The sequence below is a fragment of the Molothrus ater genome, chromosome 2 (genome assembly GCF_012460135.2).
Source record: "Molothrus ater isolate BHLD 08-10-18 breed brown headed cowbird chromosome 2, BPBGC_Mater_1.1, whole genome shotgun sequence".
NCBI classification, from domain to species: domain Eukaryota; kingdom Metazoa; phylum Chordata; class Aves; order Passeriformes; family Icteridae; genus Molothrus; species Molothrus ater.
In genome coordinates, this window is record NC_050479.2 from 4,781,365 (window position 1) to 5,069,722 (window position 288,358).

Sequence of the window (288,358 nt, forward strand, 5' to 3'; positions counted from 1 at the left end):
GGGGAGCAAACTGCTGGCTGTAACCAGGGAGACACAACAAACCCCTCCCCAAAATACAGCTCTGACAAGTCCAACACTGCACTCACTCAGCTCCAGGAGGTGCCCAAATCTCCCAGCTCACCATTTTCAGTGATGTAACAGGCCTGGGCCTGGCAGCTGTAATGAGCACCCCGGGTTGTTTACAGGTCACTTCAGCCTGACCCTGCACAGGGGTAAGTGTTACTCAGTCCAAGCTGCAGCCTCCCAGGTCAGGACCCTTAATTGCTGTGATTTTCTTCTGCACCTCACTCACAGCCTTCTGCAGCAGCCCACAGGACCTCAAGTTGGAAAGAAGAAACAAGGGTCCTGTCCCCAGGCTGGCTGTGCCCACAAAGAGGGGCCACACTTGATGGTTTGGACCCTTCAATCTGTAAAACTGCATTATCAGTGATTATGAACCCTGCCCAGAGCAGCTTTGGGCACTGACACATCACTGCTGCTGCCAGACATTCACAGAAGGGGGCACAGGGAGGTCAGGCAGGTAATATTTCCTGAGCAGACCCTCTCTTATTACACAGCAGCTCCTGCAATGCACCCAAAGATGTGCAAACTATCTAATGGACAACAGTACCTGAAGTAAAAGGACAAAGTTTGTGCTCTGTGCTGCCACCAACAAGTGATGCCAGTTACCTCTGGGGGAGCCTCATGGCAGATCCTCAGCTCAACCAAAACCGTTTTGGTTTTAAAATTTCAAATGCAAGGCCAGCTAGTAGCACTGTGCACTTTTAAAAAGAGAAAACACCAAATCCAGCCTGCACATAGCTGAGACTTCTCTTCTCATGAGTCCCCCAAATGCCTGGATGACCTGGCAGAAGCTGAAGCACAGCGTGTGAGGGACCCTCAGATTTTGGGAGCTGTCATTTGCCCCCCAAACTCAGCAGCAGGACACTCCCCAAGGCTGGCAATGTGGTCTGCTGCCTGCTGCAGGTAACATTTCCCACCAGGACCCAGCCAGAGCAGCAAACCCATTTCAGAGGCAAGATCAGGCTGAAAAATGCCTTAAAGAGGGACGTACACGCAGAGAGAGAAACAGAAAAGAGAAATCTTTCCCATTAACCATGTTATGCAGAGAGAGAAACAGAAAAGATAAGAGAAATCTTTTCCATTAACCATGTTGGCTCCTGCTGCTCCCTACAGCAACTTTCTTGTGAAATAATTGCCTTTGCAGACAAGTACCCAGTTTGCTCTTTGGCACGCTGGAAGGGAGCGCCCATGAATAACACAACCAACTCCTTGCCCCCAAGCCACACGCACAGCCAGCATAATTCACCTGAGCTGGAGTCAGGGATGTAAAATACCTGTCTGAGCCCTCCTAGGCAAAGCAAGAGCCCAGCAACAGCCAAGGGCTGACAAGAGCCACTAGACTCAGGCTCTCAGGCTAGCAACAGCCTCAGAGAGCATCGCCAAAAGCACAGATTGGCTGCTGGAAATGGGGCGTTTTCTAAAAAACCTGAATTTTCTGTTACATTAAAATAATGGGGTTTTTTTTCAAAAAAGCTCCATTTCTGCTTGGGCCAGATCCAGTTCATTGAGTGAATTAAGAGAATAACAGGCAAGTGCCCTCTATGTAATAATAGATATAAAAGCCCCCATGCAACAATTACCACCCTTAGCACTTTCCAATCCCCAGAGCATTCAAAACCCAACCAGCCAGAGGCCTGGCACAGCTTTCCAAAGGACCCTGTCACCTTCTGAAAGCAGAAAAGGAAAGGAGAAAAAAAACAGAATTTTCTGTTTCATTAAAATAATGGGGTTTTTTTCAAAAAAGCTCCATTTCTGCTTGGGCCAGATCCAGTTCATTGAGTGAATTAAGAGAATAACAGGCGAGTGCCCTCTGTGTAATTTACCTGTTTAAAGCCCCCATGCAACAATTACCAACCAAAATAATGGTTTTTTAAAAAAACTTCATTTCTGCTTGTACCAGATGCAGTTCATTGAGTGAATTAAGAGAATAACAGGCGAGTGCCCTCTGTGTAATTTGCCTGTTTAAAGCCCCCATGCAGCAATTACCACCCTTAGCACTTTCCCATCCCCAGAGCATTCAAAACCCAACCAGCCAGAGGCCTGGCACAGCTTTCCAAAGGACCCTGTCACCTTCTGAAAGCAGAAAAGGAAAGGACAAAAAAACCAGAATTTTCTGTTTCAGTAAAATAATATGTTTTTTTAAAAAAGCTCCATTTCTGCTTGGACCAGACCCAGTTCATTGAGTGAATTAACCGAATAACAGGCGAGTGCCCTCTGTGTAATTTGCCTTTTTAAAGCCCCCATGCAACAATTACCACCCAAAATAATGGTTTTTTAAAAAAACTTCATTTCTGCTTGTACCAGATACAGTTCATTGAGTGAATTAAGAGAATAACAGGCAAGTGCCCTCTGTGTAATTTGCCTGTTTAAAGCCCCCATGCAGCAATTACCACCCTTAGCACTTTCCCATCCCCAGAGCATTCAAAACCCAGCCAGCCAGAGGCCTGGCACAGCTTTCAGGCACCTTTCCAAAGGACCCTGTCACCTTCTGAAAGCAGAAAGGGAAAGACAAAAGCAGCGAAGGGAGGGAGCCAAAGCAGTCGTTGGGAGCGCGCTTGCATTCACGCTCCTAGCACAAACAGCTGGTTAAAGCAAGATCTCCTCCAGCAGGCAGAGATCAAAGGTCTCTCCCTTCCCTTCCCTTCCCTTCCCTTCCCTTCCCTTCCCTTCCCTTCCCTTCCCCCTGAGGATGCCACCGGCGCTGGGCACGGAGCGAGGCCGTCCCGGGGCCCCAACACCGAGCGCTGCCCCCGGGAGCGCATCCCGAGGATCAAAGGATGCGGCGGGGCTGGGGATGGGAGTGCTCGGGTGTTCTGCGCTCAGGAGTTACCCTGAGCTATCCGAAGGGAAGGAAAAGCAAAGCTCCTGATGGGGTTTCTCAGCCCAGAGCTGTGGGTTTAAGCCTGGTTTTGTTTCGTACCCACGCGGTTGAAGAGCTGGGATTATCTTCTCTAGGAGCCGCGGCTCCGCTCCCCTCTCCCTCCAGTGGGGTATCCGAACTTAATTGTAATAAAGGAAAGAGCAAAAAGGGAAAAGAGGGGGGAGAAGGGGAGGAAAGAGGGGGGGGAAGGGGGGGAAAGGGGGAGAAGAAGGGGTGGGAAAAGAAAATGGACAAAGAAAAATGGGAAAAGGGAGAAAAGAAAAAAAGGGATAAAGGGAAAAAGGGGGAAAGGAAAAGAAAAAAAGAAAAATAAAAAAGGGGGAAAGGGGAAAATATGGACAAAGGGGAAAAAGGGAAAAAGGGGGGGAAGGGAAAAAAGGGGGGGAAGGGAAAAAAGGGGGGGGAAGGGAAAAAAGGGGGGGGAAGGGGAAAAAAGGGGGGGAAAGGGGAAAAAAGGGGGGGAAGGGGAAAAAAGGGGGGGAAAGGGGAAAAAAGGGGGGGAAAGGGGAAAAAAGGGGGGGAAAGGGGAAAAAAGGGGGGGAAAGGGGAAAAAAGGGGGGGAAAGGGGAAAAAAGGGGGGAAAGGGGAAAAAGGGGGAAAGGGAAAAAGAAAAAGAGGGGAAAAAGAAGGGGGAAAGAAAGGGGAAAAAGAAAAAGAGAAAAAAGAAAAGAGAGAAAAAAGAAAAGAGAGAAAAAAGAAAAGAGAGAAAAAAAGAAAAAGGAAAAAAGAAAAGAGAAAAAAGAGAAAAAAGAAAAAAGAAAGAAAACACAGCCAGGACAGCTGAGGTCATGTAAATGATGGGCTGCACACACTTTCTCCTGTAAATATTACCAGGAGACAGGGGCCCACACATCAAGAGCTCCAGCACTGGGTCCAGTGCCAAAAGAGCATCTCTGTCACAAAAGCCAGTACAGATCAGTCACTTTCAAAGCAATTAGCAATATTACATGAATGGGAGACCTCCAAAGAGCTGTCTGCTCCCACTCCACATCAGACAGACAGGGCTGCATTCCTTGGATTCTCCTGCAGACACAAGGGCCTCACTCTTGCCCACTGCCCCAGTGCCCAGCCCTTGTCCCACAAACCCTGCCACAAGAACAGCAGGAATTGCAGCTGTGCCTGCATTTGCATGGATCCAATCTTTGTGCCCTAGAGATAACACTGCTGTAAAACTACAACCTTAGACTCACCAGGCAGTCCTTGCAGTTTTATATTCCCCCACCGCATTTCCCTAATGGAGTCTGAGACAGAGCAGTTAAAAGTTGCTCCAGAGAAACTCAAAAATTGCTCCAGAGAAGCTAAAAACATTGCAGCTGGGGCCATTTGTGTGAGCCACCTCCAGACACAGAGCAGCCAGGCTTCTCCCAGCCCAGGGGAGATCCAGCCCTGCTCTGCAGCCAGGAATTTCAGCTCCCTCTTCACAAACTGCTGGTGGTGCAGCTGGGAGTCCACCACATTATGCCACCCCTGAATATCCTCAGAGTTCCTCTCACCTGCATCATGGCAGAGCTTTGGAGAGCACAGAGTGGCCTCTGCTCTGCAGGGTACATATTTAACAATTTCCACCCTGCTGACTCGCAGAGAAGAATGTGAATATGAGAAGACAAAAAGCACTGCGTGGTCAGTCTGGGCAGAGGATGCTGGGGGGGAGGAGGGTGGGAAAAAGGAAGAAAATCCCTTTTTTCCAGGTTGACAGATCTGTGCAGTTCTGGTAGCAGAGGATTACAGGACAGCCAGCTCTCCCCAGCTCGTTAAGGAGCACAAGGTGACTCTTAGGTTCTCCCTGCACAGAAGATACATTCATTCACCTAAATAAATGCAGCTTCCACTACCAGCAAGGCATTTCTAAAACCTCCTCAACTTCAAAGTCCTGCTCCATTCCCAAATCCAGGATGTGCAGAAGGAGAGATATGTAGGGTTTTGCTTGTCTTTTGGGGTTTTTTTTCTGCCTGATCAAGAATTTTTTTCCACCTCCACACCCTGTAGACACCCCCGTGGCCAACACCTCCAGTCAAGATCCCTCTCCAGGAATGTTACACCTTACAGCCAGCACCTTGATGTTCAGCAGAAGAAATCAACAAAGGATTCTCTCTCCGAGTTTGCCACTGTTTTTCTCCAGACCACAGGGATAAAGAGAAGAAGAGACTTCCACTGCAAGTCCTGGGGGCGAGGCTCCTCCACCCTTCAGGGTCGCAGAATTCTTTTGTTCAGATTTACCTTGAACCCCCCCATACTGAGGGCATCCTGAGTCCCAGGAGAGAAAGGAGATCTCAGGAAAGTGGGAGCAAATAAGGTGTTAGGAATGGAATTTGGCTGGATTGTCTGAGAGGGCTTGGGTTTAAAGGTAAAAAACACTTCTGGCTCTACATTCAGTTTTTCTTCTGCTTGAGGCCACTTGGCTCTGTGATGTGATAATTGCCGAGGGAATTACTCCAAATCTCTCGCTGTCTGCAGAAACACGGTAAGAGAGACTCCACAGGGTATTACCACCACCAAGCCATTACAAACAGGGTTTTAATGTGGTACCAAATAAATACATCAGAAAAAGCCTCTGTGCTTTTCAGTTAATGTTTCTGATACCACTGGCAATTCTTCTAACTCTTCACAGGGTTCCAAGAAACAGCTAGTCAAGTTAATCTCCTGGATTAACAATCTAATTACACGGGCTTGTTGCAACCTGCCAGCTAAAGAGGCTGTGTTTGATTCTGTCTGTGCCCCCCACCCCACCATTTGAATAGCACAGGTTTCTTAGAAAAGTTTTGGGTAAAAAGTCTCAGCATAACCATCTCCTGAAAGGGGTTTGATAGAACAGCCCAAGAATCACACGAATTAAAAAAAAACTTAAAAATCAGTTTACATTTATTTAGCAGAGCCAGCTCTTTCAAAGGCCAGGGACACTCCAATTTCTTATCAATGCTCTCCTCAAGCATCTGAAGCACAGATTCTGCGGTAAAATAAATTAGTGCTTCAAGGACTGGTTTATTAAAAATCAATCAGAAGCTGCAGGACCCCTATGGCCTCAAAGTTCCCAAATTCTCAGGGCGTTTTTTGCTTCCTGAGCTGCATGTTTGTATGGTCTTCCAGTATTTGCACAACTCACAGCCATGGAGGGACAGGTGGCTCTCTGCACGTGGTGCATATTAATATAGAGATCTGATAGCAAATATCAAAATTAATTATTAAATATTAAAATAATAAATAAATATTAAAATTAATTACTAAAGATATTAAAAAGGTGACAGCATCCTTTGTCTCAGAGTGCAAATTAACTTTCAGAGTAAATTTCTAGATGTACACCACAAATGAAAAGTTCTAGCTTATTTTTCAGACATCATTTAATCTTAACTTCAAAATTAATCAGCCATGGCACTATTTTGATCAATAAGCATCAAACCTGAAATCTCCTTTGAGGTTTTAATAGTAGGGGGCTTGCAGATTAGCACAGTACAAAATACACCCTGCAACTTCAAGGTTTTTTCCATTTTATTCACAGACAGCACAGTTACCCTATGCATATAGTAAACTCTCCCTCTCCAAAGGACATTTAATTTCATTTACTGCACTCTACAAGCCATGCCTAGTGCAAAGTCAGCAATTCACATACTGGAAAAAATGCTCAAGGACCCCAGAAATCCTGCAGAAGATGGGTTTGCAAACGTTTTTAGTCTTGGGCCAGCTGATCTGCCTCTCTGCAGGAAAGGCACCAACAGGAAACCTTTTGTGACTGAGCCAACCCACGCCTCAAAAACTGAACTGCAGAATCAGCTTGTGAGCTGGTGGAGATCCCAAAGATCAAGTGGAGCTGGGAAAGCTCCAGGAGCACGACTTGTGCATATTCAGCACCCTGTGCATAGAGGCTGAAGCCACCACTGTCCCTACAACACAGGGATGTTGCTAAAGATGCGCCTGACAGCCTTCCCCTCCTGGAAAGGAGACCTGCACTCCATAGCTCCCGTCCCTGGAGGTGCTCAAGGCCACCTTGGATGGGGTTTGAGCAACCTGGGATAGTGGAAGGTGTCCCTGGCCACGGCAGGGGATGAGCTGTAAGGTTTTTCCCAACCCAGACCCATGTGTGACTCTGCAATCACGCACGGTGCGAGAGCAGCGCAGCCCATCGAGGACCACACCGAGGGGCAGAGGGCAGGGGAGTCCCGCCGTGGGGCACCTGTACCTGCAGTACAACACCCCTGCACGGCCTCATCCCGAGCAGACAGACACACGGACCAGCGCTGCCCCTGCCCTGGAGCCGGACACATTCCCCAGCCCGGCTCCTTTCAGCGCCCGCTCCCCAAAGACACCAAACCCGCGGCTCCAGCGCCCGCAGCGCAACATCCCCGAGCACATCAGCCACAACTCCTGCACCTGTGAACCGAGCCTGCCTCTTACCAAGCCCCTGCATCCCAGACGCATTCCCAATCCTCCTGCCCTTCCCTTCCCTTCCCAGCCCTTCCCGGCGCGGTCGGTGCCTGCTGGGGCCGCAGCGGGTCCGTGCAAGCCGGCACACGCAGAGCCTGGGCAGGGCAGGAATGCTTTCCGCATGGCTCCGAGGGACAGGCGGGACAGCTGGGGCATTTCATGGTTCCCAGGGAACACGCAGGACATTTGGGGTATTCCATGCATCCCAGAGAACACGCAGCACATTTGGGATAGCTCATTTTTCCTAAGGAACATGCAGGACATTTGGGGTATTTTATGATTCCCAGGGAACAGGCAGGATATTTGGGATATTTCATGCATCCCAGAGAACATGCAGGACATTTGGGGTATTTGATTGTTCCAAGGGAACACGCAGGACATTTGGGGTATTTCATGCATCCCAGGGAACACGCAGCACATTTGGGATATCTCATTGTTCCTAAGGAACACGCAGGACATTGGAGTATTTCATGCATCCCAGGGAACACGCAGCACATTTGGGATATCTCATTGTTCCTAAGGAACACGCAGGACATTGGGGTATTTCATGCATCCCAGGGAACCGACAGGACATTTGGGCCCCTAAATTCAGGATATTTGGGATATTTCACGGTTCCCAAGGAACACGCAGGACATTTGGGCCCCTAAATTCAGGATATTTGGGATATTTCACGGTTCCCAAGGAACACGCAGGACATTTGGGCCCCTAAATTCAGGATATTTGGGATGTTTCATGGTTCCTGCTGCTGCTGGTTGTGAGACGGGCAGGGCTGCGCACCGGGAGCGCTCGCTCGCCCCGCGCTCCCCGGCTGCGCATCCGCGGGGTGACCGAGGGCTCGGAACGCCTCTATGGGAAGAATCCCTTGTCCCCCCGCAATGTCCCCGTCCCCTTTTCCCCCCCTTACTTCTCATCCACATGCAGGCTGGGCGAACACTTGATGGCGAGCCACGTCTTCCAGTGGAGATGCCGCACCTTATACACCTGCCCGAACCCCCCCGAGCCGATCTTCTCCCAGCTGCTGAACTCGCTCTCCTCGAAGGTTTTCAGCAGCCCCATGGCCCAGGGGGAGCCGCCGTCCCTCGCCATGGCCGCTCGGTGTGCCCGGACCCGCCCGGCCCCGCGGAGCGCAGCGCCGCCGCTGCCGCCCAGGTGACTCAGGTGTGCACCGGGTGCCGTCACTTCCTGGGACGGGCCCGTGGGTGGGTTTTGCACGGCTCCTTTTGCTGGCCCGGGATAGAGCAGCGGGGCAGGTCCCCGGTTGTAGCTGCCCCGGGGCGATGCTCGCTCCCGGGAGGGGAGCGCCGCGCACGCTGCTGAGCTGGGACAAATAAACTGTGACAAATAAGCTGGGACAAATAAGCTGTTAAATAAAGGAGAGGGAAGCGCCAGCCACCTCATTCCTGCCTTTTCTCCTTCATTCCTGCCTTTTCTCCTTCATTCCTGCCTTTTCTCCTCCCCCTGCCCAGGGAACCGCAGCGGGTCTCTGTCCCTCCATGCCCTGATCCGTGCATCCCAGCCTGGAGTGCGGGACTCCGGCCAGCCTGCCCCAGGCTGCTGCTGTCTGTCTGTCCTGGCATGCTCTGAAGCAACAGTTTTTAGTCTCCGAGAACTCAGACATCTCTGGGTTTTAGTTGCCCCTGGGGTTAGAAGCTTTGATGATGCCAGTGCTAGGATCCCTCTGTGGATCTAATTGCAGGGACCACAGGACTCCCAGAATTGTTTTGTTTGGAAAAAAACTCTGAGATCATCAAGTCCAGCCTCTGGACAATCTCCACCTTGTCAACTAAACACCAGCACCAAGTGCCATATCCAGTTTCTTGAACACCTTCAGGGATGGGGGCTCCCTGGGTAGTCCTCCCAATGCCTGGCCACACTTTCAGTGAAGAAATTCTTCCTGATTCCAACATAAACCTCTCCTGGTGCAGCTTGGCTGTGGCTTCTCGTCCTGTGCCTTGTTCCCTAGGAGCAGAGCCTGACCTTGCCTGGCTGCCCCCTCCTGTCAGGGAGTTGTAGAGAGTGAGAAAGTCCTCCCTGACCTTCATTTTCTCCAGGCTAAACACCCTCAGCTCCCTCAGCCACCCTTCATTGGACTGACTCTCTAAATCCTTCACCATCTCCTTTGCTCTTCCCTGGACACACCTCAATACTTTTCCTGAATTTAGGGGCCCAAAACTGGACCCAGGATTCGAGGTGTGGCCTCAGCAGTGCCCAGCACAGAGGGACAATCTCTGCCCTGGTCCTGCTGGCCACGCTACTGCTGACACAGGCCAGGTGCCATTGGCCACCTGGGCACACCTGGGCACACCTGGGCTCATGTCCAGCTGTGACCAGTGGATATGGGGTCTCACCCTGAGATGCTGCATTTGGAAGGAAGGAGCCTGCACCCTTTGGTGTGTAACAGGATTGGTGAAGAGGCTGTTCTGAAGGCATCACAACCTTCACACCACCTATCACAGGTCTGAAGGTTAATAAAGCTGGTCTTTGTTTGTTACTCTGAGTATCAGACTCGAGGGGATTGTTCCAGGCAGCCAGTGTGTGTCATTTAATCTGGCAGGTTGGGCAATAGATAGAGGACAATGTGTTTTAAAGCCAGGATAATAGCAGTTCTTTGCAAAGCTCTATTTAAAAAAGAGTCTACGGAGACATTTAATTACTTTCAAAAGACACAGGACATGAAGCCTATTCTCAAGGCTTTATTCCACATGGATTTCTTCCTGCTTAATTTACTCTGGATTAAACTAAACAATGGCTTACTCTGAATGAGAACATCTTTGTATAAATAAATCAGGAATAAGAAACAGCTGTGTGCAGAGACAAGCCCATGGGTCACCTCTATGACCCAACAATACACCTCTACCTGGTCTCCTGCTCCTGGATATCATCCTGACCTGCTCCTTGCTGTCATTTGGGATTCAGCTCTCAGTGGGTCAGCCTGGAGAGTGTGCCATGCTCTCAAGGAGCTCTGCTTAAACTGAAGGGATTTGGAGGACCAGGGCCCTGGACATTTCTGGAAGAGTGCACAACCTTGTCCACAGCAGATATTTTTAATTCCTCTAATTGTCATTGTCATTCAAACCCCTGTTTCACTGGGCAGATGGTGAAAGTTAAGCAAGACAAAGCCCACCTTGCACTTAGTTGGCAGTTAAATTTAACCAAAATTTGAATCGTGCACCTTCTGCCTCCACTGTGATTTGAGAATTAATCCAACAAACACCAAGCAAGAACAGAGTCAGAGCATGACAGTACACGGAAAGAGCTCATCTGAGAGAATTTCAGTTACTTAAATGCTTTCAAAAGGGGTAAGCCTAAATAAAATTCACATTTAAGGTGCTTGGAGGATAGGCTTCCCAGGCTCTGAGCTTTTTCTTGATGCAGTGTAGGAAGGCTGGAAAAGGACACCAGAAGACCTTGTCTTCCAGAGGCAGGAAAAGAAGCCAGCAAGGGAATTCCAGAGCAGTCAGGTCACTGAATAAAAATGAATACATAAATAAATAGATTCATTAACTAATTAAAAATTTAAAACATCCTAACAGTTGGCCAGGCTGACAAACAACAGTGAGTACCAGGTTTATTGAGAACAAATCTCATGCAAGCAACCTAATTTATCTTTTCTGTGGCAAGATAACCAGTCTCACATAATTCCCTTTCTCCTGTGAGTGTATGTTAGCAGGGGCACAACGGAGAAGCTCTGTTCTTACTCTGCTTTGTTGTCTTGCAGTATCTCCCAGTCCTTTCTGAGAACAGGATCCAATCCAGTTGGATCCAATCAGCTTGGTCCTTTTAGAACAAAATGCTTCTAAAGGGTTGCTTGGCATGAGTGAACCCAAGCAGCCTGGTGCTTCAACAGGTCACAGGGCACCTTTGTCCTGCATGTTAGAGCTAAAACATTTTCCTTTTCCATTCTGCGCACAGAGAGCAGCTGGCAACTAGGTAATAGCTTTAAAGTCGATATAAAACAGCACTAATTTGCAAAACTATTAAACAAAAATCCATCTATTTGTCCACTCTGCAAATATTTAGCTGTGTTGGTTTTTTTTGTTTTTTTTTTTCCCTACACAGATGGTGCAATAGTGCAGCTGGGTTGAGCCAACCCCAAGCTCTGGAGGAGGCTGCCATCCCTTTCTTGTGCTCCCATCCCCACGGCTGCGTTTCCACTCACATGGTTGAACAGTAACTGGATCAGCTCAGTGATCTCACTGAAAAAAAACTCCCTTGGTTAGTTTGCAGCCAGATCAGAAAGCTGGCCTGACTTACCAGGTGATCCTAAATGTCAACAGCAAGGCAGAGGAGTGGGCTGGGAGGAAACTGCCTCCACAAGGAGGTGATGAAAGGGGCACGGCTGGGCTGGAGGAGATGCTGGAGCTCCTTGCTGGTCTCACTTAAAGCACCCTCACCAACCATGGAGAAGTGTGGAGATGGAAATGAACAGTGGGAAGATGTGGGGGTGCCAGTTGTGGGTTTCTCTGGGTCTGGATTGAAGACACTTGAGATGGTGTTTCATGTTCAGACTCAGGTGTTTATTATTTCTTATCAGTAAAACAGTCTCACTGCTGTGAGTTCTGCAGCTTTTCATTAGAAGGCACAAAATGGCAACAATCTCTTGGTACGAGGACTTTTAAGACTGAACTATCCAATGAAGAACTGACACCTGGATTATTTTCCCCTTTACCCCAATAACTGATCCCAAAGAGCTGCAATGGGGACTTTTCTGCCCAATTACAAAATGCCACCCAAACCCATGGAGAAGAAGGAAGGAGAAGCATGAAGAAGAAACCCAGGACAACACCCTGTGCCCTCCATCTTGCTTCCATCCACAGCCCACTAAAAACCCCAAAACCTCAATTTCTCACCAAGTGATGCACCTACACTGCTCTCTATAATCTATTTCACACTTTTGTGATAGACTTCAAGTCTATCTTGAAGTTTGGGAAACTTTCTCCATGAATGAGGGTCAGAGTCAGTGCTCCCCTGGGGGTCAGGGCACCCCAGAGCAGACAGAGAAATATTCCCAGTGCCCTGGGTTTCCACAGGAAGACAGGGGGAATTCTGAAACCAGCTTTTCAGAATGCTGAGGAGCATTTTTTAAAAAGCAAAGTGTAGATAATCCTGCTGAAGTCAATGGCACACTGGAGCTGGGCTGCTCTGGGCACATGTGTGAGTTTTTGGGAGTTCAGAGCTGAAGGTATTAGAGCTCTGCCTGCTCAGTAGCCCAAGAGTCAGTTCCTTTATAAATTGGTTTGAATGCACTAAAGGAAGCCAGGAATTAAAAGGCAGGTTGAGGACCACACTTGGGCCTTCAGCAGAGTGGTTTTAGTACTCATAATATCTGAACAAATGAGCACAGGTTAATAAAAACCTTGTGATTTCCTTTTAAAGATGAGAGCTCTTCTTTAAGAGGCAGAGAACTGAGGCACATCATCATTTGCTGGAGATCACACAAACTCCTTGCTGTAGACAGCAACAGAACAAACTCTGTATTTGATGTGATCTACTAAGAAAATTACTGGTTTGGGGCAATAGGCAGGCTTTGCACATTGCTTTTAACAGGTCTTATTTCATGGAATTATATGCTAAAAACCATATCAGGGCAACCACTCCTCTCCCAGACACCAAAGTCAAAGCCTGTGCAAAATGATAGCACTGCTTAGTGAACCAGCTTTGAGATTCTTTTTTCCCAGAGACAAATAAAGTGGTTTTTTCTCTACTGCTTTCTTAGAAACTACTGAACTACCTTTGCTAACATTCTTCCTCTGCAAGGATAATAAAAAAGCCCTACATTCAGGAACCTAATTGAGAAGTATTAAACAACCCAGATTTTTACATGCACCTTGTTATCAGTTCTGTTAATGATGGAGGGCCTGTACAATGTGAAAAAACAGTAATTAAAAAAAATATATTAATCATGTTTGCATTAGCAGCAAATGACTAACATGGTTGTTGGTGTGGTATTTGGGAGAAGAATGCCCAGTTTTAAATTTTAATTCTTCAACCTCTGAGAACAGAAAATGCTTTCTGCATGATTTCCTCCAGCTTGGTCTTGCTCTGCTCCTTGGCAGCCACACTCATTATTGGGGTACATTTTTCAGGTACATTTTTCAGGTACATTTTTTGGGATATATTTTTCAGGTACATTTCTTGGGTACATTTTTTGCATGCATTTTTTCGTCTACCTTTTCTGGGCACATTTTTTTTTCTACATTTCTTGGGTACATTTTTCAGGTACATTTTTCAGGGTATATTTTTCAGTTACATTTTTCGGTTACATTTTTTCGGGCACATTTTTCCAAGTATATTTCTCGGGTACATTTTTTGGGTATATTATTTTGGGTACATTTTTTCATCTACATTTTTTGGGTACATTTTCCAGCTACATTTCTCAGGTACATTTTTCAGGTACATTTTTCAGGTACATCTTTCCAGGTACAATTTTCAGGTACATTTCTCAGGTAAATTTTTTGGGTACATTTTTCAGGTACATTTTTTTGGATACATTTTCTGGCTACATTTCTCAGGTACATTATTTGGGTACATTTTTCAGGTCCATTTTTTAGGTAAATTTTTCCAGGTCCATTTTTCAGGTATGTTTTTCCAGGTACATTTTTTTGTCTACATTTTTTGGGTACATTTTTCAGCTACATTTCTCAGGTACATTTTTCAGGGTATATTTTTTGGCTACATTTTTCAGGTGCTTTTTTTTTGTGTACATTTTTTTGGGTACGTTTTTGGCTACATTTTTCAGCTACATTTTTTTGGGTACATTTTTTTGGGTACATTTCTTGGGTACATTTTTTGGGTATATTTTTTCAGGATATATTTTTTGGGTACATTTTTTCAGGTACATCTTTCAGGTACATTTTTCAGGTACGTCTTTCAGGTACATTTTTCCGGGTACATTTTTTGGTCTACATTTTTTGGGTACATTTTTTGGTCTACATTTTTTGGGTACATTTTTCAGGGTATATTTTTTGGGTACATTTTGCAGGTACATTTTTTGGGTACATTTTTTGGGTATATTTTTTGGGTACATTTTTCAGGTACATTATTTGGGTACATTTTTTCATCTACAATTTTTGGGTACATTTTTCAAGTACATTTTTCTGACTACATTTCTCGGGTACATTTCTCGGGTATATTTTTTGAGTACATTTTTTCGGGTACATTTTCCCGATACATTTTTCAGCTTCATTTTTTCAGGTACATTTTCTGGTACATTTCTCAGTTACATTTTTCAGCTACATCTTTTTTCCAGCTGCCGGCCGCACTGCAGGGCACCACCTCCTCAGGCATGGTCAGAAGAGCTCTTTGGCAGCACCTGCTGCCTCCCCAGAGCCCAGGGCTGGAATCCAGGACCAAAATCCAGCAGGATGCCGTGCCAGGGCCCAGGCAGACACCGCGCTGCTTTTCCACCCTTGCACAGCGGAGCCGGCTCCTTCCTTATCTGATGCTCCGGCTCCTCCAGAACCAGCCCCGGTGACTCACGGCCGCCTCCTCCCCCGGCGCACCAGGAGCTGTTTTTCAGGCTGGATCCCACAAATCCCGGCAAATGATGCCTTGTTCCTGGCAGAGCCTCCTCCCTCCTGATGCAGGGGGTGTGGGACAAAGAGATTTGCGTGGCACAAGCCCCGAGCGAGTTCAGATTTCCGTGCGCAGGCACCCCCTGCACTGCGGGACACAGGTGTGTCACCGTGGTGTTTCCTGAAAAATCCCTTTGCTTCCCAAGAGAAGAAATCCCAGGATTTCTTCTCCTGGGAAGTTTCAGCTTCTTCCCTGTTTTGCTGCTTTGGAATGTGATTTGGAGATTGTTTACCCAGCATGTGAATTGTTTTAATTTGTTGATCAATCACCGTCCAGCTGTGTCGGGGCTCTGAGCAGTCACATTTTTATTATTCATTCTTGTTAAGCCTTCTGATGTTCCTTACTCTGTTTCTTTAGTATAGTTTTAGTATAGCGTTTTATAATATAATACTATCTAATAAAATAATAAATCAGCTTTCTGAAGAACATGGAGTGAGATTCTCATCTCTTCTCTCATCCTGGGGACCCCACAAACACCACACCAGTGGGAGCACCCACGCCTCTATGGGACATCAACTTCAGAGTCATTTCCAAAATTAGGCACAGCCAAAATTCCACTTTTTAAACCCAAATGGGTTCACTCACAGTCGTTTCAGTACAAAAAAGATAAAATTTGTTATCAAAATCAGTGGGGGGAAAGGTGTGTCTTTTCACCAAAATGCTTTTGAATGGGTATTTTATTTTGTACATTTGCACCAGCATCTTGGGATGCTAAAAATCTTAACAAAAGATTATTAAGATATTAGCATAAGATTATTAAAAATATTAACATAAAATTTGAAAAAAACCTGAAATAATCTTTACAAAATATTATTAAAATTTTAGCATCTTATTAAAATAGTAACATAAAGTTTGAAAAAACACTGAAATAAAATTAACAACGTATTATTAAAAGTTTAACAAAAGATTATTAAAATTGTAACAAGATTATTAAAAGTATTATCAAAAAATTTGAAGAAATGCTGAAATAATCTTAACAAAATATTATTAAAATTTTAACATCTTATTAAAATATTAACATAAAGTTTGAAAAAACACTGAAATAATATTAACAACATATTATTAAAAGCTTAACAAAAGATTATTAAAATTGTAACATAAGATTATTAAAAATATTATCATAAAATTTGAAGAAATGCTGAAATAATCTTAACAAAGTATTATTAAAATCTTAACAAAAGATTAAAATTGCAGCATAAAAGTATTTAAAATATTAACATAAAAATTTGGAAAAAACGCAGAAATAATCTTAACAAAATACTATTAAAATCTTAACAAAAGATTATTAAAATTGTAACATAAGATTGTTAAAAATATTAACATAAAATTTGGTAAAACCCTGAAATTCATCATTGCTAACAACTGTTGTCTACTAGAAACACGGGTGTTAGCAAAACCTCTATATACAAGCAAATAGAAAAAATTTGTAACATAAATTCTAAAATAGATTACTGACCAAAAAAAAAAAAAAGGATGTAAATTTTATCTTTGCTAACCCCTTGTGTGAATGCAAGCTCTGTAGATAATAATGAAATAAGCCAGGTGCATAAGCAATAACAGAATATAACTCTAGAGTGCCATTAAGCAGCAATTATTTAAAAAATTATTTTCAAAAATAGCTCTTTATTAATAAGTTATCAGCCCATTTGGTCTGACCCCACAGCTGATCTTGCCTTCCAAAATGCATTCAACAGGCTCACAGGAAGAGGTGGGAATTTTGGACTTGCAGGTCGTATTCTTGCTCGTGTTCAGCTCCGCAGCACAAGCACAAATCAAATAACATTGTGCTTTAATTTGCCACGTGAAACCCTGAATAGCCTGGGTGGAAATTAACCTTGGTACCTGCAGAGCAGCAACCTCCCCATCAGGCATGGGGCGTAAAACGTGGGATATTGCACAGGTGAGCTGTTGTAAAAACCTGGAAAAGGCTCCTGTGTGCTCTGGCTGACTAACACTTTCCATTCTGAAGGACTCTCTCTCTGGGAAGGGTTAACACCTCTGGTGTTTGTTGCAGGCCTTTGATATTTAGCAGGGGAAATCCCAGGGGCTACAGAGGGACTGATCCATTGCCCAGGGAAAGGTGAGTCAGTCCTGCCTGGCTGTAAATATTAAAAATGCTGCCTCCCTGATTCATGCAGATTAAAATCAGGCTGACACCCACATGTGTCTGGCCTCCCCCCTCTGCACAGATGGCTCAAGTGCTCTTGAAACATCATTTTACAGCCCAGCATATTTAATGAGAGCAAAACCTGAGCACAGAGACCTCAGCTGCCTGCAAAGCAGGAGTTTTTGGGCATGGGAGGAGATTTTTTTCACCTGCCCCCTTTATTGTGACTATATTTGTGACAGGGCTTATAAATTCCTTTGCCATATTTCCATTGTAACAAGAAAGTCTCTCTAATAACTCCTGAAATATTTTTGAAGTCACCAAATAAAGCTAAGAAACCCACCAAAATTTTTGTATTCTTTTATACATCTCACAAGCTTGTTGCTGTCATATTTTTTTTAAGAAATCCTTTTTGCTCAGGATTTTCTCTTGGCAAGCTGAGAACCTCAGAGAAAAAGGAAAACAATATTATCTCATTTGCTTCTCCTGTGTCTTGCTGCTTTGGAATTTGGTTTGGAGATTGTTTATTTAACATGTGAATTGCTTTAACTTAATGACCAATCACAGTCAGGCTGTGTCAGAGTCTGGAGGAGAGAGTCAGGAGTTTTTCATTAGTATCATTTAACCTTCTGGCTGTATCCTTTCTGTATTATTTAGTATGGTTTAATATAGCATTCTTTAATATATTCTAGTATCATAACATTATAAATTAAACTTCTAAGAACATGGAGTCAGATTCATCATTCCTCCCCACGATGGGAGTCTCAAAAAATACCACACAAGCTCTTAGCTAATTTCTAATAAATAACATAGTGGGCTAATAAAAATGGGACGTTTCACCTACCAACTCAAATTCTTTGTCTCATGCATTGGCTCATCATTTTCCCCACTGCCTGTGTGTTGTTAATAAGTAAATGAACACATATACATGAATATACAGAACTTAAAAGTTTCTTCTCAAAAAGTCTATACATGAACTTCTTGTATGTGCATGGCATTGTGTTGATCTTGCATGTATTCTCTAAGCACATCAGAATAATTTAAGAAGAAAGCTGAGAAAACAAAGTGTTATGTATGACATTTGACAAGGATAAAAGTGAAAACTTTAAAACTTGCTTTGTTTAAGAAAGCAAACCTGTCCCAAAGAGTAAAAAAGTCATATTTTTTCATATAGTAAAAATAATTTTTTACTTTCAATTTTTCATATAGTAAAAATCCAATAAAAGACTGTTTTGCTAGAAGTTTATCTGAATTCCCAAGCCTAGTTCCATTCCATCTCTGCCAAAACTGTTTTGACATGGTCAAGACTCATCACCATCTAGAAATCCTGCCCCAAACCTTGGCTGCATCCAAACTCCAGTGACTTTCATTGTCATCTTTATATCTAAGGGAAAAAAAAATTGAGAAGAATGAAAACATAAACTACAAACATAGCATTTGCAGCAGAAAATAAGAATAACATCGAATTTGATTGCCAAAACTGATAATGTCAGCAATTAAAAGATGAATTAGGTTGTTGTTTACTATGTGGCACTCAAACAAAAGACACCCTCTTGATGGAACACCTGCAAGAGGGCTCCAGTAGGTGGTTTTTATCAAATATGCAGCATGTGAGAGAAAATAGGAGATACAAGTTCATAACAATATTTTATTTGTTGCATTTTCTTGTCCCCAAATGGAGGGAACACCTTGTTTATAGTGCAGAAGCTGCTGATGTATTTCTATACTCTCTTCCATGGGTACAACTTGCAGGGCTAAAAAATTTCTTCTAACAACGTCAGTGACAAGATTTTCATAGTTGTAAAAGCTATAAAAGCAAAAAAAATCCTTTTTATTTCCTTGGTTTAACCATCTTAAGTTTCACTATCATGATGGAAAACCTAATGCAAAGTAGTAAAAGCAGACATTCTGTTTCAAACTCTAAAATGGAAGCAAACATTAAATTAATTATCTGAATCTCAGAATGTTTTGGAAAAAATACTTTATGGTCTGAGCAAGAATCAGCTGGTAACATACCTGAAATGAGAATGGCTGCTGAGTTTATGAGCTTTCTGAAAATGTTGGGTCAGTGAATAACTCCAGGAGAAATGACAGGTATGCAATTTATATTTCAGAAAAAAACTCTTAGAGTCAGGGAAGGCTTGTACATATATATGACAAAAAATTAATCCCCTGTTGAAAAGGGGAAAACCACACTGAATAGCTGAAGAAGTTTTGAAGTTCCTAAATATTTCCAGTTTGTGGTTGTTAGAACTGGTCTGATTAAGGAACCCCAGTGAATGTGGAAATTCTCTGCCCTGGCCATTGCTGCTGCAGATCTCCAGCAGCAGGGTGGGAACAGATCCCACTAAAATAAATTCATTTTACAGCACAGGAGTGATCACAGCTCAGGAAGCTGAAGAAACAGGCAGCAAGCATGCATAAATTACAGCAGCCCAAACTGAATTTTAATGGGTGGCCACACTCACATGATTAAAAGTTTCCCTATTTTCAGGTAGCATATTAGTTCTAAGCATGGAGTACCAATCCAGAAAGGTGATGTTGGATTTTAATCCCTGAAATACTTTGCTGTTGAGATTGGAATTGGCATGGGGGGGGGGGGGTTTCCTTTAAAAAAAAGGGAGGTGGGAGGAGGTTGGCCAGAGTTCCAGACTCTGAGAATGCAACTGCCTGTACCTACAGCAAGCACTCAAAGGAGGAATCAGGAACTTGCATAACACTTGCAAGAGTCCTAGAAATGTGTGCAAATAACTGCTGGATTTGATACAAAAATAAAATATTTCATTAATTCGCACTAAACCAAATGCACATAAATGTGAAACTTTAATCTCATTTAGAGAAATATATTTTATCCTGCTCTTTATTACACTCACCACATGCAGCCTCTTGCAGTGCTGTCTCAAAGCTGGTGAAATCCATGAAATAAAACCACATCCTCCAACATCACAGCTGTAGGCACCTGAATCACTGTGTGTTTCAACATGTTTATGTAGATCAGAGGCACTCTTAAAACTGAAAACAAGGTAAAACAAAGAGCAGATATAATAGTACAGAGGAGTAGCCTTGTGGTTAATGTTTAGGACTGGGAGGTAGAAATTTTTGGCTCTGACAAGGACAAGTGAAAGTGGAATATGTGTAAATTGCTCCTCTGCCTCAGTTTTTCCACCTGTGGAAAGGGGATAGGACAGACTTCCCTTTGATGTGCTCTTAATTTCTTTTTCCATTCCTTCTTTCTTCCCACACATCCACACCATGCCCAAATCCAGGTTATTTTTCCACAACTGTCACCCTTTCTTTATGTTCACGTAGAGAAAATTCTTGTCCATTACAAACCATCCTCTTTGGTTTAGAAATTGCAGTTCTTTCCTTCTATCCACACACAGTGGGAACTGAAAAATACATAATATTGATGCATTTTACCCCATTTCCAGCATCCAAAACCTAGGCCTCTCATCTTCTAAGGAAAAGTTAAAATAATTTGCCAATGCAGCTTGGTTTGTCACATCCCCAGGCCATGAGCCTCAGATTTTCTTACCTGCTGTCACAGAGGTGACAATTGAATTATGGTGCCAAAATCGGATGTGTGCTTTCAGTGAGGAGGCACCTGTGCTCACCATCCCACAAAGGCTGTAGGTAATACAATTAACTAGAAAAGATAATAGAGAGAAAAATGTATTTTCTCTTTGCTATCACAGCTTCACCAGGATTTTGTCTTCTATGTGACCAAAAGAAGAGATAATCACAGTTTAAAATTAGCATATTATAATACACTTGGGAATAAAATATACAGAGAAAGGAGGAGATCAAAATAAAATGCAGGTACAATAAAGAGGGCAGTGAAATAATGTTTTATTTACAGAGTTTCAGGTTACTTCCAAAAAATAGATGGTAAGATCACGTTTCACCCTCTAGGCCCTCACAAAAAGGATGATTATTGTTTTCCCCTTGGCACTTTTGGAGGGTTTTTAAAAGGTGGATATTGTCTGGAGGCCTTCTGAGGGACAAGCACTGTCAAGTCTGCTTTTGGTGTTTGAGGCATCACCACTCTCACCAGGGCAGCAGGAGGGTGTCCATCCTCTGCCTTCCCATTCCACAGAGGGATTTATTTCCACAGCTGTGCCCAGGGCTTGTTCAGCTGCAGGCTGAGATATGGGATTGCTCTGGATTTGGGACAACCTCTGGCAGATGGGCAGGCAGGGCTGGAAGGATTTACCCTGAACAAACTCTGCTTTGTGCTATGAATCAGCAACGTGGTGAACGCCGGAGGGAGAGCCTCTAAAAGAATGCTTGAACTTGGACAAAAGCTGGCTTTTTTAGGAACTTGAAACCTTTCATTGTTTTATAATCAGCCCACTGATTTACAGATGTCCAGAGAAAAACACTCATGTTGTCTCAAAAAAAAAAAAAAAAGTAAATATAATGTATTGTATTTGCAGGGAATGTCCCAACGAAGGCAGGAATGATGAATCTGACTCCATGTTCTCAGAAGGCTAATTTATTATTATTCTATTCTATTCTATTCTATTCTATTATACTAAAGAATACAGAAAATATACTTACGGAATGCTAAAAAGATAAAATATACTTACAGAGTGCTAAAATATACTTACATAAATGCTAATAATGAAAACTTGTGACTCTTTCCAGAGTCCCAACACAGCTTGGCCCCAATTGGCCAATGAGTGAAAACAACTCACAGCAGAATGCAATGAAACAATTCACAGGTTGGATAAACAATCTCCAAACACATTCCAAAGCATCAAAATGCAGGAGAAGCAAATGAGATGAGAATTGTTTTCCTTTTCTCTGAGGCTTCTCAGCTTCCCAGGAGAAAACTCCTGGGTGAAGGGATTTTTTCAGAGAATGTGGATGCCACAATAATGCATTGTAATATTCCAGAATCACTCCCTGCACAGGTATTTTTCCTCATAGTTTGTCTCAGACCAGGAATTTTGTTTTGCTTTTCTCCCTCACATAAATAGCTTCATGTGGAGAACCTGTCTGGATAACTTAATCTGCAAAACTGTGTCAGTGAATTTAGCAGGCTCTTGGAATGGGAGCATCCAAGTTTACTTAGTTGTCTGCCACATAAATATGTCCACGGAGGGAAAGATTTCAGAATGTCTACAACATTTGCATTCCCATCACAGCTTATTTCAGAATAATTTCCTACAGGTAAGCAAGCTCTTTAACAGGGAATTTCAATATTTATCAGCAAGCTGTTATGCAATACACCAGGGCAGGAATATGGGAATGTCATGTCTGCACTGGCACTCTGCACCAACATGCAGACGTGTGTGCTGCCAGAATTGCTAAAGAAAGCTGAATCATGACCCAGGGATGCAGCTGCCTTCAGAATCTGAATGGATTTAGGTTGTGCCTGAGCAGCTGGGACCCTGGGATGCCTCCCAGCTCCCTCAGCCACGTTCACTCACTGGGATGTGACACAGGTTCACATCAGCCTTGCTCCTGCTCCAGCCACCTTGGGATTTTCCCTGCCTGTGCAAGCAGAACACAGCCAGAGCTATCAGGGGACAAGGACAGCCAGGCACATTGTACAGTTCACCAAGTTTTAATCACTGCCAGAGTACCCAGATACAAAGAGTTCAGTTAGTCATGTGCTTTATTTAATATATTAGATCTATCTTGATGTGTTATGCTTTAATTGTTAGGGCATAGGTTGGACTCAATGATCTTAGAGGTCTCTTCCAACCTCATTATTCTGTGATTCTGTAATAAAAAAAAAACAAAACAGTATATTTAAACAGCTTCATTAGTTAATAAAACAGAACAAAAAAAAATCTCAATTTGGATTTATTTCCAATCTCTTTCCAAAAGCACCTTGAGTCTAATCTAATGAAATGCAGAGTGTCTAGGCATCAACGTGTGGAGCTGTAGTCAGTGAAAAAAAATCACGTTTCCTTAAGAATGCAACTGGAAAGCAGAATGTGCCCCGCTGAGCAAGTCTGCACAGAGCTCTGTGTGTGTGTATAGAACCCGAAGGTTGCCAGGTCTGGCTGCATGGCTGGAATATTCCCGTTCCCAAGGCAGACCCACCCTGCTCCCTGCATTTCCTGTGCGTCCCACAGCCAGAGCTCAGCTTTCCTCCTGCTCAGATGCACCAGGATTCTTTCCCAGCAAGTCATCGCTGACTTGTGGGAATCTCTGGGACCCGAGGGAGGTTGTGGTTAGGTCAGGGAAGGACTGGGCTGTGTGTGAGTGAGGCTGAGAATGTGCTGCAGCCCCAGCTGGAGCACACCTTGGGCTCTCACCCAGCCCTGCCTCCTGAAAGCAAATAAACAGAGCTGCAAGAGGAGAATAAACATCTGCACCGGAGCCCCTGCAAAAGAGAAAAGCCCCTTGAACTCTTGGGTTTGAAGGCACAAAGAATGGAATTTCCATGCCTCAGAGGCACAGGCAGTCCTTACTTTTCCAGCATTTGTAACACAGCCTGACCCAGGTTCATATATCAATTTTCTTAGCTGATATAACAATGCTTATAACTCTGTAGTTTATCTGACCTGCAGTTTATCTAACCTTGAGAAAAGTGTGTTTTATTTTAGGAAGCTCTAACTTAGCCATGTTTTCTCATGTTATCTCTAGCAGCCTTTCATTGGCAGAATGTTTCCGACCGTTCTGGCAAGCAAATATTTTTTCTGAATTTAAACCGGAACTATTTAGTGGCAATACAAATAACTTTTTAAAGATTTATTAATTAATAACTTGTTATTAATTAAGCTGCCAGTTTTGTTAATACAGTCATATAGCATTGAGGCAGTTCCAATATTCTTTTTTCACTACAATTTTAGTGTAGGCTAAGTGAAGAGGATTGTTTATCAGTGAGTAAAATCCTAAATAGAATAATATCCTGTTCAAAAACCCAACAAATTTAAAATCTGTGATCTTCTGTTGATGCAATCACTTTCCATCACCAAAACATCCACAAATCCTAAATATATTCCAAGCACTTAAAACCAGAGCAAAGCCACCACCTGTCCCTCCCTTTCCAGCTTGCAGGAAAGCACACAATGTAATACACAGTTGAGGCAGGGAGTGTTCTGGTGAAGAAAATACCAAACACACAAAGGCAAGAGAATTTCTGTGCTTCATGAACACAGCAACCTTCCTGGAGCAAACTCTGCTCTCATGCAATTGATTTCTATGCAAGCAGAAATATTTATTAAATTACACACGCACATTAAATGAAAATCTTAAAAATATAAACAGAAATGAGAGCATAACCCCGTGCTGTTTTCTGAAACTTAATTCTGTACATGATAAAAATACTACAGCTAACCCTACACCTTCCTTTAAATACACCTAAACAACCTGAACCAACCAACCAAAAAATAAAAAGCTGCACATGAGGACTGTGCTTTCTTATGCAGAAGCAGAAGAAGAGATTGCATACTTATGTCTGGCTGTTATATTTTTAGAAATACACAAACTCTTTCTTTAAAAAATAAAAATCATGTTAGCAGTGTTGCAAACACCACAGGACATTTAACCCTGCAAATGCCCATGGCACAGGGTTGTGTCCAGACTGTTCTGGAATATCTCCAGTCTTCATGGTCCCTGGAGCATCAGGATGATGGGACAGGGAATAAATGTCAGCTGTACATCTCCAGAACTCCACTTACTGACTATTTTTTAAAACAATCTTTGCAGTTTCTGTCTTTATTTAAATTCACATAGTGGTTAACCACAAGCAATCAGCAAGCCACCAAATAATCTTTGCATTTCAAAAGCTCTGTCCTCTGATCTCCTGAGCTCAGGAACTCTCTGATACTGAGGACACAATGCAATTTTAACAGCAGAAGTAGAAAGCTCTGACTGTTGACATGTGACAAGGGAAAATCCCAAGTGGTTTTGTGTTTGGGTGTAAATAGAGCTAAAAAACTACGTGCAGGAGAAAACTTCAGACATATGTAAAGGAATGTCCTATCTCTCATGCAAGGAACAGCCACAAGTGTCTCTCATCTGCCTAACAAAGGTGACAGCTATGCAGAGATCTCCCTTTTTAGAAAGGTGAAATCACAGCCTGCACCCAATCAAAGACTTAAGAATCAAGAGGACTAAATGCAAATTCAAGAACAGGAGGCAGGGAAAGAAAATATTCCTGATAAGAACTGAAATGACTCTTTGGATATCTTTAGGTCTCAGAAATGAATACAGAAAATTAATTTACCACAAAGGACTTGCCTAGCTCATGTAACCAAGTGGGTGCACAGTGAGTCCATTTCTGCTCTTCATCAGGAAGATCTCTCAAGAAGAACAAGAATGTAAAACCTTGATCACAGCCCACATCCACTCCAGTGCATGGAATACAGGCAATTTCCTGGCACAGAGTTCTGAGCTACAGATTCATGTACTTAGGAAAGGGTCAGAACCCTCAAATCTTTATTAAAAGACAAGAAATCCTGAAACCTTGCCTGCAATAGATCTTTCACCTCTCTTGTACCTGATGCTCATTGCTTCTCATCTGTTCTAGCACAGACATGGAGATTAAATGGTTTCACTGTTCCTAAACATCTTTGATGGCAAACCATATTCCTTTTCTTCCCCATTCCCATTTTTAGGCTATACAACCAGAGGATTATAATATATCCTAATGGGCTTTATTTTCTAAAGTTATGTGTGATGTGTGACTTTTGCTCCTCTTAAGGACTAGAAATTTTACACTCTTGGGTTGCTGGAGTGAGTTGAGTTCTCCAGACATAAAACCATGCACCTGTCAGCTGATCTCCAGAGTGAACACATTTGTGTTGCCTTGCATCCACTGATGGGATTTTGTCATTAATACCTACCCCAAAAAGCAACTTCAGCCCATAAATTGAAGAGACACCTAGCTTGTGGCTTCACCAAGAGGATTCCAATGGAACGTGAGCTCTGCTGACACATTTTACAAAACAAAGCCAAACGGATTCGTTCAGAGCAAGCAGAGAACAATCTGTTCCAGGGGCAGAGTCCCACAGATTGCCTCATTATCCTTCAGCTTTTCATCTGGAGAGGCTCTGCCCCTGCCCTGGCCAGCTCTGGAGCTGAATGGCATGCACAGCAGATGCAGCCCATAGTTTAGCCCTTACTCAAACAATGCAGGCATCTGCTATGAAAGGCTGTCACTGGAATGTGGCTCCAACACAGCCACAGGCAGGACGTCACCTTTGAAGCCACGACAATAATTTTAACACAAGAGGTAGCTTGCAATATAGAGAATGCATTAAAAATGCTCTTTCTTACCACAGAGCTGAGAAAAACTGGGGCAGCAGGAGGTGGGTGTGTTTCCCTTGATTTGAAAGGGTCAGGTGGACAGAAGGAAGCTCACTATGAAATATTAGCTTGAGGGAGACAGCCCTGATCCTGGCTGGTAGAAATAAGTCAAAAATCTGCTGGAATAACCATTCCAGTTTATGCACTGCCAACCACAAGCAGAATCATGAGAAAACCCAACCCTGTTTAACTCCTGAGCTGAGAACTGCCAAAGGATAACAGGAGATACCCTACTTAAATCGTGGTGCCCATAAAATAGAAATGTTTTTGCAACTATTTCAGATAGGGAAAAAATATCCAAAGATCTGTCACAAGTTCCTATGCACATAGAGCACTAAGTGAATTTTATAAGAAACATTTGTAGGTGAAATACTTTTTGAGATAGTGTGTTTTAATTTCTTAATGAAGTACCTTTCCAGTGACAATAAACAACTTTTTTTTAAATTTGTAACAGTTTCTTCCTCCTTATCAGAGGCATGAAGAGCAACATGTTCATAAAACCACACTGGGCTACTGAAGGTAACATAAACCAAAATAGAAGCATGGAGAAGACAGGATGGTTTTGGCAGAAAATCAACTGACAGGAACATAGAATTAAGTGTTTTTAAAAACCAAACAGACACCAGTAAATATTGCAGTAACATTTAATTAACTCACTCCAACACAGAGACAATTACATCAACTACAAAAATGCAGAAAATTTTGCAGTATCCACAACACAAACCAGGTCCTGCATTCTCACCCACCATCTCTGAGTGGAAAAATCTGTCCAGACCAATTGAGTGAATGCTCCTCATTCTTTGGAGCAGGGCTGTGCCTGCTCCTGCATTTCTGTTGGTTTATTTCTCTGTATATTTTTACCTTGTCCCCTCCCTTCACTTCTCCCTGCTCCTACTCAGGATTTATGAGGGCGGTGCAGGTAATTCCAACAGAAATGGGAGTGATTAAACTGAATTTGGTTTATGTGGGTTTATGTTTGGTCAGGATGCAGCATCCCACAAGTCAAGATTTGTGTGACAAGGGGGGACTAAACCTTAATTATGCAGTCCACAAACACCCCACACCTGAGAGTGGCAGTATATTGCATTTCTGCAGTGTGAAACAGGGTGCCTTTCAGCAGCACACCAAACTCAAATTGCAGCCCTCAGTTCCCAACAATTGGACCCCCAGCCTCTCTGCTGTGCTGGCACAGCTTTGTAAGGCTACACACTGAATTTGGGGCAAGGAACTGCTTTCAACCAAAATCAACTGCTTTCAACCAAAATCAAACACCAGGGACAGGAAGTGGGAAATGGGTGAAGCTCCTTAGGATGCTAACAGCTGATTAAAATGTAAATATCATCCAGGTTGTTTAAAGAAAAACTACATCAATTTAAACATATTTTATATTTTATATATGCTGTTTTATATAGGGATTACCTGGTTTTAGTCATTCTAATCACAGCAGAGTGGATTAAAGGAAGCTGCTGAGCATTCTGTGTGCAGAACAGAGCATTCCCACAAGGAGTTAATGCAGGCAAAGTGCTGCATTTTAAATTCACACTCCAGAGTATTTCACAACAGCTCCCTGAGGCAGACAAGCCCTTATTTCCTCGGAAGGGCTTGAAACAGGATCTGAGAAATCCAAGGTCCTGTGTATATGGAAACATGGAGGCACATAAAGGTGAGTCAACTGAAATATTGAGCCAGACAGATGGAAAACCACTTCACCCTTCATCAGAGCAACCATGTGGGGCTCAAACTCATTTAATTCTGGTTGGCACCAGGAACTTGGAGCGTTTTAGTGGAACTTTCTTAAATATTCTTTATGTGCAAACAGGGGAGGGGAGAAGTGTTTGAGTCAGGAGATTCAGGTGTGGGGACCCCGAAGCTGACCCAGTGAGAGGGGCCACAAGTGCCAGGGGAAGCTGCAAGGGGGATTTCAACAGGGGAATTGGAACTGTGGGAACAAATCTGCAGGTGGATGGGAGAGGGAGGCAGTTTTCCCTGCCCTCAAAGTTCTCCTCTTTCACAGTGTGCCCTACCCCACCTCCTGGGGCTGGTGCCTACTGAGTTGGGAAACGTTCTTCTAATTAATAAAATTCACTGCATAGCTGGAACTTGAAAAAACACGTGGGAAAAAAGAGTTTGCAGAATGCTGTGGGCTCAAGGGTTCCACCAGCCCGAACTGCCCACTAACAAATAGAAAAAATTGGAAAATGAATCCATTAGCTGGGGGTTAAGCCTGTTTTTCCAGCAAAGACTGCTCTTAGTGACAGAGGCAGCAAAGCAAAGTTCTGAGGGCTTTGAACTTTTTCTGAACCTTCCTCATTTTTAAAATAAACAGACCAATCATGGCAGTGTGTGAGTAAAGGCTGATTGGTGTGCATTAAAGGCCATCAGTATCAAAAACAACTCCTGCAAGAAATATGATTCCTGTAAGATATCAGACAAAACAGCAGCAAGGTTTGCTTGTAACAATAGTTTGTGATCAAACTATGCAGGCAATCCAAAAGTTATCATAAATTATCTGTACTATATGCTTAGGCTTATAGCTTTAAAAATATGACAATGGGTGCTACATGTGTGATCCACTTGTAAATTAAATTTTTTATTTAGAGGTTCTCACAGATTGATTTAACAACAGAACTATCTCTATAAATAGAATTTGTATGCCATTCCTTATTTCCTTTAAGGAAAAATTAATAAAAGAGAGGTATCAGAGCATTATGTGAATACAGATATTCTAAATTTAGGGTCAAAAGGATATTTTTAGATATCCTATCTGAACTGTTAAGAGGAAACTGGAAATGATTATAGACCCAATAAGGCAAAGTTTAATAAAGCAAAGCAGGGACTGTAGGCACCATCAGAAAACAGAATTGACTTTGCTCCATCACTGCAGTGTATTTATTCCAATAAATTCTGATAACAAATACTCCACTGTCACACTGATTGTAATTCTAGTATGACACACATGAGAAATAAAATATCTTTGTAAAGCACCACCCTTTGGTCTGACATTGCCTTGCATGGAAATATTTTCATCCTCATTAGTGTTTGTTCTTAACCTCAAAAATGTAGTTTATGTCATTAATATTATCACAAAATTTTATATGAAAAATCATAGATAATAGAAAATGGGATTTAAGGAAGATAAGCTATGAATCTTTGAAAGACATAGAGAGACATAAGGAAAAAATGATCAAAGGTTTCTGAAAAATGAATTTTTTGTATTGATTATTCTTGATTGATTATTTTTGTATTGATTATTTATTACTAATTAGTTCACTGTTTCAAAACCAACATCAGATTTGTCCATGTGAGGTTTGCAAAACTGTTTATCTTCCCAGTTTTTCAGTAACTCAATTCAGTGTTTTCTTTACCATTATTTTTCTCAGTTATATCACTTAAATGAAAGAGCAAAACTCATGAAAAAAAATTGTTGTGCACCAGATAAAAAACTTTCATGCAATATTTTTTTCTTTAAGAACTGTCTTGCTCAAGAGTTACACCAAAGGAGATGGAAAGGAAATTATATGACATTCCCCATTAATGTCATATCAATAGGAAGCTACTTCTGATCAGGAGTGAACACCTCAAGATGCAAAAAAAAAAAATTATATAGGCATCAGTATTTATGTTATTTATTTATTAACATTGTTAATGAAAATATAGCAGCTGCTCTTGTCTTGGTTTGCTTGGTACAGAAACAGCACAGAATGGATAAATGATTTTATTTAACACATGACATTAAAAGTGGTCAAGGTACAAACCATTTTCAGTTGAAACTAAACTTGGCAATGTTTGAACATCAAACTTACATGAAGAGCTTGGTGTAAATGTCTTGAGCAAAGAAAAATTCCCAAACATTTCCAACTAACCAAGGAAACAGATTTTGTTGCCTTTTTCTCAGACCAACAATAAACACTCCAGATCTAGCTACAAATTACGAGTTTATCACTGAACTGAGTGTATTAAAGTTTTTCTGATATGCTTTTAAACCAGAGGAAAAGTTGTGTTTTTGTCGAAAAGATCATTTTAGAGCTGAGAAAGAGAAAGAAAGCTTGGATTCAAGGTCAGAAATGTTACGCAATTATCACGGAGTGGGTCAGGTTGGGAGGGACCTCAGTGGCTCACCTGGTCCCAGCTCCCAGAGCAGAGGATTTTGTGCAGACAGGTCTGGAATAGCCCCACGAGGGAGCTCCGTGCCCTCTCTGGGCGATTGCTCCAGGGCTTTGCATTTTTGTCTTTGCTGCCCTGGTAATCTCCTGTTACAGGGACAGAGGGACGCCTTGTTCAGGGGTCAAACTGAGCAAAAACTCCCCATTGGGAGCCAAGGCCAAAGAATGCTGCAGTCAGGAAAGGAAAATAAAATGCCCCTATCAAGTATTTCACATCACAGTTGTGCCAACAAGTGTAGTGACTTCATTCTCCATGAGTAGCCTTAGCAGAGAAGCTGCTAATTGCTATCTACTGATAATGCACCAAATAAAACTTGCAAATCTCAGTGGCAAACAGATTTCCCACTGTCCCACAAATGCAGCAGCACCTGACTGCTTTGTACTTTGAAGCACAACTTTCTGTACAAAGGCATTTCATAGATTAAACAGGAGAATTTTGTCAAAATCAGTTTTTCTTAGGTATATACCATGACATTCTTCAGCTTAGGTCACAGAGACATTGTTAATGTTGGTCCAATTCTACTTTTTTCACCTTTAATTAAAACTCATTCACCTTTAATTAAAATGTCTACACCTGTAATTACACTTGATTACAGTGTTAAGAATAAAGAGCAGGATACACAAGAGCCAAACCAGCTATATTAAAAAGTCTGGTATATTATTGCTATTATATCCACAGACTCTGCCTGTAATTTTCTGCAGAATGGGATTTTTTTTTGGTTTTTTAAAAATACATTTAATACTATTTAAAAACTGTAAAATACGATAACCATCATGATAACACCAGTGTATTAAGGAAAACACCCTAGAAACAATAAAAGTTCCCCTTTTTCTGTGAAGATTCTTACAAATCCTAATTTAAACTTAAAATCCTTATCCCTGAAAGGGAAGGAAACCCTGCCATTAAAAACAATTTGTTAAAATCTGCACCTGCTGAGGCCCTGATCTTAGGAAAAAAAAAAAAACCTCAGCAGAAGTTCTCATGACATCACCTCTTCACTGTCTTTCCATATTAGTAATAGTTATCAATTAAAAAAAAAATACAGAATAACCAGGAATGAAGGGGAAAAAAAACCAGGTATAAGGACTTGTTGAATGGCTTCATGCAGCAAAGCTCAGGGGCAGGGAAGCTGAAGTCAGTGTTATTTTCCAGGTAAACTGAAGTCAGAATTGCCTCTTAGTCTTGGAATATTCTCCCCCAAAATCTGTGTGGAAGGTGAGGTGGGAATGATCTGCTGTTCCCAGCTCCTTCCCCAGCGTGATTGCAAAATTCCTCCATGCATCTCCCTACAGAGCAGCATTCTTCCCATTCACATGTGGCAGCATCAATCCAGTGTCCTCAAATTTGCTTCCTGGGGCCATGGCCGAAAAGTTTCAGTTATTTTACATTTCTGTGAGTTTCTCTTGTAAAAATAGCAGTCAAGAGTACAGCCTCCTCAATGACATGAACTTTTTTTCTTTATTTTTTTTAAATCACTGGATACCTTATTTTAAGTATCTAAAGCCATATTTTGCAAACCTTGCCAGAAGCCACGAGCTGTAACATTTTCATCACAGCCACATGGTAAGAGTCCTGTGATCACCCTCCCAAATATCTGCTGAGGGTGCACAACCACATCTGCCTCACCTTTCTTATAATTCAACTGCATGGCAGGGCTGTAAAACCTCTTTCCACACAGAAAGGCAAAGCCACCATCACCAGGAGTGCAATTCCAGTCACTGACACCCGAGTGGGATCCCACTGAACAGGGCTGGTTCCATTTTCTTGCTCTTCTCAGGATGCAGCTCTGGAATTGGCACAGCTGCTAAAATGATGAGAAAATTGATAGGAAAAGGAAAAAAAAAAGGGATTTGCAGCTGAAAGAGCTGGTTCTTGGGGGAGTGTTATGGAGAGAAATCAGTTTTCTGCTCAACTGGATGCATGTTAATATAAGGAAGCCACGGGAGTGTAAGCCAATGAGAATTAGTTCCACTGGTTTTTTGGTTTTCTGAACAGATACAACAGCAGACTTGATTAAACAATTCTTCTGGCCCATTCTCCAGGTTTTCCACCTCCCTCCTGTTCCCTGTGTTAGCAAAGATCTGCAGATCAGCTGCTCCGAGAGCCACTCCCTGCCCTGCTTTCTGCCAGCACCCTGGGTGAGATTTTAGGGCTCCAGGAGCAGATCAGCTGAGGGATCTCAGGCAGACTTTGGGAGGAGGATGGCAACAGCAGCTGGGAGGAGCTGCTGCACTTTCTCATCCAGATCTGGAAGACAAACTCTGCCCAGTAGCCTCAAGCATCAGTGGAAAAGCCTGACTGTGTCTTCCCTGGTGCTCGTGCTGATCCCACTGATTAAAACCCGTGGGTGCTGACATCATTCCAGGCTGAAAAAAGCCAGTGGGAAAGTGGGAAAACGTGCAGGAATCTCTGTGCCAGCTCCATGGTGTCAGACAGGCACCATCCACACGACTGGCTGTGTGCTCTTTGTATTTCCAGCTGCTAAAATTACCCCTCTGGAAGTGTTCCTCTATCAGAAGGGGAAATACTGGAGAGCTTCCCAGAGAAAGGATGGTCTGATCTGCTCACAGGCTCCTGGAACCCTAAAATCTAATCCAAGTGGGACTCTCCTCAATCCAAGCTTCTACAACCAACCTTTTCCCTGAAACAGGAACTCCTGGCATCCCTAAAGACAGAGGGAAAGGCAGGAAGAGCAGAGCTTATGCAGGACATTAAATAATCCGTGGTCAAGGAGCTTTATTAAAGTTATTCCAGCCATGGATTTAATACCACTGGAAGAAAATATCTCAAGTTATAATTATTCTAATTGACCAACGCCAGTATCCACAATATCCCAAGGAGCAGAGGCAAAAACCACCAGAGGGAAAACTGTGGGAGAAACTTTGAAATCCTCCTGTCCATAATGGCACAGCCTCCCCTTGTCTGTACATCCCACCTGAACCTCTCACATCGCCTTCCTATTTTTTATATTTTATTTGAACCTCCCACATTGCCTTTTCCTTGCCTTTACATCTCACCTGAATGTCCATATTCCCTTTCCTTGTCTCCCATCCCACCTGAACCTCCCACATCCCCTTCCTGGTCTCTACATCTCACCTGAACATCCACATCCCCTTTGCTGGTTTTTATATTTTATTTGAACCTCCCACATTGCCCTTTCCTTGTCTCCCCATCCCACCTGAACACCCACAACTCTCCCCCCATCCCTCTGCACCCCACCCGCACTCTAATCCTTCTGTTTGTACTTCTGTTAGTTTAGGCTCACCCCCATTTTTTTTCAGTATCTTTCACCCCAAACACAGGCACTTTTAAAGGCAATGGAGAGCTGGAAGGATCCTGGAAGGATTTGCAACCAAGCACAGACCACACACATTGATTTACTGCTTCCAGACTGGTAAGTGTCCTGTGCAACCAGAAATTGTGATTTCTTTCAAGCATTAATTGATAACAGCAAGTTCTTGCTCTGCTTGAATTACTCCTTAAACCACTCTTCACTTTGATAATGCTAGATGTCTAGAAATTAAGTGCTAATGTCTAGAAATTAGGTTGTAACTTAATTTCTTGACACCTTTCCAGGTAGGCAGACTCAGAACCAGTGGCTGTACTGTGAGAAGACAAAGTAAATTAAGCAGGAAATGTGTGTTTTGTATAATTAGAATGACAGCTATCCCCTTTACTACCTACAAATGCTCTCAGGGGTGAGTGCATGGCTTTAAAACAGCAGCAATAAACTGAGCACTCTTTTCCAGGCTCTTTCTGCTGGGAACACCTCATATCTCTATTCAACCCACTTCTTACTTAAATAACCACACAAGTATATCATGCCTGAGGAAAACTTAGTGCATGTTGGGATTTGCATGTATTTCATGGGAAAAAAAGGAGTGAAAAAGGGAGGAGAGTGAATGAGAAATAGGTGCATTTGCCTTCAGGACAGAGTTTCCAATTTTTCTCTTTGGTTATGCAATATAAGATCTTTTTTTTCCTTCTTTTTCTTGGCCTTTAAAAATGGTGCTTTGTCACTGATTCCAGTCTCTTCAGCAAAAATCTGTTTGCATCAGCATGGACTTCACAGGAGGGCAATAAAGCAGCTACTTTTCACTTTTAAAGACACACACAGCCCCAAAAGGAACCCACTCCTCCCAAACACCCCCACCCTGTGCACCCATGTTTGCAGTTCAGCAATCCTGAATTTTACTCCCTAACAAGGGCACAAGTGCCATCTCTATGTTGGTCAGACAAAGGTCTTTATTCCTTTGAAAGCTCTGATGAGGGTCAGGGCATTGGTGTGGAGAGAAGGGAAAAGGAGTGTGAACATGCAATTTATTTAATTTTCTTTATCTACCAGCCAGTGTAACAGACTGAGAGCCTTTCTTTTGTATCTCCCTTGGCAGAGCAAGGAGCTAGGGTTAGTACTTCCCCACCCTTTCCTGTAATGGGCTGATTTGATTTTTTAGAGGTTTTTTTTTAATTGTAAAGCCCCCCTTTCCTTCAGTGTCACCCCCTTGACAGCTCTCCTGTGCCTGACTCACATACAGGCAGCACAGAGGTTTATTCTGAGCATGAGAAAGGAGAATCACCCTTGAGAAAACTCTGCTCACAGCCTCACTTCCACAATTCCCAAAAGCCATGAAACGTGGCCCTTCTTTATTCTCTTATCACTGAGCATCTCCCTGCTTGCTTTCTGCATGTTGCTGCACATAACAGCACACAGAGTGTGTGAGTCCAAAACTTTGGGTTTCATTCATGGCAAATTCACACACTGAGCATCAACACTTTTCCCTGTCCAGGTAACAGAACACAGATTCTGTGTAATAATCAATAATTAGTGAGCAGCCCTGGTAACAGAACACAGATTCTGTGCAATAATCAATAATTAGTGATCAGCCCTGGTAACAGAACACAGATTCTGTGCAATAATCACTGATTAGTGATCAGCCCTGGTAACAGAACACAGATTCTGTGTAATAATCAATAATTAGTGAGCAGCCCTGGTAACAGAACACAGATTCTGTGCAATAATCAATAATTAGTGAGCAGCCCTGGTAACAGAACACAGATTCTGTGCAATAATCAATAATTAGTGAGCAGCCCTGGTAACAGAACACAGATTCTGTGCAATAATCAATAATTAGTGATCAGCCCTGGTAACAGAACACAGATTCTGTGCAATAATCAATAATTAGTGATCAGCCCTGGTAACAGAACACAGATTCTGTGTAATAATCACTGATTAGTGATCAGCCCTGGTAACAGAACACAGATTCTGTGCAATAATCACTAATTAGTGATCAGCCCTGGTAACAGAACACAGATTCTGTGCAATAATCACTAATTAGTGAGCAGCCCTGCAGCCAGCCACAGCCTGCCATCAGTTCAGCACACCAGGCTCAGCTTTCTTCTCTCTCATATTTTTTAGCTGTATTTCCAACGTGCCTCGTGCCCCCCAGGCCCCTCTTTCCCCCCAGTTTTGAATCCCTTTCTTGATGCTGGGAATGTTGGGGCTGTTCATCCTGGGGAGGAGAAATTGTGTGGAGACCTCAGAGCAGCTTCCAGTGCCTGAAGGGGCTGCAGGGAAACCAGAGGGATAATTCATCAGGAACTGGAGTGACAGGAGAAGGGGGAATGGGTACAAACCGAAAGAGAGTAGGTTTAGTTTAGATATTAGGAAGGAATTCTTCCCTGTGAGGGTGGGGAAGCCCTGGCACAGAGAAGCTGTGGCTGCCCCTGGATCCCTGGAAGTGTCCAAGGCCAGGCTGGATGAAGCTTTCAGCAACCTGGGATAGTGGAAGGTGCCCCTGCCCATAGCAGGGGGTAGGACTGGATAATTTTGAAGGTCCATTTCAGCCAAAACCATTCCATGATAACCAGGAACAGGACAAAAAGGCTCAGGCTGTGCCAGGGGAGGCTCAGGTTGGACATCAGGAAGAATTCCTTCCCAGAAAGGGTGGTCAGGAATTGGCAGGGGCTGCCCAGGAGGTTTGGAGTGCCCATCCCTGCAGGTGTGCAAGGAAGGCCTGGAGGTGGCACCCAGAGCTCTGGGCTGGGGACAAGGTGGGCATTGGTCACAGTTTGGACTCTGTGATCTCAGAAATCTTTCCCAGCCTAAAAGGATTCTGATTTTACATTCACTGAACATGAAAGACACGAGTCCTGGAGACTGTGAGGCTCCCCTGAGCTCTGTGCTGGGAGAGGAACTGAAAAGAGCACGTGGCTTGAGGGGAAAGCAGGCAGAGCTCTTGCTGCCATTACCAACACCCTGCACTGAGGGGAAAGCAGGCACAGCTCCTGCTGCCATTACCAACACCCTGCACTGAGGATAAGGCAGGCACAGCTCCTGCTGCCATTACCAACACCCTGCACTGAGGGGAAAGCAGGCACAGCTCCTGTTCTCGTTACCAACACCCTGCACTGAGGATAAGGCAGGCACAGCTCCTGTTCTCATTACCAACACTCATTACCAACACTCCTGCTCCCATTACCAACACCCTGCACTGAGGATAAGGCAGGCACAGCTCCTGCTGCCATTACCAACACTCCTGCTCCCATTACCAACACTCATTACCAACACTCCTGCTCCCTTTACCAACACCCTGCACTGAGGATAAGGCAGGCAGAGCTCTTCCTCTCATTACCAACACCCTGCACTGAGGATAAGGCAGGCAGAGCTCCTGTTCTCATTACCAACACCCTGCACTGAGGATAAGGCAGGCAGAGCTCCTGTTCTCATTACCAACACCCTGCACTGAGGATAAGGCAGGCAGAGCTCCTGTTCTCATTACCAACACCCTGCACTGAGGATAAGGCAGGCAGAGCTCTTCCTCTCATTACCAACACCCTGCACCTCAATCCCCACGCCACAGCTCTGCCAAACGAGCCAGAACTTGTGCTGCCTCCTTCCTTCAGCCTCCATCATCCAGCACAGCTTACCTAAGGCTCAGGTGGGCAGCAGAAGGGTGGGAATCTGCAGAAAATGAGCATCACTTGTTTCTCCTAATTTTAACTCCTCATTCTGCCATTACTATTTTTTTTTTTCCTTTCTTCTTATTTTTTTTTTTTTTCTTAAAAACCTTCTAGAATCAAAACCTACAAGTAAACAGAAAAAACCACAGGAAAGCACTCATGTGACAGCAATGATATCAGGACTGAAAAATTCAACTTTAAATGAAATAAACCTCCAAACCCAGTAGTTTTTCTTGCTTTTCATATCAGCTGCTCTACAGATGTTGCACACAATAATCAACTTTTCAAAAGTGTCAGGCACTGTACCTGCCAACACAGGTCCTGGATAAAGCAGGAATACAAGGGCATTACACCCCAAATGCTGATGGAATTCTTACTCTGGAGGTGACACTGAAATCTCCAGGACACTTTCTGCTCAGATATTGGGAATTTAGCAACAGTGATCTTGGACTCTTTGGATGAGTGATCCAATGTTTCAGGCATCATCAGCTGCTCAGGAGAGCTGGAAAGGGATTTTTATAAAGGTATGTGGTGACAGGACATGAGGGAATGGCTGTAAACTGAAAGAAAGTAGGGTTAGGTTTGGTATTAAGAAGAAATTCTCTGGGAGGGGCACAGGGTGCCCAGAGCAGCTGTGGCTGCCCCTGGATCCCTGGCAGTGCCCAAGGCCAGGTTGGCATTGGGGCTCTGAGCAGCCTGGGACAGTGGGAGGTGTCCCTGCCATGGCAGGGGTGGCATTGGATGGTTTTTAAGGCCCTTTCCAAACAGAGACATTCTGTGATTTAAGATTCTACTGGAGAATCCTGTCTGAAGTGAGATGGCAGCAGTACAGGTGCAGAACAGCCCTGCAGCACCCAGGAGGGAAAATAAAAGCAGAAAAGCTTTCTCCAAGCATCCTAGGGCAAGAAACATCCTTTCCAACCATGGCTGCACTGATTTTTCAGCAGCTTCCTGCCATGAACAGCGCATAATCAATACTCAAGACTATCAAGTCAAGTTGATGAGAAACATGACAGAAATTTTTTTTTCCTTCATCCTGCTGCCACCATGAGACTTTGGGTTTGCTGTAGGGCAAAAGCCCCTATTTGGAAAGAAACCTTGGTAATTTCAGAGATTCAAGTCATTTGGCTGAAAGTTTGTCTCCAAAAGTGCTTTTCAAGCAGGGCTTTGCTGTGCATCATGGTGTAGATGAGCAGATCCTCCTCCAATTTCGTTTCCTTTAACAAATGAGGCCAACCATGAGAGAGCCAAGAATACAAGGGTTAAAGAGTTACAAAAAGTTTCCAATGTAAACATTTGGTTTACACCCAAATCAATAACAAATGTCAAGCCAAAAGGAATCAGGAGGGACATTATTATTACTGTAAACAGCACCAAGGAAATCTCATCACTGGCCAAGATTTCACCAAGGTATTTGTGAATATTTGCATGGGGTACCTAGAGTTTGGATATTACTGTCTCTAGGATGTGTGGTATTTATTCCATTCCTGGTTTTCCAGATGTCAAATTGAGACATCTTTGTGTATGCAGAACAAATCACTGACAGCCTGGCAGGGAATTCAGTTCTTGAAATAAATCCAGCTGTTACCTGGATGTTAACTTCAGGCAATCTCTGGAACAATAAAAGAGTACAGAAATGTGGCTGGTTAGACTGGCAGGAGACTGGCTAGTGGGTTTCTGCAAAAATACTCACTTCTCATAGTTTAAAAAGAAATTAGTTTTCTAAAGCATACTAACACTTGATACAGTCAATTCTCCTGAGATAACTCAGCACAGAAGCCATGAAAGATTCAATCTCTTTTGCTTTCTCTTCTTACCAATAACAAGCTACAGAATAAATATTTCAGAATGCTACCCCATGCTTCTCTAATTTGGGATGTACAAAGTTCCAGGGGATGAGAGTTAATCTTATTGCTTTTGGGGCAAATCTAAGAGATTTGAAGGAAAAAAAATGTTTGATATCTTAATTAAGGAACAGTAAAGAATAACACTGGCAGAGAAAGGGTTCTGTACCTTGATGCTCCTTTACTTCAGAGCCCAGTGTGCCACAGACAGCATTCAATTAAATAATAATCTTAGCAATAAACAATGACAATACACAGAACACCACACAACATCACTCCTTTGGCTCAAAGTAATTCCAGTTTGTGACTGAACAGCTGTTATGCAAAACAAGAAAGCCTTCACATCCTACAGCTGAAAAGGCAGGGAACAAATTGGCAGAGGAAATTTAGATTGCACATCCCTTGTGGAGTGGTTTTATTTCTTGTGCAGTTTGAAAACAGCATCAGTACAACTTTGGTATTCACCTGGAAAAGGCTTAGTTGGGAGAGCAGTCACTGCTTGTCCAAGGGAAGCTCTGTCTGAAAAGGCAGCAATTTCCAACATCTCCAAACAAAACCATTTGAAACAAAAAGCAAACAGAATAATTTCTTCTGGATTTCTTTTTTTCCCATGGTGCAGCACACCCAAGATACAGTTGTTTTCTCATATGGATGTTCATAACAGGAATAATAATAAAATCATGCTGGGAGATGATGAGGCACCACAGCAAGGGCTGTGGAGAAACTCCCTGTCCTGTCTCAAAGGAGTGCTCTGGGAAGATCATATTTAGAGTTTTCTACTGCCTGGCCTAACCAAAGCCTTTCCAGTGGTTTTATTTTCCCCTCCTGAACATTATTTAAGGTAAATTTTACAGGAAAAACAATCAGCCACTGGAACAACCTTCCCAGAGTTGTGTCACTGGACGTTTAAAAGATGCAATTAAGACAGGTTAATGATGATTTTATGATTCTATCACCTCACCTATGCTCTCTTTCCCCAGAAAAAGGCTGGACAAGATCAATCATCTTTTGAGGTGCCTTCCAACCTGGGCTGTTCTATGATTTTGGGGATTCTCAGAGACTGAAGAGGGACATTTCTATGTGAAAACCAGCATGCAAGCACTTCCTGTGGGATCATTCCTTCTAAAATCACCTGGAATCAACCACTGCCAGAAAGGCAAGATCCTATTGCCTGGATGGGGTTACTGAGGCCAGCTAGCATGGGAGGGATGCCAAACCCCATAAGAGTACAGAAAACCAGGGAATTACATTAGAATAGAGATTTTTGTGAAGCCAGAGAGGTCTCTGAAAGTTGATTTCCTCTGAGTGCTACTCTTATCAAGCAGGAAATTATGTGTTAAAATTATGCAAGTTGATTAAATGCAGCACAAATGCCACTGTCAGTAGTATCAACATAGAGAAGACTGACTCTGCTAAGGTAAAAACCTCTTCCTCCCCAATTAAAAGCCTAATCACCATTTACATGTGTCTCAACAAAACTTTGATTGTGTAAAAATTCTATATTACCACAACTCAAGTGTTGTGGTAATAGGAGTTCTATTTCACAGAATCATGTGAGTTCTCCATTTCACAGAATCACAGAATTTGCTTTCCTTCCCTGTTTTTCCCCTTTTCCACCTGACAAAAGATAATGTGCCTTTATCAATTAGGCAAACACAGGGGGGAAAAAGAAGTTTCAAGTACATAAACAATATCATTCATAAATAAAACCTGGCTTTCTCTTGCCCATTGGTTTGGTGTGAAACAGAATTTGTGGGCAGGACAGCTGAGGAGAAACTGAACTAGCTCAAGCCAGTGGTGAAAGAATCCAGGAACTGTACTCAGGATACTGGGAGGCTAAAAAATTACAGGAGCTCACAGTATTTGTGTGAAAAGCGCCTAAGGAAGACAGAAGTGAGCAGGGAATGAAAAACTTCTCTTTCCCACACTGCTAAAAGGTACCTTTCTTTCTAATATGCATCCTTGTCCCATCCAATACTGGTCCCTCCCATGCAGGTATTTTATAGACCTGTTGACATTTTATTAAAAGTAGTTTTGCTCCTCTGATACACAGATTCTATCACCAGAAACCCCTTTGCTATCCCTGTCCTGCAGCTTTACACAAAGCCCAAGCCTCTGGACACAGCCATGGCACCAAGAAAAGCACTGGAGGTTAATTTTAATATTCAGACATTTATACTTTGGGAGAATTTGTTGTAGAGATTGTAAGGCAACCTTTAAGGGTCAAGTAGTCCATGTTAATAGAGACTTTCAAAGCTGAAGTCATTCCTACTCATATTTCTGCTAAAACATAGAAATTTTCATAAATACAATAAGCACAGACAGGATTTTTACAACCACCAATCCATCCTCACTGTCAGACACAGCAGCTGCTTTATCCTCAGGGAAAAAAAAAACCCTTCAGCACAGTTCTGTGGCTCAGTCTGCTGCCCCAAAGGACCTTGTTCTTCAGCCACAGCAGGGTTTACCCTTCAGGATTTCAAGCAACAACATTATATATATATATATATATATATATATATGCATATTATATATATATATATATTTAGTTTATTCCTTTTTGCTACCAGCTCATTTTCCCTGTGGGAATAGCACTATCTTCTTGACATGCAAAAGTCCAGACTGCACATCCATGGATGGAGAATGGAATGAAGGGGTTCTGTCAGCACAGACGTGTTTGACCCAGCCCAGGATTTGCATCCCCAGCAGTCATGCAAACCTTGCCCTTTATACACTGGGGCACACTGACTCCATGTGGCAGGACACAGAATATGCTTCAGACATTCCTTTTTCTTTTCCTTGCACTTCACACAACCTTGTGTGTGGCTGTGAACTTCGAAAATAAATTTTGGGAACAGAAGGAACAGGATCCATACTTTTTTTTTTTTTCTGTGAGAAGGGCGACACGGGGATGAAAGAATTCATGAATTGTGTTGGTAACAGTGTTTTTCACACAAATACTCACCAAGAACACGCAGTAAAATACAAAGGCTATATATATATATATATATATATGTATATATATATAAAAAGAATGCTTTCTCAAATGTTTATTACAGGATGAAATAAGTCTAATTGAAAAAAATTCACATCCTGAAATTGATCAAAGGGGACTGATTGCTCTTCAGGCCTATTAGCTAAAAGCGAGATTGAAAGAGGAGGTTTTAAAAATTACATAAAACTGTATCACATTCTTCTTTCAGTTTGTAATTGGTTTGATTGAAACTTGACTAGAAGACCATAAAAATTTGTTTCAGCATTGGATCAGCTCTCTGGCTCAAGTAGCACTATCACTGTCTGATGGGTACAGGGTTTTTCCCATGACTAAAATGGAAATAATTGGTAATATTTTCTTCCACACCACACTCATGCCCACCCCAAAACCCCAAATTCCACCTACTTTACTGATGTTGTTAGATATAAGACCTAAAGAAGATAAGAAACAAAGACAATTCCTGTTTTGCCCCTTTGTGTCTTCACGTTTCAGTCTCTACCAGCTGACCACAAGGACATTCCACCCACTGTGAACAAGGTCTTCAGATGCCATTTCCAGACTTGGAAAGAAGTGACATGGTATGGCTGAAAGGGTTTCTGTACATCACAAGTGCTGCAAAATTTAGGATTTCCCTGCTTTGGTTAAGGTGTGTGATGATGCACCTGTCAAATCTCAATCTTAGTGCACAACTGCAAGGGGGTGTTAAATTTGTGGTGAGATTTTTTTTTTCCCTTTTCTGTTATTTTTTTAAGACAGTGCAAGGTCTAGAGACAGCATGAGAACCTCAGACTGGGGTGTTGCAGGGTGATCTGCCAATTCCATCTTAAATTTCGTTGTATAAACGATGAAATAAAATTCCCATCTCTGTTTGGTATCCAGCAAACAATCCTAGTAGAAATTTTCCAAAGGTCTGTGTGTTTTTTCTGTGTCTCTGAGTACTGTCCATGCCCAAGTATAAATTAGTAGCTGTACATCTGCTGCTGCTGCTGCTCTGTCTGGACGGGCTGCTGGCCCGGCTGCTGCGGCGCGGCCGGCGCCGGGGGCTGCAGCACATCAGTCTGAGGCACTGACCTCCAGCTCAGGGGGTGCTGTTCTGTCATCTGGGGGTTCCCCAGGGGAGCAATGGAGTTCACCAGGGTGGTCAGGTTTATGAAATGGGCCACAGACTGGGGGTTGGGAGCCTCGGGCTGCGGTGGGAGCTGGATGTCGCTCTGGCGGTTGTGCAGCACGGCCGAGCCGCTGACGGTGTCGAAGGTGACGGTGAGGATGGAGCTGTCCAGCTGCAGCTGCCTCTCTGGGGGACACAGGTGGCCCACGGCCACGGGCTGCAGGTTGGTGAACTGGGTGCCAGCTGCCGTGGTGATGGGGGTCACCGTGATGTTGGTGAGTCCCACCGAGCTGGAGGGGGCTGAGACGTTCGGGTCGCTGAGCGTCACCACCACCTGAGGAGAAACACAAACATCACTGAGGGTCACTGAGGGTCACCACCACCTGAGGAGAAACACAAAGGGCACTGAGGGTCACCACCACCTGAGGAGTAACACAAACATCACTGAGGGTCACCACCACCTGAGGAGAAACACAACAGGCACTGAGGGTCACCACCACCTGAGGAGAAGCACAAAGGTCACCACCACCTGAGGACAAACACAAAGTTGACCTCAGCCTCAGTGACCTGATCACTCAGCAGATTCTGAGTGACCACCAAATACCAGGGAAGTGCTGGTGGGCTCACGTGGTGCCAGCGAGAGAAGCCACACACAGATGGGAAAGTAGGAAATTTGGAATGTACCAACTTCCAAGGGTAGAAGTAAGATGGTGATGGGAGAGAGGGATATGGAACATTCAGAACAAACAGACAAATTAACTTTCATTCTTTTAATCCCAGCTTCAGCCAGCTAGTGATATCTACACTGTGATATCAACAAATTGATCTAACCCCAGAGGAAATAAAACAAACATGAGGAGCTTATTGGTCCAACTTCTTGGGTTTTTAAACCCATCTTTGTGTTACCACAATTTATCCAATCAGCTCCAAATGTTCCAACCACTCTTTTGTGATGTTTTTTTAACCAAAAGAAGGGTTATCCCTCTAAGCAATGCCACCCATCACCCTCCTCCTGCAGCTCACCTGTTGGATGCTCTGGACAGCTGAATTAGTCTCATCTCCAACATTCCCTGTGAATTCACCTTCCTTCTCTGTGTATTCACTAAAGGCAGGGTCCTCAGGCACTTGAGCTTCCTCCTCCTCACTTGACTTTTGTTTTCTTTTCTGGCCACTTTTAGGAGCTTTTATGTGCTGCTTCCCTTCTGGTAGTTCACCCTGTTCCAAGGCTAATTCCGGCTGCAGCAACACATTTCCAAACAGAGCATCAAGTCTTTTTGCTTAGTGAGGTTCCAAGAAAGAGACAATCACCTGAAGCTGGTTTATTGTCAGTTCTCAAGCAAAGAAACAAACTTTAGCAAAATCCTCACTCCAGGGATTGAGACCTCACCCTGTAATTACATTCTGCCTGTTATACAAGCAAGCAGATCAGCAGCTTGTGGCTGCTTGGACATGTTCCACTGGGGCTGACTCTCTAAAAAAGCACATTCCTCACCCATCAGCCCACACCCAGCTGTGTTCTGTACCCAAAAAGTGCTGTCCCACCTCACCCTGCAGCAGGCCTGGAGCTCACCTGAACAATCCCAATTGAAGAGGCATCAATGGTGGTTGTCTCTGGCAGTGGCTCTAAATCATCAATCCTCACTGAAAGAATCTGAACACAGAGAGGTGTCAGCTGCAGCACTGCAAACCACAGTCAAACAGCACAGCATTTCCCTAATAAACCCCATCACCAAGCAATAGTGATGTAGTCTAGCACTTTACATGTAGTACTTAATACAGGGAGTTAAGTGTGGCTTTTTAAAATAACCTTTTGGCATATCACCTTTTCCCTCTTGCTGAAATCCAGCAAAATTTAAACACAGTAGAAGAACATGTCCATTTTCATATTCTAGACAGAACATAACGCTGTGGAACGTGATGAATTCTACAGAAAACAACGTGTTTGGAAAAAAAAAGTATTATGTTATCATTTCAATTTATAAACCTATCAACTGTGTCCTATTTCATTATTTTCAGATGAATCTACACATCTCAGCTCATCAAAGAATAGAGACAAACTGCCCTCTGGATTTCAGATATGTAGCTGCATTTTAAATCCCCAAATCAATAAACAAAGCATTTTGTTGACTTCCTTCACAATCATCATGATAAAACAGCAAAGCAATGCTAATGAAAAATTGGTAGTTAAAAAAATGTTAAAAAGCCTCAAAGGGAACAGACAAGCCTTAATCAAATCTAAACAGGAAATGCTGAGGAGAAACACAATATTTAGAACACAGAAAAAAACCCTGCTGGGGTCAGACAAAACATCCCTCTAATCCACATTCTCTCCAGTCAGCATTCATCTTTAATACTGAGAATAACTTTGCACCATCAACAGATGCTGCCATCACCTCTCTATTCACCACTTCTTTCAGATCACTTCTGAAAACAGAGAACACAATGGGGAAAAAAGAATCCATTATACTCACTAATAGATGGAGACAAAACATGAAAAAACATACATTTAAGCCAGGGTAGAAACAGAAAAGAGATTTAAATAATCAGAAGAACTTCATCTTTAGGGACTGAGAATCAGATAGTGAAATGGCTGATTCAGTTAAGTCCATGTTTCACAGATACTACTTAAAATTGGGCCCAAAAGAACAGGAAAAAGAGAGAGGGAAACACAGCAACTCCTTTCAAGTCACCAAAAGTCATAAACATTCTTTTAAAAGAAAAAAAAAAAAATTAAAAATTCCATAATCCAGCACTCAAACTCACTCACCTCTGGGTGTTTACGCCTCATGTGTCGACTCATGGACGCCCTGGTGGAAACCTTTGTGCCACACAGCTGACAGCTCTGGGCTTCCACCTTGTCATGGGTGAGCTGGATGTGCTTCTGCAGCATGTAATCAGTGACATACTTCTTATCACACACTGAACACGTCCACTGTTTTCCTACTGGTGGCAGAGGGAAGGAAGGAAACCCAATGGATGAACATCAGATTGCCAACGCCTCAAGGAGAGCAATAATTGATGTTTGGTAACAGGATGTGCAACGTTAGTTCCAAGACTGGCCAGTCTAAATCAAAATTAAGGAGCAAAATTAAGGTATTTTTGCTGGATATTGCTTTTTAGAGGGTTTACCTGTATGAATCAACTTGTGAGTCTCCATTGTGTTTCTCTCGCTGAAGGTCTTGCCACAGAGCTCACACATGAAATCTTTGATTCCTGCATGAAAAGCACATTTGGCACCTGTGAAAGCAGTCTAAAGGTATCTGGGACAATCCTGAGTTTTTTATTAGTAACATTAAAAAAATAAAAATCACAGACAACAAAAAAAAAAAGGCTGAAGCCTACCTTCACCAGCTACTTTTAGCTGAACCATTCCACTATATCCAGCAGAAAATAAATATCAGAGAAACTGATGTGGGAAGTAAAACTTTGTTTTGGGAAATCACAACCTGAACACTAATTTAAATCCCCAACACTGCAGAGCTACTCTAGACCAAGAACCTTTCAAAAAAAGCAAAACTTGATACCAATTAATCTGCATTTATTTCTAGAACAAGGGGTCCTAGCTGAGGACAGGACAAAATCTCACTTTTCAAAGAGCAGAACATACATATTTTATTAGTTTTTGTCATACTGTCTGACTGCTCTAGGTAAGAATTCTCCTGGGAAAGATTTAATTGATTCACTGCAACTTTTGTCCATCTCTGGAGCTCTCACCTGTGTGTCTCTTGTAATGTTTCAGCATGTTGACTTTCTGTGCAAATTTTCGGTGACATTCCTTGCACTCATATTCCTTAATCCCCTTGTGCAGCTTCATGTGGTGACGAAGAGCATGTTTTGTCTTCATTCCTGTGAGGCAGAAGGCACAGGACACTTAGTCCATCACTCCCACCTTCAGGGGAGAAATCAGGCTCATGTTGTTAACCAACAGCTCGATTTTATATTTGCTGCAAGTCCACGGTTGCATATTTTTAATTGTTTACGTAGCAATGCATTTCATCATTATTATTTTAATTCCATAAAAAAAAGCTCTGGAAAAAATCTGAGTAATCACTGATAGAGAAACAGCAGGGACAAGCAAAGATAAAACATCCTTAGAGGTGTCAGACTTATTACAGTCTTTCACTAAAATACCAGCTCAGATTTGTTCAAGTTATAACATGAGAAATTAAAGAAGTCAAAGTGACTTTGACTCTTAGGGCTCTTACAGAGAGAAATTACTCTATTTTTTAAGCCTGTAAAAAGCCTACAATGAAAAGATCAACTTGCATTTTCTTTTGTGCTGCAAATCAGGCATTCTTCAACCTGACAGAAACAAATTCTACTAAAATCAGTATTGTGTTATAGCCCATGAAACCAAACTGTACAAAATTAGGGCAGCTCACGTAACAACAATGCTGCTGATTAATACATTTTCTACCTCTCAAAATGCAGGATTTACAGCACTGCCACTACTCTCAGCATGGCAGTTGTTTTAATTCAGATATTCACCTGCTATTCAGTATCACAGTGAATGGAAAACAAGGCAGCAGACATACCTTTGCCACACTCTGCACACAAGTATTCTCGGATATTATCATGGACTCGCATATGTTCTTTTAACATGTCTTTTCTAGCAAATGATTTGCCACATTGCTCACAAGCATGACTTTTTACACCTTGAAAATAAATTTAAAAGACAACATAAAGAAAAAAAAATGTTAATGAGTAATGTGCATCTCCTAAAAACTGATTAAAGTGGTGAATTAGAGGGCAAAAGCACACCTATGCTGACAAGCACACCTTTCATGGATATTGTAGCCCAAAGTAAATTAGAAGACTTTGGAGAGAGAAAAGCTGGCTTTTTGTGTGAGAAAAAACAGATGAAGCCTGAGGTAGGAGAAGACTGCATAGCATGAAATAGTAATGAGCTGTTAAAAATGATTTTGCAATAGCAGGTTTCAGCCTGTGTAATGGTGAGAAGGTGGCATGGATAAGAATTTGGGGAAGAACAGAATACAGAATTAGATGAATCGTGCAAACATATTAACTAGGCATTTGGACTGTGTGTCCAGATCAAATCTCTTCATTAATATTCCCTGCTTTAGAAAACTGGTTTACTCTAAAAGAATAAATATTATATTTGTCTTGTCGTAACATAGAGCGAAAATCCTCTAGCAAATAAAAAAAAAAAAAAAAGGCAGGCACTGGCAACAGAAATTTCTCTTTGGTATTGATAATTATAAAGAAACAACATTTTTACCTGTATGTATAAGCTTATGTCTTTCCAGATTTCCTATACTGTTAAAAATCCTGCCACAGATTTCACATGGATGGATGTATCTGAAACCAAAGAGACCAAAAACTGTGATTCTTCTCTCGAGGCAGAGGTGATTCTCAGGCATCTCTGTCACTAAGTGTATTTCATTTGCTAATACTAATTACTCCAGAAGTTCCTTGAAGCACAAGTTTTTCTAAATGAGCCTTAAGAAACCCCCAAGTTAACTGCAAGCTTGGAGCAGTCTGGCATTGCTATACACTCAAATTTTTTTCAAAACTATTTATTAAAATCACTGATTCACACTTTGCAAAGCCCAAACTGGGGGGCTGCTGACTCAGTGACCCGTGTGAAGCCAATCACCAGCGGCACACATTTCCAGCTCATAATGAACATTTTTACCCAAATTTCACAGTTATTTTAGCACAGCCAAATTCCCTAAGAGCCCCCCAGGAGGCAGAACCATTAGAACTCCAAGCAGGCAGCTCTTCTCAGTGGAACAAGCCTTACTTCTGCACGTTGGGGTCGGGCAGGTTCTCCCTGTGGATGACCATGTGCGCGTGGTACGTGGCCTTCAAGGCGAAGCGCCGGTTGCAGATGCTGCAGCCATAACCCTTCTCCTTGTGCACGTCCATGATGTGCTTCAGGTACTCCTTCCCTCTGCCAAAGGTCAGCTGGGGAATGAACCAATAGTGAATGGAAGGGGGAAAAATGTCCTCGGGCACAGCAAGGAGCGGGTAACATCAAGCAGAAATAAATATCCTGTGCAGCACTAAAATCCTGTATGCCACTGGATGAAAAACCTGTGACAGCAGGGTTTAGGCCTGAAACTCTTTGGACATTACAAGCACGCTGCTACAGGACTTCAGTTGACTCAATTTCTCTGGATGGAGATGGTGTCTCCACTTCTGCACAAGAAGAAGACCTTGAGTTGCTCATGCACTGAGGAACAGCCAGGTTTAACCTGCACCAGCTCACCTTGACTACAGTGAGCAGCTTTGGTCACCACAGCATAGGGGTGATATTAAACTACTGCAGAATGTCCTGAGAGCTACAGAGATGGTAAAGGGTCTGCAGGGGAAGTTTTGTGAGAGCCACTGAGGGCACTTGGTCTGTTCAGCCTGGAGAAGGGGAGGCTGAGGGGAGACCTCACTGCAGTCACAGCTCCTTGTGAGGGGCAGGCACTGATCTCTGCTCTGTGCTGACACTGACAGGACTTGGGGAAATGGCCTGAAGTTGTGTCAGGGCAGGTTTAGGTTGGGTATTAGGAAAAGGTTCTTCCCCTAGAGGATGGTTGGGTACTGAGCAGGCTCCCCAGGTTCTGGTCACTGCAGCGAGACAGAGCTCAGGGAGTGTTTGGACAATGCTCTCAGGCACATGGGGGGATTCCAGGGGCTGCACACAGCCAAGAACTGGACTCAGTGAGCCCTGAGGTCCCTTCCAGCTCAGATTATTCTGTGATTCTGTAAGATTGAAGAGATCACAGATGGAGGAAATGCCTGCTGGGCTCTGGGGGCATGGAGCTTTGGCAGCAGCTCCCTTCCAGAAGGGCTGGAATCTCCAGGCACTGCAGGGCAGTGACTCTGCCTCAGCTCCTGGAGGGGCTGCAGCTACAACAAACAGGTGCTGCACTACTGAGCTCCAGATGTGCACATCCAGATGTGCTCCAGCATGCCAGGGTGATGTGCCATAATGACATGGCCTTTTGCTCCAATTCTGGAACTAGGCAGGGCATTTCTAACAGCACTGCAAAGCTTGGTGAAGGTGTACTTTGACACCAAGTAAACCAGATTTTTTAAGAGCTCAGAAGAGAGATTTCTCCAGGAGTTACTTGTATTTGTTCTCCCTTTGGCTGTTCAGTGTCCCCATCTCCTCACATCAAATCCCATTTCCCACAGCTGTGCCTTTACACAACTGTTTACTACACAAACACCTGCAAAAGCACTAAAAACCCTTCAATTTCCAAAAAGATCTTTCTGATTTGAATGGCCAAACTGCCCTCACTTGCAAGCACACAATTTTATATAGTTTATGTACCCATGAAATGTCAGGCAAGAAAATCAGCACAGTGAAAGCAAGAACATGATGAACTGCTGTGGCACCACAACTTCACATATTTACTGACACAAAATTAAAATCAGTTTGCACTGAAAACCATCTGCCAGATAAGAAAACTGAAATATTATTATCTCCAGGTCTTAAAATGAAGGTAAATTAAGAACTTTCACCACATTAAGTGTGGGCTGTGAAATAAGCTCTGATTTCCAGGGTCAATTCAGTGGCTGAACAACCAAAAATCCCCTGTCCCTGTGTCAGTTTTGCTGTTCTCACTGAGTGGTTTTGCACCCCACCTGCCCCAGCACAGTGTGCTCACCTGGGGAGGGCACAGAGTCCTTAAGGACCCATTATTTCTTTATAAAATGGCAAAAGCCTCACAGTGAGAGGTTTAAAAAATCTTCCTCTCCCAGCTGACAACTGAGTGAATCACATTCCAGCAGCACTTCCAACACCATCCTGTTTGCAATGGAGCAGGGTGAAAATAAACAGTCACTCTGAACACAAGCAGCAGTCTTACTCCTCCAAACTGGGTATCCACAAAAGAACCTTCTGACCTCATAAAAATTAACCAATTTGTGGACTCTATCAATCAGAAATGCTGCCACCATTTAAAGTTGCACATAATTGAAAGGTAGTTTGAGATGTGAGTGCTCCTTTATTGATCCTCCTCCAGTTTTGCTTGTTTTCTTCCTCACAGGAAAAAGTGAATGTGTCTGTCTTTCCTTTTTTTAGTGTTTATCATCCCCCTTGCTGGACACCACCTCAGTTCTTATGGAACTGAGCCTCAGTTCACAGATCAGAGGTAACAGCACTGCAGAAGACAGCAGACCTGAGAACTTGCCTTCTCTCTGAGAGCTTTAATGTTATTTAATATTCTGAATTATTTATAAATTCCTCCACTCCCTCCCCCATCCCAAAACAAGTTAATTTGAAAGTATTTAAAGCTACCTGGCACCTTTTGCAGCTATACTTGTGAGGCTCTAAATCTGCACTTTCATCAGAGTTGTCATCGTTTTCCTCTGATGAGATTCCAATTTTACCAATGAACTCTTCCCTCTGGTGATCATCCATTAGGGCTATGTCCTGTGTAAAGTAAAGGGAAAGAATATTTTGTTTTAATAGATTAAACTTCTTCAAAAAGTAAGGCCTGGTCACCTTTTGCTTCCATGTAGACTGCTTTGCATTAACTGCTGTAATATTATTTATTTTGAATATCCTCCTGCTTCATTCAATACAGAGTTTCTGTATTGAATATGTCCATATAAGGGGTAACTTATTCAAACAACTAATTTTAATTTTTCTGCATATAAAAGGAATTTTAATATAAAGACACTCAGCTGGTACAATATTACATCAATAAAAGCATCTTTATCAGCACCACTGAATGATACAATTCCCTTTTAATTTAATTTCATTCCTTACAATTCAGTGTTGACAAAACAATCTGATTATTAACACAATACCTTAAAATGGACATGAATATGATCTCTCAGCACATCCACCCTGAAAAATTTACGTCCACAGATCTCACAGGTGTATTTCTTGTCTCCATGTGTTAGAAGGTGTTTGTTCATGTTGCTCCTACATGAAAATACCTAAAAGGAAAAAGAGAAGGAAGGATTTTTGGATCATGTCCAGCTGGGCTACAGTTCTTTGATACCTACCCAGTGCTGAGCACAGAACACATTTACTGTCACATTTACTGTCTTTTTTTATTCCTTCTGGCCAGAAACATGCAGGAGCTCCTGTTAGCAGTCTGCCTCAGAACTGCTGGCATGGCAAAATCCAGGGGCAGAGTTCCAAGGAACTGACTGAAACTAGCCATTTGTCAGGGGTGGACTTCCAAAAAAAGGCTACAGCAGAATTATACAGAGTAGAATTTGAAATAGTTAGACAGTGTCTTTTGAATCATCAATGTTCCATCTATCTCTAAAAAGATATAGCCACAAAATCTACCTTGACTGATATGAAACATAACCAAAGCATCAAAATCAGAGGTCTGAAGATCAGCTGAAGAGTTCTTGAGTGTCTTTTGCACCATCAATCATTAAACATTTATAAAATCACAAGTTAACCCACACTCCTTGTGACAACAGTGACTTATGATCATGAGTGTTGAACATTCAAATGCAACCATGCCATGACTACACCATGAATTCAGTTTTATTCCCCATGGAAAAGGATTCCCAATGTTAACTCCAGCTGTTTACAACCAGCCAGAAAAACTTTATTTTAAATAACATAAGCCATGAGATCTCACTGACACACACAGTGGCCATGCGACACTCTCCATTGTGCTGGGTGTCCTAAGGAAAGTTCAAGCCTGAAATGCACTTTTGCTCTCATCCCTGTGCTAACAGCTCCCACCATCCATGGCTACGGTGGGCTTGGATAAATAATGGAGCTACAGGTGTTTGAAGAGGAATATCCTGACTGGACTCCACACCCTACATGGGCAGCTGTTCCAGAGCTCTGCCACCCTCACTGTGAGGAATTTCTTCCCCACGCTGAGGTGGAATTTGTTGTATTTTGCTTTATGGCCGCTGCTCCTCGTGCCATTGCTGAGTGTGATATTCACATTCTCTGAACAGAGAGTGACATAATTCTCTCTCCCAGGATTTTGCCTGAAGAAGCACAGAGAGAAGAAGAGAAAACAATTCTTACCTCTATTCTCTCTGTGTTTCTCTAGGCAAAATCCTGGGAGAGAGAATTATGTCACTCTCTGTTCAGAGAATGTGAATACCACAGTTTAGCACCACCGGAAAGAGTCTGGCACCATGCTCTGACACCCCTTGGAGAGATTTAAATGTATGGATGGATCCCCTCAGTTTTCTCCTCTCTGGACTGAGCTGCAGCACCCTGGAGCCACAATGCAGAGCCTCTCATGGCACACTGGCACAAGCTCCTACCTTCCCACACACGGGGCAGCCCGAGGGCTCCTTCTTGTAGCGAACCATGCTCTCCGTGCTGTGCTCAAAGTCTTCTCTCTTCACACGCCTCACCCCTTAACACAGCAGTCCCCATCAAAAAAAAAAACAAAGCAAGAAATAAACCATGGCTTTCCACTCCAGCCTGCAGGCCTGCTCACAAGGAGACTGGGAAGAAGAGTGAAACCCTCATTGCAGGATTGAATTGCTAACAAAAGGGTGATTTCTGAATTATAATGGGTTTTAAGAATATAGAAGCAGTCTGCCAGAGTGATGTGTTATGGGTTATTGGTTATGAAAGCAACTGCAAAGTGACAGAAAACACTTTTGTCAAAAACATTTTTGTCAACATCAGGAAAGAGGCAGATCTAGTAGGCCTTGGCACTTCAATCTGGATCTGGCCCAGAAATTCACCCTCACTAAGAAAGAGAGGAGAGGAAGTCTCTAAGGAGAGATGAACCATCCAGCATCAGCTGTAATGCTCAGAGAGGATTTCAGACCTCTTTCTCTGCTACTTTCAGGAGGGCAGAGGGCTCCTGCTCTTCTGTGACAGCTGAAAATGAGACACTTCCAGTGTCTTACAGCCCCTTGTCCTCTGGTTCAGGACACAAAATAAACAATCTGGCTGCTTTTTTTTTTTTTTTTAAATCACTTTTGGTTTTATCATCTAAGTCACTAACCACATTTTAATACAAGTTGAGCAATGTACCAACTTTTTCCAGTCTTTGAGTACCTATAATATCCTCAGATGCTTGAGATTTTTAATAGCTAACTCTCATAATCTCATTTTCATATATTCTCAAGTGTTTCAAAGATAACATGCTGACACTGTATTTATGGAGTAGTCACTCTCAGCAAGTTAACTCTCTGCCTTCAGATTTTCAAGTTACCACACAAATTTTAAAAAAGGAAGAATAGGATGCAAATAAAGAAAAAAAAATTAAAATCAGCCAGTCTAAACTGCTGCATAATAAGCCATGCTGCTTTCACATGACTCTTAATAGCTCTGGACCCACTACTGCTATTTTTCATAAATGTAACATTTTGCTGAAACTTGAAATTCTTGATCAGGTAACTGATTAATAAAAAGACAGCCACCATTCAAGAAGATCTAATGCACACTATGATTTCCTTAACCTGCCCACCTCCACTGCTGTTTCAGGAGAAATAATTAGGTTGATCTGCAGGAAATTTACCTTCCAAGTGCCGCCTCTGATGGTCCAGCATGACATCCTTCCTGTAGAACATCTTATTGCAGATCTCACATGCAAACTTCTTATCCCCATGCTTTTTCTTGTGTTTTGAAAGGTTGCTGTTTGTAGAGAAGAATCTGAAACACATCTCACACTGGAATGTCTTGTCATCTGTAAGCAAGAGAAAGCATGCAGCTCTTTAGAGCTGAAAACAGCTTTTGTATGTTTGTGAGACGGGTGGTTCCTCTGTTGGATCTGGGTTTTAAACGTGGAATCCATCACTATGCTCTAAGGGCAATTACCTGTGTGATTCTGGACTGAACACTATTGTGGGGCCATAAAAGTAACCAGGATGGCATTTTTTGAGCATAAGATCACAGCAGAAATAATATGAGTAACCACAAGGGATGGCTATGGGAGAAAAGCACAGGTTGGAGTGATACTAAGAAAAAAACATTTAGAGACTACTGAAAGTATAAAGCTGGAGAAAGCTGAAGAAAACTGCAAACCCAAAAAACTACAAATTACCACTAATACTGGTCCTGTACCCAGTTCCTCTGTTTCAGAGGAGTGAGGTGGAATTTAGTTTTAGGGAAAAAAGTTAAACAGAGATTATCTGTAAACAAAGGAAACACCACTCAGGATATTACACAGGTGAGCAGAAGATACTAAAAAATCCCAATTCCTAAGTGGATGTGTTGCTCTACAGATCACTGGTTACACTCTTCTTATCAAAAACCCAGGATGCTGACAAAAACCTAAATCCCTATTCCCCTTCTGTAGTTTCTCTGCTGAGATGGATTTGGGGACATCTTCCCAGAATGCAGCAGAGATGCCAGAGGAAGAGTTATCCATGCTCACCTGTCCTGCAGTTGTGGAATTCCAATGCACTCTCTATCCGAAAGGCCTTTTCACACGTGGTGCACTTGTATCTGTACTCACTGTCCACCTGAGGATCACAAACAGGAAAAGCAAAGTCACATCTGACAGAGAAATTCTAAACCTCAAACACCTCCTCTGTTTTCTGTCCTTTTCAATTTCTAATCCTTCAAGAGGGCATTTATCTACACAGTGGTGCAAAATTCTGATGCTGTATCATCCTGCCATGCTCCTACATCTGAGCTATAAAAAACCCCAAAAACTATGCTCCTGTGTGGATGTGGAACATCTGGTCCAACACAGACACAGAAGGTTTGAGAAGCAAGATGTGATCTGACTCATCTTCCAGAAGAGGTGGCAGCAATCTGAGAGTTAAGGACCCTGGTACCAAGCAACAATGGAAACTGTCACTAATAAGGTGCCACTACAGGTGGGTTTAATATTTCTATGGCAGCAGCATAAAAAGGCAGAGTTCATACATTAAAGGAATGAAAAGTGGGGAGAAATCAAACAGGACAAGCAAATAAGAATGTAACAACCCTATTTAGCAGCATAACTCAAGTCAGATCTCACCTCTGTATCATGCAGGTCCAGCTAATTCCAGCTTGTTTTGCTGGAATTGATGCCTGAAAGCAATTTTCTATAGAAAAAGGGTTTGCACATGCTCAAAAGCATTTTTCAAATCCATCAATTATTCTAAGATAAGATGTTACCATCCCCTCTCTGTCCTTTCTCACTCCCATGGGATACCTGCCCACATGAGCAGGGCACGCTCACACCTGGAATCTCACTGTGCCTTTGCACAGAAACCCTGCAAGAGCCCCTTCCACTCACTTCATTCCTGCTGTGCTTGTATGAAACGTGCTGCTTCAAGCTCTCCTTCCTGCTGAACAGCTTTGCACATTCCTCACATTTAAACAGTTTGTCACCTGAGGGGGTCAATCAAGATGAAAGGGAAATAGTCAGTGATTGATAATAACCAACTCCAGGCAAGGCAGGGGAAACCAAAGCACAAGCAACTGCAAACACACAGGCTGGTGATGAAAAATTTAGTATTTCAGCAGATCTGACCAGTGGATTTTAACCATTTCCAACAATTTTGGTTTAGTTCCCCCACCCTTTTTCAGTGATGATTTTTCATAGAACCCTTAGAATAGGACACAGACCCCTGAAACTGCAAATCACAGGTGGAAAAACACCTGACACTACAGCTATGTTACCCACATGCCTGTGAAGGTGGGGGTGATATTTATGTATCAATTTAAAGGCAATAAAATCTTTGGAAAAAATATCACATCCTTGCCCTCATTTAAAAGATGTACCTAATTCAAATTTTAAATACTTTCAACTTCAATTCTGCATTATCTATTGCAATAGATAACAAAGATAGATTAGATAGATAGATAGATAGATAGATAGATAGATAGATAGATAGATAGATAGATAGATAGATAGATAGATAGATATCTTCTATATCTCAGAACAGAGATCTTCTCATGCTTTGGTCTAAAAAATTAAGTTTCCTAGAGAGACTTAAAAGAAAGAAAAAAGCAAAACCAGCTCTCTTATAAATACATATCCCAATCCCTAAAACGAGCCCTGCTCGTTTTAACTCAAAGGTGGAATCAAGACATAAAATCAATGAAAATCAAGACATAAAATCAATTCCAGGCAAGGGAAAAGCCAACCCACCATGAGAACGGATGTGCCTGCTGAGGTTGCTGCTGTTCTGGAAGATCTTACTGCAGATGCTGCACTGATAGACCCTCTTGTGCTCCCCCAGCTGCTTTATCAGCTTCCGCCGAATCCCGTGTCTACTGGAGAGAATGAAACTTCTTTTGAGGGACATGGTGTTTTGGTGATGAGCAAACCTACTGGATTAGAGAGAAAGGCAGGGACTGAAAGCTAGCCCAAAGGTTGCAACAGAGCTAGTAAAAACTAGAGGAGTGTTAAAAACTCAGCTCCTGGCAGGAGGGAGGGGGCCTGGATGGAGCTTCCCCAGCTCCAAGGTGCTCCCCTGGCCACCCCCTGGAAGCTGCAGATGTCACTCATTCCAGATTTTCTTCACCCAGCACCATAGAGGCAAAAAGCAGCAGCAGAAATTCTCTTTGCAGGCCCCTCAGAGGAACAGAAAGGGTCTGTTCTGCTCTGAAAACATCAGCACTAGCTCAGCTTAGGAAGCTTGGCAGCCCCCACATCAAAGCTGTATTTGGGCAGAGGGCAGCAGGCTGCCAAGCAGCACTGCGCCATTTCCCAGCACAACCACCTGCTGAAATGACTTTTGATGGCTCTGTGTCTGCTAAGGACTTCAATATATACCATTACTAGCTAATTCATAAAAACTGAGTGCTCTATTATACAAAAAAAAACACCAAAAAACAATTCAAAAGGCCAATTTTACCAAGACAAAAAGACATCAAAGAATCTGAATTAATCATGTGATACTTAAGAGTCTCCCTGAGGTTCTGTTATACTGAAGTTTTCCCCTCCTACTGCTCCAAATCTGGAGTATCACAGCAAAATCAACATGAAGTCATTCATGAGCTAAGATGACAAGCAAGACTGAATAGTAATAAAAATTATTAACATATTCTGAAAGAAAAAATCTCTTCTCCTGTCTTATCACTAACGTTCAATGGGAGTAAATTTCACCTTGCAGCTGCAGGAGGCTTTTGGAAACACAGAATAAAAGCAATAACATGATGAAAAAAGAAATTTTCATTTATGTTATGTTCCAAAATCCTACCAGTGTACAAGTGGCACTCAAAATCACCTCTTGAAGCAGCAGCAGCAGCATCACACAATTTTATGCTGATAAAAAAGAGCATCTGTGCACCCAGAAGTTGAGCAGAACTGTTGCATGCTACATCATCTTAGATACAAGTAAGAGGAAATTGTGCATCCCAGAACACTTACTTTGTCACTGAGCTGATGCTGTTTGTGGTGCTGGGCATCTTTCCTAAAACCAGATCCATGATGCTCTCTTCTGGAGCTGGGGGCAGGGCCACCTCCTCTGGAGGGACCTCAGGGACAGCGTCAGCCACACGTTCCACTGCACACACAACCAAAGAAATAAACACAGCAGTCATGTGGACAGCTGCAAGCAAAACCTCAAACGCAGGATTTGTAATAAGAGATGGCACTGGACAAATCAATTGTCCACAAACACATTCAAAGAATCATAGAACAGTGTGGGTTGGAAGGGATTGTTAAAAATCAAATCCAATCCCCTGCCATGGGCAGGGACATCTCACCTTTTTCTAACTTCTTACCTTTCCAAGCTATTGAAGGGTCAGCTGACCAAGCATCATGAAATTTCCTATTAGAACATCCCTTCAAGGAGGGTAAAGCCCTTTCTAAACTGAACTCAAGGGAGAGAGAGAAAGATTTGTCCTCTTGGGAGGAAGGATGCTTCCTCTCCCGTTCCTTCTTGCAGTTCTCACAGCCTGTGCTTCCCTGGGGCTCTCTACAAACCATCACAGAAGAAGGCAGGTGAATGGCTGCAGGTGCTGCCTTCAAGGCCTTCAGAAATAACTAACAAAACTTGGAAATTGGCAGCTTTAGTGATCTAACTAAAAATCTCCATCTTGCCTCTGCTGCTTTTTAGGCCTTTATGCAAAGGCATCATCACAGATGTATAAGCAGATATATTGCTTTAGCATTTTCTAGATTTCTGTTTTACCTGCAGGATCTTTCTCTTCATCAATGACAAGAGGTGTTTCTACTTTTGCTGTTTTGGCTTTTCTTCCCCTCCTGGCCTTTCTCCTCGAGTCTGTGCTGGCACTGGCTGTATCACTTGCCACTGGCTGATCTGCTGGCACAGCCTCTGCTGCTTTCTCTGCTTTCTCAGCATCATTTTGGCTGCTTGGGGAGGCACCTTTGGCTTGTTCCAGGTGACTCAGCAAGTGCTCTGGGTAGATAAGGAAGAACAGGAGAGTAAGGAGGAAATTATCCTTAAAATACTCAAATGGAACTAGCTGGAGCCCATCTATCAGGTCCATTTCACTTTGCAGTGACTTGCTTCAAATTATTTCAAAAGCAGTCACAATACCTTCACAAATCAAAGCCTACAGTTTATTCAACAGTCCCAAGAACTGAATTTTTAAGGAGATTTATTGATATCACAGTAAAAAGTTTGTGTTTCTAATAATGGGTACATTTTTCCAAACGCCCAAGTTATTTACTGACCTAAGTCCCCTTTTCAAAAAAGATCCAGCAAATGGTCAAAGCTTCTAAATAATTTTAAGCTCTTCTGAAAAACTGCATAAAATAGCTGCAAATGAAATGCAGAAAAAAAAATATGTACTTCATTACCCTTACTAAAGCTGTGCCATAAATACCACAAAGTATAACCTGGCATCACTGACCTTTACACTGCTCATGCAGCTCCCTATCCTTGATTTTCCTGACAGTCACACCATCTTCTAGATCACAGTTTCTTCTAGATTCAACATTACAGCTGTTTGTCCAGAGACAGAACACTGCCATGGTCAAAATATCCTTGTTCTACCTTCCCTACTATTGCTTTCCTTAAAGGAACACAAAATTTAAAACTTTTATCTTACTGCACCATGGGTGGTGCACAGCTTCACAGCCATGGGAGAGCAGAATTCTGCTGATGATTCTCAGTGCTCTCCCATGAATTTCTAGCACTTCCTACCTGTCAGCAGCTGGGGCTCTTGGAAAGCAGATGAACACACTTTACACGTCCACTGGTTGGGCTTTGCTTCTGCTGTTCCACTGCCTTCTGGAGTGTTCACTAAATCACAACAAGAAATACTGAAATACTCTGAAAATGGGGAGGTGATAAACCCCTGTAGCTTTGTTTATCTTGCAGTAACTCCCTGAGCATCACAAGGTACAATTTAAGCAGCAAGAGGCCCCTGGAGGCAGCTGGGACCATTTCAGGATTCTCCAAACATGAAGAGTTGAACTATTGGAAGATAAAAATGATGCCAGGAGAGAGTTATCAGTGCCCTTGTAAAATCCTGAGGGCTCCTTTATCACTTTCTAAAGAATTGTGTTCATAAAAGGCATGGCATAAAGCAATTTTTAGCACCTTTAAAACCAGAGTTACCAGTCTTCTTATGGATTAGCTGAGGACAGAAGCAGGACAAACCTCAGTGAAGGGCATTGCAGAGTAAGAACATTTGGATTAATGGAAGTAAGGGTGAGGACAATGGAAACCCAGGTTTCAGCAGTTTCATTAATTAGATGTGCTATGAAATCACCATACTAATACTTTAATTAACACATCAACTCAAGAAAGGTGAAGAAATTAGGGCAAAAATGAAACTGGAATAAAAAAAAATAAAACAGGAAGAGTAACTCTGTTCACAGTCCTTTGTATTTCAGTCCTTAGATGATATATTTGAATTTGTCAAGAGGATCTGATAAATCTGGATTGATTCAGAGATTTTTTTGGCACACCAAAAGCTGAGTAACACTCCTTCTGCAGAGGAGGAGGATGGCACTGAAGTCAGAGTAAGTGAATGGCAGCACAGGGAATTCAAATTGTGCCTCAGTTTCTGCCACAGATTTCCTAGATGGTCACTACATGCCAGCTCATCTTTCTCTGCCTGAGGACCCCATCTGTAAAGGGACAGTAAAGTTCTTCCTTCTTTTCAGTGTTGGCTCTTGAACCAAAATAAAGGATTCTCTGAGGCAGAGACTGTTTCCTGCTACAGGAGATACATTCAACACTCTGCACTACAGAGGTGTGATCTCATCCATGCTGCAATAAATAAATTAGTAAGAAATCACTTGGCAATACAGCAACAAAAATTCCCTCTTCACAGGCTGCATAAAGAACTTCTTGAGGGCTCTGTCCACGAGGACAAAAGCAGCAAACCAAGATTCTGTGTAAGTTAATTGTGCCTGACTCTGCACCTCCCTGGCTCCTTAGCTGCTCCTTGTACTGGTTTGTCAGGAAGAGTCAGGTCCTTCTTAAGTTCCCGCTTCCTCAGGCTTCCAGGACAGCTGCAGGGCAACCTGGCTGACTTGGAACCACACATCTGACAAGCTGGCAACTGCTTGAGGTATATGACTTGAGGCAAACAAAATCAAAAGAAGAAAATTTTGTTTTGGAAGCACCAAATCAGTGGGAAAACCTCAGAGTTCCCAAAATATAAAAGGCAGCTTTTTGTTTCTACTGAAGTTGGACTTTCAGGCAGTAGGGTGAAGGATGTAGGAGGGGCTGTTCCAATTCTTCATTTTACCTCTGGAAAAATCAATAATGCCAAACTGAAAGACAGCTCCTCAGTCACCTTAGCTGTGACAGAACCCAAGCTGACAAATGGAGCCTCTCTGATCAGCTGCTCTGAACGTGTCTGCAACAACTCCCCTCCTTTCCTGCCAGCTACTTCTAATAAGCAAAGTTTAGGAAAATAACCCCTCAAAGAGCAGACCTAGAATGGTTTTCTTTTGATCTTGTGTACTCTGAGTGTAATTTTTGAGATTTGTGTTAAGTGGGTTCTTAATTTCACTGTTGCACTTTGCAGAGACTGGGTGAGGGGAGCACTGCTTTGTAAAGAATCCTTGGGACAGAGCTCCTATGACACTACCAGATATTTCCTCAGCCATGTGTTCTTTACCAAGTGGATATGTATTGCTTATAAGTTTATTGAAAATTTAGTTTCTGTAATTGAGAACAGTTTGAGCTCTGACAGTGGCATATCCTGTGGTATTGTTGTAATTTGAGGATGACCAATGTTCTTGTCATTTCCAAATATTTGAAATGTTTTCTTCTAGAGCTTGGCCTGATCACTTGAATTACTACACTTTGCACAGGCAGAATGAAGATTTTCTTGAGGATTACCCCCATCCCAACACTAACCACCTCCAAAGTCAGGAGCACTTGTGGTTTTCATGAAAATAATCTGCCTAAAAGTTTATTGCCCCCTCTGCCACTTTTCAACCTGCATATGTTCTTTAAGCACTGTGCCCATGAAAATGAAAAGAAAAAATCAGGCTTTCAAATCCTCTCTAAATTAGTATTTGCCAGAAGTTATATATCCATAATACACATGCAGGAGTGTTACACCTAACAGCTCTACAGAGCTGTATCTGTCCTCTATCTTCCTTAAGAGCACTGTAATTTTGCATACCTGCTGGATCAGGTGCTAATATGCTGGATTTCTTGTTTTTTTTATGGGGTAAGACAGCAGATGAAGGTTTCGAAGAGACCTTATTATTCCCCTCTTTATCAGACTCCATTGTTACCAAGGATGTATCTGTGAAGAAGAAAAAGAGTTCATCTTTACTGCCCAGACCCTTTGACTCTTGCTCTGTGCTAAGGGCAGTAACAACAGTCAAGGTTTTATTCTGCAACAGGCCTGCAAATCACATTCTCATGGAAAATTTTAACCAGGGCATTCTTACAGCTGAATCTCACCCACTGTGCCTTAAATATTCTGGAGTGTACCATGAAGTGCTGAACAGAGTGCAGGGTATACTGTCAACAGTATTTTTAAATACCCATAACCCCAGAAAAAAATGCATGAACAGGTTAAATTAAAGAGGGAAAATATGAAACCTCTCAGTTAATACCAACTGGAAACATCTCAGAGCTCAGAAACATGTCAGCTGCATTGATTCAGCTGTAGCACTTGAGACTCTGCTTAGGATCAAGGGCAGCCATAAAGCTGGTGGCAATGGCTTCTTCCCAAATTTGTCACCCCAAATTATACCCAGCAGAGCAGTAATAACATCCAGGGAGTACTCCCAGCTCAAGAGCAGGAAGAAAACACCCTTGCAATGTCAAAGGATCTTGCCTTTCAGCTGTAGAAATGGAAAAGTAGGAGAAAACAAAGGGGAAAACACTGGAACTTGTGGCAATTCTAATTCAGATTCTAAAATATCTGCTGCCTTTCTTTCCAATGCACAACCACATGGATCTTACTCTAGTGGGTCCCATGTGAGGCTGCTTAAGAGAAATCTAGTTTTTTAGAACTCTGTAACAGTTCTGTGCAAAACCAAACCATTTTCACTGCAACCAAAGAATGGCTTCTTTATCAAATCTGTATACAGATTTCTCTGATAATTGAGCTCCTTTGCTGTTCTACCCAGAAATTATTTGATACAAATGATTTGATACACCAAATCTTTAGTTAAGGACTATTTATCCAGTCTGTCCACTCTGAAGAGGCTGACCCATTAACTAGGCCACCTGTTTTAAAAAAACCTGGCTGTATCAGGGTGAAGAATCTACACTTTCCTCTTGCAGGGCACCCACGTGTGCAGGCTGGCCTGACTCTGCAGGATAAGAACCTACTGGATAAACAGCACTGTCAACTCCAACAGCCAGGGACTATCAGTCCCTGGCAGCACTGGGCCCTTAGGAAGGAAGAAAGGCCCCCACACATACCATTGGCAACACTAGTGACCTGCTTCAGCACTGGCTTTTCCATTTTTTTGGCGTAAAAAGCTGCATACCACACTCTCAGCTCAGTTCCTGGGGGGATGTCCTGGCAGGTGGTGAAGTAAATGTCATTGTCATGCTGGAAGGCTGTGAGGTTTTGGTGCTCATACTCGGTGGCTGGGCGCACCATCATCATCCAGTTGCAATCATCTTCGTTTGTGGTGTCAAAATACACCAGGGGCCCTTCCTTCTGGAACACCTGCCAAGCAAAATGTTCACAGAATAAAAACCACCAGAAGTGATAAGAAGTTAAGGGGAAATAAATGATTTTCCGCTTTTGCAGCGGTTTCTTTTCAATGGGCATCAGGGACGAAGCAAGCCTCAAGTCCTGCATCAGGCATCTTTTATTTATTATTCATCTTTTAATTTTTTTATTCATCTTATATTTATTCACACCTTATCTGTCTCAGAGACAGACAACCAGGAACAAGATGGGAACAAACTGAACAAAATCATCCCAAAAATTCTCGCTATAGCCACCAGCTTCCCAAAAACTTACTGCAGACATGAGTGGAAGGGTATCCAAATAGCCATCAGCCCAAGGAACTCTTCTAAATCATTACTTCTGAGGGCATTAGGTATTAATGGAAACTAAGACTGAATTCCATTCTTAATGTAGCATTTTTCCTACCAAAACTTTTCAAGAGAGGAATAAAACAAATGCAAGACAGAAAAAACCCCACTTATTCTCCATGTTCCATAAACCTAATGCATATGTGGCTCATTAGGCAAATTCAATCAAACTGAAGAGACTCATTAAAAGAACTGAGCTTCTAGTTTGGTTCTTCTGTTCCTTGCCCAGAGAATGTTTGTTTAGCTCATTTCTTACAGGGCACACCTAAAAGATGTTCCAAATAATCTCCCTTCATATCTTTGTTTTCATAGTGTTTGCCAGCATTAATTCCTCAATGGTAAAACTGACTCCTTGCTATTTATTGCTTTACAAATTCTGGGTCTTACCTTCAGGGGAAAAACTGATTCTTTCTCCAGCTTGAGAACTCTCTTGCATTCAAAGGGGCCAAACTGGGTACGTTTCACCAGCTGAGTCAGAGCAAACACTCCCTCAGTCCCATCCTCCAGCTGTCTTATCTCCAAATTAGAAGGCAGAGATGATCTAAAAATTTAAGACAGAATTGAGGAAAAAAAAATAAATCACAGAACTGATTAGGTTGGAAAAGATTTCCAAGATCAGCAAGTTCAACCTTTGGCTGAACACCACCTCACCCAGTAACAGTGATGCACTGCAGGAACCCATGGAATAAAGAAGTCAGCATTAAACTCAAGTGTTTCTGTGCTCCCAGCTTCTCTCTTTTCCCAAACAAGCTTCTGAGAAAACTACATGTAGCAAATCGTGTTACTATGTATAACACACAGAGAACAGCTTCCCAAAAATTCACTAGACTGGCCCCACTGTATTGGTTTTATAAACCAAATGCAATTCTGTTTTTTTAGGTCTGTGCTAATGCATGAGAAGCTAAAATAATCAGACAGGCCACTGACTATCCTGAGGCTGACACTGGCAGAGCTGCTTTACTGCCTAGATAAAGAGAAATACAAAAAGACTGCAATCATAGTGATAAGCAAATGAATTGGAAAAAATACTTTAATTTGAAACATACAAGAAGCAGTGTTAGAGACAGAGAAGTTCAGCAGATGTTTGTCAGCACTTCTTTTCTAACCACAAAGCATCCATTTGATCTCTTCAGTAAGACAGAGGGAACAGCAACCGTGGTTAAGCAAGCAGACTGTTTTTAAAAGATTCATATCCAGTTTGTGGTTAAACTTGCCCTCAACCTCAGATAACTCATTTTCAGTTACTGCTCCCCAGATGTAAAGGCTGCAATTAAATTTCTTCTTTCCTTTTCTTACCTTACCTGATTTCAGCTGAAAACTCTTCAGGAAAATAAATACATTTAGCTGTAAAAAATCAATTTAAAATGCTGCTTTCAAGTCTATGGTCCAGCAGCCCACACTTCCACTAGGGAAAACTTTGCATTTGCATGTCAAAAGGAGATTGAAAACCAGTGCAGGCACCGTATTTGCAAACATTCCCAGTTGGAACATCTGGACATGAAAGTGCAAGTTAAAAACTAGAAAAATGTAGGAAATAGTAGTTTGTCATGGAATGTGTATAATACAGGCTAGAGAATTACTGCACTCCCCATTTTTTGTATATAATAAAAGCACCTCCCTCACCAGCTTCTGTTATTCCAAGGGGTATTTTAAATGACCCTCGAGCACCTGTAGTGTCAGGGCTGTTATCCATTAACAGCTGCTGCAGGGGATCACCCAGGGCAGGTTTCCAGGCCCAGGAAGGCAGTGCCTGGCAGGAGCTGCAAGGAAATTCCTCTTCTGGGAAGGCCAAGAAAAGCAGGGGCAGCTCCTGCACAGGTGCAGCCACTGTACTTGACGGGACACCAGGAGCATCCTGCCCTGGCCAAGGGGTCGTGGCACCCAGGGGGCAGATCCAGCACATCAGAATTTGGTACAAAATGATGCTGGGAATACACAGCACAACCTACACAGCCAGGATGTGCCAGACTTGCTGCCCACGTGCCTGTTTTCTGCCTGTGACTTCCCAAGAAGGAATATGGAAGCCTTGCACACATTATTTAACACACGAAGCCATCTGAACACTTCCCTTTTTGGATCTGTACTACACCTTCACAATAGTTGGTTCTTTTCCTTAGCTTTACATTCTGCATCTTAATATGAATTTTGCTGACAGTGCCTGATTGTCTTTCCCTGTAAAAATCACTACTCAGTGTTGTTTTCTCCCAACTAGATTGAGTCTATTTGTTTCTTTTGGCAAACATGAGTGTTTCTGCTGCGCTGTCACAGATTTGCTGACAGAACTATTACCCCTAATCGTTTGCAAAGACCCACAATAATGAGAACAACTTGTTTTGCTTCTAAGTGGAAGAATGAGAGAGTTCATACACATGAATTAGAAATCCTCACACACTTCTCTGAAATGAATCTGGTGTGTCTAAGGGGGATAAAAGGGGCAGGTACTCAACCATGACAGAAATCATCACCCCATCTGGCACCACTCTGACTTCTTGCCAGAAACCTCAGTAAAGAAACAGAGTCCTGATGAGCAGCAAGTTATTTTTTTGGCTTCTATTCAGTGCAGCACTTAAGTGTGTGCATCAATTTTTCTATTTAATCAAGGCCATGTGCTTTCCATAGATTTCTGTCATCCTCTGGGACTTCAGTTTCCAGCTGTCAGCGTGACATCCACTGAACAGCAAATATGCTTTAAAGGACTAATATGAGCATTGAGTTAGTCAGGATTAACACAAACATTTCTTACCTTGCCCTGCTCAATACAAAGGAGTCTTTGACTGTCACCACTGGGCCCAGCTCAGGACACTCTGAATCATGGTACTGCCCACAGTCCTCACACCCTGCAAGGAACCAGACAGAAAAGGTTGGTGGAAAACACTTTTGTAACACAGTTTCCTCCCTCTTTCAAAAGAAACCTAGCACCAGGTAAAATACATACATAGAGAGGCAGATGTTTATTTATATTGCTTAAAAGAACATAAATAATTGAACACTGAGTGGTTAGCTGGTACCTGTGTAGGTGAGATAACACACACTGTGATCAGCACCATCAGAAGACAATTGTTTAAATTCTCTCACAAAGGCAAATAAATGCCTTTACACCCACAGTAAATATTCTACTTAAAGAAGGCATTATTCTTCAGATAAAGTGCTGCAAAACATAGCAGCTAAAGAAAACCACATCACTGCCTTCCCTAGGAGCTGGGCTGCTCTGAACAGCTTGGGTAGTGTGGTGCTTCCAGTGACAGGAGGCACAAACCCAGAACCAGCAGCAGAACTGGCACAGGGCTCAGCAGGGCACCAGCAGGGCCAGCTCTGCCTGGCCACACACATTTCTCACCCACAGGGCAGGACAGAGACCTCCAAGGTACCTCTTGGTGCCTTTCCAGACAAGTCAGCTGCTGCACAACACACTCTGGCCATCTAATTCACTGTCAGCTTAGCTAAATTAACTTTCAGTTTAAGTGGCTGTAAATTACCCAGAACTGAGTGGTTCCTAAGAAACAATTTTCAGACGAGGATAATTTGAGGCTTTCTAAAATAAGCTAACTTAACAGGATTCCAAATGCTTATACATTGCTTCACTGTGAAAAAAATAGCTGTCAAATTGCCCTGCCTGGTCAGCTGCTGACACAGCTTCAGGAGAGATCATCACACAGGGGTTATATTGCTGTGCTGCCTTTTGCATCTGAGCTCCAAGCTTACAAAGGCAAGTCAGGAAAACCCCAGAAAATGTGTAATGTAAGGGTCATTACACCTTTTTTTGGGAAGACATGACAAAAGCCAAGTCATTCCAAGGTATATCCCCTCTGGCAAAGCTACTTTGTGCTCTCAACTGGAAGATTCTACCCATCCCAGTGAACAAAAGGACTTCTAAAACAAGGGATTTCAAACTGCTTCACATTTCTTCTGGCAACAAAACCAGCTTAGTAGTGAAAAAATGCATGTATTTGACAAACAGCATTTCTGGCTGGTGCAGCCCCCAAGCCTGGTCACTGCCTCCTGTTTGTGCTGCCTTCTGGCGAGCCAAGGAATGAAAGAACCAGCCCTTCACATGATTTTTCAGCAGAAGGAATTTCCCAGCCTGGCTTGCTGTACCAGAGGAAAATGGGCAAGTACTACTCACAGAGCAGCAGCACCAAAGCTCAGCCTACAGCTGTTCACTGTTCCACCATTCCAGGTGTGCCTGTAGCCCAGGCTGCTGAAATCATTACTGAAAAATATTACTGAAATAATATTACTGAATAATACTGCTGAAATATTACTGAAAATATTACTGAAATAATCTAGGCCAAAAGCAGATTTCTCTCCAGAGGAATGACAGAGGAATGTGCAAACCTGACTGCTGAAAAGAAATGGACTGTCATCCATAAAGGGTTGTCATAACCAAGGGGACAGGAAGGAATAGCCTGAGTAACAGCTTCTTCAATAGGCTTTGCTGTCCAAAGAAAAATGCACTTTGTCCTTTTCCTCATCTCCTGACTGCATCAGGCCATTCCTCACTTCTGCAAAGATAAGCCTCTGAAAGGTGCAGACAGCACTGGCCACAACTACAGACAGGGATAAGGCACACATTCCTCTCACTCCCCTGCAGAGGAATGACCAAAGCCAGGGGAATATGACAATGACATTGTGTGGCACAGCTCAATATCCAAGGGATGCCCTACAGCAGCCAAAGCTGTTACACCCACCATATGTGACACTTTCAAGAGATTACAGCCACTGGTGAAACACAAAAACAAGCATGGGAAAATTTAAAAAATACCCCAGGGAGACTATATTCACACATTTAATAAAAAGAAAAATTTCCAAATTGTCTTGTCTATGAAATACATATTCAAGGATGTTTATTATTGGGAGTGCACAGTGTCATATACAGCAACTCACTTTTTCAGAACATAAACAGTCCCCATATTCCATGGCAAAAACTAACTACAGAAAACACAAGAAAAGCCCAGTGACCACAGCCCCCACTGGAAGGGAAAAAATCGTGCTGTGTGACACCTTTTATCTAATTAGGAGTCACATCCTCATTCTTTTTGCTGTCCACCAGAATCCTTTCATGAAGGGGAAGATAAGGTAACCACTACTGGTATCTGCATCTCAGTAAAAAGGCAAACAGTCAACACTAGTTTTGAAGGAAGCTGGTGGAGGGAGAAAATTCAACTTTCTGACAGTTGCCATAAATGCAGCTGTGGAATCATTAGAGGTAAAATGCTGTGGATCCTAAAACCAAGGATGTGCTCCATTCTGCTCTGCCCTGACTGGATCCACAATATCTGGGCCCTCTGTGCTCACACAAGGACTCTACATCCCTTAACTCTTTTCCACTGTGGCACCAGGTCCTGCATGCCCAGGCTGCTGACAAAGGAGAGGATTAATGTGGCACCCAAGCCTGCCAGCCCAGCTGTAGCAAGCATGGGCCACTGCCCAGCCTGGGCACAGCCCTGCTGCAGCCTTTCCTCAGCCAGCAGCACCCCAGGAGCCCAGAATCCAGTCCCAGAGCCCAGCCTGGCACTCAGGGTTACACAGAGGGCCCAGCAAGTAGCACAGGCAGTGAATGCCACGAGTGAAACCTGCCAGGGCAGCTGGTGCATCTCAAACTGGGCTTGTTCTGAAGGAATTATGAGTCTGCTGCCCCTGCTGTGGAGGTGCAGATCCCCAAGGCAGGCCAGAGGTCAGAGTTATCCCCAGCCACCCCTGGCTGCTGGAGCTGGTTGTATAAACAAAGGGCTTACACGAGGGTTAGACCTTCAATCTCACTCACTTCAGCCATGAAAAAGCTGTGCTGCTCACTCACATGCAGAGGTTTCACTGTGGGTTTGCCAACAGCCCCAGAATGTGTGGGCTTAAATTACACAGCCTCCTCTCTATTCACCCATTAGCTGTTTGAGCCTCCTTTACAAAGAGCAATTTTTCTAAATAAAATCTTAAAACTAGTTTAGTCTTTAATTTCAAGCATTCTGAGTAGACAAGTCACACACAGTGAGAATTAGATCCTTTTCCTAATACTTACAAATAAACATAATCTCCTCACTGCCATCTTCAGCCATTATTTTAAACCTGCCAAAATACAAAAGACAAAGTTAGTTCTGAATTGACTTTTACTTTCTGTATCATATAAACATTCCTTTATGAAGTAATGATGCTGACTGACCCAGAGCCCACACAAACACACTGATGTCCCTGCAGGAGTATCAATGGAAAATTAAAGAAATTCAAGTTTTTAAAAAGCCCCAGAGACTGCTGTATCACTACATGTGTTACAGACATCACTACCAAGGAAGCCTCAATGTCTGTGGGTTCTCAGGCATTTCTCTGTGAGGAAATGCTGTCTCCTGCTGTTCCCCATCTCTGACAAACTTCCAGCCACTCCTGCATCTGCTGCTAAAAAGCTCCTGTGGAGCCTCAGAACACTCAGGGCCAGAGGATAATCCAGGTCAGCAGCAACCACTGCAGGAACAAGGCCCAGTGCCACATTTTACTGAACATTGCAACATTTTATTTAGTTTAAAAAAATTATCTCTGAGAGGCAGATTACTTATTTAATAAGCACAGTAATACTAAAAACTGCAGATACACTCACAGACCTCTTCCAGAGGCAAAAGTATATTGTGGTACTGAGCACCAAAAAACCTGGGGAAATAAAACCCTGCCTCTGTTACTGACCTTCTATGAAATGGTAACGAACCAATTTGATTTCACAGTTAAATAAGGTTAATCTATATTCACTTCATTAGTGTCAGTTTGTATTAAAAACTTGCATGAACACTACAGCCCCTCAACAATTAAGCTATGGTTGGCACAAAGTCTGATTATGTATGGCTAAGACCACAACATGAGCACCTAGAAGAGAGTTTTTCCCTTTTCTACCCAAAAAAAATGCTCTCCTCCTCAAATAAGCGATTTTCCCAAAGCATCAAAAAAAAAAGGCAAAGCAACAAAAAGATCATGACCCAAGTCTGAGAGAGGTGAGGCTGCAAAACAGCAAGGGGAGGACAGGAAGGAGTAAGAGCCTGAATCTCTGAGAGGGAGAGGAAACATGACACACCAAACTCACAGAGCCCTGTTTGAAAATAGATAAAGCATTTGCTACTCCAGCACCAAAAGCCAAGCCAGAAATGTGGGAGCACAGGCACTGCTCAGGATCAGGACTCTTGAGGCACTGCCCTCCCCTGCCAGCAGCAGGATCCCTCCCTAACACTCACTGCTCTAAGGGGCAAACACTCCCCATGCATGGCACAAGCTGGGCCTTTCTGGGCTGCAGCTTTTGGGGACTAAGCTCAAATAACAGAACAAACATTTATCCAAGAGCCCAATGCCAAGCAGGAACAGCAACTCAGGAAATTTCCCCAAAAGCTCTTTTCCTGAATAATGCAACAGGTGTTTAGGGGAGTCCAAGCACAACACTGCAAAAACAAGCAGTGTAAGTTGACATCAAAAATGGTTTGCTTTGCTTTTTAACCAACTTTTTTTTGTTTTTTGATGCTTTGCACTATTTCAAGAGGGGTATGCCCAGCTGTTTTTAGATAGTTTGTGTCCTGACAAAACTTTAATCCTAAATATGGGTGAATTAAGGAATAATGGCCTTGATCAATGGTTCACAAGCACAGTGCAGCCACACCACCAAAGGCATTCAGCCTCTGGGACATTGCTGTGTTGCATCCTTGGCAAACAGACAAGTGACATTACAGGAGCCTTCAGATGAGAATAGCAACAAAGGGGTGGAGAAATCATCATCCTTGCTCAAGGTGATGGGGAGGAAGCGTGAAGGGCCCTCACGGGTGCCTCAGGGATCTGCATTAGCGCAGCTCCCTCTCTGCAGCAAGGACTCCTGGTGTTGTGCACTCACAACACTCCCGATCCAGCCTCACCCCGGCTCCCAAACCAACACTGCTGCCTGCTTTACAATTCTGATTTACACCCTCCTCACCCGTGTGCTTTACAGCCCCTCCTCCCCGATCTCAGCTGGACTTCCCATGGGTTTTTGAAACAAAGCACACAACACGATGCCACCAGCTGTAAACAGAGTCACGATGTGCCACTCACATGGTGGCACTGAACACAGGCTGCAGGATTGTTTTTGCCCTCATCTGCTGTTGCTAAGGGCCATGGGGCCTAATTTTGTTTTTTTCTTTTCAAACATTTGTAACAGAAAAATACTCCATGAAGTCACTCATCCCATGCTCCTAATTCTGTTCTTGTCTTGCAAAGCTTCTGGGAGTTGCAGGTATTTTTTACATAAAACAGAGAGTAATCATTAGAAGTCAATAATCAGGAGAAAAGCCACACAGAGGAAACTAGACCAGGTACAAAGCCCAATTCTGATGGCAGTAAAAGAGCAGAAAAACACATTTTTTTGGCTTTTATAATTAGATGAGTGATTTTATGCCTGAGAGCAGATCCACACAGCTATGCACAAAAATTCCAGCTGCAACACAAGCCTTGGAGCATATCTGGAACTTGAGGGAACCCAAATTAAGACACTGAGGAGCTGCAGCATCACAGGTACCTGCTTGCAGCCCAATATGTGCAAAGATACTGTCAGGGAACCACTTGAGCTGTAAAAATTTAAGAATGGATGTAAAATCACACTTTCTCCTTATAAACTGCTGAAGAAAGAAATCAGGCTCAAGTGAAAAGTTGATGTTGCTAATGGATTAAAAAAAGAAAAAAAAGTAGGTCAGAAAAATTAACGGAATGCCTGAAAATCTGTGTTTGAACTTAATGATCAACAAGGTAGAATTAAAATTCTCCTCTCTTCAGTCTGAGAATGGGCTTCTATGAGAGTGAATAACTTGAGAGCACAAGCAGATGGGTGCTGCACATGTGTATGTGGAAGGATGCGCTCAAAAATGCAATTTTCCTCATGATGTAGTAAAACTTGTTCATGCTACTGTTCAAAGGAATTGCAGAACATCTGGTGAACTACAGCGAGGCCTTGTATTTCTTAAAAAAATTAGGGCCATTCTATCAATTATTTCTAGGCCAGTCAGGGGGGCATGGAGTAACACAGCAGCTGGCGGGGTCTGTGCCACCTGCCCTTCCCAGCACTTGCCGCGATGCTGCGAATAAACTACGCAAAGTTTAATGGCCCTGAGCAGAAAACGAGCCTACTGCAGGAAATTTCACGTGTGCGGAGCCCCGCAGCCCGCGGCTCTGCTCCTTTTGTCTTCTCGGGCTCCCACTGCACCCTCTCCCAGGGCAGGGCAGGCATCCCCGCACCTCCCCTCCTCCTCCTCCTCCCCCGCTCCCAGCCGCTTCCCTCTGGATCACGCCCTCGCACCTGGGAGTTCCCACCCCCCTCCATCCATCCCCAACCCCCTGCGGCCAAGCCGAGGCGCTCCCCGCTGCCGGCCCCGCATCCCCGTGGCCGCCACGGCTCCGTGCCCAGCCCGGCCGAGCCCGCGGGGATCGCCCCGCGCCCGCTCCGCGCCCTCCCCTCAGGGACCGCGCCGCCGCCGCCGCCGCCGCCCGGAGCCCGTCGGGGCCCGGGATCCGGGAGCGGCTCCGCCGGGTTTTGCCTCGGACCCGCCTCGCCCCCTTCGCTACCGCCCTCCCGGCCGCTGTAACAAAGAACAGGCGGCCTGGAGGAGGCGGCGGCGGCGGAGGAGGAGGCGGCGGGGCCGCAGCCACCGCCGCCGCCCCGGGAGCGCTCGGAGCGGCCGCCGCGCCCGCCCCGGCCCCGCCGCGCGTCCCGGGGAGCGGCGGGAGGAACCGCGGCGGGGCGGGCGCGGGGGGTCCCGGGCGGGGGTGGCGGGGAGGGCGCGGGGTGCGGCGGGAGGAGCGCGGGGAGCCGGCGTTACCTGCCCCGGGAATGGCCAGACCCGGATCGGATCCGCGCTCCGGGTTCCGATCCGCTCCGGAAACCACGCGCCAGCGGAAGCCGGCGCGCTTGGGCGCGGAGCAGGGCGGGAAGTGTAGTGCGGCGGGGCCGGCCCCGGCCCTGACCCCGGCCGCGTCCCCGGCCATGGCCCTGCCTCAGCGCCCGGGATGTCGCCACCCGCGTCCCCTCCCGGGCGGATCCCACCCCTGAGCACCCGCAGCCCTTGGCGGCGGCTCCCCGGGCCGGGCTGGAGGTGGCGGAGCAGCCGGGTGGCTCTCGCCGGGTTTGCCGTCTCCTCACGGGCAGTGCCGGGTTGCGGGCTGGCAGAAACAGAATCACGGGATCGGTTAGGTTGGAAAAGACCCCCAGGACCACCCAGTGCAAGCTATGACCCAACAGCGCCCTGTCTGTGAAAGATGCGTATTTTATGATTGGCTTTTCGCAAATATTCAAATGAATGTTATATGTGTTGTGTTAGAAAGTAATGCTGTATTAATTTACTTAAGTACTGTGTTAAATGTAGTTTTAGGTTATAAAAAATGTTAAAATAGAAACTATGCTATGTAGGATCCTTTTTTAAAAGAAAGGACTCGCAGCGAGATAGCAGCCACAGGACACCTAAATCTTTCAGAGAAAAAGAATTTATTGCCCTCTTATCAGAAGAAACGAACTTCTTCCCGCCTCGAAGGCGCTGTTAGGATTCAGATGAAGAAGTTGATGATGACCAGAGAGAATCCTGTGTTTGAATGGAATTTATGCATCATGTACGAAGTGTATGAATATGCAGCAGGCTATTGTTTTTAAGGGTTAATCCTTTGTTAACGTGTTTTGGGCTCGTGCTGCCCAGAAAAAGGTACCTGGACGTCTGTAACTCTTTGTCTTCATTGTCTCATCTTGTCCTAATTCAAATTGTCCAAATTATTATTACTCTAATTGTATTACTATTTTTATAACGATGTTATTGCTATTAAACTTTTAAAATGTTAAAAACAAGTGATTGACGTTTTTCACACTGTCCATCGGATCACGGCACTGAGTGCCACATCCAGTGTTTCCTTAAACACATCCAGGCATGGGGACAGCACCACATCCCTGAGCTGTCTGTTCCAATGTTTTATCACATCAATGAAGAAATTCTTCCTGATGTCCGACCTGACTGTCCCCTGGCGCAGCTTAGGCCATTTCCCTGTCCCTTGTTTCCCAGGAACAGAGCCTCATTCCCCCCTGGCTGTTCCCTCCTGTCAGGGAGCTGCAGGGAGCAGCAACATCACAGCCGAGCCTCCTTTTCTGCAGCTTCTGCTCCAGACCCTTCCCCAGCTTTGTTCCCTTTCTCTGGACAAAAGCCACACCAGGTTCTCGGTGGGCCCAAGCTCTGGCCATGCACACGAGTGCCTGTGCCTCCTTTCCAAGCCTCTCTGAGGTTCAGTGCTCCAGGATGACAGGACATAGTCTCAAGTTGCACCAGGGAAGGTTCAGGTTGGGCATTAGGAGGAATTTCTTCACATAAAGCATAATTAAACATTGGCAGGGGCTGCTCAGGGTGGTTTGGAATCCCCATCTCTGGAGGTGTTCAAGGAGTGCCTGGACATGGCACTCAGTGCTCTGGGCTGGGGACAAGGTGGGGATCAGTCAAGGGTTGGATTGATCACCTTGGGGGTCTTTTCCATCCAAAATGGTTCTATGATTCCTAAATCTCCCATTCTGGCACGACCAGGATCTGTCGGTGCCCAGCCCTGCTGTGCCTGCCAGCAGAAATCATTTAGGGGGGTTTAAACCTCAGGTTATTCCACCACTCCAGGCAGTGGCCAGGGCAAGAAGCACACAGGCTTTTTGTATTCAAGCAAGATGCCCCAATATTTTGCTCTGCTGGGAAATGTTACCTGCAGTAGAGTCCCCCCAAAGCCTTATGCAGTGCTCCCTGTCACCATGGTGTGACTGTTCAGCCTTCACTGTCACAACACCACTGGGGATCAAAAGGTGGTGGGAAGCTGGCACCAGCTCTGTTTACTGGAATGTGCTCTTCTCACATCTGGATACATCTTTAACAGCTGGAAACAGGCCAGAGCCTTTCTCAGTTGTTACCTGTAGCCATGATATTTTCTGAAAAATCCTTTCCTTAGGATTTTTTCTCCTGAGAAGCTGAGAGGCCTCAGGAACAAAATGTAACCAATGGTTATCTGCTGCTGTGGAATGCAACAGGTGCATCTGGGATTGGTCTCATGGGGTTGTTTCTAATTAATGGCCAATCACAGTCACACTGCCCAGACTGTCTCAGACACAAGCCTTTGTTATCATTCTTCTTGCTATTCTTAGCTAGCCTTCTGATGAAATCCTTTCTTCTATTCTTTAGTATAATTTTAATGTTATATATATCATAAAATAATAAATCAGCCTTCTGAAACATGGAGTCAACATTCTCGTCTCTTCCCTCATCACGGGACCCCTGCAAACACCATCACAGTTACCCATCCCACCAACCCAAGTAGCAGTTTCAGAAGAGAAGTGTAGAGAGTGTTCTGAGAATGGGTCAGGCTGGAAGGGACCACAGTGGGTCACCAGGTCACCTCTCCCTGCTCCAGCAGGGCCATCCCACAGCACACAACACAGGGTTGTGTCCAGATATTCTGGAGTAACTCCAGCAAGGGAGACTCCACAGCCTCTCTGGACAATCTGTTCAGGGCTTGGTCATGGCACAGGGAAGTTCTGCCTCATGTGCAGGTGGAGCCTTCTATGCATCAGTTTCTGCCCTGTTCCTCTCATCCTGTGGCAGAGCCTGGATCCATCCCCTGGCCATCCCCCTTCAGCTATTTATACACATTAAAGAGGTCCCCTCTCTTCTTTAGACTGAACAGCCCCCTGCTCCCTCAGCCTTTCCTCACAGCAGAGATGCTCCACTCCCTTCTTTTGTCACCCTCTCCTGGTCCCTCTCCAGGAGCTCCTGGCCCTGCTGTGCTGAGGAGCCAGAGCTGGACACAGCAGCCAGAGGTGCCCCCAGGGCTGGGCACAGGGGCAGCATCAGCCCTGACCTGCTGGCAATGCCCATCCCAATGCACCCAAGGCAGCATGGCCATCCTGACTGTCTTGTGGGAAACTGAAACAACGCAGCATTTGAATTTTCAAAATATTGTACTTGGCGAAACAGTGTTCATTTCAGGATGGGGAACCATTTGTTCTTTCAAAACGACACACCAGAAGTTTTGAATGACTACAGGAGTAGTAAGAGAGTTTTTTTAAGGATCTAACTGCATGTACAAATTATTTTCTTTTTCAAGGACTGAAGCTGACTGGTAGTTTTTGTATAGTCTGCTTTTACTTACTTTCCCTGTATATTTCAGTGCACACTCACATGGACTTCTGCCTGGTTTTCTCCAGCATCCAGCACACCAGAGGGGTTTATCTAACTTGCAGTGCATTCACTTTGTCACAATAAGTATAAATTAATTCACTATAGTTATCTGAACATTTACAAGGCATGTGAGTCTGGATCCTGCAGCTCTAAATTTTTTTTTCAGCATTAACCTCAGACTGTGAAATTGCATCTTATGCCAGGGCTCACCTGAGTAGAGAGGTGAAAAATCGAATATCCTTTATATTATTGTTTAAGAATGAACTGGAGGGAAGAGTATGGTGCCATACTTGGAGCTACATCCATTCCTGCTGTCCCTCTGACAGGTCTTGTCACTTTTGCTAATGTACAGGAATGGCATCACAGAAGGTAAAAAAAAAACCTCACCACAGATTAGAGCAGGGAGGAAAAGGATGAAGGTTTGTTAATAGGAGACTATCAGGAAATTTGAGCTAAGCACTTCAATAATATGAAATAAACATGTGGGCACTAACTCCCAGTAAGGGAATGTAACATTTCCTCGTAAAAGAGGGTACAGCCCTCACCTTTGGAAGGGAAAAAGTAACATTAATGTGGCTATTTTCACATGAATGTCTTTTATTTGTTTTGTTGGTTTTTCTGTTGTGGTAGTTTTAATGTTGGGGTTGGGTTTTTTCCCCTCAGCCTGGCAGGGCTTTGTGGCAGCAGTGATTTATAACATAACCTTTTCAGTAAAATCATCACAAGGGAACCCAATTCCCAGGCTGTGCTCATTCTAGTACTGGTGTCTTCCCCATAGGATCCAGGCCCTAAAACTCCCCCCCTTTGCCCCCTAATTTAGGATATTACAACAGAACTGAGAAAAAAATACTGAGTAACCACAATGAGCTCCACAATCCCTTCTGCCATTAGATTCCCTCCCCAATCTGTGTTTCAGGTGATTTCTCAAGCACCAAGGGGCTGCCTGATAGGCTGGGGTTATCAGGAACGAACTCTGCTCCTGAACAAACAGGTAAATGCTGTGTGTTAAGCAACAGGTCAAACTAGTGAAGGAGGGTAGAAAACCATCTGTTACACCTGGGTATGTAGGACAGCACACCACACAGAGACAATTGGCTTTTATTGTATGTACAGCAGGAGTTACTTCCTTAAAAAAATCCTCTTAGGTTTTTGTAGTGATATAATAAATCTGTACATCATAGATTTTATAATTGCACCAACTTGAGTTTATGTATGCACAGAAAGAAAAACACACCACAGAAGAAGTGACTATGACAGTTGATGCTAGGAAAAAAAAAGTTTTACCCCACCTGGAATAATACAGAGCATAATACATCATTGGGAAATACAGAGTTATAATACTGGAAAGACCTCAGATCATCCTTCCCAGCTATTTTCACACCATGCCAGCAGCACCTTGCATAGTAGCAGTTTGGATATCCTGAGTGAAGTGGTATTATTCACCCTTAACTTAAAGTAATCACCCTTGTTATATAATTAATCTGGAGTTGTTTGTCACCAAGGCTGAGGCTTAGCAATGTGCAGAAGCATTTGCTGACTTTAAACACATGAATAAATCCACTTAGGTCCTGTTGAGGTCAGAGCATGAGGTCAGCTGTTCCCACTCACAACAGGAATGTCTTAGCCTGGAGCTATGGCACACTTAATTCTAGAAGCACTTCTCTCAAACCTCAGCTCTCCAAATCAAAGCCTGCAATAAACTCAACTGAAAAATCCAGGCAGCTCTCACCTTGCTCTGTGCAACACCCAGAGCTCCCAGACCTAAAATAGGTGTTAAAACAAGAGCAAGATTCTTATTTAGCTTTCCCATCCACATCTGGCAGCATTTCATGCTTTCAACTTTGCTTTTTCCTATGACGTTTTGCACATCAACAACAGCAGAACTCTGCAAGAAACAGAGTTTCCAAAACAACAAAAAGTTTCCACTTGCAAAACACCTAGAACCAGCAAGGAGATGCAGTACCAGGAAATGCTGTAAAATTCCACTGATCCCCAAAACTGGTGTAATTGCCAGCCAGTTTCATCAAAAAAGCAGCACTGTAAATCCAGTCCTCTCAAGAGCAAGATAGCACAAGGTCTGTATGGCCTAAAGCCCCAACAGAAAGAGCAGGGAAAAGAAAATCTGTCAGAAGTCGTAAGAATAAAGCCCAGTATTTATGCCTGCACAGTGTATGACCTGTCCATAAAGCTGAAGAAGTTTGGCAAAGGTATTTTGCTTTCAAAATGCAATTTTTCCACCCTGGCATTCCTTCTGCCTCGGATTCCCAAGTTTCATATATTGTTAGGAGTGAAATGACTCTAATTTCTTCCTGGGTCAAGTGGGATATAAAATACCAATGACCTAGGGATAAAGCCTTCCCCTCCTCTTTAAAGTGACTTTGAAAGGGATCTCAATCATTTGAACAAAGCTACTTAGCTTATATTCCCATTGGAGATATTAGGTAGTTTTATTGCTTTCATCTACATAGAGTAATTCAATTCTTGTACTATTTGCTCAGTCAAAATTCACACTAAAGCTAAGACAAATGTTGGTGAGGATAGGGCTTGTCTCCATCGAGGCAAATTTAAACACCATAAAGCAAAAACAAACTACAAACACAAATTAAGAAGTTGCAGGTATGGGCAGAAAAATTCTTTAGAAAGGAACTGCAAGCCTTCATCTCTTATTTTCATGAAAGAAATACCCATGCTTTCATTGCTGTACAGAACATCCAGAAACACAAAAGTGTAAGAAAAGGGACAAAAGGAATGAGTATTTCATAGGTTGTTTCCAATCTACTGTTCTGACATCATGAAATTGCAAGACAGTAAACAAGAAGTGTTTGATGTAATAATATCATGTAAAGATTTTATCTACTGTTCAAGTGGGTAGTTATTAAAATTCTTTGTCATTTGAATAATTAGACATTTGAACAATGGACCACATTAAAGAACACAGAAGGTGTTTTGTAAAACAAAAACTACACAGGACACATCATGGTGTTATTTGTGCTAGTTGACAAATCCAGTCATTCTAACCCAAAACTGCAGTGTGGATCCTGCAGGCTGTGAGGATCCAGCTCACACTGACCCAAATACACAAGAAATGTACATCCTTAGATCTCCTGATCTTAAATGACAGCCTAAGGAGGGGATGGGATTCATTATTGTGGGTCTTTGGGGTTGTCACAATTGAGTTGTCCCCTTGTGTTTAGTGCCTTTGTTTGTTTTTACAGCAGGACACAAATTATTTGCAGAGGAGTAAGAAGAGGTGAGAAACACACCCGCCAGATACAGAGATCCAACATCAAACCAAACAATGTTTATTTTCCTGAGGAGTGAAGGCAAATAAAAAACCAGATTCCCTTTTTACACCAAATGCCTTGCTCTCCTTATCTGGAGAGTTCATTTTCTCTTAACACATGTGAGCCCAAACCTTCACACAGTTTGCAGTAAAGAACCTCCTTCATTCCCACCACTGAGACAAGCATTCAAGTGATCATCAAAACCTTAAGATGAACCAAGTTTTTTCATGTGTATGCATTCTCTGGGGTAAATTACAAGAAAATCCTAGTGCTGTATCCTGCAAGTTACTCAGTGTTATTTCACTCTGTCCTACAGTACATGCTAAAGCTTCTGTAAATTAAAATCCCAGCTCAGTAATTTAAGAAAACTTCAAGTAATGTTATGTGCTGCTTCTACATTCCCAATTCCACAGCTCTTTGTTTTTAGGGTATGGATGTGCTACCCATGGAGCTCAGTTTCATTTGGATTTCTTGAATTTAGGGAACTGTTGTGGTTTTATCTTTCAGCAACAAAGATTGAGCATTTAACAATGGCAGGGACTTGACCCCCACCCTGCCCCATAACACAAAGAATTCCTGGTAAAATCAAGAGAAAAAGTGTCTGTTGAGGGAACATGACATCAGGGGTTTTAATGCTCACACCATGAAACACTGTAGAACAAATGAAGAAACAAAATTTCTACTTTGTATTAAATGAGAAATAAACAAAACTGTTCAGGCACATTCAGGCTGGACAAACCTGCATTACTGAACTGGGATTTCCAAGCACAATACAGCTCCAGAAGATCAATTTGTACCCAATTTTTAAAATACAGAACATTAAAATGCCTTCAAGTGTTTTCATAACAAGCAGCATGCTTAAACGTACAACTATGTGACAGTCTGGTCTACTGTTCTACCACAGTGATCTTAGGAGGTTACACATAAACAGTATTTTTAAGCAGTTAAAAGATTTTGACCATTCACTTCTAATATTTTCTTGGTAAAAAAGAACCAAACCTCCTCTACTTTGATATTGATTCACCAAGAGAACCTTGAATCTGTCAGAAATTTGAAATCTGTTTCTATTCTTCTGTAACTTTCTATTTTTGATGAATGCTTTAAGTTGAAAGCCCAAATATCTGCCAAAGTGTTGGACAGCTTAAAGGAGGAAAGGGGCCAGGGGAAAAATCACTGTTGGCAAAGTAGGCACAAGGTCTATCAACCATTCAGGTCAGTAATTTAGTTGGAATGATTGGATGTTTTTCTTGGCTGAAGAGAACAGGCTTGGTCCTTTGTCCTCAGCAGGAATGCAGATGATGGAAAAATACAGGTAAAGCATGAAAGATGGTACCTGTGAAATACTGACATTTTACTCTTCTTCACAGCCAAAATGAGAACTATGCCTTTGCTCCCATCAGTTTTTCATTTTAGATTAAAGGAGCCAGCTGCAATATTTAGCAAGGAAAAAAGGTTAAAAAACTCACCTGGCCATCCACTCAGCACATGACAACACTGGTAGATCTAGCAGCTGAACTAAGGGAATTAATACTTTTTCAAAAGCTTCCTTCACTGTATATTTGAAGTAAGTGTTTGGCAAGTAAGACAAGCTTTCCAATGAAAAGCACTGAAGGGTTAACTATGCTCTACTCACCATTTACTGCTCCTAGCTTTGCATTTGATATGATGGTTTATGTACTTGTCTAACAAGCACTGGGGAGAAGGAATTAGAGCCCCTAAGATGAGTTTTTGCATCAGCAGTACAGCTTCTCACACAGGGAAGAAAAGCTACGTGTAAGATTTTACAAATACTTTGTTTGCGTGTAGCTTCAAGTAGATTTAAACAAAACCACCCAAGTTCTGTGTTTTAAAGCGTAACCTTTTTTTTAAGCAGAACATTAAACAATATGCTAGTATTGATATTTGCATAATTGATTGACTTATGGCTAATGTCAAAGGCATCTCTCCACCTCCACGGGCTGAGCAGTGATTATAGCAGGCTACAGTTATTACAGTAGGGTGTCTGAGTCAGCATTTTCCTTCTGCTTCTGAACACTCATCCCCTTCCAAATTACAGCACTAACTGCATCTGGGCCTCTTTTTTTCCCCCTTTCAGACTAGAAAAATCAGTTGCTACTGTTGCAGGCTGTAGAGAGGGAGCACAGTGGTGTTTTCTCTCTCTGTAGAGGTTCAGTCACATAAACTGGGTGTGAGGTTTCAGTTCAGAGCTCCCCGTTGATGTAAATCAGGTGATCACATTTGGGTCCTTCCTACAGGATCAGTCAGGCTGGAAGTCACAGAGGGTCCCTGGTGCCACCTCCCTGCTCCAGCAGGGCCATCCCAGAGCATAGGGCACAGGGCTGGGTCCAGATGGCTCTGGAATGTCCCCAGGAGGAGCCCCCAGAGCCCCTCTGGGCTCTGCTCAGGGCTGGGCACTGCCCAGGGCAGAAGTTGTGCCTCCTGTGCAGGGGAATTGCTGGGCTCAGGCCCTGCCCGTGGCTCTGGGGCCATTGCTGGGCCTGGAGCAGAGCCTGGGCCTGCTCTGACCTCTGCACACAGGGACAGACACAGGGACAGACACAGGGACACACAGGGACAGACACAGGGACAGACACAGGGACAGACACAGGGACAGACACAGGGCCAGACCCAGGGCCAGGCAGGGCCAGGCAGGGCTGAGGCCCCTCTCTCTCCCTGGGGCTCCTCTCCAGGCTGAGCAGCCCCAGCTCCCTCAGCCTTTCCTGGGCACGGAGCTGCTCCAGGCCCTTGCTCAGCTCCAGGAGCTCCTGGCCCTGCTGTGCTGAGGAGCCAGAGCTGGACACAGCAGCCAGAGGTGCCCCCAGGGCTGGGCACAGGGGCATTACCTGCTGGAAATGCTCTTCCCAGTGCACCCCAGGACATGAGGTGACTTCTTGGTCTCCACCTGCACCATTCTTCATCCTCCCTCCTTTTCCAGAAGAAACCACACACTCCTCCAAAAGCTGGACACATTCAGCACTGGTTGTATTTGGAGGAGCGACTTCATCGTCAGAGAGAAAAAGCATTTTGGAAAAATAAACCAAAAAGACCACAGTGAACATCCTTTTATGCAAGCCATCAGCCATATTTGTATTCTCTAGGACTGCTCTGTAAACAAGTGCTCAAGGGGTGACAGGAATCCCATCGGAGAGGGTTTGGGTTCATAGGTACGGCTCTCCTGAGGCCCCGTTCAGTTTGCTCTTGCTCTTGTTCCTGGAAAGGAGCTTCTTGCTGAGGATTCTGGAGAGTGTCCCCCCCTTCTTGCGGCCCTCCTCTGCCAGGGGCTGCTGCAGGAACACCAGGTCATTGTGGGACTGGCTCATCCCCGGGTCCTTCTGGTGGTGCTGCCGGCGGAAAAACAGCTTGGCGCTTTTCTTCAAAATCCCACCTGTGCAGGGAAAAAGGTGCAGGACACTTTAGACAGAACAGGCTGCTGTCCTCTTGAAACTCAGCTTGAAGTGCAGCACGAGTGAGAAAAGCTGATCCTCTAAATTAAGGCTCCTTCCTTACACTTAGTTCCTAATGCTCCTCTGGAGGCCATGCCAGTGCTCATACACACATGCACAGCACTGGGGTGGGTTGTACCCTGGGCTCTCAAGTGTCACAGAGGCACATCCAATCTTTCCAACCAGTAAAGTAGAAAGGATTTTATAAAATGAATGAAAGAGAGGAAATAATGTTACTCTTTGTTGTTTCAGAGATCAAAGGAGGTGAAGATCAGCCTGTGAGGCACCATGTGAAGCAAATTTTAATTTGAGGTGCAGGACAGCAGTACCTGGCAGTAAACACATGTGCAGTGGTTGTGTACAAGCCAGGCAGCAGGTGTTCCATACAAATTCAGCAGCACCCCCCAGAGTAACACTCACAAAGCATTTGCTGTCTAAAACCCTGTTAGGAATAGCAATGCACTTCAAGCAGATTAAAAATAATATTACATCTGTTTCCAACAGGTTCAGAAGTCTGCCCAAATCCCTCCTGTGGTAAATTAAGTTGCTTTATTTTGCCGTGTTCCTTCCTCTGACCCCCTGTCAAACCCAGCATGCAGCCAAGGCAATTGCAGCTGTTATCTCACCAGGGACTCATGCTGCCAACAGCAGCTATCACTACTCCTCTCTTTGCAAGCTTGGGCTGTTTTTGCAGCCATTCTGCCAAATTCCACCCTCCCCCTCCATGTGTGCCTGGTGTGCAGCTGGCAGGGACACTGCTCCAGGCTACCAGCAACACTCAGCCTGGCTGGGATGTCAGCTCTGTGTTAAAATAGCATCAGTTTTGTATGGAATTGGTAGGGCTGCTGTCCCAGGTGGCAAGAGCTCGTTTGAACAGAGGAGGACCCAGGTGACAAGCCAGCACAGGAGCTTCTGGCAGTCAGAATTGGGGGTGGGGGCAGTCACCTCCCTGGCAGAGTTTCCACACCCTCTCCCTGCACCACTATCAGGTTTCCTGATCCATTCCAGCTTCAGCTATTAATTCCTGTCATGGCGTGGTCCTGATTCTGCTTTTCCTCCCACTGCAAATGGACACAAAAAGCAACACACAGTGCAGCTCTTTCATGGGACACTGCCACAGCTAGAATTAAATGTTTGTCCCCTGAGGACCTGCCAAGGCCTCTGTGTCACTTTGCACACAGTGACAGCTGCAGAACAGGTATTTCATGGCAGCCAGATGCTGCTTTGTGCACACCAAAGCAGTCATAAACGTGTACGTGGGTTTATTACTGTGTACTTTAAGGGCTAGGCACTCAGCACCTGGGAGGATATTCAAACATGGTTTTTTTCTGGCAGCTGCTGAGACTCTCCCCACAACGGGCACAATGGGATGGGAAGCAGAAATCAGCTGAAAGCAACCAGAACTCGTGGATTTGAATCTTGACTGCTCTCCCGTCAGCCTCTGATTGATCTTTCTGGCAAGGCAGTACCACTTCAAGCTGTGATCAGCAGCACAAAAGCAGCAGTGTTCCACCCCAGGACAGTGACAGCTGCTGATGTGCAGAGGCTGGGGGATGCAGAGGCCTCACTGCTGTGCAGCTCCTGTTTGAGCAGGCAGCTGTTCTGCCCAGCAGCCCTGGGACACAAGGGTTTATCCCTGAGCAGATTTTTAGTCCCATCCATTCTGTCATTCAGATTTTCTACACAAGGAAACAGCACCTGACTAAGAATGCTCCAAAAATTGTGCCGGTGGCCTGGGACAACTCCCTGCAGCTGAAAATCCGTGGGCAGCACTTCCCTGGGAGCAGCACAGGCTCAGCACAAGCAGCACCCCTGACACGAGAGCTCCCTGGAGTTCAGCCTCTGCTGCCTGGAAGCTTGCCACATGCCCAGCAGTGTGCAGCCAGCTTGGAGCATGCTGCCTGGCAGTGGCTGTGGCTGCTGTGCAGACATGCAGCCCTGGGAGGAGGCAGGGCAGGGCAGGGCAGCAGCCTGGCAGTGCCCATGCTGGTTCATGTGCTGGTTCATGTGCTGTTTGCATGCTTATTCCTCCACTTCAACAGGATCCATGTGCCAGCCCCTGCCCCCAGCAGCAGGAGATGAGCAGAGAGCACTACATGAACTCACTGCACTGATGTGGGGTGGTCTGAAAATGCTTGTGGGGGGTGGGATCACTTCTGAATCTCATTTGTGCTAATGGAGGAAGACTTCCTTCCACAGCTACAAGGATACCAACAGAGATGGCTTTCCATTCCTTCCCAACTTCCAAAAGAGTTTTCATACAGGTGGTTTTGTAAAAAGCTGCTGATTTTGTAAATACCTGCTGAGATTGTGGTAGCTCTGTAAATTAGGCCAGAAAAGTTTAATCTAAAAATCTATAAGCAGCAGGTTTTGAAATAAGTTTTGTTTGTATGTATATCCAGTTATGGGGTCACACATGGCTTGGCATGAGCAGATTTTGACTGATGTAGAGCATCCCTCCAAGGTTTCCTTGGTGCCCTCTCTGTGTGACCCTCCTGCACAGCACAACCACCAGAAAGATGATTTGTCACAGCAGACTGGTCTGCTAAGACACCTGAGCACAGGAAGGTAATTTTGGAAGGAGAAAAGGAAAGGATAGGGGAAGAAGAAAATGGGTGTCAAACTAATTTTTGCTTCAGTTTTTACAATGAGGGTCTCATTGTAAAGCTACGTTTTCTTAGGGATAAAAAAAAGAGACAAAAATAACTTACTGTGTAGGTAATTAATTCTGGCTGGCATAGCAGTCATCTTAAGTTTATAAAAGGGAACGGGTAAGAAAGAGGAAGTCAGAAAGGTAAAAAAACAAACAAACAAAAATATGCAAGAGTAAAAAAAAGTGCTAGCTTTAAGACATTAACACACACAAAAGGCTTTTCAAAGCAGAAGGGGTTTTGTTTGGGTTTTTTGCCGTGTTTGGGTTTTTTTGTTGTGGCATTTGCGGTTTTATTTGTGGTGGGGTTTTTTGTTGTTTGTTTTTTTTAAGGGAAAGCATTTGACAAACAGAAGCCTTGAACTATTCACAGCTCACTGAAGGCAGGGGGATTGAAATGCTTTCCCATCTTACTCCATAAAAGCTACTCAGCTGTGACAAAGCAGAGATTCAAGACTTCCACAAAGACATCTGTGTATAATGAAAGGGATTTGAGCCAGTTTTTTTCAAGTATTTTTTCAAGATGATACAACTCTCTCCGAGATATTTTGCAGTTTTTAGCAGTCTTATGCTGAGTTGTGTGAAAAGGATCTCTAGAAGATTTATCTCTTTGCACAGGGAAACACAAAACTAGACAACTCACAAATTTCCACTTTCTTGCTTTAGAATAACATGTTAAAGAAGATTCCAGAGGTTTGCAGTTTCTCACACAGATTCCTAAACTTTTCCAGGCTCCAAAATGAGCCAAATCCCTTGACAGCTAACCCACTCCCCTCACCCCAAACACACCCAAGGCTTTCCAGTGCCTGGGCATGTGTGTGACAGGGATTGTTGCTGTTCCCTCCTGATCTCCCATGTGGAGCAGTCCAGCTGTGGGAAGGCCAGAGAGCTCCAAGGGAGGGTCCTGACAAAGAGCTCCAGTGTCTGCCCTTGGGTGAGGGGGGTGAAAATCCAGTAAAACAGGGAGGTTTTGTAGTGAGCCATTTCCCAGGATCTCTGGGCGAGGAAAGGATAGAAAATAATAAAGCAGAGAGGGATGGGTATGAGTGAAAAGCACAGAAGTGTAAAGTGTTTTTTGCAACTTTAAGGTGCAACCTGTGTGCCTGTTTGGGGCCCAGTCCACTGCATTGACCCTTCCTAATAGCCCCTGTGTTTACCACAAACCAGTGCTCAGAGGTTACTGGATTTACCAAGAAAACACAAAAGAACCCTAAGACATTTTCAAACTGCAGCTATTCAGGTTTGCAACTACACCTAAGCAAAATGATCTGATACCTCACTTACTTCTTAAATTAACTTTGATTCCATTTTCTTTAGCAAGTGATGCATTAATGAAATGAGTGAAAAGGGGGAATCTGTCCAGCAGGCAGTTTCTCTTCAGCTGTGGTGCTTCCCTGAACACACACTGTAGTGAGGGCAGGGCAGCCTTGTGCTCAGAGAGGTGAAGAGGAATAGATTGGAAAGCAAGAGTGGATCCCTGCCATCTTCACCCTGCTAATGGGGCTGGCAATACAGGGCAAGTCCTGGGTTATAAGGACACAGTTTTCCTTGAGGAATTGATAACATGACTAGTGATTTCTCTCCCAAATAACTGAGTTGGGTGTAATGAGCTGCCAGCTTCTAAGGGTGAGCTGTTTCCTCATGGAGGGGAGGGTAAGAGAGCCTGACTGGCTCAGAGAGCTGCAAGCAAAACAGCTTCAACCAACACCACAATCACAAAGAGTCTGAAGGACAAAAAAAATCAATAAGAAAGGATGAACTACTGCAAGCAATTACACAGAGAAAGCAGTCACTGAAGTGGAAGTGAGGATCATGTACCTTTAGATTTTTTCATGCTCCCAGTTTCTGAAACACTTAATGAGCTCCCAGATATTTCTTCAGATGTCTGGTCTAAGAGGGTGCTGGTGTCCCACTGCTGGCTGCCATTCTCCAAACCCCAGGTCTTGTGGGTGCTTTGCTGTGGGTCGGTGCCAGGGACTCTTTCTGAAGCATCCAGTGACTGCTTTTTATCAGAGGTGAGTTTTGCAACATTTTCCTCCACAGTGGGTGGATCTGCTTCCCTGCAGGAGCTGTCCATGGCTGCAGCATAGTCCATCATCAGTGAAGCTTCACTGTCCTGAGATAAAGAGGTCTGCCCAGTGGAAATAAGAGACAACACTGACACGAGTCATCCTGCTGGAGAAAAACAAACCTCCCTGCAGGAGTTATTTTAACTCTTTACACTTGCATTGCTCAGGACCATCAGCAAGCCACCTGAAGCTTCCTTAGCTCTACTAAAGGAGAGGAGCATTTAGCAAAGCTTTAATCATGTTGCAAAGTCCAAATGTGTGAAAAAATCAATTAAGGAAATGCATTCTACTTATCCCTGGCCCCACTACAAATAACAGGACGCCCCCATATGTGCTGGTGTAATGAAGTGTCAGCATTTCTTTTGGTCATTCTAAGAAAATTAACATCAAAGCATTTCATCTTGTCTCATTGTTTGCCCTCCCTCTGGAACAGAGACCAGAGAACCAGAGATTTTTCAGAGGGTTTTAACAGCTTTGAAAAAAAGTATAAAAATCTTCCATACTTTTTCAGTGCATCTTCCCTACATGAGTGAAACACGGACTATAAAGAATATAAAACTTGAGGCAGAGTATCTAAATTATTGTACTTTAAAAAAAAGCCCAAAACGATGCAGCTTAAATATAACATGTGGCTCCAGATTGGCACTGGATTGTTGAAAATCTCTGTGGTATTGTATTAATGTTTCAAAATTAAAGGTGCTATTCCTTTATATATATATATATATATATATGTGTGTGTGTGTGTGTGTGTGTATTTCCTTACATTCACAGGCTAGACTTGATATTTAGAGTGAAAACATCCCTGCTTGCCTGTGTGCCTGTTTCAGCTCTTACCTTTAATATGAAATTAGCTTTGTCTTCTTACAATACATTCTTGTTTTATATACATATTTTATATGTACCTCTTCTCACCTAAATTGATTTCCCCAAATCCCTAACACCACCCCAATCCAAGGACACAGTGCATTTTAGTCAGGCTGTCCAATCTAACCATCAGCACCCAACACCCTGATCTGGCTGAACTTGAAACAGTCACAGAAATAACCTGGCACACAAATCTGATCCTGCAGGGACACAGAAGCCCTGTTAGCACTGCAGTCAGTGCAGAAAAGGCTTTCCAGAGCTAAGCATGAACTCTGAGTGTATTTTCTGCTCTACCTTGGACACCCCTGATATGATAATGGTGCTTTTCTTCCGAGGGGACTTCAGCTTCTGCTTGGCAGACTGGCTCAGCTGCCGAATGGCCGCCTCTGCCACGGGGTCGGTGCCGTTCAGTACCAGCAGCTCTGCAAAGAAAGGAGCATTTCAGAGGGGCAAGGAAACAGGAGAAAACAGAGCAGAGACAGCCAGAGCTTGTCCTTGACTTAAAATTCACAGAAATGGCATCAACACCATAAATTTGCCAATTCACCACCCAGCGAGTCGGTGCTGTTCTTTCCCTCCTGGCACCTATTTTTGGAGAAAAGGTACCAAAATGGCATTTACAAACCCCTTCCATGAGAACAAAGGAGGTTTCAATGCATTGCTGCCCTGTGGTGACAGTAGGGACATCATTATTTATCCCAGTCATGAAGAACCATAGTTCTAACGTGGTACAAGGCTGGCACATGGTGCTACTTCCTCAGGTAGCTTTTTTGTTATTTTGCTGCTTTTCCAGATCTCCCTGATCAGTATTTCCAGTTTTGCTAAGGCACTGTGATACGGAGGGGAAGGCAAAGTAGCTGCCTCCAAATCCTGTAAAGTGCACTCCCTTTTCCCCTCCAACCACTGCACAGGAATATAAAATCTTCTGTACAAAATGCTCTTTACTGACAAACACAAGTTTATTTTTAAGCATGGCCCCTTCTGGCATCTAGGACACGAATACACATTAATCAAATTCATCAAGCTCAGGAACAAACAAGGCTAAGGAAGTCAACAAGATAAAAATCCCCATGTTTAATTGCCTGAGGTGGACTTTTCTGGCAAGAGTTTTAACAACAAAAAGAATAGAGGAAGGAATAGCACCAGTGTTAACTAAATTGAGCAGTGCCTTTTGTACTGTGACAGTAATGTAAGAAAAGATGAAGCCTAGAATTAAGAATATGCGTGCATGTCTGCACACTCATCTCAAACCTTGACTTTTCCATCTCCCCAGCCCCTGCATTAATTCTTATTATTGCCATCACTCAGAACTATGGCACAGACACAGCATCTTTTCCAGGGTGCATGCTGCTATTTTGCCATGATGTTTGTAATAACTTTTACCTAAGTTGCTGCCATACCCAAAAGCTCCTTTGTATTTCTTTCATCTGGCTTTTGTTTGAATGAGTAATTCTTCCTGCAATCCTGTATAAACACTTCACAGAAATCTCCTTGCACTCCCAATAAAAACATTGTCCATAACAATATGGAATAAGCTGTCTCCAGGTGGATTTTCCAGTAAGTGTTTTGTGTCTTTAATATCATAAACACTTCAGAGAGGCAACTCAGAAATCTTGCACTATCTTAACAATTCCCAGATTGATGTAGTAATACCACACTGCTTCAAGGTGTCAGAGAATTTCTTACCCTAGAGATGGGAAAAGATCCAAGTGCTCTTACAGCTATTCATGCTTACTGCTCCTTGCCCTTCCCCACATTTTTTGGCCAACACAATTCTGTCTCAGAAAGCTCCTGACAGTGCCAGGAGCAGCCCAGATCATCTCCAGGTCGTGCATTCCCCACTCAGACCTGTACAAAGCCAACTGAACTCCACAGCAGGTGCCACTGGCAGCCACCCTGGGTCACATCTGTCACTACTCCTGCCCACAGAGCCACTGAAAGGTTCAGTGGTGACCACACACAGGAGTGAAAAATGTGCTGAAGATTTAGAGCTGCATCCTGAAAAGGTAAATTCTCCAGAGACAAAATCAGGTTTATATACAATTCAAAGTGAATTTATAATTATTGTCAATGTCACCTGACACTCTGAAAGAATTTCAGCTGTATCGAGGTGACTTAGGAAGGAGGACAGATGGGCACAGCAAGCCCAAAAAAGCCCAGTGGCTGGGCTAGTAAGAGAACTGAGTCTTCAGTCCAGCCTCTGCCTTCTCTTCAGACACAGGGGACTCAAATGTGCATGTCACAGGGTTTTAGTTTACTGCAGCATCCCCTATGCCTTTATAAAAGGAGGCATCTTTCGTTCAAAAGTAAGAGAAAATACTTCTTTTGGCTTTTTTGCAGCCTCTTCCCCTCTCCAAACCACAGCTCATTGTTATTTATTCAAAACCAGTAATTCAAATTGCCAATTAAAACCAGACTTTTACTGCAAGGCTGCCATAGCCCAAACCACAGTCCTTTTAACAAAAACACCCCCAGTGCTGCTGACAGGCAGCAGCCACATGGGCTGGCTGTCATTTTAACAGGGTCACATTAATCCCATGTGCAGAACAGAGAAATGTTCTCCTTAGCAGCCCCAAACATTTTTATTACCTGTATCTGAGGATGACAAAGTTTTGCTGACTGGAGCACCATGAGAATGGAGAGCTTCAACAATGAAATCCTTTTCAGTCACCTTTACTTTAACTGGAGTTTTCACAGGAGAATCTGAGGACCAAGTTTTTTGGTTATTTGAACTGGTCAAGACATTTTTTATTGCGCTAATAAGAATTTATTACACCAGTTATGCCTGTTCAAATCGTAAGTGTTTGAGAAAACTGTTTAACAGAAATTCTCAACACATGTTTTGTGGTAAACCTGACCCTAAAAGGCCAGTGAAGTGTGAGAATTTTTGAAAACATTTTAAAATTTTTAAGCATTTTTAAATGTTTAAAAAATGAAAGAATGTTTTAAAACATTCTACTGTAACACATTAAACTACACCCACTTAAATAAAAGATTTGCTTTAACAACTTAAAAGAACACAGATCTTTGTGATGCTTCACAGCAAGACTGTTAACAGGTTTTACTTTTATAATTTTCCCAAGAAAAATTGGAAAATCTGCTCCTGGAGGACATGCTGAAAAGTATTTTTGTCACCAGGTAACACCAAGCTTCATCAGAGATGATAACACAGATCAGGGTTAGAAGGCACAGGATGGTTTGTTATCAGCAAACCTCTGATACATTTGTCATGTGAAAAACCATCCACCAAAATCCAGCCCTTCTACATTATCACACCATGGTGAAGATTTACAGAATTAAAAGAAATATTAACTGTTCCTCTTGTAAGAAACAAGTTTTGATGAAAATTAAAATCCCGATTCTGGAGAATACGAACAACAACCCCACTCCAACACATCAGAGAACTCTGGAATTGGTGCTTCCCTGCCATCCCAGCCCCCAGTGCTTCTCCTGGTGCCCCTGGAGGAAGATCTGGAGGTGCTGACCTGTGCTCAGGGGGGAGGATCTCCCTTCCAGACGAGGTTTGGTTCTCACAGCAGTGACAGTGGTGACCACAGTCCCACAGGGCATCACAGTGCGGTCCTTCTCGATCTTGGTGGCCAGCACTGGAGAGGAGACCTGCCTGGCCTTCACTTCACTGGGCTCTATAAAAGAGAACTGAGGAGACAAAAAAACACCACCTCAGAAGCACAGTCAGGCAAGGAGGACTCTATTTCTGGTACTCCTTTTAGGTTTTTGCTGAGCCAAATTCAAGAGTTAATTTTTTCAATAAGACACTGCTGGAATCTGAAATGCAGGGAAGTCTCAGAACTTTGGGCCTGGAAGCCAAAGCTTAGAATTAAAAACAGGATTTGATCTGAGACCTTGGAAAAGGCTTCCAAACTTAGGTGCTAGAAGTGTGAATGTGGATTTATAGTTTAAAGAAGAGATATGTTAAGCTGAGGAAAGTTTAGAGTTTTAAAGATATAGAAAAAATAAAAGTAGCTACAAAGGTAAACAAGGAGTTTAGAATGCAGCACTGTAGGTTTGTGTCTCATAACATGATTAGTTAAGAAAGCTTACACTGTAGCATGGGTCCATAAGATGAAATATTTAAGGACTGGTTCAAAAACATAAATATCCTTGTTGGCAGTGTTTTATTGGTCAATAAACCCTTAAAAGGATTTATTTTATTTTGTAACAAGGGGTCCTGTGACCTTCTGAACCATGCAGTAAAGATGTGATCCAAACTCACCCTTCCTGTCTATGTAGAAGATAAGAAAAATAAACCCCATCATCTAAAACAACTCAGAGGTCCTGTCTCTAAATCATTCAAAATTCCTTCCAAAATCCCATAAGACACAAACACCCTGCAATCAGAACAGGCTGCTCTGACTCAGCCACAAGCCCAAGCATGAGATCACAGAATCACAGAATAATGAATGAGGCTGGAAGAGACCTCTGAGATCATCGAGTCCAACCCATGCCCTAACACCTCAACCAGACTATAGCACCCAGTGCCATGGACTGGCTTTTGTAAACACATCCAGAGATGGTGATTCTACCACCTCCCTGGGAAGAGCATCCCAGTACTTTATTATTCTTTTGGTGAAAAATTTCTTCCTAATGTCCAACCTGTACCTTCCCTGACGTAGCTGGAGGCTGTGTCCCCTGGTTCTGTCAGTGCTGCCTGGTGGAAGAGACCAACCCCACCTGTCTGCAGCCTCCCTTCAGGAAGGTGTAGAGAGCAGTAAGGTCACCTCTAAGCCTTCTCTTCTCCAGGCAAAACAACCCCAACTCCTTCAAACATTCCTCACAGGGCTTGTGTTCCAAGCCCCTCACCAGCCTTGTTGCCTCCTCTGGATGTGCTCAAGCATCTCCACATCCTTCCTCAAGCTGAGGGCCCAGAACTGGGCACAGCACTCAAGGCACAGCCTCACCAGTGCCCAGTGCAGGGGAAGGATGACCTCCCTGCTCCTGCTGGCCACACAATTCCCAATGCAGGCCAGGATGCCATTGGCCTTCTTGGCCACCAAGGCTCACTGCCAGCTCATATTCAGCTGGCTGTTGACCTATTGACCCGCACCCTGTCACAGACATATTTTATGAAAAATCCTTTTGTTAGGATTTTTTTTTCCTCTGGAGAAGCTGAGAGGCCTCAGAAATGAAATGTAAATAATGATTATCTGCTGCTGTGGAATGTAACAGGTGGATCTTTGATTGGTCTCATGTGGTTGTTTTCAATTAATGGCCAATCACAGTCCAGCTGTCTTGGACTCTCTGGTCAGTCACAAGATTTTATTATTATTCCATTCCTTTCTTTCCTTGCTAGCCTTCTGATGAATCCCTTCTCTATTCTTTTAGTATAGTTTTAATATATCATTTTCTTTTAATATAATATATATAATAAAATAATAAATCAGCCTTCTGAAACATGGAGTCAAGATTCCCATCTCTTCCCTCATCCTGGGACCCCTGTGAACAGCACCACAGCACCCCCAGGTCCCTTTCAGCCTGAACACTGTTCAGCCACAATGTCCCCAGCTTGTAACAGTGGTAGGGGATTTTTGTGGCCAAAATGTAGAACTCAGCACTTAGACTTATTAAACTTCATGCTGTTGGACTCTGCCCATCCATCCACCAGATCTAAGTCTCTCTGCAGAGCCCTCCTTCCTTCCAAGAGATCAACACAAGCTCCCAGCTTAGTGTCATCTGCCAATTTACTAATGAAGGACTCCATGCCCTCATCCATGTCCTCTATAAAGACATTAACTAGAACTGGTCCCAGCACAGACCCCTGAGGGACACCACTGGTGACTGGCCCCCAGCTGGATGCAGCACCGTTCACCATCCCTCCTTGGGCCATCCATCCAGCCATTCCTAACCCAGCAGAGAGTGCTCTGTCCAAGCTGTGGGTGAGCATTCCCAAGCAGCTCCTGAAGGAACAGACCCACCCCAAAGCCCCAGCCCAGCAGTACCTCTGCAGTGATGGAGCCCAGCGCGGGCTCTGGCTCTGAGCTGCTCTCCCCAGCCCCTCTGCTCAGGGCAAAGCTGTGCTGGCCACAGGGCTGCTTCCTGAACAGGTCCAGAGGGACGGTCACCTGCCCTGATAAAGGACCTGCAAGAACACAATCAGCAAGGTCAGCCCAGAGCTAAGCTGCCAGGATGTGTAAGGGACAGAATATTGGAAGGGAGGAGAAAAATTCAGGCAAAAAATCGCAGTAACTGGTTCTACACCACAGGGCAGAAAAGTGGCATTTTACAACTTTTTTGCCATTTAATGACTATTCCTCAGCCTGGCCTAATACTATGTAACAGGAAAGAATGGAGGAATGGAACCATGACCTATTCCTTATTTACTGTTGTTTCTGGCCATTATTTTTCCCTTTATATGCAGAATATCTAGGGAAAAAAGGAAACAACTATTAGGTTCTTGGACAATCTCCATAACCAGTTTCTGCATCTTTCATTTCAGAGGACAATCTGTAGTCCTGATTAACTGCTGCATCACAACAATAGTATTTCTTAATTTGAACTTTAATAAAACTTCAGCAATTCTCTTGTTCCTCTCCTGACTTTATCAGCTCCACTAGATAAGAACAAATTATTAGCAATGGTACTAATGATTTAAGAGATGAAATTCTGGTTTTCTGTGCAAAGCAGAATGTTTAAAAACAAAAAATTCCTACACTTCACTGGCCTTTTGGGGTCAGGTTACCACAGAACATGTGCTGAGAATTTGCATTAAACGATTTTCTCAAACACGATTTGAACAGGTGTAATAAACTCTTGTCTATACCTGTATTATACAAGTAGGGATTTACATTATATTCATATAACTCAGCACCCTGATCATTAATATGATTCTACTTTGAGTCTTCTATTTAATTTTTTTGGAGAAGAACAGCTCAGCAGGTATGGAGGGACAGAGGGGGAGGAAGAGAATTGTCAATGCAATCCACTGGGACCTTTTTCTTCAGGAAACCAGGCTGAAAGTTAGGATGTAGAACATTTCTGGTGTTGTTTGAAAGACTAAAGATGCTTAGGTACAGTCAAGACTACATTTTGTCCAAGAAAAACATAAGTTTGCTGACTCCACATACATATTCTTTTAAAAATAAAAAATAGCATCCACATCAGATTTTTTTTAAAGCTTTTAACTTTCCAATCCCTCCAACAATCACATATCATAAGCAAGATATTGCACAACTTTGTATATCCAGATTATTATAAATAATTCTGAAACAACAGAATCGAGCTGTAAAAATGTTTGACCCTCCCATGTTCTTTATTTAGTCCAACATAATCAGAATTGGAGTGTTTTACACCTGATTGTGATTTTCATACCTGAATTGTTATGGAGTCTCTAGGACTTAAAAAGGAAGGATTTACAATTGACCCCTATCATTCTCCTTCAGCCACAGAAAGAACTCAAAAGCTTAATTTGAAACCAAAAAGGTTCACAGTGTATCTGTTAGATGTTTAAAAGATGGAAAAATACAGGATACCAGCACCTGGAAGACTCAGTATGTTGACAATATAAAAAGAAACTCAAAGATTCTCTGTGACCTTAACCCAGGCACCTGGTCAGTGTATTCTCCTTCCACCCATGATTTCTGATGGATCTCACAGTTTCTGTGGCCATCCAGAAATTAAAGGGCACTTCTGTCAACACTCAGCAAAGCTCACACGCTGATCATGCAAAATAACTCAATCTTAAAATACTTACTGTCCAACTTTCCATCTTCTACTACTTGCAGTTGCAATGCTTTTGATTTGGCACTTAGTTCACTGGGAAGAAAACAAAACCATGTTAGGTCTTTGCAGCCTAAGCAGATTTTCCTTCCCATGTAGGTTTTCCCCTTTCTCCAGTTTTTCTCAGCCCTCTCCAAGCCAAACACTGCACCTTGCAGGTGGGTAAGAGTGACTGAAGGGATCACAGTAATAAAACATGGCCTGGGAACCTCCCTCACTTCTGCACAGGTTCAATTTGTTGGATTTCAGAGGATTTTCTTCTGCCCAGGAGCTGAAGATGGTTCCTAGTCTGACTGCTACATCACAACACCAAAAAGTTTTGTTTCTCCTGGCAGGATCAAATTTGTAAGTCAAGATGCTGGAACAGGCTCAATCAACATCCCTATCAAAGCAGGAAAGTGTCCTGCAAAAACAGGACAGATGCAAGAAAACAAAAGTAGTTACAGCTTTAAATGAGAAGAGTCAGTATCACTTTTCCAAAACAAGACTCAAGGATGCTGCAAGCCAACAAGAGGAGTTTCTGTGTGACAAAACCCAGGTGAACTGGGCTCTGAACTGAATTCTCAGAATGACACGTGTGGTACTTCCTAAGATGGACTAGACAACAGATACAAAACCTTTCCTCTGACTGACACAGTGAGGCAAACTGGGTGCCTGCTGAGGAACCCTCCAGTCAAACCTTATTTTACACCCTTCCCAGCAGGCATTCTGCCAAAACCCCTCAGAGCATGCAAACATACATTATATTTTGCCATGTCCCCATTGCAGGACGGTGTGATCCTGGCTGCAGACACCCCACCTCCATTAGATGCTGTGGTACATTATCTATGCAGCAGATTTGAAGTTTTTCCCTGGCACTCCCACCCTTCCTGCACCCCAAAACTTGGAAAGGAGCAACCTTGATATCCCTACTGCTGCTTTGCCATGAAGCTGAAGCAGAGTCTGACATGGTGGTCAGTAATTTAGTGTTCAGAGTGGAAGATATTTTTGGCTCTGAAGAAAGAAAAAGGCAGAGGTTTGTGTGTGGGAACTTGAAAGAACTTTAAAAACCTCTGCCAAAATCCTAATCATTTATCTGTAAAAGCCCCCAAGCTTACCCCATGCACTTCTGAAAAGCAGTGTGGAAACCCCAGCATTATTCCTGGTGTCAAGGCCAAATTCCTGTCAAGTTAATCACATCCTGCCTGCCCTCTCTCAGCCCTTTCAGCTGGAAAAGGGTTTTATTCTTACAAACTTCCTGTCCCAAACTGCTGGGAACTTGTGTGCTCTGCAAGCCTGAGCACGGGTGCTGTTCCACCAACAGATGGCTGAAGTGAATCACAGAGCCACTGGCTGAAGCACTTTGTGATACTTCAGAAAACAAAGTTTACCACTGAGTCCCTCCTTTCCCAAACTCATGCACCTCAGAAGCCATTTTTGCTCTGCTGTTAGAAAGTGAAAATAAAAATAGTTTTAGAACTCCTCACTTTTGACCTTATTTACAACAGCTGTGTGAATCACAGGAAACTGTGTAGGCTGCCTGAAAGTCCCTTTATTGTTTTACAGGAGAAAGAAAATCTAGTTAAGTTTTATACTCTCTTTTTAGTCAGGGCCACCATTCCTTAAGGTGCTCAGTTGTTTCTGCACATTTGCTTTTTCCACTCAGGGATGGAATGCAGACACATTAGATTCCCTCAAATGCAGTTTTCACAGTAAAGCAACTTCAAAACCTTGCTAACAAAACCTAGTAAAACCTAGCAAAACCTTTCTAAACCTTGCTAGCTGTTAGGCAGCTAAACTTAGCTACCTAAATGAAGTGCTAACACTTCTTTTCTGGCACTGTAGGAAAGCATGAGGTGATTTATTGTGCCTGTGACTGCTGTCATCTACTAGAATCATGTCTCTACCATGGAACACCTAGAGACTGTACCTCATATCCATACAGAGGGTAATTAGATATCCTAAAGTCCCCACCAGCTCCAGATGTCTCTGAGGCCACACAGAGAAAATCCAAGTCCTATTTCAAAATGCCATTCTTCTCTCACACAGTTCAAGGAAAAAAAAGTGCTTTAGTGTAAAAGTATTCTCAGTAGTAAGTTACTTACAAGATAAACTCTTCCTTCCAAAAGGGATGTGCAGCATTTTTGGCTACAGAGCTGGAAAACTTCTGCATAGGGTCATTCAACTGAACTATACACACAAGGTCTGTGCTGCCTGCAAGGGCAAGAACAATCAGTTATTAATGCTCTGTCACCAAGAGCTCACTTACTGCAAAGAAACCCCCTTTCCTTGCATTTCTGAACAAACTTTTGCAGACTTTTTCACACCCTCCCACAGGATAAATGCCTTCCCTTGGCCTGTACACCGAGGATATTCATGGCAAAGGTCACTATTGCATCACTGTTGTCTTATGAGCTACCCTACACACTGTGAAACATGACAGCCCGATTTAAATCCTGCCATGAAGCAACAAAATGCAGGCATAAAACAATCCAAAAAGATGCGGAGACAAAGAGGGAGCAGGTGATGTTGTGGGTGTGAGGCAGGGAGGGAGTCAAGTTGTTTACAAGCTGCTTTGAAAAATAACAGAAATTTTCTAAGTTCCCCCTGGCCACAGTCACAGTGGTTTATCTGGACATGAAAATAAGCTTTTTCTGCTGGCAAGTGACTGATGACAGCAGTTCTAATTCACAGTGGTTCATGCACTGTGGTTTTTAACAAGTTTTAAAGCACTGCTGCAGACTTATCTGTGCCTTGATCTCGGAATTTGATAGTGCTGCAAATTGGCATATTAAGAGTAGTTCTACTGCTGCTCCGAGGGGAAATAGTTTGCCTGATGTGTTCCTCTAAAAACAGTTTCTTTTCACTTTCTGGCTCTGACAGCATCAGAAATAATTTAAACCCAGAGTTCCAGCACATCAAGGAAAGCAACAAAAAGCTCAGTACTGACTGTGTGCAAAGCAAACAAAAGATGCTGCCCCCGGTTCTCCAGAAGAATCTGGGTTTGTATTTGCTATGAGCAGCTCTCAGTTGTTCTCTGGGGATGCTTTGGGGCCGTGGATCAGCCCTGTCTCAGGCACAGAGGCAGCCTGGGTCTGGCAAGGTGATTAGAGGAGACAAAGCACTGTGTACACACAGCTTATTTGGGACCCAAGCTGAGCCCAGAGTAAGCAGCTGAGCTGCTTTCACAGGGGCTGAGCCTGAGCTCATGGACCTGGGCTGCTTTCTGCTCCCCCAGCCAAGTGTCCCTGAGCTGGAACCCTGGAACTCCACCTGAACCACAAACCAGCTGTACCCCATAGGGTATTGCAGCTCTTCTGCCCTGCTGCAAACAATTAACTGCTTTTTCCTCACCAGCAGAAATCACTTTTGCCCTTAGTTATTCCCTGTAGAACACATAGCACGAAATCTAGGTTTGTGTTTACATACACAAACTAAGGAGATAAAAACTGGCACAGCCCATAAGCAGAGACCAGTTCTGCTAGTGGATATTCACCAGCTGAACTGAGATACCCACAGGAGAGCCAGAGCTCCTACAAACCCTGTCAGCATCCATCAATCACCCATGGTTTCACCAGCATGGACAAACTGCCCCTCCCCAGCCCCCTGTGTACCTGTGTGCTTGAAATATTGCACACTCCCATGGAGCCTGGGCTCCAGCAGGATAATCCATTATTACAAGGGAAGGGAATATTAATTAAAAGTCAGCAAGTTATGTCCAGAAGCCAGCACCTTCCCAGCTGGATTTCAAGTGTACCAGTTAAACTCCATTATGAAGCTTTATTTCTCATCCTCAGTCCCAAATATTTACACTCCAGGAGCTGCTGGAGAACCAGCAAAATTCCCTCTATCTCCTGTTAGACTGGCAAATGGGGATTTTGCCTCCCAACAGCTGCGTTCCCAGAGCACAGCACATGAATTGTCTCTTTTTCCTCTTGGTTTTTGGGAAGGTGCAGGGATTTTCAGAAGGTGGATCTTCTGTTCTATGCACTGTATGCACACAAAGATATCTCATTTCATCTCATCTCATCTCATCTCATCTCATGACTTTTAAAGCGAGGCAAAATGACCCAATCTTTTGGAAAGTTTAGTCTGCACTACAAAATTGTAGAGTAATAATAAATCATAGAATGGTTTGGGTTGGAAGGGACCTTAAAGATCATTTCATTCCAAAGCCCCTGCTGTGGGCTGGGACACTTTCCACTTGAAAGTTGCAGTTGCCAGCATATTTTATTGATAAAGGACATTTCACAGCCAAGAGCTCCAGAAGTGCTTAAAAATAAATTGTTTTTTTTTTTAAAAAAAAAGCTCTGCAGAGCTTTTTTTAAGGGGATCACTTCCAACCAGGATGAGCAAAGCAGCATTACACAAGACTCTAGGGCAGAAACCTATTACAGCTAACTGAAAACAAGCAGAACAGCAAGCAGGATGTATTTATCTAAAATACTGCCTTGCCCAATTTAGCAGCCACAAGCTTCCATTAAAAATACTGTTATGGAGTTGTTTAGTGGCCATAAACAACAGAGCCTCCAATCTGTATCTCTGCTGACAGAATCTGAGCTGTGCCTCAATCTGCACCTGGAGAAGTCTGAGCCTTGCAAGACAGGCCTGGTGCTGCTTTCCAAACCCAACACTAACTTCATTAGGATTAGGCAGTGACCTCTTTTTTGGCTTCATTCTCCACTTGCAAGAGGTACCTTCTTCCTTTACCTGCAGAGGCACTTCATCAGGGGAAAATGTCCCTGACAACAGAAAAAAACCCCAAAAAAATACCTTTCAGGAGTTTCTAATACAGGGGGAGAGTTTGAGATATATCTGCAAATCACTTTAAAGCAAAGAAAAATAAGGTAACATTGAATCAAGCCAATGTCATTGCCAGCAGCTAATGGAGAGCTGGATTTGAGCCCCTCATCTTGGGTACAGCCAAAGTGAGAACTTTTAGAAATTAAAACTAAAAGCCAGAAAATAATCAGCCAGCTTTATACATATGGTCATTTCAATCTGTTTTCAGCAATGATGGATTTGTACAAGAAGAACAAGATGTTTAAATACTCCAATAAACTAAAATATACATTAAGTCAGCATTGGCACAGGTTGCCCAGAGAAGCTGTGGCTGCCCCATCTCTGGGAATGCTCAAGGCCAGGCTGGATGGGTTTTGAGCAAGCTGGGACAGTGGAAGGTGTCCCTACCCATGGCAGGGGTGGAATGAGATAACCTTTAAGGTCCCTTCCAACCCAAACCATTCTGTGATTCTATGAAGTCTATTTCTCAGAATACAACAATTTCTTAAACCTTCTGTTGGGAGCAGGCTGTAACCCAGAACTTCTACATTTCCTCAGCTGAAAGGAAAGTGATGTGAGAAACAACTTCTCACTTTGAAAATTTAAAGAGGTTTATTAAACCTTGACAAAAACACAACAAAGGACTGCATAAGGAAAAAGCTGCAGTGCTGGGAACTGCCCCTCATGCACACCACATGGCCAGTTCATCTTCAGGATGGATGCTCAGTCTTTTATACCCCTGGGGGTTGCATCAGCCAGCCCTGGCCCTCCCAGAGTCTGTCAGTCAGCTCTTCTGTGCCATTTATCAGTGCAAACTGCTTTCTTGTCACTGGGTTGGAGCTCAGGTGTTGCCATGCCCACCCCCTGAGCACCCCAAGCTTTTCCATTCCCAGCTGCCCCATGCAAGGGACACCTGTGCAGCTTCTTTGTACCTGTCCTGGACAGCCCAGGCTGCCTGATGGCAACAATACAGGGGGGAAAGGGAACCTGTGGGGAGAACAGAGGACATCTAAACCACAATAACAGAACCATACATCACTAAAGCTTTTCTTCATATTCACACAACAGCTATCTTTTAATTGTAAGACCAAATCATCTCATATCCATCTCTAACAGTAAGAAAAGCCAGCCCAGGCCAGCCTGAGGAGCAGCAGCACCCCTGGGCTGTGGTACCTGCAGCACGGAGGTCGCTCGATGGCTCCAGCGCGAGGTTCCTCAGCAGCAGCTTCAGCTCGTGAGCCCTCGGAGGCTTGGGAGGGCTGGTGCCCTGAGGGAGAAGGCTCAGTGTGCTCTGTACATTCTGCAAAAGGCAACCAGGACAAGGGCACTGTGCACGTGCCAGCACCAAACCCTGGTGCCATGCTGGCACAGGGAAGCTGGGCTGGAACACCAACAAAGCCACAAGGGAGGTGGGACCACAAAGCCTCCGCTGCCATGGGCTGTGTTGTTCTAAACATGTGTCCCAGGTTCTTGTCATTGAACACTGTTAAATTTACTCATTTGTGAGTCATGAATATGTAATAAAAGCATGAAGGACACTTCTCAAAAGGTTTTGGAAGGAATGAGACTTACCTGAATCTCCTTTGTATCTGCAGGCCTCACACTCAGCTCTACAGATGGAGAAGCTGAGCTGAAGAGGTTCTTCAAGACATCTGTGAGCGTTTCAGATATTGCACATGTCCCTGCTGTCTGTCCCTAGGAGGAAACAAACAACCAGGCTTCTCAAAACTCAGAAGCAATTGAGGCAAAAATTAATTTGGTACATAGCTATACCACCAAAGCCATCTAACATTAGCTCTGTCAGAGAGAGACACAATGGTTTCTATTGCCAACAACAGAATTTCACAACAGATCATCCAAAGAATTACTTAAATTCTCCATTATGCATTAAAGGAAAGCTAGAATTAAACACGAAAAACTCATGCTGTTCTAAGAGTTAGGAAGACACAGCTGTTAGTCAAAAAGCCAGAAGTTTATTTAATAGCTTTTATCTTATGATGGTGTTTTAAAGATTCTGCACTGCTCTGTACTCCCTGAGAGAGCAGATCAGGTCATCAGATAAGCAGATCTGCACCGTTCCACTGATTTAATGGGAGTTATGCCAGCTTGCAGCAGCTGAGAAGAAACTAATCCTGTGCTGCACTGAAAAAAAAAATTATAGCATCTCCTGGAGGTCTTCAACCTTGCGGGAAAGTGCAGTGTATGGACAGAGTTGTGCTGCTCTGGGGCACTGAGTTGTAGTTTGTCCATAAAAAAATCTCACAGCCATCTGTGCTTAGCACCACAACCTCTGAGGGGTCAGAACACACCAGAGAGTTTGTGCACACACATGTAGCTTCACATGATTAATTCTAAGGTGTATGAAGAGACTGAAGTGCCCCTGCCCTCCCTGTGCTCCTAGAGAATGTCTGCTTTCCACAGCAGGCGCCTCAGGAATTTTTGTCTGCTCAGGTACCTACAGGGCAGAGATTTTAAAATCAAGCTGTCCCAGAAAGGACAGCCTGAAACCCAACAGCTCTGAAATCCCACTGAGGTTTCTTTTCTAAAGGAAAGACTGAAGTAGGAGACAAAGATCTGACCTAAAAACAGAGGACCCCTCCATCTTTTTTAGCTGATACCACACTGAGAGACTTCACTGATGTGCAGTTTGCATGACATGACAAAGAGATTGGGAGTAAGAGCCCTTCCCCAGCTACCCAGGTGTTAGAGAAACATTCAGAAATCCTGTTGTACTGCCTTCTTACCTAACTGGCCTTTGATGACATGTTCAAAACATACAACAGCATTGGCCAGTCCCACAGAAATCTGCTGCATTTACACCATGTGCCCTCAAATAACCACCAAGGAAACAGATAATACTCATTCACTTGAATAAAGATCACAGTAAATTAGGCTTTTTAAAGCCTTAGTAACAGCAATTTCATGACTTAAGTTTCTTAAATAAGCAGATAAATTATGAGTAGTCTTCACTGTTTTGGAGGTGATTTCCCCTCCCCTGCTCTTACCTAAATTGTAAAATCCCAGTGCCTCACATGCTTTGCCATCAGCCTAATGTGACATCTGTTATTTAACAGTAACAACAGCAACCTCAGTCACTGGACTTCTGCTCATAGGTGTTTGCTGTTGTTTCCATAGTTATTTGGAAAGGAGATTGATTAAAGAGCCTCCTGTCAGCTCTGGCTCATTTTTAGCCATCCTTTTTTTGGAAAGTAACTCTCCACCACAACTCCCTCAACAAGACAAGCCATAATGGGGTGGCTTAACTGCCACCTCAAAATGATAAAGACAACAGGTTTCACTTTGGGTTTGACTTGGGCTAGGGGTGTACAGCACAGCCAGCCTGGGGCACATCAGCATATGATGTAAATTGTGTAAATCCAAACCCTACCAGTCAGCCAGGTTGCCCAACACAACTCAGGTTCACCCAGCCATTACCAAGAGAAAATGGGTTATTACACCCAGCTTGTGTCATGTCAAAACCACTGTGCAGATAATCACAAGTAATTAGAGGTATTTATTTGTACACACAGTATTGCTTCTGAAAGAGGAAGAAAACAAGGCACAAAAGCTGACATTGTAGTTTAGGAGCTGCTCCTTGCTCACAGGTTGTAGCCTTTTGTTTATTACCTCTCCTCTTCCATAAGTGCTAACACGAACTTCAAAAGTGAAAATAAAACTCTCTAACAAATAAAGAACTTAACAGGCTCATTCTAAACATGCAGGCAAAGCAGAACAGGGGCAACTCTGCAAAGCTGGACTTGGGCACCTAGCAAAAAGCTGATTGTGAAGTCCAGTGACTGCAGCAGAGTCACCTGTGTTTGTCAGGAAGGATTTAATAGTTAATGACTGTTCAAATGTGGATAATCAACATGCCACCCCAGCACATGAAGGTCACTTACATGCTACGTGTGCATGGTAAAACCTACATTAAAACAGACTTCAAAAGGCTTGTCTGGCTTTAGCTAGGAGTTTCACATTTTTATAGACAAAAGCTGTGGCAATAAATTGTTATGATTATAGCTCTCTCAGTACAGGTCTTTAGAAGCAGCTCTACAATAAAATTACTTTTTAACAAGGCCTTCAATCAAGAAAACAACTTCACAAAACACAAACAAGTCTTCCCCACAGCTGTAGGAAAAGTTAAATCACCACACTTGTGCCAAAAATAAAAAACTGAAGGGGCAAACGCAGAAGAGAATCCCAGTCAAGATGAAACTCTTGCAGAGGATGGCCCAGTGAATGAGTGCTCATACAGCAAAAATCAGGTGCAATTTCAAAAGCAACAAAGTATTTTTAGATCATCCATCATCGTATTTTTCACAGCCATTTCTGATCTATTGCTGCCAGACTTCAAAACTGATTTAAATTAGGGAAGGAGCAACGTTTTAATTGCTTTGATGGAAATACCATCACAACTGGGGTTTTTTTATTATTTTAGAAGTAGTCTGAGAGAAGATATTTAGGAACAGACATTTTTCACACCTTGAAGTTAGATGAAAGATGTTTGCTAAGTCATTTGTCTGTCAAATACAGACTTGTTTCAGTGATCTTGAGAGGTGTTGCTGGATTTCAGAGGTGTAGGGGTTTGATAGATGATCCAAGGCAGATGCTTTACCACATTTTGAATCAAGGGGATGGACACTCATCTGCTCTACCATAATAACAAATAAAACTGACTGACCTCCTGCACTGCTGGCTGGATTTCAAAGTTGATTTCATCGGTCTTATTGAGGAACCACTCAACTTTGACATCTTCTCCTTTGTCTTTGACATAGAGCTGAAGCTGTGGACAGGAAAAGAGTTATTGTAGAGTTGTTGTGGTGTCCTGTAAGGAAATTGTAGGTCAATCTCCATGCTAAGGCTCAGCACAGGAAGAATGACATCAGTATCTGAGTAGGTAACTTCAAAATGACACTCTAAGGAGGCAGAAGTTGCTTGAGCTTTGAGAGTTCGTGCCAGTTAAAAAAGGGAATTGTTCTAGATATCCAAGTCGTCTACCCAACATGTTATTTATCCCCAGTCTCCTGAAGAGGCAGCCTAATTTCTGTATTTACCACTTGCCCCCAGAGAGGAAACAAAAGGAAGGGAAGAGAGGACAACACTGAAGACTTTTCACCTGCAGGTGGACTGGGGACAGCTTCACAAAGTACGACTGAGCTTCGGCAGCCGCGGGCGGAGGGGGTGAGACAGGCAACGAGGAATTTCACAGAATCCCCCACAACATTGCAAGAAACCACCTGGAGAAAGGAAAAGGATGAGGGGAAACAAAGGGAAAAACAAATTAGTCTTCAGAAGGTCTGGTGAAGGCAAGAAAGAAAATAAGAAAGGAATTAAAGCTAGCGGAATTATGCTAAGTTGCACAGGTGGGAAATATCTCAGCAATTTAATTCATGTTCCCCCCCTCCTTCTGAAAGCACATAGTTCAAGTGTTCAAATCTGTACATGAAATATAGTATCTGCCAATTATGGCATTTCCCAAAATTTCTTTTGTATTATTACCTTATTCAGAAGTAACTCTTTGCCTGACAAGGACTCCTTTCCATCTCACAGATTTGTGTATTAAGAGCTCCAAGAGGGCAAAGATGTTTGTTCTTCTTCCTCTTCTGCTCTGAGCAGCAGCTGATTTACCACAAAATCTTTAGTTTAGTGAAACTGGAATAAACCTGCTGCTACAGCAGAGGATTCTGTCTGAGTAATTCCAGTTCTCAGTGGGTAAGAAGGAGCAGGAGCCTTTAAGAATTTATTCAAACCTTTGACCAAACCAAGAAAACCTGAAATGTGGTGACAAAGCTAAATGTCTGGGAAAAGTCTGAGTGCCACTTGACTGCAATACACTTTGAGGAGCAGTAATTCAACTTGCTATCACACTGAGTTTGTAAACAGTGGACAGTTTTTGCTCCCTCCCCTCTGCAAACTGACTGAGCTGCTGGAGCTGCCATGCAAAATTCCTGGAGTGTGCAGAAATTCCTGGAGGGTTCCTGGCAGCACAGGAAAGCCCATGGAGTGGAAGTCAGAAATTATTCATCACACCACAGAGGCATGTTTGTTTTGCAAACAGATGTGCTGGTGGTGCAGGAGAGCTGCTTGTCACTGTCCCTCTGTGGGAAGGACAGCTGGGCTCCCCTCACACTGACTCAGGCAGAGGGAACCAGGTCAATGCAATGCACAGACAAATAATTCCCTGCAAGGTTTGTCTGACAAAAGCCCTGCATGCTGCTATTAAATTGTGTTTGTGCACTTACTGCTCCAATTATGGGCACTGGAATTGAAGCTGAAAGCTTTGAGAGGAATCATGTAACTCCTGGAAGATCCTTATCAGTCTCTCCTTAAATACATTTCATCTCCCTGGGCTCTCTGGGGTACATTTTAAGGATGGCCAGGGCTTTATCAAGGGCCTGAGTACATCCATTAAGGTAGAGACTTAATTACAAAGGAGGAGGGGGTGGGGAGGTGGATATGACAAATAAAAATCCCAACCACACCCCAAGCAATAAGATTTGCCTTTTCAGGTTATATCTTTGCAAATTATACTTTAGAAGTGGACAAATGAGTTTTCCTCACCTCTCCCCTTTCCCAAAGTCCAGATTCCTTCAGAAGTCATTTCTGACCTTAATCCCACACAAACAACACCAACACCCAGTATTTATGGTAAAATAGAAAGGATTTTTAATAGCTAACAAGAACAAAGAGCCCAGCTGCTCGTTTTACTTGTAGCTGAAATGAAAGACAGAATCACTCCTTTCACTCAAAGATTGACACGGTGACTCTTTAAAGACTTCGAAAAGGAAAAGGTTCTTCCCTCTTTTTTGAGGAAAGAGGAGGAAAAAGGACAGGTTTGATGCAAAAACTGCTGCCACTGCCATATCCTAAATGCAGTGTTTTATCATCCATACATGTTTTTTCCACACATCCATAGGAAGTTCAATGTATTCAGAACAAGTTGGACTTGCTGTACATGCAATGCAGAGCCATTCATCTGGAATTTCTGGATGTCCAAGAGCCAAGGTTGCCAGGTACGTGGTTGATTAATGTTTTTAAAAGAAATAAAAGTGTGGCCAGAGAGTTGGCAAATGAGTTCATGTGCCACATATTTCTTAATCATCTTTAATTCCAAGTAAAGGATGGAAACAGACACTGCAGGTGGCAGAACTTTCATTTTTCTTTCTGTGTTTTGTCAAGAGATGCTAAGTCAGTTTTTTTAATGTATTTTTACCTTTCATTTCAAAGCCCAGACCAGCGAAGTTTGGACTTTTAGTCTCCTTGATTAATTTATATTCTGCCAATGACCTCTACTAAGCCCTACTCCCTTTATGCCCTCACTTTTACTAAAAAAAATTGTGGTACTCACATACAGCCACCTGTCAACTTTTAATCCAATCATCAAAAGGAGTGATTACATGTTTGTAAATGGAAAATAATATGTATTTATGTCAGGTGAATCCCTTTGTTCTGGGAGCAGGATGGATGATGGAGTCAGAATACTGAGAGACGCAGAATTCTGGGCTAGAATTTGAAGAGAAAGCAGCTTTGTTTTCATCTCCAATGCTGCCACAAGTGGTGAAAAGGTGATTAAAGAGACTGCAACTGCTGCTTCCCTTGCTGAGTGACATTCCTTTAGAAGTGTAGCAGGTGATTTTGATAGACCCAAGCAGAAATATGTAGGCCACTTCCCCCATGGCAGGCACACAAAGAAAAACACTGAAGCTTCCCGTGCTCGGCTCCTTTTCCCCCTGCCTTGTTCCAACCTGCTTCTTCAAATTCATTTTCTCTGCACAGATGAAAAGCTGGAGAAGGGAGGGCCAAGCAAAGCAGCCCTTTCTGGCTGGCAGGGGGAGAAAGAGGAAGGGGAGGTGTCCACAAGAAAACAGAGGAACCTGGACTGATAGGAAGAGAGTTCTTCAATTTCATTTCTATTCCTCGTTCTTGCTCCCACTCCCCTTACCAGAGACACCTCCAGTTATCAACCCTTTGTGTTTTAGAGTCTAGAAAACCTGTCACTTTTGTAACAAACTGGTCTTTAAAAACCAAGCCCTGCACAGCAGCTGGGACCAGCTGATTCTGAGCTCCCAGAGGGGTCACCCCCAGCTCCCTGGTGTGATCCTACCTCTGGGCAAGACACATCTCCTAAATCAGCAGAAAGAGGGTGAGGTGAAGTAGCAGCACAAAGAAACCAGTATCAAGGGATTTTCTCCCTCCAGCACCTCCCTTGGCACAAACACCCTTCTCTCCATGTGCTTTGGGGATCTCCCATGGAAGGAGTTCCAGCCCTTCCTCAGGTACCTTTGTGTCCCTGCTCCTCCTCAGTCCTCTGCCATCCCTCCCCACGCACAGCTGGTACTTAATCCCCCACTGCCAGGGTTATTCCTGCTGTTTCCAGCCTCTCCTCTTCATCCCTGACCTGACACCCCCACCATGGGATGAGCTGCAGTGGCCAGAACTCCCAGACCTGGCTGGGCTCAGTTCCCCACATGGAAAATGCTGGCACTCAGCTCCACTGAGCTGCAGATGCTGTGACACAACCTGCTCACACATATCTAAAACTCTGGGTACAATTATCCTAAAAGCAATTCTCTTCCAGATAAGAAACCACAGCAACAAAGGAGACTGAAAAAGCATTGTGGGTTGAGCAAGATTATTTTTCTGAGAAAGTGAAGTGTCCAAACTTGTGTACTCACAGCTATTAAAACCCTTCCCCTCCTATGCCCTCCCCCTCTATATCCAGACTTTTTCTCTTTGCAGTTCCTCTGGACAGGCTTCAAAATCTCAGTTTTTCCTTCCTGAAGTAGCAGCAGAAGCTGCTTCATCTCAAGAAGCACCACGGTGCCCCTGCTCCTCACACATGGTGCCTTCTTGCCTTGAGGTTTCAGTTTTGGCACTGGCACCCCATTAATTTGTGCATTACACCTTCCCTTTTCTTTACTCTGCCCTCCCCAGGTGCAGCAGCAGGTTCCCCCCTGGCTGTGACTTCAGGGGGAATTTCTGACAGCCCTGATGGGGAACATTTCCCTCACCTTCCCCAGGCCCTGACCACACCACATGTGTTTGTAAACCCCCCAGCAATACAGGCCTTGATTGCCTTTTTTGTTTGTTTTCTAGGAGGAAATTCTTTTTACTGCACTTGGTATTTACTTCCAGAAAGAGCAGGTTACTTGAGGTTACTCAGTAGTATGAAAGTAATACAAATATATGACATTTTCACAAGAGAATCAGAATTAACCATGAGGCAGCCACACAGTAAAGTTGCCTTGATCTCACTGTAAGATTTAGGACCCTCACAGTTTCCCATCTGTCTCACAGGGTTTTACTATGAAAAGCCTCTTCTTTTTGGCATGGAAAACTTATCTTGTCAATGGCCACACAGACAGTTGGTGTGCTCAGCTGAAAACCTCACAAGAAAATTTTTCAAGTCAAAAACTTCTGCCTTTTGACAGTCATTAGCACTCAGCTGTTCAGAAGAATTACATCATCTTCTTGGTTACAGAGCCAATTCCTTCATTTCTTGAGGGGGTTTCTCCAGCTTCTTCTCCATTCCTTTACCCAAACAACTGACCAAGTGACCAGGGCAAATAATGAAGGGGAGGTGACAAATGCAATGTCTAACCCAGGCACAGGCAGGTGTGGGTTTTTAGGAGCCAGTATCAAAATGAATTTGCCTGTAAATACGGTGAAAACCTCAGACCAGTTTTTGAAATGCTGGTAAACACCACAGTGAAGGCAGGGTGAGGGATGGACTCAGTGCAGGACAGAGTTTCCATGTCAGCAACAGAAACAAAGCAGAAGTTGATGGAACATGTGAATTTATCCACTCCTTTGAGACCAACACATTCAAATTCAAATAGGTGGAAAAAATGGGGAGTGAGGGAATGAAATAAACAAGCAGGGCATACAAGGAGACAGGACAGGAAGGATTTTCAATCCACCTAATAAGTTCAAATGAACATCAAACAGTGCAAAGACAGAAAGCTTATATTTCAGAAAGGGGAATATAAATCAATACCAGAACTAGAAGTGCTAGTTTGGCCTCACTATCATGCAAGCCTTTCCAAAGCATCTGAGACACAGCACAGCTGAGGACACAGAGAAGAAGAGGAGACAGAAAACCCCAGAGAGGTTTGCCAGTTTGTGCTGTGGTAGCTTGGACAGGAATTCACTTGCAGAGACAGTTCAGGGTGCTCAGGCTTCCCTGATCCCTGTGCCAAGCTGGCAGATGTGGCACAAGGCTATAGGAGGCTCACACACATCTGCAGCAGCAGCTGGAAGACAGACAGAGCAAAACCCGGGATGGTAGAAATGTGGTTTTTGTTGATGGAGTGACAAAATTAGTTTTTATTTTTTTAAAAGGAAAAAAGCTTTGGTTTTTGAGTTTGGTTTTTTTTTTTTTTGTTTTGTTTTGGCTTTGTTTGGTTTTGCTTTTGCTTTGTTTTTTTTTTTCTACAAAGGATCACGTCCAGTGAAGCAAACCAACCCCCATCAGGACGTCCTCCCCTGACCAGGCACTCAGTTCTGAAGAAGGCTGGATCATAATGTTATCTTGTTTACTTCTGTAGGCTCACCCCACTAACAATTAAGCTTTTACTCCATCACTCCCCCATTAAGGGATGTTTGAAAGGGAGAGAACAGTACAGTGAGCAAGGAGGTGAAAGCTGGAAACAGGTTACCAAAGATTCTTTCAGGCACCAAACCTATCACACAGTTAAAAGTCCAAAATACCTCAGGAGAAACCTGAAAGAAAATGTGATGCTCAGGAAAGCAAGCTGGGAAGCAGCAACATAAAGGAAGATTAGGTCATCACACAGGAAAACTGAAAGACCTTGAAAAGCAGGAGAGGAATGCAACACAAAATACGTAGAGAGTGTGTGTGTAAGGATTAACAACTCCTGCTCACACAAGGGACAGTTTATTATCAGGACAGCACCACAGGGAGAGAGACCTTGATGCAGCAAGGCACTCATAGCATGAAGCAGCCACAGGAGAGGCAGATTGGAGCCCAAAACCCCTCAGGAAAGTACTTCCAGAGCCAAAAAGAAGCTGCCTCCTTGCATTGTGAGACTTTACCTGTAGGGCTGTGTGGCCCTTCAGCCATCAAGTTCAAAAACATGGATTTAATTTGAGCTGCTGCTGAGAATGGGTGCATAGGAGAGACTCAGGAGACAGGACAGTATTTTAAAAGGAGATTTAAGGAGCAACTTATTCAGGCAAGCTAAACAAAAGCTGGAAGGAAATATAATCCCTTCATAATACATTTACTGACAGCAAGCACCATGAAAGAAGAGTAAACATATTAAGAAGAAAGGATTATATTAGTGCAAAAACTAAAAAAAGCCAAGGAAAAAATCTCCATGGGCTACAATTCCATCTAGGCTTGTAAAAAAAAACCCCAGTCATTAAAGCAGCAAAGAGCTGGGATGGCTTTTGAAACAAAATGGGGAGTTAGAAGACAACAGGAACTGTACATCACAGTCAGGATAGTTCACTCCACCAAAAATAATCAGAAATAAACACCAGGAATGGTTCCAGTTAGGAGTGCAGCAGTGACATTAAAGGAATGGCAATCTGAAGGAATTTTACCCCTTTCCATTTGAGTATGAAGCAGAAAAAGAAGGGAGACTTCTGTCACAGCCTGCTCCATCCAAACCCTCTGTGCCAAGTCCCCAGCAAGAGAATCCTCTTTTTCATTGCCTTTTTTGTGGCTGTTTCTGTTGTGAAGTTCAAGTCCTCTGGAAACAGACTGCACTAATGGAAAGGCTGGCAGAAAAAGCTAAGACTAAGAATATTTCTAATGTTTATTTTATTAAAACAAAACAACCAATACCACACAATGAAAACAGGCCGCCTCATTCTATATATTTAGGCTCTGGCCCAAAATTGGGGTGAAGGCAACACATAAATAAGGCTTTATCAAGGGGCAGTGTGGTGTGACCTCCAGCCACAGAGCAGCTCTGTTCCTATCACCACAGCTTGGGCCAAGCAGCAGCATTCCAGCCATGTCTGCAGCACTGCACTGTGCAGCACACACCAATTTCTGTCAGAAAATTTGAGTTTGGGCAAGTTGCAGATAGAGATTTCGATTTCACATGCAAACATTGAGAGTTTGAAGAGGATGGGGGGAAAAAAGAAAACACCAAAAAAAACCGAACAGACTTGGTATCACCTCAGGAAATTCAAGACGCAATTATCATATAAGAGAACTCCTGAGGTGTTTAGAGAAAGGTATGCATTTAAAGAAGAAGGAAAAGTAGCTACCAGACTGACACCATAAGGTTATTATACCCTGTAATTCAAATAAATATTCAGGTTGTACCTTAAGTGAAGGAGTAAGAATGATTCAGAGAACTTTTTCCAGCAGCTGTGCACAAGACTATTGAAATGGGTTTTGGCAGAGTTCAGAAGAACCCAGTGTATGAAAACAAACCTCTTTATCCCAATAAATTTGAAAATGTGCTTCTATTAGTCTAAGCTGTTTTGAAAGCACATCGGATTTCTGTCTGCAGTGTAACACCTCGATTAAAATGCTGGAATGGCTCAACCCAGCCCTGCCTGTCCCTTCCAGCAACATTTTAGACACTGCACCGCAAGACAGCAGTTTTTTGTGCTGTTATTTGCAGCAGCTCTCCCTGGGGTCCTGGCTTCACACATGACACAGCACATCAATTTCAGACCTAGCAGTGCCCTCTCCTTAAAATTTCCCATTGTGGCATCTTCCAGTGGCACAGAGTAAGAAACACTTGTGCCAACCCCACAGCCCTCCCAAGTCCAGTTTCTCCAGCCCCACTGCTGGGGCAGGGATTTTATAAACCATTTATTTCAGGGTACTGAAATTTTTTTTTTTTTTCTAAAAAGGAAGAAAATAATTACACAATCAGCTTTACATGTTAACAATCCCCAGCTGCCACCCAGCTGCCACCAGTCAGGGTGTGCCTCTAAGTTGTGTATCAGGCAGATAAGCATGCATAGTTTTCAAAGGAATCATAGCAGAGCTGCTTAGCATCTAAATCAGATGAGCAAAGCAAAATAACAAAGCAAAACTAAAAGAAAAGCATTAGGCTAATTTGATGCAGGTGCCTAATGTAAGCAGTCACTAGGACAAAAATGCAGGAACTATCATTGCTAATAAACATATATAGGGTTTTTTTTCCCTTTTAAAGCATTTTTACTGTTCCAAGAGCCACGTTCTGCCTTATTTTAATTTCACAGGCACTGAACCACCTCCCAGTATTTGCTGTGGGAGAGGAGGGAAGAAATCACTTGTTCCTCACTGAATACAAGGACCAGCAGAGTCAAGACTTCACCCTCAGGACTCTGCACCTGTTCCACTGATCCTGACCTAGCTCCCACTTAGGAAGCAAACCTGTCATCAGCCACACAAACAGCAAGAGGAGACAAAGATGTTTTCCAGTCCCAGGAGAGAAATTTCCTTCTTCTCAATGCAGTTCCCACTGCCCACTTCAGCAATGGGATGGGGAAACATCATCAGGACTGTGGAGGTGGAGGAGAGGGCTGCTCCATGAGCTCACTGAGGGCGTAGCTATAAACTTGGCATAACCCTGGGTATTGTGCATTTGGTGGAAGCCCTGGAGCACATTCTGCTCACAACATGCAAAAGAAGTGAATCAATGCAGGGAGTTTGCACAGGTTCTTTAGAGAGGCAGCCTCTTACCTGCCTCGACAAACACAGGTCAAGGGTACAGATCTATTGACAAATAACTTTTCCACTCACACTAATAAAACATTTCCTGACCCAAAGTACACTGAAAGGCAACAAATCCAAAGTTTACCTTCTCTCCAGCTGACTTTACAATGCTGGTAACTTCTTTAACTGCTAGCTCAAGTGGTTCTGCTGGGTCATCTTCCTCAAACGTAAGCAACTGACAATCCTAACAAGAAAAAAAAAAGAAGCACATTAGGTGATGAACCCATCACTTGAAAACAAGCGATAAAAATGCACTGCCAGTCAAGTTCCTGGAATTGCAAATGTATGTCAAAACTTCCATGTATTAATTGCATGACACCTCACTACATAATACAGGGTAGAGCCTGAAAACATATACTTAGGACATAACTATGGGCCTAATCATAACTCATCTTTCCCTGTAGTAGAATATCAAGGTACACAGTGCAGAGCCAAGTCCACGAACAGCAACAGGGTCCAGCAAAACTGCTGTTCTTCAGCAAAGATTTATCAGTGCTGCAGTTTGAAAAGTCGAGTTTGGTTTGGCCCACCAATAGGGCTGCAGTAGGCTATGCCAAAACTAAGAAACCCCAAATATCATCTGCACAGGTGAGGAAAGAAGCCTTCCCCTGCCCAGCCCTCCTCATCAGTGGAGGCAGACAGTGATGACAGCAACTCAATCTTCACACAGACAGCAAGGCAAGGCAGCCTTTGGGCACTGAGGTCATACTTTCAGAAGCATCAGCACTGCATTCTTCACCTGCTACCCACACGGAGCACTCAGCCTCGCTTCCCTCATCACCCCAGGTTGTTTTGCACGCAAGAATTTCAATAGCTTTGTGCTGCTGACATTGTTTTGGGAGGCTGACAGCAGGAGCAACGCCACGCTGCAGCGCCAGGTGCTGAACTCCTGGCTCCACCTGGGCAGGGAGGGTGTCCCTGTCGCTGTCCCTTCAAGGGGCTTTGCCCTCTGCTCAGGGACAGGAAGCTGTCACTTGTGTCTGGTTACTTTCGGTTCCCAGCACCTGTGCTCAAGCTGTCTGGACCCTTCTCTTCCACCAGTGCACAGGCAAACCAACCTTCATTTCTTAGCACAACCCACTCTTTTCTCAACCACATTGCAAAATTTGAAAGGGTGCACAAAATATTTTCTTTCTACTGCCCAACTTACAATGATACTTGGGAAGTGTTCATTTTTATTCCTTATCTTTCACACACACATGTTGCCCCACTCTTCCTTCTTCCCCAGCCTGCTCTCTGACACATAAGAAGGAACCTCTTCGGTCTGGGACGCACGCAATTTCAGAGAGCTGGGGACATGCCACTTCCTAGAGTTTATCCTCAGCATTTTGCACTGACACGACAAGGGTTCAGTCCTCAGGACATGGAAATCAGCTTGCCACAGCCTCACTTAACCTCCTCACCTCAGCGGGCATACCATCACACACCAACGCGCAGGATGCCACACTGCGCCTTTTCCAGGAAGGACGGGTTGGGATGAGAAGAAATACCACGTTTTGTGCATCCTCCGTGACCCGGGTACAGGCAACCTGACCAAACCCTGAGCATCCCATCCGCCTTCCAGCAGGCTCGGAGCTACCAGCCCCTGGAGTTACAGCACACACAGCAGGGCCTGAGGCATGGCGGGGGAAGCCCAGCTCTGGGAATTATTTGCCGAAGGACGGGCCCCAGGCCCAGGCCAGGAAGTTTCCATTGTTTCCTCCTCCCCACGCCCGAACAATGTTATCGGCGGAGCGAACCCCTGCCAGGGGCTGCGGGGGTCGGGGCTTTCCTTCCTCCCCATCCTTCCCTGCTCCCACTCCGCGCCTCCGGCCGGCTCCCTCCTGCAAGCCCTGCCGAGCAGCCACCGAACGCACACGTGTAAATACACAAACACACACACGGAGGGTCAGGAACACACCCGGCACATCCCTGCAGCAAGTCCCGGCGTCTCAACAGCGGGGAGCGCCCGGAGCCGCGTCCCGGCGCGATGCCCCACGGCCGGGAGGCGCCGGCCCCGTCCCGGCGGGCGCGGGGGAGCCGCCGCCGGCCCTCGCCGGTTCCTTCCCTCCCTCCCTCCATCCATCACCTGCATCCCGGCACTCACCGCCCGCTCCGCCGCCTCGGCTCGGAGCGCCGCCACCCAGGCCCGCCGCCACTGCCGCCTCCAGCTGCCCCGCGACAGCGCCCAGGCCAGCACCGAGCCGCCCTCCTCCAGCAGCTCGTCCCGCTGCACCGGGGCAGCGGGGGCCGGCGGCGGGCGGCCCCTCCGCAGTGCCAGCAGCGCGTACTGCACCAGGTACACGGCCAGCGTGGCCAGCGCCGCCACGAAGAGGGCGACCAGCGCGCCCCAGCGCAGCTCGGCCAGCCCGCCCGGCAGCCACGCCATGGCTGACCATAATGGGGCCGCGACTCCGGACGGGTCCAAGGCGCGCCCGGCTGGGAGCGGCGGCCGCAGCCCCGCACGGCGCTCGCTCGACCCGCGGGCGCCGGCGCAGGGACCGGCGCTGCCCTGGGACGTGCCGCGCTGCCCCGCCCGCCCACGGCGCAGTCCCCGCCCCGGGGCGGTGGAGAAGGGGCCCGGCCCCGGCCGCAGGCTCGGCCCGGCGCCGGCTCTGGCTGCTGCCCAGCGGGGGCGGTTGCCAGGCGGCGAACGCGGCCCGCCGTGTCCCGCAGCGTGGCGGCGGTGGGCGCCCATTGGCCCAGGGACGGAAGGGGGAGACGGGCTTGGGGTGGGCACCTGGTGCTCCCGGGGGTAAGAGGGGTTTGGGATGAGCCCCTGGGGATGCGACAAGTTCATGATGTGCTCCTGGTGCCCTGGAGTAAAGGGGCCCAGGGTGAGTTCCTTGTGCCTCCGAAGGTAGCAGAGTTCAGGGTGGGCGCCCGGTGCCCCCGGGGTTAAAAGGACTTGGGACGGGCGCCTGGTGCCCGGGGTAGAAGGGCTTGGAGTGGGTGTCCGATACTTCAGGGGGTAGGGGGGACACCGAGTTTCCCAGAGATTGAGTGGTTCGCTGTGGGTATGGGGCAGGTGCCTGCTCTGTTTCTTTCCTAGTGTCTGTCTTTACCTGTGGCACCTCCCAGCCAAAGACCCTCGCTTGATTTTTTTTCCCCAATCCACGTGGTAAAACAACCCTTGATTAAGTTATGAAACCTGGTCATGCAATGTCATTTTAAGCTCTTGCTCCTCTTGGCTTTCAGCCCCTTCAGAGCTTTGCCTTAAAGGGCAGGAACATCTTTTCCTTGCTGGAAACTGGAATTCCAGGCCATTGCAGTGTGTGCCTTGGACCACAGAGGGGAATTCCCGAGGCCCTCGGGGTGCTGGTTCTGCCCTGCTGCTCGAGGGAGCTGTGCAGGTGCAGGTGACAAGGTCCCAACGCCACCTGGGCTCCCAGAGCAGACAGCAAAGGCTTCTTGGCTGGACATTCTCAAGCACATTCCCAGCTCAAAGCAGAGGCAAGAAGAAGAGGGAAGTGAGGAGCTGACAGAATCCTGGAATGCTGGCGGCTGGAAGGGACCCTGAGCAGGTGTTATGAGCCCATGAGGGAGAGAGGCCTCTGCCCAAATGCAGGTGCAAAGGAGGCCATATGAGGACAACATATGGATTTTATTTAACATGGATTTTATGTGACAAGAAAGGGGAGGTAGAGCAGTAGAAAGAAAGAGGAAAGATATCTCAGAGAGAGAGCAGAAGATAACTAGTTGGAACTAGAGGACCTTAAGGTCCTTCCCTTCATTGTGTGGTTAAGTGGGTGTTTATTTTAATTTGATACTATTATTTACTTCTAAAACTGTTTCATCTTCTTATCTTCTTCTTCTTATTATTATTTCCTACTACAATTTATTTTTCTTCTTCTTGTTCTTACAACAAGAAGAAGAAAAATAAATTGTTATTTATTTATAACATATAACATATATATATAATTGTTATTTATTTATAACTGTTATTTTCTTATTATTACTACTACTATTTCTCCTTATCTTCTTCTTCTCATAATTCTCATTCAACTTACTATTCCTATTCCTTTTCTTGTTCTTATTTACTACTATTAGTTCTGCATAATTTTCTTATTCTTACTCCTTTTTTTTGTTGGTTTTTTTTTCTGTTTTTTGGGTTTTGGGGGTTTTGTTTTGTTGGGTTTCTTTGGTTTGTTTTTTCTTTTTTTGTGAGTGGGGAGGTTGTGGTCTTTTTCCTTACTAATACCATTTCTTAAATTCAACCTTCACTCTTTTGGAAGAATCATTTGTGTCGCAGTCCTGCAGTGACATTCCTGGAGAAACGCCTCCTGTGTGTGCCCATTCCTCACAGCTACAATCCCTGAGGACCAGCATGTAATCCTTCCAAGATGAGAGAAAACGGCCTTCCATTCCAGCAGGAGAGGTTCAGATTAAATATTGGAACAAATTTTCCCTGACACAGTGGTCAGGTACTGCAAGAAGTTGCCCAGGGAGGTGGTGGAGTCGCCATCTCTGGAAGCGTTGAAGAGTTGTCCAGATGTGGCACCTGGGGATGTGGTTTTGGGGTGATGATGGCAGTATGGGGTGCCAGTGGGACTGCACAACCATCAGGGTCTCTTCCCACCTTGATGCTTCTCTGGGATTCACCTGAGCCCCCACGGCTGCTGCTTTGGGGCTGGCCACACCGTAACTTTTGGCCTTGGGGAGATGCCCCTGAGAGGAAGCAAAGCAGCCGGGGATTGCTGGGCCTGGAGGACACATCCAGACAGAGGCAGCCCCGTGTGGCTCCCTCAGGACACCGGGCAGGCTCTGGGCCTGCGGGGCCGGGCCTGGCGCTGGCAGCGGGCACTGATTGTCCGGCTGTGCCCTCAGGCAGGGCCAGCGGAGCAGCGCCCGCAGCGCCCGCCTGAAGCGGGACGGGCGTTTCTTGGGGGGAGCCGGCTGCTCCCTGAGGGCCTGGGCTCCCGCCTGGGAAAAGCACAAAAAAGCAGCTGAGCTGGGCAGGCACTGGGCTCTCTGTCCCTGCCTCCTGCTCCTCAGGAGAAGCTGCCGTGCTCTGAGGAGGCCCTGGGCTGCCAGGTGGGGAGGCGAGGCCCAGAGCAGCACTTGGGGCACGGCTCGGCTGCCCCGCACTCAACCCAGGCCTCGAGGGACAGGCACTGGGAGCCCGTCTGCTGCAAAAACTCCCAGTCCAGTCTTTGCTCCCCACCTCTCAGGACTCTAGCTGGTCAGTGACCCCAAGATACATTAGAAACTATTCTAATGTAACTACATACTTTTCCCAGCCCAATGGTCGAAGAAGGAGTCAGAGCTCTTAGTTTCTCAGTCTCAAGGTTGTTTATTGTTCCTTAGCTATAAAATTTTTTCTCCTGTCCTGCCGAGGTCCTTACAGCAGGACAGTCACAGGCACTCTGCCTGGCCCTGGGGCATTGTTATCTTTTTATACTAAAAACTACGTGTACAATGTTTACAATTACTTTCCAATCCCTATCACCTATGTTAGACAGTGAGCTTCTACTTTAAACCAATCTGTAAGTGCCAACATCACAGCAGAAGATGGAGGCCAAGAGGAGAAGGAGAAAGGCTGGACATGCCCAGATTCCTCCATCTTGCCCCCTGAACCCCCATTCTAAAAACTCCAAAAAATCTATTTTTCACCCTGTGATAAATTCACTATCATTCTACTTAAACTGTCGTGGCTTGTAATTCTTCATCTGATGTTGGTAATTATTTTTTTCCAAGGGCTGAATCAAAGGCACAGGGGTCTTGGGCTCTGTGCCAAGGTCTCTGAGCCCCCTGGGCAGCGGCTCGAGCCCTCCAGGGCAGCCAGAGGAATTTCCTGGGCTCTGACACCCGTCTTCTTCTTCACTCAGCTCAAAGAAGTTCAGTTTGTGCCATGTCCTTCTCCCACAGCAAGGGCTTGACCCCATGCTGGATGCTCACACGTTCCCAGTTGTCCTGAGCAAGCTCTTTGTCACCATCATTGTCCCAGCTGGACTGAACAGAGGGTCTGCTACCATTGCCTTGGGAGAACTCCTGGCCAGCAGGAGTCTTCCTCTTTGGAAAGCTCTTGACCAACAGAGTCCTCCCAGTCAGACGGTTCTGAGGAGCTTCCAGCTGCTCCTTGGGACAGCCCCTGCTCCTTGCATTCTTCCCCATGGAAAATTCTTGGTAGCTAAGGGCTTCTCCCTGCTCTGCTCCTGCTCTCCTCATCCCAGCTGGAGAGTTCTCCACAGAACATCTCCTTGGGAGAGCTCTCGCTCAAGAGACTCTTCCCAGTCAGAGATCTCTTGGTAGTTCCTAACATCTCTCCATTGGTAAAGCTCATGATCCATGCCAGATTCCTGCTCTGCCTCCTCAGTCTCTGGCACACCCATTGCCCCCACCAAGTGCTCACTGAGGGCCTGCTCTTCTGACCAGCTGGGCAAGGGGCTGGGACAGGGGGCGTCCCTCAGGGCTCTGCCTTGGCCCCAGGGCTCTTGCATGGCTTCCCCAATGGCACAGACAGCAGATCCAGCTCACCCTCAGCACGTTTGCAGGAGATGGGGAGCTGAGCAGGGCAGGGGCACCACGGAAGGATGAGGCCAGGCACAGGGACCTGGACAAGCTTGACAAGTGGGACCATGAGAACCTCATGAGGTTCAGCACAGCCAAGGCCCAGGTGCTGCACCTGGCCCAGGGCAATCCCCGAGTCCTGGATTCATCAAGGTCAGAAGAGACCTTCAAATGCCTCACATTAGTGCTACCTCCCTGACCACTCCAGCACTGGAAAGTGCTGGATCTGAGATTACCCCAGGTGCCATGTTACAAAAATAAGCATCATAGCTTATAGTTATTCATTGTTATCTAATTTAATCATAGTTATTTAATAAATTTCATTTTTAAAGCTGTGAACACAACAATTTACAAAAAAAAACAAAACAAGGAGTATATTCCGTCACTGAAATTAAAATAAACACAAAACCAAATACATTGAAAAGAGATAAAATCAATACAAACTTCCCCACTAATTATCTGCCTCTGTGCTCCAGAGTCCTGTTTTCTACATGAAAGAAAGAGAAGGTTCATAAGAGGCCATTCATGCAGTCTAACATGAGGTTTGATACAAGTGCTTTGTCATGAGAGTGTAACAGTGTAAAACATGCTTAGTTTGTCAAAGCTACACTTTGGCCAGCAGAGCTTTCTGCAGCATTCCAGGACTCTGTGTGATGCCACCTTTACCTGTGAGGTGGCAATAGCCATGTCTTCATTGAGATTTTATAGCCTCATGACCACTGCATGTTCCTCACTGACAGCTCTGCTGGCAGAAGCAGACCTGGAAATCTTCATTCCTGAAATGTGATCCCTCAGCATGTCCCTTCATGGAAGAGGGGACCACTTCCCCTTTCACATGCAGCTTTTCAGCTTTTCTCCCAGAGACAGGTCACAGCCCTGTCCTTCTTCCTGCTGGCTGTGGCAGGTTTGCTCAGGAGTTGTGGGGCCAGGAGAGGCACAAAGCCAGAACACTGATCCCCCATGTTGTCCTGCCCTCATGTGGACTCTCCAGTCTGTTTTCTGTAGCCCCTTTCTAGGTGAGGCTCAGCACGTGGGACACATCCCGTCCATCTGAGTCACCATTGTGAGTCTTTGTGACAGCTGTCTGAGGAGGAGGGTGATGGCTGTGCAAAGACGTGGAGCAAGGGCCAGGTGGGATGCCCAGAAGCCTCTTTGGAAGGTGCTCAGCAGCCTGGCTGTGGAAACCCAGGGCACAGGGAATATTTCTCTGTCTGCCCTGGGGTGCCCTGACCCCCAGGGATGCACTGACTCTGACCCTCATTCATGGAGAAAGTTTCCCAAACTTCAAGATAGACCAGAATCCACAAAAGTGTGAAACAGATTATAGAGAGCAGTGTAGGTGCATCACTTGGTGAGAAATTGAGGGTTTGGGGTTTTTAGTATGTTGTGGATGGAAGCAAGATGGAGGGCACAGGGTGTTGTCCTGGGTTTCTTCTTCATGCTTCTTCTTCCTTCTTCTCCGTGGGTTTGGGTGGCATTTTGTAATTGGGCAGAAATCATTGCAGCTCTTTGGGATCAGTTATTGGGTTAAAAGGGAAAATAATCCAGGTGTCAGTTCTTAATTGCAGAGTTCAGTCTTAAAAGTCCTTGTACCAAGAGATTGTTGGCCATTTTGTGCCTTCTAATGAAAAGCTGCAGAACTCACAGCAGTGAGACTGTATTACTGATAAGAAATAATAAACACCTGAGTCTGAACATAAAACACCATCTCAAGTGCCTTCAATCCAGACCCAGAGAAACCAACAACTGAAACCCCTACACCTGGCACCAAGGATGTGCCACCAAGCAAGCTTCCATAAGCTGGAGCTGGTGTGGGGACAAGGAGGCTGGGACGTGTCTGGTTCTTGATCTGGAATCTCCAAACCCATGTCTTCCAGAGAACATCCTCTTCTTAATGAAGGAGTCTTGCTCTGTTTAAAAATGCTCAGAGGTGATGGCATCATTAGACCTCCACCTAACTGCTCTTATTTTCAGTTCATTTGCAAAATCAGGAGACATCTGATCTATCCAAACAGTAATCTCTGTAGAAGAAAAAGCAATGTGTCCACCATGACCTCATAGCAGGAAAACTGCAATTCATTTATGGTCATTTTGTTCGTCTTTGCCCAAATGCCTACATCTCTTAATTGCTTGAGGAGACACACTGCCAGGAGCTGAGTGTTTCATCAGATCAGAAATTGGCTTTGTTATTAAAATACAGGTCTGGTCCTAAATATGTCTTGAAAAAATAACTATATTTACAACTATGAATGTAATTGTTGACAAATTGGCTAAGTTTCAGAGCAGATGAGTCACAATGTTTTATTTTGGCCAATCATAATTTTGAATTATGTATTAAGGTATAAAGTAAAGCTGCAGAGCCATGTTTCAATTCTATTTGAATTGACCCAAGGTAGTTCACCCTGGACACTTGTACTTGCTTTTGAAGCCCTTCATGCACCAATAATGCAGCTCCCAAGGGGTCATGGTTTAACCCAAAACCAGAACACAAGGAAAAAAAACATTGTGTGAAAACAAATAATGGCACCATGGTGTGTGCATTAACCATAGCCCACCGGTACACCATCCACTAATTTTATCAGTGTCATAATTTATAAGTGTCATTATTATAACAATATTGCTTTTCCCTGTAGGATCCCACTTTTACCTTTCTCAAAATTTGGCTTCAAACTTAAAGACAGCAAGTTTAGATTAGATTTTAGGAAAAAATTCTTCCCTGTGAGGGTGGGGAGGCCCTGGCACAGGGTGCCCAGAGAAGCTGGGGCTGCCCCTGGATCCCTGGAATTGTTGGACATTGGGGCTTGGAGCAGCCTGGGGCAGTGGAAGTGTCCTTGCCCATGGCAGGGGTGGCACTGGATGGTTTTTAAGGTCCCTTCCAACCCAAACCATTCTGTGATTCCATATCTGGTACTCAGTCTATTCCAAAGTGACCACAATTTTGCAAAAGGGACAAAGGCTAACAACAGACATTTTGTTTGGAATGCACCTGGCACTGCAATGGAAAAAAAGGAAAATAATTTTTGGGACTATTATTTTTTCTATGACGATGACTCTTCAAAAATACATTGACCAAAACTTCAGTGAAATACCCTGAGTTTTTAGAAACTAAATCAACGTCAAGCTGCCCTTTTTAATTTTTTTTTTTTTCTCTCCTTTATTTTCACTGCTGGATCCGGTTCTTTTCTCCCCACCAGAGAGCGCCAGGATCCCCAGAGGTGCTGATGCTGGGACTCGCCAGGAGCGTGCGCTTCTCCCGGGCAGGACAAACACCCGTGAGCCCCTCAGACAAATGCTTGAGGACGCTCAGACCGGCTGGCTTTGGGAATGTGGGGCATCAGAAAGGACTTGGTAAGTAGCAAAAGACATCTTCACGTTTTAGACTGAGAGCAGCAGCACAAAAAGGAATTTTGTAGGAAAACAAGAGGCTTTGAAAAATGCCTTCCTCCAGAGGAACAGTGAAAATGCTCCAGATAAGAAAATCCAAGGATCTGTGCATATATGGAGAGAGGGCTTCACCATCAGTGTGATGCTTTTGAGTGTGATGGTGCAGTCTTTTTTTTCTGTCTCCTCCTTGGTGCCTGTACACAGCATTAGAGGCACAGAATAGATTATAGAATCATCTCCATAAAACAAAGATTCTATGTGATTCTCCCTCTCTTAAGCCTTGTAGTAAATATTTCGTAAAAAATACTCAATTTCAAATCTCATTTTAGTATCTGTGAATCTCCTCCAGACTTAGAATTCGGTATTTTTACAGGTTTTGTTCCTCACGCTTTTAAAAATTTTGTTTACATGCCTTTACAGACCTCTGTCAAATTTCTCCTGAAACAAATAACCTGAATGTGAGCCAACAAGGCAAAGTTTTCTTCTTGTGGCATTTGGCTGCTCAGATGATTGATGAGTAAAGAAGCAGCAGCAGCAAATATTGCACAGCTGTAGCTGTCACACCTGGGGAAGCCCTCAGGATGTGCAGTCTTCAAAGACTGTTCCAAGAGCACCAAAACTTCCCCTGGTGCAAGACTGTAGAGGAAATATTAAATATCTTTTGGATAGGTTTTCTCCAATAAAGTGTTTCATATACTTTATAGGATAAATTAATGGATGACAAGAGTAATAAATACAGTTTCTGTCAGCCAAAAAGGGTTAGAGGTGTCACACCTCAGGAACACCTCATTCATTAGGGAAGAAGGGAATAAGTGGGAACCAAAAAGAGCCATATTAATCACAAATGACACCTTAAAATGAAGGCTGTTTTTTTTCTTGCTGTTCTTTTTGGCAGGGTCACAGTGTGCTCCTCTGTATCTCACACTCTGCTGCTGTTGTCACCAGACTTGCTCTCACCTCTTCTTCTGCCTCATTGTCCTTTGTTCCTTCAGCCATCTGCCTGCAGAGCCTGCAAACCCCAGCATGGTCTCTTCCTTCCAGCAGAAGCATCCCTGGATTTCAGTAATCCCAGCAGGTTTTTGACACCAGTGGACTTCACTGGAGAGATGCATGTGGCTGGGTGAGAGCCTGAACCCTTAACTATGAGCTCAAGCTGCTGACTACAACCAGGGCTGCATAACACTGAAGAGCTCAATCCATCCTAGATCCTGGACTGACAGGACATTAATAAATTATCAAGGGTTTATCAATTTAAAGCAAATTCTTTGTCAGCAGAAACTGACTTTCAATGTACTCTTTCAACACATGCAAAATGAAAGGGAAATAAAAGTTGTGTATGTTGCTTCATTGCAGCCTTGCAAATTTTTATTGCCAGAGTATTTCAGGACTGGAAGCAGAAATATTATCCCTGTTGGTCTAATAGTAAGGATGCTCCTGTGTTTGTATATTGAATGATAGATGGAAATATCCTATGAATGGAAAAGTAAGCATTGCTGGATTTGTTTGCACACCAACTGTCTTAGAGGGGGACAGCTGGAATTGGAACAAAAATAACCACAAAAACAGGTGCAATGCTCATGGCATTATCAGTCACTTTTAATAATTTTGATTTGTTTCTTGAGTTTTATGTCAAACACAGGCTTTTTGTTCTCTGGAGCATTTTTCTGTGAACCATTCTAGCAGAGGTCAGTCTGTGCTAACAGTGATGGAGAGGACTGTGTGTCAATATTACCTGGATGCAGGAAGAGCTGGAGTTGTTCTGATCTAAAAGGAGAAAGGGAGAGCCACATCTTTGGGGGTTTAAGACTGTGAGTGGGTCAGAGAGCAGCTCTCCACCCTCTCTTTGCCTTTTCCACAGCTCCATAAAGCTCCCTAACCTGTGAGGGGCAGGGATACCACACAGAGGGACAGACCACGAGCCCTTTGTCCCCATTCTCAAGGAGAGGCCCAAATCCTCCTGAGCTCAGAGTGCCCTTTTAACCCCTGATCCAAATGTTTGGCAGAGCTGGTCCTTCAGCTCTGCCCTGTGTTCCACCTGAGCCATTGTCCTGTCCTCAGAGGTCAGTGCACACACAGAGTGACAAGTGCTGGGGTAAAAAGTGCAGGTGAGTGCTCAGCACATCCTCTGTGCAAATCCTATCCTTCCCACTGGATTTGTGGTGTCCCACTGACATCATTCCTAGACACCCAGGCAGGGATTTGCACGAAACTTGTAGGACATTAATTCTTGAGACCTTGTCTCCTGTGTTAAATGTGGGTGAATCTGATGAGTGGGTCCAACCACACTGCACAAAGCAAAAATGGCAAAAGAGAGCAAACAGGGAGTCCAAGAAGTTGAGAAAAGTGGCCTAAGTGTTTTCAAAGACAGGTCACACCTAGTGTGAAGACAGGAACTGAGTAAACCCCATTCCCAAAAGATAAAAAACTCATTCTCTGCTTTATGGGAATCCACAAACTACATTCCCACACAGGGGGTTTTGTAGCCATAATATTTTCTGAAAAATCCCTTTCCTTAGGATTTTTTCTCCTGAGAAGCTGAGAGGCCTCAGGAACAAAATGTAACCAATGGTTATCTGCTGGTGTGGAATGCAACAGGTGCATCTGGATTGGTCTCTTGTGGTTGTTTCTAATTAATGGCCAATCACAGTCCAGCTGGCTTGGACTCTTGGTCAGACACAAGCTTTTGTTATCATTCTTTCTTCTTGCTTGCTAGCCTTCTAATGAAATCCTTTCTTCTATTCTTTTAGTATAGCTTTAATATATCATTTTAATATAATATATATAATAAAATATTAAACCAGCCTTCTGAAACATGGAGTCAGATCCTCATCTCTCTCCTCTTCCTGGGACCCCTGTGAACACCACCACAGGGTTTTGAAGAGGGACATTTCTGCAGCAAAACTGCTTTGGATGAGAGTGCTGCAAAACCAGAAACATTGCTGTGTCTTCTCAAACATCTGGCTCAGTCCAGTTTTAGATGGAGACACTTCCTCCCACAAATCACTGATTGCACATGAAGCAGGATTTGGGCTGTGCTCAAGTTTTTAAGGGATTGTCTGGAAGAGTTGGTTTTCCTGTATTTTCCAGTAAAAGGTTCAGTGAGGCATTTACTAAAACAAACAACCCCCCCATTATTTTAGTAATGTACAAGTAGCACTTACATCCAACAAACAGAACAAAAGATGCTCTCTTACAAACTCACTTCCTACCCTGCAGACACAATGGTTTGTAAAATAACACCACCCTCTGCCAAGAGATTCCAGTAGAAGACACAGTGACTCAAAAGAAACAAAGTGTAAGTTTATTGGACGTCAACATTTCTTAGTCAAGATCTAAGTAAAGAAAACACACAGTAGAAAAAGTTGTACAAAGCAGCAATGGATTTACATTACATTAAAGAAAAAGTTGCCTTAAGCTATTAAGTCTCAGTCCTAAAAAAAGTAAAAACCCATCCTGGTGTATTGAACAGATATAGAATGTATAAGGTATACAGGATTATAAACCCAGAGTTGCTTGTCTTACTTCTATAATCCTTTAAAATGACAAGTGATTTGTGTAACTAACCAGAAAACTCTCTAGAAAATATATTGGATTATTCCAATTTCTAGTAGGAAACTATTCCCCTGTACCCAAGCACTTAAAGTGATCCCATTTTCCTGCTTTTTAGAAAGGGACACTGTCAAGAATAAGCCTTAAAATATGTACTTTGTGTATTTTGCACTTAACGCTGAAAAGAGGGTTTGTTCTGATTTTTCTGGACATATATGAATTAAAGCTGCTGCTGCAATAGTGGGAGGCTTGTGTCTTGAAAAGATAATGTGTATCACTGAGATTCTGGAAAAGGAAAAAAAAGGACTGAGTCCTTTATTCTGGAATAGTGAGAGGAAAAGCAACATGAAAAATCAGCTCAACTCACAGAATCCAGTTACATTTTTCAGACATCCTCACAAGAACTGAGGCTGCCCATAATAGAATTTTCATGCCCAAGCAGCTCAAGTGTTATGACTGAATTTGTTTTTAAATTCTTTAATATTACTTATTAATATAAAGTATTTCTAATACAGGTGTGTTCATTTTCTGTATCCAGCCTTTCTCTTGATAGTGTCCCTTTTCGTAGAGCAGTTACAGTACAGTTTTTCACAAGTCATTTTAAATAAACAAGAATCAATAACATTAAAAATACTATCAGGCTGTGTTCAGCAACAACAGAAAAAAATATTTTAACACTGATTCAATAACAGCAACACTAAAAAAACCCCCAACCAAAACAAACAGATAAAAAAAACTCCAACAAAAACCAACCCCCTAAGCTTGTTTTGATTTTTACCTAAATCTTCTGGTAGGAAAATGTAAACAATTTTATTGAACAGTATAGGCACATGCCAGATTAGAGGCTCATGCCAGATATTTGCAGTCTCACTGTTAGAGCCAAGAAATTAGGCATAGTCTGTCCTTATCCCATGGGAGGAACTCATTTCAACACTGGAAGCTTGGAACAGCAAGAGAGAACACGCAGAGCTTTGGAGCAAACCCACGTGTCCCACTTGGGGAAAACGAACAACATCAGGCAAAAAAACCTCCTGGATATTCCTGCCTTGCCTCTTAGAGCTGCTTGGGGTCACAGATAATGCAACATCTCACTTTTGGAACAGCCCAGACAAACTCTGGGCTCACCCTCTCCATCAGGTTATCTGCTCCATCACCTGCCATGGGGTGTTTCCCTCTCCCTCACCAATAACCCAAAACTAGAGACAGTTCTGTCACCGGTTCCTGTTTGTGCTGCCATTGCTCACTTTCAAGGTTGGTCATGGTCCCAGTTCAGCAAAGAACTTGCACAGAACAATTTAAGAAAAAAAAATAAGACTGATCTTATTGGACTTAAGATAGACTTAAGAGGCTTTGCCAACACAGTGCCTGAAAGGAAAAAAAAGTCCCAAACCAAAACACATTTCATGGCTCAACACTGCTCCCCTGAAATGCAACACTAGTTTCCACTCCCACTGAAGCAGGATAGTTCTCTGAGATTTATCTGATAGGTTATAAAAATAGCAAAAAAAAGGACAGAATTATAGATTCTAATCTATATATTAAAACATCTGCACGTTCCTGTCACAAATTTTAGAAAAAAAAGCAAAACACTTTTTTATATTTAACAAGACCTCTAACTTTTTTGTCACTTCAATACACAGCTATAAAATTAAACAAAATATGATGAAAACAGGCTTTTGCATCAATAAATTTGCCTTTTATTTTGGCTGTGGCCAAACTAGACACTTTTCAAAAGACCTTTATTTATAAACAAGCAACTAACATTTTTTCCCATAATTTAAATTTTAAGACATATATTAAAGTTATATAAGTGGAAGCATATTTATTCCGTATCCTCCAAAATAAACACTTCTATCAAGGGCTTTTTAAGATACTGTATAAAAGCTAATAGAAAACCAGAACTGCTATATAAACATCTCGTATTTAAATTTTAGAGATCCTGAATTCCTTTACTAAACAGGAACCAAATGTAAAAAAAAAAAAAAAAATCACACAGAACACGCTCAAAGTGGAAAACAAAACTTTAAAAACCCCCTCAAAACCAAAGCAACTGAAGAAAAACTTAGGAGGCTACTTAGACCAAAAAATATTTCATGGATTCTTTATAATACCTAGTACACTAGGAAAAGGGGTTAGGGTTTCTTCAAAGATGTTGCACAAGGTTTTGACTTAAAGTGTGTAGAATTTATCATCACAGCACAGAGCAGAATCCCAGCTGGAAGTGAGATGGCTGTGACCCAGCTGAGCTGGTTGCCACCTTCCTTCAGAAAGCACACTGAATTTTAAAAGGCTGTAGCTCAACTTTCAGGCTGTTGTGCAGAGGAATCACTGGGGAAAACTTAGGAACCATTCTACAAAAACACGTTCATATTTTATACACACAGATTTTTTTTTAAACATATATAAAGGGTACTTAGCAAGGCTTTACGTTTCTCTGATTTTTAAAACCAGGTTTAAGTGCAATAACCATTTTATTCTGAAATTGTTTCTGGTAAGAAAGAAATTTATAGTTTTATTAGGTGGAATAAAAAAGTCAGTAACTGGAAATGTCACTATTAAGCAAGTACCTTGTTTTAACTGCAATGCCACTGAAAGAGTTTAACTGATACTCAAGCAAATTAGCCTAATCATACTCAGCCACAGTTTGCCTGAAAGAGGACAATAAAGAACAACATGTTACTTTCAGAGGTGTCTAGTAGCAATTTTAGATCATATGAAAAACAAAGCAGAAGAGGCTTGAAACTAACATTGCAATTTTTTTGGTAGCTGAAAAAAAATCAGGGGTCCATCCTGAGCTAATTCTTTCAAACTTCACATACAGGAAAAATAGTTAAATATCTGTTGGGAAAAAAAAAATGGTGGCACACTTGGCTTTCACTGAGAAAAATCTGGTGTGTGCCTAAGGGTGCCCATCCTCAGATTCTTAGAGTTACACTTGTGCTTGATTTTGCTGAATCTCAGCATCAGCTTGCAATTCTCGCTTTTGAACTTGGGATACTGAAAAAACAGTTACACACATGGTTACACAGGGAATTCAAGCCTCACTCCTGCTCCCCCTGAAACTGGTGACCAAACCCCTGCTGGTTTCAGTGGACACAGACTGGGCTCTGACTCAGCAGGGTGGAATTACATCCCCCTTCTCCCAGCCCTGCAGGGGGAATGTTGGTCAGGATCATAAACACAGTTTGCATCATTTACGTTCACTCCAACCCACCACCCCTCCACTAAGTTAAAATTCTAGCAAAATAATTTCTCACTGTTGGTTCACCTCCTACTTCTGGGTAAATATTTCCTTGACTTACAGAAAAAATTGGACCCTTACTATAGCTCCTGGTAAATATGTGTGATCCTACTTACACTAAATGCTCCAGTTGCCATTTGAGGTAAAATAATGGAAGCACACAGAATATCTGCAGCCCATTATTACCACAATTTTCAACAAATTGGAAAATTGCAACACAGTCACATATGAGTAAAGCAGCAGAAAGAACTACTCTATATGCATTGTATCCATAAAATGCAGTGATTGTAGTGTGATTTTCTCCTCTGCTTTGAGCTGGATATGTACGCTTAATACAAATTTCAAATACATACTTCTTCATTTATACAGGTGTCTATATAAATATTTACATTTTTAGGTTTTGTTAAAACATATCTTTGTACTTCATGGCTGAGCTTATTACTTGTGTTTAGAAACACAACTCATCTTCTGTCCCTTAACGAGCTCTCTCTTGATGATTTAATAGTTATACATTCCTTTGTAGTTAAAATTACAAACAGTTGTACAAATAGTGGAAACAAAACTATGAAACTTGTCTGACATCCATTCAACCTCAGTTCATGTTATAAACAGTACCATTTGCATTGTGATGGCTGTTACACAATGACTTCAGCTACCCAAGTATCCATAGGAAATTAGTCTTTGGGACATTATATAAAGCAAAGTACCCCCTCTCTCAATTTTCCTTAGAAAGTTATAATTAAATGGCTGAAAAGCAGGCTTGCTGCTACTTCTTATATAAAATCTTAATAATATTGCTGACTTTAGATTCTATTTTAATTTGCACAAGTTCCATACAACAACGAAACAATTCTATGTTCCCTTAAAATAGCAAACATTCGTATCCAATAATATCAAGATTACTCAAACTTGAGGTTTATTTGTTATTGCTAAAGGTTTCTAAGACCTAAGTCAATACAGCAAGACACTCCATCCACTTCCTCCCAAACTGCCACTGCATGGCAACCACTTACATGGAGCTTGTGTGTGTTGGTTTCTTTTTGAAAAACAAATTATGACGTTTGTTACAGTATTTCACTACTATAAGTAGAACCTTCACACTCACAGTTAGAATCCAAATTGCTGTTTCTCTTTCATTTAATATGTAACTTTATATATAATACACACGCACACACCAACATCACGGGATGAAGATCCATGCATACAATCCAGATGCAATTGTATTTCAGTGTCAAATGAAATAAAATAAAATTTATTCTCTTACTATTAGATCCCAGACCACAATATTTTAAATTACTCTGCTTTCTACCTACTAACCAAGTTATAATTTTCCCTAATCTTCAAATCCAAGCAGCATCACAAATTCCAGATTTTCCATCATCATCATCATCCTTTTGATCCTCTTAAACTTGTAGTCTATGTGGCAGGCCTCTGAGATCCTGAACACAGCCCCCCCAAACCAGCTCTGCAAGGCTTCTGTTAAAGCTAATTGTGTGTCTGTTCGTGGCTCCAGAGGCTGAAAGCTGTCTTGAAAGTCCTGTGGCAGAGTTTGCACATGTACTGTCTCTTGAAGGTGATTGCCGAGAGCGGCGGGGCGTGGTAGAAGAGCGTGTCCGACTCCTGCGGCACAAACAGCTTCTCAGTAGTACCGGAGCTCTCCGGCAAGCCCGTGGGGCTGTCGGGCTCCAAAGGCTGGATTTTGGGGAGTGGAGGGGGTGGGGGTAAGGGTGGGGGTGATGGGGAATTAGCTGGTGGACATATCTCAGGCTCTTTATTTGTGGACTCCTCTGCAGCCTGGGACATGTGAGACTGGAAGTGGCTCCAGAGGCGGAAATTCGTTCGGAAGGCCTTGTTGCACACGTGGCAAATAAAGGGCTTCACCGAGCACAGGAGCTCCTGGTGGCGCTCCAGCTGCTTGCGTAAGGTGAAAATCTTCCCACACTTCTCACAGGGCCACAAACTGGGATCTTTCTTGGAGACTACGTCCTTGGGTTCCCTGCTCGTTTCGGTGACCTCGTCCTCTATGTCATCTGCAGGCTCTTCTTTGATCTGGATTTTAAACTGCTTGGAAACACTTAAGTCTTCAGGCAGGCATGAAGAGTCTTCAGAATCAAAATTGATTTGTTCTGACGAATCACTGAACACGCCGTCCTCCTTTGCAGCAACAAAATTGTTCATTTTATTGGATTCCGACTGCGGAGGCAGACGAGAGGAACTGGTGACTTCTCCATTGTGATCCATGAGAGGCAAAGAGAAGTTCTCTGATGGAGCCATTGTGTTCTGATTGTGAACTTCAACCTGATGGCGCCAGATGCTGAAGGATGATTTGAAGGTACGCATGCACTCAAGGCAAGTCAGCTTCTTGTACTCACACTTGCTCTCATGCTCGTGCTTCAGCTCCGGAGAAGAAAACCTAAGGCTGCAGTAAGGACAGACAGTGGCGTTCCTACAGAGCCGCTCGTGGTTTCCCTGTTCAATAAGTGAGGAGAGCTTGGCATTGCAGAGACGGCACTGATAAACCTCCTTGTTTTCCACTGGGTTTTCAATATGAATGTGATCTTTCTGCTTAGGAGCCTTATTCCCTCCAATGGGCTTCTCCCCAGGGTGCATTTTTATGTGCTGTTTGAACTGGGAGAGGAAACGATAAGCTTTCCCACAGTAGGTACAAATATAGGCTCCTTTGGTTCTCGACCTTAAATTCCTTTTGATGACTTGTTGTGCTTGGGAAGCCGACTGGCCCTGAAAGCTCTGCTTGCCACGTCTCAGTTTCACAATCAGAGCTTTTTTGATTTCTCTCTCCCTCACTATATCGATCAGTTTTCTTTGGAATTTTTCATCCAAAAGGGCGTGTGAACTGGAAGCTGGTGAGGGATTCTTCACGATTCCATGTTGTGTCTGGCAGTGAGTCCACACTTTGAAATTGGTGTGGAATCTCTTGTGGCAGATGTCACAAGCATAGGGCTTCTCTGGATTGTGATACATGTTAACATGGCGGTGAAGACCTGCTGTTGATCTGAAAATTTTAAGGCAGTGTTTACATTTAAATTTTTTATTTGGTCTTGCTTCTTCCATCTCGCTGTATTCATCTTTGCTGACATCAGAATCAGGGAAATCGGCATCAAGGTGCGTGGGGCTGGAGCCTTCCTCAAAGTTCTCTTCTGAGCCAGGAGAACCCCGCTCATCCGCCTTCAGCTTCTTGAACGGTAGCCTCCGATCATCCTGGAACCTCCTTTTGGCTGGAAGTCCGCTTGGTTCCTTACGGTCATCCTCAGTTTTAAAAGCAAAGTCTTTGTTTGCCGATGCTGCAGCATCACCCACTGTGACTCGTATGATGTCAGCAGGATCTGAGAGGGGACTGCTGGGCTCAGTTTTGATCCTCACCTCCGAGAGAGGGGAAGCCACCTCCCGATCCGTTGACTGAGAGGCACTGAAAGACCTAAGGCGATGTGGGTGTATTACCTGTGGCTTCTCATCCAAGGCCGACTTCTCCGATGACTCTTTTGAGGATGACTTTTGGGATGCAACATTAAATGTCTTCTGGGAATCGTTAGTTCCCGGTGAGGAGCACGAGGATACCTGTGCAGGTTTTAGGTCAACAGAAGGTGAGTAAATAGGAACCTGGCTGTCCATGGACAGCGACCTTCGAAGGAGACTTTTTACAAGGGGCCCACTTCTGTCAATACTTTGGTTTTCTGGGCCAGACCCACTAGATGGGATTACCAGCCCTAACTTGGAGTAGTAGAGCAAATTCCTGTCTTCCCCTTGACCATTTCCTTTTCCTGCCTCTCGCAACAGAAACGTGGATTCTGCTGCCCCACGCAGAGACAAGACTGGTGGACGTGGTCTTTTCAATGACATCTCGGCCACTTTTCCTCTCAGAAGCTGAGCGCTGCTTCCTGGCTCACCACTTGCCATTTCTTTCTCTGCCAAAGACATCTGAGGCAGTACCATGTTCCTTTTCACTAAAGCACCTCTGCTCTGATCCTCCACGGTTCCAGAAGTTTCATGAACCTTTGTATAGCTCACAGGGCCTTCTTTCAGCCACCTCCTTTCAGTCAGTGATAAGTTGTGAAGGGTTTCAGTTGGTTTTGTTACCTGTGGTCTGCTGCCGGCTTTGACAGCCACAGAGGGTGAAGGTTTAGGAGTATGGCTTAAGTCGTGTTGTGTTTGATTTATGCTTTTCGCTTGTGCTTCAATTCTGTTCTGACAGACGATGACACTTCTCTTCTGAGAACTACTTTCATCTTCATCTTGGTAGAGTATTTTTTTCATAGGACAAGAAGGAAAAGGAGCTTGAGGATTCTTGGAGACAATGTTTGTAAGAAAAGATATTCCAAGGCTGTAGCCCAGTTCTTGCACAGCTGCAAGGCTGCCTTTCTCAATGAACAAGGATGAAGAATAAATGTAGTTCAACACATTATCAAAAGCATCTGGCTCACAAAAGTCGAGCTGAAACACTGACTGAGACTCATTCTCCTTATTTGTGAACAGAGTCTGGAAATATTCACTGCTGGCAGCCAGAACATTCTTATGAGCTCGGAATTTCTGGTCTCCTACGATCAGCACAACGTCACACAGCTGTCCCTTGAGACGCTCCTCGTTCAGGGTGCTCAGGAGGGAAATGGCATGTGCTGGATTTATGTAATGCAAGAGCCCCTCCATGATTCTGATGTCCCTGAAAAAGAACAACAACAACAAAGCTGTAGGTGGTTGCCTTATATGAACTGTTAGAGACAAAGTAAACACATCTCCTGTACTTTGTAAACTGGCTAAACCACCATCAAACAGCAATTAAAGAAACAGCTTGTGTGGAGGAAAGGTTTGGGAATGAAACACCACTGGTAGCTCCAAAATAGCACAGGCATGGGAAGAACCAGCTTATCTGCCCACTGTCAAATATCCTTTTAATTGCTAATCTTACACCAAGGATATTGCACCTAACTAACTGGGGGATGGATGGATGGATGGATGGATGGATGGATGGATGGATGGATGGATGGATGGATGGATGGATGGGCTGTGTTCTCTTCCTGTAATACACCTCACCACAGGGAGGAACAGTTCAGTCATTTCACTCTTGATCATCTTTTTCTCTGCTTCAGCTCTATAAAGATCTATCTAGACAACTGGATTGATAAACTCTGGACTCTTGGATCAGGTATATAAAGCTTAGCTATAGCAACTCACCTTTCTGAGGCCAAGCAACCCTGACAGCCTCCTGCTGACTAGACAAATTTAGGGGATTTTGTTGTCACTTTTAATAGGATGATGGAAAAGGCATTAATACTGGGAAGGGAAAAGGAAACGGCATTATTGTCTGTAATCTAAATTCACCGTGTTTACTTATGTTAAATAAGTGCTGTTAATATCTACTTCTAACTGTATGTGCCACTTAAAAGTGCACTGGCAGGATCTGGTTTCTGGGAAATGTCAGTTTTCACTGAAGTATCCCTGCATTGCTTTGCTCAGGATGAAAAGCACTCAGAGAACTGAAATCCCTGTTTCATTCATTAGCATTAGAGCACTTTATGCCCACAACCCATATATCTGAGGAACAGTTACCCTTGGCTGCATCCAAGAGTACAATAAGGACAAATTAATCTGCAGTGCAGAAATCTCCATGATTCATGTGCTTCAAAACACAGCCCATTCCATACTTGGTATGTCTGGATAATTCAATATACTGCTCCTGATGAGAGTTTAACAAAAGAAGATAACCAGGTTTTAAGTTAAACAAAGAAATTCAATGGCAGGAGTTGCAATTTATATATCTGTGCACAAGAACACACATAGAGAAATCAACAATATTAAATTCTCTTATTTTTTTCATGGACACTCTCTATACTACTTCCATGGTGGCTCTAAAACAAGTCAGTGTCTGTTAAAAAAAAATTCTCTTACTTTTACAGCTGATTTGAGAAACTACTTTTTAGTTTCATTTGTACATGATATATGCAACTACAACAAAAAGGTTTCATTGTTCACCAGCTTACAAGCAAAACTGTAAAGTTTATCAAAATAACCAAACAGTGCTGAGAAGCTACAACCCCATGGTTAACAAATGAGGATGGTAAATCTTAAAACTAATGGGTATAAATAAGTGATCAAAGCCTGAATTGGGATTATTGAGAAATGACATAAAGGATGCTGCATGCAGTGTCTCAGGGCACTGATCTTATCAAGGACTGAGCTACCACTTCTACACCTAAAAATACCAAATGAGTTCATAGTGACATGGCAACAGCAAAACCAGAATGCTGTTTCCTCACCAGATCAGTCTTTACTGAGTATTTCAGTGCCTTGCAGTGTCATTTCATAAACAGTAATTTATCCTTAATTCACCTTAGATAGCTATAATGCATAATTCCCCCACACCTCCATCTGTAAAAAGCAGTGCAGTCAATCTCAATTTGAGAAAGCAATCTGGTTTGCTTTGCTTTCTATGTTTTACTTAAGGACACTGGGAGGATGGAGGTGGGGGTGTGAGGATGGTGGTTCATTACCGTCCTCCTTTGTGGATGCCACTGCAATTTAAAGTGGCAGAGTGTGGCTGGCCCTAATCCAGTTTCATGGTCTGAGCACCCATTAACAATTACAGAGTTGTAAGTGCTCCAGGAGAGCATCTTTCCCTTCACCTGGAAGAAAGTGAGTTTGCAAACTCAAGCGATTCCTCTGGGATGCAAGTTGCAGAAGGTAAATGGAGGTAGCAGATCAACAGAGCTTAGGAAACTTTTAACTGTGGTGTAGAGACACCCAATAGAAGCTGCTGCACAACCCACACTTCAAGGACACAGTGGAAATAGAGTATTAGTCAAATGTTTTGAAATATCTTAAGATCTTTCGTTTTAATCTGCTTTGCCCTTGTGTTTTTCAAACTGGCAGAGTAAACACCATGTAATTACTATGTGTCCCTCTGCCCACATAACCCAGCAGTGCAGTGTGTAAAATCTGCAGGACTAAAGCAGAATCCAGCAGTCACCCATCCTTCTGGCCACAGTTTCCTTCTTCATTCCTACAACAACTTCAAATCATCACATGAAACACCGCAGACATAAACATCCCTGCAGTCACTCACGGTGCAATTGAACTCTGTCACTTTAACAGTAACCAAGGCTGCAACGTACACAAATGGCAAAGGACCAAATCAATCCTCCAAAGGCAGCTTTAATCCTGGTATTTCCTAATTCAAGGGCTTGACTTTCAGCTTAATAGCCTTTAGACACAACAGGCAGAAATTAAACAAACAATTGCAAAAAAACCACCAGGACTGTTTTGCAGAGCCATTTTAAGACATTTACCCAGATCATGTGAAAGCCTGAAATATTTAGAAGTAGAAAAAAAATCAACCCAAAGAATACCAGAGTACAATGTGTTAAAATTTCACTACATGAACACCTTTCAATAACAAAGTTGATCCAAGTCATCCCTGCTCTCCTGTGTTCACCTTACCTGCACACTGCAGGTCACTCCTCCTTCAGCTGTGCCAGTACAAATATTTGCAGGCCCGTATGACGTAGCAGAACAGACAATAAATAAACACCCAACATTATTTCTTTTCAAATGCTGGTCGATTTTTTTTTCCTGATGTGAACCACAGCAGGAACTACTGCATTGGCATAACTGAAGAGGCAGCAGTAGGAACAGCCACAGGAGGCAAGAACTGGCTCCCCAAAGCCAGTGCTTGGCTGCCTGTGCTTAGCCCCACACAAAAGCCTGCGTAGATGCACAAACCTGGCAGTCTCCTGTAACACCAGATTTGGTTCCAGGTGTTTGAGTACTCCTACTTCTCAGCTGTAGATTGTTTTGTGGTTAGCTACCTCAGATCTTTCCTCCAGATAATCTGCTTTTATTCTCTCTAACCCTTTTTTTCCAGCCACCTTCACTACTGACTGGAAACAAAGCTTTCTACTTTTCTTCCATGATGTTCAGGTGACATCATGGAAACAGCAGGAGCACATCAGGAAATCTCCCACAGTCTGGTGGCAGGTGCCTCATGCCACAGCAGCTGCTGGTCCTCAGGAGGAACAGTGACTAAGTTTAGACTCCAGACCCAGGAAGGGCCAGTGCAGCAGGAACCTCCCAGAAGCCACAAAGAGATTTTAGTGTCAGCCTTCACAGAATCACAGATGGGTCAGGCTGGAAGGGACCACAGTGGGTCACCAGGTCCAACCCCCCTGCTCCAGCAGGGCCATCCCAGAGCACACAGCACAGGACTGTGTCCAGATGAATCTGGAATAACTCCAGCAAGGCAGACTCCACAGCCTCTCTGGACAATCTGTCCCAGTTCTCTGTCACTGCACAGGGAAGAAGTTCTTCCTCGTGTTCAGGTGGAACTTCCTGGGCATCAGCTCTGCCCATTCCCTCTTGTCCTGTTTCTGGGCACCATGGAGCAGAGCCTGCTCCACCCTCTTGCCCCTGCCCCTTTAGATATTTATACACATTAAAGAGGTGCCCTCTCAGTCATCCCTTCTCCAGGTTGAACATGCCCCCCCTGAGCCTTTCCTTGTAAGGGAGATGTTCCAGCCTCTAACTCCCTCCTTCAACAGCCCTCCACTGATCTCAGAACACTAGATTTCAAACCCTAAGTACCATATTTGGTATAACATTGTTTTTATGTTATATTTTGAACAAGGACAGAAAAAGATGCCTCCGCTACTTCAAAATAACTTTTGTAAAATAAAAAAAATCTCAGGAGAGCTCTTCACAAGGGAAGGGTGAAAAAGCTTAATCTTAGGCCCAATAGTTTCTTGATCTTCAATAGCAACCTCCCTTTGAAGTGGTAGCTCCCCTTCCTTTCCTCTGTTCCTTACTCTCACATCTCCTCCCAGCCCTGTGCTACTCTCCCCTTCCTTTCACCAGCTTTGCTTATTTGATCTCCCAGTGAGTTAATTCAAGTCCTTAAAATTAAGCAGGGAACAAAAATAAATAAAATAATTCCAGAATTTTAGATCTGTTTGCTATTTTCTAGGATAGGCAGCTTAATCAGCTCACTGAGAGGCCAAATGAGCATCAGGGTTCCGACAAGAGGAGCCAGGCAGCTGCCCATTCATTCTTTGTCAGGAAGTTGTTCCATCAGTTTCCTCCATCTGAAATTTCACCTTTAGAAACAACAGAGCCACCAGCTTTACAGCTGAAACATCCCAGACAGAATCAGGCAGATATTTATGTGTGGTTTCAGTGCAAGCTGCAGCCTCAAATACATGAGCAACTAAGAGGTGTTGAGGTTGCCTTCTGCCTTCCACAATAAGGAAATCCCTGTCAGCTGAAGCTCCGTTAACAGCGTGCTGGGGGGCAGTGGGAAAGGTGATGCTCTGAAACCATCCCTGAGATGCAACATTGCAGCAAGGAGGTGCCAGGGCTGCGAGGAAGAGCAGGGGGAAGCAGAGAATGTGAGGATGGAGGAGAAAACACACAGAAGAGACAGACACTGAACAGGGGGTTAAACAGGTAAAACACACAAGAAGCACGGCAGGGACAAGCGCACTAAAGAAAGCAAAGAAATGTGGATTATAAGACTCAGCCAAAAAAATACAAGTGACTTCCTGGGGCATCCCCTGGAAAATACAGGAATATTGCATTCATTTGAGTGCTCTGCTGAGGATCTGATGGCTCTGACAATTCTGGTGCTGTTTTAGACACCAGAAGAGTAGAAAGGTCCCCTACTTGTCTGTCACAAGTCCAGATGAAAAAGGAACCTCCACTGCTTAAGATTCTACTCAAGGACCCTATGCTGGATTTTATGATTTGAATTTGACAACAGTTTATAAAATGTCTTTTCTCCCATCAACAGCCTTTGCAACACAGATATTCTTCCACAGCACATACAGATTTACACATCCCCCTATATACCCCCAAAACCTGTAGGTAAAAGCTGCAAAACCACATAGGAATATTGTTTGCATTTCTAGAATCTTTTTCTACCTAAATACTTAAATAATCTCTTGCTGCAAGTTTGGGGGTTCTGTCTTCCTGGATTTAATGAAATGAGATCTCACTGCTATGGCTGTTTTCCACTGCAGACAGCACTGTGAACTCTCCATGAAGACAAACATTTCTCATTTCCAATAGGTCAGCAGCACAAAGAGACTCACTGGCATGAAGACAGGCATAAAATCAGATTAATAACATGCTTGCCAGTGTGTGAAACTGATGGACTAATTTCTACCTGTTTATCCTGCACACATATAAAAGCAGAAATTTAGGGAGAGAAAAAGAAGAAATTTTATAATCATGGAATCACAGAATGGTTTGGGAAGGGACCTTAAGGACCATGCAGTTCTAACCCCCCTGCCATGGGCAGAGAGCAGGTTCCTCAGAGCCCCATCCAGCCTGGCCTTGAACACTTCCAGGGGGGGAAGTGAGGCAATCTGTGCCAGTGCCTCACCACCCTCACAGTAAAGGATTTTTTTCTAATATCTAATCTAAACCTACTTTCAGTTTGAATATTCTGCAGTCTATTTTGCCCTACGCTCTAGACAGATAATTAGCAGCTAACCTGACACAGACGTGAAACTGACTCAGAAATTAGAGGCTACTTTTCACATTCAGATCATAGCCTCAGTTTCACGTTCTGACACTTAAAATAGCTCCCCCTGACGTGCAGCAAACTACAGAATGTCAGCGCACAAAGCTCCTCTTGTCATTGCCATTCTTGTTTACAACCCGGCAGCAGCTCAGGGTGCAATTCCATCTTACTCTCAGAGCGGTCTGAGAGGATCACTCCTGCAAGGAGTGGCCCGTGTCCCTCCTGCCCCTCCGAGGAAGGGCTGCCTGGCTCAGAGCAGGGAGGATCCAGTGACAGGATGGAAGGGACAGGGCAGGGAAATGATGGCTGGGAGCTCTCAAAGTTCCTCCTGAAACATTTAGTGAAGATTAAATCACATCAAACACAATTTGATATTTGTCCTGGCTTCCATGATTCGACTAAAAGGTGTGTAACTCAGCCTCCAAATTGCTGTTAACTAAATCCAAATATTAAAAAGTTTAAAAACACCTTTCCCTAGGAATACTTAATCTTTCATTCCCTTGAAATGTTTGTTTTGTAATGCAAAATACAAAGAAACGTTTGCCTTAGTAATGTTGCAAATAAACTCTCTGATGGGACAAGTCTGAAAGGCTTGACGGCCATCAAATTTAAACACCTACAGAAATCTCACGTCCAGAAATACTTCTTGTCATTTTTTTAGTAAGAGATTCTTGAAATTTGAAGAATTGTAGACCAAATGTGTACACTTGTACTATTTCTACCCGTTGATTTTATTGTTTTATTGGCAATGCTGAGATATACTTATCAAATTGAGTAATATTCAGTCATCTGCTTTATTAGACGAGACACATTAACTGGCCTAATTCACATTAAAAAGTTGTCAACATACAGCTTTTAATTTTGCTAGTGTAGTAAACATGACAAACCCTAATTGTGGTCATATTTCTATTACTATAATGGTGCTTTTTACAGGCACAGATGTATTTTGGATGGGAAGAGAAGCCACACACCCCTGGTACGGTACTATTCTATCAAGAGAATTAGTGTTTACACTAAGGTTTCTTTAAGAAAATGAGACATGAGGGGGAAAAGTCGTACATTTAATCTGAAAAATGCAGAATATAAAAGCTGAGCCTAAAAAAATTCCAAGTGAGAAAGTTATGATTCAGGGAATGCAGGTACCTTCGTCCCACTGAAGGGATCCAAAGAAAATGTTATTCAGCCATCACTGATTCTGGCCAAGATACTGGGAAGATGATACAGGAAAGACAACAGCAATTTTAGCTGAGTTTTACCTTAAGAGATTTCAAGCTCATTCAATAGCATGTGGAAGATTTCAGTTTACTCCAGTCCACAAGCAACTGAAGGTAGGCTATGTCTTATAAGGTTAAAAAAAATAAATTAAAAATCCAGCTCCATGAACAAGAGCACTGTATTTTCTTTACTCCTCAGAAGTATTTATGAGAATTGAGATGGTCATATTTTTACTGGATTTCCAGGAAATTTGGCCCTTAACCTCAACAGCTGAAGGACTGTACTCAGTTATGTCTTGGTACAGAGTAAACAAATTCCCTTTTGGTTATGACAGAGTGTGGCAGTGATTAGAAATCACTGTAACTGCTGCTTTTCCTTCCATGGCTCCTAATTTACATTAAAAGGGGCTTTGTGAGGCATATTTACTGTCCCAAGTACTCCGTTTTTTAGAAGATCTCTGAAGATACTCACAAGTGTGTCCAGAGCAGACTGTGAGGGGCAGACTCACTGTGCCCTGTGTCACAACTGTCCCTGCAGTAACCACACCTTGTCAGAGGCTGATGAGGATGAATTGCAACCTAAATGTTACTCACAGTTCAGTCCTGAGGTAGGCTAAACCTTGGATAAGGAGATTAATGCTGCCAGACAAGAAAGGGAAAAATATTTCTTCTTTTCCCAAAGAATGCAATTTAGTTGTATACAAATTACTATCAAAGGAAAAGTTTTGTGGCATTTAAAAAATTATGTATTTGGACAAAGGATTTTTCATGTCTTTTCATCACAGAGTACACGGAGAGAATTTTCACAAGGAGGATGTGGTGTTTTACTGCATCTCAGAGGGAAAACCCCTCAACAATCAAGACCAAGGGATTTTAAAACTTGTGATATATTTTATTTATATACTTTTAATATTTGTGATGGACAGCAAGACTGATGAACTAATGGGGGTGGGGATGAAAGGAGCTTAGGAAGATTGAAGACTTGCCCAACACTTTCTTTCCCTGTTCACAAAATAGGCCTGAACTGTTCCAGAACAGCAAAAAGTAGTCAATAAAAAAAGACAACAAATTTCTTTTTATTTCACCGCTGATTGAAAGAAAATAGAAGAGAACTGATGTCTTTAATATTATCAGGGAAAAATGGAAACACTACAGTACAAAGACTAATATTAAACTACAACAAATATGTGGGAAGGAACCCCCTCCTGCACAGAACACCTATTTTAAAGCAGGGCATGTTGCAGTCTTTCCATGACTTTGCTGTTTCTGAAGACTTTTGCTGCTTTCTGAGGATCCCAGATCATTACATGAGACAGATTTCAAAATGAAGGCGCTCAGTTGCTCAAAGTTTAATGAGAGCTGAAATTATTGCAACTGCAGCATGTGACTCAGAGCACAGCCCCTCCCAGTGCAGAGCAAACCTTGTGCTGATTACAGCTCAGCTTCCTCTCCACTCCGAGTCCACACTTGGTCACACACTGAAGTTATCACCATTTTGCAGATAAAGCAAATTTCAAAACCCTGAAAGCTCCAGAGGGTTGGTTTTTAACAGTAACTGCTTCACATCCTGAAGCTCCAAACAAAACAGCTTCAATAGAGTAAGAAAGCTCGAGGCTTTCTGCCAAGTTGTCCTTTTAAATCTAAAGGTTGATCTATCCCGAACTAATATTGAGGAAAGTGTGATCAGCCAGATGATCAGAGCACTTAACTCACTGAGTGCAAATATTCTCTAGCATCACACACACAAAAACCCCCATGAGCTCAGAAAATCTAATTTCTCAGTAATATCCAGCTCCTACTGATCCAGGGGGTTCTCAGTGCGAGATGGATGTGGCAGAGTATCACCCTGGCACTGGGAACATACACATGGGAACAGGAGGCACAGAAGTTCGTCTTTATCACTGAATATACAGCACAAAAAGGACTTTGGGAACTCCCTAAAAGCTGCTGCCAGCTTTATATTCAAGAAGAATGCTAAGGTGTTCTAAAGGATAAGGTACCTGGAACATTGAAGCAGAATCAGGGGAGCTCACAAGTGGTAAAATCCCCAAGGAATCCTGGTCTGACTCTGCAGCTGAAAACTCCAGAGGTTCTAATTTGTGACATCTCCCTGCAAGCCCCTGCTGAGAACATGTAAATGACAGCTCTTGAAATGGTCACAATCCAGTCAGGATGGGTGGACTTTCCACAGGTAAACAAAATATTCTTAAGAAATTACAACTCTGCAGCACATGGGTGAGACACACATCTGAGAGAATGGGATGTCAGAACCTCTCCACCCAAGAGAAGGCCACATAATTTGGGGTTTTTTTTGCTAACAAGGTTTATAAAAACAGTTGCTTAAATTTGCTCCAAACTTCCCCTCAAGAGGATCACCATAACGCTGGTGGAAAATTTTAGTCAGAGCACTTTGTCAGCATGAGCAAAGTCAGAACAGAACACTAAACCTACACATAAAACAGTACTAGATATACCTGCAGTGTGCACTGACTACTCCTGATTTAATACCAAAAAGACTTCCTGTACGAAAATACATTTTAAAAAAATCTAGTTTCACATTCATTTATCTAAGGATAAAACATTAATTTTAATTTAACTACAAGATATTCAATGTATTCACAAAAAGCTTTGTGATTGTGATGAATTACACAATCTCTTCTGTAGGTATGTACAGCCTACCTACCTCTTACTTCCACTGGGAGTCCAACTACAAAAAAAAAAGGAAGAGCTACTAAAGCAATTGCTATTTAATTATTAAGATGAGCTTACTCAGTACACACACACTCCACAATTATTTCCTGTCTAATAGTAACTCCTTGAAGTTTTTCTTCTGTTTATTTACATGAGCCTCATCCAATCTGAACATAACTTCAGCTTGGATTTTACAGAGGATTTATAGCAAAGTTCTTTCTGATAGCTGTGACCAGGTAAAACATCTCCACAACTTTCTGCACAGCCCACCACTGAGGATTTCCCCACCTGACTGTGAAATGTGCTTCATCCTTCTGATGAATAATCCAGCCCAAGAGTGCTCGGAGCAGCAAGCCACACTTTGTTTACAGAACCACAGAATTGGTCAGGCTGGAAGGGACCACCATGGATCATCTGCTCCCACCTCCCTGCTCCAGCAGGGTCATCCCAGAGCACACGGCACAGGATTGTGTCCAGATTGTTATTATGTTCTGGAATATCTCCAGTGATGGAGACTCCACAGCCTCTCTGGACAACCTGTCCAGTGCTCGGTCACTGCACAGCAAAGTTCTTATGTTGAGGTGGAATGTCTGTGCATCGGGTCCCAGCATTGCCGGGCACCACCGAGCAGAGCCCGGTCCATCCTCCCCTTCTAGACTGACAGACATTGATGAGGTTTGGTACCTGCCTGCACTGACACGCGGGGACCTCGCTGGGGGGAGATGAAACGCGTCTCCCTTCCAGAGACCCCGGGGAGGAGCCGTGGCACCCCCGAGTCACGGCCCTCCCGGCGCCTCTCTCTTGTTCTAGAGCTCGGATGGCAGCGGGAGCAGAGCCCGGAGCCGCCGGCGGAGGCGGGGGAAGCGCCGGCCCGCCGGTCGCTCACACCCCTCGAGCGGCCGCTCCTTCTCACCACCGGAGCCTGGTATCCCTCACACCACCGGAGCCTGGTATCCCTCACACCACCGGTCCCCAGCGTCCCTCACATCACCGGTCCCTCACGCCCTGCGGCGGCCGGACCCTCGCGGCCCTCACGCCCCGCTGCAGCGGGTAACGGGCTCCTGAGGCGCCGCAGCCCCAAGAAGCCGGAGAGCGGCGCGCCTCTTCCCGCTCCCCCCTCTCCGCTCCCGACCCGCCTCTCCCCGCCTTCCTTCCATCCATCCTTCCTTCCTTCCATCGCTGCCGGCCGCGCTCATGCGCCCTGAGCGCTTCCCCCGCGCCTCCCCCTCGGGGCTCGGGCCCGGGCGGGGCGGGCGATGTGGCGGCGGCGGCCGCGGGCACCTCCCGCCCGCTCCGGGCGCCTGCGCCGCGCCCCGCCAAGGACGGGGGGAAGAGTTTCGTAACCGGCGCATGCGCGCCGGAGCCGCATCCCCGCTCGGTGGAGGAAGGGGGTGGGGGGGGAGAAGGAGGAAAGAGGAAAAAAAAAAAAAAAAAAAGGAAAAAAAAAAACCACCTCAGAGTTACGTCAGGAAAAGACGGATTTGTGCGCGGGGAGACCCGCGCGGCGCGGGCAGCCCCCGGGACGGGCGCGACACGCGGGCGCTACTCACCCTGTCCGCCGCCCCCCCCTGCTCGCCCCCCTCGGCGCCGCCGCTCAGGGCTCAGCCCGCGCTGCCGCCGCCGCCGCCGTGATTCCATCCATCTTGAATTTGACGTCATCCCACAACCGAGGGATGAGGTCATCGCGGGGAGCGCTCGTCACGTGCGCGGCGCCGCGATTGGCCGGGCCGGGGGGGAGCGGGGGGCGAGGGGGCGGCGCGGCGGGGGGGGGGGACGGCGGGGGGAACGGGGAAACGGAGCGGGGACGGCAGCGGGGATCCCCGACCCGACCGACCGACCGACCGACCGACCGACAGCCCGCCCGGCCGGCCGCCTTCCAGCGAGGGCAGCACCGCCCGCAGCGCCACGGCCGCCGCCCTCAGCCCGCCCCGCCGCAGGGAAACTGAGGCAGCAGCAGCCGGCGCCGCGCGGGTGGGGGTGGCCCGGCACGGGGGGACACACACACACACACACACGGAGGGGGCACACACACACGGGGGACACACACACACACACACGGAGGGGGCACACACACACACACGGAGGGGACACACACACACCCACGGAGGGTCCGTGTGGCGGGGGACGGTGGGGTTCGGGAGGTGCCGCTGTGGTAACCCGCACCCACCACCCTACCCCCCCCCGGCCTGTGTGCTGTGGGTGTGAGGGGACTCCGCGTGCCGCGTTAGTGCGCGATTCACCGACATTTGTACTTGTTTCGTCGTGAGGTTTTATTGTGGTGATAATTATTATTATTATTGTTGTTACTATTATTGGGGTTTTTTAGGTGTAGGGGTTAGGCCCAATGTGGTCTGTGAAGAAGCACCGTGCCTCGTGCCACGCACTGTGTCCCTCACAAGCCACCCCCCAACCCCTCACATTTCTGTCCCCTCAAAAGCCACCACTGTGTGACATCAAAAGTCACTGACTCCCCCAAGCCACCAATATCCCATTCACTACCCACCGAAGCCCTCCCAAGCCACCCAGTGTCCCTCAAAAACCACTCACTGTCCCCATCAAAAGCCACCCCTGTCCCCATCAAAAGCCACCCTCAGACCCCTCAAAAGCCACTCCTGGTCCCCTCAAAAGCCACCCACTGTTCCTCTCAAAAGCCACTCTCCAACCCCTCAAAAGCCACCACCATCCCACTCACAAGCCACCCACAGTCCCTCAAAGGCCACCACCGTCCCCGTCCCAAGCCAGCCCACCACCCTCTGTTGCCACCAGGGACACACAGCCCAGATCCCGGTGGGTTTTGGCTCAGCCCCTTTGTAACTGCTGATTTGAAAAAAAATCATAATGGCCATTATCATTGCTTTAGGCTGGCTTCTCATTGTGATTATCCGCTTTGAATTAAATACCTGAATAGGGCTTTATGTGTCAAAATGCAAGTATTAAAATAGAAATTAAGAATTACAAGATTCCTCTTGTTTTTGTCGAAGGCTAATCTGGCGCTTTATCTTTTCATTAAGGACAGCTCTAGAGATTAGCATCTAATCCCATACATGTTTTCAGTGTGCTTTCAGATATCCCACCTAAGTCACAAATACTCTGAAGCAGCTGTAGAATCCCTGGAATGTTTTTAGGGATGCGTTTAAGCCTTTTTTGCCAAGGTTTTGTTGCAAATGGGCTAAAACCCACATAAGGAAAGGAGATGTACCTTACTGGGTCTGGCTCCTTTTCCCCCTCTCCAGATTTTGGGGGTTTGTTTTGTCATTGCGGGCTCTTTTGGTAGCTTTGGAAACTGGGGAAGCTGCTTGTGAAAGGAGTGGGGTTTTTTTCACTCAGGGACTCGTGCCCTGATGCGAATGTGGCTTTGTGAGCCAGCACAAAACCCCAGCAAAGCTCTTTGGAAGAGTTCCCTGCTCCGGTTTGCTGTGCAGACAACTGCTCTGGCACGGGGGCTGCTGTGGTGATGGGAACAAACAACTGGGAAAGCACTTGCATCTGTTCCCATAAACCAGTTTGTGCAGTGAGGCTGGCTGTGCTGCCAGGGGATGATTTGGGGAGCTAACCTGAGCTTTCTTCTTTTTTTTTTTCTTTTTTTTTTTTTCCCTCATGTGTACTAAGTTACTTCTCAGCCAAGCAGAAACTCGTTGGTCTTGCATAATTTCTTAACTGTGCTTCTCCGAAAGGGCCTGTGGCACAGATGGAGGATCCTGTCCCAGAATTACCCTGCTGAAAGGTGGTCTTACACATGTGTGTGTGTCTTGCTGTGCAGGTATTTATTACCAGTTTTTTTAATTTTTCAGGTTCCCCAGTGAAAGTGCAGCCAGTGGAACAGAGCCCATGCAGTGCCTTGTATAATTCTGTTGGAGACAGTCCAGAAGAGGCCACGAAATTGATAAGAGCACTGGGGCACCTCCCCTAGAGAGACAGGCTGGGAAAATTGGGTGTTCATCCTGCAGAAGGTTGTGTGGAGACCTCAAAACACCTTTCAGAATCTGAAGAGACCTGCAAGGAAGCTGGAGAGGAGCTCTCTGTGAGGGAATGGAGTGACAGGACAGGGGGGAATGGGTGCAAACTGGAAAAGGGGAAATTTAGGTTAGATATTGAGAAATTTTTCACTTTGAGCATGGTGAGGCCTTGGCACAGGGTGCCCAGAGCAGCTGGGGCTGCCCCTGGATCCCTGGCAGTGCCCAAGGCCAGGTTGGACACTGGGGCTTGGAGCAGCCTGGGACAGTGGGAGGTGTCCCTGCCATGGCAGGGGGGTGGGACAAGATGATCTTCCAACCCTTAATGTTCTGTGATTCTATAATTTTGTCATTCTTACAAACACATGATTTGAGAAAATTCTAAATGCAATCCTCCAAGATTCTGTGATTCAAAAAGACATAATCTGGTTGTATTTCATGATTGAGTCTGATTGACTTGATGTTTTTAAAGTTTATGGTTGCTTTATATTCCTGTAAATCAGATTTTTCTTGATCCTAATAAAATCTAGGGAAGGAATTCATTCTCTAGAATGATTGGGGGTTTAAGTTGTCTCTAAGTAGGTTAATTTTGTCAAATGTACCATTCCCAATTATTTGAATGTATTCTGGTTCTTCAAGATTAGCTTGTTTATGAATGTATTTTCCAACATTTCTAATTTTAGATGCTTTGATGGGGGGCTTAGTTTGATATATTTTTCATCTTTGTGTATGGTTGCAGCTGTTATTACCAGGTGCATGTTTGTTAAGTATAAGGTTTGTTCTCCATTTGGAGTATCCAATAACTGCTCAGATTAACTTTGGTTCATACTTGCCAACAAGCTTTATCACTGGAATTTTGTTAAAAACTGAGCCCCTGCAAAATGTAGAATGTAAAGAAACTTCAGAGAAAATAAAGGATGATTATACATGGACATTGTGAGCAAATTAACATGTAAAAGCTGAAACACTTGCACTGGTTGAAAGTATGAGAATTACTGGTTTTCATTGTGTAAATATTGCACTGAAGGGCAAAATTGTGTACTCTGAATGGTTCAGTGTTTTTGACACTAACATTTTCAATATAAAAATAGTTGAAATGAAGTCATATCCTGGACATAATTGTCTTTTTTTTTAGATCTGTAGTTTCAGCTCTTTTGCATGTTGAGATCCTAGAATTTTCTTTAATAAAGATTTGGACCTTATGAGATTAATTTAAATCTAATGACATCAGGTTCTTTTCCTGCAGAGAACCCAGAAGTAGCTCAGATACCCTGAGGCACTCCTCTGTTAGCAGCTGGGAAAGAGTTTTGCAGAGAGGAGTTTGGTTTTGAGGGAGGAGAGAGGGTAAGGACAGAAGAAGCTGCTTCATTTCCATGGGGGAACCTTGACTAGATGGAGGTGCTAACATTTTTCATCTTGGTAAGTTTTCTTTGAGTCTTCTGTCCATGTGAGAGATCTGTTCTGTACTTTGGTGGCTTTGGGAGTGTCCTGCTGGAGCACCTTGGCAATGGGGCTTCTCCAGCTCCAACTTCTCCTCTAACCAATGTAAAAGTGGAAATGCAAAAGCCCAGGCACAGGGGTTTGTCTCTTGTTTCTCACCAAATCCTCTGGAACTGATTGTTGCCAAGGACATATTGCAGAGGGAGATGGTTAATCTCTGAGAAACTGCCTTCTGTCTCTCTGCCCCTGAAAATCTTAAAGTGGAGCAAATGCTGTGGCTGTCACCCCATTCCTTCAGACACCAGCTTCTATCCCAGAACTTCTGGGATGTGGAGCACAGTTACCTGGGATCACAGAACACACGTGAATGAACCCATTCCTTTGAATGCAGATGTTCCTGGGAACTCTCTTTATTGTTTCCAAATATTCTGCCAAAACTTAATGACTTGCCAAAATGCAAACACAGAATCTTCCACCACTTTCTCATTGCTGACAGCTCTGCACTGTAAAGGGTGCCTGGATTTTTATTTATTTCTTCTCATGTGTTCAGATGACACTTCCTATAACAAGTACTAGCAGGTAAAGTAAGGAATCTTACTTTTTCTAGTTAAAACCTGTCACTTATCTTGTCATGAAAGTAGAGACACTTCCAGTATTCAGAGGGAAAACCAGACTGTGCGATACACAATGTGAGCATTAAAAAACAAAAATTCTATTTCCATTACTGGTGTGATACAAGGCACACAGACAAGACTCTTCCTGAAGATGTAAATTTCTTACCAGGAAAATAACTATAATACAGAATAATGTAAAACTGCCTTCATTCCTGGTATTGCTTCTGAGTGCCAAGTCTTGAGCTTTTTTAGCTGTCAGCCTCATTCTTCTGCAAATAGCACAATCTAGTTAATATTTTCCACTTGGAGCCCACATGCAGCAGCTTGGACAGGTTCAGATAAATGGTGCCAGACAGTGGCAAGCAGGGTGGCAATATTAACCTGGAAAGCTGTTAAATAGTAAGAAACACATTCTTATTTAAAAAGGTGATTGTTCCACAGGTTGGACAATGATTCAGAGACAAATAAGCCACAGGTATTGGTGTTAGGTTTTTTAAGTGGGCAGACAGTCATGGGTTACTATGATTAAAGCATAAAAAAGGCTTCATTTGCAGCTAGGAAGGGGTTGCAAATTCGTGGGTATTTCTAAAAAACACGTTGATGAAAAGCTGCAGGAGCAACTGAAATAGAAAATCTGTCACAGTGCAGCAGATACGGTGCAATTTTGTGTTAGCAGCTCTCCCAGCTCTGTGTAACTTCAGCTGGAGTTTGGTGTCTGAGCCTTCTAAAATTAAAATCCTGAGTATTCTGATTACAGTGGAAGTGTGTAAGAATATTAAAAAGTGGCTTTGGTTTCCTAGTTACAAGTGTGTTCATCCAGCTCATTGTGTATGTAAAGAAATTCAGGAAAAAACAAATTGAGAGATGGATGATATGGCAAGCATTTTCTGTAATTCTGTCCAGACAATAAGTTCAAGCAAGGAAAAGCAAGAAAAAATAATTTTCTGGTGCTTATTATTAAAAAAAATAAATAGGACTTATGTTTTGGTTCATGTTTAACAAAGTTAATTTCCAGGAAGAACAAACAGAATGATAGTGCAAGATTTTGCTTTAGTACAGTAATTCTGTTAATGTCCTGCTTTCCTGTAAATGTGGCTTTAGGGATCAAGTTTCTTGGCAGAAAGCAGCGTGGCTGTAGCCTCAGTTCTTGAGAAGGTTCATGTAAGTGAATCAGAGAGAGCACCAAAGAGCTATTAGGGCTCTGGTACACTGGAAAAGTGAGCTTGATGCTTTCACTCCTCAGTATCAGTCAGTTTGGCCTCAAATGACAACATTCTGGGGTCAGAGATTCCACAGAGATGGACAGCAATTTCCAGAATTTCAGCCAGTCCATTTGTGTTTGTGCTTTGCTGAGATGCTACAAAAGCGTGGTGTACGTGGAGTAGATGATTTTTCTTTTCAGCAATTGTATCCAAGTGTTAGAAGTGATGTGTGGTAAGTTCTTGTCAAGCAAAAAGTGCACAAGCTAGGAAGGAAAAGTATTGGCTTGCTGAAAAAATATGTTTTGATTTCTTTGTTTCATCAGATAGTGCCAGGGCGCTGTTGTGTCACTAATTTAATTTAATTTCTGGTCTTAACAGGCTGGTTCTTAGATGACAAAATGTATATTTCAAGGAGAATTTGCAATTTATAACAACTTCAGACTTATTCTTGTGCCTTTCTGTGCACTATAAAGACATGCCCATGGTGTGAGATGAGGAATAGCACTTGCTTTCAGGTCATGAGCAGCAGTTCTGCCCTGTGACAGCTGAGGGACAGCTTTGCATTTCTATGGCCTGGGCACCCTGACTGATGTCATCTCCACATGGATTTATTCATTACTGAGGGGAAGGCTCAAGTAGCAGAGCAAAAATAGCCAAGATACAGAATTATTGATGTCTTTATATTCAGGCTACTGACTGAATTTATTGTCGATTCTGGACTGTAAAATTACATTCTATGCATGATGAATTCAGCCCCCAGAACAGAATGGGGATTTCTTTAGGAAGTGTTGCTTTTCAGTTCTGAAGGACAGAAGCAGTGCACTGGAAGAGGCCTTTTTGCTTGACCTGCTTTTCTGTCAGTTTAACACTCTTTCCCCCAGTTCCCTGTGGCAGTTCATTACCCAGGAGCCAGTGATAGATGGGCAAGAGAGAAGCTGATTGCCTCTCCAGAACCAGCATCCTGCTGGGGACCAAACTGGCTGTAACATGTTGGATTCCAGGGATTTGGGAGCTACATGTGCTTACACAGCTCTGTGTGTACGTTGAATTTTGAATGCTGAATGTGAAGAGACACAATTGGTGCGTGCCATTACACAGTTGGCTTCCCCTCTCTCAATTATAAAAATGACATCTCTCCAATGTCTTTCTCTTAGTTATGTACACAGAGGTCATAGATCTGGGTTATGTGTGACTACTACAGCAAGAATATGTCCTGGAGAGCCACAGCACAAGGGTTTCTGTTTGAAAAGAACCCTGATGGTAAAATCCCACATGAGCTGCACTGGTTTTTTCTTACAGCATCTTCCTTGGTGTTGTCATGGACCTTCTTGAGGGGAAAAAACCCACAAACTTTGAAAAAAAAAAGGTTTAATGGGCAGAACTACCCAGATCTACTGAGAGCTAATCAAGTAATTGCATATAGGATAAAGATACACAGACAAATCTGGCTTTAAGCTTTTTTATTTTTATATTTTGTGATGTTTGTGTGTCTGAAGCATTATTGTCTGTATTTCACTAGCTGTGAGGGCTGATGACTCAGGACTAGGAAAAACTTCTGTTGACATTTGGGCCTTAGGTTGAAATTGCCTTCAAGGTTATGCAGGTGTATTTTGGTGCTGGGCTAAAAGATTATGGCACTTATCTGGCCAATTAATGGCTAATTAAAGCACAGAAAATACCGAGAGTCTCCAAGTGGCATAGAAGAAGTCAGCTGGGGCATTTCAGTGTATGTGGCTGTTCTTTCTCCTCTTGAGGTCTCCTCCTATTTCCAGAGTAGCACAAAGTATCAGTAAAGTTGTTTTTAAATACAAAAGGGAAGTTCCCTGTTGGAGAGGACATGGTGAAAATGCAAATTTCCCTTGGCATGTGGACGAGGAAGTGGGAAAAGGCAGAGGGTGTCATGCTGCAAGGATGGCATAGAGTGGAATTGCAGCTGGAACCTGACACACTCACAGGAGAGTTTAGCATTTTCCAGGCTAATCTACAGTAGTTGAGGAATCTGACCCCTGAAATCCTGTCAATGGACTTTCCAGCTACTGAAGGGACATATTTTTTCCCAGGAATCTGTAGAAATGTGTGATGTACAGCAGAAATTCTCTCTTCTCCCCTCTGACAGGCTGCTCAGCTGCCTGGAAATGGGGTTTTCCTCCCTTAAGCAGGAGGGTTTTTTTGCATTTAAATTAGGACTGTAAAAGTTCTGTGATTATGGAAAGTCTCTTCATTGGAAACTTTTTCACCATTGCTTCCCAACTGCTGCAGACCTGAGAGCTGCTCTGGTCTCATTTTGTTTTTTAGGACTACACTGGAAGAGAGAAACTGAGAGTGAGACCTTGTAATTCATGGTGTATTTGACATCCTGTTTTAAAAAAGACGATTAACAGATTTTTGATTTATTTTATATCTTTAACTGGCAGTGTCACTCTTGAAGACAGACTGGCATGTGTGATAGTTTGGGTGTTGCCTGCCTTTTGTGTCTGAGACCTGCAGAAAGGCAGACCTGTCCATGTCAGCTTGTAAGAGAGAAATTCTCCACTGTACCTGCATAGAGCTGCAGTAACCAACGCTGTCTTACAGTTTCTGTTGGCCAAATATTTTTGAGAGAATATGTCTGGAATTATTTTGCTGTAAAAGCTAAAATGACACACTTTGTTCCCTTGTATGTTTCATCATTCCCTCTATTTTAGGTCAGATGATTCATCTCTGCATTACTGGTTCTGCATTTCCATTGCCTTAATTGGGATTTCAGAGTCATTGCAGTCTGTATAGAATTGTCAATGCTATTTCTAACAACATACAGATTTCTTCCTTCCCTTTATTCCTCCTTTCCATGGCAGGGGATGTTGGAATTGAGATGACCCTTAAGGTCCCTGCCAACCCAAACCATTCTGTGATTCTTCTCTTCCTCTCTCTTCTCTGCTAGCCCTGGTGCCCCCTCCTCACCCTCCTCAGTCCAGGTTTCTCTCCCCCTGTCTTTGCTGCAGCTCAGCTTTTTGGGGAGTGAGCTGGGTTTCACTCACTCTCCAGCTGAAAGCTGCCTCCTTTTCTTTAGCCACAAGTGACTCTTCATCTGTTTTAAGGTACAGCCAGGTATGTGCAAAAATCCTTGCAGGTAAAGGCTGTCAGGAGATGCCCTGGACCAGCACATTTACTGATTATTTCAGACACTACAGCAGCAGTTATTCTCATTTTCAGCACACACAAGCGGTGTCATGGTTGCTTTTCTTCCCACCTTTTCCCACCCAGGTGCCTGCAGACACCAAGAACAGCCCTCACCCAGCACAGGACAGCACTTGCTTCTGTGTACAGTGATTAAGAGCTGGGCTTAACCTAATTGCACCTCCATATGTCAGTAGGGTGCAGCTGCTGGGTGTGCAGAGACATGGCAAGTGCTGGAGTTAACCACAGCTTATCAGATCATCACTGGCCACCTCAACTGAAAAGTCTGGCTGGAAGCATGCTTGTAGCCTGTGGTGAATAAAATAAAATACTAAGAAGAGTATTTTATATTTAAAAGTGCCATCCATGAGGCCTAATTGTTCTCAGATTTGTGTTCAAAGGCACTGTGTGCATTCACAGTTGAAAGGAAGCTTTTGGAAAGGAAGGAATTTGTCATTGCTACTCACAGAGAAACTTTCTGTTTGGGATTTTAAAATCCTGAAGCTAAAGAGGACGATTAATTACAATCATGTAATACATCTCTGCATGTAAATAATCCTCATTAACCCTGCACTAAATTTATAGCTTCTACTAGAGCTGTGCCTTTTCTGCTTGCTTGAAAGACCTGAACCTTTCAAAGTCATCTCTTCTCCAATTAAAACTTAGGAAAGAATGAGCATTTGCTCTCAAAATATTTTAAGCAAAAAAAAAAAAGGTAATTAATATTAAAGTTTCCAGGACTGGGAGCTATAAATTCAAGAAAGAAGGAAAAGGAGGGTTGTTTTAACCATGAGGGTTGTTAAGCACTGGAAAAATTAGCTGAGGGATGTGGTGGCTTCCCTGTCACCACCACTGGGTTCCTGTGGCACAGCTGCTGCGTGTGCCCAGCGTGTTCCCCAGGTGTGCTGGGGTGTCCAGAGCCTGTGGGGAAATTTCAGCAGGGAATTTTCACCCCCAGATGTCCTTGGAGCTCCAAATGGGGCAGCCCTTCAGGTAATATTTCCAGGTGATGTTGAGTGGGCACAGCCAAACTCCTGATTCCTGCTAAGCTGCCTACTGATTGTTGTCCATCAGTAGCTACAGAGTTTGGTGAACCAAGGGGATTGGAGTGCCTCAAACTGCTGAAATTTCTGGACATCTGTTTAGCTTCAGGACTGGGCTCACTGGAATGAAACCTGGGTGAAACTGTGAGTTGTGTCACTAACGGATGACCTAAAAATAATCAATTCAGGGCATTCTCTCAAGATAGAGAAATAATTTTCTGTTGCCTGGCAATGTCTTTGGCACCGCATACAGAGCTGGGAGTTTATTTTATGATGCTGTGCAGAAAAATTTGTTTACAGTTTTCCACTGTGATTCCCCCAAGAGGAAGAACCCATGGCTCATACAGAGAGAGCAAACATTAATGACACCTTCTTTTCATCTTGGCAAATTTATGACCAAGTTTCCATTCCTCCTTCTGTATTTCCAGAAATATTTATGCAGAGACTTGTGTTGTCTCAATTCATCCTACTTATTTTCAGTGGGAATTAGTTTGAAACTACTCTGAACAGCTTATTATAGCACAATTTAAATTTTAGTTGATTTTTATGTACTCCTTTTTTTATAATCTTGTCTTCACATGGCAAGCAAAAATAATTTCCTATTTTTTTCATGGAGGAATAAGGAATTTTCTAATGTGTTTCTAGATGACATTTTATTAACCATTCAGTATATTTGGTATGATTTAAAGGGAATGTTATTCACCCCTGATGTCCTGTGCTTGATAGAAGAATCTGAAGACCCAAATTTCATAATATCCCCCAGGCAGGTAAGCTGCTGTACCCCCACAAACAACAGTATTTACTATCACTTGTAGGACTGGGATATTTTTGTGACTGAATTAAGCCCCAGCAAAAAAAAAAAAAAAAAAAAAAAAATATTGAATGTTTTTGTTTTTGTTTTGTTTTGTTTTTTTTTTTCTCCTGGAGTATACTGCTAAGAGTAGGACAGAAACCTCCATGGTTTCTTGGGGTGGAATAATTTTTTCATATGACCTGGGATAGACCCAGCCTGCATTTTTGGGGGAATACATTAACACTTGGAAGGAGCCTTGTATGAACTGACTCCACAAAGAAGGTCATGAAATAAATCACCCAGAGCTCTTCTGATGACAGTCACCTATTACACATTTAGAAAGCAAATGCCTGCTAAAATCAACAGTTTAAAATACTCTGAATTTCTTGTCTCCATTGGTATTTGAACATTTGGTCAATCCCTGTGATAACTGTAACCCCCAAATCTCCTTTTATGGTCAATTCCATTGGAGAGGATCCTGCTGATGGAGGGAAAGCTGATCAAAATTAGGCTTGGCTGGTGATGAGCTCAACAGAGCCAGTGAGATTTTGTCCTTGTTTTCCTTTTGTTTACATGGTAACAGTCTCTTTCCTCTTCCCATACAGATGAATGTCATGCAGCACAGCAGAGATGTGCTGCCCTTTGCTTGCCAGCAGAAGTTTCTAATAATTGAATCACTTGAATGCTGAAATTTAGAGGCAAGACTTCTCAAAGGAAAAAAAAATATTAATATGAAACCAGTTGAACTTTGTGGCATGTCAAGACCACCCTGTCACTCCTACATCTTAAAAGTAACTAATTCTTTTCTTCTTGTGGGAAAAGTGATGAAGTTGTCTAAGTAATCAAAATTCACTGTTCGAGTCACAGATTTTTTTTGCAGCATCTTGATGGTTTTAAGCATAACCTCAGCAGCAGCTTCTTTTCGTGTACAGGAAAAATAATTCAGACATCAAATTCAGACATCAGAAAAATATTCAGAAAAATAATTCAGACATCAAACTGATCCTAATTCAGTCTGTTAAATACTTTTTGAAGAGGATAGATTTTGAACTGCTCCTTCAACATGGAAAAAGAGAATAAGTTTCATTTGTTTTCATAGCAGCTAATTGCATGTGATTTAGCTTGAATGCAGAGGGCTGGAAAGAATAAACAACTTAATAAGGTGCTATGGGACTTGCCTTTATGATGCACATGTAAAGACTTGTTAAGGATAGAGGCTTAAAGTAAACTGATAGAGAAAAGCTTCTACAGGGTGTTTACAGCATCCAGCTCAAGCACTCCAGGTGCAGGGAGCATTTCCCTCCTCATGGATTGCACACAGTTACAACCCACTTGTTTCCATTTCTTTTTTTTTTTTTTTTCATCCTTATCACATTTGCTTTCAGTAAAAAAATGTGATGCTTAAAGAATGTAATAATTGTGGTTGAAAAGTGAGGTTTGCAAGATCAAGTTTCAACAGGTTGATACAGTTCCATCGTATTAAATTGAAATATTAACAGTGTTGAATCAAACACAATTCCTCTTGCAAGGGTTGTATCTTTGCATAGATGTGTTTATAAACTTATATATGCTTTTTTTTGTGCCTGTATGTATTTTTTTAAATATACAAAGCACATATGTTTGTGTGTATATGTATACTTATATAGACATGCATGTATATAAAAATAAATGTGTATAATGGCAAAGACATGTAAAGGAACAAACCTAAGCAAAAATATTAATCTAACTTAATATTCAGACTGGTAGAAATGTAAAAAGGTGGAAGACAGAAGAGGGCCTAAAAGTAAATGAGATGAAAAAGACCTTTCTGTTTAGATAATCATTAGTGCTGCTCGTAGGAATGCAGAAGAGATTTTCCAAGTGGACCCTGAGTTATGTGCATAACCCTTGCCCTTTTGGGAAAACAGGCCTCTCAAATTTATTTTTATACAAGTCTAGATAGAAAACCAGCCCATTTTGTTAGGGACAAGGTAGTTGCATAATGTAGGCACATGATTCTTCAAAATGTGGATGTTTGCTTCTGAAAAAATGAAGCTGGGCTTCCCATTTTTGCTGTTGGTGCAGCAGAAGGGAATACAAGTATTAGTGGAATTTGACTTTGCCTACTCTTGATCATGTCTGCCTTGGAGTGTGTTTCAGCAGCATCTGACAAGCAAAAATGTTCTGACTAATCCTTCTTTTTTCTGCCTCAAGGAGCAGAGAATTACACACATTTTTTTCAGGTGAACATCATCCTTTGTTGTGCATTGAACTCCAGGTAATTTGCTGAGTTTTTGGCTGAGTTTTGTTCCTGGCACTTGCTGCAGCTCTTCAGAGTGCAAAACTGCCTCAGCCATGCTGGTTCTGACATGGACATGTTGCTTTAGTTGTGGATGGAGCATATGAGAAATCCTTTCTTACTGGACCCTTGTTATCCATAAAATATCCTCGTTACCACGAGGATACTTCTCCCAGCATGAGGTTTCCACCTTGCTGGTGAGGAAACCTCTTCTCCACATCCTGAGGAAGCGTCAAATACCGGCACTGACATCAGGGTGATTTTCTCAGACTGATGATTAAGGTTTTACCCATCTGCTGCTGTTTATAAGCCCTCAGGGCTCATCCTGTGAACATTTCCAGTGCCTAAAATTGTCTTAAGTATTTTTGTCCCTTTTGCTTCTGGAGGGACAAGGCCTATCAAAACCACATATTTTGCAAGCAGGGAATGATGCTGCCCCTCAATGTTTTTCCTTTTGGTTTGAAACAGGGGCATTTAGGCCAAGTGTTCATTTATTCTCATCAGCAGCCAAGCTTTTGCATTCTTATTTAAGCAATAAATTGCAGCAAAGGCATGGAAGTTTTGTAGCCTGTCCTAAAGCCTTTTGTGGCTTTGCCAGTGGGTCCCAGTCCATCCACCCCATCAGATCTCTGAGAGGAACAGTGAACCAAACAAAAATGTGGTAGATACAAACTTCTTTCATTTGCCTCCCACTTTTCAAGGCATGCACATCTCTTATCTCTCATTAAGCTGATTTCACTGATTCAGGTAATTAAATCAGCAGGGTTGCCTTTTGGAGGAGGCTGACACACCCTTGGCTCCCACCTTTTTTCAAATAAGAATTTGAGGCTTTAGATCAGTTTGTGAGCTCTGTCTCTCACATTGGACAATACTGAGTAGTTTTTAGAATAAGATAGAAACTAATTGCAAAGATAGAGAGCAATTAAATATGTGTGCTGATTTATACTTGGCATTTTAGTGATAAATGAATGTTAATCACAGCAACAGTCATGCTCTCATCATCTCTTAGTGGCAGCATTAGCATTATTGTATCCATAAACAGAAATCCCTGTCATTTTCAGCAGCAAATAACAAAGAAAATCCTCCCTGCCCCAGAGCTCTTGCAGTCCAAATATCACAAAGGACAGGGTTGTGTGTCTCCTTAACCAAAGCCAGATGTTTGATTTCAAGGAGGGAATTAAAATCTATTTTCACTAGGGATTTTTTCTCATGCAGAAGGTCAGCATGAGAGAAAGCATGCAGGAAGTTCCCCTACTGGCATTTGTGCTAATTAAGGGTGCAGAACAGATTCAGTAAATAACCCACTGCTTTCTCAAGCCAATAAACATTTTGAAAATCATCTTGTGAGCTTTAAATATCCACTCTCAATATCTAACAAAATAAGTTTTGTTGTGGATTTTTTTTTCTTTTAGTTAAATAGAGTGAGATAATTTTAGTTGGGTTTTTTTGTGGAAAGAAAAATCATGAAAATTATTTTCCTCCTGTTTTACGGTGCATGACCACATATTTCTCTTCACCTGAGAATGCCAAAACCTGGTGTGAAGTCTCTTGGCATTCCAAACATGGAACATCCTTGCCAGGCACTTCTCATTTTTCCTGATTAGCTTTGCAAAAAAGGTGATAGATGGTTTCTTTTATGGGTTACCAAACCAGTGATGCAATATATAATCTTTATTCCAAAGCATTTACATTTCTGCTTCTCCTGTCAGCACTCTGCTACCATAAAGAAACTGCCAGTGTTTGTGTCAGCACTTGATGCTGTAAGGAGGTAGGAATGATTTTCTTTTCCTGAGTACCTGGAAAATCCAAGAGTGCTGCCTAACTGAGGCAGGGGCTGCACTTCGGAGAGGATGTGGAAAGAGCAGGAGATTTCTTGGCATCAGAAGTGGAAATATCAGTGCTGAGAAACTCCTGGAGACAGAGGCTCTTCCCTGGAGTGGTGTGAAACTCCTGCTCTGAGCATGGAGCTGCACAGCCCTGGAGGTGCCTTCCTTGGGAGACACCTGTGGGCTGCTGTTGGAACCCTGGATGCTGAGAATTTTAAAATTTATGTGCTTAAAGGCACAGACCCACGAGGGAACACTGCAATTGACCTGAGGCTGTGGAGAGGACTTCCAAAACTGATTGATAGCACTGGGATTACAGGTGTGTAGTTGGTTAGAGGTGTGTAATATCACAGGGTGGAAAACTCAGAGTTTGGGATTTTAGAATATAGAAATGAATATGAAGCAAGATGGAGGTTTTAGGGTGGAGGCAGGTTGTTCTTCTTCACCTTCTTCTTCATGGGTTTGGGTGATGTTTTGTAATTGGACAGAAGAGTCCTCATTGTGGGCTTTGAGTGATCAGTTATTGGGTTAAAAGGGAAAGTAATTTAGATGTCATTTCTTAATTGGATAGTTTAGCCTTAAAATACCTCGTAACAAGAGTTGGTTAACCATTTTGTGCCTTGCTAATGAAAGGCTGCAGAACTCATGGTTGTGAGGCTGTTTCAGTGATAAGAAATAATAAACACCTGAGTCCAAACATGAAACACCATCTCAAGTGCCTTCAGTCCCGACCCAGAGGAACCCACAGGCCACTCTTGGACTTCCACTCTTCCCCTGCTCAGCTCCCAGGTGCTGATGGAACAAACCCTGTTGGGAGCTCTGTGCAAGCTGGAGCTCTGCCCTCCTGTGTTTCAGCAGCAGCTTCAGCCCAGCAGATGCTCCAGAGCGCTCAGTGGGTGAAACCATGGCAAGAGCCCACGTGCCAGGGTGCAGAGCCAGAGCAGCAGCAGGAGCCATCCCCAGCCTGGATGAGCCCAGCACTGCCTTCTGGCAAGGCTGCATTGCTGCTCAGACTTGGCTTGTTCCTGACAGGCACCTGGTGCAGGGGTTCTTACAAGGAGTTGGCAGCCTTTATCTGGGGGAAGGGTGTGAGCAAGGCCGTGGAAAACCCAGAGATGCTTTAATTGCACGGATGATTTAGTATCAATCTAAAAATAAAAGAAATAAAGCAACAGTTACCCTTGACAGCCAGCCAGGATTTTCTTTTAAAGAAAAAGAAGAAAAAGGAAAGGCATTTCTTCACTCTGAGATCTGTGAAACCACCAGTTAATTTTCTGTTTGTTCAGAATCCCCTCAGACACACAAATTGGGGTTCATACTGATCCTTGGCAGAAATATTAAAACATGTATTCTTATCCTTGCAGCCCAAATTTCCCTGTGCCTCAAACTTTCATTTCATACTGGCTTTAATAATTTGTTGTTTCAGTCATCTGGTGCTTTTCTGCCCACATTAAAAACTCCCCACTTCCTTTGTGCTGAGTAATCCAGTATTTGTTCTGGGTTAGTCACAATTACAGGTATGAACAGGGAGGAAAAAAGAAACAATACACCTCCCCTAAACTACCTACTTTGTTCCTCCTTCCAAACAAATCTATTTAAATGTTGGTGTCTTCCAACCAGGTTAAAATGTGCTGGTTTTTTGCAACCCTGACTGAATTCCTTACTCAGTATTCACGCAGTAGGAGCAGGATGCTATCCCACACCTTGTCTGTATCTTAGGATCCCTAAATCCAGTGTTTCTGCTTTGAAGGGCTCCTCCTTCATGGGCTGCTTTTAGTTGAGCTGGCTCAGGAGCACACAAGACAATGTGCCTTTAGGTCCTTCAAAATGAGAAGTTTCCTAAAAACATTTCAATTTAATGCATCAATAGAAGCTCTGACACAAATTGTGAAACAGGTTCTGGGGTTTTGACTACAGATTCACCTCTGAAACAGTTTAGGAAAATCTCTCATCAGAAAGGTGTGCTTGGGTCTGTGTCTATGTGTCTGTAACTCTTAGCTGGCAGTGAGGGTTAAACCTTACGCTGACCAACAGCAAAAAGCAAATTGTGTGTTTTGGTTTCAGATCTGCTGAACAGGGGCAGGTTTTACATCTGTGTGCAGGAGACTGATTCACAAGTGGAATTTCCAGTTGCATGCAAAGTCATCTGTCCTTCCCATCTGTATCTCAGCTGTGTCAGAGAGGATTTGGAGGGATAAAAAAGGTGAAGTCATCCTTTTCCCAAGAGGAGCAGCAGGTGCCTTCAGTCAAAATCGGGTTCCAGGCAGCAGCAAGGGCACAAGCCAGTGAAGCAGGGCCAGGTTTTTGGGCTGGTCCCTGGTGTGGGCTGTTTGTGAGCCCTGTGGCATCCATGGCGACGTGGGATTGGTGTCAGGGCCCATTCCCAGATTGGCTGCAGGGATCTGATCAAGTGGGATTGGTGTCGGGGCCCATTCCCAGATTGGCTGCAGGGATCTGATCAAGTGGGATTGGTGTCAGGGCCCATTCCCAGATTGGCTGCAGGGATCTGATCAAGTGGGATTGGTGTCAGGGCCCATTCCCAGATTGGCTGCAGGGATCTGATCAAGTGGGATTGGTGTCAGTGCCCATTCCCAGACCTGCAGGGATCTGATCAAGTGGGATTGGTGTCAGGGCCCATTCCCAGACCTGCAGGGATCTGATCAAGTGGGATTGGTGTCGGGGCCCATTCCCAGACCTGCAGGGATCTGATCAAGTGGGATTGGTTTCAGGGCCCATTCCCAGATTTGCTGCAGGGATCTGATGGCTCAGCAGAGCCAGGACAGGCTCAGTCCCATCAGCAGCTGCTGGCACAGGCCAGGTCCCCACCTGGATGGGACCTGAGGTGGATTGGTCCTTGTAACCCCTGGGGGATGCTGAGCAGGAGAGCCTCTGTCTCTCCACCCAGTAAAGCTCCACAGCAAAGGGCAATTCCCCCTTCCAGGCTGCTTTCCCTCAAAACCACCTGGGTTTAGAGCTAAAAACAAGAAGCAGGCCACGTAATGTCTGAGCTGGGATTTACTCCCCTGCAGCACTGCCAAGTCACAGATGAGGTCTGATCAAGCCTCCTCTGGTGCCCAGCTCGTGTTGGGGATGGGATCCTGCCCTGGAAGTGCTGGAGGGAACAAGAGCTTCCCTGTGCTGGGATTGCACAACCTCCTCTGTCAGAGGAGCAGGGCCAGGCAGAGCTTCAGCCTGACCTCTGCCTGACTCATGTTTTTTCCTCCTGTTACCAATAAGAACTTTTTCCTCGTGAGTCACTTTGAAACAGTTTGTGTGTGTTCAGGGGAAAAAAAAAAAAAACAAAAACCAAAGCAACAAAACTCAAAGATTTTCCTGAGGAATGGTTTGTTGGTGAGACAGAACAAATCACTGGGTACTGTCAGGGACTGTTCTGCCTGCACAGTTCAGTTAATGAGCTCCTAGGGCTGTCAGGGATTTTTTTATACTGTCATTTGTGTATGTCCCTTCCTTTTAATGCTTTCTTCTCTGAAATGCAACAGTGAAAAACACAAGTGCTACTCTTCCACTCTTTGGATTCCTGAAGCTCAGGGAAACAATGACCCCTTCAAAAACTTGCCAGTTTAGCTGTGTCCATCCTAACACAGACATAAAATGTGCTGGCAAAACTGTACTTGTTCTCTTCCACTTTCTTCTCAGGTCACAGAAACAGGAGCACATTTATAATGTTGTAGCTGTGACTCTTAAAAGGTCTGAAATATTGGGATTTCTGCCCCCTCCCATCTCCATGGCTTCCTTGCAGTGGCAGATTTGACCTGTGTGACTCACAGCCCAAGAGCTCTGTGGCAGTGAATTCAAGTCCCTGAAATCACAGACAAGTGTTTTAACTCTGAGAGCTGAGTAGTTCCTGAGAAATTCTTTTCTCTGCAAGGAGTCAACAGTAAGGTGTTCATTGTATGTATTCATTTTCAGAAGCAGGAATAAGTTTGTATCCTGATGGCAGGAATGATTTGGTTTTTGTATTTGGCTGCCAAAAATTTATTTCTGGCTAAGTCAGCCTGTTCCTCTCTTCTAAGGACCCACTGGCCTTGCTGATTGATTTAAGCCAGTTTTGACAGATCAGCTGCAGACTCAAAGACATTTAAGTTTCTGTGGTTTTGGTGAAGTTTAGGAATATAAAATAGGGAAGAAACCTTAGCACTGCCCCACCGAGGGAAAGACTGGCTTGAGCTCAACCCTTGCTAAACATCTGAAATGCCACAGCAGGAGCAGTTTTAAGACTGCCCTGATGGTGAGACAAAATTCACTGGGCACCAGAAAATGCAGTCATGGTGCAGAAATCAGGTGGAAATCAGGTCTCATCTGAACTTCTTGTCACCTTCATTGGCAGAGTGGTTTTGCCTTTGCCTTCCTGTCCTGGATTTGTTCATTTCCACCGTGAGATCTTCAGGACTGGTGAATGGACTCCATCCATTCCCACAGTGGCCACAGCCTGGACTTCCTCAGACTGACAGGCTGTAATCAGGCTGAAACTGTGTGAGCCTGGTGAGGTCTCTGAGTATTTACTGACAGCTGATTTTGGGAGGTTTTTGAGTGGCCAGAAGGTGAAGGAGGTGGCTCTGCCCCTCTTCTCTGCCCTCGTGAGACCCCACCTGGAATTCTGCATCCAGCTCTGGGATCCACCAGACAAGAAGGATGTGAAGCTTTCAGGGTGTACCCAGAGGAGCCCACAAAGATGATCAGAAGGCTGGAACACCTCTGCTGTGAAGCCAGTCTGAGAGAGCTGGGGTTGTTCATCCTGGAGGAAAATGGCTTTGGGGAGAACTGAGAGCACTTTCTCAGTGACAAAAGGGGGCTTATAAAAAGGAAGGAGATTTTTTTTTAATATGGCCAAATAGTGAGGGGGAAAAGGGCAATGTTTTTAGCCTGAAGGAGGGCAGGTTTAAATTAGATTTATGGAAGAAATTCTTTACTGTGAGGTTCTGGCACACATCGCCCAGAGAAGCTGTGGATGCCTCATCCCTGGGTGTGTTCAAGGCCAGGTTGGGTGAGACTTGGAGCACCCTGGGATAGTGAAGTCTCTGCCCAAGGCAGGGGTTTGGTACAGGATGAGCTTTAAGGGTCCTTCCAGCCCAAGCCATTCTGTGATTCCATGATTCTAGGTTAAATGATTTAATAGTTCTCAAGCTTTAGATCCTATTCATCTACAGGAAGAGGAGTAGGACCAGCCAGGTGCTGGCTCCTGAAGCACAGAGCAGTTTTTGTTATATTCCCAATGATATATTCCTCAAACATAAATTCCCAATGAGCTCATAGCCCTGTTCCTCTTGTCCATATCAGTCTGTCCTGAAATGTCATGACCATTTTTTGCATCTGAAATAATGATTGCTTTATAGACAAAATAATACAAAGCAAGAAAGAAATGTTCCAGCAATGACCTTTCTGTGTCAAACCCCTTGCCTAGAGAAGATCAGGATCTTCTAAGTGACTAATTAAATCAGAAGTGAATCTGTCTAAAGCAATAAATGCTGAAAAAGTATGATGAGAAAGCCTGCTGCCAGCCACAATATTTCAATTACTGACAGTACAGTCTAGGAGAGTCAAATCCCATCTCTAAAAATCTGCTTCTTGATCCTGTAACATTATCCACAAATGGATTTCAATGTGGCTCTTAGCCCTTCCTTGTACAAATGGCAAATTTTAGATCAGTTTAGACATTAGAAATGTAACTGCAGAAAGTATAAACAGCAGAGCTGGGAGAAATGATCAGCTCCAGATGACTGTGCCAGGAGCACTGGGATGAGCTCCTTCCAGGCTGGAGTCCAGCTCACTTCCAGCACCACACAGCCAGGGCTTTGATTCTCAACATCTCCTTTTCCTTCTCTATTCCTGTCCTTCCTCACCACCAAAAGAGAGAGTGGGCAAATCTTCTGCTGGAGTCTTGAGACAGAATCACAGAATCATTTAGGCTGGAAAAGACCTCCAGGATCATCAAGTCCAACTTTTGACTCATCCCCATCTTGTCCCCAGCCCAGAGCTCTGAGTGCCACATCCAGGCCTTCCTTGGACACCTCCTGGGATGGGGACTCCAAACCTCCTGGGCAGCCCCTGCCAATGCTGACAACTCTTTCAGTGAAGAAATTCCTCCTGATGTCCAACCTGGACTTCCCCTGGAGCAGCCTGAGGCCATTTCTTGTTCTGCCACTTGTTCCCTGGGAAACAGCCAACACTTACTTAAAAGGGATAACGGAGAAAAGACCAGAAATTCATCTGAGAAATACAAAGATGGTAACTAAAAATGGAGTAATGTGCAGTCACCCACACATGTACAGATGTTCAGTTATCCAAAATATTGATGAATCTGTAGATTCCTCTGTTGGCTTGTGCTGAGCAAGTGCAACTGATGACAAAGAGCACATGCTGCTGCAGGGGATGCAGGACATAACCCTAAACTTGCTGCAATTAATGCAGGACAAGAATGGGGCTGGAAGATGTGAAAAGGGCTGGACAGGACACTGTTTGCATCCTTAATTGCCTGAGTGGTCTTTTCCAGTGTCTGGATTGTTAAAAAGTAAATTGCTGTGAGCCTAACTGATGGTAACTGAAGAAATAATGCTGATATAAAGCAGAACCTCAAAGAATTTGCAAATTGCCAGGTAAATCCTGAAATACTCATGATTTCTGTAGCCATTTCTTGTTTGGGTTAACTGTTCACTGACTTTTATCAAATTTTTATTTGGAAAGGAGGTTCTGCACATTCTGCATTTAGGAGCCATTGACTCACTACTGCCATGGAGGTCCAACTCAGATGCAATCCAATTCACATGTCAGTCTGGCATTACCTATATCTGAAATTGGACAATTGTTCTTCTTTATGGGAGGGACCAAGTAATTTCTAAGGGTTTCTAAGGCTAAAGATCTGGGTTTTTTTCAGTGCTAGCCAAAAAAATTTAACCAAGGTATTTTTCCTGAAAATTTAGATAGTTAAAAAAAAAACAGATCATGAAGAGAAATATTTATATTTGACCATTGAATTTCACTGGTTTAGGTCCTCTTTCTTGTGATTATTTATTTCTTAGTCTGGGTTTTAAGTCAGATGGCATCCCCTGCCCAGCCTACATCCAGAGGCTTCCTGCTGCCTTCCTGGCAGGAGATGTAAGTGGTGCATCTTGGATACAGCCTGGCAGGACATCCTGGTGCTAAGGTGCACATTCTCCTTAGATCAGAAATGTTTCTACATTTATTCTTTTTTTCTTTTTAATTTTTTTATTGAAGCACTCTACAATACTGATTTTTTTTCCTTTCTCCTGGGAGAGCTTTAATTTTCCATTGTTTTTCTTGCTTTTCATTTTCTTTTCCCCATGATAAGCTTGATATTTGATTTTCCAAGCCAGAAGAACAGCTCACAAGTGCCTCAATGCTGCTCCAGGCCCCATCTCTGCTACCTGAACATTCACAAATGAGAGGGTCTGTGGTTCCAGGTCCCTTTCACTCACACGAAATTGTCTGCAACACTGTGAAACGTATTGAAGTGTTTTTCTGAACATATTGCCTCAGCTCCAAGAGCTGTACCTGTGATTTTTCCATCCTTTAGTGTCAGCTCCTCATAAAATATCATCCTGTGTTCACTCCTTGTCTCTGCCTGAGCCAAGTGACATTGCACTGAAGTTATTGTCATGTGCTGCAAAGCTGGAGGCACATCTATCTTGGGAATGTGCCTTGATTATTTAGACAATGAAAAAAAAAAAAGGGATTTTTGGTTTTTCAGACCTGATTCATGCCCTGCTTAACAAGGCTCTTGATTGCCTGGCATTGCTCTGTCTTAGAGGATGCTGGAATTGCAGTGAAATGAGGAGCACAGTGACAAACAGCTTAAACTCAGGAATGAACATGCACAGAGAGATTTGCTTTTACTCTTAGTTTGCTTTCAAAATACAGAAATAAAGTCCTTCAGAGTAATACCACCTGATGTGTGGACAGGAACTGAATTCAGGATGTTTATACCTTGTGACCGTGTTCACAGGGGTTCTTGGATGAGGGAAGAGATGAGGATCTGACTCCATGTTTCAGAAGGCTGATTTATTATTTTATGATATATATTACATTAAAACTATACTAAAAGAGTAGAAGAAAGGATTTCATCAGAAGGCTGGCTAAGAATAGCAAAAGAAGGAATGATAACAAAGGTTTGTGGCTCAGACAGAGAGTCTGAGCCAGCTGGACTGTGATTGGCCATTAATTAGAAACAACTCCATGAGACCAATCCCAGATGCACCTGTTACATTCCACAGCAGCAGATAACCATTGGTTACATTTTGTTCCTGAGGCCTCTCAGCTTCTCAGGAGGAAAAAATCCTAAGGAAAAGATTTTCCATAAAAGATGCCTGTGACAATATCTGGTTTTTGAGGTGTGTCAGTCTGGCTCCCAGATGTTGAGTGTTTAAGGGGTGAGAGGGAATAAATGCTCTGAAGATGAACAGGACTAAAGCAGAAATTTAAAATGCCATTTTTCTCAAAGTCAGGCTGGGGGGGAGCCAAGTAGAACAGGCAGAAGAGGAAAATTCCCTGGAGAGAACACAGATGAGAGAGAACCAGCAAAATTCCCAGTGGAGCATATTTGTTTCTGTTGCCAGCAGTTATCACCTCCCTGCAAAAGGAAAAAACCCAGAGCACCTTTTCCCCTAATCCAAAAGACTACCAGTGAGGACAGCCAAGCTCTGCCACCTTGGAAACAAAGAGATAAGGAAGGTTTATCTAGGATTGGCCCTGCAATGGCCAGGATCACCCTTATTTCTGTTCTCATCCTCTGGGCAGCCACACAGCAGGGAAGGGGAGATGAAACTACAGGTGAGTGATGCAAACCTGGCCACAGGACTGCTTAGTTTGGATGTTGCATAGATATTTCTTTGAAGTAAACCAGCCAAGGTGGCCACTCTCCAGAGAACTGGCAATGTCCCACTGATCATTTGAGAATCCTCTGTTGATAATTGAACAGAGAAAATCTGACCAAGCAAAAAATGCAACCTTTGTCCCCAACCTTTCATCCCCAGGCAAAAATCCTTGTCATTTCCTTTGTGCCAGAAATGAACAAGGAGAATTTCTGCTTTGTCTTCAGTATTGTGCAAATTTTTATGAAACTTGTCTTTAAAATAAGCATTAGCAGGAAATGTGCCTGGCAGATTCCTGGGGATGGATGAGAGGAAGCTGTATAGGACATGCTTAAATTTCATCTGTGGTATGGGCTGTAATTTTGAAAAACCCTAACCCAAATGTAACTTCTAAATGAAACCCTAATTTATTCTTAATTTCTGGTTTGATTCATTTAAATGAGAAAATATGATTTTTGACTGCTCTTCCTTGCTTTTCTTTACTTATGTGGTTTTGTGAGTCTCAGTTAAATATAAACCATATTTCTTAGAACCTTGCAGGCTTTTCTGTTATTCTGTTCAAAGCCACAGCTGAAAAGAGATTTGCAGACATTAGGACCAATAGAATTCCCACCCCAGTGCCATTTAAAGTAAATGGTGTTGACTTTGAAATTTGGAATTTGTAGAAAAATCAAGTCCATGATCCTTTTTTCATTCATGTTTTGGAGCATTGGCATTTCAAAACTGAGCTTGAATCTGCCCTCCATGAACCTGTTCCAATAGTTTATTTTTGAGGTTATGCCAAGACAAGAAAGGGGCTTGTCTTGCAGTCTGACTGCTCTCCAGTGAGAAAAGATTTGGCAGATCCCAGCTCACAGTGGCTCCTGTGGCACCTGAGTGGTGAAGTTTCCAGAATTGAAGCTCTGTCTGTGGCATCAATGCTATGAAGCATTTTTTATTGCTGTCTTTTGGTCGTGCTCTCAGTTCTGATCTGGGTTTAACCTTGAGTTCCAAGGAGCCCATTCCCGTGCAGCCTTTGCTTTCCTCTCAGTGTTTGTTCCTATTGACAAAGGGTTTGCTTTAGTTGTTTATGCTCTTGCTTTACATAAAAACAAAACTGATATTTTCCCTGATGGTGCTGAAAGCTGGTGGTTTCTGAGACAAAATTCTAAAATCCAGAAATGATAGGTGTAACACATCCATAATAATGGCAGGTGACTGCCTTCTGCTGTGCCATTGACTTCAGCTTTGAGTCACTGAAAACAGCAGCCAGGGCATTTCAATTCCATTTGACTGTGCCATAATCCCATAGATGGGAGTAATGAGAACAGAAAGTCAATTTGCTAAAGAGCCCAAATTGATCCAAGCCACATTGCTCAGCAGCAAACTGCTGTCAGCAAAATAATTGAACTCTGTGAGTGCCAAAGCTTGTTTTGAATGGTCTGGAAGTGATGGATGGGGCAGAGGCTGGTGGTGCTGCACCTTTCCCTGACACCTTCAGTCCAGCTTCCTGCACTGAAGGCATCTTTTTGTACCACCACAGCCTCATCTCAGAGCTCCTCTTTAGGCTTTGGCAGCCTCATTCTATACCTACTGTGTGTGTGTGTGTGTATATATATATATATATATATATATATATATATATGTACCTAGTATCAATGTTCATGTTAAGTATGAATTATGACTTCATATCTGCTCTGACAGCTGTAGCTTCCAATTATAAACTGTGTCTAATTCTACACCATCTTATTCTCAGTTTCATACCTGTATTTATGTTGCACATTGCTGTAGAGACTAAGCCAGCTCAGCTGACACTGGAATTTTTAGCTTTCCAGTGCTGCAGCCTCAGCTCTGCACGGACAGCACGAATCCTCAGTGCTCTCCTTACTCAGATTTTCCCTTCCAGTCCCTGCTTTGCTCTTGCCAGGCTTTGCATGAGCTCTGGAGAAAAGGAGGGATCATGGGCATGAGGAACAAGGCTGAGCTCTTGCTTCTCACCTGCCCTACTCCCCTCAAACCTGATTTTATACTATAACAGTCTGATTCCTTAATGTAGGAGTTCCTCTTTCTCATTTTCATAGAACAGTACTTGTCCTGCCCTACTCCCCTCAAACCTGATTTTATACTATAACAGTCTGATTCCTTAATGTAGGAGTTCCTCTTTCTCATTTTCATAGAACAGTACTTGTCCTGCTCCTGCCTCCTTCCCTGGTTACAACAGATGTTTGTGCACTTTCTCCAGGGAAAGGCTACAACCAAAATTATTTACGTATTAATTCTGTTCCACTCTGGTTATTTAGCCATCCAGGTTACAAACAAATTTTTAAAAAACCCCAAAAAACAAATTAAAAAGTTGGAGCAAGACTTTTTTTCCCCCCCACACCTACATGCCTAGGAGCATTTGCAGAGAAAGGTATTCTTGGAGCAGTGTTAACACATGGCAAGGCAATGCTTTCCAAAATGCAGTGACAGCTGCCTGCTTCTTGTCAGGCACTTGTGCCTCATGTGAGGTGCTACTGGATCAAACACATTGAATAAAAGGCAGCCCTTGAGCTCTGATTCCTGCTCCAGAGCCCACATTTGCTGTCCTTTCCCATTCTCCCAGAGAGTTATCCTAAAGTTAGCCAGAGGCAGAGGTCCCCTTGCTTTCTCTGGCTCTCTTCTCCTTCCATTTCATCCTGCACAGCCATGTCCTGGTCAGAGCTCCATCCCAGCCCTGGGGCTCCTCTCCTGGCTCAGGCAGGGGCTTGATCCAGGCTTTGAGCCAGCCTGGGTGTCCTCTGTCCCTCCTGAGCACCTCCCTCCGCCCCCTGCTCAGGGACAGAGAGCAGCCTGGTGCCTCTCAGGGCTGTGCAGACCTCAGCAGTGTCCCCAGAGCCCCAGGGAGCAGACACGGGGGTGTCCTGCTGGAGGCTGGCGGGGAGGAAGAAGCAGGGATGAGGTTTCCACTCTCAGTATTCTCCTGCTGACCTGCTCGGAGCAGCAGCACAGAGCCCCTGGAGCCTGTGGGAGCTCTCTGGCTCTCCCTGGAGCACAGTCCAGCATCAGCTCTGCCTTTGGCTGCAGGAGGAAGGCACAGAGGAGTGAGGCAGAGCAGGGCTGGGCTGCCACAGGCCATTTCTAGACACCAGAGTCTATTCCATGTTTTCTTCTGGACCGTCCCTGCACTGCAAATGGATCCTCCTCTCCAAAGCTCTTTTCCTAGTCCTGCTCAAATTGCACAAATGCTTTTTGTTTAGCTGTGATAAAAGCACGGGATTCCTAAAAGCCTAACAATTTTTTTTTCCTTCTTGAATTGTTTTTAACACATTTCATGTTTTCAGACAGGAGATAAGTTGTACAAATACGATGAACTGTAAATGTTTTGTCTGCCTGTTGTGTATATTGTGTTAGCTTCAGTCTGTCTGTTGGCTGACCCTGGTGCCCTCAGAGCTCTCAGAAAAAAAGAAAACAGTCCTGCTATATTTGAATCTCTGCAGCTAATTCATATTTATCCTTATTAAAGTTTCTTCTGCTTTGGCTGGAGGATGATGCAGGCATTTTAATTCCATCTGATCTATTTCCCAAGTGGGACACAGGGTGACTCAGCCCCTCTGGCTTCTATAACATCTCATTAGGAGCCAGCCTGATGTCTGTGACACGACTGTAGGTTTCTTACTGCTAATTCTTAAACTCCATCTGCTTTTGTTACTGTTGTTGGGGTTTCTTTCTGCTGTTTGGTGCTGGGGTTTTTCCCCTATCTCTGCTGAAGTATTTCAGTTTTAAGCAAAGCACCTTGTGGCAGTTCCAGTTGTGGGTTTCTCTGGGTCTGGATTGAAGGCACTTGAGATGGTGTTTCATGTTCAGACTCAGGTGTTTATTATTTCTTATCAGTAAAACAGTCTCACTGCTGTGAGTTCTGCAGCTTTTCATTAGAAGGCACAAAATGGCAACAATCTCTTGGTACAAGGACTTTTAAGACTGAACTATCCAATGAAGAACTGACACCTGGATTATTTTCCCTTTTAACCCAATAACTTATCCCAAAGAGCTGCAATGGGGACTTTTCTGCCCAATTACAAAATGCCACCCAAACCCATGGAGAAGGAGGAAGAAGCATGAAGAAGAAACCCAGGACAACACCCCTGTGCCCTCCATCTTGCTTCCATCCACAGCATACTAAAAACCCCAAAAACCTCAATTTCTCACCAAGTGATACACCTACATTACTCTCTATAATTTGTTTTACACTTTTGTGGATTCTGGTCTATCTTGAAGTCTGGGAAACTTTCTCCATGAATGAGGGTCAAAGTCAGTGCATCCCTGGGGGTCAGGGCACCCAGAGCAGACAGAGAAATATTCCCACTGCCCTGGGTTTGCACAGCACCCAGCAAGTTCACTCCTCATCAGAAATGGTTTCAGAACTCTGGAGGCTGAGTCCCATCCCCAGACCTGTGTGAAATGATGCAGTTAATGACCTTATCACTGACTTTGTTTGTCAATGAAGCACTGCAGGTTTCCAGTGGCTGATCAACAAGGTCTGCTACAAATGCAGAGAGGCAGTGTAGGATCTCCAGGAATACCTTTTGTGTCAGATACCTGGAAGTGCTTCCCCGTGATGTATGAGTACCCAGATTTAGCCTAGGGTGATGTCTGAAGGATGTCTTATTCCAGACATCTCCTGTGACTCATCTGCCCATGAGTTCCTCACCCTTTGTTCCCTTTACAGTCAGTGGGGAGTGATGAAGGTTTTGGCAGCAGGAGGCTGGAGTGGGCTTTTAAACTACTTGGATGACTCTGCCCTGGAAGTGCCTATTGTGCTGTACTCTTAATTTATATTTACAGATGTAAATTTCTTTAATATTAACTTGAGTTAAATTGCCCTTTTTCTGCCTCACTCCTGAAGGCACCAAGAACTCTTTGAATTTTCTGTCAATCTTCATCCTTTCATGACCAAAGTGATGCCCATGACAAGCAGTCACTACCAATTCTTTCTTGTGTCTGTTTTTTGAAGAGATGTTCTTCCCAACGTCTGCCTTCCTGGGAATCATTCATCTGTGTTGGTTCTGTCACTGCTTTCTTATAACTCTGTTTTCCACTGGATACTGCAGGGAACTCCTGCTCTGGGGTGATGTTGGAGTTCTGGATGCTGAGAATTTTAGACTTTCTGTACAGACAGACTCTGAGTCCCTGGAGAGCAACGCATTTGACCTGGAAGGTCTGGAACAGGCTTCCAAAATTGATTAACAGCACTGGGATTGTGGGTGTGGAGTTGGTTAGAAGTGTGTAATATCACAGGGTGGAAAACTTAGAGTTTGGCATTTTAGAATATAGAAATAAATCTGAAGCAAGATGGAGGTTTTAGGGTGGAGGCAGGTTGTTCTTCTTTACCTTCTTCCTCCTTCTTCTTCATGGATCTGGGTGATGTTCTGTAATTGGACAGAAAAGTCTGCATTGTGGGGTTCAAAGGATCAGTTATTGGGTTAAACACTGAACATAATTTAGGTGTCATTTCTTAATTGGATAGTTTAGCCTTAAAATCCCTTGTAACAAGAGATGGTTAACCATTTTGAGCCTTGCTAGTGAAATGCTGCAGAACTCACAGCTGTGGAGCTGTAACATTGATAATAAACAATAAACACTTGGGTCTGAACATGAAGTATCATCTCAAGCGCCTTCAATCCCAGCCTCGACAGAGGTAGAAAAAGGAAACCAAAACCCATCAGGGTGACAAGTTAATGCTGATCCTTTTCTTCCCTGTTTCTGATTCCTAGAAAAAGGCCTCTCTTTGCTAGGGTACCACCTGTGCAACTACACCCTGACCAAAAGTGTGCTTAAAATGGTTGCCTACCAAAAGTCCTATGAGAAGAAGACATCCTGTGGAGGGTGGATCCCGTGGATGGTGTGTCCCCAGACACACCACAGAACAGAGTTCCACACTGTTGAAGTCCCTGAAACCATCACTGTCACAGATTGTTGTGAAGGATATGAACAAGTTGGGCTCTACTGCTCTCTAGGTAAGTTTTAGCCAGATTAAGAGAGGAAATAAATGCTTCTTATGGAAGAAGATTCACTTCAGCTGAGATGTGTAAAGGCTTAATTCAGTCCTGGGCCATAGGTTCCTATTCACTGAAATAAATGAGTGTAAAATCATGAACAGTAAACTTTGTCCAACATGGCAAGGAGTAAACATAGCAGATTAAAGCTCCTGATTCTTGCTCTTTGCCACCTCTAGTCACAAATTCACTAAACTTCCAGAGAGCCTGAGGAAGGCACCTGCTCATTAGCCCTCCAAGGGCTCATTACCTGTCCAGGCTCAGGCCAATATCCCTGGCCAAGGGCAATAATTCACTGTCTGGTGCCTGCAATTCACTGAGCCTGCCTGCATTTACACCAGGAGCTTTCTCCTCAAAAGGAATTCAGGATGCACTTGGGATAGATAACATCTCCTTTGATGTGGAGCAGGGTCTGTTCCCAGAGTGCAAACCCAATTTTGGTTCCAATTTAAAACAACCTGTGACCTCAGGGCAATGTGATAGCAGAAGCTTTCCAACCAAAACTAGACTAGGAGCCATTTTCTTAGGACTTCCTTGGTTACCTGTGTGGGAGGTCTGAGGACTGGTGAACTTTTTGGTGGATCTGATACAACATCTGAGTGTTAATAAGAGTCTATTCAGGAAGACTTTATCACCTTTGTCTCAAGATGGAAGCTTTTTCCCCTTCCTATATAAGGGTTACCAGCTGTCAATAAGAAATTCCCAGTTTTATCAGAACTTGAGACATAGATGGAGGGGATTCCTTGGGGAAAAGGAACTTTCTTTTTCCAATGGATAAATTTATATGCTTCTAAGCTGAACAGGCATCTTGAATTATCTAAACCAGCACTGAACTTTTCTGTCATCCAGAAAAGTTCTGCAGGATGTAGTTTTGTCTCTTATTTTTGCATTTCCACTTTTCAGTACGGACCTGGGTGTTAACATAACCCCACACAGGAACAGCAGATTGAAAGGAAAGGTCCTGTGGCAGCCCTGGCCCTTGTTTTGGGTCATAAGACTTGGGTGACTCAGATCTGTGGGAATGTCCCCAAACCTGCTCCTGCAGAGGCTCATGTAACATGGTGTGAGGGGGGATGAGCCATATGTCCTGTCATGGGATCTGTCAAGAACAATGTGCTCATCCCACATTTAAGTTGCTTCAGAGCATTGGAAAAATAATTTCCAAACATTATTTTTCCCCCACAGGCGTTTTTCTCCACAGTCACAGGTAGAATACTGTGTCTAGCAGGATTTTAACAGGATGGGGACACAAAAATGGTCTATATGTTTTATTTGTTCCTAAAAATATTTGCTAGAGAAGAGAAATTAAAGCATAATTCCTAATTTACTGTATCCTGCTATTGTTTGGCTGTTGTGGAGTCCCAGCAAAGCAGAATTTGAGCTGCAGATTACTGTGTGCCCAAGCAGATTTGTCAGACAGGCAAAGGACCTGCTGCTGATCATCTCTATTTTCCAAGCATCAGCTCCATCTCCAGTACATCTAATTCTGGTTGAAAAGTTATTCAGTGAAGTCTTTTGGATATACAGACGTGTGCATACATGTTTGCCTGTAAGTATCCCATGGCAAGACTGAGAGGCAAGCAGAGAAAATGGCTTTTTAATTCTGTAGTACAAGGAAAGAGCTATGCCAGCTAAATGTGGAAAACTCACCATGGCTGTCGCTGTTTGCACAAGAAATTCAGGTGTTTCTGACCTCTGAAAGTCAAGACCATCTTCTTGTGTGGAAAGAAAAGCATCCCGGTAACGCTTGAAATATTTCTTTCCCACTATAATTCTGTCTCTTAAAAGCATCTCTAGGGATATTTTAGGCTTGAGAGCTGTTGATGATTCTGTTTCATCCAACATGAACAAATCTGTAAATCTCTTGTAAAGCTCAGCTGCAGAATTTCCACCCTGCCCTTGCCATGTTGTTGATGGGCACTCTGGGCAGGTTTGTCCATGAAATGCTGTGGTCACCCTGACACTTTTTCCTGTAAAAATTAATTTGGGAATATTTAAAACCATTTAAGGATTTGTATGGCTTCTAGGTGATTTCCATGTTTACATTATTCTGGTATCTTTGCTTTTTCAGGGCATTAGTCATAAATTCTGTGAATGGTAATGCACTGTCTAGACACAGTCTTAAATAAATGATGAGAAGAGAAACTGGAACTGCAGAAATTACTGCACAGCACACTGCTGAACTGCTGTTATTTTCTTCATGACATTATCCATGCTGGCGTGCTCCCCACCCTGCCAGGGCTGGAAAGGTCTCCATGACCTTTCCCAGGAGCCTGCTCCTGGCCACTCCTCACCTTCTCTTCATAGAAGGAAACATTTGCCCCTGCCTGGGATATGGCAGGCCCAGCTTTTATCATTTCTTTACTCCGGTCAAGTTGCTCTGGTAGTTCTCACTAGTTGTGTGTCTGTCCATCAGGATACTGTTACAGGTGCGCACACAAATGACTTTGACATTTTTAAATAACAGCTGGAAAGTTAAATATCTAAAAGTTAGGACATGCTGAGATTAATTCTTAAGGTAGAATTAAATTAAAAAAAAATTCTCTCTTTTTACCCATGCATGCAGATCAGTGAACCATTTTAATTACCTGATCCGGCTCTGCAGTGCCCCAAGGACCACATTTCCCAGTGCCCAGGGATGATGGAGGAGCTCCCCAGAATGTGCCATCCTGACCTGCACATTCAGTGCTCTGCACAGCCTCTCGCTGAGTACAGAATTATTTATCACCTCTGGAGGTGAATCCTGGTGGACCCACAGGCAGCAATTTCACAAATTTCACAATTTCACAGCCTTCACAAAGGCTGTGGGTGTGTTGTTCACAGATGGGCAACTGAGCTGCAGAGAAACTGAGATCAAGCCATTCTCTGTTGGTTTCAGACCTGCCTTCAGACACCTTGGGTGCAGTTTTAATTTTTTCATGGATTTATTCTGATTTTCATGGTGCTTAGTGCTGCTTTTAACAACTTGTATGGTTGGAGCACAGGGCTGCAGGTGAAGCTCATGGACCTGTGAAACCCTGAAGGTTGTTTCATCATAAAAAACTTCCCCCAGCATCTTGTCTTTTAGGTAGAGACAGGATCCAGCTCTCCAGGCTTGTTTCCAGCTGCCTGAATGGATGCTATGGGTATTTCTCCTGGTGGCTGGCTTGCTGCCCACTTTCCAGCCTAAGATGAAACCAGAGAGCTCCTCATCTGCCATCTAACCCTGCCTGATCCCAGCTAGGGAGGGAAAGAGTGCATCAGCACATGATGAAGACTGGTTTTTAAGCACACATGTACAAAAATACCTTGAAATAAGAAGGCTCAAGACAACTTTAATGGTGGAGTTTCTTGAGAGCACTTGATTTGCAATGGTAAAGCCAGGCTTTAATCAGTGTGCCTTGTGTGTACAACTTCTGGAGAAGGTTTTTCAGAAATTTTCAGGAAAAAACATTTTCAGAAAAACAACTAAAAAGTAAAAAAAGGCTCATTGTAGGTGTCCCTCAGCAGGGCTGGGACCTTGCAGGGCTGGCATGCAGATGTTCCCATGCTGGCTGTGACCAGAGCACCCTGTGCTCGGCTGTCACAGGAAAGTCAGGGGACACGGGTGTCACATATGGGCAGCACTGCAGCATCAGCCTGGGGTGGGAAGGTGCCAGAATGTCCTGTGGGACTGCACCCAGGAGCAGGTGGCTCTGGCTGCCCTGCAGTTTTGTGTCCCTTGTGTGCCCCCGGCAGCTGCAGAAATGGGATTATTGACACCCTTGCCTGCTCCCCACAGTGTCTGCTGATGGGAATCCTGTCTGGGAATTGCCTTGTCCCTTTTTGAGCCCTCTGAAGCTGTCTGTCTCCACACCCCCTGTGCTGACAGATTGCAGAAGTTCCCTTTTGTTTGGGTGAAGAAGTGAGTTCTTTCTCCCATTTTATTACTGTGGGCTCTGGTGAAAACCTTCACCTTGCCCCCTGCCTTTGGGATTTTGTAAACCTTGCCCACATCCCCCTCAGCCTTCTCCCCTCCAAGGCAAAAGGAACACCCAGCAATGGTGTTAAATACTTGTCAGGTGCTGGATCAGCACAAATCCCAGTTAAGACCTTGGAGAGGCAATCAGGATGGAAAACACCCACCTGAGCAAGTAAAGCCTACCAAAGCTGAAGGACCCCAAAACCAGGGCTGTGTGATGGAAACTGCCAGCCTGCCTTTGGAACAGACTTTCCCAGGGGCCTCCTCTGTCATTTCATAGATTTGTCTCCACCTTCTGATACCTGAGACAAATGCAGGGTGCTGTTCCCTGGCTCCACCACACACACCCTCTGGAAGAACCCATCCCTTCCAGATGGAAGGAGGGAGAGGAAGGGGGTTATGGCTGAGCTAATGTTGTCCCTCAGCACCAATCTCCTGGGAGATGCCCCCTCCTGCAGCCACAGCAGATCCAGAGGCAGGCTGGCAAGTGACCTTTGGTTGCTAAGCTGCAGTTCTGCTTCCATACATTTATGTAAATAACAGAGGAGAAAAGCCTGTACTTCATCCAAATGACACAGGACTTGGCTGCCTTGCTCCTCACTGCTTGCTTGGTAGGTGACTGTCCCCAGCATGATTGATGGGGAGAGCATAAATTGAATTTCCAAAGTGCATCTGGTACAATTAGGCAGCAATGTGAAGTGAATCCATCTCTGTTTCCGTTGATCTGAAAAAGATGACCTTTTGATTTCAGATAAATGGCTCTGTGGCACCCAGCCAGGATTCAATAGTGTTTTCTGAGATTGCGTGGCACTCATTAAACCATTTACACTGCAGTTAAACACACACACACACAAAAAGAGACACAGGTGGGAAAAAAAAAAACCTGCTTTGAATCTCAAAGCTGCTTAAAGTGCACTTGAATCTCAGAGCTGGAGGAATTTCCATGCCTGGGTCCAGCTGCCTGGTTTGAACAGCAAAGAGCACTGGTGAATAGGGAATTTTCTAACACAAGGAAATCCCTTGGTGCTGGTGTTTGTGCAAAATCCAGGATGAGAGGCTGCTCAGCTCCCTGCCCAGGAGGCTGGGAAGGAGCAATCACTTGAGGCTGGGAATGTGTGTGGGACTCAGCTGAGGGCAGCTGAGGCTGTTTCACACCTGAAAGTGGCTTTGAAAATCAAGAGGGATATTTCTAGGAAAAGGAGCTGTTTGGGGGAATCACTTGGGGAGTGACAGCCCCAGAGAGAGGAGAAGCTGGAACGTGCATTTGGCAGCAAGTTATGTAGATTCAGTTTAAATCTTGGTTAATCAAGATAATTTCCCTGGCTGAGGCTGTATCACACCTGAAAGTGGCTTTGAAAAGCAAGAGGGATATTTCTAAGAAAAGGACCTGTTTAGGGAAACCACCTGTGGAGTGACAGTCCCAGAGAGAGGAAGACCTGGCAGCAAGTTACGTTTAAATCTTGGTTATTTAAGATAATTTCCCTGGCTTTAAAAAGTTCAGTTTAAATCTTGGTTAATCAAGATAATTTCCCTGGCTAGGAAGGTTACTTGGCTGAGGCCAAAAGTGCTAGATTCAATATCCCCCTCCTGCTCAGAAACCTCACATTTACTCTCATCCAGAGCCTTGGGATAACAGAAATTGTAAACCCACAATCTGACTGTTCATAACAGATTTATGGTTTGCTGTGGACTTTTCACTTGCTCTGGGCTTTATTACGTCAAATGTGGTTTTCCTGCACCACAACTGTTCCTGTTGCACCAGCAAGTTCATTTTCTCCTGGCTGACTTCAATTGCTCAGTAAAGGATCAAAAACCTGGAGGTGCAAAATGAATGGAAAAGAGATTTCTTTCAGGTTGCTTAGAAAGACCAGAGCTGAGCATTACTTGGAGCTGAGCATTACTTGGAGCTGTGCTTGAGAGTGTGGGTAAAGAAGTGAGTTTGTAGGGCTTGGAAATATTTTCTCTTTTCCTCCCTAGAAGAGATTTTGTGCTGGCACTGACTCAGAACCACTGTCTGCCCTTGGCTTGGGAATCAGCCACCTCCTGCCTCAGCTGCCCTCTCTGCAGGGCTCTCTGGTGTGGGCTACCAACAGTGGCCAGCTGGAACAGAATTACTGCAACTTAGGTTAAATTTGTGCCACAAAATGTTAATGAAAGTTCTCAACTTCTACCTTACGCAGTACCTGTTTTCTTTGATCATTAGATATTATTTGGATTAGTCACAGCTGCTATCAGCCATATTTTCTGTTTCTCAGTGCTTCAGTGTCTCCACATTTAGAAACTTACCTATGAGCCCATCCATCCATAATTATTAATGAAAAGTTAGAAACTCACAATTTCTGTAACAGAAATGTCATGGACAAGAGAAAGATCTGAGAATATTTACATCCTTGAAATGAAATAATGACATTTTAGGCTGCTGTTTTCTTCCCATTAAAAACTCAGAACAGACACGCTTCTAAAATGAGGAGGAGGTGTTTGGTATAAATTAAATATCACAATTTCTGTACTTTTGTTCTCAGAAATGTTTTTGTTACTTAGCACTCAATAGATCCAGTGTGTTTGCCTCAAGACCTGGTATTTGTCCAGTGAAGGATATGGAAATATTTGATTATCCTTGCACGTTCGATACTGAATGTCCAGGGCTGAAAAAATGCTGCAGCTCATCCAAAGGAGCAGGCTGTGTGGATCCCATGCCAGAGGGTATGTTACTGATAAATTCAACGCTGCTTCTAATAGAAATATCCTTCATTTTCCCTCCTGAGGGTGGGAGTGGGCAGGAAAACTGTTACCACAGCTCTTCCTAAAACAAATACGGGAATGTGCCTTGGATGGATTCCAGGATATTCAGCTTCAGTGCTTGCACCCCTGAGCAGTGTGTGGGTGCTGTGGGTCCAGCAAACCTTCCCTGGCTCCTTCTCCTGGGCTGGCTCCTCTGCCTGTGGCATATGGCAAACGAGGCCCTAGCTGGGCTCTTTGTGGCCCCTCAATGTTTGCCAAGTGAAATCTTGCTTGGTTTCCTCAGAGCCCCCCTGCAGCCCTGTCGCCTTCTGTAGCAGCAGACCTCAGATGACTTGGCTGTTTTATTTCCTACACTGCAGGGAGGATGTTCTGGTACAACGTGACAGTGCTTGTGAAAATGGATTTTAGTGAATTGATCCGGGTGGATTCCCACCTTCTGAATCATTCCCGCCTCTTGCACTCCGTGGTATGTACAAAAACAAACTCTTCCCTCCTTGTGCCCACGATTCTGTTACTCAGGGGCCACTCTTTGCTCCCCCTTGGTTCTGCCAGATTGATTTTTTTTGGCCCTATTTCTGATTATTTCTGTATTTCTGATTACTGAATGCCAGCTGCATCCATAAGCATTTCAAGTAACATTGATTTATCAGCTTCTTTAGCAAAATTTTCAGGTCTCTTCCAAAGGCAATTTAAAGACATACTGAAATAAAGAGGGTTTTTCTGCTTCAGTAGTGCTTGCTCCAGCTTTGTCTCAGTTCAGTTTTGGGCCTGTGACAGACTGGGACCAGACTTCAAGACCTTCAAAGCATGATGTTTTCTGATATGGAATTTTAAGTAAAGCCTTTCCAAGATAAACCTACCTGCCATAATCTGCTGGCAGCAGAATAGAAATGATAACAACAGCATGGGTGTCCTTCTTCCTCCTGATTTCCCCTTCTCATATCCTAAAAAAGCAAGAAAACCTGGTCCTGTTGCTGTGTAGTAGGGAGTAGGGGCAAGGATCCACCAAGGCTTTTACATCTTGGTCTAAAACAAGCAATGTTAAAGTCAAACACTCAATAAATGGGGAGTTGAGGTGAAGCTGTTCAATGAGCTGCTCCTCAGAGTGTCCTGCTGTCTGTTCCACTGATTCTTAATGCTCAGCTCACCAGCAAATCCCTTCTCTCATTCCTGACTCTCAGTTGGGATGGCTTGGTCTCTCTGGGGTCTCTCTGTGCCTCTTAATCCCACCCCTCATCCTGAGTCTATGGCTTTTCCTCTTTTTCTTTCTATTTCATTTGCCAGCAGTCCATTTAGCTGTTCAAAGAAGTGTTGGGCAGCTTTATTGCAGGTGAATTGTAGTGGCCTGTGTAATTTATTGTAATCCACTGAGACTTTGCAAAGCAGGACTTTTCCCACCTCCTCCTGGATTAGTTCTTGTCTTGGTTTGAACAGACAGGTGCCTGCTAAGAAAGGCAGAAGCCACCCTTGAAATGGAAAAATGTAAACTCCCTCCCTCCAAGTTATTATGATTTTGAAATTAAGGGGTTCTCAGGCAAGGATATGGGAATGGGAATAACAGTTTTTTATTAGGGAAAAAATAAAAATAAAATAAAAATGCAGTGATACAAACCAACACTGCCAGAGTCAGATCATGCCCTGTCCCCTGTGTGTCAGGGAGGTGGCACAGCCCCATCCCATGGGGGCTCAGCCCTCCTGCAGTGCCAGCTGTGGCTCTGCTGGAGCAGGGATCCTGCACAAGGGGGGAGTTTTCCTCTGCAGCTCCAGGGCTGCTGGAGATGGGCCTGGGCTCCCTCTGGCAATGCAGGGCAGCAGAAGCTGCTCCTCTGGCAATGCACTGGGCAAAGGCTGCTGGGCTGTCCCAGCACCTCAGATTGGATCCAGGTAGGAATGCTTGGCTCCTCCCCTGGGCGCAGCATCTCCCCATGGGATGATGGGATTGGATCAGCCCTGCAGGGACACTCAGTGGCCATGGACAGCAGAGATCTCCTGTAGGGAGGATTGGCTGTGGGAGAGAGAAAGAAAAAACTGCCCCATGGACAGCAGAGAGCTGCCCCAGCTCTGACAGATGGGCAGTAGAACACACACTCATCTTACAACCCAGGACACTCCTCCTGCCAAAGCATTTTGAGATCAGCTCAACACCCCCCTAGGCTTGGCATTTCTGTAGCATAAATCTGCTGTGAAATGTGAAAATAAGAACTCACCTTTCATAAACACAGGCCTAAACCACTTTGCCATGGTTTCTGAATTTCTTCCTCCACTCAGATTATGATAATAACCACTGCATAATTCATGTGCTGGGAAATGACCAAGGTGCTCCAGTGTTTGCTGCCCTGTTTTCCAGATCACTGGTGCATTGCAGCCCCTGACTGCCTCTGTGCACCACATCCAGAGTAACCCTGGGGGCATCTACAGTGGGACAGTGGCCTCCCAGCTTCTCCTGGGCATGCAGCATCCAGCTCCTCTGGCAGAGGTTTCCTCCTCCCTGAAGGCCATGGTGAAGCGCGTGTATGAAGTGATTGACACACAAGTGCAAGGTGACTGACTGTAATCCTGTCACATTCTAGGGGATTTGCCCCTCTTCACTTGGGATCTCATTGATATAACCATTAATTTGCTTTCAAATAGCACAGAGATATACACAAGATAGCACAGAGGATCTTGCAAACTTTGCAAACACAGCCCTGACCTTTCTGTTATAGGATGGAGAATCAATGATTATTTTGGAGTGAATAGTTTGGAAGGGAATGCTTCTGAAACCTCAAATTTATTTTCTCCCAGTAACATAGTTTTCCAGATGAAAAAGCAAATATGTGCCTATTTGTAGCACAATTATTAGTTGTATTAAACAGGCTCTTAAAAACCTGTTTTCTTGGGAAGCAAATATATTACTTCCAGTAGCTTGTATAAAACGAGTCATATTTGTGGTCTGTTAATTACTACAGCATATTGCCACATACTTTTTAAATGTTACATAAACATTTCAATATATTAATTTTAAATTATGTCAAGCTACTTATTGCTCTGCAGTTGTCTGAACATTTTCACTCCTAAAATCTTCTTATCTGTGTTTGCTCAGTTCAGCTTTCAGTGAAATCAGTGGGTAGTCCTCCTTCCTCCTGTACTGACATCTCAGGTTTGGAGGGCATCCTACAGGTGTAAGCAGGAGCTGCCCCTAATTGTCCTCTAATTCCAAAGAACTGGGGTAAAAAGTGATAGGGTGGTAACATCCAGAATGGCTTTAACAGCATTACTGCAGATTTACACTGAATTTATCATAGCCACAGCCTGGTTTACACACAGTGCAGATCAATCTTGATGCTGCTCCCAATATCTGTGCAAGGTGTGTTGTTCTTCCTAGATGTCAATGAATGCTCCTATGCTGAATTCAACGCTTGCCCTGAGAAAAGCAGCTGTGTGAACCTGGAGGGTTATTACAGCTGCCACCCCCAGCATGAACATGCCACTGTCATCCCTCCGTGGCTGAGCCCAAGGAAGGAAGGTAAGAAACGTGGGTCTCACCCTGGGAAGTGCTGAGGATGTTCCTGCAGGACTCGGTGCTCCTTTGCAGGAGTCACCTTCAGGAATTTCTGCAGTATGAGTGCCCTTTCTCCTCCTGTTGGGAGAAAATGCCACATAAACCTGTTACCTGTTTCTGATGGAAATGCAGAGTATTTATTTCACAGTCCCTCGTGTTTCTTCTGTTTCACCCTCAGCTGTCCTCACTCATCTGCCAAAACCTAAAACTTCAGACCCTAATGCTTCTCAGAGCACACTTGTTGTCACTGCACCTCCCCAGCTGTGGTGGTGTTCACAGGGGTCCCAGGATGAGGGAAGAGATGAGAATCTTGACTCCATGTTTCAGAAGGCTGATTTATTATTTTATGATAAATATATATTAAAAGAAAATTATATATTAATACTATACTAAAAGAAGAGAAGGAAGGATTTCATCAGAAGGCTAGCAAGGAAAGAGGTGGAATGATAATAAAAGCTCGTGACTCTCAGAGAGTCTGAGACAGCTGGACTGTGATTGGCCATTAATTAAAAACAACCCCATGAGACCAATCACAGATCCACCTGTTGCATTCCACAGCAGCAGATAATCATTGTTTACATTTTGTTCCTGAGGCCTCTCAGCTTGTCAGGAGAAAAATCCTACCAAAAGGATTTTTCATAAAATATCATGGCTGCACCCAGCCTCTTGAGAAACAATTAATGGCATTATTTCTACCATTTTCATTGTTCCTATTTTGACTGCAGCTCAGACTCAGTGGTTGTGTGATCCCACCCTGAGCTCCTGCACTGCTGCTGAGCTCTCTGGCACTGGCTGAAATAATTCCTTCTAGTACCAATTCAGCAAAATATACTTACAGCCCACAGACATCAATGGGCCTGCTAATAGGCTTTAAGATAATGAGATGAATAACTGCTTGCAGATTCAATGCTTTAATTACAAAACAATTTTACAATCCCTTAATCTCAAAAATGAAGATAATGTATTGCTTTATGCCTTTGTGATATGATAACACTTTTATTTTTTATTTATATTGCTTCTATTGCTGCTTTTCATGTGGAAAACCTGAATGGTATTATTTTGGATTTGTTTTCTTAGAAATACTCTAACTGGGATAATATGATTTTCCCCTAAACATTGTAGCATCTACTCCAAGTTCAGTAAATGCTGTTAACACTGGCAGTAGCTCTCCTTCTGTGAGGAACTCAAGTCTCTTGTCCATAACCAACCAATCTACAGATGCTGAGTGCTGTAAGTAACCTTGGATTTTAGCAAATGTTTTCTTGATTTGTGATGGGATCCAACCTCAGTAGATTTGTGTTTATATAGGTGATCCGGCCAATTGGATATAGCCAATATATAGGTGATTTCAGGCAAGAGTTATTACAATCCTTTTAACAGCACCCTGTTCTTCTGTGGGAGGAAATAGATTTAAGTTGTTCTTTGAGAGTTCAGAGAGACAGGCTGGGTATTCTTGATCTTCATCCACAACTCCTGATCGAAGCTGAAGCCAGAGGAATTAAACTGAGGCCCCTCTAGCACAGGGGGGAGTGGCTTGGGGGGTGTTTGGCAGCCACCTGGCTCAGAGTGCTGGAAAAAATTGTGTTCTATTGATGAAAACAATTTATGAATGTATGAAAACAACCTTTTCTCCTTAGTCTACCCATTAGCATGAAAGAGCTGAAGCTGTGGCAGCAGCGTGCCGTGGTCTCTGGGTTAGTGTGGGGTGTGAGGCTCATCTCTCGTGCTCTCTCCAGCAGAGGTGTCTTGTCTGGACTCTCTCTCTTGAGCCAGACTGACTGGCTCTGCTGCAGGGCAACTCATCCTACCCAGTTCAAACACCTCCTCCTCCCAGGACAGGAATCATCTCTGAAGGGCCCTGTCTTTTCCCACTGACATGACAATGATTGCACTGCATTAGAGTGCAATGACAGGTGAAGTGCTGCACACCACTCTCCCCCAGCCTCTGTTAGCTGGCTCTGGGGGGGTTTCCAGGATAAATCCAGGCAATCTTTGCCTGAACAGGGGCATTTTGATGATTAAAGTCACAGGAGGCAAAGCAGGTGTCAACACATGTAGAGTACCCAGAGTCAGTCTTCCAAACTTGTTCCTGTTGCTTGCACCTGTAGCTCAATGGCTGATTGTCTCTGTGACTGGAGATTTGGAGAGGTTGTCCAGAGGGACTGTGGCTGCCTCATCCCCGGAGGTGTTCAGGGCCAGATTGGATGGGGCTCTGAGTAGCCTGGTCTAGTGGAAGGTGTCCCTGCCCATGGGGACACCTGGATGATCTTTAAGCTTCTTTGCAGTCCAAACTTTTCTGTGATTCTGTGATTCTACAGAAGAGCATATTGTAAAAGGAAATAAAAAGGTCAAACACCAAATCAGTCACTCTAGTGGGTGGTTCATGGATGAGGGGATCTGCTGGTGTGAGAGGGGCAGATTCTGTCCTGACCCTATTGACTGTCAAAGTGCTTGTCTGTAGTGGATTTAGAACAGCACAAGGTTTTGAAAGTGAAATGTTGCTTTTTCTGTGCCAACTCCTGCAACAGATCCCTCTGCAGTTACAAACCATCGAATCCTCAGCGTCACCAGCAACAGCTTTGAAATGTCCTGGCTTGTCAGTTCCACTCTGAACCACACTTTCCATGTCCGGGTGGCCAAGGGCAATGAAACTGTGCAAAGCCTGAAGACAGAGGAAATGCAGGTGGATGTGTCTCACCTGGAATCAGGTGTGATGTATTCAGTAGAGATCAGCTACGAAGCTTGTGGAAAAACCATTATCTCCCGTCAAAATGTTAAAACAGGTAAAGAAACACTTTAAAATACATATATATAATATATATGATATATCATATCATATATAATGTTATGTTATATATAATAGTATCTCTGTCTTCTCCATTCTCCTCCTTCCATCCCCACTCATTTGCAGTTCAGCAATGACCCTTTGGTCCTCACTGAACAACATTTCCTACCTTCTTCAGCACTTTTTATCTCATCTTCTCCAGCATTTATCCAATCCAGAATATCAGGCAGCAGAACTTGGGCCTTAGTTGATAAAGCAGTGCAGGAGCTGATTAGACTATTACAGATATCAGGCTAAGCTAGCTATAATTCTTTTTTTAAAATGTATTTCTTTGGTGCCTGCCACTGCTTTCTGCTGCCACCCATCTCCCAGCAGGCCTTGTTTTTCCCTGGTTGATGGCTGTGGCCAGAGGGAAATCCAGGCAACTGGTTTGTCAAGGGCTTGGTTGAGCTAACAAGAGTGCCCAGAGGAAGGGCAGATTCTGCTGAATAAAGGGTTAAAGAGAATTACAAGCTCTGAGTAAGAAAGCTGCAGACTACCTGCCCAGTTCTGTTCAATTAACTGGTGGTGGGAGCTTCCTGAGGCCCTAGTGTGTTGATCAAACATAATTTTGCTTTTTCTCTAGTCTTAAATTATTTCCTAAGCCTCCATGCAAATAAAGAAATAAATCTCTCCCCTCTTTTTCAAAGAGCAGGCAGTGAACTCTTTATTAGTGACCACAGCAGGAATGCTGCTGTTCATGTTTATCCCTAGGAGCCTTGCCTTTGATGAGATGAGGGATGACTTCAGTTTGGGTCAGAAGGAAATTACTCTCTTTGTGGAGGGAAAGTAGGAGGTCTAGTGGTTATGAAAACAGTGGGCTGAACTTCAGAGTATGAAGTTGCAGCCTTTGAGAAAAAGAAAATTTTTCCAAGGATCAGTCCAAGGAGTAACAGCCTGGGAGTGTTTATACAGGACAGAGCAGTTAGAGATTCCTTGGCTCTTGGTTTTTGGCTCCTGTGCTCTGTACAGTATCTGTCAGGGCTCACCACACACACCAGGGACATGCACAGCTTTCTGTTGTATTTTCAGTTTGAGAATATATTTACTATCCCTACTGCCAAGATCAGGAAAATAAAGAAAGAAATTAAATAAAAACTGTGACTGGTGGGCCAGAGATGAGCCCACAGGCAATTCAACCCTGGGTGTGACTTCAGGGCAGGAGTTATGGAGGGCCAGGCCAGGGATGTGTAAACCCACACATAAAGTATGTGTACACCTAGTTCTCATGCAGTTGCAATCAGGCACCAAAATATCTCTTTAGACATAATATAAATGCATCTTCTCAATATATCAGAAGCTTGTATGAGCCTATTTGCCTTATTTTTTTAAATTTAATACTAAAATCTCTCAATCCTGCCCTCCTTTCTTCTATCAGCTGAGATTTTGGTCCAGGTACATAAATTTTAGCTGAATCCTTTCCTACTTTGTCAGTGTGTTTTAATGTTGTGTTTTACAGAGGCCAAGCTATTTGATGTTACTATGAGGATTCTCAACTACAACTTCACTGATGATTTCCATAATTCCAGCAGCTCAGCATATGAGGAATTTTCAAGACTGTTGCTTACAGAGGTAAAATGACTACATCTCTGGGTAATACATATGGGTTTTTTTCAGTGTAAAATTTATTTAATCTAATAGAGGATTTTATGCCTGGATGAAATAGTCCTTCAAAAATCAGCATACAATTTCCTGTGACCTTTCTTTATAATTGCAACAAAATTCAACTGACTAGACAGATCAAGCCTTGGCCTTGTTAGCAATGAAGCCAGTGAGAATTTTCCTCTGCAGAAGAGTGGAGGAATTATAAATGCAGGCATGCAACAAGGGCTCCTTTCCTTGGATCTTTAATTTGGCAATAAACTCACAGTAAATTAACTTGAGGCTTTTAAATGGATTATTGAAATGGCATTCCTGGCATTCATTTCAGCACAGTCTGCTCAATAAATGTCTTCCTCCTCTCAAATAAATAGTTCTCTGCCTGCTGTCTTTCTTCTTTCAGGGAAAGTGTCTGGATCAGGCTCTCCTCTCCTTGCCTGCACACATGTGGCCACTGTCCACAGTCAGGTGTAACCAGCCTGAAACAAAACCTGAGTCATGAAGTCTGGTGGCAGCTCTGAGCTTCCCAAAAAAGGGAGAGGTTTCAGATGGAGCACGTTTCCTACAGTTTTGCTGCACAGAACAGGGCCCATACAGAGGAATTGGGATCTCCACCCAACACAAGGCTTCCCCAAAGCAAAGGGTGAATTGTAATCGTGTTTGAATTTAGATGCAAGAGAAAAACCCAAAACAATAACGGAGCTATACATTCAAGGGCAGCAGAGAGAAGCATTTGCCCAACAGAAATTGCAAGTTGAACCTCCTCACATGGCTTTATTTCCCACAGTTGCAAATTATTCACTTTTGTTGTGTAGGAAGATTTTGGTAACTGAGTCTTCTCTGGGATTAATGCAGACCTGATTGGCTTCATCAGGATGGGAAGGAAAAGGAGCATTGCCCATGTGTTGCTTCTGCCTCCTTGGGTGTTTGTGAGCACAACATCCCCCTCTCATTTCTTCTCTCCTCATTTTCTTGCCTTTCTACCCTGATGTGAGCTTAGACCAGCTACACATTTTGTTTGTAGGGATCTTTTTGAGCAAGCTCTGGCTGAATGGGAACAAAGCTGTGCTGATTTATGGCTCTGGATTCCTGCTCAAAGACACACTTTGAGGTGTATGCAGCAACAAAAGGCTCAAGCAAGGAGCTGCCTTCTAGATATGTAAGGTGAAACTGCCAGCTCCTGCACAGCTCAAATACTGACAGCAGTGTGCCAGCTTCAGTGTTCAGAGTAATGCCATTTGTTCAGCTGGTTTGGTAATTAACCATGATGTAATTGTGATGCTGCCTTGAAGCTGGGCTGTCTCAAACACATTTTTGAAGTTATCCACCTCCATTATTCTTGTCTCTCATCCTGAGGTTTCTTTATTATTGGACTGGGCTGCAGGCTGAACTTGAACTGGTGAGTTTCAAATGCTCCCTGGGAACTGAAGCCATGGTCACACTTGCAAATGAAACAAAATGTATATGTGACATGCAGAGATAACATCAAGGCTCTGCTGCATGCATTTACCAGGACAGTTCAGCTCTGCTGCAAGCAAAAGGGGCCAGGGGAAATTCTGCTCCCTTGAGCCAAAATTTGGAACTTGGTCTGTAACACCAGTGGTCAGATACAGTTTTCAAAGGTATCATAGAATTATGTAATCACAGAATGGTTTGGTTTGGAAGAGGCCTTGAAGATCATCCAGTTCCAAACCCCTGTCATAGACAGAGAACAAGTTGCTCAGAACCCTGTCCAACCTGGCCTTCCAGTGGTGGAGCATCCCCAGCTTGTCTGGGCAACCTGTGTCCAGGCTTCACCATCCTCAGAGTAAAGAAGTTTTTCCTAATATCTAATCTAATCCTACTCTCTGTCAGTCTGAAGTCATTCCCCCTTGTCCTGTCACTCCAGGCCCTTGTAAATAGTCTTGCCTCATCTTTCCAGTAAGTTCCCTTCAGGTACTGGAAGGTCACAATTAAATCTCCCCAGAGCCTTCTGCTTTGCAGGCTGAACAATCCCAATTCTCTCAGCATTTCCTGACAGCAGAGCTGCTCTGATCCTGCTGCCTCCTCTGGACTGGCTCCAGCAGCTCCTTGTCCTTCCTGTGCTGGCCCCAGGGCTGGATGCAGCTCTGCAGGTGGGGTCTCTCCTGAAAGGGGCAGAGGGGCAGAATTCCCCCTTCTCCTGCTGATTTTGGTGAAGCCCAGCAAACAGAGGGTTTCCCAGTGCACACAGCCAGGGCATGTCCAGCCTCTCATCCACACTCAAGTCCTTCCCAGCAGGGTTACACTACTTTGTGCCACAATAATCTCTGAAAAATAAGATTTCAGAAATACTTTGGAACTTTTCTTTTTCCAGCATCTTCTATGCTGTGCTTATATAAATATTTAAAGAGGTACTTATTGGCTCCCTAATCATCAATGCTTGTCTCCTTTTGCTCAGCTTGAAAATTCATTCCCACCCAACATTTCTGCCTTGTACAAATCTGGGAAGCTGAAAGTGCAGATTGAATCCCTGGCAGCAGGAAGCATCATTGTGAGGCTCAGAATTACCGTGCAGGATCCTGAGTTTCCAGTGGATGCCTCCACATTTGCCCCAGTGCTCTCCTACCTGCACAATGGCTCTGTGCTTGTGGTGGATCAGCAAAACACTGCAGTGGAAGGTAATTTTTGTTATTGTTTTTTTTCAAAGAGGAAAGCAGCATTTGTGTTTTGATCACGTGCAGTGTCACCAATATTCTTCTCAAAATAGAGAAACAAAGGATGTGGTTTGTTGAAGAGAAAACCATGATGTGAGAATTCTTCCAGGGGTTCTATCCAAAAGCCCAGGAGGGTCAGACAAATGACCACTGGCTGTCCCCAGGTACCTGCAGGCACTGCTTCTCCTCACTGTGGTTAACCCAAGTGGAGCCCTTGGTTTCCCTATTCATTTTCCTCCCTCTCCTTTCTGTCCCCAGCTGGAATTTTGCCGTATCTTTCTCAAGCTGAAAGGCAGACAGGATTACTGTGGAATATCTGTAGCCTGTAGATCCACACACCCTCTAGACAGTTTTGTGCTCCAAGACCGGGGGACTGTATTTGGGCCAAGGTTTAAGAAATCTAACATCTTCCCTCTAGAAACCCAGCCAGAGGAATTCCCAAATGTCCTTCCTGTGAATAGGACTGAAGGAACATGCATGGAATTTATGTTAAGTTAGGCCTTTGTTTGATCTTCAGTAATCACCACTTTTATCTTCAAAGAACTGAGTTCTGTCCTCAAGTTTCCCAGCTGGCAGAGACAGCAGAGTTCAGAAAGTTGCCAAAGCCAACAGAAATGGGTTATTCTTCTCTCTTGGTGTGTTGAGCCTTTTTGAGCAGGAAAAGCTCCCTCTGGAGTTGCATATGCAGGTTAAGGAGAACAGGACAGGAAAAAACCAGGAGACAAATTGCACTTGAAGCCTACAAATATCACAGTGGCAGCTGAATTGCAAGAGGCTGATGTGTGCCAAAATACTTTGTAAATGTTATTGATCCTGGGACCAAAAGGCTGAGGAAGAAGAAGGCGATGGCTCTGGACTGTCACTTTAGCTGCAGAAAACCAGGTGGCTTCCAGCAGCACCACACTTATCCAGGGGCACAGCCAACACCTCCACTCCTCCTCAGGGACATTGTGCTAGAAGGGTCTTGGGCCTGACTCAGCACACATCCCTTTCTCTTCTCTCACCATGCCCCACAAAACAGATTTTATTGTCTTTATTCATCATGGCAATAAGTTTAATAATTAATGCATCTTCAAAGATGATTTCTTATCTCTACCCAAAGAAGAGTTTCTTCAACATGAGTTTCCTAAGTGGAAAATAAGGAGTGAAACACAGGAAGGAAGGATTTGTCTACGGGGATGTTTTCCTTCCTGACCCTGGAGAGCCCCAGGACATGACCTTTGGCAATAAGCCCACCCAAACCCTGTCCCCTGGATCCTCCCTGCAGCCTGGCCACCACCTGACTTTGTGCTGGGTTTACTGACAGTCATTCAGCTGTGAAAAGCAGGGCTGAGCAGTCAGAAGGGACAGCACAACTGAAGGGAGTGGACCAGAGCTCTTTGAAGATGCATTAATTATTAAACTTATTGCCATGATGAATTAAGACAATAAAATCTGTTTTGTGGGGCATGGTGAGAGAAGAGAAAGGGATGTGTGCTGAATCAGGCCCAAGACCCTTCTAGCACAATGTCCCATCCAGGAGCCAATTCCTGGAGAAGGCATCACCTCCCACAAATAATCCCTTAGCCAACAACTGGTTTTAGTTCCAGGACTCCCTGAATCCAGAGGGATTTCTTTGGGTTTGTTTATCCCCCATGAATCTCCCCCATCAAATCAGATAAATCTTCAGCATCTGCAACATCATTTGGCAAGGAATGTCACAGATTTTTACCCTTTGCATGTACCCCTTACAGGTGTAAAATAGGTAATCAGAGTGAACACAAAGATGGCATTTTAATAATTTTTGGACTAGGACTGTTGGTTGAGCTGTGTGTAGGGAAGTGCCAAATGTGAAGGGCCAGAGAGGTGCCAAGAGTGCAGAAAGAGAGCTCAGAGCAGATTTTGGCTGAGATGTGATGGTTTGGACAGGAAAAAAGGGCAGTGTGTGTGTGTCGATGTGCACAAGTGATGCACCAGTCAGTGGCAGCGCTTTTACCCGATGCATGATTGAATGTGGCCATCAGAGGTGAAGGAATTTGCTTAAAAAGCCGTGCTAAGTGAGGAGAAAGGCAACCCTCAGAGACAATGGAGGCAGTGAATGTAAGTGATTTGGCAATTAGCATCTCTCCGATGGTGTTGGAAGCCACCGAGGGTCACAATTATTTCATAGCACAGTTAGGAATTAATGAGATTTCATCTCTTGTGTTCAGTCAGTCCTGCACCCTTCTTCATTCCCTCTAAGTGGTTTAGGCTGGAATAATAGGCAACTGCTGGCCATAGGCACATGAAATTGTCTAATGGAGACTATCATGGATACAGCAATTACCCAATGACAAAAAAAAAAGTGAAAAGAACTGAAATATTAGCTAAAAGGAAGGAAAAGCAAGCAGAAAGATGAGTGTGTGTATGTGCATGCACATGGAGTGGGATATTCCTTTGTTTCAGAGAATTAATCACCATCATTAATCTGCAAGTTTGCAGATCAAGCACTTCTGTTAATTTGTTATTCAGAACAATTTTCTAGCCTCTGATCAGAATTATTTGTCCCAACACACAGTTTTTAGCCTCATTTGCTGCTCTCCCTCTTTCAGGGCCCTGAGGCAGAAGGTGAGTGCAGGAGGCTGTCACACAGGGAGGGCTCACCTGGAATTCACTGGAATTATTCCTGTCCAAAGGACTAACTCAGCCCTTGCAGATTTGCTGGAATAGGGTCTGAATGGCAGCACAAGACTCCAGATATAAATCCCTCAAAAGAGAAGAGACTCAGCAATAAAATAGGTCTATAACTACATGAAAAAGCCACTCTGACTGATACAGAGCAGCTGAAATCAGACATAAGGAACACCCTTAGAGCATCTTCATGCATTGATGAATCAGGATGTCTTTTCTGACACTACCAGAAAGAGGGTCACAGTTTTACAGCATTACTTTTCAGAAGAAAAATTGTATAAAAAGAGATTTTGTTGCCCTTAGCACTTCCTCTGTTAAGAACAGAACAGTGCTTCCCCTGGGAGTTACTAGCATTTACTTTTTATGTGAAGCAGAAGATTATTTGGATTAAGTCTCTATTTAATGTTGTATCTCCTGGTAACTAGTGGTAACAGATCTATTCATTACCTGATATATCTGGAGGTGCTGTATATAGAACTTGGTGTAGTGAGTGATTTTGATATAATTGTAGTACAAACCTACAGCTTTTTTTTTCTCTTTAATGTGTTTACCTCTTAAAACAATGATTTTAAAAGTCTTTACTCAGAGAAAATACTTTTCAGAGTACAAGAACAAGAGAATAACAAAACAGTTAGTGTTCTGCATCACTCAAAGCTTGGCTGACAGGTAAATGATGAAAAAGGAAGACCACAAAAGTAAATTAAAAAAGGACTACTTAATGATTATTTCTAGCCTAATGCAGCCAGCAGGGAGGCTCTCTGACCCTTTCTCTTGTTTTGGTCCCACAGACTGGGATGAATGTGCTTCCCAAGCTGAGAATGACTGCTCTGTGTTTGCAGAGTGCATCAATTTGATGGGTTCCTACATGTGCAGATGCAAGACAACCATGGATACCAATCCATCCCGACCTGGAAGGAACTGTGAGGGTGAGAAAAAGGCTGGCATGTAGGGTTTTATTTTTGCCATGAAACATGGGAATAAGTTGTGGGGTTTTACATCTGCTTTTATAGTGTCTGTTTATATAATTGCACCTTTGCAGTCTGTGGCTGAAGGGGTATATATATGTGCGTGTGTGTGTGAATAAAATTATTCTTTAAATAAATAAATAAATCAATAAACAAATTCAGGTGAAATCTCTCTGAGATCCTCCTTGATAAGCTTGATAACTGCAAGGAGTACCTTTCCCTCTTTTGCTGTGTCTGTGGCTAATTTCCTTCCACCAAATTGATCCACAGCCTTGCCAACCAGAACAGGAGACCCAGGAACCAAATCTGCTTCTTTGTGTCAGCCCAAACCAGATTCAACCCCACAAAAATCCCGTGTTCTACACTGTGTTCATGACCATCCAAGACCTGGTTTTGTAATGCAGCCATGGGTGGTTGAGTGCCCTCGGTGCCATTTTCAGGCCAGGCCCTGGTGCCTTCCTCGTCCAGTGTCAGGCCCCATTTCAGGGTGTGTTTTCTGTGTTGCAGGTGAGATTGTGGATCCTCTCACCAAAACCGTGGCTCCTGAAATAAAAACCAGCACGGACATGGCTCCTGAAGAAGGCAGAAGCCCTTCAGGCCCTGCTCCCACTGCCACCATGGGGGCAGCGGCTGCTGCAGGCCCCGCGTCTGGCGCCACCACACTCCTCCCTGCTGTGCTGGCCTTGAGTGACAAACGAGCATCCCACGATCCCACCGGTGCTCCTCCAACCCCTTGGCAAAAAGGTCAGTCCCCACAGATGGCTTTCAGCAGGGCCAGCAGCCCCATGGCAGTGGGGGTCACTGTCAGCAGGGCACTGGCCATGGGGGCAGTGGCTGCTGCAGGCCCCGCGTCAGGCGCACCACCTACTGCTCCCTGCTGGCCCTGGGTGACAAACGAGCTTCCCACGATCCCACCAGTGCTCCTCCAACCCCTTGGCAAAAAGGTCTGTCCCCACAAATGACTTTCAGCAGGGACAGCAGCCCCGTGGCCGTGGGGGTCACTGTCAGCAGGGCACTGGCCATGGGGGCAGTGGCTGCTGCAGGCCCCGTGTCAGGCGTCACCACACTCCTCCCTGCTGGCCTTGGGTGACAAACAAGTGTCCCACAGTCCCACCAGTGCTCCTCCAATGCCTTGGCAAAAAGATCTGGCTCTAGAGATGGCTTTCAGCAGGGACAGCAGCCCCGTGGCTGTGGGGGTCACTGTCAGCAGGGCACTGGCCATGGGCACAGATACCATGAGCCCATTGCAGCAAAGCTCCATGGCCAGGGCTGCTCTCCCAAGCACACCCATGGGCACAGCCAGGCACGAGCAGCTCGGCTCACTTGGGCTGTTTCCAACTCAAGCAGCCTCAGCTGCCACCAGCACTCACACAGTGCCCCAGGGCAGCTCTCCAGGTGGCCCCAACACAGCTCTGCTGGCCACCAGGAACGCTGGCATTGCCACCCCCAGAGCAGATGGAGGGGTGGGAAGGGAGAACAGCTCTTGGTCTGAGGGACACTCTGGAGCCCTGGGGACACCACCTTGGCCAGGCACCTCTCCAGCCCCCAGCCTGGACCGCAGTGAGTGCACGTCCCATGGGGTCTGCACGTATGGGAATTCACCTGGGGGAGAAGCAAGTCTCACTCAGAGTTCAGAAAAAGGCATCTAAAACTATCTTTTCAATGTCAAAGTTATTGTCTTGGTGCCTGCAATTTTTTTCTATGTCAATAATATTTTCTGCAGGAATTGGCACTTTCTCTTTGCTAAATCAGCTTGTGAAAGCAATTCCTCTTCCTGGCAATTTAGCAGTTGCTTTTATTGATGTTACATTTCTTCACTCCAAAAGGAGGAGGCACAATAAAAGAGTGCACTGAAATGTGGCTCATGGCAACATTTGCTGCTTGTCCTTTTGCCACACATCCTGGTTTTTCCTGCAGCCTCTGGCACCAGGACATGGCAGCAGCAGCTGTCTGTGGAGTTAATTTAGGGAGCCAGGGAGGAAAAGGACCTGCCTTCCCATTGCTCTCAGCAGATGATGATTAGACAGAGTCCTCCACAAATCCCCTGTGAGGCAGGAGCTGCCTGGAAACCTGCGAGACACTGCTTCAAGAGATGCAGTTGAGAGCAACAAGGCTGCTGAAGGTTTCATCTGTTTGGGTTTGGGCAGATGTATTGCAGTTAATTAGGGGATTTTTCTGTTGATTGGAGCTGAATCATATTTCAGAGAGTCAGATTTGGTGTTGAAATTACAGTTCTGTTTGGGGTAGGAATGCTGCTGTCTCTGCCCATCACTAAATGTATATTTTTTCTGTAGTGTGTCACTATTTAGTTTGGCTATTTCAGTTTTGCTTCTGCTTGTCTTTATTCTGTCTCTCATGCCCTCTACATCTCTCTGATCCCAAGTCACACATTCCTCTGCTCTTTTATCTCCCTCTCCCCCTGTGATCTCATGTTCCTGGTGGTCTCCACAGTTCCTGCCCCACTTCTGGTGCTCCCTCATTCCTTTCTCCCTGGAAAATGCCTTTTTCAGCCATGTAAAGCCAGTTCTGCTGCTTCTCCAGCCTCTCTTGTCCCCCCAGCCCTGCTCACCAGGTGTCCTTTCCTGTCATCCTGCCCTGCCTTGGCCAGCTGTGCCAATGCCCTGCTCAGCTGCTGCCTTCTCTTCTCCTAAAAAAAGAAGTTTTGATTTGTTTTTTTAATGAAAACAAAGATTTTTTTTTAAGTATAAAATTAGCTATTTTTAACTGACAAAAAGCCACAAAAAGGCTGTTCCCAGCTGGAAAAAAAAACTGAAGAATTCTACACAAAAGGAGTTCAGTTTATAAAAACTTGTTTTATATTCCTGATGAATCAAATATTTAGCCAAGTGCTTTTGCTGGGAAAGAAGCTTGTAGAGGGATTATGCCTAAGGAATAAGAGCAAGAGCCACCAGAGTGGCATCTCACTAGCCTGGGGCAGGAAATACAGAGGGCAAAAGCCCATGTTTGGTGAGGTTTCATATGCAGCTCCTCCTTGTGGCATCATCTCTGACCTGGAGGCTCAACCTCAGCCAACTCTTCATAGTCTGGTCTTTTAAATACCAGGGGACTTTTTTATTATTATTTAAGAATTGTTCAGAACATTTTCCTCTCTCACCTGAGACAACTGAATGTGTTTTATCCCCTAAATACCTGTGCTCACATGACAGGACAAGCCATGGCAAAAAGCAAACCCAAATCCTTTGATCTGACTCTCAGTGGTGAGGATTCCTTTGGGATCAGGATTATGCTGGGATGAAGGAACCCTCCTCCAGTGGGCTCAGGAGGTTCAGGCAGGCATTTCTCTCCTCCTCTGTAAAGCTTTACCTGATTACTATTTCCTTTCCTCCAGTACCTGTCCTGGTTCAAGTGATTATTTTCCCAATGTGAGTAGAACTTGGGTGTAAAGTGGTCCACAGATATTATGCAGAGCTTTATAATTCCTCCTGTTTCAAAGAAAGCAGCTAAAATGGCAGATTAAAACTGAATATAGGAGTCAGACAGTCTCAGAGCTGGAACCTGGTGCCTGATCCCCTGTGGAGGTGCAGTTGGGTGTGTGCAGGGAGGAAAGCAGGTTGCTACACCAGAAAGCAAAGACTGGTGACTTGATTCAGAATTTTAAACTGAATCCTTAGCCAGATGATAAAGTTCTTGAGGTTTTTGGTGAAGGACAATCTTGTATTTATATAAACCAGTGAGACATTAGGTTTTGCTGTGGCAGGAGTGATGATTTGTTAGGAGCTGGGGGCAGAGTGAAGGCAATTTGCGGGCAATGGTCACAGCATTGGATGATTGCAGTCATCACTAAATGCATGCCAGGGCACAAACCATGCCTTGAGAAGCCCTTTCTCTGCTCTCTGATCACTTCAGTGTCTGTAGTAACAATGCCAAGCCCAGAGACACTGGGAAATACAGAGAAATCAAGAAATAAACTCAAAATGTTTGAGTCTGCCTTGATGTCATTTAGCAGATGTGAACTAGGAGGGAAGTGTACAAACCCTGCTGGGATTCATCTCATCCCACCACAGCTGTCCAGAGTGTAGTTGTGTAAGCTCAGGCAGCAGCCCAGCCTTCCTCTGAGGCTGCAGGGAGGATTTGGTGCTGCCAGTGGTTTCCCTCTGGAGGGACTGGTGGAACATCCAGCTGAGCCTGGGAGAGCAGTTCCAGTGCCTGAACAGAGCAGCATTCCAGACATCAGGAAGGATCCCAGGCAGAGCTGGCAGATATGAGACCTGCAGGAGGTCAGTGCCTTTCTTGAGAGCCATCTGGGGCTCAGGCAGCGCAGACTAAGATGCTGGATGATTTATTTTTAGAATTTTGGGGTTTGGACTACATTTCAGAGGGCTGGCCTTCTGCTGCTATAAGTTGATTCATGTGGCCACCTGTCCATGGGCTGCAGCCCATAAAGTACATATTATATTTATATAATTGATATATTTATAATCTCTATATATATTTTATATTTATATAAGATATTAATATATTTATTATATTTTTCTTACCTTGCAGCCTTCCAGAAACTTAGTGGCACAGTTCGGATAAGAAACATGGAATACTCTCCAGGCTTTAGCAATAACAGCAGTGAGGAAAATCAAACCTTTGCACAGCTCTTTGTTGCTGAAGTAAGTGGTGAAGAAGGAAGTGACCTGTTACCTGTCTCAATAAAACCCTGTGTATGGTCTTTTTCCCCCAAGGCCTGTATAACTCATGTGTGTCCCTTGATGCACCTGTAAGGTTTGGCTTCCCCTGACTGCCTGAGGCTGCAGGATAAGTGTGCAGCTGTGTTTTAGAGGAAGATCAGGATTTTGGGATTCTCTGGTACCTCCATGTCCTCTCCTTCTCATACCTAGGTATATTGAATTATTGATCTCCTCCAGGGGTGTGGTGGAAAGGTAATGGACCAGCAGAGTGCTCTGATACCCTTGCCCTGAACAGCACTATCCTAATTAGCTGTATAATTGTTATTATCCTTTGCAGCAGTACCTCAAGGCTGACAGTTCTTGTAATCATCCTGGATTTTGTAGCCCCATATCTGGGAAGGGAGTGGTTTCTTGAAAAGTCACCTCTGCCCTCACTTGTAATTGGAGTGCAGGATATCAAAGCACAACCTGATATCTGCTGTGCCTTTAACCCTCTCAGCATTCTGGGGTGTTGCCTTTGACAATATCTTGTATTGCAGTGAATTTGCCAGAAGTTTCTTCCTTCTGGTGCCTCCTCCAACACACCCATGCCTGGAAATCCACTGGTTATGCTGGGCTGCCTTATTGCCTCTCTTACTACCCCTTCACTGTCTGTGTTTTCAGAGGCCTTGATAAATGTGGTGATAAATCCATCACTGGCAATTTGATGGATTTTCAAATCCTGCAGAGGCCTCCCAAGACTCACTGGGGACAGAGTCACCACTGGAACACAGCTGGCACAGGGGCCCAGGCCAGCCTGGGGTCACAGACGGCTGCAGGGAGGGAAGAGGGGGATCCATTTATCCTTCTTGCACATCAAATCAGTTTCCCACTGGTTTGCACCTTTCTGGGTGTGTTAGCAGAGCACAGCTTTCCTGGAGCTGTTTTGGCCCCAAGCTGTCACATCAGAAAAACTGTGACAAAACGAGAGTGATGTGATTAGCAAAGTGAAAAGGGAGCAATTCTCCACTGACCTCTCTCTCATTCAGCACCACGCTCTGCCCGAGGCTATTACAGAGCAGCACAGTATTGAAATGGACTGAAATTAATGTATTTCCTTCATTCAGTCAGATATCTTAGTCCAGGAATATAATATAATATATTTAGAAATATATATTTAGGAAATATATTATATATATTTAGGAAAAATATAAAATATTTACCAAATATATATTATATATATATTTAGGAAAATATAATATATTTAGGAAAATAAATATATTATATATTAAACATTATATATTATTATATAATATATTTAGGAAAAAGATATAATATATTTAGGAAAAATAGAAAAATAATTGTAAAATGGTTACATGTAAAAGAACAAAAAATTGTAAAATGGTTACATGTAAAGGAACACAATGAAGTTTTGTGTCAGTTTTACCTGGGTCTCAAATTTTCAGGCAGTAAATGATCATTTGGGATTGTAAGGAACTCACTCCTTTTCCCAGCACTCTGGTTTTGTGGATCAGTTGGAGAGATGTGTTAGTGTTGATTCCTTCCACCTCTGAGCCACTGTAAATGGGCTATAATTGCATAGCTGCTGTAAATAATATTATAAATATTGTATTTCTAGATGCCAAAGAAAATTTAGGAGACCAGAAAGATCTGTATATTTTCTTTTCAGGTTATGAGGATGAGAAATGGATCTTTTAAAGTAAATGAGGAAAGTTTTATGAGCTTTAAAAGCACTCTCAGGTTCCAGTTAAATACAGTTTGCCAGACATTTTTTTAAACTTCTTTGGAGTCATAATTACAATTCGAAGGATTTATAAATCTTAATGTGTATAATGTTCTTAAGCCCCAGCACTTAAATGCCATGTGGTTAAATTGGCAGCACAGCAAATGGAAATATCATCCTTTAAATAATGAGAAGGAGGTAAAAACTTGATGTGACAACCTGCACTGTCATTGTCCAGGCCAGTTCCACCACCTTTCTTGTAATGCCACTTAAAAACAACAGAGCTAAAGGCAAAAAAAGTATTTTAGTGCTGGGGTTTGTTCAGCTTGTGTTTTATAACGCCCCAAGGAGGATATCATGGCTTGTCCTCAACAAAATGTTGGGAAAGCAAAAGGTTTGAGTTGAAAATACATTCCCTGAGGTGCAATAAATTCCCAAGTGGAAAACTTGATTTGAATTTGGGTGTCTTAAACTTAGCTGAGTGACAAAAGGTGTGAAACTAATAAATGTTAATGCCTTAAGAGTGACCCCCTCATTTGGAAGGCACATGGCCTGAGTTTGTGTAGCTGAATGCACCTAAAACGATTGTAGTTGAAGATACATGAATGTGGAATGAGTGTAGGAACAGGGATTAAGGAATTTTCACTATTCCAGTGGAATTTCACCCTTTTGTTAATTTGAGTTTCTCCAACTCCACATCCTGGAAGCTGCTGGTGATGGTGGCTGGGCAGATGTGTGCTCTGGTACCTTCTCCCTCAAGGTGCACCCAAACCACACACAGTAGGGAGGGGTTTTTTTCCTCTCTGAGTGAAAAAACAGTCTTCAAACAATATTCTCTTCAAATTACTGTACCTTTTACTTATTTATTCACAGTTTCCAGACTGTCAATGCATTCCCTGCTTAGATTTCCTTTGTGTGTTATAGAAATTGCAGATCTAATGACAGACCTGAAGATAATTTCTCTTGTAAGAACTCCCCATACTCAAGGGTATTATATGTTGAATATTTCATTCCAAAAAGTTCCGTTCCCACACCCCCATCCCGTTTTGTTTTTTCCTAGCCCTGCTTCATCAAGCAGGGCTTGATAACCCAGGGTGTGGTACCTGTTGGGAAATCCCGGAGCCTCTTGGATAAAGGGTTTTGTAGTGTCACCTAGTGGCTAAATACAAATACTGTGGATGTGCCCTGACACTGTTCAAGCTCTGGATCCTGTTTTGGGAGGAAAAATAGGAATAAGGATAGAAACAAAACAAACAAACACCTGTAGCCAGGTGAGGGCCAGGCTCTGGTCACAGGGAACAAGTGGAAATGGCCTCAAGCTCCTCCAGGGGAGGTTCAGGTTGGCCATGAGGAGGAATTTCCCCATGGAAAGGGTGCTCAGGCCTTGGCAGGGGCTGGCCAGGGAGGTTTGGAGTGCCCATCCCTGGAGGTGTCCAAGGAAGGCCTGGATGTGACACTCAGTGCTCTGGGCTGGGGACAAGGTGGGGATTGGTCACAGCTTGGACTTGATGATCTTAGAGGTCTTTTCCAACCTCAATGATTCTGTGAAAAAGAAGAACTGATAAAATAAAATTTCCAGATAGGGAAAGAGGATGAAATCAGGGTGGGATAAGAGGATGTCACAGGTTTAATGTTGAGAAATTCAGACAAAAATTATGGCAGCTGAAAACTTAGGTCTGACCTCCAACTTTTCAGTACCTGCTTGTGAAACAGCAGAAAGAGAGAGCAGAAGGAGCCCAATAGGCCCTGTCTTGGTGAAATGGGAGATTTGGGGTCTGACAAGGACAGTTTATGTTCTCCCCAGGTGTTCAGAGGGGAGCCAGGTGTCTCCATGCTCCCAGCTCTGCTCCATGGGGCACTCCCAGGTTTGCTGTGCGGGACTTGCAGGCACAAGGCAGCTATTCCCAGGGGCACACAGGGGTTTGCTCTGTGCCATGTGGCCTTGGCACCCAGCACAAGAAACTCACCAGCTCTGGGGACTCAGGAAAGGGCTGCAGGACACCTGCAAATCCTGGCACCGTCTGCAGGGCTGGGAAACAGACAGTGGGGAAGTCAGGGCTGGGTAATGCACAGCAGGCAGGGCACAAGGCTGTGCAAAAGCTGTGAGAATCCAGCACTAAAAGCACCAGCTCTGAGCGTGGGTGCAAGGCAAACAAGGCTTCTCCTGGTAGCTCCCAGTGTTTGCCTCTTCCCTGGGCTCTTCCTGGTGGGAATCACTGCTGGCATCCCTGAGAATCACACACTGAAATAAACTGTGCCTTAAACTCATGGCTCAAATGCAGCCCTGCTGCTCCAGATATTCCCTGCAGAAATCAGGGAGAGTAAGAAGCAGTTGGAAGTGGCCACAGTGTGGCCCCCACCTGGGCCCTTAATCCCCTGGTGTGGGCATTTAGAAAGAGGTGGGTATTGCTTGGCTCTGGTGAGAAATCAGCTGGAAAGCAAAGCTTGAAGGTCAGCTGCTCCAAGCTGTAATGTTCCTGGGCTGAGAGAGCCCTCTGAGCAGTGTCAGGAGCACCTTCGCTTCCACCAGCAACTCCTTGGATTGGATTCCTTGGATTGGATTGGATTGGATTGGATTGGATTGGATTGGATTGGATTGGATTGGAATTCCTTGGATTGGATTGGATTGGATTGGATTGGATTGGATTGGATTGGATTGGATTGGATTGGATTGGATTGGATTGGAATTCCTTGTACTGGATTGGAATTCCTTGTATTGGATTGGATTCCTTGGATTGGATTGGATTGGAATTCCTTGGACTGGATTGGAATTCCTTGGATTGGATTGGATACCTTGGATTTGATTGGATTCCTTGGATTGGATTGGATTGGATTGGAATTCCTTGGACTGGATTGGATTCCTTGGATTGGATTGGATTCCTTGGATTGGATTGGATTGGATTCCTTGGATTGGATTGAAATTCCTTGGATTGGATTGGATTCCTTGGATTGGATTGGATTGGATTGGATTGGATTGGATTGGATTGGATTGGATTGGATTCCTGGGATTGGATTGGAATTCCTTGGATGGGATTGGATTGGATTGGAATTCCTTGGATTGGATTGGATTCCTTGGATTGGATTGGATTGGATTGGATTGGATTGGATTGGAATTCCTTGGATTGGATTGGAATTCCTTGTACTGGATTGGATTCCTTGGATTGGATTGGAATTCCTTGGACTGGATTGGAATTCCTTGGATTGGATTGGATTCCTTGGACTGGATTGGAATTCCTTGGATTGGATTGGATTGGATTGGATTGGAATTCCTTGTACTGGATTGGATTCCTTGGATTGGATTGGATTGGAATTCCTTGGACTGCCCCTCTCCCCAGAGGCATTTTGAGAGGCAGAACATGGGAGCTCCCCTGCAGTCTCCTCCCTCCCTCTCTGTTACCAGAGGCAAGGGCTTGTGCCAAATGACAGATGAGATGTCTTAATCACTTGGCTCATTTAATATTTATGGTTAAATGTGCACCACATCCTTCAGCTGCTCTGGATTGAAAATGTTACAAAGCAAAAAGGTCAATTTTCTGCTGCTTCCCTCCAGAGCAGGAAGCACAACACTCATTTCTGAGCAGTGTACACAGCCTGGAATGTAATTGTTCCATCTGCCCATCCCCACATACATTTTGTTTTTATTCCAGGTGCAGAAATCTCTGCCCCTGGAGGTGCTCCAGCAGATGGATGCTGGTCTGATTAAAGTGCTGGTAACTGGTGTTACTAATGGGAGCACAGTGGTAAGTTTCAATTTGCTGCTTGCAGAAGAAGTGGATGTCCACCATGTCATCACCACTTTTTGTGAGGCCTTGGAACACAGCTCCTACTTCACCCTGGACAGGAGCAGCCTCTCCATACACGGTGAGGAGCAGCTTGTGCCCCAGTAATTCTTCAGAGACAGATAAATGACAAAATCTATTATTAATCTGTGTCTTCTGAGGTGAAAATACCTGTAAAACACATGGATGAAAAGCCTTTCTCTCTCCTTATATTTCCCCTGCTTACCCATCCAGTAAGTTTTTCAGAGAGCACCCACAGGTGACATAGGAAGTGAGGTACCACTGATCCAAAAGGACAAAACCAACTGGTCTTTGTGACAATGTCTAGAACCAGTTTTACAGAGAAAAAGTCAAGGAGATGTTAGAGGTCATGGATTGAGGGGTTTATAAGCTACCAGTGGAAATGAGTCCCTGAACACAGCCATAACTAGCACTGTTTAAAATCATTTAAAAACATATTGCACTCTGCTTTGCACTAATAATTTTTCCCTGAAATAGAAATCCCAAGAATAAATGAATATGTGGGTTCTTCTTCACTGGGAATAGTTGTTTTCCTCACACACCTGCGGGTCTGGAGCTCAGGTGAAAGCCCACACTTTGCCAAGCCCAGCATGATGGCTGATTGTACAACTTCTTTTCTTTTAAATGTAATTGAAGTAAGTAACAAAAAACATTAATCTCCTGACAATGAGCAGATGAATTCTGTTTCACAAGTCACTTCTGGAAAAAAAAAAAACCAACAAATACTGTATCCCTGACATGATCCATTTGTTCTTTATTATAAGCTGTCAATTATAATCTCATGCAAAATTACTTCAGAAACATTTATGCTCTGCTCCATTTTTTTTTTCCTATTACACTCACAGCTGTAAATCTGGAAAGTTACACATCCTGGTAATTAGAAGGATCACTACTCTCTTGTGGTGGTGCTTTGTAGAGTGCTTGGCCCCCTCAAACCTGGGCTAAAACAAAGAGTTTGTTTAGGGACAGGTCCTCATAGAGCAGGTGGCTGCTGCTGCTTTCTGAGTCCCACCTATGCTCTGGTTTGCTCCAGTTTTTAGACTTTGGAAAGAGAAAGAGAAGTAAAAGCATGGTTTTTCTCTCAAAAATGAAAATTTTGGCTGGGTTAAAATTAAGACAGCAACTAGATTACAACCTGAATCAGTGACACAAGCCTTCTGCTTCACTCATGCTGGGCATTTACTGAGCATCTCCTCAGAACTGTGAAATGGAGGGAAAACTGTGGAGGCTCCTGGGGTTAGAAGCATCCCCTTGGGCAGTGGATCACTTTGGGAATGGGAATGTATTGTATTAATATTTAATGCTGTAAGGTTCTTTTAAGAGTTCTGATTCTCATACTTGTCACAAAAATTAGACAGGATTGTCAAGATTCTTAGTGATTTTCATTAGCAGTAGCAGAGGGGACAGAAGAGGTAATAGAGAAAGTAACAGAAAATACTTGATAGGTGGCTTGACCTCTGTATGGCAGCAGGGAGAGAATGCTGATATTACAAACTACGTTTTTCTATGAGCTGAGTCATCAAGCTTTTCTTTCCTCAGGTCATCTGTTAGCTGCTGTATGATAGGTCTTTAATTTCCTAAATTCTCTTAAGCTTCTTCAGTAATTTATATTTGGTTTTGTAACAACAATGACAAGGAACATTTTTTACTGAAGTCACAATGATTTGTCAATTGATACCAACCTTTGTTCAGTTTTAACTAAGATATTAATGTGATGATAAGCTTTTGGGAAATCCAGCTCTGGAAGAGCTCCAACTTTTATTTTCCTTTCTTTATTGTGCAAATCAGTGACTTTTCATTTGGGGCATTTCTGGAAGCTGGGCAGTTCCATAAGGATTTATATATGTGTACAGATTTCATATGTTGCTTGGGAAATGGGTGGTATTTTTATGTTTTAGCCACTAACATTATTTAGAGAAATTTTGTGCAATGAGACACATTGTTTGTGCTTCCCTGCAAATGGAGTTTATTATCCTGATTCTCTCTCAGTCGGTGGTGGGTGAATACTCAGGGTATAACCCCAGACCTGTGCTGGATGTTGGGTGTTTGACACACACTGACCTGAACCTGTACTTCCCTTTTTCCCCACTTTTTTCTTCCTGGAACCATTACAGATTGCCACTGACAATTATTTATTCCTCTCTCTCAGGACACACCTGCAATATGGGACTGCCACATGAGTTTTGTCCCATGCATCTCCCAAAATGAGTTTTCCAAAGCACTCAAGGTCCCATCTTTTGGGTAGTAACTGGTCACAAATGAGGCCTGTGCTTTTTTATCAAACTCCTGGTGATGCCCCCAGCCAGAACTGGGCAGTCTCCTACAGCTCCAGGCAAAAACATACAAGCCCTTGCTGAGCAACCTCCAGTGGGGAATATTGTGCAAGCACTGATCTTCCAAAAGCTGTATGTACATGTGTTCACAGTAATCAATGCAGCTGCCAGGAAATAAAGCACTTCAGCTTTACTGATGGACAGGCACTTTATGTGTCTCATGGGCTCCTTTCTAAAAAAAACCCAGCTTTGGCAGTAAGTAGAGCAGGTTTAAAGAACAAAAGAAACTAGTTTCCTGCCAGTAACTGTGAGTTTCCTCCTAAGAGTTTGCTTTTGCCTAATGAGACCAATCTCAACATGTAAATTACAACAGTACCTTTATTTTTGGCTCTCTTCAGCACTTCCCTTCAGCCAGAAGGCAACAGTGACAGATAAGAAACCTGTGAACAGCACAGTTAAACCTGTGAACAGCACAGTTTTACCTGTGACATCTCTGCAAACTTCAGCTCATGTCTCCTCCCCTGCTTCACTGGACTTCTCTCCTGCTGAGCACAAAGCTCTGGAGGACCCCAGGTTCTCCAGCACAGTGCTGAGTCCTCTCACCACGGATCCCATGGCAACTCCAGATGTTTCTCCTCGAGCATCTCCAGCCCCCCTGGCCAAACCCGCCCAAGAGGTTTCCATTAAAGATGCTGTGAGTGTGTTTTGTGAGATTGAGAGGATCATCCTTGCCATCCAGAAGCGGTTCTTGCAGCAGGAGTCTATCCCAGAGAGTTCCCTGTTCCTGGGGGAGCCTGGCTGCAATGTGAGCACCAGCAATAGCACCCACGTTGTGCTGCAGGCGGGCTGGAGCGACTGTGGCACCAAGGTTGAGACCGTAAGTCCTCTGATAAGGGAATGCCAGCAAGCCCTGGAGCACTTTATTTCTCTTTCAGGAGGGGAGAGGCAGTGGCAGATCCTCAGCTAGGCGTGCAGGCTATTAGTTGCTGAACTTCTGTTGGAGAAAGAAATCCCCTTCCTGTGATGGAAAGTTAACTCTGTCACCAAAGAGAAGACGAATCTTTGAGGTCAGGCAGCAAAACTCAGTGGCCTGTCCAAACTGAGAGCCACTTCCCATGCCTCTTCTGGTTTCCCTTTGCAGCTGCCTTTACTTAAAAGTAATTTCATCACCTCATGCTGACAAATACTTCAATAGCTACCAGCAGTGGGGACAAAGAGTGACAGCTCTCTTTGGATCCCGAACCAATGGCTACGTTCAGACCATGCCAAAGTACAGAAACTCCCTCCTGGAGCAATGACCATTGCTAAGGAAGTATCATTGTCCCATCCCTGGAAGTGTTCAAGACCAGGTTAGATGGGGCTCTGGGAAACCTGGTCTAGTGGAAGGTGTCCTTGCCCATGGCAGGGGGTTTGGAACTTAATGATTTTTAAGATCCCTTCCAGCCAAAGCTGTTGCTGGAGTTCTGTGATTCCATGTTATGACAAAAAGGAAAAGGAGGAAGACTGGTGTATTTTCTTTGCCTTCCTGTACAGCAACAAAGATACTGGAGGTTTAATCTGTTTGAGTTTTGCTGTCAGGAGAATGAGGAACAGCCAAACACCTGAAACTGGAAAGCTCTGGTACAACCCTGGAAATATTGATGTGTTTTCTCCTTTCTGTGTGCAGAACATGACTACCACTGTGGTGAGAACCACCCTTCAGAACGATGTTTCTGCTCAGGGAATAATCCACCACTGGAACATCGCCAGTCCCATCCTCTGCGTGTTTCAAAATGATGTCTTGACTTCCTCTGGCTTCACTGCAGAAGGGTGAGGAACAACTCTCTCTGCTTTGAAATTCTGCTGTGTGGCTGAGTGCTGCTGCATTGGGAAACCCCCAGGGGCTGTAGCTGTGCCCAGTGGCAGCACTGGAGCAGTCTGCCTTCCTGGGAGTCCTGTGCTCAGAATGATGCCTTAAGTTTTAGCTGTTATATTTTTCAGATCCTGCACTGCATTAGTGTATTACTCTGAACTCCATGTAGAGTGTTTGTAAGCTCTCTTCACACTGTGGTCAGACAAAACAATCCTTCCAGGCCTGAAAAACAAAGTCATCATCACAGCCTCAGTCTGAAAAGTATAAACAAAAGTAAATTGGGAGGAAGCAAACTGAGGAAATGTGACTTAATTACTTGGACAATTAACCTCTGATATGCAAATAGACCAAACTTGTATCTGCCTGAAAAACTCATGACCCTCATCCATCTTGGCTGTAGCCTCTGCCAGGCTCCTGCATGGCCCAAGATGTGCTTGTTAAAGGCCTTTAATAAATATCCACTTTATTCTCCAACTCTGTCTAGCCTGTGCTCTAGGCAGCCAGTCCAAGGCATCAAGGAGATCCCTGCTGTGTGCTCCTCTCCTACTCCAGCTAATGTGCCAGTTAATCCAACAAGCTTGGCCTTTACCTGGCTAAACCACAGGTGGAAATAAACCTTTGGGAACTGCTGGTTCAGGAGTCAGAATTCCTGTCTCCTCATTGCCTTCCTGGGCAATCCCTTGTAGCAATAACAGCATTTTTCTGCTTTTGGAGCACATCAGTTGTGTTTCTTTCCACCTGATGTGGGCCTGTAGATTGCTATGTGGCTTCTGAGAATGGCAGTTTTCAACCCCTCAAAAATCCTTATTTGGTCAACTTGAAAAACCAGAAGATACATCAAGCAAATACTTTTTTTTTGTTGTGAAATGCCCCACCTTCAAGTAAGATGGAATCAGAGCCACACTTCACAGAAAATCAAGGCTGTGCTGACAGAAAATGTGACAGCCCAAGCCTTTCTGTCATGGGGAGTGTCCTCCCTTCATACAAGTGCAGCTCCTCTCCTGCCTATCATCCTGCTTAAACTATTGGCACCAAATCCAGTTCCTGTTTCCTAGCCCTGTCCAGAGATTGTATTTTCCTTCCTATTCCCCAGCAAAGTCTTTGTCAGGCCACCTTTCTTTGAGCTCTATAATTTTCTCATGCCTTTCACTTTCTGTTCAGATTTTCCCCATCTCATTTTTTTTTGCTCTTCTCTTCTGCACTAAGCTTTTACTGTCCTTATTTTGAGCATTCAGAGAGCTCATAGCCTTGTTCCCCTTCTGCTCCAATCTGGTCTTTCTCTCTGTCCTGCTTGAATTGCTGAGACCACCCTTTGGATTTTCCACTTGTGTTTCCATTCTCTCTACCTTCCCAGATGAAAATTCAATGCTTTTTCACCTTTCCTTTTGAACAGTGTCCTGCCATCCTGGTCTGCATATTTTAAATATGTGGGAAAACAGGCACTGATTTTAGACTTGCAGAAACTTACAGTCAACTTTGTGGTCTTTAAAAAAGGATAATTGATTTTTCAGACTTTACACCATCTTTGAGGATTTCCATGGATCTGGATACTTCAGAACAGAAATGCAGTTGTTCATTGGGAACTCCCCAGTCCCCAGAAATTTCAGTGTCTCTGCCAGTGAGGATGTGCTGATCGAGGTGGGGATGCAGAGGGCAGACAGCCAGCTCAAGGTGGTTCTCACTGACTGCTGGGCCACTCCAACCAATAATTCAATGGATTCCCTGGCATTTGTTTTTATCAGCAACAGGTACAGCAATGCCATTTGCAAACACTATGAGCCATGCCTTAGGTCTTACAGTGGTACTGACTAATCATGTGTTGTATTTTAAATGACTTTTGCATGTGTTCTCATCATTCACATGCCCAGCCCCTTTCTATCTGGCCTGCTTACACCTTCTTTGAACAAGAAAGGTAGATATGAAAAAGGATTTCAAAGGGCTACGTGAAAGTTTTTTGGGTTTGGTCATCTTCCTTCCAGTTTTGTGAGGGAATTGTGCTTTTAACCTGAAGAAATCACTTGAAGGTGATTTTGGCAGTCAGTAGTGAAAGGGCATTTGAGAAATGGGTGCTTTATCTCCTGCTCTATGGTTCAGAGCTTGTGGTTGCAGCTTTATCAAGAGCTTATGTGTCTCTTGTCAACAAAGAAATAGGATATTTAATTCCTCACACATGATATTAGAGCAGCCTCTGGTGAAAGAGGAAATTTGTTTCTGTCTGGATCCCTCATCTCACCCCAGTTTCATATTTCTTAGGCTCACCTTAAAATACAGAATAATCATTTTGCTCATCTAGTCCTTTAAGTTTGAGGTTTTTTTCAATTTGTGTTTGGTGAAGCCAAGTTTAAATCCTTCTTTCTGTTACTCTTTCCCTCCTTCTCCAGCTCTCCAACCACTTCTCACAGCTCCTGTTCCACTTGGTTACTGTGAGACTAAAGCAGCAAAAAGCCCCTTATCACCACTGCACTGCCAGAGCTGCTTCATGAAGGGTCTGGCTGTGACTTCCTAAAGGAAGGCAAGCCTTCAAACCCAAGCTCTGTGCTATAACCAAAACCTGCCTTCTCTAGCCTTAGCTGCTCTGTGTGGTTTTTGTCTCCCTTTTCAGCTGTCCCATCCCAAATACTCCACCACGCTGCTGGAAAATGGGAATTCAAGCAAAGCTCAGTTTAAGATGAACATTTTTTCCTTTGTCAACAACTCTGTGGTTTACTTACACTGCAGAATTCGTATTTGTATGGAGTCACCAGGAAGCACCTGCAGGACTGTAAGTGTTTTGCTCTATTTCCCCCCTTAAAAATATATTTTTCTCAGTGCCATATGGAGTCCTGCAATGGGATAGAAGGAGTAATGTTTCCAAACAAGGTTTAAAATAACTCTAGAGTTTTCCTTTGTTCTCTGCTGAGAGCAGAGAGGAATGGGGAAACACCACAACCATGTGGAGGTTTCAGTTTTTCCTCCTGTGGCTCATCTCCTAGAAAAAAGCATGGAGCTCACACAGAGCTGGGGAACCTGAGAACTGGACCTTTCACTCATTTTAAGGATGACTAAAAAGCAATGAAATTAGGCTGGGTAGAAAAGTGTCAGCTCAGATGGATGTGTCACAAAATAGGAACTCCCAGAGTAGCAGTGTCAGAAGAATGTCTGAGTAAATTTATATATTTTTCTGTCCTTTTTTTCCTTATCCCCAACAGATTTGCTTCTTCAACTGAGAGTTTAGGTGCCAGGAAAGGAAGCTCAGTGTCATTAAGTTTCTAGGGCTGTGAGTTTTAATAGAGATTATTATGGCTTTTTACAGCCTGATTGCTTTTTAAAGCAATAATCCAAGCCATGTTCTGACAAGAACTGCAGTTTTTAATTGTCTGTGTTACAAAGCATTGCATTGTTTCTTTTTACTTGCAAGTAAGTGATACACAGCTTTATCTGAAAATGTGTTGCTACCATAGAAAGAAGGAAAAATATGTTTAACTGATGGCTTTTTTTTATTACTAACTGACACTTGGGAATTCTCCTCTTCCTCTGCCAACGTTCCCGGCTCTTTTCCTATCAAGGATGTTTTCATTAGCAGTTTGATATTCCCTCATTGTTTAACACTTTCCTCTAGCTCTAGATAAAACAGTTTAAACTCATTATAAAGCAAAGGATCTCTTCCTAAAGCATTTTAAAAGGCTACCAGAAGATGCTTGTTTCCTTTCTCAAAGTATAAGGCTTCCTCCAGATTAAAAAAAAATAAAACAAAAAAAAAAGTAGGGACAGGAAACATGACTGACAATGGTAAGATGGCTCCAGTTTTTGCAGCTGAGTATGAATATAAATATATATATAGGATGCATTGTTCTTTCTCTTATGCAAAATTTACCCCTATTCAGAAGTGCTTGTCTTCCCCACACCACAATTTAGCCTCAATTTAGTCAACTGAGGCTAAATTGTGATGTGGGGAAGAGAAGCACCAGGCACATCTACACAGGGCGAGTAATGGCTTTTACAAAGGGAGCGAGGAGCTGCACAAGGTGCAAAGATCAAGGAAGAGGAGCAAGAACAGAGGATATTTGTAAATAATGTAAGATGGCTGGGAAAGTGCCCTGGGCCTGGGATATGACCCCTCAGATCTGTTACTCTGGAGAATAGGGACTTTCTTCAGGGCAGGTTCAGCTCAGCTCTTCACCCACACACTCAATACTTACATCTTGGGTTATTTCTTCTTGCTCAGTCTATTTATTCCTTGTTTTCTCTGTGGAAGAGAGTAAGGTGCTCTAAAGTTTGGAGCTGAAAAAAATGGACTGGCTGAGGAGGAAAGCAGTAAGAAATGAGTGAGAAAAATTACTTTGAATGGGAAGAGGAGTGATGTGCCACCACCATGCAGATGTTTGGTGGAATGTGGCTGCTCCATGGCCATGTGGAACCAAAAATTCATTGCCACCAGGGAGCAACTACATAAATGTGTTCTCTAATGCATCCACCTACCTGGGAAAGCTCCTTGAGAGCAGACCAAAGTCATAAATAACCACATGGGTATTTTTCTGGGGGCTGACCCAGCTGAAGACGCTGTTGCTGGCAGTGGATTGTAGAGGTTTTCCAGTGCAGCCAAACTGGTAACTCTGATGGGACATTCTGGTGTAAACAAGCTGGTAAGACAGCCTGCTGATTTTGTTAGTCATGGTGTGATGCTGCCACTTCTCTGGGGTTTTTTGTGCCCTTCCAGGAGAGCCACAGTACCCTTTGAATAATGCCAGGAAGTTTTGGTTCCCACCAGGGACCTTTGGGCTATGACTTAAAATGAAAAGGCAACAAACAAAAAAAAAGGAAGTGCACAGAAAATGCCTGTGAATGTGCTGCCAGGACAGGCATTTCAGCCTTGTAGTTCCCAGATTAGTGGTTCTCTTGTCACTGAAGCTGTGGGTAGCTTCAGAATGACACCTGGCTCAGCAGGGTCTGAAAGCTGCTGCTGCTTCTGCTGGTGCTGGCTGCAGGATCTGCTGTGCCTGCCATGGGCAGCACAAACATCCAAACAAAAGTGCCTGCAAACCCCTGGCATTAGTGATAAATTTATTCTCCCAAAAGGTTTTTCTAAAACAAACAGCAAGTTAATGAAAAGGTTGTCTGTGTGAAGTGTCTGTTCACAGCAGTGTGTTCCAGTGTGACTAATTACAGATTTTATACTGATTTTTCCCTGATGCCATTTCTTTTGGTGCTAATTTCAGTTTAACAGAGCATAACATTAAGAAACAAAAGCTGGTTGGTGAGAGTAGCACTGGGCTTTCACAAGCCCATCAGAAGGTTTTGTGTTTTGAATTAATAAGCCACATGACTTGTTGGAGTTTGAATTGATGTTGCAGAGGTGCCATGCAAGGGCTCGGCTCCTGAAGGCTGGAGAAACCATCTCCCTGCACAGAACATCCTGGGGACCCCTGTGTAAATCAGCTGGTGAGTTGAGAACAGACTATCATGCCAGGATTATTTTGTGCTGGCCTGTGACACACAGGGGCTTTGTGCCCCTCTGTGTTCCCTGGGAGCAGGCATTCCTGCTGGAGCCACGTGGCAGCCTGGAGAAGCAGGTGCCCTCCTCGGAGCAGGGACTGTCACGTTGTCAAGGGAATGTAGAAAGGAAGATAAAGTGCTTTTGTGTGGCTGTTTGCACAGGGTAGCAAGTGCAACAACCACAAAATCAAACAATTATTTCAATTGTAAGGTGTGAAAGCAGACTCGATCCTGCAGATTGCAATCGCTTTTCCAAGTGTTTACACTGCTGTTAGTCTGCAATTATTCTGGGCTCTGAAGTCCCAAATCAGAGGATGTAAGAGACTTTATTGTTGTGTTTCCTTTGGCTCCCTGGTGCTGGCTTCATTACCACAGTGAGGGGAAGTGGCAGAGCACTGCTGATGCACAGAACCCTTGGTGAATTTGGTGCAGTGCAGGTTAATTGAGGGCAACCCCAGCACTAGGGACAAGCAAAGTCTAATTTGTTATGCACCTGCTTTTTCTGCATTAACCCTGACTGATGCTTTCAAGGGCACCTGTGGTGTCCCATGTTTTCAGTCATTTGGCCCCCTCCAGCTTTACATTTATAACTTCTTAACATAAAATACTCATTGAGAGTGGTTTGGCTCACCAATATCAGAGTCTTAACTTGTGGCTGCCATAAACAGAAAGTTCATAATGTTCTTTTGGACCTAGGCACTGACTCTGACTTAGAAGAATATATTTTTCTTCCATTGCATGGTCTGTTCAAATAGGCCCTCAGTGCTCATTTCTGAATTAGTTCTTAAAATAAAATAAAATAAAATAAAGCTACGAATGCAAATTTCTTTGTCTAGCTCTTACAACAAGTAGGTCTCACTCCCATTTTTGCTGAAGATCCTGATTCATTTCTAATTTTGAAAAATGGTTGTTTCCCTGAAGGGCCTCTGGTGAGGGGAGCTTTCTCTGGGTTGTGCTAAATGGATAAGTTGATTTCTAGGTAAAGGTGGCACTTTTGGATGCTGTCTCTTATTTCTAGTTTGGATAACCACCCCACATTTTAAGTGATCTACATCTCTGTGTTGAAGGGGATAACATGGATAATGATGTCAGTAATAACAGGTGTAAATGCTGCAATGAAACACGAATACCTTTACCTGCTCTGCCAGCACTTGGTCACATGCCATGGCAAAGGCCACTATTCCATGTCCCCAGGAGGGCCTGCTCTGTGTCTGGCCACAGGCTGCCATTTCCCCTGTACATGTTCTACTTTATTCCTTTGTTTCATACTGAAATTCAAAAATGAGACTGAATATATTACACAGCACTGCTTTGGCCAGTCTTGGAATGATGCCCTGGGTGTCTGTAGCTTGAACTGCTCTTACTGACCTTTGTGGCTGCCAGCAGTGCCCTTTGGCCAAAAATCTTGTCTCTAATTGCAGTGATATTTATCTTCTGTGTACCTCAGGTACCACACAAGTGCCTGGCAAAACAAGCGCTGTCCTGAAAGTGTAAGCAAACAAATGTTTTGTAAATGTAAGCAAATGCAGGAAGGAATTATAAGAACTTGTATAAGCATGAAGAGAGGCATAATAATAAAGGGAGAGGGGTTTCTGCTTGCAGATTTGGACAAATATATGGAAGTGGTTCAAAGGGAACCAGGAGAGCACTTTCTGCCTGTGACCTGTGGTGCCTTGGGAGGCACTTGGCAATGTGGGACTTGAGTTTTGCCCACACTGGAGCATTTGGGTCGTTCTTTGCTTCCCCTCTGAGTTTGCTCTTCCAGCAGAGCACAGGGCTCCTGCAGGTCCTGTGCCCTGTCTGCCAGACTTGGGCAGACATTGCAGCCAACCTCAGGCTGCTCAGCTGGCTCTAAATGACTGCTCAGGTGCAGCACTGACACCAAGCCAGTGTCACTCCAGTGAGCCACACCTCTGCAGGCTCAGCTGGGAGCTTAGAGACCCAGCAGAGACTCCTTCCCCAAATACTCTGTGTTTGAAGAACAGTTACATGCATGAGAAAAGCAAATCAACTCATTTTTATAATCATAGATGAATGGAGGCAGGGGTAAGATAGGGGAATACTCCATCTCTAAAGTACTTCTGAAAGTAAGGCAGCATTTTAAAAGTCACCAGTAGTAATTCTTTAATTCTTACTTTAGCTGAAAATCACACTCATGTCTGCAGGGACTCTACACTGGTATGTGAAAAGAGAACATGGTCTGTCCTCACACCCTTTCCATGGGAATCACCCTCCCCAGAAGGCTGATACACTTCTGTAGCTCAGTTCTGTACTGGCACATTGGCTAATTAACATGCAGGGCTTGTTTCTCTCCCCACTAAAAGATTTAGGAATTTCTGATTTTTTTTTTCTTTCACTTCTGATTTTTTTTTTTAATTTTAAATTTTTTTTAGCATCTGATTCCAAGAGAGAGAAGGAGGCTGGAATGGGAATTGGATACATCGTCCTCATAGCCCTTGCTGTGTTTGGTTTTGTGCTGGGAGCTGTGACCCTTCTCATTTTCCAGTACCAGCGAAAGACAGGAAGATGCAACCTCAGGATCAAGTCTGACAACTTCAGCTACCAAGTGTTCTATGATTAGTGGCTCACAGGTCACCACATGTAAGTACTCAATTATGATCAATTGCATTTTTTAGCTGTTTATCTCTTTCTGAAATGGTGCAATACTTGTATATGACCACCTTTTATATGAGAATATTTGAAGCTGCTGTCCTTTTTGCTGTGGCTAAAGGCCATGCAAGTAAGAAAGAAATTCCTACTGTTCTTCCTTGTTTTCAAATGATGCAAACTACAAGAGTAGGAAAACAGTAGTTTGTCCTTCATCTTCCTTCATGGCTTTGATCTCAGTCAGAGTAAATGACACATCACCTTAGAAAACACCAATAAGCCCTTCCACAAAAAAGCCATGTAATTTTTGGGTTTAAATCAGTGTAATAAAGGAGAGAAACTTTACCACTCTCTTTATAAATTTTTCTCAGAAGTTCAAGAAGAGTTCTCAAAACCCTTTTTACAAAAGCTTGGGTTTAATTATTATTTTTTGAGATTTTTTTTTGAGAAAGTAGTAGAATGTTAAACATAAAGAGCTTGAAATATTGAGATGCATAAGCAGTGCTTACATGTGCTTGCAGAGAATCTGAAAACACAGCTCTGAGGAGAATTAACCACTGCCACATGGTCTTGGGAATTTAACACTTTTCCAGGATATCACAGGATTCAGCACTTTTTCTGTAAAATCAGTCTGTTCTAGCAGCTCAGCATCATTTGCATGCTTGTCTCTTTAAGGGGAGGAGAGAGAAGTGAGAAATCTGGCAGGCTGAGGAACAGCACCTAACAGCACTTCACAGCTCAAGGATGTTTGCTGTGGATGGAATTCTGTTCCTGGAAAAGGGTTTATTTGTCATTATTGCCAGAGTTAGTCAGTGACCCTTCCCTGGTGCAGGCCTCCCACAGGACAATGCCATGGCCTCAGGAAAGGCACTGGACACATCCCTGTGGCATTTGCAGATAATCCATTTCAATTAATGAGCACAGAATTATATCATTTAATATACACCCAGGTAAATGGCAGGGAGCACTATCCCAGCTTCCTGCTTGTAAGTCCTGAGTGGTCACATTTGCTGTATTTCCATCTCTTTCATCCCTCTTACCCATCTCTGGGCAGCTCCTGGGAGATGGCTGCAGGTGAGGGTGATGCTCTGGTGGCTTCCCAAGGGCTGGATGTGCCAGGAACCCCAAGGGAAGGTACCCAGGACTCCTTGGTACAACTCCAGCAGCTGCAGTTCCATCAGAAATCCCACCACGGAGCCATAACCCAGCAAAAGGGGCATATTGGGGTTCATTGAATTCAAACCTACACGTGGAATCTCTGAGTCTCTCCACAGAGCAGGGATGGCTTCTCTTGCATTCATCATTCTGCTCTCCTGAGTAATACCTCAGCAATGGGAATTCTGGAGCTGTGCAAAGATGCTGTAGCATAAAGGACATTGTCAGGCTCATAACACTTCTACATCACGGTGGACCCTCAGCTGATGGCTCCATTTTGGAGTGGCACTGCTCAGCTCTTCTTTCCCATGTATTTTCTGCCTTTGGAAGGGAGTTGATTACCTGTCTCAATCTTCATTAATTTGGTTTATATTTTTTTTCCCTAGTGGAATCATATCTCATCACATGGAGAACTGAAGTTTGTCTTCACTCAACATTTGGCTTTCCTTGCTCTACACATCACTGACTCTTTCAAATTATTGTAATATTAAAAAGCTTCTATACCCCCTTTCTCCCCTGAGCCTCTTGTTTTTCTTAGCAATCTGGTTCTTCCCTGGTATCCTAAGAACTCTTTGTGACAGCAGCTCCAGGTTGAAGTGAATTTTTGGCAGTTTTTCCACTGATAAAATAGAAGGGAAGAAAACAAAGACATCTGGGTCTCTCTTTTGAGTTTCAAGATCTGATTTTCTCACTGTGACATATCACTATGTGCTCAGCATCACTTGTGCCATTAATATTGACAAGCTGCATGTTTCCATTGATGTTCAAGGAAGTAAATCAGCAAACCCTCAGAGAGATCTCTTTTTCAGTTTGTAATTTGCTGTTTACTCAGGGTGAGGTTGAAACTTTGAGCTGCAACAGCTTTGATGACCCAATTGTGCAACGCCTTAAGTATACAGAAGCTGGGGAGCCAGCACTGGACTTGCCACCAAGTAAGGAAAAGCCACGGTGGATCTGGGGTTTAACCTGCTCAGGGTGTTCTTCAGCATGAGTTTTTAAATTTGATTCATTCTGTAATTGACAAGGTCTCAGTGGAAAAGAAAGAAAAAACAAAAAAGAAATTATTTTTGTTGCTGGCAGCCCATGTTTTTCCAGATAAATCCATTGGTCCCTGTGTATTCAGCTCAATTAGACCCTAATGATTGTGCAGTCAAGCCACACACTGCTGCCCACCTAAGTGAGAGCTCTCCAATTGCAAATGAAGAGATAAATTTGACCTGAATTTTGCCTGGCTGCACGACCATCAGTGCAGCAGCACAGGCTCACTGTACACAGTCAATTGGGTGCAACAACAGACTGGCCAGATGGATAAACTGGAGCAAAAATCTCTTTATGCAGGGCTCTTTCCTGGGCTGCTCTTCTCTGCTGCCCCAAATCTCCTCCTCAATGAGTGTGTTGGAAGATGGAAGGTGAAGAGGTGGCAATAACTTGTCCCACCAGCCCTGGGTTCTGTTTGCTGCAGTCACTCCTCCTACAGAGTGATAATCTGCTGTGCCTGGGCCACATCCAACTTAGTAACTTATAAATAAATTCCTCCTTAAGCTCAATGGACACCATTATAAATAACTCTTAGTGGAAAACGGTCCTTAGCTTGAAGTCATGAATGTTTCTAAGTAGTCACAGCCCTGAGGTGCTGATTTTTGGGTACAGAATAGCATAGGAAAGTGGCTTTTCTATTCTCCTAGTCCAACTCCCATTAGGTAGTAAGATTACTGGGTAAAAGACTTCCACATTTTGCAAAAGGTTGAACTGATTGATTTTGGAGATAATTTATATCAATAAATTTCAGAGTAATCATTTGCATTCTGCTTTAGATTCAAGTGACTCTATAAGGACTAAGACACTTTGACTTGGCTTTTCCTTTTGGAAATAAGAGTTATGAGATCCTGATTTAAAAAAAAAATCCATTTAGTTGTAAGTGGTGAAACTATAAATTATCTTTGCAGTCTTAGTCTGATGAACATGGAACCATAGAATGGTTTGGGTTGGAAGGGACCTTAAAGACCATCTAGATCCAAGATGGTCCTTCCACTATCCCAGGGTGCTCAGCCTGCCCTTGGACACTTCCAGGGATGGGGAGTCCACAACTTCTTTGGACAACAACATAACCATTAGTTCTTGTTACGTAGGAGTCTCTTAACTTCTGCTCAGTTTGCTGTCAAATGTGAAATGTGTTTGCCTTGTGTGCTCAGTGACAGGCTCAGCTATTTTACTATAAATATTTCTCTAGTTTTTAGTACTTACAATCCTGAACTTCTTGGAGGTGACAGGGTTAGAGATCTGCCTGTTGATTTTGGTGGAGCTATGCCATTTTCAAAAGCTGAGCACTACTCTTCAGGATGAAATGTCAACCAGTAGCTTGTATTTGATGCCTTGCATGCTCAGCAGAAACTGCTATTTGTGACTGAGTCTGTTTATAGGAATTTTGGTTCTTAATAAAAGCAGCCTTGTAACTTGTTGCTGACTTCTGTACTGATATGCTTTCCTGTGTGATTTGGTCACAGGTATTAAAGATGTGCCCTTGGTGGATGTGGCAGCTTCTGAACAGTTCCAGTATCAATATAATGTTCAGAAATCACTGAAAACATGACACAGGACCTTACCAAACCTCACTGAACTGCAGTTTCCACCAGCTGCAAGAGAAAAGATCTCCTAAGGGTCTCTTTCTTCATCTTTACAAAGGGCAAACACACTTTAGTTTCATCCTTTCCAGCAAAGACAACCAAAAGAGCATTCAGCATTCCCAGTCCAATTTATTGCAGCAATGTGGTGATTCAATCTGAAACTACTGTTACACCAGCCTGCCCAGGTGTTCAATTTGCACAGTTCTGACAGCTGCTCCAAAAGAAGAATTGAGTGTTCTTTGTTTGAGTAAATAGGCTCCCAAAGAGTGGCCAGCTCTGCACAGCTCCTTTATCCCTGAAGGAAGTTGTCCAGGGGGTTGTATCCACTGATTCCTTAATAAACTGAAAGTTTGGTCTTCTAAAATTCAGAGTTCTGCCTCTTTGCCTGGCCTGTATACCTCAGGTGTGGTGGTGTTCACAGGGGTCCCAGGATGAGGAAAGAGACGAGGATCTGACTCCATGTTTCAGAAGGCTGATTTATTATTTTATGGTATATATTATATTAAAACTATACTAAAAGAATAGAAGAAAGGATTTCATCAGAAGGCTTGAAAGGAAGGAAAAGAGTGATAATAAAATCTTGTGACTGACCAGACAGTCCAAGCCAGCTGACTGTGATTGGCCATTAATTAGAAACAACCCCATGAGCCCAATCCCAAATGCACCTGTTGCATTCCACAGCAGCAGATAACCATTGGTTACATTTTGTTCCTGAGGCCTCTCAGCTTCTCAGGAGGAAAAATCCTGGCAAAAGGATTTTTCAGAAAATATGGCTACACCTCAGGCTTGTGAAAACCACCAGGCCATGATCACTGCAGCCCAGGCTGCTGCCAATGTTGATTTTTTTACCATTTAAAAACAAAAATGTAAACAAATAAACATAAATAAATTCAAACAAAGCCTCCAACATTCATTTTATCTATTGCTGCACCAGGTGCAGCAATGCTGCCTCTCTTTTTGCGCCATCACTTGGATGAAGAAATTAACCTCCTTGTGCCCCAGATCCTCACTGATTCCTTTCAAATCCCTGAGCTGCTTTTCCCTTTTCCAATTTGGCATTGCCCATATTTTGTTCTTTCAATTAAGCACTGGCTCTAAATAATTATTTAAAACAATGGATGGAAAATATGGAGAAATGAAGATTTAATTTTGGCTTCTCACACTGTTTCCTAAGGAGCTCTTTGGGCCAGTGCTGTGCATGTCAAATGCCCCCATTGTTCACTGGGAGCAGCACTGCTGACACCTGATGCAAAACACTCACCACTATTCCTTTCCCCCATATTATAATGCTGCCAAATTCTGGTCCCAGTGGGGTTGGGAAAAAGCTGAGATATTGGAAAATTTCCTCATCCATTAAAATATAAACAAGACAGGTTTTTAATGCCTGCTTGGAAAGTTTTCTCGCAGGCTGCGGAAGGAAACAAAGGAACTGGAAAAGTTTGGCTGGAATTGATCTAAAACCATGATGTTGAGTGTGATTTAGTCAAAAACCTAGAGCAGAGAGCCTCCTATTGGCTTCCCTGATCCACAGGCAGCAAATTCCCTTCCCTGCCTCTCCTGCCCTCCTTTCCCCAGTGATTTTTCCTCTGAAATCCACAGAAGGAAGAGTTTCGAGACCTAACACAAATAAAAACAGCCATAGTGCAAGTGTAAAAGAAGAACTGAGAAAAAGCCAGAATATTTGGAGATGGCAAGGAAAAGATCAGAGCCATGAAGTTGAAATTCTGTGTGGAAGTTTCACAAATAAAACACTGGTGTAGTGCTTGCAGAGGATCTCAAAACATCCACTCACAATATTCTCTTTAAATCAGCTGGTGTTCAGTCCTCTCTATGCTGAAGGCTAAAACAATTAGGATGGATGGAGTAAATGAGTTTTTCTGCTTGGAAACTGGATTTGGTGAAATAATAACTGTAAGGAATGAAAAAATATTAGTTTTATCCAACTATCTTTTTGCTTTTTTAGGTGTGTTTTATGGAAAGTTAAGCATATTTAGGAATACTGCAATTTGATAGTGCAGAGAGATCAATTTGAGCTCACCTTTTCCCCTTTTCCTCTCCCTGTCCTTACAGAGGAAATATTAGTAAAAGTGCTTTTTCCTAGGTAATTTTCTCACATATAAAAATATTTAAGACCTCCTGGAAAATTACAAGTATTTGTAAGAAGGTGAAGTAATTACAGGTGTATTACAGGTGAAGTAATAAACCTTTATTTAAACAGTGGTTTTCTTCCTTTCCTGCTTTGTAACAGAAATAATAAATTTGAAAAGTGGCATTTCTCTTCCACAATATTTCTGTTTAAGCCCATAAAGAACACGATCATTTGGCAGCTGCTTTTCTTTGAGTTGTTGGGTGTCTGGTTTTGCTACAGGTAACTCTGAGGAGGACCAGAACCTAAGGAAAATGAGAAGAAAAAATAAGCTTTGGTTACTTTATTGCTGATGCAGTGAATATTTGGCAAATTGCTGCATCGGACTTTTACTCTTTCCTCACCTGGATCAAGCCTTTGGGAAAATCCAAGGAAAAATTTGATACAAGCATTGAGGAGTGCTTGGGACCTCTGGGTATGGTGGCATTTGGAGTTGCTTTCACTGGTATTTGGAGGCAGATCAGGCATGGTTCAGCAGGGTATGAGGAGCTGCATTCTCAGCAGGCTGACACAAATCCATCCCAATAAAACCTTTCCCCTTCCAGGACTATGAAGGTGACTCTGAATTCCAAGAAGAGGCTGCCTTCCTGACAGAGACATTTGGGTAGGATTTCCATTGAGGTGTAACTTTTCCAGCAAACAATACCACTGCATCCTTGGGAATGTGCTGGCAGCCAACACCACCAGTGCCAGTGTGGATTCTTCGTGGCTTATGCTTAGTGATACTGAAACTCTGCAAATCCACTCAGGAAATCTCTGGCTTTGCCTCTCGGGGTGTCTGGAGCTTTGATGTGGAATGTTGGCCACAAACAGGGCTCTCATTTATTAGCTGCCTTTGGCACCAGGCAGTTTGAAAAGATGAAGGAAGGGATTCACAGCAATGTTTTGAACAAATACAGCTATTATTGGTACATGGAGACAGAAGGGTGGTGTGTTTGTTCTTGTGCCAGCCTTGAGAAAAAACCTGGTGAAAACCACCAGGCCATGATCACTGCATCCCAGGCTGCTGACAATGTTGACATTTTTACCATTTAAAAACATCAATGTAAATAAATAAACATATCAATAAATAAAAACAAAGCCCCCAACATTCATTACTCCATTACTGAGTGCTACATATCAATAGTATTCTCAGGATTATTCCAGCACATTTAATTGTGCTCTGTACCATACCTGCCCAGTGAAAAAAGCTGTCCACTGGGTTACTCAGCCAAAAAAGTGAAAATATGGAGGAACTGAAATTCAGAATGTCATGTTTTACTGAATCCAACTTCAATTTTTACAGAGCAGCTCTGGGGCCCCACCTTTGTGTATGTCTGCAAGGAATATATCAGAAGATGCTGTTTGCTTCTGGACATGTTTTTACTGTCCCAGAAAGATTTTCATCTGATATGTTGTTTGAGACTAAATTTTGTAGCCCATATAAAAATCAGCTGGCTTAATCACAGGAGATGGTAACTACTGCTGCAAATTTCCTGAGTTTCTTGGCATTTATTTTTATTTATTATTACCATTATTATTGCCTGTTAGCATTTATCTGACTACCTGTTCTCCTCCTTTTCACTTGATTGGCTACAGCTGTGACATCAAATTCTTGAACAGGGCAAAGGCACCTCTGTTTTCTGAAAGGTCAGTGAGAAGCATGACCTTGTGAAGTTTGGTCTGTTCCCTGAAAGGACATCCAGCTCTCACCTGAGTTCTCAGGAAGCCAAAGTCACCATGCCAGGATGTCCATGCTGTGTCTTTGTCCTGCACCTGGGGTGTTCTGTATCCTGCACTTCTCTTGTGACACAGCACTCCCAAAGATAACAAAGTTCTTATGCTCTTCTGTGACTCTTCTGGGACTCCCTATACAGACTGGAGGCTGTGTGGCTTCCCTGAGAAAATGCATGTTTGGCATCTTCCAGCTTTGTTATTTCTAGCACTTCCCCCAATACTGAATTTTTTAAACTGGGATTTTCATGGGGTAAAGCCATACAAACCAGAGAAAGGAGCACCTGGGGTGGCCTCTGCTTGTCTCCCCATCCACATGAGCAACTGATGTTTGTGCCATGTCTTGGTGTGCTGCATCTTTGAATTCCCCAGTGCCTCTCAAATCCATTCAGCTGCTGTGACAGCCCCTGGCACTTGTCACTGAGAGCAAGATGTGACACACATTTGCCTCCCAGCAGCTTTCATTCAGGCCTGTGCAGGCATCTGCTCAACTTCGTCAAGGAAATTCAAAATTAAGAGTAAGAGGTGCAGTTTGAAGTTCATGTGATGGTGCCTGGGTTTTTTGAAAGTGTGTGCTGAGTGAAAATACAACTTCCCTTAGTGCAAGTTGCTGATATTTGAGGTAAGTCTTCATGGCAGCTTCTTGCTGGAATTCCTGCTGCATTTGGCAGGTGAGGGATGAATAGAATTAAGGATGAAACAAAGCCTTAAATTGTTTCTGTGGTTGTACAGCTTTTGTTTGTGTAGGGACAGGTATTAGTGACTGTCAGCTGAACAAACTGTGTCTGTGCTTTAAAGTCACCTGATTGGAGTTTGTTTTCTTTCCCAGTCTCCATAAGGATGCAAAGAGATCTGTGTCTATTTTAGCACTTTCCTGGGGAGTCAGATGGACCCTGCTAACCTACAGAATCCCTTGGCCATGCTCTGCATTTACTGGCACAGGTTTACTCAGGTTTTCTGTCTAATTGCACACAGAATCTGCAATTACAGCTGCTGGACTTAATTGGCTCTTCTTGGTGCCCTTGCAAAGCAACCTTTCATTATTAACATGCCCAAGTAAAATCTCATGGAAAGTTTTACTGCATTTTTACTGCTGCCAACACAGCCTTGACTGATTCACTCAGCACAGGCAGGTGAGTTAATGTTCTGTACCTGTTTCCCAGTTCTCTGAGCTGTGAAAAACACCAATCACTTGGTTTTTTAAAATTTTAAATGTTTAATGATAATAAAATGGTTATAAAAATAACAATCTAATTAGAGTAATAATAAATTTGGACAATTTAGTTTAGGATAGTATGAGACAATAAAAGCAAAGAGTTATAGACAGTCTGGGTATCTTTTATTTGGGCAAAATAAGCCCAAAAAAGGACCCACATTAACAGAGGATTAACCCTTAAAAGCAATGGCCTGTTGCACATTCATACACCTCATCCATGATGCATAAATTCCATTCAAACACAGGATTCTGTCTGGGCAGTGTCAGCTTCTTCCTCTGAATCCTGACAGCATCGTCCTGGCTGTGTGAGGTGGGAAGAAGTTCCTTTCTTCTGAAAATGGAGCAATAAATTCTCTTTCCCTGAAAGATTTAGGTGTCCTGTGACTGATTTCTCAATGTGAGTCCTTTCTTTAGAAAAAGTATCTTACATAGCATAGTTTCTATTTTAACATTATGTTATAACCTCAAGCTATATTTAACACACTACTTAAGAAAATTAATACAGCATAACTTTCTAACACAACACATATAATATTCATTTGAATATTCACAAAAAGCCAGTCATAGAATACACATTTTTCACATGAGCTCTCTGCTGGGAGCTCACAGTGGTGCCTTTGGCCTCAGCTTTGCTAGGAGAGGATCTGCAGTCCCCAGCAGCCCCTCTCCCTGTACAGCTGTAAGCAGCTCTTTCCATAGATGCACAGAGGGATTCGAGCTGGCAGAACCAGGAATCTGGCAGCTGATAAAGCACCACCCTCTGACCAAACACAGCTTCCTCCTGGGGATGCCCTGGTTGAGGATCAGCCATGCAGCCCCTGACCCTGGGCTGGCAGCAGGGGCTCTTCCTGCTGAAGGGAGAGGGGAACCTTTCCTCTGCCTTTCACAGAGAATCTGTTTTCCCTCCTGCCAGAAGGGTTTGGGGTTTATTTTTTAATTTTATTTTTATTTTTTATTGTTTTGCTAATCCTGCCATTGCTTGGCCATGTGCTGGTGCCAGTGGTAGGGGAGCACCCAGAGGTCACTGTCAGGGTGGGGAGGCCCTGGCACAGGGTGCCCAGAGAAGCTGTGAATTCCCCAATCCTAGAAATGTCCAAGGCTGAATGGGGCTCTCAGAAACCCCTTCTGGTGAAAGGTGTCCCTGCCCAAAGCAGAGGGTTGGAAATAGATGATCTCTAAGTTCCCTTCCAACCCAAACCATTGAATGAATCTATGATTCTAGGTCTTAAAACTATGTTCACTTTTTACCTTTCAAAAAAATTATTTATATTTATTTTATATTTATAGAATATAAATTATAAAAAATTAAATTTTAATTTAATTACCCTGCTGTGTAACACTGCAAAGTCAATTTCCTCCTTTTCTTTCACAGATTCCATAATCCCAAAACCAGGGGGAGGCAGCTGTACTGCACATGCCAAGGTGAGCCAGCACTGAGGTACCTGTGGACAAAGTGCTTTTGTCACATCCCTTCCTTGTCACATGGTTTGGCACTGGTGGATTTTCCTTCCCGGCAGGAGGTGGAAGCTGGTCAGGATCTGAAACGAAAGTGTTGTTTTGTTCTCAGCAGTGATTCATTCTGCAGTGAGAATTCCTCAGCAATCTGGCAAATTATTCTGTTTATCTACCAAGCAGAAGATGACACATAAATAACTGTTCAATGTAGTTTGAAACCATGTCCCAGTAATAGCACAGGTTGTCACATTTTTTCTGATAAACAATAAATGGTTTTTGCCTTTGGTAGGATTTTTTTTCCTGTTGTGACTATACTTATATGTCCAGTTTAAACTTCTTAAAGTATTTTATAATTTCTGCCATATTTTAAAGCTGAATGCCTTGCCATGTCTTGGCAGGGTACATCTATTGCTGCACACTATATATCATATTCTTTTGTACCATAGATATATGTAAATTCTCAGTGTGGGCTTTTAGCTGGCAAAGGGATTTGCAGAGCCATGCAGAAGAAATCTTTGTGTGATAAAAAGATCACACAAAACATATAAAGAGCATTTTTCCCTGGATGCCTGACCTGTAACTGCCTCTTGAGTCTGTGCAGGTGGTTCTGACCACAGGACAGAAATTTTTTACTCATTTCTCCACACCTTTCTCAAGCTCTCCCTTTAAAACAGGAACAGATACATACAGAACTGTGGTTCACAGTTTGCTGCCACTCACCGTGTACTTTCATCACTGCCTGTGGATTTCTCTTTTCCTTGCCCTGTGGCAAATAACACATTCCCATAGAAATCAAAGGACATATCACTTCCTTTACAGAACTGGAAACTCAGTGATTTCTATGCTTCTTCAAATGGAAATGGCTTCTATAACACAGATCCTGTTCTGTGGCTTGAATCACCCAACAGAATAACAGACTTTATACAAGAGCATGCAGTGGGAGGACAAGGGGAAATGGGAATCTAAACCTACTGTCCTTCAAAGATGGGATATTAGAAAGAAATTCTTCCCTGTGAGGGTGCTGAGGCACTGGAACAGGTTGCCCAGAGAAGCTGTGGGTGCCCCTGGATCCCTGGAAGTGCTCCAGATGAGGCTGGAGGGGGCTCTGAGCAAGCTGGGACTGTGGAAGGTGCCCCTGCCCATGGCAGGGTGTTGGAACTTGAAGGTTCTTTCCAACCCAAACCATTCTATGATTCTGTGAAATAACTCATCTCTTAATGCAGCCAGAGACACAATTGAAAATTTTGTGGTCAGATGGGTTGAACTGAAAGAGGAAAGGCAGCCAGCCCTCTGTAGCTCACAGGATCACCTCTGGTAGAAGTGAAGGTCCAAAGATGGGAGAGGAGGGCAGTGCAAGTCTTCCTTCAGGTAGCTTTTCCTCTGCTGTGCACTTGAGTCTACTGTCAGGAATATTCCTGAATCCACTCTCAGGAGATGTTCCAGCCCATCCGTCCATCACCTCCCTGGAAGGCATCCCATGGCCTAAAGAGGATTTGAGAGCTGATGGATGTGGGCAATGTTTTAACTCTTCCAACTACTGCATTCACAGAGCTGGATGAGCTCACATGTTGTACACTCCCATATTTACATACAATGACAAATTTATTTACAGCTGACCCTTAGAGATGACGTAAATACCCTTTTTATAGTCCCAGTGTCTGCTGATAACCATCAGATGAAGCTGTTGACTCTCTACTCACATTGCTGCAGGGAATTTCCCCAGGCCAGGGGAGCAAGGACAGCCATAAGTGAGCTGTGTCATTATTTCTGTCCTTTCCCTCCTCATTTTATTTTTCTCATTATGAACAGCTAGAAGGTGAACAGAAACTTTCTTAATTAAAAGTGCACTCTAGGGGTGCCTTTCTGAGGTATCTTTTTGTGTGTGTCTTTGAGGTATCTTGCTGTGTGATTGCATCACTACTGAAAACTGCTTTTCCATTTCTGCTCCTTCAAAACTCCTCTGTCCTCCTCTTTCGCCCTTACACCTGGGGTAGTCAGACTCCTCTCCCTCTTCAGCCAACAATAGTTTGGCTGAAAATACTCTGAAAAGCTCTAAAAGTGAATTCTTGCAAGGCTGGAGTGTATCTGGTAAATTCACTACACCGGCAAGATGAACCTGCTCATGGTGTCAAAAAAAACCAGAGTTTGGGTGGTAAATCTCAACAAAACCAGAAACCTCCTTGGTTTTATTCTTTTATACACAGAAGAGAAAAGATATTGTTTACTTGGAGAAAGGAGGGAAAGCTTTGGGATATTAAGGGATTTTGGAGAGCCAACCACAATGAGTCAAATCTCAGGCTTCATGGGATAAGAGTGGATCCCTTCTGGAATCCTGCAAGAATATCTTTGGATTAATCACTTAGTGGAGAGAAGACCAGCCTAGGATAGAAAATATGAGTTTCCAGTGAGATAATGAACCTCTCAGTGCTCCTCCCTCCACTCCCTCTATTTCTGTACTGGCAGCAATAACAATAACTATTCATTTCAAGTGTCATGAATTTGGGAAAGTGCTGCTTTCCAGTGCACTAATGCAGGAAATAAGCAAAACCACAAACCTGTCTATGATATAGGCAGCTAATGAGACCCTTTTCTGAGCCCATGGAGACCTGCTGTGCTGGGCACTCGAGCCTGGAGATTGTTTTGTCCTGTTTACCAGGAGATCTGCCATTCCTGGGAGCTGCTCTGGTTCCTTGTCCCCAGGTGACCCAAAGCTGCACATGCAGCAGTGAGGGCAGGGCCCTTACAGAACCACATCTGGGACAGGGGAAAGATGTTTTGAAGTGCCTGCACATCACAAAGCACAAAGCAAAGTGTTTATGTGAAAAATGCGTGTATTTTATGATTGGCTTTCACAAATATTAACACGAATATTATATGTGTTGTGTTAGAAAGTAATGCTGTATTAATTCTCTTAAGCAGTGTGTTAAATATAGTTTTAGGTTATAAAAAATGTTAAAATTGAAACTATGCTATGTAGGATACTTTTTCTAAAGAAAGGACTCGCAGCAAGACAGCAGCCACAGGACACCTGAATCTTTCAGAGAAAAAGAATTGATTGCCCTCTTATCAGAAGAAATGAACTTCTTCCTGCCTCAAAGGCGCTGTCAGGATTCAGAGGAAGAAGCTGACACTGACCAGACAGAATCCTGTGTTTGAATGGAATTTATGCATCATGAGGTGTATGAATATGCAACAGGCTGCTGTTTTTAAGGGTTAACCCTCTGTTAATGTGGGTCCTTTTTCGGGCTTATTTTGCCCAGAAAGGAATACCCAGACGTCTGTAACTCTTTGTTTTTATTGTCTCATCTTGTCCTAATTCAATTTGTCCAAATTATTATTACTCTAATTGTATTACTATTTTTATAACCATTTTATTACTATCAGACTTTTAAAATTTTAAAACCAAGTGATTGACGTTTTTCACAGTCTATAACATGACTTAGAGCTCAGACAGATTCTAACACCAGTGGGGTGTGCTCTGTTTCTAGCTGGGATCTGCCTTTTTGTGTTTGGAGGAGCTGGGCTGTGACCAAGCCATGGATTTTTTCCCAAACCTCCTCTCAGGTAGAGCAGTTCTGGTCCCTCCTTCATCCCCCACATTTGCCTTACCCCAGTGCAGTCAGCAACATCATAATGGACAATGGGAAAGGCCCTCAACAATCCTGCTCTCAGGCTGGGCCATGAGGCACTTCCAGCCAGGAACAAGGAGAAAAGAATGCGCTGAAGCAAAAGCAAACACAGATCTGCACTGATAAGATCAGAAACGGCAACGGAGTCTTTTGTTCTCCTCAAGTGAACGCAGGTTCTGACCTTTGTGGGTTAATTTTGGAGACTTGACTTCAACTTCCAGGTGGTGTTGCTTGTTTAGACAGCACCTGCAGTGTAAATTGGAGTCAGATTTATGAAAATACTTCCACTCAGCCAATAAATCCCACAGTTAAATAGGAAACCTAAAGGGAAATATATTTCAAGAGTACTTGAATTATTGCTTTTCTTTAAATATCCGGGGTGTGCACTTTTCTTTTAAGTTTGCACATGAGTCTTTCCCCATAAATTTTATTCACCTGCTGTCTGAGTAACTCATGTTAGAAGGCAGTTTTCACCTGACTGTTAACATTGCTAAATGATGTGTGGATTCAGGATTGCTCAATAAAGGAGGGGCTCCTTCCTTGGCTTCTTTCCCCCTTCCCTTTCATCTCTGTGTAATTTCCCCTTCCCTCTTACGTAGCAGAGCTGAACAGAAAGTTGTAACAGAATCAGAGAATCACTGGATGGTTTGAGTTGGAAGGGACCTTAAAGATCATCCAGTTCCAACCCCTGCCATGGGCAGGGAACCTTCCACTATCCCAGGTGGCTCTCAGAGCCTCATCCTACCTGGCCTTGGACATGTCCAGGGATGGGGCAGCTTCTCTGGCAACCCATGCCAGAGCCCCACCACCCTCAAAATAAAGAATTTCTTTAAAATATCTAATCTAAGCCTACCCTCTTCCAATTTGAAGCCATTCCTCCTTGCCCTCATAAATAGTCTCTCTCCATCTTTCTTGTAGGCTGAATTTTCAGCTTAGTCTTACAAGGCTAATTCAGAATGTGTAGCCAGTTTTCACTTCTTGAGACAGAGTTCACAGCTCCTTTTGTGCTTTCAGCAGTAACTGGAAGACAAAGGCAGTAGAAATGCCTTTGTAGAAAGCAAGAGGGTTTAATAATTTGTGTCACAGTAGAGGAGGGGGGCAGATTGGCAGTGGAGCCACTGTGCCTTGTGCTGACTGACTGTCCCTTTCCCCAGGAGATCACAGAGCAATAAGTGACCGTGGAAGAAATATGCTGTATGCAAAATACCCAGCCACTGATCTAAGAAATATTTATGGGGGTTTTTTTTTATGCCATGCAGTTACACATCTCCCATGCAGTAATATATGCCACATCACAGAAAAGGAGATTACTTACCAACAACCTATGTGATTTATATTTCATATGTGCATATATTGATATATTTTCCCTATCTGTAAGGACACAACATATCATGAGGACCTCAAGCACTGGGGCTTTTTCATTTCAGTGACTTCTGCACACACCTCCCCTTATGTTCCCCACAAAGGGGCACTCACCACCCTCCACACCTCTGGTATTTTCAGGGTCCCCCGTGGCAGGAAGGAAATGATGAATTTGACTCCATGTTCTTAGAAGGATAATTTATTATTTAATGGTATTATATTATATTATATTATATTATATTATATTATATTATATTATATTATATTATATTATATTATATTATATTATATTATATTATATTATATTATATTACATTATATTACATTATATTATATTATATTACATTACATTATATTACATTATATTACATTACATTATATTATGCTATACTAAAACTATACTAAAGAATAGAGAAAGGATACTTACAGAAGGCTTAACAAGATACTGATTAAAAACTCCTGACTGACTCCTCAGAGTCCAACACAGCTGATGGTGATTGGTCATTAAATCAAAACAATTCACATGAAACCAATCAAACAATGACCTGCTGGATAAACAATCTCCAAACCACATTCCAAAGCAACAAAACACAGGAGAAGCAAATGAGATAATATTGTTTTCCTTTTTTCTCTGAGGCTTCTCAGCTTCCCAAGAGAAGAAGTCCTGGGCAAAGAGGATTTTTCAGAAAATATGATGGTGACACACACCCATTGTATTTTGCACACTCGTGCCCATTCACCCTCAGAAATCTTTTGATCAGAGATAGATGTGGTGGAGAATGAGCAGGAAGTGTGCAGATGGACAATGTATCTCAAAGTGCTCCAGTTAGCAGTAGGTAACCATTTCTTCCTTTCTTGAGGAAATACATTTACAGTCCTAAAGCTTCCCTATTTCTACATCTCTCCACAACTTACATTGCTTTAATAAAAACAAATAAATAGGATACATATCCTTGTGTTGTTCAATCACTTGCATTTATTTGGGTTTTAAGCTTTCTGCAGGGAAATAGAAAGTTTTCCAAGTGCTTGAGATTTCCACACACCACTTCCTCACCTCTTGTGGTACCAATTGATCTGCTGCTCTAATTAATCTGAAAGATTTCTGTGCCAGATCTGAGCAGATTTTTAGTCTTTAAGGAGTGGTATCCGTAGTCTTCAGGAAATCTTTGTGGAAGTACTTCAGCCAAATATCTAACCACTGAATTCCTCTGTTAATAAAACAAGGGAAATCCATCTCAGCAAAACCCTTGGGGCAGATTAATTGTGAAATGTGGCCAAATTGTGTTTCCAGAATGTTCTGAAAATCTCAAATGTCAGCTGCAGCAGAATTACAAACTTTAAGGTTGTTTCATAATCCTTAGGTGTGCTGATTGTGAAGGTCCCCAGGATGAGGTGAAGAGATGAGAACTTGACTCCATGTTCTCAGAAGGCTGATATATTATATTATATTATATTATATTATATTATATTATATTATATTATATTATATTATATTATATTATATTATATTATATTATATTATATTATATTATATTATATTATATTATATTATATTATATTATATTATATTATATTATGCTATACTAAAAAAAGAAATGATACATCAGAAGGCTTAACAAGAATGATAAAGAAAAACTCGTGACTCTTCAGAGCCTCAACACAGCTGGCTGTGATTGGTCATTAAATTAAAACACTTCACATGCTGGGTAAACAATCTCCGAATCACATTCCAAAGCAGCAAAACAAGGAGAAGCTGAAGATTCCCAGGAGAAGAAATCCTGGTGAAGGGATTTTTCAGAAAATATCAGGGTGACACTTAGGCACTGAAATCAAATGACTGCCAATGTCAACACAATCTTGGAGGACTTGAATGGATATTTTCAATTATTTTAATATTGTTTTATTTGCCAGTTATCACAGATCCTCCTGTTATCCTACACGCCCTACACTTGAAATACAGACTCACAGAATATCCTGATTTGAAAGGGACCCACAAGGATCAGAGTCCAAGCCCTGGTGGCACAGACACCCCAACAATCCCACCCTGTGCCTGAGAATGTTGTCCAAACTCCTGGAGCTCTGGCAGCCTTGGGGCTGTGCCCATTCCCTGGGCAGCCTGTTCAGTGCCCAACCACCCTCTGGAGGAAGAATCTTTTCCTAAAATCCAACCTAAACCACTCCTTCATCCATTCCCTCCAGCCCTGGCACCGTTCACAGGGAGCAGAGATTGGTGCTGCCCCTCCACTGTTCACACACATTTCCTTTGCAGGAATTTGAAGGATTGTTTTGTGGTGATTCATTTAAATAACTGGTGCTTCAGAGAAGGATTGTCAGCTTAATTTTTTTTGCCATAAGATCCCTTTGTTTCTGGGTATATTCTGAGATAAATGTGCCAGCTTCTCATGTGTTTGTTTTGAAACAGGGACAGATCAGGCTGGTGGAGGAGAAAGTCTCCAATGCCAGAGTCTAGCCTAGAAAATTATTGAATTAATACCCCTCAGGAGAGCAAACCAGACCAGATTAAAGTGAGGAAAGAAAAGAGCATTCTAAGGAACTGAGACAAAGGAATAACAGCAGAGGACAAGTCTCAGTCATTGATCTCCTGCTGGAGCCCTCGAAGGAAGACAGGAACAGGGAAACAGAGCCTTCCATTATATTTAGTCCTGAAAACAAACAAAACAAGATTATGGGTCCCATCCTCCTCCCATTAATGCTGGCAGGCCCCAGAAGAATAATTTGCATTCCAGCTAAGCCCTTGTTGTTTTCCTATCTGACTTGCAAAATGGTTTCTCAGAAATGAGCTGGAACAGGCACGGGGAGCTGAGCCCACCTGGCAGGGGAATTAACCTAGAAAGGAGCTTGGTGTCTTTGAGCTGCCCCAGAGCAACATCACAGGAAAATTCAAAATCATCTTAGGCTGAAACATCGCTCACAAACTTGTACCCTGTGCACAAATGTCACCGAATTCTTGTTCCCACACCTGTGCTGTGTAGGGACATTTTCTGTGAGGCTTTGGAGCACAAAAAGGGATTGTGATGCCATGCCTGCTATACTCAGCACTCATTACAGGTAATTCATTCTTTTTTTTTTTCAAAGTGCACAAAAGTTGAAGCTGTTTTTCACTGTGGGAATAAAAAAGCAGCTAGAAGCATTCAATAACTCACATACTCGTGGAATTAACTTTGTCACTAATTGCAATAATTGGCACTGACATTCTGTTGTGGTGCTGAGGATAGGCAGAGAGTGGGAGAGTCAGGCTGGGTATTTTTAGGGATGGAAATTTCTGTAACTCCATATCCAGGCTGGATGGGGCTCTGAGCAGCCTTGTACTGGGAGGTGTCCCTGCCCATGGCAGGGGGGTGGAATGAGATGATCTTGAAGGTCCCTCCCAAAACAAACCATCCTGTGACTCTGTGTTGTGCACACCCTCAGGGTGATGTGTGTATAATGGATACAATATTTATATTTGTACAATTACATGAGTCACCTATTATCTCATTTTCATATCTGCTCACTGCCTTGAAAATGTTCATTATATTGTCATTTACCTGATTCATACCTTCATTTATTAACTGTTGCTAATGATAAATACCAGGGTTTAAGGCTATTTAAATGTTTGAGGATAAATCCCAGATTTTTGCTGGGATGATTCTACTGAAGGCATACCTGTCTAGGTAAAAACAAGTTGTAACTGCCTTGCTGCTAGTGAGCAAAATCTTAATTTTTGGGAAAGAAAAATCGACATAGTGGAAGGAAATTTGAACTAAGTGCCTGTGTGCTCCTCTGCAGGCTGAGCAAGTCAGAATTGCAGGGTCAGCTCCATTGCCCCTGTGCTGTTTGTGCAGTTTATCCAACCCAGACTGGATTCCAAGGCTGCTCAAGCATGGAATATTTGGCTGCTGCACACAGTTGGTTAAATCAAACATATAGAGTGAATTGTTGGAAGGAAATCACTTACTTAGCACAGCAACCAATGACCAACATTCAGTAGTCAGCCAAAAGAGATCCCCACATACCCTTAGCACATTTTCTTCATGATGGTCTCATCTTCTAATTCTGCTCCTGAATCTTTTAGATCTTGCACCTGTCACTGAGACCATGAAAAATGTATGGTTGGAGCCTTTCCTTGCAAAAAAAAACCAAAAACCAGAGAAAAGCTTCCACAAACGCTTGCTCTGAATAAAAAGAGGTAACACATTCTCCCAGTGACATTCATGATTCTGAAAAAGTGTGGGCCAGGGAGAGAGTTGATGCCCTGAACCTCTGATCTCTCACAGTGCTTAACTCTTAACTCACTCCTTGGTTCTCCCCAAGACAAAGCTTTAGAGGCATGAGCTTTAAGCAGTGTCATTTTAGCCAATTTTTGTCTCTGGTCTTGGGGCTCAGGAGCAGTCCCTAGCTCCTATTTAGTGATATTTGTGTTGAGGGTGATATTTTGACACCTCCTTTTCTTTTTCACTTCCCATTTCTAGAAAAAACTGGGGGGTTGGTGTTTTGGTTTTTTGTTTGTTTTTCTATTTGTTTATTTATTTGTTTGTTTGTTTGTTTTGTTGGGTTTTGTTTGTTTTGGTTTTTTTGTGGGTTTTTTGTTTTGGGGTGTTTTTTTTGTTTTGGTTTTTTTTTTATTATTCTTTTTTGGTAAAACTTCAACAATTTGAAAAAGGTAGTGGAAGTGTGGAATCCTGATTCTGGCTGTGCTGGTATTTTTCGCATTGTGTTGAAGCAAAAGTAATGATTTACTATGAAAAGGGTGGAGGTATGAAATAAGGCAGCCTAAGATGGAGCAAGGTTTTCTTGCACAGTCATTACCTAAAGCATATCAAAGAAAATGATCAACACAGAGGAGTCACTGGCAAAAAAAATTGCTCCATTGAAAGCTCTTGAACAATGTTTTTTCCCCCCTGAGAGAACAGACTATTGAAAAATAAAACCTGTTTACATGAAAAGAAAATCTCCCTGAGAAGTAGACTCTTTTCACTGGAATTATCATGGAAAACTTCTCACAACACTTCTTCCCAAAATACTGTTAACAAGTTTTACTATGCCTTTATAATTGTATATTTTGAATAAATTTGCCATTTCGCAGAGCTGGGAAATCAAAGTGTTTAAATTCAGGTAAGAGTCAAACCCAGACTGTTCAGCCTTAATGCAACCAAAATTTTCCTTCAGACTGAAAATCTTTTCTCTCAGCACCTTGCAGCTCTTTGGAGAGTGGTGACATTTTGAGTCTGGATGTTCAGAGCCTTGACCCAACACAGTGATTCCTGTGGCTCTCACACCTCCTGCTGCTTTTGTTAATGCTGAGCCCAAAGAATTTTCAAAATTTTGTGGCTCGCTTCTCTGGACTAAGGCTGGGAAGGGGAAAAAGTGATTTATAAAATACCCTCCTTAAAAGCATCCTGAAAGACCTGTGGCCAAAAGGTGCTCATTGAATGAATTCCAATATCTATAAGTGAAACAAAATAATTGATCACAAGGGTGGACACAGGGTTGTGGTTATTGAAGTAATTCTCCTACTGTTGGCAACAATCCCTGGCTCAGTGCTCTTGAATTCTACCCTGGAAGCCACAGGTAATTTCTTTATTTTCAGCTGTGGTCTGTGATTAATGTGGGTATTTGTCCTCTGACAGTGGGGTATTTTAATGTATTTTGATGTGTTCCTGCAGCAGATATTGTGCTGGGGATGCTGCTTCGTGGGGAGCTGGAATTCCTTCTCTGCAGGAATTTTCATTTTCCTCTCCAGAATTATGGGGACAGGATTATATACACAGTTTTATTCCCTGGTAGAGCAAACGAATTTGCAAATGCACAGCACAGAAATGCAGTCACAGAAACACCATGGTGTCATTAGCGTGGATGAAAATTATCAGAGTTTTTCTAATTTTATCCATGTTCTGGAAGCCTCAGGGGTTCCAAGCCATGCTGTGACCTGTGGGCACTGATTTGTTTCAGCTGCATCTCTGATTCTTTGTCTGTGCTGTTTGTCCTGGTGTTTTGGACTTGATTCCTCTTCCATTTGCTCCTTTCAGGATAATCCAGTGCAAGGCTGGGAAGGGAAATGTGGGTTTCATTTAGGCAGAGCCCACTCACCACCTTTGTGGCTCAGCACCATTCCTTGTGGGTCCTCCACAAAAAAATTCTGCTTTGCCAACTGCAAACAGCAATAGTTTATAAAGCATTAAAAATATCTCAACATGAACTCCAAATTCCCTGAATCTAGGAGGCAAATAGAGCTACTTTTATCTCTTGTTTATTTTCTTTTAATTTCCCTATTTTTTTTTTCCAAAAAAATCATGACTTTCCTTAGCCTGGTTGGGCTGAGCTTTAGATCTGGTTTTAAGAAGGTTTTCAGTGAGGTTGATGTGGGAGAAGGAACCCCATTGGAACACGTTGTGTTGTTAAATTGTTAAATTTATACTCTTTGAATACCCAATGCTAATACCATCTCATTTCCTTATATCTGATTCAATTTTAATGCTTCTCAGAAATATTTTTTTTACCCTGTAACATTTTAAACCCTCGTGACCTGTAAGTTTTGAGTGCACATTTAAAGCCAAACACTTTGAATGTTTTGGGGCTTTTGGGATTTATCATATCTGTGCAGTTTGAAATCACACCAAATTAGAAATGCACAAATCAGTTGGAAATAAGAGAGCTGATGAAAAATAAAACCACCCACATTCTCTCTGGCACTGAAATTACAAAAGGCAGCTTTTCTGGAAGCACTTTTAGACATGGGAGAATCTCGTGATTTATGATTGATGAGAGAGTAAACATCAAATAAAAACCTACAATTCTGAATTTATATGCAATAGGCTGATACAGAAACAAACCCAGGTTTCCTCTGAATAGTGCAGCTCAGGGGGGCTGAGCCCTCTGAAATCACAATCACACACTAAGGAATTACAGAGAAAATTCAGTGCTAGGGCACTCCTTATACAAATGTGGTTGTAAATAATGCAGAATGCCAGCTGGAAATGTCACTGACCCAGAGCTAGTATGAAAATTACTATTATTATTATTATTATTATTATTATTATTATTATTATTGTTGTTGTTGTTGTTGTTGTTGTTGTTGTTGTTGTTGTTGTTGTTGTTAACAATAACAATAACAATAATGAGAATAAAGAAAATTACAACAACAACAATAACAGTAATAATAATCTTGAGTTATTGTAGAAGGCAGGAGGGGTTGAATGTCTGAAATCCATATTGTGACCACACTTTGTGACAGTGCAGGCACATCCTGCTTCTAAGGCTGTTTCATTCACCATTTCCTTATGAGAACAGGTTGCCTACAGAGCCCTGTTTGTGTTATTCCAACACAAATAATAAATGTTTGGGTTTGTTTATAATAATAAAACACGTTTTGATTTTTACCAATGACAGGTATGTGAACTTACAGACATTTTTACACACGTGGAAAGTACAGTTCTTACCTAAAAACCCCATTTTTCCTTCACTGCCAACACCCACAGACCAATGCACATCCTCACTGACAGTGCTGACACATTTCTGGGAGTTCTTGGACATGTAAGTTTGGTACTACTGCAGGCTAATAAAAGGTAAAAGCAGCATTATCCACTTTCTCCAAATTGTGATTTCCTCAAGAAATCCCATCTCTGACTCTCAAAATGACAAGTGAGAGTCTGGAAGTGCTTGGGGATGGCTGTCAGGAGGGAAAATTAGAAAACTGAGTGCCTCAGATTGGATTATTTATTTTTCAGCTGTCACTGAGCGTTTCTCCCTGATATTTGCTGCCTCTAATTCAAGTTGGCTGAGGGGCTTGGAAGCCCACAAGAATTTTGTTTTTCTTCACATTATATACTTTGATTTCATAAAAGATACTGCCTTCACCAATTCAGTTGCCCTCTGTACTTCTTTTAGCTCCATCATTCTTTTTTTTTTTTTGTTTGTTTTGAGAAGTTAAACCCTTGGTAAACACAGGCTTTTAACAAGGTGGTTTTAAGCAGATGGAAATTAGAATCTAAAGAGAGTTTTTTTTTCAAAGTCCTGAGCCTTTGATCACCCCAAAGGAATGACAAGGTTTTTTGCAGGTGAACTACATGTCATTTAACCTTGTTATTTCCTTGTGTATCTTCACCTTCCAACTCTAGGTGAAACCTGAGTTTCTTCAGCATCTTTCAAAAATAATTGTAAGAGTTAAGAGATCATTTAGATCTCAGGTTTAAAGGTTGGTGAGATGAGTCACAAGGAACTTAAAATATTTGAGAAGGGTCACCAGTTTCATACTGGAAAGTCTCTTACCTGTAAGGCATGTGGCAAAACTTGTTCTGTGTTTACCAGAAAGCAACTTTTACTGTGAAGTACATGACAAGCTGAATTAAAAGTTGGTTTTGGGGCATTGTGAAGGTGAAAGAAGAGAAACTGTGGAATTGAGGCTGCCTAAGAGAGGAGTTATCTGAACCTCAGCCCTGGTGACGGGCTCTAATGCAACACCCAGCCCCTCTGCTGTACCTGTTTCCTGAAAAAAAAAAAAAAAAGAAAAAGATTTTTGGAGGTTTTTTTAACGCAACATGTCATTTGCATCTGTATTTTAGTAAGAATGGACTTATGCTGCTAAATCTGAACTTGGTTTCTTCTTTTGGTTCATAAGAGACTTCACACAAGTGTCACTAAAAGAGACTTCACTAAAAAGCAGTGGTGCTTCTAAGACACTAAGAATTTGACTTAATAGACTTTGCAGCCAAGTTTCCATGGATGTCATTTCAGAGAAAATCCTGGTTAAGAAATCAGGGAGCGGCATTTCCCACCCTGGACTCCACAGTTTGCAAGCTCATTAAAGGTTATTTGCACGTGAGTTGGACCTGCAGAGGCCAGGGGAGGGGCTGAGGGTCAAAAACTGCCCTGGCCTGTGGAATTGTACCACCACAGTCCCCATGGTGGTACAATCTTACCTTATTAGAGGTAAGAATCTCGAATTCTTACACCATGAGCAAGAACTAGAGACTGGGTTTGGTTTTATGGAAGTCCAAGAGAGAGAAGTCTCTTGACATTGACTTCCTAAGTAGAAGGAAAATGTGATTTTCAATTATTTATGCAAGCAGAAATAGCTTGTTTTTAATCTTTGGGAGTTCCAGTTAGATCTGTAAACAAGTGGTTGCTAAGAAAAGATCTGACTGAGTCGGGAGTTTCTACATCAAACAAGGCACAAAGCTGAAATTGCTGCCTCACACCAGAAAACAATACCCCTAAGTTCATTTCAAGGAATATTTTTGTCTCACTTCCCTGTCAGAGTAAAACCAAAATTAAACCAATTTTAGAAAACAGCTGCCGAAGCAAAATCTAGAATTTATGCAGTTATAGATGTGCCAAGTCCTGCAGGTCTGTAAAAAACTTGAGAAAGAATTAGGTAAATAATGGTCTTCCCTCTTCAGGCTTCACTCTGCCCCACTCCAGCCCATCCCACCCTTCTCAGGACAGCATTCCTCTCACATAGTGTGGCTGGGAAAAAAAATCTCACTGCAAATGATTTAATGAAGACTTTTAGCAGCATAAACCTCAGGCATTAAAAACATGACAAAATGTAAATGTTTAAGTCAATGATGAGCCCCAGGCACACAGAAGCAGGTTTGACATCACTGAGTTGAAGTTGTGACCCAGATTTGGTGACTGTCCATGGCAGCTGCCTGTAGTTCCAAGGAGTTTACCTGCTAAAGAAAATGGGGATAAACTCAGTTAAAAATGACAAGTCATCCAGTATTTTTCTAGTATTTTAAGCCTGGTCATCCAGTATTTTCCACTTGCTTCAAAGGAGTGAAATAATGGAGATTTAAAACCACTGCAGTCTCTTTGCAGTGTTTCAGAAGCAATGACTGGCATCTGTTGGGTGCATTTCTAGCAATTTGTTGTTCTAATACAATAAACATGCAAGATAGAACTGAATATTCAAACATTTGCTTCCAAATAATTAATAATACAGGAAAATTAATAATACAGGAAGAAATACAGGAAAAAAGTGGATCTACACATTAGGGCAAGACTTGTGGACCCAAGGCTTCTTTTCTTGGTTTAATTAAAAAGAAACTTTTTGTAACTGTCGTTTATTAACTGCTTTTTGTTTTATAGCTTTACTAGAATATATTTCCTTATTGCTTGCTTAAAGCATCTTTTTTACTCACATTAAGTGTTGCATTGCCATTAAGTCATGCATTGCCCAGCCCCAAGGCTGTTAAAATGTTTTACTTATTAAATACCCTGAACAATAAGGGTCTTCAGATGTGTTGCACTGCTCACTAAATTCTTCCTGCCTTTGACTCACCTTCGGATCACACTCAGACCTTGCTCCATGAAGGAAAAGCAAGCATGCTTGAACAGAAAACTGGGATTTATGACAGAGCAGGTCGGGTGTGAGGTTTTCGTTGCGTTGGCTGCGGTCCCGACGCGCAGGGGCTGGGAGGTGACACTTGCAGCCTCGCCCCTGTTTAAATTCCCAAAGTGCTCCATTCAAAATGCCACTCTCAGCACTGCAAGGAGGGGGACACTCAGCATGGGCACTCAGAATTACCTCTGGCACTTCATCCTCTCCGTTCTCCTCTGTGAGTAAAAATTAATTTGATTATTTATTGTCGCTGTGCATTTAGAGGACGTCATTGAGAAACATTCAAAATGATAATCAAGGAAGGGGGGCTGCTACAAATAAATATAAATCAAATAACATGCAATATTTACAAGGTTGTGGTGTGGGGTTTTTTAAAATTTTTTTGGTTTAGCTTGAATGCATTGGATTTCAGCAGATATTTTAGTAGGGATATAAAGCTGTAAGTAGGTAAAAGAATGAGAGCAAAGTATTCAGAAAACTCATCTAAAAGATCAAACATGCAGTGTCTGACCAGATTTTTGGACTTTTTTTTACCTCTAAGCTTAGTTATGAATGATGCATTTTGCCAATTTTTCTTAGACACTTAATACAACCTAAAGTTAATACAAACTAAAGTTAATTCAACTTTAGTTTGTATTAACTGTGCTGTGTTCTCACTGCACTGCAAGGGATTTAAAAAAAACCCTATAAATTCAGAGGGCTGCATTATTTTATTCATAATGTCTGGTTTCATGTCATTCAGTGCAGATGAACACAAGTTTCTTGACTGATCAATACCTGCTGTTGAAAATCTGGGAGATATAAGCACAGGATCTTACAATTCAAACTGTATTTGGGAGTAAAACAAGATATCAGTCTGCAGGAAGAATTTTGACAAATATGAATTGTAATATTACAAGTTTCTATGTTGGCATTAAAATGATATGAAAATACCACCTTGATTTTACAGGTGAATAGAGTCAAAAGCAGTTAATTAATGTGGTCCTTAATAATTTGATAGAGCTGCTCCAGTTCAGCCTGCCTGACAATCCTCGAAATTTCATTCAGCCAAACCCAGACATCCAGGATAATAATTAAGTGCTGTTAAGGAGTAAAATTGCAATAAGGCAGAAGGATATGTCTGGGTTTTCAATAGGAACAAAGCCACTCTTCAAAATCAAAGCTGAATTACCAGATCAAGTAAATTAAATAAACTCAAATTAGCCTGACCATTTAATTACAACAAAAAAAGGGTTTGATTTTCATTTTAAAGAAACTTTGAGAGTGTTAGAAATGTTGTCACCTTCACATCTGGGAACTACAGGAGTTACAATTTATTTGTAGTTAAAATAGAGGCAAACACAAGAAGGCAATGATTTTTCACCCAGGATTAATATGATTTAGAACATCAACAGAAAGATATCCTCAGAAAAATTGTTCTCTCCTGCCTGACAGAAAGTAATTAGGAAAGAAATAAATGCCTTGCAAAGTAAAGAAATTGAAGCAATAAAATATACACAAACAGGTAAGGAGAAAATTGTGCTAAAAAATTAATTGTGCTAATCCAATATTTTCCTGTTAATTCTCTAAGAATTTTACTTTAGAGCAACCACAGGATCATAGAATCATTTGGGATGGAAAAGACCTTTAGGATTGAGTCCAACTTTAAACCTAACACTGATGAGTCCACCACTAAACCCTTTCCTTGCTGTAAATAAAATAAAATTTACAAGAAGAAAAGTACATAGAAAATTGAAAAAAAATATGTAGACTAAGAATAGAAAGGTAATATAAATCTCTACATTTATACAGGAAAAAAGTATTACCAGGAAATTGTTAAGATCTCCTCCTCAAATTTATGCAAATGAAAAAGGAAGTAACAGAGATAACAGAGATTTCATGGTAGTTGAGGAATAGCAAAGAATGTGAATGTGGAAATGACGAAGAATCGAGTCCAACCTTAAACCCAACTCTGATGAGTCCACCACTAAACCATTTCTTTGCTGTAAATAAAATAATATTTATGAGAAGTGCATAGAAAATTGAAAAAAATATGTAGACTAGGAATAGAAAGGTAATATAAATCTCTGCATTAATACAGAAACAAAGTATTACCAGGAAATTGGTAAGAGCTCCTAAAATTTATGCAAATGGAAAAGGAAGTAACAGAGACTCCATGGTAGTTGAGGAATTGCAAAGAATATGAAAGTGGAAATGAGGAAGGAAAGGAATAACGATGAAGATGAGAATGTTGAGTGAATTTTTCCCACAAGAACACAGTTACACTTGGTAACTATTAAAGTACTTCACAGAATTACAGGAAAACAATCCATAATCTACATTTCTGACGTTCTGGCAGGTACCCTGATGGCATTAGAGGGAAAGGACCCAACCACTGCCACCACTGAGAGCAACCTGAATGTCTCGAGGAGCACAAACCACAGCAGCAGCAGCACTGGCCCAGCTGCAAACAGCTCAAATGGCTCCGTGGCAGAGCCTGACACCCCAACAGCCCAACATTCCCTCCTGGGCACAACCCCACTGTCCCCCTCTGCCATGAGAGCAGCAGAGAGGAGGAACTCCACACCCACAACAAACATGCAGGAAGCTGGCATGTTGGGAATGTCTGGCAAGAGCTCAGCATTCCCAACAACAGGAACTGGCACCACCACTGCCCCCAGCATGGGCACAGAGACTGGCACTGTTTCTTCTCCACCTCTCAGCTCAGCCACAGGGAGCCACTCCTCCTCCTCCTCCTCTTCCTTCTCCTCCTCTCCTGGGGGCTCCTCAGCCGTGCCCCCCAGCCCACAGCAGAGCAGCACCAGCAGCACCTCTGGGATGGCCTTGGCCACCACATCCCACCCATCCACAGCCCGGGTGCTCTCCTCTTCATCCTCCACTGCTGCCACTACAGGCAATGAGCCCACTGTGAACAGCTCAGCTGCCATCACAGCCAGCACCAAACCAATGCCTTCTACCTCTGGCTCCTCTTCCACGGGCTCCTCAGCTGTGCCCCCCAGCCCACAGCAGAGCAGCACCTCTGGGATGGCCTTGGCCACCACATCCCACCCATCCACAGCCCTGGTGCTCTCCTCTCCATCCTCCACTGCTGCCACTACAGGCAATGAGCCCACTGTGAACAGCTCAGCTGCCATCACAGCCAGCACCAAACCAATGCCTTCTACCTCTGGCTCCTCTTCCCTGGGCTCCTCAGCTGTGCCCCCCAGCCCACAGCAGAGCAGCACCAGCAGCACCACTGAGATGCTCTCAGCCACCACATCCCACCCACCCACAGCCCTGGTGACGGCCACTTCACCTCCCTCATCCTCCACAGCCACAGCCTCTGCAGGCAGCAGTGCCCCGACTCCTCCTGGAGAAGGGGAAAGTTCCACCATGAACCAGGGGGACAGAACTGAGCCCACTGCCAACACCTCCCATTCCCTCCCAACCACATCCCTGGCAACCCCATCCACGACAAACCTCAGTACATCAACATCTGTTAATCCTTCTATTACTACGACTTGCTGTGAGTATTTTAACACATGATACTAAATTTATTTTGCTCTATTTTTGGAAGAATTGAGTATAATTTCTTTTCATTGCTGTTGTTTTTTTGCTGGAATGTGAGCTTTTTACAATGTCTTGAATTGAATCCAGGAATATGAATCCCTGCATCCATCTATTTTCTGAAAAGCTGCAGTTTCTGTCTGAAGTTGTTTTTGAAATCACAGTTAGGCAGTGCCAGGGGGGTAAAATGCTTTATAGTTATGCTGCTAGGGCAAGTTATGTCAATAGGAGCTTTTATTGGTTTCTATTGGTTTTTATTGGTTTTTATTGGTTTTGTTGATTTTGATCTTGAAATTTCCTTTTACAGAATACTAGAAGCTGTTTCCTCATTGGGAGAATCCAGTTGAATTTTTTTTTTTACTAACTTGATTCTTACTTGTTTCAATACTAATTCTTTTCTAGTGTATCTTTAATTTTTTGCCACAGGGCTATTTGCCCATATTCAAAGAATATGCAGTAATGAACCTTTCATCATTTTTAATGGATAAAGAAGTAAAGCAAAGAAGGAAAAGAGGAGAATGTAGCCTTTTTGTACTCTGCACCCCCCCAAAAAAAAAAAGGCAGCATGACTTCCATTTTTAGAGCATCATAGAGTATTAATAGAGTATTCCTCAGAGGGGTCCAAGGGGTTAATCCATCCTTCTTCTGGAGTCACAGTGTTCATGGAGTGCAGTAGGAGATATGCACACACACAGTACGGTACAGCTTGGTCTTTGACAGTGGCTCCATGGCCAAGGACAGCCCAGGGGGGCTCCTCAGGGGTCCCTCCTGGGCCTGGCACCATTCAATGTCCTGGTGGGTGACACTGACAGAGGGACTGAGGGCACCCTCAGTAAATTTGCACTGTGTGGTGCAGTTGGCCCTGTGGAGGGAAGGGATGGCATGAACGGACTGAGAGCAGCTCTGAGTAGAAAGACCTGGGGCTGCTGGTGGAGGAAAAGCTTGGCTTGGCTTAGCCCTGTGCCCCCACAGCCCAGAAAGCCCAAAGTGTCCTGGGCTGCATCCAAAGCACCGTGGGCAGCAGGGGAGGGGGGGATTCGGCCCCTCTGCCCCACCCAGGTGAGACCCCACCTGCAGAGCTGCCTCCAGCCCTGGGTCCCCAACATGAGAGCGACGTAAACCAGTTGGAGTGGGACCAGAAGAGGGACACAGAGGTACTCAGAGGGCTAGGACACCCCTGCAATGGAGAGGGGCTGGAAGAGTTGGTGTTGTTCAGCCTGGAGAAGGCTCTGGGGAGATCTTAGAACCCCTTTGGTCATATCAGCTGTGAGGTAAAATCTCTGGATATAATTTCAGAAAGGGAAGCCTGATAAAATCACTGGCAATGCATAATTATGCCAGTTTCTACACCTTGGTAAAGCTCTCCTGGACCCAGTAAATGTTCACTGGGTGCCTGCTTGCAGGCATAAACCCTGGTGATAAGTGAGTATTGTTAACCCTATTATGAAGAACATTTAATAAATGCCTCTCTACTGCTCTGAACTTAGGTTTTTCTGGTGATATTTTAAAAATCCATCCTCCTGAGGATATCAGGATGAGTCAAATACCAGTCCATTTCAGAATGCTCATGTTTTTCTCAATCAGCCTCATCAATTAATGTATGGTTTCTGTCTGCAGAGCAAATGGTTCACTTCTGCTCTTTGGGGAGAATGAGGTAGAAAACTGAAATCAGCTCCAAAAAAACACACAAGAGTTTATATTGGTTTAATTAGTATTTTTCCTTCAAGAATAAATGTGCAGAATTGCAGAAGTGAAATGGGCTGCTCTCAGCTGTATGAAACTTTCCCATTTTACAGTGACAGTGTCCATCAAAGTTCAGAATGTGACTGCAGAATTCATACAGCTCAGCTGGAGCAGCAGCAGCAGCAGCAAAGGCAGCCTCTACAGCATCTCTGTCAAGGATGGAAAGGAGATCAATACAAGAACTACAAATGAGACAGAAACTGTGATTGAAAACCTGCTTCCTGGCCATGTGTACAACATTTCTGTGGCACTGGCATCTTGTGCTGAGAGCAATCCTGCTTCAGTCACTGTCCGCACAGGTACCTCCTCCATCACCCTGGCCCCTTTTTAATTTATAAACTCACAGTGTGGTCTGGATTTGATCTCACACACTCTTATTCCTGCAAGTTGTTTTTTATTTATTTGACTCATTCCCTTATTTGGATGAGACTGCTTGAATTCAACAGGAGTTTGCAAGAGTAAGAGCTTGCTCTGTAAAATTTCTGATCATGTTGGATTATTGAGCCAGATAATTCTGTACAGAAGCCAGGACATTTTGGTTGTAAATTTACCAGAAAATATTCTGATAGTGTGAAGTTTAGGTTCTACATGCTCTTGTGAATGCAGGCAGTCCTTAATTGTCATTGTTACCTTTTTCATTTCATCCTGGGTTATAGACATTAAGGCAAACAGTTTAATTGTGTCTCTGTACAGAAACTGATGCTGCAGGAACATGACACATAATATCCCTCTAAATCAAGGTTTCTCCTTTTAAAACTCCCCACTGGCATCTCCCCCTTAGCCAATCCCTTCAGAAAAAACTTTTCCCACTAAACGAATTCCCATTTGGCACTGCATACTGCTGCTTCTCCATCACTGGCAGAGATCTAAAAGTCAGCCTGTCAAAGGAAGCCACTGGGTTATTTTGCCATGATCCAGTTTGATAAATCTGTGCTGCACTTTATCATCCTTTCCCAGTGGCTGAGAAAGTGCTCAGGATTTCTTTTTATATAACTTGAAAGATCTAACTTGACTTTTGGCAATTGTTACTTTCTTCCAGCATTTCTTGACGTCTAAGACATAAATGCCCTTGTTGCAATCCTTTTTTGAGTTCTCTAATGGATTGTCTGATTATTCTCAAAACCTTTCCAGGGCAATTATTTTGGCAGTGGACTGTGAGGTTCCTTCTGATGGACTTACCCTCTCTCTTAGCCTTTAGGACCACAAAGCCAAGAAATTCTTATCATTATTTCCATTGAAATCTTTCAGTTCTTCAGTCCACTGGCTTTCATTTTTTACTTTATTCAAGAAAAATAAAAAATTGTTTCCTTTTGGAATCTGGAGCCATCTGCCCTACCAGAAAATTGTTTGTAAGCTAATTAAAAAGAGCAATAAATACCAAGTCATCCATATTTCATGTGAAATTAAAGATTATGTTCAATTCTATGAAAACCAGAGATATAATCCCATGAGTTAACCACATAAAACCTGCAATACCAGTCTTTAATGGGATTTGACCCTTCATAAATAATTCAGATTAGCAAATCCAGACAAGCATACTGAGGTTTTGAGACTCCATGATGCATATCTTTTTCCAAAATAAATTTCAGGTGACTTTTACTTCTGAAAACTCCATCCAGCTTACGTGAGTTGTACAAGCATGTAATAGCACAACCTATATCTTTAGCTCTCATAACAAATCAGAGTTCTCAGTGCTATTTCAGTGAGCTCTCAAATACCACCTACCCACCCACCACCTGCCTCTCTTTTGATATGCTCCAATTTTGTAATTTGCAATTCTAAGTTCTCACTGGGCCAAAGGAACTGCTGCTTGGGTGACTCCTTGGCCATAATTAAAGACTTTCACCTATTCCATAATTTTCTTATTAGCATCAATAATGCATGCACAGAAGTGATTATCTTGATTTTTACCTTTATTTTGCAGATTCTGATTCCTGTTTCGAAAGAACTGAGTTTTGTTTAGCACAAAGCACTGGCTGTTCTGACTTAAAATACATTGCGTGCTCCAGTAAGTTTACAGAACCTCAACATTTGTTTATCCATAACTGTAGGGTATTATTTCACAATATAGTATCTCCCAGGAGTATTTTGCCATCTGCTTTATGATGTCAGTTCACACAGCATCTGAAGTTCACACTTCTTTGGTGAAGAAGCTGCCTCCATCAAACTTCAGGGTCAGCTTCCAGCTTTATTTTAGTCTGGACTTTTCTATGTAAAGCTTTCTTCTTTTGGCTCAGGGCTCATCCACCTACTCAGGAGGATTTAAAAGCCTTGCAGAGTCTAACAGACTGGTGTTACTTCTGCTGGAATCAATGGGAGAGTGGCTGTTGAATTAGGGAGTGGGATGCACCCTAAATAATACAGGAATGGTGAACAATTTGTGAGGATTGTGATGGCTGACAAGCTTGGAGAGAGTCAGCTCTGAAGGTTCCAAAGCCACTACATTAGACACACATGATACACTTTATTACTGTTGTTGTTGTTGTTGTTGTTGTTATTATTATTACATGATATTGTTATTATTGTTGTTATTATTATTGTTGTTGTTATTTTCTGCTTTTATCAATTCATATTATAAATACATGAGATAATAAAGTCCAAAGACCAATTGTGGAGGTAATCCTGGGGTTCACCTAATTGTTTCTTCTTTTTTAATTTTTTTTCCAGAAAACCAAGCATTTTCCTGCACAGTTCGGTTGGAAGACGAGACATTTAATAATACACTTTATAACTCTGATAGTGAAGGCTACAGAAATATGTCTGAAAGACTCAGAACAGAGGTAAGTTGATGCAATCTTCTTTGTCAATGAATGAACTTCAGCAAGGCTTGCGATTAGCACCCTTAGTCTCCTACATTCATTGTTAAATCAGGACTCTGACAGGTGAAAAAGAAAAAACAGTACAGGAAGCACCAAATCTGCAAAGGACAGAGAGCTTATTGTCCAATGAGGAGGGCTACATTCCCTAAGCCATCCTCAAATATAAGTTATTCAGTGAAAGGCACTTTAAAATTCTATTTTTGTAAGGAACATCCCGTTCTGTTTATTTTCTCCCACTTCACTAAACTGATGCCTGTGGAGACAAAAAAAGGGAGTTACTCAAAACCAGCATTTCAGCACAGATTTGGGAACATGAAAACTTGGCAAGTGTGGACTCTGAGTCCAGATCATTGGCAATTCACCTCATGGAAGTGGCTGCAGAATTGGACGAAGTTATCAAGGGGTCATTTTCTCCCATCTCAGGGGGAAAATGAGGAGAGAAGGTGGAAGCTTTGAGCCAGTAATGCTGACAGGCAGAAGCATCAGTCTGCCACTCAACTGTCTTTAGCAGCATGTTAAAAAAAAACCCCTAATAATTTCAACACCTCTCAGGAATCCTGATGTATATCAACCTGCTGGAAAGGTAAATCTACTGTGAGAATGGGGGAGACTGCTTTAAATAACTAACACAGCTATTTTTAGTGTGATGATCTTACCCTTTAGCTAAGAAACTCCACAGATTTCAAAAGCAGTAATTAATTTGTTCTCACCACGCCAACTCGGAGGTAACCTTGTCTTATGACTGCTAACATCTCCACTTCATGGATAGAAAATTTATTTTAGTGGATGGAAAAGGTTTCCTCCAACCCGACTGAAGGCAGCAGGAATTCCTTTAGTGGCTTTTAATAAGCTTTTACCTCATGCAAAGTGTCAGCTTTTCTTCAAAAAAAAAAAAGGCAAAATCAAAGAGAGGCTGTACTAACATGATTGAAAATATAGACAATTTCTCTATTGGATTTTTTCCCCCAGTTTGAATGTTGAACTATTTCTTTTATATTCCATTCTGTAGCTAGCTGTAGCTTTGAAATGTTACAGTTGCCTGCATAAGTCAGGTTTCCTATCTAGACTGCTCATCAAGGTGAGGAAAAGAAAATAATTTTTGAAGCCTCTGTCCAAAGAACTTAAAGGGATGTAAAGTTTGGAGTGGGGGTTTATCCCATAGAAAAGATGGAGGCAGAAAACTGAGCAGTGACTCAGAACAAGGTTTGTTATCATCTAGGAAAAATAATAATCTTTCAGACTTTTCAGGTAAAACACCATATTTATCCACAGGGAGAAGATAACTTCTCTTAGTGGGTGGAATCAAGCACCTAATTTTCTGAAAAGATCAGTCCTGACAAAAACATTTCAACCAGTCTTACTTAAAAAAGGGGACTGCTTGTTCTTGCTTTGTACTCATATGAAAGCACTAAGCAAGGCTCTACTTTTGGAGCTATCGGTGTAATTAATTTGATTTTGATTGATGTCACAGGAATACACTTGGTTTATGCCAGAATGATTGAGAGGCAAATCACACCCTTGTCTCTCTTTGCAAAGGTGTTCTGTAACGTCATGACTTTGAAGATCTGGTGACAAAAATAAGTTTTAAACCTCTCACATGAAGTTCTGTGCTGGTGGGGGGTGCAGGGCCATGCCTGAAGTTCAGCTGTACATGTTAAAAAAGGTTAAGGGACACTGAACATAACTTAGAAATATTGGGTGCTCTCTGTACATTCCAAATTTTGTACAGTCAAGGTCCCATATGTGTTTGTGGAGGAGGACAACTTGTTTTAATGCATTATTCATTGATAACTAGCTAAACAGATTGGAGTTTGGAAGTCAAACTCAGATTTCACATTTTCAGTCACAGACAATGCATCGCTCTGGCATCCTCTTCCAATGAGTTTTTTTATTTGTTATCCCAAAGCAATTGCCTTGAAAGAGTAGTAAGTGAGGAAAATGTAATACCTTGATATATATATATAAATATATATATATTTAATATATATATTATATACAATATAATAATATAATAAATTATTACTATATAATACATTATTATAAATAATATTATAATATATTATCTATTAATATATCGTATATATTATAACATATAATATTATAATATATAATATAATATTATAAAATTTAGTGCCCTGATGTGTGCAGGATGTTTGTGTTCCTGCTCTGCCTCAGCTGACTGACAAGTGGAATAAATATCAATTTCACCTTGCACAGGTTGTTGGAGCAATGCACGCTGAACTGGGGAATAACCACTCTGATATTTTCATTCTGGGGTTCAGACCTGGCAGTGTGATTGCTGATTTTCTCTTTCTGCTGCCAAAAGAAGAAGCCATGGATGTGGGTGATATACAGACCCGCCTGAGTAATGTATTAAGGAGCAAGTTTGGGAGCGAAAGTGAAGTGCAAAGTAAGTGATGCTGAAAGAGCTCCTCTGTAATGGTGTGGGGATGAAAGGGTCACATCTACTGCTGTTAAATTAAGGTGATAAATTTACTTCTCTCTTTTAAGAGGTTCAAATAGTTCAAGTAACATATTTAAACATTCACTGAACATATAGTGATTTAATATAGATTATGGACCTATTTTAAAGAGTCATTACACATACCCAGTTCTGGAGTCAAAGGATGGGTTCTCTTCACACTAAAAGATCTAAAGACTCTCAAGTTACACCATTCCATCCAGCAAATCCTCAGAGCAGCTGTTATGGGTGTCACCAAGAGATTACAAGGGCCCTCATAAAAGATTTCTAGTTAACAAATCTTCACCACATACAAAAACATGTTCAATATTATTCAAAATTTCAAAGCTGCCAAGCAGTAAAACACAGCTGTCACTTAGGGCTCCAGGATTTCTTACACCCACTTCTTTACTGTTTCTAGCTAACATTCCTAAAATGTGCTTTAAATTTCCAGCTCTGTCTGTTCAGCCATCAACTGACAACATCTCCTCCTGGAGAGTAGCAGTGATTGTCCTTGGAGTTCTGCTTGGAGTTGCATTAGTGCTGATTCTGCTGGCAATACTGTTTTACATCCATGCGAGGAGAAGATCAGGTAAATACTTGGTTGAACCCTCAGGACTCATCGGAATGTTTGTCTACAAGCACTTATAAGATAAACCATCAGTTTCACTTAAATGTTTTGGGCAAGGCAGAAAATTAATATATTTATCTTATAATTTGATGTTATTATTATAGTATATATATATTGATGTTATTATTATATTAATTGTGCATAATAGCTTAGGATAATTTACACCCTTTCCTTCCCAATGTCCATTGCCAAACTCCTGAGCTTCTAACAAGACCTAATGAATCTTCCTTTAAACAGGTACGGATTTTTCCTCATTGTACACGTGGTAGAGTGAGGAACAGAGAAACTTCTCTTCAGCCTATCCCCTGTAGGTACTGCAATGACTTTTAACACTGGCAATCTAGAGAGACAAGACCCAAACTACTCAATATTGTATTTAGGTGGCACTGAAAACAGGGTGCCTGAGCCTGGTAGCTGTGGCAGGTCACCTGAATGCTCAGCTGAGCCCAGAGTCATCCTGCTGAGTTTTGTGCACTTGCCCAAGGGTGATTCACCTCCCCTGAGACTTTTATCACTGTATAAAATTATATATATATATATATATATATATATATGCCTTTTTCTCCTGTGACTGCAGAATGAGAATGAGCCCAGGGTAATTAGCAATCCAGCATATGCAGCTTGATTAGGAGTTTGGAGGAAAATGGGATGCATCTCAGTTATGTGCACTTGCTATGGAAGTCTGCTGGACAGAAATTGATTCAGAGGCTTTTGAATTCAAGGTTTCTTTAATTGCTGGGCTATGAAGAAATAACTGCTTATATGTGTCAGATGTATAGGATGCTAAATCCAGCTGTGGTCTCACAGCATAGTCTCAGAGGTGGGGAAGGCAAAAATTAGGTTAATTTGAGCCAGAAGTATTTCACTCATCTAATTTTGCCTGTCAAAAATGGTTGGCTGAGCAAGGACCTGCCATATAGTGCAATTCTGTCCTGCTCTTGATAATTCCAAACTAGAGTCCAGTCCAATAGAAGCAACTGCTGTGGCATTGGAGCAGACCTTGCTTCAGATTTCTTCTAATTTCTTCTTGCTTCTTAGAGCAATTAGAAGAAATTATCTTCACCTTTTCCCACCACTCTTCACTGCAGTCCTGGTGAAGTTACATTCTGTTTCTAATGTGGTGCAGTTTTTCCAGCTTGGAATGTGCTGAACAGATGACAAAGGGGCAGTTTACTGCTGTACATATTCCCAGCAGGATTTATGTGTTTCATTTCAAACCAGCTCTCCCTGTATATGTATATTTGGAATTCCTGTTGAGGCACTGAGTATTAACCCATGATGCTGAGGCCCTGGCTCACAGCTCCTGAATACCCCTGGTTTTTGGGGTTAGGTTGTGGTTATTTGGCACAGATTTGGGTACATTGGGGCCAGAACTGCAGCGCAAGCAGAGTGGAGGTGCACAAGCATGTCCAGCCAGCATTCATCCTTCTCATCCCTCCTTCCCTGTGCTGTAACACAGCTCCTGGCACAGCCCTGCTGAGGATCCTGGCTGGAATATTTTTTTTAGCAGCAGGGACCTATGAAACAGGGTCTTGCATGCCTTGCTCTCCCTTTCCTTCCACGTAGGGTCAACTTGTCTATCGTGGTTAAGATCTGGGGTGTGGAGTCACAGACACCTCAGTGGTGGCAAGAGAGTGGTTAGTATTTGTTACACTTACATTTTGTGGCTTTTAAATATAGCTAGCTCTGGTGTTCCACTCACTGAGCAGTCACTCAACAATGTATTCTGTCAGTAAATACAAGTTATCCAGAGAGTTCTGTTGAAAATACAAATGAGTGCTCTCGCTTATGTTAATATTCTTTTATTTCTTTTTTTGAGGCATCTACTTTGAATAGCAAATCCTCATTGTCAGTAAACCTTTCTGATGTCTTTGTAAATAGTGTTAAATAGAGACCATGTACAGCAGGCTTGAACAATCCTGGGACTGTTCATGCCAAATGTATTTAATGTCTTTGGGGGAAAAAAAAGTGGTATTTTAAACAATTTTCTCAAATATGCTTTACAAATAAAATCTTTATTTTTACAATTGTGCATTCTGAAGGAATCTGCTGTTCTTTTTTTGTCATGGAATTTGGAGCCTGCAGGGGTGGAGAGGGTGGCCAGTGCAGTCAGCAACAGAGCTAACCTTGGTATGATTACATAGAAGGATGATCTTTTGGAGCTAAATCAAACAAGAGAGAAGATCTACTGAATCTATCCTTTTTTACCTTCTACTTCAATAAACCCCCCCTCTACCACCACAGTGTGGAGTCTAGAGTCTGGGAACTCTCTGAAAATGAGAGCAGGAGAAGCCAGACCTCCCCTTCCCACGGAGGAGCATTTGGGAATGCTCCCAAACAGCATTCAGAGGGGCTCCTCATGCATATTCCCTTCTCAGACAGAGGCAGCAAGCAGCACAGAGAAATAAATGGCTGAGGAAAAGACATTCCATTTATTGAGGCAGCTGGCTCCTGTTGGAATCAGTGGGATTTCAGCAACTCCTCCATTTTTGTGTGTCAGGATGTCTGTGACTGAGAAAAGGCATTTTGCCTGTTTCAGACTTGCTTCTTTTCCTCCCTGGAACTGAGTGACACTATGATCCAGAAAAACCTGAGCTACCAATCCCTCCCTGCTTGCTGTGATCAAGGCCAAGGTCTTAGGAAATGCAGTGTTCTGTTCCTATTGCAACTGCTGAGATGAGACTCAAGTCTTCAGCTAACTCTTTAAAACAATTTCACTTTTCCACAATTTATTATTCCAGCTGATGTCAATAACCAAAAGATTCTCTTCTTAAGTATAAGAAAATCATGATGCTCTGGAACCAGGACCATACCCAGTTGTTGCACTGCATTCCCAAGGGCACAGGCAGTTTGGGACTGGATAAAGCCAAGCTTGGGAAGAGCAGGTTGTACATCTTCTATCTAATTGAGATTATTTAGGCTGGGGAGTTGCCATCTATCTAACTGAGATTATTTAGGCTGTGCTTGGACTTTCCCTTAGTGCCTCTGTCATTGTAGATTCATGATGGAACAATACCTTGAAAGGGAGGAGAAAGCAACAGGACAAGCTCTCAGATTTAACCAAGCAGGCCTGGGAACACTGGGAATGCCATGTGTGCCCTGCTGTCCCCCAGCCTGTGACAAGCCAGGTGCCAGAGGAACAGAAAGAACTGGGGATCAACACAGGGAAGCCCCAGGGCCAGAAATTCCCTCTGCAGGGAGCTGGATCTGCCATGTGCTGGGAGAAAGACTGGAGTGAGACACTAAGGGGTCTGAAGGCACTCAAGTGACACAAACCAGCAACAAGAGGGGTCAAAGTCACAAAAAGCACAGCAATGTGTCTTCTCCAAATGTAGCTGCTTGCTTTCCTCTTCTCAGACAGCAAGCAAGGGCTGTAGGAGTTCAGGACATGCCAAGGACAGACTGACCTATAGCCTCAGGAGTGTTTGTGTACCCTCAGCACAGCCTGGGAAAAGGAACATTTGGGGGATTTGGGCTGGCAGCTGGTGCCAGGGAACAGGAATGACCTGCTGAGCCATCAGCCAGCCCCCTCCTCAGGACCACATTCCCTGCACTGGACACTGCAGGGCCTTACCACGGGCTGTGGTTGGTTCTCATGATTGAATTTGGAATAAAAAACCTGCTGACATCAGCTTCCAAATGTATTAGCGGGGGAAAAAAAAAATCCCAGGAACAGAAATATTACTGTTGGTAATCCAAGCAGAGCTGTGTCATTTTAGCCCCACTTTTATGGGATCTGGGCTGTGCAAGGACATTGCATTCTGGGGACCTAAATCAGTAACATCCCTGTTGAGCTACCATTAAATGGATCAAGCTGGTCTATCTGCCTGCTGGAAACCCAGATTTCCCTTTCTGAGCAGATCCAGACTGTGCTGCTGCTGAAAAGGAGTTGGATTTAAACTTTTTTTTTTTTTTTTTGGTGTATAAACACACTCACCTGCCAATTGTTTCCAGTTAACTGGTTCTTTTAAGGACTCCGTTTCTGAACAGTCAAAAAAATTTAGGGCTGTGCTCAACTTCTAGTTAGAGAGTTTGCAGTGGAAAACTGGGATTTGTCCAGCTCACATCCACTTTGCTGTCCCATGGCCCCACTTAAAATTTGTCCTGAGAAACTGAAGGTCTTTTGAGCTGTAGGTTGAACCTGTCTCCATTCCTCTTGCTGTGGGGGACAAATTTATTTTTCTTGAATAAAGGAAGTAATAAATGAAATATTGAATATTTGTAAAATTGCTATAGAAACTATAGCAATAATTGATGGTTTAATTTAGGGATATTTAAGCAGTTGTTGCTGGTGTTGTATGTGCCCTGTTTTAATCTCACCATGATCCTGTGCTGGCAGCACAGGTTAGGCAGGATTAGAAACAACTCAAAATGATTTTAGGATGGCTTGGTCCTGTCATTGGTTAGGCATTTGCTGCACCAACACTGGACTCACAGAAGACAAGTTCAGCTTTGTTTTCTGCACTTCTGTGCTCTCCCAGTTTGGCTGAGTTGCTGCAATGGTCAGTGCAGCTGTGGGATCCCACAGCAGATGTGCACAGCCAACCAAAAAATTATTTAATGGAATAATTAGAAAAGGGGATATGTGTGAGTGGGCTGACTTCAAAGCTATTTCACTGCCAGTTATTCCTTCTTCTCAGCTTCCAGCTTCACAAAAAAACATTCTTTAATTTTTTTGTAAATGCGGCTGAACGATTATAATACCGCATCTGAGCCTCCATAAATCCTGTCAACACCTTGATTAGACTTGGAAAACTCTCCATCCAGGAAGGTGTGGGATCCGAAAGAGCTGCACTGTGCAGCAGGAGCCAGCAGATAGCGCTCCCTGTGCCGGCATCAGCTGCTCCGAGACCTGTTTGCACCAAAATCTTCACTAATTCACCCATTTTTGGCTCAGCCTGGAAACTTCCTTCCAATGGCATAAGTGCACTTCAGTTCTCTCTTCAAGCTGTGCCTTCTTCCCCAGCACATGAGATGCCCTGAGAGTTGGGGAATTAATAAGATTAATTGCTCTGGAGAGGTGGCACAGAGCAAGGAGAGGCTGGACACACCAGGGAGCTGCACATCCTGCAGGTGACCCTGGGGACATCTTTGGAGCTGCACATCCTGCAGGTGACCCTGGACACACCTTTGGAGCTGCACATCCTGCAGGTGACCCTGGGGACATCTTTGGAGCTGCACATCCTGCAGGTGACCCTGGGGACACCAGGGGAGCTGCACATCCTGCAGGTGTGACCCTGGGCACACCAGGGAGCTGCACATCCTGCAGGTGACCCTGGGGACACCTTTGGAGCTGCACATCCTGCAGGTGTGACCCTGGGGACACCAAGGAGCTGCACATCCTGCAGGTGACCCTGGGCACACCAGGGAGCTGCACATCCTGCAGGTGACCCTGGGGACACCTTTGGAGCTGCACATCCTGCAGGTGACCCTGGACACACCTTTGGAGCTGCACATCCTGCAGGTGTGACCCTGGGGACACCTTTGGAGCTGCACATCCTGCAGGTGTGACCCTGGACACACCTTTGGAGCTGCACATCCTGCAGGTGACCCTGGGGACACCTTTGGAGCTGCACATCCTGCAGGTGACCCTGGGCACACCAGGGAGCTGCACATCCTGCAGGTGACCCTGGGGACACCTTTGGAGCTGCACATCCTGCAGGTGACCCTGGGGACACCAGGGGAGCTGCACATCCTGCAGGTGTGACCCTGGGGACACCAGGGGAGCTGCACATCCTGCAGGTGACCCTGGGGACACCAGGGAGCTGCACATCCTGCAGGTGTGACCCTGGGGACACCTTTGGAGCTGCACATCCTGCAGGTGACCCTGGGGACACCAGGGAGCTGCACATCCTGCAGGTGTGACCCTGGGGACACCAGGGAGCTGCACATCCTGCAGGTGACCCTGGGGACACCAGGGAGCTGCACATCCTGCAGGTGACCCTGGGCACACCAGGGAGCTGCACATCCTGCAGGTGTGACCCTTGGGACACCAGGGGAGCTGCACATCCTGCAGGTGACCCTGGGCACACCAGGGAGCTGCACATCCTGCAGGTGATTTTGGACACACCAGGGAGCTGCACATCCTGCAGGTGACCCTGGGGACACCTTTGGAGCTGCACATCCTGCAGGTGACCCTGGGGAAACCTTTGGAGCTGCACATCCTGCAGGTGACCCTGGGGACACCAGGGAGCTGCACATCCTGCAGGTGTGACCCTGGGGACACCAGGGAGCTGCACATCCTGCAAGTGTGACCCTGGGGACACCTTTGGAGCTGCACATCCTGCAGGTGACCCTGGGGACACCAGGGCAGCTGCACATCCTGCAGGTGTGACCCTGGGGACACCAGGGAGCTGCACATCCTGCAGGTGTGACCCTGGGGACACCAAGGAGCTGCACATCCTGCAGGTGACCCTGGGGACACCAAGGAGCTGCACATCCTGCAGGTGTGACCCTGGGGACACCTTTGGAGCTGCACATCCTGCAGGTGTGACCCTGGGGACACCAGGGAGCTGCACATCCTGCAGGTGACCCTGGGCACACCAGGGAGCTGCACATCCTGCAGGTGACCCTGTCTGTGCCCTGGCAGCAGCTCAGGGGTGGCACAGGTGTGGGGAGCCACACAGCTCTCTGGTCACACATACACTTAAGCTCCTGGGGGAATTACAGCCAAAAAAGGAAGGGATAAAGGTGTCTGTGGGAATCTCAGCATGATCCTACCTGTCTCTCTGAGCACCTAAATACCAGCCTAAAGTACAGCCCTGAACCCCAAAAAAATACTTGAAGAAAAAGGGGGATTTTGCTCCACAAACACCTCTTCCACTGGTTTGTTTTTGTTTTGGGGTTTTTTTTGTGGTTTTTTTTTTTTTTTTTTTTTTTACATTCTGGGTTGGTGCAAGGTGAAATGAGCATATCACAACTCAAGGAGTAGTCAGACACCTGCCTCCCCCTGAGGCACTGGTGTGGTTGTTGGACGCTACCAAAGTCACCTCATTGTCACTGTGGTCAGATATTGACAGCAGCTCCTAAACTTTTATTTGTCTCATAGCTACAATAAACTATTCAACTCATTAAAAGGTTAATTGCCTATGAAATACATCTGAGATACATCTTTATTTGTTTTCTCTTCTCATAATCAGAAACCTTAAGCAGCCAATGGGCTCTTTATTTTTTCAGTTGTTCCTTGTGGAGATTTCCACATTGGATTCAGGGAACCAGCAATTTAAGTAAATTCATATAAAAAACAGATATAATTTCATGACCATGGCCAAATTATCTGTGAAGAAAACACCCCATGAATCCAAAAAACAATTAAATATTAGCTTTTGGTAATTAAAAAATTAGATATTCCAACCATCACTTTTGTTCACTGTCAGTAATGTCATTTGCCATGTCTCATCATTCCCCTTGTCTAAGAACAGGGATAGTTGCAGAGAGCAGCAATCAGTGAGCTTCCTCTTGAGTATCACATACAAGAGCCTGAATATTGTGCCAGAGAATAGATCTGCAGTTATTAAACCCTAATTAGTGTTTAAGGAAAAGATCATTTTTCCTTCCCTTCTGCTGGACAGTACCTAAATCCGTGCCTGGTACTCACTGAATTCACACCTGGAACATGGAAATAGGAGCATGGATGGGCAATAAATTCCAACAGGAGGCCACCAGGAGGTCACTGCTGTGGTGCTTAGCTCATAGGACACATCCTAGGTTGTAAGGTGTGGCAGGGGCTGTGTGTTCTATCTCCATCTGTCAGAGCTGGGGCAGCTCTCTGCTGTCCATGGGGCAGTTTTTTCTTTCTCTCTCCCACAGCCAATCCTCCCTGCAGGAGATCTCTGCTGTCCATGGCCACTGAGTGTCCCTGCAGGGCTGATCCAATCCCATCATCCCATGGGGAGATGCTGTGCCCAGGGGAGGAGCCAAGCATTCCTACCTGGATCCAATCTGAGGTGCTGGGACAGCACAGCAGCCTTTGCCCAGTGCATTGCCAGAGGAGCAGCTTCTGCTGCCCTGCATTGCCAGAGGGAGCCCAGGCCCATCTCCAGCAGCCCTGGAGCTGCAGAGGAAAACTCCCCCCTTGTGCAGGATCCCTGCTCCAGCAGAGCCACAGCTGGCACTGCAGGAGGGCTGAGCCCCCATGGGATGGGGCTGTGCCACCCCCTGACACACAGGGGGTCAGGGACTGCTCTGACTCTGGCAGTGTTGGTTTGTATCACTGCATTTTTATTTTATTTTTATTTTTTCTCTAATAAAGAACTGTTATTCCTATTTCCATATCTTTGCCTGAGAGCCCCTTAATTTCAAAATCATAATAATTTGGAAGGAGTTTACATTTTCCATTTCAAGGGAGGCTCCTGCCTTCCTTCCTTAGCAGATACCAGTCTGTTCAAACCAAGACACATGAGATGTGCCATAACCCTACAGCCACAGGCTACTGAACAGCCCTAAAGCGCCAAAGGGAGGAGCAGAACAATCTCTCATCTCTCCTTTCTGTCTTTCCTGAAGAAACAGACTTGGGAAGAGCAGCTCATCCTTGGCCTGGGGGCTGCCCCCAGCAGGGCTGCCCAGGAGGAAGGAGGCCTTGCAGGAATCACAGCTTTGGGTCCTCCCAGGGATGCAGGGATGTGATTGCTGTGGGTGTGATGCTGTGGCAGGGATGAGGTTTCTGTCTCGCCTCGGGCTGGCCTCTGCTGTCAACAGAGAAAAATGAGCACCTCCAGGACATGGTTCATGTGCCCTGTGTTGTGTGTCTGCTTCAGAGGAGATGCAATCTCCCAGAAATGGCTGTTTCTCTCCCCTGTATCTGAAGGGAGCATACAGCAACACAAATTCCATTACAACACAGCTACAGAGACTCAGAAGAAGATTCCATTCCCAACTTCCAGGACTTGGAAGAAGGTACCAGCTTTGTCTGTCATGTCAACACCTGTGGCATTATAGGCATAGGCAGGACATTATTTTGGGTCATGAAGAAAGAGTAGGAGTTTTTGCAAGCATGGGGAGTTCAGCAGCAGCAGCAGCAATCAGGGAGGCTGTGGCACTGCAGGCACACAGCTGGCACTAGAATTTTTCTCTGTTTTCCAGGATTTTGCCAAAAGGGTCTATTTACCCCATCTCTTTTCATGACTGGTGTTTTTCCTCCTCTCTTTGCTTTGAGTATCACAGAATAACAGAATAATTTAGATTGAAAAAGACCTCTAAGGTCATTGAGTCCAACCTGCGCCAAATCCCACCTTGTCAACAAGCCCAGAGCACTGAGTGCCACACCCAGTTGTTCCTTGAACACCTCCCGGGATAGTGACTCCATCACCTCCCTGGGCAGCCCTCTCAAATGCTGAACAACCCTTTCCATGAAGAAATTCCTCCTGGTGAGCAGCCTGAGGTGCAGCTGGTCCCCTGGTGCAGCTTGAGGCCCCTTCCTCTAGTTCTAAATAACTGTATAAATGGGATGGCTCTCACTAACAAGATTTTGGTCCTCTGTGGGATAGGATATAGATCCTTTCCATCCCATATCCCTCTCACCATGCCGGCTGAATGCATCTTCACCTCACCACACACACACAAACATTACAGAAAATGCACTATTGCATGTGCCCTTGTCCTCCCTGCATGCAGAGCTGCTGCCTGATCTTGTGTTTTGGCAAACACTGGGCAACCCAGGAGGAGAGGGGAAGACAGAAAAAAAAAGGATTAAAGCAAGGATTAGCTGAAAATTTCTTTAATGCCAAATTAGTGCATGCTGGTTGAACTAAGAAAATTTAGGAGGGCTGTGACTGCTTCCCTCTTCATGGCAGGTCAGTGCCCAGGCTGCTGCACAGAGCCCTGGGAGCAGCAAGAAAACAGGGATGTGCTGTGAGAGCCTGACAGGAGACACCTGCTCTGATTCTCACTGCCAGCAGCCTGTCTGCCTCAGACAAGCAGCTGGCAGCAGGGTGGCTCAGCTGATACTGAGATGGAAACCAGATAAACCCCTCCTCCTCCTCCTCCTTTTTTTAAAATATATTTTTTCTAGGCACAAAGGTTTGTGGTTGGGCTGTTGCTAACAATGAGTGTCCTTACGCTGCTCTGAGAAAAGTGTCCTCATTTCTAGCAAAAAGTGCTGAAAAACCTAGTTAGAAAAGAGAATAGATCTGCAGTTTTATGTCATGCTTGAAAATGCCCTTTTCTTTGAGTTGTTCAGTCTCATGCCAGGAACTGGTTCCTGCTTTGCTGTAACAACTCTGTACTCAGGTTGTCCTTAATGCCTTTTGCAGCACGAGGGTGCAAAGGCATGTGAGGTATTTACAGTTCTCTCACAGGAAAATACGCTCCAGGCTGTCACTGCCAAAAAAAAACCCCCAAAAACTAAAAAAAAAAAAAAAAAAAAAAAAAACAAACAAAAAACCCTAGCAAAGGAAGCTCTTGGGTCACTGTAAAGAGGAATCTGATTTTATTCAGCTTGTGCAATGGTAGAAGTGACTGATATCCTAAATATGAGGAAACAGAGTTTTCTGCTGTGTCCTGCAGCTTGTGTTGCAATTGTGTCTGTCTTGTTCTCTTTTATTAAATGATAAATGATCTCTCCAAGAGTAGCCAGGAACAGTTGCCCTTTTCATTCTCTACGTTGCACAATGCAGTCTGTAATTATTTCATTATGACTTTAATTAGTTTTTCTCACGTTAAGGTTACAATCATCACATATCATTATTTATTTATTTATATATTTATTTATTTAATTAATTGACTACTCAGTTCTTACAAGAGCTGAAGGAGTTGAGGGGCTTAAAAGGGATTGAAATGGCTATTCAGTTTTGGAATTACCTCTGACACAGACTCAAGAGTACAAAACTAGCTGTCATTTTTTTCCAGGCCAAAAACATGGCATTGGAAAACTGCCAAATTCAAATGGCTCTGTAGGGTCCTGCTTGATTTCCTGTCAGCTCAGACTGGCCAGGGAGGCTGCAGGTGCCAGCCTTCAATCTGCTTCAAACAGGATGGTGGGGAGCTCAACAGTGAAAACTTCCCTGAGGGTCCTTCCTTCCCTAACCACCTTCTCCCCTGACTTTCCAAATAAAGGCTCCACAAAACTGGAAAAATATCTTGAATAAAGTTATCCTGGAGATGTTTCCATCAGTCTGGGGAGCTGTCATAGTAATCTGGCCTGTCTTTTTCTACTTAAAAAAGTTATCTGAGCAAACTCTGAGGAACTGCTGTGAAAATTTGGGGTGCCCAGTGTGTGCTCCTGCCCTTAACAACACACCCTGCTGCCGTGGAGCATTTGTTACACCATGAGCACATACATGACTGGCTGCAAGGAGCTCCTCACCACGGGTGCTACATCTGGAAACTCCAGATGTCCAAAGAGCGTGCACAGGTGAGGTGGAAAGTCGATCTAAATGGTTCAAAACAGAAAAAAGGAAACAGAGAGATGCTTGCTGTCCACACACTGTGCAGAGTGCACCTTGGTGGAAATAAAAGGAGAAAGATATTAGCTGTTCTCTGCAGCTGTCAGTGCTGAACCAGCACTGGAATCTTTAAAAAGAATTGATTTGGTAACTTTTAAAAACGTTGTGCTCAACAGAGGGTAGCTGTGTATTTTCTGTGTCACTGGATCAGAAGCCAGTGGCTGCAGAGGCACCACTGATGCCAGATCTGTTCAGAGAATAGAACAGATTTATATTTATATTTATATTTATATTTATATTTATATTTATATTTATATTTATATTTATATTTATATTTATATTTATTTCTCTTCAGAATAGAATAGAATAGAATAGAATAGAATAGAATAGAATAGAATAGAATAGAATAGAATAGAATAGTTTGGGTGGAAAGGGACCTTAAAGATCATCCAGTTCCAACCCCCTGCTGTGGCCAGGGCCACCTTCCTCTAGACCAGCTTGCTCAGATCCCCATCCAACCCAGCCTTGAACACTTTGAGGGATGGGGCATGCACACCATGACATGCGACTCAGCTACATTCTTGTGAGGTTTGAATTAGTATCCTGTCCTAATCTGTCCCACACTGTACAGTATCATAAAATAACATAAATAGTTTAGAAACAGGTAAAATAACATCCCTCAAGGCATTTATCACCAGGAAAGCTTCTAATGGGCATGTTTTAATTAAGATTGCACTGGAGGCACTGTTAGGCCTGAAGAGATTAAATATTTGAATCAGTGATTTGGAAGTAAATATAACTCCTCTGCTGATTAAGGTGTGTGACTTATGCAGAATGGTAAACAAAGAGGCAAGAACGGCTGCAATGCAACGATCTTGACTTCTTGATAAGCTTGACTCACTTAAGTGAAAAGTATTTAAGCAGCTGAGTGCCCAAATGCACTTTTAGGAATCAGGGATGAAGGCCCTGTCTCCAGAACAGGAGGCTGTATCTCCCAGCAGGAATGGATTCAGCAAAGGATTTGGCAGTGGGAGGATAAGCAGGTCAGCCTGAGCTCCCCCACAGGTACATCGTGGCCAAAAAAGGTTGATGGGATGCTTGGATTAACAGTGCACGAGCAGGGTGATGTTAACGCTGAACATGGCATTAGTGGGATCAGCACTGACAATTATGCATTGGGCTTTGGCATCGACTGCTTGAAAGAAAGGCTGGGAAGGTACTAAAAAGGAGCCTCAAATAATTGGATGGCAGGGGAAACTGCCACAAAGGGAACTCTAAAGGGTTCAGTGCATTTTGTTTATTAAAAAAAAAAAAAAAAAAAGAAAAAAAAGAAAGAAAAAAGATTGGACACAACTTTATTATGTCTTTGCTGTTATTATGAGGTATTTACATAATACCTCCTAATAACAGCAAAGACATAATGAAGGGACGAGGAGAGGGAAAAGTACCAACCTGCAAAGGGCTTTTAAATCGGGTTAAAAACACAAGTAAACAAATAGCGGAAAATTGGGGTAGACAAGTAAACACTCTACAAACTATTTTACAGCAAATGACAAACTGGTGGAAAAAAAAAATGTTAAAGATAACCTTGCTCTCCTTGGATTTGATACGTTCACATAAAGCCAGGAGAGAGAAGAGAGATGAACATTGCTGACTCCCACAGGGAATAACTGCGTGGCTGAAGGGCTGCTGGGATCCCAGGGAGCAGAGTAGCAGCTGTGCCCGGGTGTGACAGGTCAGGGAGCGGGGCTGTGCTGAGCGCTGAGGCGCTGAGGGAGGGCAGTGGCTGTGTTGGTGGAGCGGGGCCGTGTTGGGGGCGATGGGCGTGGGTTGTGTTGTGCGTGTTGCGTGTGTGTGTGGGGCGAGGTGTTGGGGCATGGGTGTTTGTTGAGTGGACGGGTGTGCTGGTTGTTGTGGTGAGTGTGTGTGTGTTGTGTGGGTGTGTGTTGGGGTTTTGGTGGGTGTGTGTCGTGCGGGTGTGGGGTGTGTGTGTGTTGGGGGAGTGGGTGTTTTGGTGTGTCGGGGCTGTGGGTGCAGGGTGTTGGTGTGGGTGTTGATGTGTGTGTTGGGTGAGGGGGTTGTTTGTTGCGTGTGGTGGTGTTTTTGGGAGGGAGTTGTGGGTGTGTTTGTGTGGGAGAGGTGAGAATGGCGGGTGTGAGAGGGCAGTGAGGAGGATGGGAGCGGGGCCGGGTGTCGGGGCTCGGCCTCAGGGCAGCAATGAGCAGCCCGGCGCAGAGAGGCGGAGCGTACTGAGCCTTTAGCTCAGCGCCTTCGGGCACTGTCGGTGCAGTTCTGAGCTGCGTGTTCGAGTGTGATCGGGCGACCCCAACCTGATAGCGCCCGTATCAGCGGCGGAGCGACTCCGCATCTTCTACTGCGGATACGGCGGAAATCGAGCAGCATAGGCGACCCCGCCGTGCACGGATCCCCAACTCCGAAAGACATCAGAATGTTGGCCGAGAGGTGACATATCTTGGACGACGGCGGACTTTGAAACGTCTCCAAATCACCACCGTGCCGACAGATCTCACCAACGCAACACTGCAAACCATCTCGGTGCTCTGCCCGAGCGGGAGCCCTGCACACAAACAAATCCCACACGGCTCCTGCAGAGGACGGGCACTATCCAATAGACCATGGGAGGGAAAGCAAAACCTCCCTTTTCCTTCAATTCATTCTTCTCTTACACTCATCTACTTGGTTTTTACCCCCCCCCTTTCCTTTCCTTTCCTTTCCTTTCCTTTCCTTTCCTTTCCTTTCCTTTCCTTTCCTTTCCTTTCCTTTCCTTTCCTTTCCTTTCCTTTCCTTTCCTTTCCTCTCCTTTCCTCTCCTCTCCTCTCCTCTCCTCTCCTCTCCTCTCCTCTCCTCTCCTCTCCTCTCCTCTCCTCTCCTCTCCTCTCCTCTCCTCTCCTCTCCTCTCCTCTCCTCTCCTCTCCTCTCCTCTCCTCTCCTCTCCTCTCCTCTCCTCTCCTCTCCTCTCCTCTCCTCTCCTCTCCTCTCCTCTCCTCTCCTCTCCTCTCCTCTCCTCTCCTCTCCTCTCCTCTCCTCTCCTCTCCTCTCCTCTCCTCTCCTCTCCTCTCCTCTCCTCTCCTCTCCCTTATTCTCCACTGCACACTCACACCTAACACCTCACACTAACTCACTGCCTCACAACCAAAACAACACTTTTCTCCTTTCTCCTCTTCAAACCTCTGCTTCTTCCATTCCCCTACAATAAGAATTGACAAGACCTACAAGACTTTTTGCTGGTTTGTTCCCTCCCCCCCACCCCCCCCAATTTAATTTTCCGAGATGATAAATAAATCTACAGAAATAAAGGTCACAGGGCATCAGAAGACAGAAGACCTAAAATATTATGCCTTTTGCAGTTCTTTCTCTTTCCCATTTCCAGGGTGAGCTTATTCCACCTTGCCTGGCAAATGGAGGCTGCAGCCTTTTCATCAGCCTGCCAGAATATTTCCTTCCCCTGATCTGCTCCCAACAGCTTTGCTGAAGGTTTCCCTTGCCTCTCACGCCGTCAGTGCTCTCACTTGCTGCCCTGTGCCCAGAGCCTGAGGCTCCACTCTGGCCAGCTGCAGCCCAGGGAGATGGGATGCCTGAAAGGCAGCTGGGATTTCCAGTGCTCAGCGGCAGCCAGGGGTGCACATTTCTGCTTCTAAGCAGGGCAGCATGATTGGAGGGGCTCTGCACTGCAGGGATGCAGAAAGGTGTCCAACAGAGCCTCTGTGCTGGGGGCCTTTTCCCTAGAGCCCTTGTCTGCTTCCAGCATCAAGCAAAATCTGCTGCTTCTTCCTTCATGCTAGCTGAGGGAAAGGCTGGGAGCATGCTCTGGTTACATCAACTGCAAGCAGTGAGTTCACAGAAATTCTGCCCAATCTCTGACCAAATAACTCTATGTGTCCAAGCAGGAAGGCTGGCAGTGTGTTTTCTTGCTCTCTCCTAGCCCATCTTGGGATCAGCTGGCAACTGAGGGCTACTTAGGCACAGAGTAATGAAGCACCAGCTCTTGCAGAGCTCAGCAAAGCCCCTGGGGATTCTTCTTCCCACTGCTACCCCCATTCACTAAGCTTGATCACCCAAAAAAAAAACAACTTCAAAAAATCCAGAAAAACAAAACTCTTCCATCATAGGAGAGAGGAATCGTGTCCTTGTTTTTACAAACAACCTGTGGGTCTGCTGGTAGATAAAACTAGCACTGGAAGATAAACAACGGGAAGGATGCAACTGATTGATGAATGGAAAAAGATCTTTGCTTTTACAAATAAACTTTGGATTTGCTGATAAATGAAATAAGACATTGAAAGATGATAGAAACAGTGGGGAAGAAAAATGCCTAAATTCCATAAGAATTAAAAATTAAAAGGGAGGGTTATACTTTAGAGGGAAATCTCTGGTGTCAGGCATTCTGGGCAGTCTGTACCTCTCAAGTACCTCAGCCAATGGGGAAAGAGAGAAGGGAAATACAGCCGGGAAATTGGGATAAAAAGGAATCTGCATCCTCCAAAATTTTGAGAGATCCCAGGTGAATGCGCCATGGCCTCTCCCTTTTTTCAAATAAAGACAGAAAAGACGCCTCTGTCTCATTTTTGGACATAAACCTCTGGTGTTTGTGGATTAATTTCCCTGACATAGCCAAGGCTGTCCCCCTGCTGATTGCCAGCAGTGCCACAGGCAGCAGGCACAGCAATGAACTGCAGCTGAAGTGCTCACACACAGCTCGCTCTTCTGCCCTTCAGGTTTTTGCCTGGGCATCTCTGGAGGGGGATGCTCCAGTAGCCAGATGTAAAAATGCTGATAAAATCCAGTGTGAAATGAGCATGGGAAACCTCTTGTGTTATTGCTGGAAGTGTCAGCTGAAGACAAATGTGTGCAAGACACAGCTCAGGGGGCATCCATGTCTGTAGCACTGGCCATGGCTGTTCCACGTCAGGTGTCTGGAGCCCTCCCCTGGGGACAGGGAAACCAAGCTGGGTCCAGAATCCACCCCAGAGCAAGGTCAGTGTTTAAGAAGGAAAGCCTGAATGTTCTTTTGGCAATTTCTTTCCAATCTCTCCAAGATCCTCCCTCTTTTGAAAGAGAATCCACATGTCCAGCTCAGATAGCAATTTTCCAGGCAGTTAAAATTAGAGATGGATCCCACCCATGATACAGAGTATACCTAACCTGAAAGGAATGACTGATGATGTTCTTCAGGATGAAATAGATCTGAAGGCAGATGTGTTTCAACTGACTGATGCCATTCTTCTCAAAGAGCATGATGGGAGTATTTCCAGTATGGCTAGGGAAGCATTAATGTCATGGACAGAAAGACATGACAAAATTCAGAGGGGAATTTTGATTGGACTGTTGTTCCAATAGGCAGGGAAGGGGAACAACAGGGAGGACCAGAGCTGTGAAATCAAACCTTCAGGGGAGGGTAACTTTGAAGTCAGAACCAAAGCATCCTCAGGGTATTCAGTATCTTTTAACCATTACAAGACTTTATTAAAATATGTGAAATTACAACTTCCCCTCCTGTTTTTTTTACAACCTAAAAAATTGTAATTTGACCAATGTGCCTTAGGTTTAGGAAGAGCCATGTCCCAAATTACACCACAGACAGTTATTCAAATGATGGGTATGAAATGGGGGAGGGGGGTGGGGGGTAGAAATTAGGCCTTTCCTTATATTTTGGTCTCCAATATGAATTCACCCTGTGTGCACATTCATTCCCCACTAAACCCAAGATCATTTCAGGTCTAGTGGCTGAAGTCAAAGAGGATCCAGGGGGTTCTGATCAGATCCAGCACAGGCCCTGCTCTTCCTGGCGTCAGCGGCTGAGATGGCCCTGTCTGGATGCCAGGCAGCCACCAAAGGCACTGTGTCAGTGTCCCCTGACGGGGGAGAGAAAATACAGTGCCCATGAGTTAAGGGCAGAGAGACACCACTCAGTAAACACAATCATGGGTAAAACAGACTCACCTGGGGATATTAATTGAATGGAATTATTGAATTCTTTACCAAGAAAGTCAGAGCAGGAGAAGGAGAAGCAGAGTTGCAAGGGCCTCGCTGTGGGTGAGCGGTGGCTCCTCCCGCGCTGGGCCGGGAGGCGGGAGCGGGGCTGTGCTGAGCGCCTGAGGCGCTGTGGGTGCCGCGCTGAGGGAGGGCAGTGGCTGTGTTGGTGGAGCGGGGCCGTGTTGGGGGCGATGGGCGTGGGTTGTGTTGTGCGTGTTGCGTGTGTGTGCGGGGCGAGGTGTTGGGGCATGGGTGTTTGTTGAGTGGACGGGTGTGTTGTGAGTTGTTGTTTGTTGTGGTGAGCGTGTGTGTGTCGTGTGGGTGTGTGTTGGGGTTTTGGTGGGTGAGCGTTGTGCGGGTGTGGGGTGTGTGTGTGTTGGGGGAGTGGGTGTTTTGGTGTGTCGGGGCTGTGGGTGCAGGGTGTTGGTGTGGGGGTTGGGGCAGGGAGTGGATGGCTGCGTTGTTTGTTGCGTGTGCTGGTGCTTTTGGGTGCCACTTGTGCGACTTGGCCGGCGCAGGGAGGCGGAGCACATGCCGCCTTTAGCTCAGCGCCTTCGGGGCCTGCCCCATCCATTCCTGAGCCGCGCGTTCGAGTCGCAGCGCCGAGCCCAGCCCGACACGGCCTCCAGCGGCTCCGCATCTTCTGCCGCCGAGACAGCGAGCTTCGAGCACTCCATGCAACCCCCCCGCCTGCCACAAGGGTCCCGAATCGTGGGGACATCAGACTGGCCGCCGACAGCTGACACTCAGCAGGCCGTCGCACTTCAAAGCCTCCACACCGCCCAGCAACGCAACGCTGCAAAGGATCAGGGTGCTCCATCCCAGCGGGAGCCCAACACACAAACCAAACACCACGCGCCTCCTGCGCACAACACGCACTTCCAATCGAACACCATGGGAGACAAAAATCTCCCTTTTCTTTTCCTTTAATTCATTCTGCTCTTACACTCACCTACTTACTTCTTACTCCCCCCGCCGCTCCCCTGGCTCCTCCTTTCCTCTTCTCTTTTATTCTCCACTGCACACTCACACCTAACACCTCACACTAACTCACTGCCTCACAACCAAAACAACACTTTTCTCCTTCACCTCATCTTGCTCCTCTTCAAACCTAGGCTTTTTCTACTTTCATTTCCCTACTACAAGAATTTACAACACCTACAAGACTTTTTGATGCTTCCTGCCCCCCCCCCCCAGTATTTATTTTCCTACATGAAAAGTAAATCTACACAAGTAAAGGTCACAGGGTATCAGAAAACAGAAGACCTAAAATATTATACCTTTTGCAGCTCTTTCTCTTTCCCATTTCCAGGGTGAGCTTATTCCACCTTGCCTGGCAAATGGAGGCTGCAGCCTTTTCATCAGCCTGCCAGAATATTTCCTTCCCCTGATCTGCTCCCAACAGCTTTGCTGAAGGTTTCCCTTGCCTCTCACGCCGTCAGTGCTCTCACTTGCTGCCCTGTGCCCAGAGCCTGAGGCTCCACTCTGGCCAGCTGCAGCCCAGGGAGAGGAGATGCCTGAAAGGCAGCTGGGATTGCCAGTGCTCAGCGGCAGCCAGGGGTGCACATTTCTGCTTCTAAGCAGGGCAGCATGATTGGAGGGGCTCTGCACTGCAGGGATGCAGAAAGGTGTCCAACAGAGCCTCTGTGCTGAGGGCCTTTTCCCTAGAGCCTTTGTCTGCTTCCAGCATCAAGCAAAATCTGCTGCTTCTTCCTTCATGCTAGCTGAGGGAAAGGCTGGGAGCATGCTCTGGTTACATCAACTGCAAGCAGTGAGTTCATAGAAATTCTGCCCAATCTCTGACCAAATAACTCTGTGTGTCCAAGCAGGAAGGCTGGCAGTGTGTTTTCTTGCTCTCTCCTAGCCCACCTTGGGATCAGCTGGCAACTGAGGGCTACTTAGGCACAGAGTAATGAAGCACCAGCTCTTGCAGAGCTCAGCGAAGCCCCTGTGGTTTCTTCTTCCCACTGCTACCCCCATTCAGTCTGCTTGATCCAAAAAAACCAAAAATCAAAAAATCCAGAAAAAGCAAACCCTTGCATGACAGGCAAGGCTGTCCCCCTGCTGATTGCCAGCAGTGCCACAGGCAGCAGGCACAGCAATGAACTGCAGCTGAAGTGCTCACACACAGCTCGCTCTTCTGCCCTTCAGGTTTTTGCCTGGGCATCTCTGGAGGGGGATGCTCCAGTAGCCAGATGTAAAAATGCTGATAAAATCCAGTGTGAAATGAGCATGGGAAACCTCTTGTGTTATTGCTGGAAGTGTCAGCTGAAGACAAATGTGTGCAAGACACAGCTCAGGGGGCATCCATGTCTGTAGCACTGGCCATGGCTGTTCCACGTCAGGTGTCTGGAGCCCTCCCCTGGGGGCAGGGAAGCCAAGCTGGCTCCAGAATCCACCCCAAAGCAAGGTCAGTGTTTAAGAAGGAAAGCCTGAATGTTCTTTTGGCAATTTCTTTCCAATCTCTCTGAGATCCTCATAGTCTTGAAAAAGAATCCACATGATTAGCTCATATAGCAATTTTGCAGGCAGTTAAAATTGGAGATGGATCCCACCCATGACACAGAGTATACCTAACCTGAAAGGAATGACTGATGATGTTCTTCAGGATGAAATAGATCTGAAGGCAGATGTGTTTCAACTGACTGATGCCATTCTTCTCAAAGAGCATGATGGGAGTATTTCCAGTATGGCTAGGGAAGCATTAATGTCATGGACAGAAAGACATGACAAAATTCAGAGGGGAATTTTGATTGGACTGTTGTTCCAATAGGCAGGGAAGGGGAACAACAGGGAGGACCAGAGCTGTGAAATCAAACCTTCAGGGGAGGGTAACTTTGAAGTCAGAAGCAAAGCATCCTCAGGGTATTCAGTATCTTTTAACTGTTACAAGACTTTATTAACAATATGTGCAATTATACCTTCCCCTCCTTTTTTTAAAAGCCTAAAAAATTGTTATTTGACCAATGTGCCTTAGGTTTAGGCCAAATTACACCACAGACAATTCTCAAATGCTGAGAATGAAATATGGGGGAGGTGGGGGGGGCGAGGGGGGGGGTGCGGAATTAGGCCTCCCCTGATATTTTGGTCTCCAATATGAATTCACCCTGTGTGCACATTCATTCCCCACTAAACCCAAGATCATTTCAGGTCTAGTGGCTGAAGTCAAAGAGGATCCAGGGGGTTCTGATCAGAGCCTCCCCCCGCTGGGCCGGGAGGCGGGAGCAGGGCTGTGCTGAGCGCCTGAGGCGCTGCGGGTGCCGTGCTGAGGGAGGGCAGTGGCTGTGGCGCTGCAGCGGGGCCCTGTGCCGGGACATGGCTCTGGCTTGTGTTGTGTGTGGGGAGTGCCTGGCCCGGGAGAGTTCTGCCGCAGTAGAAGCCCAGAAGATTTGGGATTTTCCAGTGGGATGGCCTCTGCACAAGGCGCCTGCTGAGCAGGGAGGTTCCCAAGGAGGCAGAGCTTTCATTGCCCAGGAGGGAGGCCAAGTGCAGGCCCTGGAGCACAGTGAGATTTGTCCTGGTTATTGCAGTGAGAGTCTGTCAGTCTGGAGAGAGGAGCTCCTCGGAGTCCCTGGCACAGCTAAGAAAGGCTGGAGATTGCTGAGCTTGGAACCCTGCAAATTCTTTGGCACCATCACAAAGGTCTCAGCCGGAATTCATTCAGTGCCTGACTCCCTTGGTCAGTGCACAGGAATGACATGAAAGCCTTTCACAAGGAGCTGCTCCTAATTCCTGCACATTTGGCCACCGATGGACTGGCACATGTCACTAACCTGTCATAGGTGGTCACAGCTGCTACTCTGCTCCCTGAATCCCAGCAGTCCTTCAGCCATGCAGTCCCTCCCTGTGGGAGTCAGCAATGCTCAGCTCTCTTCCCTGTCGTGGCTTTATTTGAAGTGCATTTTAGTGCAGCACTGCTGGCTGGGGTGTCTCTGCAAGAAGTGGTTCATGTGTGGCAGTGCTGCAGCCTCGGGAAATGCAAAGGCCACTGTGGACTTGGGTGCTGGGATAAAACGCATGGGAAAAGTGCAGCCAGAGTGTGGAGGAGGCAGATGGGAAAAAGAAAGTTAGAACTGTCAAAGGCCAAACATTTGAGATGGAATTTTCACTGCAACTGTACCCCAGCTTGACCAATCTGCCACTTGCTGTTATTTGAAGTTGCTGTGGGCAGGGTTGAAGGAGTTTTGTGGAGAATATTTCAGGAGCAATCTTCCTAAAGAGTCAAGGTAAGAGGAAAAATTGGCCACTGTGAAATGCAAATGCTCATGCAATGATTTGCTGGAAGAAAACGCCAAGGAATGCAGTTTGTGGAGGACAGAGGATGATTTTGGCATTTGAAACCACAAGGTGGTTTGGATGGCTTGTGGAGTATGTTTGCTGTTCTTTTATGTCCAGCTGCCTTTTTTTTTTTTTTTTGGTAGTTTTATTTATCATGTAGGGAAATAAAAGTGGGGGCGGGGGGGGTAATCAGGATCAAAAAGTCTTGTTTGTGTTGTGAATTCTTGTAGTAGGGAAATGAAAGTGGAAAGGAGAGAGGTTTGAAGAGGGTGTTGGTAGCAAAGCAATGGTGTTTTGCTTGTGTTGATAGTGAGGCTGAATGTTTGTGGGGTGGGGTAGGTGTGAGTGTGGCATGGAGGAAAAGGGAGAAGAGGAAAGGGCAGGCTGGGGAGGGGGTAAGAAGTTGCTAGGTTAGAGAAGAATGGGTAGGTAAGGAAAAGGGAGATTGTAATCTCCCGTAGTAGTGGTAGGTTGGAAGTGGTTGTCTTTGCAGGAGGCGAGTGCCTTTAGTTTTGCTGGGCTTGTGCAGAGCAGCGCGCGGTGATTTGCAGTGTAGCGTTGCTGAGAGTGTGGCTGAGCAATGGCAGCTGGAGGCGTTTCAAGCGGAGCTTTCTCTGCTGCCATCGGACGCTGCAGAAAGCTCCGGAGAGGCTCTAGCCGTGCAAGCTGGGCCACGACAAGGTACCACTGGCCGGAGGAGCTTTGACACGGGGCCACGACAAGGTACCATTGGCCGGAGGAGCTTTGAGACTGAGATTCGAACTTGCTACCCCAGAGCTATCGCGGCAGCGCCCCAAGGCTCTGCGCCGAGCATTGACACCGCTCCGCCTCTCGCAGCCGGGCTGCCCATGGCTGCCCGAACGCCGAGCCCCCATCGCCCGACCCTGACAGCCTCTTCCCCATTGGCCTCTCCCTCCTGCCATTCCCACCCCTCTGCCATCCGCCCCTCTCTTCGTCTCCCCCGCCATTCCCACACCGCTCCCGTGCTCCCCACTCACACAACCACACGACGCCCAACGCACCCACAACTCCCAAAGACACCACCACCAACAACAACCAACAACCCACAAATACACACACCCCTCCCCCCCCACACAACACAACACCCACACCAACATCCTCTACCCACACCCCCCAACACGCACACAACCCCCAACACACACACACCCCACACCCGCACAACACACACCCACCAAAACCCCAACACACACCCACACAACACGCACACGCTCACCACAACAACCAGCACACCCGTCCACTCAACAAACACCCATGCCCCAACACCTCGCCCCGCACACACACGCAACACGCACAACACAACCCACGCCCATCGCCCCCAACACGGCCCCGCTCCACCAACACAGCCACTGCCCTCCCTCAGCGCGGCACCCACAGCGCCTCAGGCGCTCAGCACAGCCCCGCTCCCGCCTCCCGGCCCAGCGCGGGAGGAGCCACCGCTCACCCACAGCGAGGCCCTTGCAACTCTGCTTCTCCTTCTCCTGCTCTGACTTTCTTGGTAAAGAATTCAATAATTCCCTTCAGTTAATATCCCCAGGTGAGTCTGTTTTACCCATGATTGTGTTTACTGAGTCGTCTCTCTCTGCCCTTAACTCATGGGCACTGTATTTTCTCTCCCCTGTCAGTGGACACTGGCACAGTGCCTTTGGTGGCTGCCTGGCATCCAGACAGGGCCATCTCAGCCGCTGACGCCAGGAGGAGCACAGGGCCTGTGCTGGATCTGATCAGAACCCCCTGGATCCTGTTTGACTTCAGCCACTAGACCTGAAATGATCTTGGGTTTAGTGGGGAATGAATCTGCACACAGGGTGAATTCATATTGGAGACCAAAATATCAGGAGAGGAATAGTTTTTCCCCCCATATTTCAAACCCATCATTTGCATAACTGTCTATGGTGTTGTGAAAAAGTATATTTTATTATTTGCTTTTCACAAATATTAAAATGAATATTATATGTGTTATGTTAGAAAGTAATGCTGTATTAATTCTCTTAAGTAGTGTGGTAAATATAGTTTTAGGTTATAATGGAATGTTAAAATAGACACTATGCTATGTAGGATCCTTTTTTCCTAAAGAAAGGACTCGTACTGAGATAACAGTCACAGGACACTTACATCTTTCAGAGAAAGAGAATTTCTTGCACCATTATCAGGAGAAATGAACTTCTTCCTACCTCGCACATCCAGGACAATGCTGTCAGGATTATAAGGAAGAAATTGATGATGACCAGACAGAATCCTGTATTTGAATGGAATTTATGCATCATGGATGAGATGTATGAAGATGCAACAGACTATTGTTTTTAAGGGTTAATCCTTTGTTAACAGGTGTCCATTTTCGGGCTTATTCTGCCCAGAAAAATGTACCCGGATATCTAAAACTCTTTGTTTATATAGTATCATCTTGTCCTAATTCAAATTGTCCAAATTATTTTTACTGTAATTATATTACTATTTTTATAACAATTTTATTACTATTAAACTTTTCAAAAATTTAAAACCAAGTGATTGTTGTTTTTCACAATTTAACTTGGGACATGGCTCTTGTGGCTCTTGCTAAATCTTGGGCAGTTTGGCCAAATTACAATTTTATAGGCATTAAAAAAAAGGAGTGGAAAGTATACTTGCACATCTTTTTAATAAAGTCTTGTAACAGTTAAAAGATACTGAATACCCTGAGGATGCTTTGGTTCTGACTTCAAAGTTACCCTCCCCTGAAGGTTTGATTTCACAGCTCTGGTCCTCCCTGTTGTTCCCCTTCCCTGCCTATTGGAACAACAGTCCAATCAAAATTCCCCTCTGAATTTTGTCATGTCTTTCTGTCCATGACATTAATGCTTCCCTAGCCATACTGGAAATACTCCCATCATGCTCTTTGAGAAGAATGGCATCAGTCAGTTGAAACACATCTGCCTTCAGATCTATTTCATCCTGAAGAACATCATCAGTCATTCCTTTCAGGTTAGGTAGACTCTGTGTCATGGGTGGGATCCATCTCCAATTTTAACTGCCTGGAAAATTGCTGTCTGAGCTGGACATGTGGATTCTCTTTCAAAAGAGGGAGGATCTTGGAGAGATTGGAAAGAAATCGCCAAAAGAACATTCAGGCTTTCCTTCTTAAACACTGACCTTGCTCTGGGGTGGATTCTGGAGCCAGCTTGGTTTCCCTGTCCCCAGGGGAGGGCTCCAGACACCTGACGTGGAACAGCCATGGCCAGTGCTACAGACATGGATGCCCCCTGAGCTGTGTCTTGCACACATTTGTCTTCAGCTGACACTTCCAGCAATAACACAAGAGGTTTCCCATGCTCATTTCACACTGGATTTTATCAGCATTTTTACATCTGGCTACTGGAGCATCCCCCTCCAGAGATGCCCAGGCAAAAACCTGAAGGGCAGAAGAGCGAGCTGTGTGGGAGCACTTCAGCTGCAGTTCATTGCTGTGCCTGCTGCCTGTGGCACTGCTGGCAATCAGCAGGGGGACAGCCTTGCCTGTCATGCAAGGGTTTGCTTTTTCTGGATTTGTTGGGGTTTTTTTGGATCAAGCAAACTGAATGGGAGTAGCAGTGGGAAGAAGAAACCACAGGGGCTTCGCTGAGCTCTGCAAGAGCTGGTGCTTCATTACTCTGTGCCTAAGTAGCCCTCAGTTGCCAGCTGATCCCAAGATGGGCTAGGAGAGAGCAAGAAAACACACTGCCAGCCTTCCTGCTTGGACACACAGAGTTATTTGGTCAGAGACTGGGCAGAATTTCTATGAACTCACTGCTTGCAGTTGATGTAACCAGAGCATGCTCCCAGCCTTTCCCTCAGCTAGCATGAAGGAAGAAGCAGCAGATTTTGCTTGATGCTGGAAGCAGACAAGGGCTCTAGGGAAAAGGCCCCCAGCACAGAGGCTCTGTTGGACACCTTTCTGCATCCCTGCAGTGCAGTGCCCCTCCAATCATGCTGCCCTGCTTAGAAGCAGAAATGTGCACCCCTGGCTGCCGCTGAGCACTGGAAATCCCAGCTGCCTTTCAGGCATCCCCTCTCCCTGGGCTGCAGCTGGCCAGAGTGGAGCCTCAGGCTCTGGGCACAGGGCAGCAAGTGAGAGCACTGACGGCGTGAGAGGCAAGGGAAACCTTCAGCAAAGCTGTTGGGAGCACATCCGGGGAAGGAAATATTCTCGTTGCCTCCATTTGCAGGCCAACATGGAAATCAGCCATGGCACCAATCTCCTCAAATCCTTAAGCTCAGCCTCCCTGTGCTCTGCCAAGGGATGGACTCAAGCACCTGCCAAAGGAAGACACACACACACACATCACCAGGGAAGGATAGGCAGAAGGAAATGCCTGAAAGGGAAAGATTGATGCCTGGAGGATTTGACTTGCACTCAGTACTTGAGAGCTGTTTGCAAAGGCGATTCTCAGCCATTTACCAAACTCACCCTTTTCTCACCAAAAGCTGCAAGCAGCACCTCTCCCGCAGCACCCTGCCCCTGAGCACTCAGGCTGGAGATGGGAAAAAGAAAGAAGAGTAAAAGGCAAAAATAGTTTAGATGGAATTTTCACTCCAATTACATCTCAGCTTGACCAATTTGCAACTTGCTGTTAATTGAAGCTGCTTTGCCAGAGTTGAAGGAGTTTTCTGGAAAAGATTCCAGGAGCAATCTTCCTAAAGAGTCAAGCTGAGAGCAAAAAGGAAGTGCCCACTGTGAAAGGTCATGCAACTATTTGCCAGATAGTACTGCAAAGGGAGTTCGTCGTGGACAGAGGATGATTTTGGTGTTTGGAACCACACAGTGGTTTGGATGGCTTGTGGAGTATGTTTGCTATCTTCTGATGCCCTGGCCCAGTTATTTCTTGAGGTTTATTTATCAGCTTGGGAAATAAAATTGGGGGGGCAAAATAGGGAAGAGGTCTCGTTGCTTTTGTCAATTATTATTATTCTAGGGAAATGAAAGTGGAAAGAACACAGGTTTGAAGAGCAAAAAGATGAGGTTGAAAAAAGAAAAAAGATGTTTTGCTTGTGAGCCGCTGAGTTTGTGTACGGTGGTAGGTGTGAGTGCAGAGTGGAGAAAAAGAGGAGAGGGAGAGGGGGAGAGAGGGAGAGGGAGAGAGGGAGGGGAGGGGAAGAGAGGATGGGAGAGAATAAGAAGTAAATGTATGAGTGTAAGAGAAGAATGAATTGCAGGAAAAGGGAGGTTTTCCCTCCCCTGATGCCAGATTGGAAGTGCACGTCCTCGGCAGGAGCCGTGTGAGTGTCGTTGTGTGTTGGGCTCCCGCTTGGGCAGAGCACCGAGATGGTTTGCAGTGTTGCGTTGGTGAGATTGGCAGGAGCTGGGTGATTTGAAGTGGAGCCCTTGGAGGTGCGGCTTCCTCGCCCTGCTGGATTGGATCTCAATGGCGCCGCCTGCAGCTGTGGTCCTGGCACGGGGGCCGATGCAGGAAGAGCCCGGGGTCGCTCGGGGCGTTGCGCGGCTGCTCCAAGTTGGCCGCGGCCGCAGGCGCGGAGCCGCTGGAAGCGCGAGGTGCAGCTGATGTTGGGCTGCGGTGGCTGGGCCCATTGGAACCGGCGGCGGCGGAACGTGACGGGCAGCGGCCCAAGGCCCGGAGCCACAGCTGGAGCGCGCTCCGCCTCCCTCAGCCGGGCCGCTCATTGCCGCCCTAAGGCCTCAGCCCGGCCCCGCTGCCATCCTCCCCACTGTCCCGTCTCCCCCGCCCTTCCCACCCCGCTCCCATGCTCCCCACGCACACAGCCACACAACGCCCAACACACCCCTCGGACCCTGCCTCCAAGCCACAGCCACAGTCACACACTCTCACTGCAAGAACCAGGACAAATCTCACTGTGCTGCAAGGCCTGCACTTGGCCTCCCTCCCGGGCAATGACAGCTCTGCCTCCTTGGCAACCTCCCTGCTCAGCAGGCACCTTGTGCACAGGCCATCCCACTGGAAAATCCCAAATCTTCTGGGCTTCTGCTGCCAGTCATCTCTAAAAACACCTGAGGCAGAGAGGCTGGGAAAAGGACTCCTTTCTCTCCTGCTCTGGAGGGTCAGAGCGTCCATGAGCCAGGCACAGCCATTCTTGTTCCAGCCAACCTGCAGCAGGTGGGCTCATTCAGAGTCCCCTGCCCTTTGCAGATGAGCTGCACAGCCTGTGGTGAAACTGTGGATTTCATGAAGCTGTTCCACTTCACACAGGAAAAAAGAGGAAGGTGATATTCATAAACAAAACAAAACCAAAACCAAAACCAAAACCAAAACACCAAAAAAACAAAACAAAAATACCCCCACAAAACTGTGAGGGGAAAGACACCCAAAGATTTCCCCCCAGAATACTATACAGCAGTGACTCAGGCCTTGTCGTGTCCCGTCAGGCATGTTCCGGCAATGGAGGAGTGACTGAATTTGATATTTATTTTTTTTCATCTCCAGGGTGAGCGCTCTGGGGCAGGGTGCTGTGGGAGAGGTGCTGCTTGGGGCTTTCAGTGGACAAAGATGAGTTTGGGTGATGGCTGGGAATTGCCTTTGGAAAGAGCTTTCAGGTAGTAAGTGGAAGTGGAATCCTGGAGGCCTCAATCTTCCCTGTGAGGCATTTCCTTTGGCGTAAGCCTTGCTGGTGCTGTGTTTGTCGCCCTTTGTCAGGTGGTTGAGTGCATGGCTTGGCAGAGCAGAGGGAGGCTGAGGGAAAGGATTAGAGGAGATTGGTGCCATGGGTGATTTGGCCTGTGGCCAGCGCATGTGTGATTCCTGGGAGAGCCAGGAGCCTGGGGAACAGCCAAGCAGGGCAAGGAGGCGGGGAGAGGTGTGAGTGCAGGAATCAGCACCCCGAGAGAAGGAAGTGCAGCAGAGGGAGGTGGTGTGGCTCAGAGAGATGCAGCACTGTGCTGGCAGCACCGAGGGTGCAGGTTCGATTCCCCCCAGTTGCCAACCCTGCAGTCTGGTTGCACTTGAGCTTGGCTCTGAGCAGCCCCAGGCAGCAGCACAGGGCATCAGCCGCTCCTGCGGGTGCCGCAAGCTCTGGCAGCGCTTGGCCCGTGCCATGGGGCGAGCTGCAGCAGCAGCAGCTTGTGGCAGTACCATGGGAGGAGACACTTGTGGCACAACCACCCCAGTGTTTGTCAAGGCTGATGTTACCCTGGCCATTGCCTGCTGTGGGGGCAGTGCAACAAATGCTTGCTTTCATTGAACCTTGATGGGCCTCCATTGGCTGGGCACTGTGCAAAATCTCTCATTCTGAATTGGCAATACCTCTAATTTGGCAGTCAGGGGCTACCCAGCTCCCATTTTTAGCCAATACATTCTTCTCTTACACTCATCTACTCTTTACTTACCTCCTCCCTCTTCTCTCCTTCACCTCTTGGCCCCTTTTCTCCACTCAACACTCAACACCTGACACTAACTCAGCACCTCACAAGCAAAACATCTTCCTTTCTTCTCACTCTCATCTTTCTGCTCTTCAAACCTCTCTTCCTTCCACTTTTTTCCCTACAACAATTGACAAGAGCAACGAGACCTCTTCCCTATTTTTTCCCCCCCAATTTTATTTCCCAAGCTGATAAATAAACCTCAAGAAATAACTGGGCCAGGGCATCAGAAGATAGCAAACATACTCCACAAGCCATCCAAACCACTGTGTGGTTCCAAACACCAAAATCATCCTCTGTCCACGACGAACTCCCTTTGCAGTACTGTCTGGCAAATAGTTGCATGACCTTTCACAGTGGGCACTTCCTTTTTGCTCTCAGCTTGACTCTTTAGGAAGATTGCTCCTGGAATCCTTTCCAGAAAACTCCTTCAACTCTGGCAAAGCAGCTTCAATTAACAGCAAGTTGCAAATTGGTCAAGCGGAGATGCAATTGGAGTGAAAATTCCATCTAAACTATTTTTGCCTTTTACTCTTCTTTCTTTTTCCCATCTCCAGCCTGAGTGCCCAGGGGCAGGGTGCTGTGGGAGAGG

The 288,358-nt window shown here is 44.0% G+C and overlaps 6 protein-coding genes and 1 long non-coding RNA gene across 15 annotated transcripts in view; 3 read left to right on the forward strand and 4 right to left on the reverse strand.

Annotated features, from left to right (window-relative positions):
* Positions 1–8,462, reverse strand: part of RIPK4 (receptor interacting serine/threonine kinase 4) — a 23,755-nt gene extending 15,293 nt beyond the window's left edge. The window contains exon 1 of the mRNA XM_036383431.2: positions 8,266–8,462. Coding sequence (XP_036239324.1) covers positions 8,266–8,447 — 182 coding nt within the window. The 5' untranslated portion in view covers positions 8,448–8,462. The remainder of the gene's footprint in view (positions 1–8,265) is intronic.
* A 30,980-nt stretch (positions 8,463–39,442) lies between these two features.
* On the reverse strand, positions 39,443–74,552 carry PRDM15 (PR/SET domain 15). 6 transcript variants are annotated; one of them, XM_036382578.2, is made up of 25 exons: positions 74,491–74,552; positions 70,701–70,747; positions 67,431–67,524; positions 65,075–65,228; positions 64,061–64,313; positions 62,802–62,927; positions 60,356–60,454; positions 59,378–59,605; positions 58,612–58,747; positions 57,388–57,569; positions 56,530–56,624; positions 55,678–55,765; positions 54,820–54,987; positions 53,606–53,700; positions 52,160–52,291; positions 51,645–51,779; positions 49,149–49,312; positions 48,624–48,703; positions 47,920–48,039; positions 47,099–47,230; positions 46,514–46,597; positions 46,152–46,327; positions 44,955–45,035; positions 44,408–44,620; positions 39,443–43,718 (listed from the first exon to the last, which is right to left on the reverse strand). In XM_036382578.2, the coding sequence occupies exons 2-25, from the start codon at positions 70,735–70,737 to the stop codon at positions 43,236–43,238; spliced, it is 3,555 nt and encodes a 1,184-aa protein (XP_036238471.1). In that variant the 5' UTR covers positions 70,738–70,747; positions 74,491–74,552; the 3' UTR covers positions 39,443–43,235. The 6 variants fall into 6 exon arrangements, with proteins under 6 accessions (XP_036238471.1, XP_036238475.1, XP_036238460.1 ...); XM_036382582.2 differs by lacking the exon at positions 74,491–74,552 and adding an exon at positions 72,734–73,345 and having other exon boundaries at positions 57,388–57,512; XM_036382567.2 differs by lacking the exon at positions 74,491–74,552 and adding an exon at positions 72,734–73,345 and having other exon boundaries at positions 57,388–57,566.
* A 4,386-nt stretch (positions 74,553–78,938) lies between these two features.
* Positions 78,939–118,826, reverse strand: C2CD2 (C2 calcium dependent domain containing 2). The gene is given in 15 exon segments (XM_036392394.2): positions 78,939–84,525; positions 89,052–89,364; positions 90,461–90,588; positions 92,756–92,869; positions 93,652–93,823; positions 96,124–96,263; positions 97,875–97,936; positions 99,985–100,093; positions 103,835–103,961; positions 104,234–104,356; positions 107,343–107,444; positions 107,778–107,849; positions 107,851–107,898; positions 116,437–116,535; positions 118,438–118,826. Coding segments are annotated over 15 exon segments (2,118 nt in total). The 5' UTR covers positions 118,720–118,826; the 3' UTR covers positions 78,939–84,298.
* On the forward strand, positions 118,443–127,571 carry LOC118692522 (uncharacterized). 2 transcript variants are annotated; one of them, XR_004981167.1, is made up of 3 exons: positions 118,443–118,629; positions 126,035–126,188; positions 127,120–127,571. It is a non-coding gene; the product is annotated as an uncharacterized LOC118692522 (long non-coding RNA). The 2 variants fall into 2 exon arrangements; XR_004981168.2 differs by lacking the exon at positions 118,443–118,629 and adding an exon at positions 120,567–120,708.
* A 1,932-nt stretch (positions 127,572–129,503) lies between these two features.
* ZBTB21 (zinc finger and BTB domain containing 21) lies at positions 129,504–149,118 on the reverse strand. Of its 3 annotated transcripts, none has more exons than XM_036383179.1 (2): positions 148,995–149,118; positions 129,504–137,689 (listed from the first exon to the last, which is right to left on the reverse strand). In XM_036383179.1, the coding sequence occupies exon 2, from the start codon at positions 137,674–137,676 to the stop codon at positions 134,500–134,502; it is 3,177 nt and encodes a 1,058-aa protein (XP_036239072.1). In that variant the 5' UTR covers positions 137,677–137,689; positions 148,995–149,118; the 3' UTR covers positions 129,504–134,499. The 3 variants fall into 3 exon arrangements, with proteins under 3 accessions (XP_036239072.1, XP_036239078.1, XP_036239062.1); XM_036383185.1 differs by lacking the exon at positions 148,995–149,118 and adding an exon at positions 147,437–147,456; XM_036383169.1 differs by lacking the exon at positions 148,995–149,118 and adding an exon at positions 138,577–138,881.
* Positions 148,167–221,985, forward strand: UMODL1 (uromodulin like 1). The gene is given in 19 exon segments (XM_054518212.1): positions 148,167–148,494; positions 178,328–178,570; positions 185,651–185,757; positions 187,639–187,831; positions 188,656–188,796; positions 191,361–191,615; positions 193,116–193,228; positions 195,675–195,894; positions 199,368–199,505; positions 200,052–200,288; positions 204,051–204,163; positions 209,552–209,765; positions 212,376–212,854; positions 213,644–213,786; positions 215,341–215,577; positions 216,432–216,448; positions 216,451–216,590; positions 219,160–219,247; positions 221,695–221,985. Coding segments are annotated over 19 exon segments (3,594 nt in total). The 3' UTR covers positions 221,883–221,985.
* Positions 221,986–250,211: 28,226 nt separating this feature from the next.
* On the forward strand, positions 250,212–258,798 carry LOC118684960 (uncharacterized protein DDB_G0271670-like). Its single transcript, XM_036380261.1, has 6 exons — positions 250,212–251,055; positions 252,893–253,138; positions 254,764–254,847; positions 255,507–255,619; positions 257,876–258,068; positions 258,574–258,798. Exons 1-6 carry the CDS (start codon positions 250,212–250,214, stop codon positions 258,768–258,770), a joined length of 1,677 nt encoding a protein of 558 aa, XP_036236154.1. The 3' UTR covers positions 258,771–258,798.
* The last annotated feature ends 29,560 nt before the right edge of the window (positions 258,799–288,358 follow it).

Excerpts from the sequence above, each read along its gene's own strand:
- PRDM15 (XM_036382558.2), bottom strand. The coding sequence starts at position 72,777 with ATGAGGGCAAAAACAATCCTGCAGCCTGTGTTCAGTGCCACCAT. Across the intron at positions 60,455-62,801 it reads ATTAGCACCTGATCCAGCAG|TGAACACTCCAGAAGGCAGT; the intron begins GTATGCAAAATT and ends GTTGTGATTTAG. Across the intron at positions 48,704-49,148 it reads CCCGACCCCAACGTGCAGAA|ATACATCCATCCATGTGAAA; the intron begins GTAAGGCTTGTT and ends CTTTGGTTTCAG.
- ZBTB21 (XM_036383179.1), bottom strand. The coding sequence starts at position 137,676 with ATGGAGGGGCTCTTGCATTACATAAATCCAGCACATGCCATTTCCCTC.
- LOC118684960 (XM_036380261.1), top strand. The coding sequence starts at position 250,212 with ATGGGCACAGAGACTGGCACTGTTTCTTCTCCACCTCTCAGCTCAGCC. Across the intron at positions 253,139-254,763 it reads TTCAGTCACTGTCCGCACAG|ATTCTGATTCCTGTTTCGAA; the intron begins GTACCTCCTCCA and ends TTTATTTTGCAG. Across the intron at positions 258,069-258,573 it reads GAGCGAAAGTGAAGTGCAAA|CTCTGTCTGTTCAGCCATCA; the intron begins GTAAGTGATGCT and ends TTAAATTTCCAG.